A 218,807-nucleotide genomic window follows, 5' to 3' on the forward strand; every position below is an offset into this window, starting at 1 on the left:
TATAGCAATAGATAACTGAAACAGGTGTTTAACTTTCCAGACTTTTTAAATGACCATATTGATATAATTGTATTGTTCAACCTGTTTTGTAAAGTGATTTCTCTGATACAGTATCTTGAAAATATTCCTTAACTATTTTCTACAACTTTGCATTTGTCTATCTTAGTATTATATTACATGGATATGTGGTAATTTATTTAACTACTAACTTCCCTTTGCAATTCCTTTTCCTTGCTGTCTAGCTCCCATGTCTTGACCAACTTTACATTCCCCTCCAGGACCTTATGGGCACATGGGTTCCTATCATTTCACAGGTATGTAGACTCAGGAATGTGGCATTGACTTCTGGGTGGAGTACAGATGACTGACACCCCCCCTCCCCCATTCAGAGGAATTATTCAGGGGTGTGATATAACACCTACATACATTTATTTAACTAGCCAATTGGGTCTCCCCTTTTTTGTGTTTTGAGATCGAGTCTTGCTCTGTCACCCAGGCTGGAGTGCAGTGGCGTGATCTCGGCTCAATGCAACCTCCGCCTCCCAGGTTCAAGGGATTCTCCTGCCTCAGCTTCCGAGTAGGTGGGACTACAGGTGCCCACCACCATGTCTGGATAATTTTTGTATTTTTAGTAGACATGGGGTTTTGCCAAGTTGGCCAGGCTGGTCTCAAACTTCTGACCTCAGGTGATCTGCCTGCCTCAGTCTCCCAAAGTGTTGGGATTACAGGCATGAACCACCACGGCCAGCTGGGTCTCCCTTTTTACATCTGTTTTCCCCTTTCCAGTTCAAATTGTGTATTCTGGGAACATCTTACTTTCTTCACCCTGATTGATTAGGGAATCTTCAGGGTTCTTAGGTAATTTTCTGAAGGACTGGTTTAAGATTCCTAGAGTTGGAAATGGGCGTCTCTCCTGTGTTATTTCTAAAGTGTTATCACCCTAATCCTTCAGAATACTTTCTCGACTTCTTTCTGCTTGATGATTAAGAAATGGTCTCAATTCTCCATAGCCACATCAGACCAAAATTCCATTTCTTTGCCTATGTGAAGGGTTTATTATTAATTACCCTATTAATTTATGTCCAAACCAGATGTGATTTCCTTCTTGGAGCAATAGTTCGTGAAGAGGTTGGTTAACAGCAGTTCTGTGCTCAGGTAAATGAGAGGCAACTAATAAGAGGAACTCATTGTGTATAAAATCTTAGGATTCTAGATTTAGGACCTTTAAGACAGTATTTGAATTAGTGCTCTGGAATGTCTATGAAGAAAGTTTGGGTCTCTTCAGCCAGAATTCAGACCATTTCAACATTGCATTCCATGTATCATACACATATCTCCTTTTATTATTATTTTTTTCTGCTCTCAAAGCAGATTTCTCTCATTGTAAAATTAGTAGATTCTTAATTCAGAAGATTGGAGAATATTAAAAAAGCTTAAAGTAAAGCCCTTTGAACATTTTATTCCAAATCACTTTACCTCATTTGTGAATAAGTGCATGGATATAGGCTTATAGGACTTTTTCATTCAAAACAGGGTTATATAACAATTGTTTTGAAATCTACTTGTTTCTTCTAACAAAATATAGTGAACAAATTTTCATGTCACTAAATTATGAACTGTGTCATGATCTTTTAATGGCTGCACTGTTTTGTTTGTATATGTAAGTTCTTTCCAGCTTTTTCCCATTATATGCAATGTTGTACTGCATATGCCTTTCTGTGCACATGTGAATTGTATCTTTTGGATAGAGTCTTAGATATTTTGCTGAGAATGAGGCTTTCATAGTTAAAACCTGTTTACACATCTATATCAATTGCCGTGATTAAGTTTGCACCAATATACAACATACTATGAGAATGTCTATTCACTACTATATGATATCATTAGTCTTTTATTTATTATTATTATTATATTTTATTATTATTATTTGAGACAGAGTCTTACTCTGTTGCCAGGCTAGAGTGCAGTGGCATGATCTCGGCTTACTGCAACCTCCGCCTCCCAGGTTCCAGCAATTCCCCCACCTCAGCTTCCCAAGTAGCTGGGACTACAAGGCGCATGTCACCGCGCATGTCACCACGCATGGCTAATTTTTGGTATTTAGTAGAGACAGAGTTTCACCATGTTGGCCAGGATGGTCTTGATCTCCTGACCTTGTGATCCATCTGCCTCGGCCTCCCAAAGTGCTGGGATTACAGGCGTGAGCCACCGCACCTGGCCATCATTAGTCTTTTAAATCCACCAATCCAGTAGAAATTGTGTTTATTTAAATGAATTACCCATGCACAGGTTTCATTCAGTGTAATAAAATATGGGCTTCAGAAACAAAAACCAGAACTGAAAGAAAATTGGTTTTGTAGGTAGAAAAATGTGATTTAAAAATGCAGATATGCCATTTGAGTGTGGATAGCTCACCCCTGTAATCGCAGCAGTTTCGGAGGCTGAGATGGGTGGAACACTTGAGCCCAGGAGTTTGAGACCAGCCTGGGCAATATGGTGAAACCCCATATCTACTAAAAATACAAAAAATTAGCTGGGTTTGGTGGTGCACCTGTAGTCCTAGCTACTTGGGAGGCTGAGATGGGAGGATCACCTGAGCCCAAGGAGATTGAGGCTGTAGTGAGCCATGATTGTGCCAATGCACTCCAACCTGAACATTGGAGTGAGACTATACCTCAAAAAAACAAAAACAAAAAACTCTTAAAATCGAGGGAAAGACCCAAAAACCCGACAGAAAAAGTGAGTAAAAGAAATGAACACATGAAATCACACACACACAGACACAGAGAGAGAGAGAGACAGAGAGTGAGGAAGCACAAATTTTAAAATTATAGCTTGCTGGCTTTTTAAAAAAATAAACCCAGCCGGGCATGGTGGCTCACGCCTATAATCCCAGCACTTTGGGAGGCTGATGTGGGCAGATCACGAGGTCAGGAGATCGAGACCATCCTGGCTAACATGGTGAAACCTCGTCTCTACTAAAAATACAAAAAATTAGCCGGGCGTGGTGGCGGGCACCTGTAGTCCCAGCTACTCGGGAGGCTGAGGCAGGAGAATGGTGTGAACCCGGGAGGTGGAGCTTGCAGTGAGCCAAGATGGTGCCACTGCACCCCAGCCTGGGCAGCAGAGTGAGACTCCGTCTCAAAAAAATAATAAAATAATAATAAAAAAAAAAACCCATGCAACCGCCATTAAAGACATAGAAAATCTCCAGCATCCCAAAAGGCTCCCTCATATCTCTTTCCAATTTATACCTCAAAGTTAACCATTAGTTTGACCTCTATAATAGAATAGTTTGGTTTGGCTTTGAACTTTATATAGGTGGAATCATATAGTATGTACTCTTGTGTCTGACCTCCTTTGCTCAACATTATTTCTGTATATATAGATACATATAGATAACATTATATCCATGTTGCTGTACATAGTAGTAGCTTGTAATTTAACCTTTTTTTTTTCTTTTTTGAGACAGGGACTCATTCTGTACTCCAGGCTAGAGTGGCAGTGACACTATCATAGCTCACTGCCACCTCAAACTCCTAGATTCAAGCAATCCTCCCATCTCAGCCTCAGCTCCCCAAGTAGCTAGGACTACAGGTGCATACCACCACCACACCCAAACAATTTAAAAAAATTATAGAGATGGGATCTCAGTATGTTCCCCGGGCTGATCGAATTCCTGGCCTCAAGTGATCCCCCTGTCTCTCAGCCTCTGAAAGTGCTGGGATGACAAGTGTGAGCTATAGCACCCACCCTTTATCATGTAATTATTTTGTTAATTCCCTCTTGTTCACTCTCTCTACATATATCTGGTTGTATGTCTTAAGTCTTATACTACTAGAAATTAAGAGTTAGGTTGATCAGTGTATACAAAGTTTCAGTTATACGAGAGGAATAAGTTCTGGTGTTTTATTGCATAACACGATGCCTGTAGTTAATAATATTAAACATGTGAACTGGAGGGGGAACAAATCAGTCTATAACAATTCTCAATTAAAAAAAAAAAAAAACTTGGCCAGGTGCAGTGGCTCACACCTTGTAATCTCAGCACTTTGGGAGGACAAGGTGGGCCAATCGCTTGAGCCCAGGAGTTCAAGACCAGCCTGGGCAACATGGTGAAACTCCATCTCTACAAAAAAATACAAAAAATTAGCTGGGTGTGGTTGTGTGCCTGTAGTCCCAGATACTTGGGAGGCTGAGGTGGGAGAATCACTTGAGCCCTGGAAGTCAGGGCTGTAGTGAGCCGTGATTACACCACTGCACTCCAGCCTGGGCATCAGCGTGAGACCTTGTCTCAACGAAACAAAACAAAACTCCTCTTAATGTCAAGGGAAAGACCCAAAAACCTGACAGAAAAGATGGGTAAGAGAAATTAACAATTCACAAAATATATGTAAAAGGGACCCTTAAATGTGTAAAAAGAGAAATACAAATTAAAATAATATGGAGACAGGCCAGGTGAGGTGGCTTACACCTGTAATCCCAGTGCTTTGGGAGCCTGAGGTGGAAGGATTGCTTGAGGCCAGGAGGTTGAGGTTACAGTGAGCTGTGATTGCACCACTGCACTCTAACCTGGACAACAGAGCAAGACCCTGTCTCTTGGTGGTGGGAGAGGGGGAATACTGAGACCATTTTTAACCTATCAAGATGACAAAAATTAAAAAGTATAACAACATATTCTGTTGGTGAGACAGGATATAGTCAGCTGACTGATGACCCTGCAAAAAGATATGTCCATGTCCTAATCTCTGGAAACTGTGAATGTTACTTAATTTGGAAAGAGGGTCTTTGCAGATGAAATTAAATTAAGAATTTTGAGATGAGTAGTTTATCCTGGATTGTCTGGGTAGGTCCTAAATCCAGTGACAAGCATCCTTAAAAGAGACACAAGGAGACTGGCAGACAGTGGAAGAAGAGGCAGCAATGTGACCCTGGAGGTGGAAATCTCAGTGATGGGGCCAGGAATGTCAAGGAATGGTCAAGGAATGGCTACAGCCACCAGAAAAAGAGGCAAAGTGAGGATTCTCCCCTAGAATCTCTAGGAGCGCTCCAGCCCTGCTGATGTCTAGATTTTTGGAGTTCTGGCCTGCAGAATGTGAGAGAGTAAACTATTGTTTAAAGCTACCAAGTTTGTGGTAACTTGTTAGAGCAGCCACAGTAATGAATGTACAAGAAATCAGGCAGTCTCATATACTGCTGGTGGGAAAACAAACCGGCACAACCCTTATGGTGGGAAATTTGACAACATGTACAAAAACTATCTACATATTTCCCTTGTGACCCAGCCATTCCACTGTTAGGAATCTGCCCTGAAGATACAACTCCACCTATTAAAAAATACAGCCATTAGAATGGATGATGTTTACCACTACTTGTTGACAAAGAAAAATGTTCACTTGTGTTAAATGAGAAAGACAGGTTTCAGAACAGCAACAATGTTCCAGCCGATTCTGTTTTTAATACTCAGTGTATGTAGAGGAGAGTAAAGGGATTTATCGTGAGATGCTCATAGGGGGCAACTGTTATTTTAGATTTCTTTTTTGAAATTTTTAATTGACAAGTAATAATTGTATATATTTGTACAATAATTGTACATATTGTATGTACAATTGTATATTGATGTATATATTTGTACAATAATTGTATATGTTTATATGGTACAATGTGATATTTCTATGCATCAATACATGATGGAATGATCAAATCAGGCTGGTTAGCATATCCATCACCTCAAATATTTACCATTTCTTTGTGGTAAGAACATATAAAATCCTATCTTTTAGCTATTTTGAAATATACAATACAGTAACTATAGTCACTGTGTTGGGCAAAAGAACAGCAGAATGTATTCTTCCTATCTAAATGAAACTTTGTACCTGTTAACCAGCATTTCCCCTTTCCCCATCCACCACATCCCCACCCCGCAGCCTTTGGTAACCACCCTCCTACTCTCTACTTCTAAGAGTTCAACTTTTAGATTCCACATAAGTGAGATCATACGGTATTTGTCTGTGTCTGGCTTATTTCACTTAACATAATATCCTCTAGGTTTACCCATGTTGTTGCAAATGTCAGAATTTCATGTTTAAGGCTGAATAGTATTCCACTGTATATATATCCTCCATTTAAAAAATCCATTCATCCATTGATGGACACTTAGCTTGTTTCCATATCTTAGTTATTGTGAATAATGCTACAGTGAACATGGGAGTGCAGACATCTTTGACATACTGATGTCAATTCCTTGTGGGGTTGCTGGCTCATATGGTAATTCTATTTTTTGTTTTTTGAGGAAGCTCTATACCGTTTTCCAAAAAGGCTATAGTAATTTACAGTGCTCTCAACAGTGTTCCTTTTCTCTACATCCTCACCAACACTAATCTTTCATCTTTGTTTGTAATAGCAGGTGTCTAACAGGTGCACAGTAATATCTCATTGTGGTTTTTTTTTGGGGGGGATGGAGTCTCGCTCTGTCGCCCAGGCTGGAGTGCAGTGGCACAATCTCGGCTCACTGCAACCTCCACCTCCTGGGTTCAAGCGATTCTCCTGCCTCAGCCTCCCAAGTATCTGGGACTACAGGTGCGTACCACCATGCCTGATTAATTTTTTGTGTTTTTATTAGAGGCGGGGTTTCATCGTGTTAGCCAGGATGGTCTCGATCTCCTGACCTCGTGATCTGCCGAGCTTGGCCTCCCAAAGTGCTGGGATTACAGGCGTGAGCCACAGCTCCCGGCCCCTCATTGTGGTTTTAATTTGCATTTATCTGATGATTAGAGATGTTTAGCATTTTTCATATGTGTGTTGGCCATTTGTATGTCTTCTTTTGAGAAATGTATATAAGTCCTTTGCCCATTTTTAATAGGGTTATTTGTATTTTTTTTTTTTTTTTTTTTGAGATGGAGTTTCACTCTGTCACCTAGGCTGGAGTGGTGGAGTGCAGTGGGCGATCTCGGCTCACTGCAAGCTCCGCCTCCCAGGTTCAAACCATTCTCCTGCCTCAGCCTCCCGAGTAGCTGGGACTACAGGCACCCACCACTACGCCTGGCTAATTTTTTGTATTTTTTAGTAGAGACAGGGTTTCACCTAACCCTGAGGATGGTCTCGATCTCCTGACCTCGTGATCCACCCGCCTCGGCCTCCCAGAGTGCTGGGATTATAGGCGTGAGCCACGGCGCCCGGCCGGTTATTTGTATTCTTGTTATTAAGAAGTCTGAGTTCCTTTTACATTTTGGATATTAGCCCCTTATCCAATATATGATTTGCAAGTATTTTCTCCTAATCTTTGGGTTGTCTCTTCATTCTATTGTTTCCTTTGCTATGTGGAATAGGATTCTCTGTTTTCTTAATTTTAATGCTCAGTATGTATTTCTTTTATAATTAGAAACTCTACAAGGCTAATCCTTCCCTCCTTAAAACTGGAAGAATTATAGAAGGAGCTATGGACACACTGACACAGAGGGATGATGGTGAGGTGTCTTTGGGAACTCAGACTGAAGGGACCTCAGTTCTCTCCACTGGCCACTGAGGGAAAAGTTTCTCAAACAATACCTTGAAGTTTTGACTCTTCATATCAGCTGAGCATTTGTCTGCAATGGCTTCCCTCTTCTTTGAGCCACCTTAACACATTACTCTCCACACATTCACGGCTATCTCCTTTTCTTCAATGGGGAAATCACATCTGGCTTAGAGATAAAAGGTCCTGTATATAGGAAAAGAAATTGGACTTAGGCCTGTTGTGGTGATGTCAATTCAGGGAGAGGAAAATATGAGACAGAGGAAGATAAAGTCACTTTAGGTGTCAAGAAAATGAAGCCTCAATAATAAAAACACAATTAAGTGTTTCCAGCTATAAAAATGTCAGATCAGTTCTTCCAAGGCTCTCAAGAGACTCACAATGAAGGAAAATACTCCAAGAAAGCAGATTATAAATAATAAAGGAAAATATTCTTTAAAAAATTTTATTTTATTTATTTTTTTGAGTTGGAGTCTCACTCTGTTGCCCAGATTGGAGTGCAGTGGCATGATCTCAGCTCACTGCAAACTCCGCCTCCTGGGTTCACGCCATTCTCCTGCCTCAGCTTCCCGAGTAGCTGGGACTACAGGCGCCCACCACCACGCCTGGCTAATTTTTTGTATTTTTTTAGTAGAGACAGGGTTTCACCGTGTTAGCCAGGATGGTCTCGATCTCCTGACCTCGTGATCCACCTGCCTCGGCCTCCCAAAGTGCTGGGATTACAGGCGTGAGCCACCACGCCCAGCCGAGAATTATTAAATCTCTTATTGTAAGATTAAATGAGGCTGGGTGCAGTGGCTCATGCCTGTAATCCCAGCACTTTGGGAGGCCAACGTGGGAGGATTGCTTGAGCCCAGGAGCTCAAGACCAGCCAGGGAAATATAGTGAGACCCCGTCTCTTAAAAAGAAAAAAAAATCAAATGTTATGCTACCAATAAAAATCATATTACAGTTACAATAACTATTTCCAGATAATAAACCAACTCAAAATTTAGTAGATTAAAACAACAATCATGGTTGGGCTTGCAAATCCACAATCTGAGCAGAGCTCAGTAGGGATCGCTCACCTCTGTTCCATGTGGTATCAGCTGAAATGGTCTGATTGGGAACTACATGACCCACTTTCAAGATAGTTCCCTCACATGGCTTGCAAGCTGTTGCTGACTGTTGTTTGGGGAGGCTTGGTTCCTTTCCTCATGAGCTATCCCATGGGCTGGTTAGGCTTCCTAGGAACATGGTGGCTGGCTTCCAGAACGAACATTCCTAGAAAGTAAGGCAGAAGTATGAGACGTTTTTGTGATCTAACCACGGAAGTCACATAATCACTTCTGCCGTATTCTATAGGTTGACTAAGTCACAGATGTCCTTTCAGGTTCAAGAGAAGGGGACACAGACCTTTACACCAATTGGAAGGGGCATGTCAAGGTTACATTGAAGAAGAATATTTGGGATGCAAGATACAGCAGTGTCCATCTATGGAAAATATAGTCTGCACCAGATGTGTACTAAAGAATTTGTAGGAAAACTAAAAATGCCTATGGCATGATAGTCATAATCATGAAGAAAAATCTTCAAGTTCTTTTTCTCAAGATAGAGATTTTAATAAGACATTTTGGAAAGATTTAAAAGTTTTTAACTATTTAATTTAATTGGGAGCCTCTACTTATTTTCTTAGTTTTGAGATGACTGATAAACAGGAGTTTCCCACCTACACAAGAAGATGTGTCTGCAGAAAATGAATTAAGAACATATGGGCACTCCGCTTCAGTCACACTAAATTCCTCTTTGACCCATGTCCCAGGCTTAGCCTATATATTCAGTAGACTGTCTCCTTTCTTGCAGTACCTTCTTTTAGCACCTTTCTTTTCTTTTTAAAAACATTTCTTATAATTTCAAAACTAGTACTATTATTTGTCATTTTAGGAGTTGGTGATGTTCAGAAATGTGGCTATATAGATGTCTCTCAGGAGGAATGGGAATGCCTGAACCCAGCGCAGAGAAATTTGTACAAGGAGGTGATGTTGGAGAATTATAGCAACTTGGTGTCACTTGGTAAAGTTATCTAAAAATTAAGAACCTGACAATTCAGAATTCCTCTAACAGTTCACAATCTACTTCTTGGAATTTCTGCTTTCTCCCCTATTAATTTAGGGCTAGCTTTCAAATAACTGGATGAATTTTCTCTTTATGTATTGTAGAAACCAGCACAGCTAAATGGAGGTACATTTTCATTTTCCCCATCCTTACATGTTCTTTTGGTCCTTTCTTATAATAACTCTTCCTTGATGTTTAAGGGGCAGAACTGGAAATCTGCAATGTTAAAGCATAACACTGTCAAAGCAGACTGTCTCTTTTGTTTCACTTCCACTGTACTAAATCTGCCAGTGTACTAGCATAAGATTAAAACTAGACACATGGGTTCCAGGAGTGAAGCTTTTTTCTTTCCTGGGTAATAGAGTGATAGGCTGGAGTAATAAAGGTTCATTTACTATTCTCAAATGAGCACCACTCCATTTCCTATAATAAATGTACTCTTTCATTTTTTATTTTATTTATTTATTTATTTTTGAGACGGAGTTTCGCTCTTATTGCCCAGGCTAGAGTGCAATGGCGTGATCTTGGCTCGCCGCAACCTCTGCCTCCCAGCTTCAAGCGATTCTTCTGCCTCAGCCTCCCGAGTAGCTGGGATTACAGGCATGTGCCACCACGCCTGGTTAATTTTGTATTTTTAGTAGAGATGTGTTTTTTCCATGTTGGTCAGGCTGGTCTCAAACTCCCGACCTCAGGTGATCCACCTGCCTCGGCCTCCCAAAGTGCTGGGATTACAGGTGTGAGCCACCGCACCTGGCCTTTTTAATTTTTTTTTTGAGACAGAGTTTCACTTTTGTCGCCCAGGCTAGAGTGCAATGGCACATCTTGGCTCACTGCAACCTCTGCCTCCCAGGTTCAAGCAATTCTCCTGCCTCAGCCTCCTGAGTAGCTGGGATTACAGGTGCCCGCCACCATGCCCAGCTAATTTTTGTATTTTTAGTAGAGACAGGGTTTCGCCATGTTGGCCAGGCTGGTCTCCAATTCCTGATCTCAAGTGATCCACCCGCCTTGGCTTCCCAAAGTGCTGGGATTAGAGGTGTGAGCCACCGCGCCTGACCTGTACTCTCTTTTAAATGATTTGCCTTTGGAAGTTATTTTTTAAGAACTTTGTACAGTTAACATTAAAAAAATATGAGGCTGGGTGCTGTGGCTCATGCCTGTAATCCCAGCATTTTGGGACGCTGAGGCGGGTGGATCACCTGAGGTCAGGAGTTTGAGACCAGCCTGGCCAATATGGGCCAAACCCCGTTTCTACTAAAAATACAAAAATTAGCCAGGCAGAGTGGTGTGCGCCTATAATCCCAGCTACTTAGGAGGCTGAGGCAGGAGAATCACTTGAACCCGTGAAGTGGAGGTTGCAGTCAGCCAAGATTGTGCCATTACACTCCAGCCTGGACAACAAGAGCAAAACTCCGTCTCAAAAAAAAAAAAAAAAAAAAAAAAAAAAAAAAATCTCAGGAAGCTTCCTTTTTTTTCCTCACAGCAAAAAAGAGAAACCTTACATAAATTTAAGTACTATTTTATTGCCTATTTGTTTGCTTTGTTGTGATCCTATGTTCATCTGAATATGAGTGTTTCATCTCTTCTCCTTTATTTCCTCTGTATCCCTTATCAAGTACCATTTTTATCTGTGATTTATTTTTATTTTAATCAGTTCTAAATCACTGTATTTGGATACATTCATTTCCATCTCATCTCAATTTCTTTTCTTATAACTAGGACTTTCTGTTTCTAAGCCAGCCGTAATCTCCTCACTGGAGCAAGGGAAAGAGCCCTGGATGGTTGTGAGGGAAGAGACAGGAAGATGGTGCCCAGGTGACTGAGCAAGCACAGGAAGCTCTTGCAGAGAGCAGGTCAGCTGGTCAGAATGTTGGGTTGGCAAGGTTATTTTAAACCAAACACTTAGGGAAAACCTGATTTCAAAACATATTACAAAGATATAGTAATCAAACAGTGTGGTACTGGCATAAAGATAGACTAAAGGAATAGAATAGCCCAGAAATAAACCCTTGCATAAATAGTCAAATGATTTTAGACAAGGGTGCCAACACTTCCATGGAGAAAATTGGATTATCCATAGGCAAAGGAATACAGTTGTACCCTTGTCTTACACTATATAGAAAAATTAACTCAGAGTGGATCAAAAACCTAAATGTGAGAGCTAAAACAATACAACTCTTAGAAGAAAATATTGGAGAAAAGCTTCATGACATTGGATTTGGCAATGATTTATTATGTATAATACCAAAAGCCCTGGCAACAAAAGCAAAAATAGACAAATGGGACTACATCAAACCTAAAAACTTCTGTACATCAAAGGACACAATCTACAGTGTTTATTAATTTTTGTTTGTTTGTTTTGAGACAGGGTTTCACTCCGTCACTCAGGCTGGATGGAGTGCAGTGGTGCAAACTCAGCTCACTGCAACCTCTGCCTCCCTGGCTCAAGCAATCCTCTCACCTACGTTTCCTGAGTATCTGGAACTACAGGCACACGCCACCATGCCTGGCTAATTTTAAAATTTTTTGCAGAGATGAGGTCTCGCTATATTGCCCAGGCTGGTCTCGACCTCCTTAAGCAATCCTCCCACCTCGGCCTCCCAAAGTGCTAGGATTACAGGCATGTGCCACTGTGCCCAGCCTGCTTATTAATTTTTTAAAAGATTCAGGCCGGGCTCAGTGGCTCACACCTGTAATCTCAGCACTTTGGGAGGCTCAGGTGGGAGGATTACTTGAGCTTAGGAGTTTGTGACCAGTCTGGGCAACATAGCAAAAGCCCTGTCTTTACAAAAAATTAAAAATTAAAAAAATCACCAGGCATGGTGGCACATGCCTCTAGTCCCAGATGTTCAGCAGACTGAGATGGGAGATCACTTGAGCCCAGGGGTTTGAGGCTACAGTGAGCCAAGATTGTACCACTTTACTCCAGTCTAGGTGACACTGCAAGATGCTGTCTCTAAATAAATAGATAAAAGATCCATACAAGTTGCTTTGCTAGGTGATGGGAATACATTTTTAAAGTGTTATAGAGACATTTTCCATCTAACAGGGGATCAACAATACATGGATGGATGTTCTAATAGAATCACTAGGCAAAAAAATAGTGTTGATTAGAAATTAGGAAAGTTAGAGAAAGTAATATATGACTATATTGAGGAAGTAGAGATGGCAGAGGGATGATTGACAAGGAAGGAGATCAACCAGGAAACTTTGGGGTGCTGTAGGCCAGGGGCAGATCCATTCTACAGGCTAGATAGAGTTCTTTGATGATGTCTGTGACTCACTGAAGTGCTATAGGCTGAACGTGGTGGCTCACGCCTGTAATCCCAGCATTTTGGGAGGCCACGGTGGAAGGATTGCTTGAGCCTAGGAGTTTGAGACCAGTCTGGGCAATATAGTGAGACCAAAAAAAAAAAAAAATTAGCCTAGCATGGTGGCATGCTGCCTATAGTCCCATCTACTCAAGGGGCTGAGTTGAGAGTATTGCTTGAGCCTGGGAGGTCAAGGCTGCAGAGAGCCATGATTCTGCCATTGCACTCTAGTCTGGGTAACAGAGCAAGACCCTGTCTCAATCAATCAATCAATCAATCAATCAAGTGCTACAGAACTGTGAGAGAATACATTTGTGTTGTTTTAAGCCACCCAGTTTGTGGGACTTTGTTAATGGCAGCCCTAGGAAACTAATAGAGAGGAATCATAGAAAAACGATACATATTCTCATACATGTTTTAATGTAAAGATAACATTCCTTTACCAGTTTTTTTATACCTGGATAGGCCTTTTCCTTGGCATGGATTTTCTTTAAAAAAAGACTTTTTATTTTTAAATAATTATGGATTCACAAGAGGTTGCAAAGAAAGGTACAGGGGAGTCCTGTGCACCCCCTTTGCAGCTTCCCCCAGGATTAATACCTTACTCAGCTATAGTACAATACCATACCAAAAAATTGACATTGCTATAATTCATAGAACTTACTCAGATTTCACCAGTTATACATGCACTCATTTCTGTGTGTATATTTATAGCTCTATGCAGTTTTATCACATGTAGCCTTGTGTCACCACCACAATAGCCAAAATACTCAACAATACCTCACAAGACTCCCTTGTGTTACCCCTTTAGAGCTGTACTTATCCCATTTCTCTTTTTCCTAACCCTTGTGATATGGTTTGGCTGCGTCCCCTCCCAAATCTCATCTTGAATTGTAGGCTGCCATAATTCCCACGTGTTGTGGGAGGGACCAGGTGGGAGATAATTGAGTCATGGGGGCATTTTCCCCCATACTGTTCTCGTCGTAGTGAATAAGTGTCACAAGATCTGATGGTTTTATAAGGGGTTTCCCCTTTCACTTGGCTCTCATTCTCTCTTGTCTGCTGTCATGTAAGATATGCCTTTGCTCCTCGTTTGCCTTCTGCCATGATTGGGAGGCCTCCCCAGCCATGTGGAACTGTGAGTCCATTAAACCGTTTTCTTTATAAATTACCCAGTCCTGGGTATGTCTTTATCAGCAGCATGAGAGCAGACTAATACACCTTGGCAACCACTGTTCTGTTCTCTGTATAATTATGTAATTTCATAAATGTTACATAAATAGAATCCTGCAATACTTGTCCTTTTGAAAATGGCTTTTTTTTCATTTCATATACACATACACATATATATGGGTTTTTGTTTTTTACATTCATGTACAAACTTGTACATGAAAACAAGTCTTCATTTGTTTATGTTTACGATAAATGCTCAAGAGTGTAGTTGCTGGGTGGTGTAATAAGTCCATTTTTAGTTTTTCAAGGAGCTGCCAAATTATTGTCGACAATGTTTGTACAGTCTTACATTCTTACTGGCAATGTATGTGTGATCCAGTTTCTCTAATCATAGCCAGCACTTGGTGTTCTAATTGTTTTTCATTCTAGCCATTCTAATAAGTGAGTAATTATATCTTACTGTGGTTTTAATTTGAATTTCCTTAATGGCAAGTAATGTTGAACATCTGTGTGTGCCATCTGTCTATCTTACTCAGTGAAATGTCTCTCCATGCCTTTGGCCCATTTTCTAATTTGGTTAGTTTTATATTGTTGAGTTTTCAAAGTCCTTTTTGTATCTTAGACAGAATGCCTTTGTTGGATTTATGACCGGCAAATATTTTCTCCCAGTCTGTAATTTGTCTTTTTTTGAGCGGTAGCAAGCTTTATCGTGAAGAGCGAAAGAACAAAGTTTCCACAGCATGGAAGGGGACCCCAGCAGGTTGCCCTGTAGTTTGTCTCTTTATCCCTGTTAACAGGGTCTTTGCAGGGCAAAAGTTTTTAATTTTGATGAGGTCTAGTTTATCTTCTCTTATGAATTGTGTTTTTGGTGTGTGTATGTGTATTTCGTGTCATGTCTAAGAACTGTTTGCCTACTCAAAGGTCCTTAAGATTTTCTCTAATGTTCTTTTTTTAGAAATTTTATAGCTTTTTTTTTTTTTTTTTTTTTGAGACGGAGTCTTGCTCTGTCACCTAGGCTGGAGTGCAATGGGGCAATCTCAGCTCACTGCAACGTCCACCTCCCAGGTTCAAGCAATTCTCCTGCCTCAGCCTTGCAAGCAGCTGGAATTACAGGCCCGTGCCACCACAGCTGGCTAATTTTTGTATTTTTTTTTTTTTTTTTAGTAGAGGCGGGGTTTCACCATGTTGGCCAGGCTGGTCTCGAACTCCTGACCTCAGGTGATCTGCCCGCCTCTACCTCCCAAAGTGCTGGGATTACAGGCATGTGCCACTGTGCCTGGCCAGAAATTTTATAGTTTTACATTTTTCATTTAAGTTCGTGGTTCATTTTGTGTTCATTTTTGTAAAGTTATGAGATTTAGATCAAGGTTCTTTTTTTTCTATGGATGCCCAAAGCATTTATTTAAAAGTTATCCCTTCTCAAGTGAATAGCTTTTTCACCTTTGTCAAAAATTAGTTGTGCACATTTGTGTGGCTCTCTTTCTGCATTCTCTGTTCTGTTGCATTGATCTTTGTGACCATCTCTCTTTTAGTGCCACTTTTCATGATGGCTGCAGGTATACAGTAAACCTTAACATTGGAAGGATTGATTCTTCCCACTGTGTTATTTTTCATAATTATTTTGGCTATCCTTAGGACCTTTTTCTTTCCATATACTTACCTTTCCATATACTTACCTTTTCTTTCCAAGCGTTTAGAAATGCTTGTCTATATCTACAAAAAATTTGCTGAGATTTTCATGGGAATTGTGTTAAGCCTATAGATGAAGTAAGAGAGAACACCTTTATTCTATTCAGTCTTCCAAAGCATGAACACAGCATGCCTCTCCAAATATTTTTGTTTTCCTTGATTTCTTTTATTAGCATCTTACAATTTTCATCATACAGAATCTATATAAGTTTTGTTACTTTTATACCTAAGTATTTCATTTTCTTTGGAGCATTTGTAAATGGCATTGCATTTTTATATTGGAGTATAGTTAATTTTATATATTAATTCTATATTTTGTGATCTTACTCAACTTGCATATTAGTACTAGTTATTTTTTTCTTAGAGATTCCTGCTTATAAACAAATTATCAACAAATAGATAATTTTCTTTTTATTTCGTAATCTATGCCTTTTATTTCTTTTTCTTGCCTTATTGGAGTGGCAAGAACTTCTAATACTATGTTGAATAAGGGTGGTAAAAGTGGGCATCCTGTGTTTTCCCCATTTTGGAGGGAAAGCATTCAGTCTTTTAACATTACATATGATGTTAGCTCTAGGAATTTTTTTTTTTTTTTTCCCCGAGACGGAGTCTCGCTTTGTGCCCTAGGCTGGAGTCCAGTGGAGCAATCTCGGCTCACTGCAAGCTCCGCCTCCCAGGCTCACACCATTCTCCTGCCTTAGCCTCCCTAGTAGCTGGGACTACAGGCATCTGCCACCACGCCTGGCTAATTTTTTGTATTTTTAGTTGAGACGGGGTTTCACTGTGTTAGCCAGGATGGTCTCGATCTCCTGACCTTGGGATCCACCCGCCTCGGCCTCCCAAAGTACTGGGATTACAGGCGTGAGCCACCGTGCCTGGCCAACTCTAGGAATTTTGTAGATACTTTATATTATGAGGTTGAGGGAGTTCCCCTCTCTAATGCTCTGGGAGGTTTTTTTTTTTGAATATCAGTGAGTGTTGATGTGATCATATTATTTTTCTTATTTATCGTATTTATATAATATATTACATTGAACTATTTTTAAATATTAAATTAGCTTCTTATACCTAGAATAAATCCCACTTAGTCATGGTATATTATGCTTTTTATTCATTGTTGGGTTGGATTTGATTTGCTAAAATTTAGTTAACAATTTTCTCATTTAAGTTCATGAAAGATATTGATTTGTATTTTCTTTGTTGTGTCACCCTAGTCTTGTTTTAGTATCAGAGTGATACTGGCCTTATAAAGTCAGTTGAGAAGTGTTGTCTTTTCTTCTGTTTTCTGGAAGAAATTCTGTAAAACATCATATGAATGTTTAGTAAACTTCTCCAAAGCAACTGTCTGAACCTGGAGATTTCTTTTTGGGAGCTTTTTAATGATAAATTCAATTTATTTAATAGTTGTAGGACTATTCAGATTGCCTATTTTATCTTAGCAGAGTATTGCTAGTTTGTGATTTTCAAAGATTTCATCCATATCTTCTAATTTGTTGAAGTTATAAGTATAAAGTTGTATGTAGTGTTCTTATTGTTCTGTATATTCATATATATAAAGGATGTATATATGTACTTATAGTTGTTTTCAAAATTTTTTCCTTTGAGACTCCGTCTTTGACCCATGGATTCTTATTATTATTATTTAATTTTTTTGTTTTAAGACAGAGTCTCACTCTTTCGCCCAGGCTGAAGTACAGTGGCAATCTCAGCTCACTGGACCCACCGTCTCCCGGGTTCAAGCAATTCTCCTGCCGCAGCCTCCTGAGTAGCTGGGATTACAGGTGCCCACCACCATGCCTGGCTAGTTTTTGTATTTTTAGTAGAGACGGGGTTTCACCATGTTGGTCAGGCTGGTCTCGAACTCCTGACCTCGTGATCCACCCACCTTGGCCTCCCAAAGTGCTGGGATTACAGGCGTGAGCCACCGCTCCCAGCCAGATTATTTTTTAAATTATTTTTAATTGAAAAATACAAATTGTATATATTTATGGTCTACAACGTGATGTTTTAATATACGTATATGTTGTGAAACGATTAAATCTAGCTAATTAACATATCTATTACTGCACATGCTTCTTTTTTTGTTCTTCCCCAATAGTTATCTTAGAAACTTATGTTTTCGTGTGTGGGAGAACATTTAACATCTACTCTCCTAGCAGTTTTTAAGTTTACAGTATACTGTTTCAGCTGGGCATGGTGGCTCAGGCCAGGCACAGTGGCTTACACCTGTAATCCCAGCACTTTGGGAGGCCGAGGAGGGTGGATTACCTGAGGTCAGGATTTCAAGGCCAGCCTGGCCAACATGGTGAAACCCCGTCTCTACTACGAATACAAAAAATTAGCTGGGCATGATGGCCCAGCCTGTAATCCCAGCTACTCAGGAGGCTGAGGCAGGAGAATTGCTTGAACCCGGGAGGCAGAGGTTGCAGTGAGCCAAGATTATGCCATTGCACTCCAGCCTGGGCGCCAAGAGTGAGACTCTGTCTCAAAAAAAACATAAATAAATAATAAAATATACTGTTTCAAGAGAATTATAATTGATTGGCAAAGGCTTTTTGTGAAGCATGTTTTAAAGTCTTTGTCAGATAATTCCAACATGTGATTCATCCTTGTATTTGCATTAGTTGATTGCCCTTTCTCCTTCAGATTTTGGTTTTCTTGGTTTTTGGTATGACAAGTGATTTTCAGTTGTACCTTGGATATTTTAGTTATTATGTTTCAGAGAATCTTGATTCTGTTTAATCAATTTGAGCAAGTAGTTATCCTGTTAGATTTAGTAAAGATCTGATCTACTTTTGTAGGCTTTAGTTCCAATGACAGTTTAGTTTTCAGAACCATTACACTGCTATTCTGATCTGCTCCATACCTCTTGTGCTGCTGGGGCCAACAAGCACATGAAGAGATGTTCAAAATCACTAGCCATTAAAGAAATGCTAGTCAAAACCACAATGAGGCTGGGCACGGTGGCTCATGCCTGTAATCCCAGCACTTTGGGAGGCCGAAGCAGGTGGATCACTTGAGGTCAGGAGTTCGAGATCAGCCTGGCCAACATGGTGAAACCCTGTCTCTACCAAAAAATACAAAAATTAGCTGGGCATGGTGGCACGCACCTGTAGTCCCAGGTACTTGGGAGGTTGAGGCACAAGAATCACTTGAACCTGGGAGGCGAAGGTCGCAGTGAGCTGAGATCACACCACTGTACTCCAGCCTGAGTGACAGTGAGACTCTGTCTGAAAAACAAAAACAAAAGCGAAAACAAAAAACAAAAAAACACGCAATAAGATATCACCTCACACTCAATAGGATGGTTAATGTAAAGAAAAAAACATAACAAATGTTGCCAGGAATGTGGAGAAATTTGAACCTTTGTGCACTATTGGTGAGAATGTAAAATGGTACAATGTATTAGATCATTCTTGCATTGCTGTAAATACCTGAGAGTGGGTAACTTGAAAAGGGGTTTAATTGGCTCATGGTTCTGCAGGCTTTATAGGAAGCATGGCCCTGCTCAGCTTCTAGGGAGGCCTCAAGGAGCTTTTATCCATGGTGGAAGGCAAAGCAGGAGCAAGCATTTTACATGGTGAAAGCAGGAGCAAGAGAGAGAGTGGGGGGCGTGGGGAGGTGCCACACACTTTCTTTTTTTTTTTTTTTGAAACGGAGTTTCACTCTTGTTGTCCAGGCTGGAAAGCAATGGTGCAGTCTCAGCTCACTGCAACCTCCACCTCGGTTTCAAGTGATTCTCCGGCCTCAGCCTCCCGAGTAGGTGGGATTACAGGTGCCTGCCACCACGCCCAGCTAATTTTGTATTTTTAGTAGAGACAGGGTTTCACCATGATGGTCAACCTGGTCTTGAACTGCTGACCTCTGGTAATCTGTCCACCTCGGCTTCCCAAAGTGCTGGGATTACAGGCATGAGCCACTGCACCCAGCCCACACACTTTCAAGGACCAGATATCATGAGAACTCACTCACCATGAGGATAGCACCAAGGGAATGGTGCTAAACCATTTATGAGAAAACCACTCCCATGATCCAATTACTTCCCACCAGGCCCCACCTCCAACATTGGGGATTACAATTCCACATGAGATTTAGAGGGGACACATACCCAAGCTATATCATACAGCCACTATGGAAAACAGTATGGTAATTTCTCAAAACATTAAAAATAGAATTGCCATATAATCCAGCAATTCTACTTCTAGGTATATACGCAAAAGAATTGAAAGTAAATTGAAAGTGGAATTTTAAATTAGAATGTTATTTATTTATTTATTGCTTTTTTGAGACAGAGTCTTGCTCTGTCACCTAGGCTGGAGTGCACTGGCGCATCTCAGCTCACTGCAACCTCCACCTCCTGGGTTCAAGCGATCCTTCTGCCTCAGCCTCCCAAGTAGCTGGGATTACAGGCACCCACCACCACACCCAGCTAATTTTTGTATTTTTAGTAGAGACAGGGTTTCACCATGTTGGCCAGGCAGGTCTCAAACTACTGACCTCAAGTGATATGCCTGTCTCAGCCTCCCAAAGTTCTGAGATTACAAGCGTGAACCACCACACCTGGCCTAAATTAGAAAATTGTTGCATAATGTCAACTACAGCTGAAGAAATTTATATCCTATGATGCAGCAATTTCACTCTGATGTGCATACCTAACGGAAAAGAGTAATTATTTCCACCAAAAGAAATGTACAGGAATGTTCATAGCAGCACTAATCATAATAGTCAACTATTGGAAGCAACCAGAATGTCCATCATTAGGTGTATGGAAAAATAAATTGTGTTAGAATGGAATGCTATATATAGCTATCAGTCTCAAACTTTTTATTCTCAGGATGCCTTTATACTCTTAAAAACTGAGAACCCCAAGAGCTCTTACATATGTAGATTATATCCTTCAATATTAACTGTCTTAGAAATTAAATCTAGGAAAAATGAAATATTCATTTAATTCATTTAAAAATAATAAACTATATGTTAACATAAATAAGTTATATTTTCCAAAACAAAATGAAAATATTTAGTGTGAAAAGTGGCAATGTTTTTCATTTTTTGCACATTTCTTTAATGCTTGGATTAAAAGAAGACAGGTGGATCTCACGTCTGCCTCTGAATTTAATCTGTTAAATTAAAACTCACTAGTCTGTCTTGTTCTTTGAATGGATCTCTTATCTGTGGTACCTGTTTTGTAACATGATGCATTAGTTATTTGGAAAATATTGCTCCAATTAGTTATGCAGATCTTCCAGACTTTGACACATTTTCTTATAAAATAGCCAAAAAATCATACTTGTTAATAACACCACGAATCTAATCAGGTAAGTCTTTTAAGTATTTGGAAGCTGTCAAGCTCACAGGGGCTGATACAAACTTTCCTAAAGTCTAATTTTGGCCAGGCATGGCAGCTCATACCTGTAATCCCAGCACTTTGGGAGGCAGAGGAGGGTGGATCACCTGAGGTCAAGAGTTCGAGATCAGCCTGGCTAACATGGTGAAACCCCGTTTCTACTAAAAATACAAAAAATTAGCCGGACGTGGTGGCGCACGCCTATAATCCCATCTACTTGGGAGGCTGAGGCAGGAGAATAGCTTGAACTCGGGAGGCAGAAGTTGCAGTAAGCTGAGATCACACCATTGCACTCCAGCCTGGGCAACAAGAGTGAAACTCCGTCTCAATCAACAACAATAACAACAACAACAAAATAGTCAAAATCTGGCCAGACACGGTGGCTCACGCCTGTAATCCCAGCACTTTGGGAGGCTGAGGCGGGTGGATCATGAGGTCAGGAGTTCCAGACCAGCCTGGCCAACATAGTGAAACCCCACCTCTACTAAAAATACAAAAATTAGCTGGGCATGGTGGCTCACGCCTGTAGTCCCAGCTACTGAAGAGGCTGAGGCAGGAAAATCACTTGAACCCGGGAGGTGGAGGTTGCAGTGAGCCGAGATCGCTCCACTGCACTCCAGCCTGGGAAACAGAGCGAGACTCCATCTCAAAAAAATAAATAAAATAAAGCTTCAGTTATGCAAGACGAGTGGATTCTGAAGATCTGACATAATATATGATGACTCTAGTTGGCAGTACTGTATCATATATTTGAAACGTGCTGAAGGTACATGTTAAGTGTTCTCACCACAAAAAAAAAGAAAACAGTTAACTGTGTAAGCTGATGAATATGTTAGTTAGCTGACTGTGGTGATTATTTCACAAGGTAAATGTATATCAAATCATCAGGTTGTATGCTTTAAATATATAAATTTTAATTGTCAATTTTCCCTCAATAAAGTGGGAAATAAAGTGTTTCTCGAAAACAAATATTGAGAAATTTAACTATGAATGCTATAATTAATATTTATTTACATTGGTGCTATATGCTAAGAAATAGAAAAAAGTATTCATTAAATATGTGAACACTTAAAAATTTTCTTGTGTTGTAAATACTTTATATGAGATCTACCCTCTTAGTGGAATTTTAGGTGTACAATGCAGTGTTGTCAAGTATGGGCACAGGGTTATACAACAGATCTTTTTTGTTGTTGTTTTTGTTGTTGTTGAGACAGGGTCTCACTCTGTTACCCATGCTAGAGTGCAGAGGAGTGATCACAGCTCACTGCAGCCTGGACCCCTCAGGCTCCCAAGTAGCTGGGACCACAGGTACACACCACTACACCCAGCTACATTTTTATTTTTATTTTTTTTAGTAGAGACAAGGTCTCGCTATGTTGTCCAGGCTGGTCTCAAACTCCTGGACTCAAGTAATCCTCCCATCTTAGCCTCCCAAAGTGCCGGGATTACAGATGTGAGCCACCACACCAGGCCAGATTTTTTAGTAATAAAAGTAGTCTCAAAAAATAAACCTGGCCAGGCACGGTGGCTCACACCTCTAATCCCAGCACTCTGGGAGGACTTGGTGGGCAAATCACTTGAGGCCAGGAGTTCAAGACCAGCCTGACCAACGTGGTGAAACCCCGTCTCTACTAAAAATACAAAAAAAAATTAGCTGATGTGGTGGCATGTGCCTGTAATTCCAGCTACTTGGGAGGCTGAGGCAGAGAATTGCTTGAACCCGGGAGTCAGAGGCTGCAGTGAGCCGAGATTGCGCCACTGTACTCCAGCCTGGGTGACAGAGCAAGACTCCATCTCAAAAAAAAAAAAACAAAAAAAAAACACAAAAAACTGGCTGGATGCGGTGGCTCACACTTTGGGAGGCCGAGGCGGGAGGATCACCTGAGGTCAGGAGTTCAACACCAGCCTGGCCAACATGGTGAAACCCCATCTCTACTAAAAATACAAAAATTAGCCAGATGCGGTGGTTCGCACCTGTAATCCCAGCTACTCGGGAGGCTGAGGCAGGAGAATCGCTTGAACCCAGGAAGTGGAGGTTGCAGTGAGCTGAGATCGCACCATTGCACTCCAGCCTGGGGGACAGAGCGAGATTCCATCTCAAAACAAAACAAAAAAAGCCAACATCCATTTTCAAGTATAAGAAATACATATTCTCTGCCGGGCACGGTGGCTCACACCTGTAATCCCAGCACTTTGGGAGGCCGAGGCAGGCAGATCACCTGAGGTCGGGAGTTTGAGACCAGCCTGGCTAAGTGGTGAAACCCCATTTCTACTAAAAATACAAAAAATTAACCAGGCATGGTGGCACACGCCTGTAATCCCAGCCACTCGGGAGGCTGAGGCAGGAGAATCGCTTGAACCCAGTAGGCGGAGGTTGCAGTGAGCCGAGATTGTGTCATGGCACCTCAGCTTGGGCAACAAGAGCGAAACTCTGTCTTAAAAAAAAAAGAAATACATATTCTCTTTTTATTGTATAATGAAATATTATTCTAAAATTAAGTATTTATTCTTTTGTTTCCATGTAGGTACATGGAAAACTTGGGGATTTCACAATAATTTCTTGAACAATAATGAGGCTACAGACATAAAAGCAGGTATAAATAAATACAGTTTTTAAGAGTACAGTAGAAGTACTGGTAACAAAGTCAGCTAATTTCTGAAAATACATGTTTATTCCCCAAACCTACTACTCTAGAAACTTCTAGAACACACAGAAATACATAATCACGCATTCTGTTAGATTTCAGAATGTGACGTTATCACACTTCTAGTAGTCTCTCAGAATCTCTCCTGTCCAGTGGTAAGAGAATAAGTAAAAAAGGCAAATGTCTCGGAATTAGTATGAAAATAGCTTTGACCTTATAGACTTCCTGATAGGGTCTCAGGTACCCTCTGTGGTCCTTGGACCACCCATTGAGTACTGCTGCTATATAGTAATGAAAATTAAGGCCGGGTGTGGTGGCTCACGCTTGTAATCCTAGCACTTTGGGAGGCCGAGGCGGGCGGATCACGAGGTCAGGAGATCGAGACCATGATGAAACCCCGTCTCTACTAAAAATACAAAAAATTAGCCGGGCGTGGTGGCGGGCGCCTGTAGTCCCAGCTACTCGGAGAGGCTGAGGCAGGAGAATGGCGTGAACCCGGGAGGTGGAGCTTTCAGTGAGCCGAGATTGTGCCACTGCACTCCAGCCTGGGCGACAGAGCGAGACTCCGTCTAAAAAAAAAAAAAAAAAGAAAAGAAACTACTACTATATGTAATATTACAAATGAACCTCACACGTGGTACTGGACAGAAGATGCTGGAGAAAAAAGTACCTCCTATATCATTCCATTTATTTAAAATTCAGAAATAGACAAAAACCACTGCATAGTGTAAGAAAGCAGGATATCGCCTATCTTTGGTGGGTAAGGTAAACCTGGGAAGGGCCTTGAAGGCTCTGGGTTTCTGGTAATGTTCTGTTTCTTGGTTAAGTGGTGGTTTCACAGGTATGTTCACTTAGTAAAAACATCTTCTGTAAGGAAGTGATGTAGAAAAGTGTGTGTTTGTGTTTATATCTGTACATAAGAAGTATGTGTGTGAGTGTAGTGGTTGTTTTAAACATGTCTGCTGGCCGGACGCGGTGGCTCACACCTGTAATCCCAGCACTTTGGGAAGCCAAGGCGGGTGGATGGCCTGAGGTCGGGAGTTCGAGACCGGCCTGGCCAGCATGGTGAAACCCCATCTCAACTAAAAATACAAAAATTAGCTGGGCATGGTGGTGGGCACCTGTAATCCCAACTACTTGGGAAGCTGAGGCAGGAGAATCACTTGAACCCAGGAGGTGGAGGTTGCAGCGAGCCAAGATTGCACCATTGCACTCCAGCCTGGGCTACAGAGCAAGACTCCGTGTCCCATCCCCCCACCAAAAAAACACACATACACACACCATGTCTGCCACTTCTGTGACAGTCCTCGAACCAAAAAAAAAAAAAGAAGTCTAACTTCCTGCTTTGAAAATGGGACAGCCCTAAGTGACTTGTTTCCAACAAATAGAAATACTTTGTGATTTCTGAGGCTAGGTCATAAAAGTAGACAGCTTGTGCCTGGCATATGCTCATATGCCCGCCCTCCCTCCCTGCATTTCCTCATATGCTTTTGGAGTCTGGAGTTGCCAGGTAAGAGGACATCTGTTACCTTGAAACAGCTATGCTGGACACACCATGTAGAGAGACCACATAAGGATAGAAAGCTCCAGGCATCACAGCTGTTATAGTCCCAAGCTTTACATATTTCCTCAGGCCTGGTACCAGACATGTGGGTGGAGGAAGCTATTGGAATGATCCGACCTGACCAATGTGTGACTGTCACTAGAGAAACGCCAAGTAAGGAATGCCTGGCTGAGCTCAGTTAATCCTCAGGACTGAAAGACAATAATGATAAATGGGTCTGGTGTGGTGGCTCGTGCCTATAATCTCAGCACTTCCAGAGGCTGAGGCAGGAGAATTACTTGAAACCAGTAGTATAAGGCCTTTAAACAAATATTGTTGTTGAGTAAGGACCTCTTCAAATGTATTACTCATTCTTTATTGACCTTTCAAGATACACACAGTAGTGACATCACAGCCACCATGTCTAGCAGTGACACTCTAAACCATTTACCAGGCAAACTTAAGCAGTGGTTCATTCTCTGCACCTGGTGGGGATGGACAGTCCCTCCTGGAGGGGATCCATTGGTTACCTCTAAGATAATTTCAAAAGAAGGTGGAACTGGGACTCTCTGGGGCTACTTTCTCAGGGAGAGGCATCAGGTGCAAAGCTGTTTTTATCTCTTCAAAGCTCTACAACACAGGCTAGTCTTCCCTCCCCCAACTCTTTCTAGAAATTTGAAACGTTATTGTATCAGTCAAGACTAAATTGCTGGCACCAAAACCCAAATTGAAGAGAAGACTTTTGGAGGGTAAGGGGTGGAGTATCCTCATTTATTGGAAACACTTTGCAATCATTCCACTCAATTTAGGAGTGCTGTGAAAATATAAGCATAAATAAAAACAATATATAAAACAACATAAATAATACAAATAACATCATGTATGGATTTTTGGCTGTGAAAATTATAACAGCAACTTATTAATATGAACAGCATGCTAAGTAAAAATGGTCCTATTCTTAGCTGAAGCACATTCTAATCTCTAGGTCTGTCTCCATCTCTGTCTTTCTAAATTATCTATACTGTTTCTATACCTATACCTATATCTCTCTACATATGTAGCTCAGAAACTTTGTACTTGCTGTTTCCTGTTTCTGGAACATTCTTTCCCCCAAATATATGGGATGAGGACTTCTGACACTGTAGCAGTCCCTAATAGCAGCTGTGGGCTCCCTGGCCAACTTCCTGTGATTCTCATATCAGTGCGGCTCCTACACCAATGATACATTCCATGCACATGGCGGGTGGTTAGGGGATTGGGAACATACGGCAACTTGCCAATGTCAGAACATTATTTTAAGTCACTTAGTTACACCGAGCTACAGATTCTCATCAGTGAAAAAAGAGAGTGGTCCAGACTGGTAGTTTTCAAACTGTGTTCCCCAGAATCCCAAGATCTCCCCCAAAGCAACTTCAGGGGTAATGTTGGCAACGAGAGAGGAAACCAGTGCGCAGAGCTCTGGCCTCTCTGCCCTCACCTCAATGAGGGTAGTGGTTCAGTTGTACTCCAAAAGTCCAGATATTCACCCTAAAACATACAGGAATTTAGTATGTGATTATAAAGGTGGCATTTTTAATCAATAGGGGAAAGATTAATAAATGGTGCTGGCACCACTAGGTAACTATGAAAAAAATAAATGTTAAGATGGAACCTTAGTTCCCAACTTACACAAAAGTAAATTCCAAATGAGTCAGATTTAAATATAAAAAATGAAACCATAAAACTAGTAGAAGGAAAAAATTAAAGAACTTTAACCACGAAGTAGAGAGCCTTTCCAAACATCACACAAAACCCAGAAGCTGTAATAGAAAAGATTAATAGATATGACCAAATAAAAATGACCTTAAATCTATATACATGGCAATAAATCAGCATGAACAAAGTCAAAAGATAATTGACAAAATGAGAAAAATATTATGACACAGATTACAGACAAGGATGTTTTTCTTAACGCATAAAAGACTCACAAATCAGTAAGAAAAAGGCTGGGCACGGTGGCTCACGCCTGTAATCCCAGCACTTTGGGAGGCCAAGGCAGGCTGATCACGAGGTCAGGAGATTGAGACCATCCTGGCTAACATGGTGAAACCCCGTCTCTACTAAAACAAAATACAAAAATTAGCCAGGTGTGGTGGCAGGCACCTGTAGTCCCAGCTACTCGGGAGGCTGAGGCAGGAGAATGGCATGAACCCAGGAGGTGGAGCTTGCAGTGAGCCGAGATCACACCACTGCACTCCAGCCTGGACGACAGAGTGAGTCTCCATCTCAAAAAAAAAAAAAAAAAAAAAAATCAGTAAGAAAAAAAACAGCAAGAATGAGCAAAGCCTATGAACAAAGGTCATATAAATAACTTTTAAATATATGTCAACCTTATGCATATTTTTCAAACATACATTAAGTACTCACCCAATCAGAAAAGATCAAAAAATTTGATAAGATCCTCAGTAATGTGGGGGTAGGAGGAATTGGGCACTTCCTTACATTGCTGATGGAAGTAGAAACTTATGGAACATCTGTGGAGAGCAATTTGGCAACATGTATCAAAATTTTAAATGTGCATTGTTGACAAGTAATTCCATGTCTTAGAATTTATTCTTTAGCTAACTTCCTCATTTGCAATATTACATCATATGTACAAGGATATGCATATTCCATAGATATGAAATTGGAAGCAAACAAATAATCTAATAATAGATTAGAGAATAAATGTGCACAGACCTGAAATGGAAATCTGTGCAGCAGTAAAAAAGAATGAGGTGGCTCTACTTGCACCGTTCTGGAACAATCTCCATGGTACATAGTGAAAAAGGAAAGTTCAGAAGGTTATTGTGTTACTGCTTATGAAAGTGTGTGTGTGAGAATGTGCTTGAATATGCATAAAACATCTCTGAAAGGATACAAAAGAAAGCAGTAACATTGGTTTCCTGGGGTAGAAGCTTTGAGTGGACAGGGGACAAGGGGTGGAGGGAGACCTAGTTTTCCTATGTGCTTTTTTGTCCATGTTAAATTTTCACCATGTGCAAACATTATCTACTTAAAAGTCTAAACAATAATTTTATAATGTTCTGCTTCTTAAAAACTTTTGAAAATCATTGAGCTACATGATGCCCAGGATTGCCATTAATGTTTATTATTGTGATATAAGCACTTTTTATTAAATAATATCATGATTCTGTGATTTGTTTCACACTTGACAAATGTACTGGAAATTCTGCTCCATAGCTATACATGCAACAAAAATCTTTACACTTTTCTCTGTCTGTTAAATTCTGTTGCATAGACATTTGTGGAGTTCATCACATAAGTTATATGTAGCTCAACCTTCCCCAGACCTTAGCAACTTCTTGGTCCAGATAGGGTCCCTGTAGCAACAATGACTCAACACTGTTCTCGCAGACGTATTTTGAAACAGGGCCTATAAAGTCCTCCCATCCCCTTAACTAGGCAAGGTTTTCTTTTTATATGTATATTTTTTTAATTACACTTTTAAGTTCTAGGGTACATGTGCACAACGTGCAGGTTTGTTACATATGTATACATGTGCCATGTTGGTGTGCTGCACCATTAACTCGTCATTTACATTAGGTATATCACCTAATGCTATCCAGTTTTCTTGAAATCTTCAGGGGGCACCTCTCATGTGTTCCCAAACAAGTATGCTCCCAGCAGGTACTCCCACGGCTCTGCTGAACACTGCAGGTCCCGTGAGACCCACTTTTTTCACCCAGCCCTGCTGCTTCCCCGCAGACGCCATTAGGGATGCGCTAGAGCCCCCGCTCTGTGAGAAAGCTGCCGCTCACCTGGGGGAGATGGAGCGAATGCCGCGCTCTGTTTCCGTTGCATTCTGTCAGACAAATCCCACACATATGCTGCTTGGGCTCCCAGATTTTATGGAACTTAGTGACACAGCTCTTCATGTTTTCCTCACAGTCACTCTGCCCTCAACAGGACTCCTCTGGGAATGCAGATGGAACCGGAATGGTAGACAAAACTGGGGAAAGACAATCACCTCTCCTTCTGTGACAAGAATGTAAGACCAAAGAAGACTCAAAGGGCTTGAGGAAAGAACCATCTTCAGAAAACAAGAACCATGTTCCTTGACTCTGTCACCTCTCTACACCTCTCTACACCACCTATTATTATGATGGGAAGACAGAGCCAAAACTGAGGGAGCAGTTTAGGAGAGGTTTGAGTCACTGGAAAGTAAAAAATAATCCTGACTACTGTTCACTGATACAGCCACCATTTTGCCCTTATAATCTGTAATCTTCACAACACCTCTGTTCCAATTAAGAGTTTTTCAACATGAGTGGTAGAAAATCTGACCCAACTGGCTAAACCCCAAAATTGGCATGTTAGCTGATACAGTAAATAAGATGAGACAAATTGGCTTTGGGCATGGCCTGATCCAGAGCTCACAGGCCCTGAAAGCAGTCTGGTTTCTCTCTGTTTCTCAGCTCTGCTTGCTCAGTGTTAACTCTTCTCCAACAAGCTCTCCCATCATGGTTACAAGAGAGCTGCCAGCAACAAGTCCTGGGCTTTTTCCTTCCAGGTTAAATTCTGTTGCATATTCATTTATGGAGTTAATCACATAAGCTATATGTAACCCAATTTTCCCCAAACCTTAGCAACTTAGGACCACATCCAGTAGAAACAAGTGAGTCGGCTTCCCTGAGAGTTCAAACCAAGAGCCTAGGAATTGAGTTTCTTTTCCTGTGGCTCATCCATGGGTCAGACACCATGGTGAGGAGGAGGAAGAGTGCTGAGTGTCTGAGCTCAGGCCCTGTGCTCCCTCCAGGGCCATCACTGTCACTGGAAGTACATGGGCAGAGGTGGAGGAGGGCTGGCTCCCCAAGCAAAATTAGGGCAGTGTTGCCAAAACATAGTAAATTCTAGGCAGCAAAGATGGCAATTGTCCACAACAAACCCTATGAGATTGAAATTATTCTCGTTGTACAGATGTGGAAATTGAAGGTCTCAGATGTTAAGTAACTTGCCCCAAATCATATAGTGGCATAGATTGGATTTTACTTCATTAATGTGTGCGATGAGACTAAAAGGATAGGTAGGTATCTGCCAGGCAGACTGGAGCAAGGAGGGTGCTCGAAGCAAGGATTTATGAATACACAGCAGTATGAGGGCATTAGGGGAGTGGGGGGCCTTCAGGGAACTTGGAGTTATGGGCAAAGTTATAAGACAGTGTAGCAAAGGAAGAGCTCAGGCTCTGGTGTCAGATGGATCCAGACGTTATTTACCAGCTAAATAGGTTGCAGTGAGCTGAGATTGCGCTACTGCACTCCAGCCTGGGCAATACAGCAAGACGCTGTCTCAAAAACAAAAACAAAAAAAATTACTAAGGGAGGTTTGTTTGTTTTTTGCTTTGTTTCACATTTTAATATAGATTTCTGGACTCTCCAGGGATAGGGAGATTCCTAGGTTGAGGTATCAGGAAGTTTCCTCCCAGAAAACTGTTGGTCACATAGGGGAATTCATTCACCTCCTTCCAAGTGGCCAAGGATGTAACTGCTCACTTCACCTTCATCATCTGCAATACAGTGCCAGTAAGCTTCACAGAGCTCTTGGGAGGAATAAGTGAGATAGCACAAAGGAGCTAGTATAGCGCTGAGCTCAAGGAGCTCCACCGATGGTTGATGTTATGGTGCTGGTGAGGATAGGTCGCACGAGGTAATGAATGGGGAAGCTGTGGGAAAATAAGACGGAAAATTAACCATGGGTCAAATCATGCTAAGATAAGGATTTTAGCTTTTACCCTCCACAAAATGAAGGATTTTGACCAGAGGGGTGGCCCAATTAGTTTTTCATTTTAGAAAGATCATTCTGGCAGCAGTGTATAGCCAAGCAGCAGAGAGGTGGAGTGGGCAGGGGGAGGGTCCAAAATGGATGGCAGTGAGACCAGTTAGGAGACCATCATAATACAGTCATGTGCCACATCACGTTTCAGTCAACGATGGACCTCATATGCTATGGTGGTGCTGTGTAATTGTAATACTGTATTTTTACTGTACCTTTTCTAATATGTTTAGATTACACAATTACCATTGTGTTACAACTGACTGCAGTGTTCAGCACAGTAACTTGCTATACAGGTTTGTAGCCTAGGAGCAATAGGCTACACCATATAGCCCAGGTGTGTAGTAGGCTATACCATCTAGGTTTGTGTGAGCACACTCCGTGATATTAGCACAACGTTGAAATTACCTAACAATTTCCCCATCGTTACCCCTGTCATCAGGTGACATATGGCTATAGTTAACTTGTTCAGTGGTTGCTAAACTTAGTTCAACGTTCAAATTACTAAGGAAGTCCAGGCACAGTGGCTCACATCTGTAATCCTAGCACTTTGGGAGGCCAAGGCAGGCGGATTGCTTGAGGCCAGGAGTTCAAGACCAGCCTGGTGGACATGATGAAACCCCATCTCTACTAAAAACAGAAAAATTAGTCTGGCATAGTGGTGCACACTTGTAGTCCCAGCTACTTGGGAGACTGAGGCAGGAGAATTGCTTGAACATGGGAGGCAGAGGTTGCAGTGAGCCAAGATTGTGCCACTGCACTCCAGCCTGGACAACACAGTGAGACCCTGTCTCAAAAAGAAAACAATTACTAAGGGAAGTTTTATTTTTTGCTTTGTTTCATGTTTTAATATAGATTCCCGGACTCTCCAGGGATAGGGAGATTCCTAGGTTCAGGTATCAGGAAGTTTCTTCCCAGAAAACTGTTGGTCCCATAGGAGAATTGATCCACCTCCTTCCCAGAGATCAGCATTGCCTAAAGGAAAACTAGAATTGTTATAGCAAGAATGTAAACACTAAGAAACAAGTCAACTTTCTGGTTTTTTAATGTTAAAACAACAACAACAACTCTTGAAGCCCCTGGGGCATAGGTTGGTGTAGCCAGATAAAGATTGCCTGGGATGGAAGGCATGGAGAGAATGGGATCAAGTGATACTTTGCAGGAGGTCATTTGGTCTGACCAGAGCAAACCACCAGGAAGGAAGCAACCTTCGACGTGATGGTATTTGAAGGCGGGGCCATTGGGAGGTAATTAGGTTTATATGACATCATGAGGATGGGACCCTCATGATGAGGTTAGCGCCCTTATCAGAAGAAGAAGAGACCAGAACATACTCCCTTTCTCCATCGTGTGAGGACACAGCAAGAAGGTAGCCATCTGCAAACCAGGAAGAGGGCCCTTCCTCACCAGATCCCAAATTTGCAGACACCTTGATCTTTGACTTCTCAGCCTCCAGAACTGTGAGAAAGAAATGTCTGTTGTTTAAGCCACCTCAGTCTATGGTACTTTGTTACAGCAGCCTGAATTGAGTCAGACATTCAGCATCGGGAGGTGGCCAGCAGGGAACTGAATGAAAGCTGACCCAACACCTACAGTACCAGTCCCCATTCAGGTGAGCACTGGCTGCCTTTGTGGAAGAACCACTCCGACAGTTCTGCCTTCAGCCACCGTCCAGCAAAGGCCTCCCATCCACTGCTGTATCCTGGTGGCTCTATGACTGTAGACTTGCTGACTTTACTGTGAGCTGCCTGATGTGGATAACAGATAACTCCCACTTCAATGGCCCAAATACTCACCGGCCTTCACATTTCCATCCTGGGGATGAATCATAATTCACCCAAACATCTCCCCTATTCCCAGATGTTTACATTGTTTTCAGGTTTCCATTAGTACATTTAATACTTCAATGAACATTTTGCACATAAAGCTTTTACTGCATAACTTCCAACTCTAAAATATCTGGTATTCTTTGACAAAACCTAGTAATGGCTATTTCTTTGAGTTCAGGATACCACGTCTCAAGCACTATTCTCTTCTCAAAAGATACAATTAAAGTTCTTTTTATGAAATTCAATACCTGTTGATGAAAAAAACTCTCAGCAAGCAAAGAATAAAAGGGAATTTTCTTAATCTAATAATAGGCACCTACCAGAAACCTCAACATCTTACTTAATGCTTCTTTTAAAAGTCAAGAATGAGGTATGGGTGTTATGAGTGTTCATTATCACTGCTTCTAAAACACTTCTGTTGGCACTTCAACACTAGAAGTCATAGAAAGGAAAAAAAAGGAAAGAGACTGCTGCCTCTTCCAGGATGTAGAGAAGCAGGCATTCTCATTCACTGCTTGTATAACTTCAACCTTTAAGAATGGCAATTTGGAGATATACGTATCTTAAAAATGGACATATGTCCTGACCCTTCAACTCCACTTCTATACGCATATCCTAAGAAAATAATTCGGGCTATGTACATACATGTAACAAGATACTGTCTCTACTACTATCTAGTCAGAAACCTCCTATTTGACAAGGTACTGGTTATGTGAATTCTGGCATGAACACATTATGGAATATTAGTCACTAAAAATCGTACTGTATAAGAGCATTTACCAGAAAGACAGCTTAAACTACCATGTTCAACATAACTTTTTCGTAGATAAGGCATGTACACACATACACAAACGTACTGGAAAGATCTATATCTATATCAGAGTATTGATGATTCCTTATGCTCTTTTTGTTTTCCCAATTTTCCAAAACCTGTGACTTTTCTAATTAGGAGAAATAATATATTTTAAATGCTGTAGGCAGCAAAGAAAGTGGCTCAGAAAAGATGTAAAGAGAGATTTTATATGGGGAGATGGCAGCAACTATACATCTATTCATACAGAATCCTTAATGCCATGCAGCTAAACTATATTTATTGTTCATTTTATTAAGACAAAAATAAATAGTAGATCTAAAGGTTAATTTTTGGTAAACTCTCTTAGGTAAACTCTGTGCTTACTCATATTCAGGAACCAGCAATTCTGCAAATGCTGGGCAGGTCACAGGCCACCCTGCAACCCAGCAATTAGACTGGGGGAGATGGACCTTGTTGGGCTGTTTCCCTGGTTCATGTGACCAAGTGGGGGCTGGGGTTGGGGGTGAAGGAAGAAGGGAGAAGGGACTGTCACAACAGTGTTCCATGCATGCACTCAGAAAATAGCACAACAGTTACAACAGTGAGAATCTTTATGCATATAACTTTGTGATCAATAAATCCTTCAGAACAACAAGAGACAAAGGAATACAATGTCCCAAACAGCTGCAGTCCATCGGCTGACATTGCTAACTAGATTTAGATCATCTGGAGGCTTTTGTAAGAGGAACTGAGGTGCAGAGGCATCAGAATGAGTTGATTCCCGGCAAAAGTGCTAAGAGGCTACAGACATATCTAAAAATCAAGAAACCACTACTTGTTAAGTACTTCTAGTGTTTGCATACAGTGTCCAATACATAGGGAAGATAGCAAGTCCATACTCGTCTTTGTACATGCTGTGTGGTAGAGGCTACTGCAGGTTTCTTTATTTTCTAAAGTAGGCAAGGCTCATAAATTGACCAATTCACATTGTGATTACTTGGTACAATGCATGCATGTTATTGGTACACAGAGTGCTTTAATAGGAATCTGTTGGATTTTCAAAATTCTGACAAGGCCATTTTTACCTCAGAGGACTATTATCCTTTCACTTATTCATTCATTCGACAGATACATATCCCAAACTGTGTGTTACCTCATCCATCCCCTTCTTAGGAAGACCAACCCTGGAAATAGGTGAGAGGAGAGTGTTCACAGGGCACAGCATGTGTTGTTGATACTAAGTTTGTGGACAGCAATGGTACAATCCCAAGGACTTGTATAAGTGGCCTCTACCTCATTAACCATCTCCTTGAACCCAGACCATCAGGGAGCTAGTGAGCTGATTCAAGAGAGGAAAGAACAATTCTCCATTCAAGTCAGACATCCCTCAAGGGGAACATGACTATTCTGACTCATTTGGGAAGGGGCAAAGGAAAGGATATGAGGTGGAACCATTCTTATCTGTAAAGTTTAGCTGATGGAAGAAAATGGTGTCATTTGCTTAACTTTGGAAAATGCAGTGGGTCTCTGGGCCCTGAGGGAGGTATGCAAAATAAGCCCATCTCTCCACCTACACCCTTCCCAAAAAACAGGCTGTAGGCGTGGCTGCTTTTTAAGAAGCTGGATGCTAACTTCAGATGGCACAGAATTCAAGACCAAAACTGCAATAACTTATTAGTCATATTTTCCATCTTCAGTTCCTTTGCGGGTAAAAATACCACGAAGAGGATAAAATAGCTTTTCTCACGGTATAGGTCATTGTTGTGTTTTCCGTTCAAAAAAAGCCCACACAACCACGTTCTCTATTATAAAAATTAGTACCTCTCATAGTAAAATCCTGCTCTACAATTATAGTTTTCGTTTCCGAATTAACAATCCATTAGCTCAAATTAATATTGGCTGCATCAACAATATTCCTGCAAGTATCGCCAATTGTCTTCCAGAGACAAATATGAAGGCTGAGTCTATTCCTCTAATGATGGCGGGGAGAAGGGGGATTGAGGAGGGAGCCTTTTGTTCAGCCAGATAACAGGTGCATGAAGCATTTTTAAAATAAACTCCCTGTTTAGGATAAGGAAGTCAGAGCTGGTTTTGTAAAATGCCATCAAGGGACTCTGTACCATCTGGAGACAGGTCCTTTGAGTCAGGATTTTAGTGACTGGCTTCCCAGTCTTGGTTTTTACAAGCTATGTAGCCAATACATCTGTGTACAAAGAGCATTAAACTCGCCTATTGCACTTAAGGAAATGTGGCTGTCACTTGGAATACCGGGAGTACTGACCTTGAGTAACTGAAGTGCTACTTCACCTCTGTGTGGCTCAGAGTTCCCATCTGCATAGTGGAGACAAGAGGTGCTATCCCTGACCCGCTGGGTGAGAGAGAGCTAGAAAGGGCAGGAGTGAGAGGAAGCTAGAAAGCACTGGGGCCTTCTCCAGAGAAAGGCAGTGTTCAATTAACAAAGTACTCAACAAAGGGCTCCAATCAAAAAGCACAAAATTCAAGTAACAGAGTCACAGGTGCTGTGTTCTGGCTTCTGAGCAGAGGCCTTGTGCGTCTGCAGTCGAGAGCTGGTGGGTGAGTGAGCTGTGTGGTGGGGGATTCAGGCCAGGCTCCACGTGGAGCCCATCAAGTCATCCGTACCACTGAGGATCAAAGCTCTCCTGGAGAGGTGAACACAAACCTCAGGAAAAGCTCAGTGGCGCGAGCAAGCTGTCCGGAGCAACTGCTTAAAGCATATGCCAAGTGTGTCCTGTGCATAAGATCTTCAGCTGGGTTATCGACCGAAATTTCAATAGATGAAAGGTTTTCTTCATTTTGCAGGTAGAAATAGACAGTTAAAGAAAGGCTATCTAGATTTTTCTCCTATGATTTAGCATAAGAATAAAAAAAAATTTGAGGCTGGTACTGTGGGAAATCTCACACGACACAATCTCCTCCGTAAAGCATGAAAAGGAAAATCAGGAAGTTTTTTGTAACGAAGAAACTTACTTTCTTTTTACAGTTTCTGTCCTAGCAAGCTGGTATGTGCATGCTTGAGTATTAGTAACACCCAGAGAACTGGAAGGTTTGGGGGTGCTGTCACAGGGACTCTGAAGGCCCCCAGAACAGAAGGATGGACGAGAGTTAACAATCTAGATATACAGTCTTTTTTAAACAGCTCACAATGAAAAATTGGGAAAACTTCACACTATAAAACCACAATATTTATTTTGCCAAAAGAATCCACTTTGTCAATTAGCAAGTAGCTGGGAAAACAGCCCTGTTCTAACTCCTATTATAAAACTTCCAGTTCCCATTTTTTATGGGCTATTGCTCATCCCTGAACCTATTCATTTTCACTGCACAAATAAAACTCTTTTAGAGCCATTCAGCTGCAACCCTTATACTACTGTGAAAAGGTGAGTCCAGATACAAAGTTTCGGGGAGACATCATCGTTTTTTAGTGCCACTGTTTCCACCACCGGGTTTGCTGAAGCTCCTACTCATTTGAGGAAAGTGCACGGTTGGGGTTCTTTCTGTAGGGCCATATAATCCCAAGTTCCTGGCAGTAGCAGATTTCCGCAGGGGCTTGACGCTGGGGAAAGGGCTAAAGATGGGAGTTTTTGAGTTGCTGCTTTGGGGAGGTTTGCTGGTGGCTTTGTTTTCTTCAGGTGCACTCGGCGGCTCTGGGCAGTGCCGCTGGCAGGGTGGGTGCACCCTGGGCTCAGTTTCAGCTGCAGCATCCCTCTGGTTCAGTTCCAGGGCTCCCAACTTCACCTGAACTGCAGACACAGCCACATCAGCATCTCCGAACATCGGCTCCGGAGACTGCCCCTCGATCGTCCTCCCGGTGCTGCCTTCGGGGCTGCTGCCTTCTCTCCCAGCTGTCGCTGTACAACCAGAGGGGAACGCCTCTGCTGCCCCCAGCCCGTTGGTCTTGCTGGCCTCATTCTGCTCATCTATCAGCCCTATGGTGTCCCCACAGCCCAGATGACTCTTGGTCCTTGGCATGTTCTTTTTGTGGACTCGGATGTGAGTTCGCCACGGGGAGTTGAGCTTCGTCTTAAGGTCTTCGTAGGGGACAGGAGATATTTTCCCTCCTGTGTGACCAGGGATGTGGATGACAGCATTCTTGGCAGCTCTGTTAGTCATTTTCATCTTCTTTCCTAAAAGGAGGTGGTTTATAACTGGAGAACTGTTTACCTGAGACGGGAGAATGCTGGTCACTGGCCCTTTGTCTGAAATGTTGAAAGGCAGTATGAAGCGTACCACAAAGAAACACATCCATCATGGAACAGAAATCACTTAGAGGTCCTCCCAGCCCCATCTACCACATCCCTTCCCATGTATTCCCCAGGGAGGGGCAGAGTCATGTGACTGAAGACAGTAGAAACTGAATTCAACCCAAGAGCCTGGAATACCAATGCGCTCTTCTTTAAAGAGGAAGGGACCGCAGGGTGATGATACAAAAAGGAACATCTGACCCCTCATTCCTAATCAGAGCCTGGACTCCCTGATGTTTTTTTTACAGAGAGCTCTTGGCTCTGAATAGCAACCTCTGAGTTACTGTACCTAGAAAAATCTTTGCAGATTTTAAAAAAATAATACAACAAACACTATGACCATATGGATTATCCTCTGTCAGCCTCTGAGAGGTAGGAAAAGAACACACTGCATATTATGAAGTGAGATCCAGCAGAATGACAGAAGTGATAAAAAGGTAGTGAGAATGCAGTGAAATCACAGCTATCCAGCATCTAGCCCTACAGATGAAAAACCACTCCTGTGTCCTCAATGGACTTCAAAAGCCAATTGAAAACTGAAAAGCACTAAAAGGTTTGTCCTCAGCTAGGTGCCGTGGTTCATGCCTGTAATTCCAGCACTTTGGGAGGCCAAGGCAGGAGGATTACTTGAGGCCAGGAGTTCAAGACCAGCCTGGCCAACATGGCGAAACCCTGTCTCTACTAAAAGTACAAAAACTAGCCAGGTGTGGTGGTGCATGCCTGTAGTCCCAGCTACTTGGGAGGCTGAGGCAGGAGATTGCTTGAACCCGGGAGGTGAAGGTTGCAGTGAGCCGACATTGCACCACTGCATTCCAGCCTGGGTAATACAGGGAGACTCCTTCTCAAAACAAACAAACACAAAAGCTTTGTTCTCCTAGAAGGCACTGTCAATGGCATTATCATTGACCACCTGTGGCTATGACCAGACTCCTATTTCCAGTGCAGCATTCAACACACATGGTCCCAGGATGGCAGCTGCAGACAGAAATTGTAGGGAGAAGGCCTCTCTCTCTGTGCGTGAGTTTCCTTCTTCCTTGATGTCCATGTCATCTGGCTGAACTAACTTCCACCCTTCTCTACTGTTGTCATCTACCACTGGCCATACCCCAATATCAACTAAAAATGTTGATAACTGTCTCCTCTTCACCACATTCCTGCCACCTCCCCAATTATTTGACTGTCACTGTGATTGGCCCTCCATTACATTCTCATAGTTCCTCAACCTCCCCAGTTCCATCCTAAACCTTATCACCCAGCTCTACCTTATGTGAAAATATTTAATTCTAATACTCCTCACTTTGGCTCTTCCAGCTCTCAGGCTCTCAGTCTAACTATATGTGGTAATGAACCACAGGGACTTCTGGTGCCTTGTTCCTCAGGCTCCTCATAACTCCTCATGTGTCTTTGGCTCACTGACACCCCTACCCTGCCAGATGCATGGCTGACCTCTTAGATCACTGCCTCATAGGCATCTCTGTCTCTTTGTCACACATTGCTAGTAAAGCCCCAACCTGGGGTCCATAATCTACATTCTCTTTTCTGAAACTGAGCCCTTCAAATTCATGACCTCCCATTTCACTGGGTCCTCAATGCCAAACAATCTTTTCATTTCCTTCTCTCACTCCTTTCAATGACCTAACTAAATCTTCATTACTTTCTTTAACCTCTCATTTACTCCCAACCCCCACCTTATTCCCACCAAACAACTTTCTCACAATTTCTCCATGACAACAAAAGCTATCAGATCTGAAAGGCCTCTATTTCCCATCCTCCCTAACCTCGGAAGCTGATACCTCAACCACCATCCTCACCACCTTCCACTAAGTCTCAGAAGCTAAGGTCTTTTTGCCTCTAGTTCAAGTTCAATCTCTTCACCTGTGCTGCTAATCCTATCATATACCATCTCATCTAAAACCATGCTACTCAAACCATGGTCTCTGATATGGTTTGGCCATATCTCCACCCAAATCTCATCTTGTAGCTCCCATAATTCCCACGTGTTGTAGGAGGGACCCAGTAAGAGATACTTGAATCATAGGGGTGGGTCTTTCCCATGCTGTTCTCATGATAGTCAATAAGTCTCACGAGATCCGATGGTTTTAAAAATGGGAGTTTCCCTGCACAAATTCTCTTTGCCTGCTGCCATCCACGTAAGATGTGACTTGTTCCTCCTTGCCTTCCACCATGATTGTGAGGCCTCCCAAGCCATGTGAAACTTTAAGTCCATTAAGCCTCTTATAAATTGCCTAGTCTCAGGTATGTCTTTATTTGCAGTGTGAAAACAGACTAATACAGTCCCCAAGCAGCAGCACCAGCAGTGCCTACGGGCTTGTTAGAAACATGTAATTTCAGCTCCATTCCAAACCTACTGAAACAGAGTCTATATTTTAGCAGATCCCCAAATGATCTGTATGCACACTAAATTTCAAGAACCAATGCTCTAGAGCTTTGCCTTTGAGCAGCAATCTCTCCCTTAAAGAGAACCACATCAACCATGATCTGGAGAAGGGGTCAGCAAACTTTTCCTGTAAAGGACCAGACTGTAAATATTTTAGCCACTGTAGTGTGAAAGGAGCCTTAGACAACCTGTAAACAAATGGGCATGCCTATGTTCCAATAAAACTGTATTTACAGGCCAGGTGCGGTGGCCCACTCCTGTAATCCCAGCACTTTGGGAGGCCAAGGTGGGCAGATCACCTGAGGTCAGAAGTTCAAGATCAGCCTGGCCAACATGGTGAAATCCTGTCTCTACTAAAAATACAAAAATTAGCCAGGCATGGTGGTACATGCCTATAATCCCAGCTACTTGGGAGGCCGAGGCACAAGAATTGCTTGAACCTGGGAAGTGGAGGTTACAGTGAGCTGAGGTTGCACCACTGCACTCCAGCCTGAATGACAGAGTAAGACTCCATCTCAAAACAAACAAACAAACAAAAAACTGTATTTACAAAAACAGGTAGTGAGCAGGATTTGGCCTACAGACCACAGTTTGCTGATCCCTGATGAAGGTACAAACCACTGGGCTGATTTAGCACCCTGAGCAATTGTTTACCATCACACCCAAAGACTTGTACAGTGTAGTTAAAAAGGGACTGTACAAAGAATCAGAACACCTGTGTTCTAGCCCTGGCCTGACCACTCACTATAGCTATATAACCCTGGACAATTGCTAAGCCTTCCTGAATCACCATTTCCTCACTATTTGGAAGAAGATGAGACTATCTGTCCTTGCCTTCCTCATAGATTTGTTTTAAGGACAAAATGAGGAAATGTATGTGCCAATGTTTTTGAAACTTAAAGTGAAATTGTTCATTTATTTTGTGACTGGTTTCTTAATGATTCAGGATAACGTGAGAATCGTCAAGAAGTCAACTATTCTTCTCTGATAAATGAAAGGTAAATTCAGTTTTTGTGCAGGATCAGTCACATGCTCACATGCCACTTTAAAAACACGTCAAATTTATATTTCAGTTAATTCTGGACAGGCACTATTTTCATTAAGACATCCCTTCAAGCAAGAAAAAACAACTTCCAAATCAGCATATATTAAACAATAAAGCAGATTGTTCACTGGGATTTTTGGAATTAAAAAGAAAAAAGCTTGGCAATCCTTGGAAAAGAGCATTTCCAATTGCATTATAATTGTGTTCTTCTTAGTATATTCCCAAGATACTTGCCATCAGCAAGGCACAGGCTTTTTAACGTTTTTTTTTCCCAGTTTCTCTGATCACAACATCTGTTATAATATCACCTAAATGACTAGTATATAGCTTAATTTACTAGTGCACAGATGACTAAATTCTATATTCAGATGCATAAAATTTATGCTCCAAAATTTCTCAAGTCCAAGGATTGCATGGCTTTGCAACATTTTAATCATTTGTAAACCCTTCTCCACAGCACACATAGTAGAGACGTGTTTAATACCATCAACTGCCTGGTCCTTGGGGCCTAAAAAGAACCTGCAGTCTTTTTCTTCTTTAGAGCCTGATAAAATAAAATTTAAAATGAGATGCTAAATATGCTATTATCTCATGCCAGCTGTGTTGATGGATACTGAGCTACAGTTAGTAATTCCAAGGCCTTCCTAGGATTATTTGTTCTTCATTTCACAAGTTGAGATAGAGCTGAAATTGATTCAAATGAAGAATCACATTACCTGCCCTGATGTACACCTGATGAACCTGCTGCTGTTGCTTCTTTTTAATTCGAGAGTACTGCCGCTTCAGTGCATTGATGTCTGTGGTCATGCGTTCCATCATCATACTGTTAAAAGCTGCATGGTATTCACTTCGACAGGAATTGATTGCTCCTGGACTCAGCTCTGCAATGTTATTAGATCTCAGACTCTGCTCCTCATTTGGCTCTGCACTCGAAGGATGAGACATAAGGAGATGGTCGGTGGAGGGGAACAGGAGGAAATGGAAATTGATAACACTACAACCCAGTGCAGTATCTTAACCTCCATGAAATTCTAAACTACAGAAAAAAATGCATACTAGAGTTTGTCTAGTGCTTATTTTGACGTGCTCCTGAAAATATTTCTGCATTTTCTTATTAACCTAACTGTGGGTCTGACATGAGCTATATGGGTTCAGTGTTTGATTTTGTTACCAGTTTGTTAGCTATATAGACATAACATCAACTGCTTCCAGATAAAAATCACTGCCATTTTCTAAGATTCCCTTAGAAAGATGTAACTCCTAATTTCTAAAATCATTGTACAGATTTCCACACAATGGCATGAGGATTTATACAGAATTGGTTTGTAGAGTTTAGACAATCATTAAAAGTGTGTTCTTCTTACATTAAAAATAGTAACACAATTTATAAAATTATCAAGACTTCAGACCATTGTATCACTAGAATGAATGCTTTGTTCATTTAACAAACATTTCCTGTCCACTCTGTTGTTATGTCGGATGTGGTGTCTGCTCCTGTGATAGCTACAACTAGCAGATTTGTCTCTTAAATAAAATTGAGATGACCTCCAAGAAAGAGAAACAATACTAGGTAGGAGTAATCCACAGACTGCACAGGCCAAAGCGGGAGACAGCAAGCTTCTCCAGCACAGTTTGTAAAACTGACATGGGAGCCAGAGTAAAAAAAAGACTGAGAGACTCCAACTATCCTAACATCTGCTGAGAGTGTTATTCAGACAAAGGCTAAACATCTCAGAAATTTACTTGATTTTTTTACTGTAATCATTTCTGTAAGGAGAAGAAAATTAAAAGAGAAACTGCTAATCAGAGCAAAATCAATAAGAAAGACTAATGATGAAATTTAGGAGAAAGTGATCATGTCATCCTAGAGCACAAAAATGCACAGAAAGAAAAACAGAGAAAAAAAATGAAACATAGACCCAGGCTACAGAAACGCAGATTCAAAAACTTTACCACTAAAATACATATTGATCCTATGGCTAGAAATCAAAAGCTGAAACTCAGGCAATAAGAAAGGGGGTAGAAGCCATTGCAGAAATCAAGAAGACTCTTGTTGGGTTCAGATTTTTAAAAAGCCTTTAAAAGGATGAGAGAAGAGCACATACCAAGGACATACTCACAAAACATTATGAGCCCAGCCATTAAAAAGGTTAAAACTCAAAACAAGCTGAGGCTTGCGGGAAATACTCCAAAAGATCACAACCAAAAAGTTAGAAGTAGCAGCAGCTGCTGCCACTGCTCCTACCTTCCAAATAAGAACCAAAAAAAGAGAAGATAGCCCCATGACTTCAAGAAGGTAGTATAAAGTTAGCAGATGGCAAAGAGAACACAGAGGTGCCTGACATCTATTCTGTTTCTGTCCTCTTTCAGCATATTTCTAATATCTTTGAACAAGGAGAATGGTCTTCAAACTAGAAGAGGTAGAATAAATATCCTAAAAGAAAAGCTGCCACCCAAGACAAGAAAGGATGCAGAGAACCACAGACTTTAAAACAGTGCATAACATTGATAATTCCAGACCACAGAAGTCTATTCTGTTTAGAAAAAAAAAAATGAAATAAAACATGGCATGTGATTCAGAGCACCACATTTTAAGGGGAACATTACCAAATTACAGGATATCTAGAGGTAAATTAATAGAATATTAGGAGGTCCAGAAGTCATAACTTAAGAGACATGCTTAAAGAAATTCTGAACTGGGGCCTTTGCGAAAGCTTTGGAGGACATGATAGCTGTCCTCAAAGATTTGAAGAGATGTCAGGTAGAAGAGGGAGTAAGTAGACTTGTTCTGGTTTTTTCCAAAGGGAAGAATCCTCTTTTCCAGCTGGAACCATGGAGGGTGTTGAAGAGAAGAAAAAGAAGGTTCCTGCTGTCCCAGAAACCCTTAAGAAAAAGCAAAGGAATTTTGCAGAGCTGAAGATCAAGCACCTGAGAAAGAAGTTTCCCGAAAAGATGCTTCAAAAGGCAAGGAGGAAGCATATCTGTGAAAAAGCTAAACACAGTCACAAGGAATACAGGCAGATGGACAGAACTGAGATTCAAATGGCTAGGAGGGCAAGAAAAGCTGGCAACTTCTATGTTCTTACAGAACCCAAACTGTCATTTTCCCTAAGGATCAGAGGTATCAATGGTGTGAGCCCAAAGGTCTGAAGGGTGTTGGAGTTTCTTCACCTTCGTCAGATCTTCAATGGAACCTTTGTTAAGCTCAGCAAGGCTTCAATTAACATGGTGAGGATTGGAGAACTATGCATTGCATGGCAGTACCCAAACCTAAAGTAAATGAACTAATCTACAAGTGTCATTATAGCAAAATCGAAAAGAAGCAAATTGCCATGACAGATAACACTTTGATTGCTCAATCTCTTGGTAAACATGACATCATCTGCATGGAGGATCTGATTCATGAGATCTATACTGTTGGAAAAGGCTTCAAAGAAGCCAATAACTTCCTGTGACCCTTCAAATTATCCTCTCCACAAGGTGGAATGAAGAAAAAGACCTCCTATTTTGTGGAAGGTAGAAATGCTGGCAATAGGGAAGAGAAGAGCTACAGGCTTATTAGAAGGATGAACTAAGGGGTCTACCATGATTATTTTTGTAATTTGGTCAGTTAATAAACAGTGATGCCTTCAAATAGAAAAAAAAAGCAAAGAGAAGAACTATTAGTAGAACGGGTAGGTGGAAGTTATCTTTTTGTAAATAGAAACCATGGACTAAGGGGAAGAATCAAGTAAAGTGTCTTGTGAAATAATAAGTTTCTTGTCACTCAAGAAATTCAAGTAGAGGTCACCATAATGTTTTGATTTAAAGGGTAATCCTATTGGAAGAGAAGCCAATCTGGAATAAATTAAACTCAGATGGAGTATATTAAGCATCTACTATATGCCAGGGTCTGTGCTAAGGAACTTAGCATACAAAGTTGAATCCAATGCATGGGAGCAAAAGTCACCATAGAGAAAAAGAAATGTGTACTATGCATGTAACACATAATACAGAGAGAAACCATTACATAATAAAAAGATAAAGTAACAGAGAAGATACTTTTAGTAACGATTTCTTTTTTTTCTTTTTTGAGATGGAGTCTTGCTCTGTTGCCCAGGCTGGAGTGCAGTGGCATAATCTTGGCTCATTGCAACCTCCACCTCCTGGGTTCAAGCGGTTCTCCTGCCCCAGCCTCCCAAGCAGCTGGGACTACAGGCATGCACCACCAGGCCCAGCTAATTTTTGTATTTTTAGTAGAGACAGGGTTTCACCATATTGGCCAGGCTGCTCTCGAACTCCTGACCTCATGATGCATCTGCCTCGGCCTCCCAAAGTGCTGGGATTACAAGCATGAGCCACCACACCCAGCCTAGTAATGACTTTTTAATGTTGTTGTTTGGTAGAGACCGGGTCTCCCTATGTTGCTCAGGCTAGTCTTGAAAACCTGGCTTCAAATGATCATGCTGTCTCAGCCTCCTAAAGTGCTGGGCTTACAGACATGACCCACCATGCCTAGCCTAATAAAGACTTTTAATAGTTGTAACCAGTTCAGAAAATTACTGGGGCATCTATAGGACACAATATTACTCTTATTGTAGTAAACCAATCCATCATGATAATCTAAATCAAGAGCCACCTCTTTACCTTTAATTTGTTTTTGGTACTTCTGCAGTTCAGGAGCCAGGAACCCACTAAAAGGTCCAAGACACCCCACTGCATTAACGACAGCATCCTCATCATCTGGGTCATTCTCTTCATCACTGTCTCTGGCCTTACTATGTCGTCTTGGAAAACATAAAAGACAAAAAAGAAATATACAAAGAAAACCATGGTATTTTAAAACATAATACAGTTACATGGTTTAAATGCCATATATATAATTAACATAGAATTACATATAATTAACATTGTGAAACCCCATCTCTACTAAAAATATATAAAAATTAGCCAGGTGTGGTGCCGCACACCTGTAATTCCAGCTACTTGGGAGGCTGAGGCTAGAGAATCGCTTGAACCCGGGAGGCGGAGGTTGCAGTGAGCCAAGATCACGCCACTGCATTCCAGCCTGGGAGACGACAGAGCAAGACTCCGTCTCAAAAAAAAAAGAATTACATATAATGACAGGATTTATAAAGTTTCCCTCCCATCTCTGTCCAACTTCTGCCCGTTGAAACTAGTAACAATGGTCACTTGTGAGAATCTCCCATCTAATTCCCACAGGTGATCACTGTTACACTGGTTCTTATGTATACTTCAGTTTCTCTGAGCACACATAAGCAAATATGACTACATGCTTTTATTTTTCTCTTCTTTTTGCATAACTATTAGCATACTATATATGCTCTTCTGCATCTTGCCTTTATTTATATAAGAAATCTTTATGGGCTGGGCACAGTGGTTCACACCTGTAATCTCAGCACTTTGGGAGGCTAAGGCAGGAGGATTGCTTGAGTCCAAGAGTTCAAGGCTAGACTGGGTAACATAGTGAGACTCTGTCTCTGCAAGAAATTTAAAAATCATCCAGGCACGGTGGTACGTGCCTGTGGTCCCAGCTACTTAGGAGACTGAGATGGGAAAATCACTTGAGCCTGGAAGGTTAAGGCTGCAGTACGCCATGATTGTACCACTGCACGATCATGGTACACAAAAATACACAGAGCTTCCTTATGCTTTCTTACAGCTCTACTGGATGTACACACCCCATAGTGTGGAACCAGGCTGCTAATGGTATACACTTGAGTGGTTTCCAATAATATACTATTACAAACTCCTGGGCGCAAGCAATCCTCCTGCCTCAGCCTCCCAAGTAGCTAGGACTACAGGTATGCACTACTACACCCAGCTAATTTTTGTAATTTTTGTAGAGACAGGGTCTTGCTATGTTGCCCAGGCTGGTCTCGAATTCCTGGCCTCAAGTGATCCTCCTGCTTCAGCTTCCCAAAGTGCTAGGATTACAGGCGTGAGCCACCACACCTGGCTTGGGTGGCCATTTTCTTATTGATTTCTAGGAATTTTATATATTAGCAATATCCATCCCTATTTTGTATAGTAAGTTAAAAATATCCTTCCACAGATATTTTTGAGTCTACTTATAGAGGTTTGGTTTTGTTCCGTTTGGGTCACCCAGAAAATTATATTTTAAAGTACTTAATTTTTTCCTTTTTTTAAAATTTTGAGTCAGTTATTAAGGCCTTTCCAATTCCAAAGAACTAAAGGAATTCTTCCACATTCCACATTTTCTTTTTTTTTTTTTTTTGAGACGGAGTCTCGCTGTCGCCCAGGCTGGAGTACAATGGCGCGATCTCGGCTCACTGCAGGCTCCGCCCCCTGGGGTTCACGCCGTTCTCCTGCCTCAGCCTCCCTAGTAGCTGGGACTACAGGCGCCCGCCACTTTGCCCGGCTAATTTTTTGTATTTTTAGTAGAGACGGAGTTTCACTATGTTAGCCAGGATGGAACATTCCACATTTTCTTATGCTAATTTTATTATTTCATTGTTTCTGTTTAACCCATTCATCCATATGGAATTTATCCTGGCATCTAGTATGAGGTCTGACTCTCATTTTCTTTCCAAATTAGTTCTCATTAGCCCATCACCATTTACTAAATAGTATAACTTTTCACTATTGATTCAATATGCCTATTTTTCATATGAAAAACTCTTTATCAATTGCCAATTTTTGGTCTTCACAGTTTTTAAATTAGCTTGTCTGTGTACTTGTATACAGGTTCCACACTATTTTAACTATTGAGATTTTTAATACTTGATATTAGATAAGTTGTGGGGTTGCTAAATATCTCTTCAGTTTATGTTCCAAATTTCCCTGCAAAGTACACTTTTAAAAATCTCTCTTGAGTTTAAATCAAAACCATTTGGAAAGGGACATTAGATTCTAAGCATCAAATTACTTTAACATATCTCTGGGGCTTCATAAATACTAATTTACAATAACAAATTAAGATATTAAGTCCCCCATCATGAAAACAACAAGGAATTTAAAAACCTTACCCAGAACCTGAGGTGGGTTTAACTGTGGCTGGGAACGGTGTAATGTTGTAGGTATATTTTTCCCTCAACTCTGCCAATTGTGGGAAAGGGAACGGAGCCATGGAATAAACAGTCTGTAAAACAAAAGCAAAAATGCCAAGTCTGAAACAGTGGCCTTCACAACTCTTATCAATCCTAGAAAGACATTAAAGTTTTATGAAGTCGAGTGTGAAGAGGCAGATACTGCTCCTTACACAGCAGGTGGAGAGATTCCACTTCAACATCCGCTTTCAAGACAGACAAAAGAAGATGATTAAACCCGACCCAGTGAGCTCTCAAATCAACCCAGCTGCAGCTGGGCATTCCAACTGGTAAACAAGGGTGGGCAATCATGGGCAGTCTGATTTCCTCCTGTTGTTCAATAAATGGATTAATGCAGAAATCCACAGCTCCCTATGTCTTCTGTATCAAAGAACTCACAAATGTCCTTCCTATGTAGTGCTTACTTTTCACAGCTCTGTTAGATGATTTTTAGACATTTAATTTCAGGTCAGCCTTCTGGATAAAACTAAATCTAGTGGATGATCTTGTGATCGACTACAAGTTTTCCCCAAAGATACCACCTTTTTAAATGTCTGTGGATGAGTTCTAGGTGAAAATTGTTAGGTGGTGTTTTTAAAAGAAAAAAAAAAGACAAGAAAAAAGTGACAGGGTGTAAAGCCTAGGCTGTTAAAACTCTATAAATAGAAATGGGGAAAAGCACCTGTGCTTCCACCAGAATTTCAAAATTATGTATCATTCTATCAGCAATAGAAAAGTAATATTGTTTGCTTTCTTATTTTTATTAAAATTTAATAGCTCCAAACATGTTTCTTCAATCCTGGTTCTTATTCACCAGAAAATATATATCAATCACATGTTCATTTCTCCTGAGAAGCCAAAGAAATAGCCTGATAATGCTTTCCTAGGAAAATATTTTAAAATGGTATTCTTTATTTCAGCAGGACTGTTTTTATGAAGGCTTAGAAGATGTCTAGGCCGGGTGCGGTGGCTCACGCTTGTAATCCCAGCACTTTGGGAGGCCGAGGCGGGCGGATCACGAGGTCAAAAGATCGAGACCACAGTGAAACCCCGTCTCTACTAAAAATACAAAAAATTAGCCGGGTGTGGTGGCGGGCGCCTGTAGTCCCAGCTACTCGGAGAGGCTGAGGCAGGAGAATGGCGTGAACCTGGGAGGCGGAGCTTGCAGTGAGCCGAGACTGCGCCACTGCACTCCAGCCTGGGCGACAGAGCGAGACTCCGTCTCAAAAAAAAAAAAAAAAAAAAAGAAGATGTCTAATTTGTCATGTAGCAAAAGGAAGGCTGTGAAAGGAGTTTGATTGTGATGCTTTTTCATTTTATAGCTCAGTGCCACCATTGTGACAGTTCCCTGCAATTTTATTCTAATAACCTGTACATCTGACTGTCCCCAGATGTCATGGTATCCCTTTATACTTTACTGTACCAGCCCAAGATTCCAAACAAGTAGATGTTGGCTAAAATTCCTTCTCTTCAATTCTTCATGCTTACTGTGGAAAGCTACATAGCTTATAGGGACTGTAAACATAATCTCTAAGCTGTCTTATCACAGACACTCCAGACTTGATTATACCCAAAAGGCTGAGAAGGAGTACAGGTTTACTCACAATAAACTGTGCCCCAAGAAAAGAAGCAGAAGGCATCTTGTGGCTCTCACTAGCCTTGAGTGTGAAATTAAACAAGTTCCCCACCTCTCTGGGCTTCCTTTTCCTCATTTAAAAAATAAAGGGTGTGAAACTCAGGATCGTGGTTACCTCTGAGAGGAGAGATGGGGATAAGATCAGGGAGAAGTTATATGAGGGTGTTTTCCTGTGGTTGTTAATTTTTATTTCTTAAATTGGGTGGGGGATAGATTTTATCGTATTATTCTTAATACATCCTATATGCCCAAAATACTTCATATAATTTTATTAATAATGTAGTCAGAAGCACTCTCATGTTCTTTGATCCCACAAAGGTATGCAACAGCTACCTCGCTGCCACTGCAGAATTCTTCCCCGCTTGCTCTTACTATCATGTCTTAGCTCCACATACCCTTTTGAGGGAACGCGAGAGATGTGAAATCCTCTCCTCAGCAGCCGATCCAGAGCACAACACCTTCTCTAGGGGCTGGGTAGGAGCTGCATTGCCCTAACTCTATCTGACCATCACACATCAAATGTGATCCCACAGTTGGGCCAAGAATCAACCCTCATTCACGTAATTTTTTTTTCCTCCCTAACAGTTTAGAAATGTGTTCAGACATTTAAGAAACCCATGTCCTTTGGATTCAACTTTAAAAGATGAGATTTTTGATGCTAAGAATTTCAAAATTCCTTACAAGTGAAATAAGATGTCTTATTAAAGACAATAAGTAGGATGATGAGCTAAAGGTTCACCTGTGTTTCATTTTGCCAGTTTTGTAACAAGGTATCAGTAAATTCCCTCATCCAGTCTTGTGAAGGAAGTTCATAAGAGGAACAGGGAAGTACATCCTCCCCCTACTGCACCCTGCCCTGCCCCAGGGATGATGTTCTAGGCTCTGAGCAAGATCCCTCAGGGACCACTCAGCTAAAGACACCTGACCAAAAAGAAAACTAGCTCCACTGAACTTTCATCCTCTACTTCATGTCTTCCTTTCTCTGTCACTGGCTTTTAGTAAGTCCTTCAAAGAAGAAATCAGTATTCCTGAAACAAAGTTGTTTATAGTAGTTCTTCCCAAATATTCACTCACTTACTTGAAGGTCTCACGTCTGAAGGCATGTTTATCCCAGGAGCATAAACATCCCTGGCACACCGACATAGCACTCAGGGTGTCCGAAACCTTTAGGTCTCCACCTTGGTAAGTCGGAGATTTACAACAGATTCCAAGGAAGAGATTTGACTAATCATCTTAGAGCCAAAATATGGTACAGTAATAGAATCACAGGGTTAGAAAAGAATTCAAACATGTTAGTTCCACCTCCCTCCCAAGTAGGAGTCCCTTCTAGAGCATCTCCAACAGATGGCCACAAAGGCACAGCTTAAGCACTTTCAGTTATGGGCACACACAGTTTTGCAGGACAGACGGTTTCAATTTAATTCATCAAACATGATCCTTGTATTGAACAAGTATCCATACCCTTGTAATTTCCACCCCATCACTGATGGAAAAAAGTGAACACAGTGGGTGCAAAGGAAAGTCCTGCCTCTCAGTACATAAGATCTCCCACCAGACAACAGGAAGTCAGTCACAAACACTTTGGGTTAGGCTTCCCAAGCACCTACAAACCCTAATAATAGCATCTTAACTAACTTCTCTCTACACTGTCCTCAAGGAATTTACAAGAGGCATTGTCAAAAATCCTACTGATATCCAGGTACATTATTTAATCAGCATTCCTCCAGTTTCTTTACCCTATCAATTAAAAAAATCCAACAAACATGAAAATGACCACTGCTAATAAGAAAACAGTGATCTACAAGGGGGGAAACCCCAGCATATGATTTTCAGTATGGCACTTAGAACGGAAAGAAAAGGGAAAGACTGAAAGGCGAGAATGCTTTCATGTCTTCAGCTCAAAAATAAAGACCTTATATTCAGCCCACATTTTTCATCCGGCGCTATTTTGGGTTTGCTGGCAGCAGTAAATTAAAAAAAATGAATGAATATAGGAAAGAAATGGCTTGAAATGACATTCACCATTTCTCTCCTGAACATTCTATGATGTCAAGGAAAACTAACAAGTCTATTTACTATCTGAACTACCAACATACACTTAAATAGACATTTATATTTAGTCACTGAAAAGACATTATATTTTGTAATTATTGATATGCTTTACAAGAAATACGAAAACATGAGTTGCACAAAATTAGGCTTAGTTCATCTTCACGCAGATGTTTTCCTGGACAGGAGGGATGCTACTCAAATGGAATCCCATCAATCAATCCACAGCCTACAATTCTCCCTCTAGGATTCTTCTGCTTTAAGCAGTGTCAAGAAGTGGTTCCTTCTCCTAATACCTAAGATTGGAAATTCCTAGAGGACAAACATGGCATCCAACACATCTCATTCCTTCTGGCAACGTTTAAACTGTAAGTGAAATGAGATGTTGCCTTATTCTTCTAAAGAGGATTTCAGCTTTTAGAAAGACATCTTTTGAATAGGTGGAAGCAGTGTGTTGGGTGGTGAGGAAAAGCATTCGGCTAGGAGTCGGGGACCCGGGGGCAGTCTTGGGTCTGTCACTAGACAATCTGAGAAACCGACAGGGTGCTCACACTCCAACTCATAGTTTCCTCTCTCTAACATGACAGAATTAGCTTAATTGATCTTTAAGTTTCTTTAAAGCCAGTGTTTCTTTAAGTGTTTTCTGAAAACCACCTGTATCAGAACCACCCATGGGCCAAATGTCTGCATTTTCATATATTCCTGGGATGTTTCTTACACAGTCCAGCTTGAAAACCACAGCCTCAAGATCTAACATTTCATGATTCTGTGTATTCACTCAGTAACCAGTTGTATTCTTCGCACTAGGCTAGATGTTGCTGAAGCCCCTAACATTAAGGAACTTGCTACTTACAGAAAAAAAAGTAATATACTTGAAAAGCAGTGGGTGCAGTAGCTCATGCCTGTAATCTCAACACTTTGGGAGGCCAAGGCAGGCCTCGCCTGAGGCCCAGGAGTTCAAGACCAGCCTGGGAAACATGGCAAAACTCCATCTCTAAAATACATTTAAAAAAATTAGCCAAGCATGGTGGCATGCACCTGTAGTCTCAGCTACTTGCAGGACTGAGGAGTGAGGACTGCTTGAGCCCAGGAGTTCAAAACCAGCCTGGGCAACATGGTGAAACCCCATCCCTACAAAAAATTTAAAAATTAGCCCAGACTTGTGGCACATGCCTGTAGACTCAGTTACTTGGGGGGCCTGAGGTGGGAGAATCGCTTGAGCCCAGGAAGTCAAGACTGAAGTGAGCCATGTTTATGCCACTGCACTCCAGTCTATGTGACAAAGTGAGACAATGTTTTTTAAAAAAAAAAAAAGAAAGAAAAAAAAAAAAAAGAATCTTTAGTACTGGAGGAGTACAGAGGAACCATCATCCATGAGTCCTGAAATAACAGAGGCTCTGGAGCAGGAAAGAGAAGAGACTGAGCAGCATCCAGGTGGGCAAATAGGATTTTCACAGATGCAGCATCGGAGGGACCACAAGCCCTGTCGCAGAATGAGCAATGGCCTACAGAGGCCTGGATGGGAACAGAGCTATGACCAGTGCCATACAGTCTGTCTGTGAAATAGCAGGAACACCTTTGGATAGGTCAGGAACGGGGCAGTCCAAGTACACCTCTAAAGCAATCTATCTGAAAATGAACCCATCCTCCTCCCCTCAGAAACTTGCCCTCTTCCTTCTAAGCCAGGAGATTATGGGTTGCCCTTTCTCCCCCATTACTTTTTCTTCACTGCTGTATCCCTTTTCCATGGCCAAGTCCAGTCAATTTCACCTTGTAAGTACTGTCTCTGTTCCCGTCTGTTTCCACCCTTCACTGCCTCCTCACAGGCCCTCCTGCTGTCAGACTTGTCCCTTTGAAATCCATCCTTCACAGAGCTGCCTGTGGAGTTGACTCAAAACGAAACTCAAACCATTTTCCTCCTCTCCTTAAAATCTTTCAGGTCCATAGCTCTTCTATTCCCCTTTCCAAAGGGTCCACAGAAGCCCTAGAACTCCAGCAAATACAATCTCTCAATCACTGACCTGAAACATCAAGTCCAAGTGCCTTACCAGGCATTGTGGTCTTTCATGAGCCAGTCCCTGAATTCCAGCCTTCTGACAGTCCCCCTCACATTTATGCAGTATGTTATCAACAGACCTTGACACATGCTGCTCTCTCAAACACGAATGGACTCTCCACTCTGCACCAGAGCCTTCAACACACACACACACACACACACACACACACACACACACACACACACAGCCTAGTCAAATCCTATTCTCTGTAAAGGTAAAACCAGACATGAATTTCCTCATGAAAGGCTTTCCTAACTTCCTCTCCTCCAACTCACTCCACCCCTGCCCCCCAGGCTAGATGAAGTCTTCTCTCTTCCTCAGCCCCCAGCCCCTCCCTCGGTGCACTCCCCACACTGTGCTCTAGGAGACTATAGACTCCTGATGACATAGCCCATGCTTTCTTCTGTGTCCCTGCACCTGGCACATTACCTGACATTTAGAGGTGCTCAATAAATATTTGGAGAAGTTAATATAGAGTATAGAAAATCAGGCTGAAGCATTTTATTTACTGTGGTTAGTAACAAGGAAGTGCTGAAGGATTTAGTGTAGAGCAAGGAAATGAGCAAAGCAGTAAGCATGGATCATTACTCTGGTTGCAAAATGCTGGGCCCCTATTCCAGGCCCTGACTCCCAGATGACATTTCTAGCCACACCCTGGGCCAAAAGGGAACCTGCTGCCTTAAAGGGAAGGACCCAGCACTGGTAGGATTCATCATCTGCTGACTAAAGACCCTGAATAACAACCAGCAATATCCAGGGAGTATGCCATGGGCCCTGAGCTCTGAGACATGCTGGCTTCAGGGGAGATCCAGCATATTCCCAGCTGTAGTGGCTATGGTAAAAGACTCATTCTGTACTAGAGCAGAGGGAATCTAGAAAGACAGCCATCATCTACAAGTTGGGTTTAATTCAACATTTATTGGAAAAGAAAAGGCAGAAAACTAACCATGGATTCTCAATAAATGTTTGTTTAATGAATTAGTAAGTTTGGTGGGAATGGAGGGCAGGCGGCAGGCAAGATGGCAGAATGGACGCTTCTACCATTCATGCCCCCTGCTGCAACACCAAATTTTAACAACTATCTGTACACAGAGAAGCACCATAACAAGAACCAAAAATTAGGTGAATAATCACAATATCTGATTTGAACTCCATATCGTGGAAAGAGGCATTGAGAAGGGAAGGAGAGACAGTCTTCAGTCATGGACGCCACCCCTCCCCCAATCCCCTGGCAGTGGCCATAAGACATGGAGAATGTCTGTGCACTTGCGGATGGGAGAGTGCAGTGACTGGAGGACTTTACATTGAACTCAGTGCTGCTCTGTCACAATGGAGAGCGAAGTTGTGCTGGGCTCAGTCAGCATTCACACACAGAGGTGGCATTTGAACCAGACCTAGCCAGCGGGGAATCGCCCATCTCAGCTGTTGGAACTCGAGTTCCTCAGCAAGCCTCGCCATTGCAGACCAAAGTGCTCTGGGGTCCTAGGTAAACCTGAACAGCAGTCTTAGACACAAGGACTGCAATTCCTAGGCAACTCCTAGTGCTAGGCTGGGCTTACAGCCAGTGAACTAGGGTGGCACATGACCTAGGGAGACACAAGCTGGTTTGGCTATAGGAGAGCTTGCACCATCCCTCCCCCAACCCCAGGCAGTGCAGCTCATAGCAATGAAAGTGACTTCTTCCTTCTGCTTAAGGAGAGGAGAATGAAGAGTAAAGAGGACTTTGCCTTGCATCTTGGATAGCAGCTCAGCCACAGCAGGATAGGGCACCACGCAGAGTCATGAGGCCCCTATTCCAGGCCCTAGCTCCCAGATGACATTTCTAGCCACACCCTGGGCCAAAAGAGAACCCCTGCCTTAAAGGGAAGGACTCAACACCTGCAGGATTCATCACCTGCTGACTAAAGAGTCCTTGGACCCTGAATAACAACCAGCAATATCCAGGGAGTATGCCATGGGCCCAAGCTCTGAGACATGCTGGTTTCAGGGGAGACCCAGCATATTCCCAGCTGTGGTGGCTATGGTGAAAGACTCATTCTGTTTGAGAAAAGCAGAGGGAAAAGTAAAGGGGACTTTGTCTTGCACCCTAGATACCAGCTCAGCCATAGTGGGGTAGAGCAACAAGCAGGCTCTTGGGGTCTCTGAGTGCAGGCCCAAGCTCTTGGACAGCATTTCTGGACCTGCCCTGGGGCAGTGGGGAGCCTACTGCCCTGAAGGGTGAATCCTGGATCTCGCAGCATTCACCATAAGCTGATGGAAGAGCCCTTGGGCTTTAAGCAAACATTGGTAGTGGCCCAGCAGAATCCCCTATGGACCAGTGGTGGTGGCCACAGGTAGAAGCTCTTCTGCCTGTGGTATGGGGAGGGAAGAGCAGGAAGAGCTTTGTATTGTAGGTTCAGTGTCGGCTTAGCTGCAGTAGAAAAGACTATCAGGTAAATTTCTAAGGTTTTTAACTCCAAACCCTGGCTCCCAGAAAAAAACTCTAGACACACCTGGGGCCTGGGGGGAACTCACTGCCCTGAAGGGAAGGGCCTTGGGCAAGGCCCAATGCTGAGCTAACTTCAGGTCTGACCCAGCACAGTCCCAGTGGTAGTGGCCATAGGGGTGTTTGCATCACCACACCCCCAGTTCCAGAGGGCTCATCACAGAAAGAGAGACTCCACATGTTTCAGAGAAATTAAAGGAAAAGAATAAGAGTCTCTGCCTGGTAATCCAGAGAATTCTTCCAGATCTTCTGAAAGACCACCAAGGTGGTATCTCTACAAGTCTGAAAAAACCACAGCATTATTGGGCTTGGGGCCCAAGTCCCTTGTAATACCTGGTGATGATTTGGATATTTTTCTCACCCAAATCTCATGTTGAATTGTAATCTCCAATGTTGGAGGTGGGGCCTGGTGGGAGGTGTTTGGATCATGAAGGCAGATCCCTCATGAATGGCTTGGGCCATTCACTTGGTGATAAGTGAGTTCTTGCTGAGTTCACATAAGATCTGGTTGTTTAAAGTGTGTGGCACCGCCCCCCATCTAACTCTCTCTTCCTCCTGCTCTGGCCATGTGACATGTCTGTTCCCTCTTTACCTTGCCGTGATTAAAAGCTCCCTGGGCCTCCACAGAAGCCAAGCAGATGCCAGAGTCATGCTGCTTATACAGCCTGCTTATACAGCTTATACTGCTTATACATGCTGCTTATACAGCCTTATACAATTAAACCTCTTTTCTTTATAAATTATCCAGTCTCAAGTATTTCTTTGTAGCAATGCAAGAATGTCCTAACACCTGGAAAGTCTTCCCAAGAAGGATAGGCACAAACAAGCTCAGATTGTGAAGACTATAATATCTAACTCTTCAATGTCCAGACACAAGAGAACATCTACAAGCATCAACACCATCCAGGAAAACATGACCTCACCAAATGAACTAAATAAAGCACCAGGGACCAGTACTGGAGTAACAGAGATATATGACCTTTCAGACAGATAATTCATAAAAATTTAACAAAAAGAGTGAAATAGTTAAGCAGAAATTATGGACTTGAAAAATGCAATCAACACGCTGAACAGTGCATCAGAGTCTCTTAATAGCAGAATTGATCAAATAGAATAATTAGTGAGCTTGAAGACAGGCTATATGAAAATACACAGAGAAGATAAAAGAAAAAAGAACAAAAAATAATGAAGTATGCCTATAGAATCTAGCAAATAGCCTCAAAAGGGCAAATCTAAGAGTTACTGGCCTTAAAGTGGAGATAGAGATAGGGATAGGAAGCTTATTCAAAGAGATAATATCAAAGAACTTCCCAAACCAAGAGAAGTACATCAACAGTCAAGTACAAGAAGGTTATAGAACACCAACAGATTTAACCCAAAGAAGACTCCCTCAAGGCATTTTGCAATCAAACTCTCAAAGGTCAAGGGTAAAGAAATGATGCTAAAAGCAGCAAGAGAAAAAAAAATGAGTAACATACAATGGAGCTCCAATATGTCTTGCAACAGACTTCTCAGTGGAAACCTTACAGGCCAGGAGAGAGTGGCATAACCAGTAGAGAGTGGCATGACATATTTAAACTGCCAAAAGAAAAAAAAAAAACTTCTACCCTAGAATAGTAAGTATATCCAGCGAAAATATCCTTGAAGCATAAAGGAAGAATAAAGACCTTCCTAGACAAACAAAAGCTGAGGGATTTCATCAACACTAGACCTGTCCTATAAGAAATGCTAAAGAGAGTTCTTCAATCTGAAAGAAAAGGATGTTAATGAGCAAGAAGAAAGCATGTGAGGGTAAAAAACTCACTGGTAATAGTAAGCACACAGAAAAACACAAATTTAGGATAACACTGTAATTGTGGTGTATTAACTTTTCTTGACCTAAGTAGAAGGACTAAATGATGACCAGGTGCGGTGGCTCACACCTGTAATCCCAGCACTTTGGGAGGCCAAGGCAGGCGGATCACAAGGTCAGGAGAGCGAAACCATCCTGGCTAACACGGTGAAACCCTGTCTCTACTAAAATACAAAAAAATTAGTCAGGCATGGTGGCAGGCACCTATAGTCCCCACTACTCAGGAGGCTGAGGCAGGAGAATGGCGTGAACCTGGGAGACAGAGCTTGCAGTGAGCCAAGATCGTGCCACTGCACTCCAGCCTGGGCAACAGAGCAAGACTCCGTCTCAAAAAAAAAAAAAAAAAAAAAGAGAAAGAAAGACTAAATGCTGGACCAATAAATAATAACTAGAACAACTTTTTAAGACAGACAGTACATAAAGAGAAACAACAAGGAGTTAAAAAGCAGAGGGACAAAGTTAAAGTATGGAGTTTTTATTAGTTTTCTTTTTGCATGTTTGTTTATGCAACCAGTGTTATGGTGTCATCAGTTTAAAATAATAGGTTTAAGATAGTATGTGCCAGTGTCATGGTAACCTCAAATCAAAAAACATACAATACACAAAAAATAAAAAGCAAGAAATTAAAGCACACCACCAGAGAAAAATCACCTTCACAAAAAAGGAAGATAGGAAGGAAGGAAAGAAGAAACAGAAGTCCACAAAACAACCAGAAAACAAATAACAAAATGGCAGGAGTAAGGCTTTACTTATCAATAACACTGAATGTAAATGCACTAAATTCTCCAATCAAAAGACACAGAGTGGCTGAATGGATGAAAACATAGGACTCAATGATCTGTTTCCTACAAGAAACACACTTCACCTGTAAAGATACACATAGACTCAGGTAGCTGGCAAGATGGCTGAATAGAAACAGCTCTGGTCTGCAGCTCCCAGCAAGATCAATGCAGAAGGTGGGTGACTGATGCATTTCCAACTGAGATACCCAGTTCATCTCACTGAGACTGGTTAGACCATGGGTGCAGCCCACGGAGGGTGAGCTGAAGCAGGGTGGGGCATCACCTCACCCAGGAAGCGCAAGGGGTCAGGAAACTCCCTCCCCTAGCAAAAGGAAGCCTTGAGAGACTGTGCCATGAGAAATGATGCATTCCGGCCCAGATACTATGCTTTTCCCATGGTCTTCACAACCCACAGACCAGGAGATTCCCTTGGGTGCCTACACCACCAGGGCCCTGGGTTTCAACCACAAAACTGGGCGGCCATTTGGGCAGATACTGAGCTAGCTGCAGGAGTTTTTTTTTCATACCCCAGTGGTGCCTAGAACATTAGCAAGACAGAACTGTTCACTCCTCTGGAAAGGGGGCTGAAGCCAGGGAGCCCAGCAAACTAAGATCCACTGGCTTGAAATTCTCGCTGTCAGCACAGCAGTCTGAAGTTGACCTGGGACGCTCAAGTTTGGTGGGGATAGGGACGTCCACCATTACTAAGGCTTGAGTAGGTGGTTTTCCTCTCACAGTGTAAAGAAAGCTGCCAGGAAGTTCGAACTGGGAGGAGCCCACCACAGCTCGGCAAAGCTGCTGTAGCCAGACTGCTTCTCTACATTCCTCCTCTCTGGGCAGGGTATCTCTGAAAGAAAGGCAGCAGCCCCAGTCATGGGCTTATAGATAAAACTCCCATCTCCCTGGGACAGAGCACCTGGGGGAAGGGGCAGCTGTGGGCGCAGCTTCAGCAGACTTAAATGTTCCTGCCTGCTGGCTCTGAAGAGAGCAGTGGATCTCTCAGCACAGTGCTTGAACTCTGCTAAGGGACACACTGCCTCCTCCAGTGGGTCCCTGACTCCCGTGCCTCCTGACTGGGAGACACCTCCCAGCAGGGGTTGACAGACACCTCATAGAGGAGAGCTCCGGCTGGCATCTGGCAGGTGCCCCTCTGTGACAAAGCTTCCAGAGGAAGGAACAGGCAGCAATCTTTGCTGTTCTGTAGCCTTCACTGGTGATACCCAGGAAAACAGGGTCTGGAGTGGACTTCCAAGAAACTCCAGCAGACATGCAGCAGAGAGGCCTGACTGTTAGAAAGAAAACTAACAAACAGAAAGGAACAACATCAACATCAACAAAAAGGACATCCACACAAAAAGCCCATCCAAAGGTCACTGACATCAAAGACCAAAGGTAGATAAATCCATGAAAATGAGGAAAAACCAGCGCAAAAAGACTGAAAATACCAAAAACCAGAATCCCCCTTTCCTCCAAAGGATCACAACTCCTCACCAGCAAGGGAACAAAACTAGACAGAGAATGAGTTTGACGAATTGACAGAAGTAGGCTTCAGAAGGTGGGTAATAATAAACTCCTCTGAGCTAAAGAACCATGAAGCTAAGAACCTTGAAGAAAGGTTAGAGGAATTGCTAACTAGAATAACCAGTTTAGAGAAGAACATAAATGACCTGATGGAGCTGAAAAACACAGCACGAGAACTTTGTGAAGCATACACAAGTGTCAATAGCCAAATTGATCAAGCGGAAGAAAGGATATCAGAGATTAAATAAAGTGCAAAGATAAGATTAGAGAAAAAAGAATGAAAAGGAACAAACAAAGCCTCTAAGAAATATGGGACTATGTGAAAAGACCAAACCTACATTTGAGTGGTGTACCTGAAAGTGACGGGAAGAATGGAACTGAGTTGGAAAACACTCTTCAGGATATTATCCAGGAGAACTTCCCCAATCTAGCAAGACAGGCCAACATTCAAATTCAGGAAATACAGAGATCACCACAAAGATACTCCTCGAGAAGAGCAACCCCAAGACACATAATCTTCAGATTCACCAAGGTTGAAATGAAGGAAAAAATGTTAAGGGCAGCCAAAGAAAGGTCAGGTTACCCACAAAGGGAAGCCCATCGGACTAACAGTGGATCTCTCTGCAGAAAGCCTACAAGCCAGAAGAGAGTGAAGGCCAATATTCAATATTCTTAAAGAAAAGAATATTCAGCCCAGAATCTCACATCCAGCCAAACTAAGTTTCATAAGCAAAGGAGAAATAAAATCCTAGACAAGCAAATGCTGAGAGATTTTGTTACCACCAGGCCTGCCTTACAAGAGCCCCTTAAGGAAGCACTAAATATGGAAAGGAAAAACTGGTACCAACCACTGTAAAAACATACCAAATTGTAAAGACCATCGACACTATGAAGAAACTGCATCACCTAACGAGCAAAATAACCAGCTAGCATCATAATGATCTAATTCACACATAACAATATTAATCTTAAATGTAAATGGGCTAAATGCCCCAATTAAAAGACACAGACTGGCAAACTGGATAAAGAGTCAAGACCCATCAGTGTGCTGTATTCAGAAGACCCATCTCATGTGCAAAGACTACATAGGCTCAAAATAAAGGGATGGAGGAAGATTTACCAAGCAAATGGGATATTGGCCTGAAATTTTCTTTTTTTATTGTGTCTCTGCTGGGTTTTGGTATGAGGATGATGCTGGCCTCATAAAATGAGGATCAGAGTGGAACTGAAGGAGATAGAGACATGAAAAACCCTTCAAAAAAATCAATGAATCCAGGAGGTAGTTTTTTGAAAAGATTAACAAAATAGATAGACTGCTAGCCAGACTAATAAAGAAGAAAGAGAGAAGAATCAAATAGACACAATAAAAAATGATATAAGAGATATCATCACTGATCCCACAGAAATACAAACTACCATCAGAGAATACTATAAACAGCTCTATGCAAATACACTAGAAAATCTAGAAGAAATGGATAAATTCCTGGACACATACACCCTCCTAAATCTAAACCAGGAAGAAGTCAAATCCCTGAATAGGCCGATAACAAGTTCTGAAATTGAGGAGTAATAGCCTACCAACCAAAAACAGCCGAGGACCAGACGGATTCACAGCCAAATTCTACCAGAGGTACAAGGAGGAGCTGGTACCATTCCTTCTGAAACTATTCCAATCAACAGAAAAAGAGGGACTCCTCCCTAACTCATTTTATGAGGCCAGCATCATCCTCATATGAAAACCTGGCAGAGACACAACAAAAAAAGAAAATTTCAGGCCAATATCCCTGATGAACATCAATGCAAAAATCCTCAATAAAATACTGGCAAACCAAATCCAGCAGCACATCAAAAAGCTTACCCACCACAGTCAAGTTGGCCTCATCTCTGGGATGCAAGGCTGGTTCAATATATGCAAATCAATAAACATAATCTGTCACATAAATAGGACCAATGACAAAAACCACGATTATCTCGACAGATGCAGAAAAGGCCTTCGATAAAATTCAACACCCCTTCATGCTAAAAACACTCAATAAACTAGGTATTGATGGAACATATCTCAAAATAATAAGAGCTATTTATGACAAACCCACAGCCAATATCATACTGAATGGGCAAAAGCTGGAAGCAGTATTCCCTTTGAAAACTGGCACAAGACAAGGATGCCCTCTCTCACCACTCCTATTCAACATAGTATTGGAAGTTCTGGCCAGGGCAATCAGGCAAGAGAAAGAAAGAAAGGGTATTCAAATAGGAAGAGAGGAAGTCAAATTGTTTCTGTTTGCAGATGACACGATTGTATATTTAGAAAACCTCATCATCTCAGCCCAAAATCTCCTGAAGCTGATAAGCAACTTCAACAAAGTCTCAGGATATAAAATCAATGTGCAAAAATCACAAGCATTCCTCTACACCAATAATAGACAATCAGAGAGCCAAATCATGAGTGAACTCCTATTCACAATTGCTACAAAGAGAATTAAATACCTAGGAATACAACTTACAAGGGATGTGAAGGACCTCTTCAAGGAGAACTACAAATCACTGCTCAAGGAATAAGACAGGACACAAACAAATGGAAAAACATTCCATGCTAATGGATAGGAAGAATCAATATCGTGATAATGGCCATACTGCCCAAAGTAATTTATAGATTCAATGCTATCCCCATCAAGTTACCATTGACTTTCTTCACAGAATTAGAAAAAACTACTTTAAATTTCATATGGAACCAAAAAAGAGCTCATATAGCCAAGACACTCCTAAGCAAAAAGAACAAGCTTGAGGCATCACACTACCCTGACTTCAAACTATACTACAAGGCTACAGTAACCAAAACAGCATGGTATTGGTACCAAAACAAATATATAAACCAATGGAACAGAACAGAGGCCTCAGAAATAACACCATACATCTACAACCATCTGATCTTTGAAAAACCTTATACAAACAGGCAATGGGGAAAGGATTCCCTATTTATAAATGGTGTTGGGAAAACTGGCTAGTCATATGCTGAAAACTGAAACTGGATTCCTTCTTTACACCTTCTACAAAAATTAACTCAAGATGGATTAAAGACTTAAACATAAGACCTAAAACCATAAAAACCCTAGAAGAAAACCTAGGTGATACCATTCATGACACAGACACGGGCAAAGACTTCATGACTAAAACACAAAAAGCAATGGCCACAAAAGCCAAAATAGACAAATGGGATCTAATTAAACTAAAGAGCTTCTGCACAGCAAAAGAACCTATCATTAGGCAACCTACAGAATAGGAGAAAACTTTTGTAATCTATCCATCTGACAAAGGGCTAATATCCAGAATCTACAAGGAACTTCAACGAATTTACAAGAAAAACACAAAAAACCTCATCAAAAAGTGGGCAAAGGATATGAACAGACACTTCTCAAAAGAAGACATTTATGCAGCCAACAAACATATGAAAGAAAGCTCATCATCATGGTCATTAAAGAAATGCAAATCAAAGCCACAGTGAGATACCATCTCACACCAGTTAAAATGGCGATCATTAAAAAGTCAGGAAACAGCAGATGCTGGAGAGGATGTGGAGAAATAGGAATGATTTTACACTGTTGGTGGGAGTGTAAATTAGTTCAACCATTGTGGAAGACAGTGTGGCAATTCCTCAAGGATCTAGAACCAGAAATACCATTTGACCCAGCAATCCCATTACTGGGTATATACCCAAAGGATTATAAATCATTCTACCACAAAGACACGTGCACACTTACGTTTACTGCAGCACTATTCACAATAGCAAAGACTTGGAACCAACCCAAATGCCCATCAATGATAGACTGGATAAAGAAAATGTGGCACATATACACCATGGAATACTATGCAGCCATAAAAAAGGGTGAGTTCGTGTCCTTTGCAGGGACATGGATGAAGCTGGAAAGCATCATTCTCAGCAAACTAACACAGGAGCAGAAAACCAAACACCACATGTTCTCACTTATAAGTGGGAGCTGAACAACAAGAACACATGGACACAGGGAGGGGAACATCACATACTGGGGCCTGTCGCGGGGTATGGGGCTAAGGGAGGGATAGCATTAGGAGAAATACCTAATGTCGATGACAGGTTGATGGGGGCAACAAACCACCATGGCACGTATATACCTATGTAACAAACCTGCACATTCTGCACATGTATGCCAGTACTTAAAGTATAATAAAGAAAAAAAAAGATACACATAGACTGAAAATGAAGGGATGGAAAAAGTTATTCCACACCAATGGAAGGCAAAAAAGGAGCAGGAGTAGCTATAATTCCATCAGAAAAAATAGATTTCAAGACAAAAATTAAGAAGAGACAAAGGTCATTATGTAATGATAAAGGGGTCAATTCAGCAAGAGGATATAATGATTATAAATATATATGCACCCAACACTGGAGCACCCAGATGTAATAAAGTAAATATTATTAGAGCTAAAGAGAGAGATAGACCCAAGCACAGTGATGGCTAGAGATTTCAACACCCTACTTTCGGCATTGGACAGATCACTCAGACACAAAATCAACAAAAAAAACATCAAATTTAATCTGTACTATAGAACAAATGGACCTAGTAGATATTTACAGAACACTTCATCCAACACCTATAGAATACACATTTTTCTCTTCAGCACATGGATCATTCTAAAGGATAGATCATATGTTAGGTCACAAAACAAGTCTTAAAATATTCAAAAAATTGAAATAGTATCAACTATCTTCTTTGACCACAATGGAATAAAACTACAAATCAATAACAAGAGGAGTTTTGCAAACTATACGAACACATACAAATTAAACAATATGATCTTGAGTGACCAGTGGGTCGATGAAGAAACTAAAAAAGAAACTGAAAATGTTCTTGAAACAAATAATAATAAAAATACAACATACTAAAACCTATGGGGTCACAGTGAAAGCAGTACTAAGAGGGAAATTTATAGCTGTAAGTGCCTACATCAAAAAAGAAGAAAAACGTCAAATAAATAATGTAATGACATATATTAAAGCACTAGAAAAACAAGAGCAAACCAAACCCAAAATTAATAAACAATAAAGATCAGAGCAGAAATAAATGAAACTGAGTGAAAAAACAATACAAAAGATTAAAGAAATGAAAAGTTGGTTTTTTTTGAAAAGATACATAAAATTGACACACCTGTAGCCAGACTAAGAAAAAAAGAGAGAAGATCCAAATAAACAAACTCAGAGATGAAAAAGGAGACATTACAACTGATACCACAGAAAATCAAAGGATCATTAGTGACTGCTATGAGCAACTGTATACCAATAAATCAGAAAATCTAGAGAAAATGGATAAATTCCTAGACACATACAACCTACCAAGATTGAACAATGAAGGAATCCAAAACCTGAACACACCAATAACAAGTAACAAGACTGACGCCATAATAAAAAGTCTCCCAGTAAAGAAAAATCAGTAGCATCTCTATATGCAAACAGTGAACAATCTGAAAAAGAAATTTTAAAATCCCATTTATAATAGCAACAAATAAAATTAACTACCTAGGAATTAAGTTAACCAAAGAAGTGAAAGAGCTCTACAATGACAACCATAAAACATTAATGAAAGAAATTGAAGAGGACACAAAAAAAAATGGGAAGATACAACACGTTCAGGGATTGCAAGAATCAATATTGTTAAAATGTCCATACTACCTAAGGCAATCTACAGATTTGATACAATCTCTATCAAAATACCAATGACATTCTTTACAGAAATAGAAAAGTAATCCTAACATTTATATGGAACCACAAAAGACCCAGAACAGTCAAAGCTATTCTGAGCAAAAAGAACAAAACTGGAGGAATCACATTATTTGACTTCAAATTATACTACTATTATAGTAACCCAAACAGCATGGCATAAAAACAGACACATAGACCTATGGAACAGAACAGAGAACCCAGAAACAAATCCACATACCTACAGTGAACTCATTATTGGCAAAGGTGCCAAGAACACACATTGGGGAAAAGACAATATCTTCAATAAATAGTGCTAGGAAAACTAGACATCCATACACAGAAGAACAAAACTAGACCCCTATCTCTTGCCATATACAAAAATAAATCAAAATGGATTAAAAACTCAAATCTAAGACCTCAAACTATGAAACTAATACAATAAAACATTGGAAAAACTCTCCAAAACACTGGAGTGGGCAAAAATTTCTTGAGTAATACCCCACGAGCACAGACACCCAAAGCAAAATGGACAAATGGGATCATATCAAGTTAAAAAGCTCCTGCACAGCAAAGAAAACAATCAACAACATGAAGAGACAACTCAAAGAGTGGGAGAAAATATTTGCAAACTACTCATCTGAAAAGAGATTAATAACCAGAATATTCAAGTAGCTCAAATAACTCTTATAATCTTATAATTCGATTAAAAATGGACAAAAGATCTGAATAGCCATTTCTCAAAAGAAGATATACAGACGACGAACAGGCTTATGAAAAGGTGCTCAAGGCCAGGCACGGTGGCTCACGCCTATAATCCCAGCATTTTGGGAGGCCAGGCTCGGCGGGAGGATCACTTGATGTCAGGAGTTTGAGACCAGCCTGGCCAATATGGCAAAACCCCATCTCTACTAAAAATACAAAAATTAGCCTGGCGTGATGGCAAATACCTATAGTTCCAGCTACTCGGGAGGCTGAGGCATGAGAATCGCTTGAACCCAGGAGTGATTTTTTTTTTTTTTTTTGAGATGGAGTCTCACTCTGTTGCCCAGGCTGGAGTGCAGTGGCGCGATCTCAGCTCACTGCGAGCTCCACCTCCCGGGTTCACGCCATTCTCCTGCCTCAGCCTCCCAAGTAGCTGGGATTACAGGTGCCCGCCACCACGTCTGGCTAATTTTTTGTATTTTAAGTAGAGATGGGGTTTCACTGTATTAGTCAGGATGGTCTCAATCTCCTGACCTCGTGATCTGCCCGCCTCGGCCTCCCAAAGTGCTGGGATTACAGGCGTGAGCCACCGCGCTTGGCCCCCAGGAGCAATTATTGAACCACGATTTGGTGAGCTGAGATGGTGCCACTGTACTCCAGCCTGGGGACAGAAAATCACTGATCATCAGAAAAATGCAAATCAAAATGACAATGAAATATTATCTCACCCAGTTAAAATGGCTTTTAATCAAGACAGGCAGTAACAAATGCTGGCAAGGATGTGGAGAAAAGGGAACCTTTGTACACTGTTGGTGGGAATGTAAATTAGTACAACCGCTATGGAAAACAGGTTGGAGGTTCCTCAAAAAAAAAATTAAATTAGAGCTACCATATGATCCAAAAATTCCCTGCTAGCTACATGCCCAAAAGAAAGGAAATCAGTATATCAAAACAGTATCTGCACTCCCATGTTTTTTGCAGCACTGTTCACAATAGCCAAGATTTGGAAGCAACCTAAGTATCCATCAACCAATGAATGGATAAGAAAATGTGGTATATATACAATATGGAGTACTATTCAGCCATAAAAAGAAGAATGAGATTCTGTCATTTGCAACAACATGGATGGAAATGGAGGTCACTATATTAAGTGAAATAAGCCAGGCATGGAAAGACAAACTTTGAATGTTCTCACTTATTTGTGGGAGCTGAAAATTGAAACAATTGAACTGATGGAGATAGACAGTAGAAGAATGGTTTCTAGAGGCTGGGAAGAGTACTTGATAGGAAAGTAGAGAGAGTTAGTGGGTACAAAAAGTAGTTAGAAAGAATGAATAAGACCTAGTATTTGATAGCACAACAGGGTGACTATAGTCAATAGTAATTTAATTGTACATTTAGAAATAAATTTAAAAGTACAACTGGATTGTTTGTAACACAAAGGATAAACATTCGGGAAGATGAATACCCCATTTACCGTGATTGATTATTATGCATTGCATGCCTGTATCAAAGTGTCTCATGTACCCCATAAATATATGCACCTACTACGTGCCCACAAAAATTAAAAATTAAAAAAAGAATCTAATGGAAGAGTGAGTGTTAATAAGACAACTATTTTTTCTATACTTGCTGTCAATTTCAAAGACTTGATGAATATGATATTGAGGTACAGTAACATGCCATAAAAAATAACCAAACCCTTCAAGTCTTTCACTTTAAAATTTATGATTAATATATACCTGAGTTGAAAATGTGGGCAAAACAAATGAATCAAAATGCTGATGAGAATAATCTTTTTTATCCTCAATAATTTATTCCCCACAATAAGTGTTTCCCCCCACAAGTCTAAGTGGGCTGGGCACAGTGGTTCATGCCTATAATCCCAGCACTTAGGAAGGCCGCAGTGGGAGGATCACTTGAGTCTAGGAGTTCAAGACTAGCCTAGGCAACATGGCAAGACTCCATCTGCACAAAAATAAAAATAAAAAATTAGCTGTATGGTGGCATACGCCTGTAGTCCCAGTTGCTCAGGAGGCTGAGGTGGGAGGATCACTTAAGCCCAGGAGACATAGGCTGCAGTGAGCAACGGTTGTGCCACTGCGCTCCAGCCAGGGTGACAGAATGAGACAGTCTCAAAAAAGAAAAGAAAGACTAAGAATAAAATTCAGAATAAGCACTTGGTGATTTTCTTTTTTCCAGTGTATTTTTCCAGTTTATATTGCTGCTAATGACTTGAGCAACACAGTCTGATGGAAAGCTACAACAAATACCCATCATTCATTTCTTACTTCCTTCTATGACGTAGATTCTTATCAAATTATAAACAGACTCTTGGTCAATTTGAGAAACGAAGTCTGACAGCTAACCAAGCACATTTCTCAAGACTGTTGCTCTAGCACTGGTTGTTCCCACCGTGCCCGGGGTTCCCTGAGCCAAGCTGCTCCATGTGGCCTACTCACCTGCATGAGTTCATGGCTTTGCAGAAGATCATTCTCTAGCATCTCCTGGGTAAGGCGCCCCATGGTGCTGTAGAATTCATCTGCTGTTTCACAACATTCTATCTGCCTAGATAAAGAAAGGACAGAAAATAGAACTTGTTTAGGGCATCCATGCTGTGTAACAGTACATGCTGCAGGTATAAGATATGTTGGACTGGGCATAGTGGCTCATGCCTATACTCCCAGCACTTTGGGAGGCTGGGGCAGGAGGATTGCTTGAGGCCAGGAGCCTCAATGCAGCAAGACCCCATCTCTCCAAATAATTTTAAAAATCAGCTGGGTATCGTGGTGCACACCTGTGGTCCCAGCTACTCAGGAGGCTAAAGCAGGAGGATCACCTGAGCCTGGGAGGCCAAGGCTGCAGTAAACCATGATAGCACCACTGCAATCCAGCCTGGATAACAGAGTAAGACCCTATCTCAAAAAAGGGGAGGGGGGGCAGTTGCCTTTTGCCATCAAATAACTCAAGTTATCAATCAACAAATATCAAAATCCTGATATTTGTAAAGCCCACTGTGGATGAAACATTTAAAAATACCAAAAGCAACTTTGAGGTACTCGTTTTGGATAAGTCCTGTCATTCCTACTTGGCTCTCCTAGCCTCACAATCCCACCTGTGGCATCTTTATTGCTTCCATGGGACACAATCTACACATCAGAATTCCCACCACTCGTTAGAAAGCATAACCATGAAACTGGGTACTAAAAAACAATTATCTCCTTTAAGGGACTCTGTTGGTCTTGATCTGCAGTGATACCATTAATATAATAGATTTAAAACCAAACCACAGTAGGAATAAAAGATGAAAATTACAAGAACTGTATCTGCATATTTCATCAGTCCATGGGGTGTTTTCACAGGCAGAATCTTCTGAGTTCTTCTCAGGGTGCTGCTGCTATTTGGAGGTTACACCTCTTCTTGCATTCAGTTCTACATGTAAATAAAGAATCTGACACTCATTTGGCTACCTGTGAGCCAGGCTGGACTTCAATCTTTCTTCTAGAAAGGGGAAAACAGAAGAGCCCAAAGCAAAGAGTACCAGGTATTTCCATTTTGTTTATTTATTTATTTATTTTTTATTTATTGTGACAAAGTCTCGCTCTGTTGCCCAGGCTGGAGCACAGTGGTGTGATCTTGGCCCTCTGCAACCTCCACCTGTTGGGTTTAAGCAATCCTCCTGCCTCAGCCTCCCAAGTAGTTGAGGCTACAGGCACCCGCCACCACGCACTGCTGATTTTTTGTATTTTTAGTAGAGATGGCGCTTCACCATGTTGGCCAGGCTGGTCTCAAACTCCTGGCCTCAAGTGATCCACCTGCCTCGGCCTCTCAAAGTGCTGGGATTACAGGCATGAGCCACGGCACCCAGCCTAGGTATTTCCATTTTATATGACAACATTCTTTGCATTGTAGGATAACTCTAGTTTCCCACCAACCAGAAGACCTAAACTTTGATATATACTAATATTGGGGGATTTCTATAAAGCCATCCAAAACAGTATGATTATGGAAAAACCATAGGTTCTGGAGTGTTATTCTAATCCCATTGCCACAAATGTAAATAAATGAATGGAATAAACTGCTGAAGTATTATTATAAAAGTGTAGAGCAGCCTGTGGGCATGAATGAAAAGTGCTTAAGTTTACCCTGGGAGGTAAAGAAGAGAAATGATGCTTGAGATGAGTTTTGAAAAGTGTTTTTCAGGCTGACAAGGAAGAAAAAGCATCCCAAAGACACAGATGCAGGAGACAGCAGGCCTTATTTGGGGAACTGCAAGTAGCTCCGCACAACCAGTGAGACCAGCATGGGGGTAGTGGTTGCAGGACCAGAGGAAGCCAGTGAGATCTGAGGGAAGAGAGCTACTGAGAGCAGAGAGCAAAGGCCTCACCTGCCAGCTGAGCCTCTACAGAGCATTAGTCACGAAAAGGCTTTAAATAGGGAGTGAGGGAACAGCTGTGCCCTTGGCAAGGTCTGCCTGGAGGTGGCACGGCAAGTGTGGATTACCATGAGGAAACCAAGGAGGACACACCACAGTGGGCCAGGCATGGTGTGACAAGAGAGGAAACAAAAACAGCAGGGGCAGAGGAGAAAGGACACATAAAGAGATGCTAGTGATGGTGTGCTGATGGTCTACAATTTACATATTCCCAAGTACCCTTGGGGTGAGCGAAAGGTAGAAATTCCAAGTTGCAGAAGTCAGGTGAAAGGAGAGGTCCTGGATCACCACATATAAGGCACATTACTCAGGTGTACATAAACTGGAGATTACCTATATGCTTTTATGGTTTTTCCAACAGGAAGTTTGTGGGCAAGATTACAGGCACTAGAATCAGAAAGATCCATATTGAAGTCCCAGTTCTGCTATTCACTGGCTGTGTGACTATGAACTAGCTAATTAACCTTCCTGGGGAAATTTTCTTACTGAAAAGACAGGGAGAATAACCCTAGCTACTCCACAGGGTTATTGGGAGAACTGAATGAGATGATGTGTTTAAACTGCCTAACACAATGGCAGGCACTGCAGGCACTTATGATGTATGTCAATTGCCTTTCCTTTCCCTTAACAAGCTGTATGCTCAAAACACAGAATTATCATAAGCAAAAACTGAAAGAGTTAAAATTCTATCATTCCGATTCATATATCCCCTAAACTTCAAAAAGACTAGCCATTTATTATCAGTAGATTCACATTATTAAAAGCACAGACTCTAGAGACAGGAATGCCTGGGTTCAAATTCAGGCCATTCTACTTAGTAATTTGGTGACTTTAGACAATTAACTGAACTTCTCTGTGCCTTAATTCTCACATCTATAAAATGGAGATGACAACAGTGCGTACTTTATAGGATGATGAAGAATACATGAATTTATCCATCCAGAGTAATTAGAACAGCGCCTGTTCATTGCAAGCGCTCAATGAATATTGGCTTTTGTTGCAGCTATTATTATTTCAACAGTGTGACATCCCTGGGATGATCTTAGGAATAAATTCTGATCCTACAGATTAATGGATAAAGAGGAGTAAAACCAGGATCACCTCTTTTCTTCCTGCTCCTTCATGAAGAACCAACACAAAGGCAATTATAACTGACTCATCATACAGTAAAGTGCTTTACTATTTTAATGTTATAAACCAGCTATGCAGCAACTGGACTATCATACCCAAAGAAACTATCAAAGCTCAAAGGGCTTACAATGTATAGAGTAAGTTGGAAATACATGGCTGCAGCAAGAGGTAGCTATTGGGAGGTAATGAGAGAGAAGTAAATAGCACACCAAATCCCATACAGATGAATTTATTTACCCAGCTGAAAAGCAGTGTACAATAAAACCAAGGCAAAGGAGATAGCTAGGTGATATTTAAAAATACACACAATAATAATTTTTTAAGTCCCTGAATTGATAGTTGGTGGATCTTTCTTTTTTCTTCTTTTTTTTTTTTTTGGGACGGTGTCTCGCTCTGTCGTCCAGGCTGGAGTGCAGTGGCGCGATCTTGGCTCACTGCAAGCTCCGTCCCCTGGATTCACGCCATTCTCCTGCCTCAGCCTCCCGAGCAGCTGGGAATACAGGCATCCGGCACTACACCCGGCTAATTTTTTGTATATTTAGTAGAGATGGGGTTTCACCGTGTTAGTCAGGATGGTCTCGATCTCCTGACCTCGTGACCCACCCGCCTCAGCCTCCCAAAGTGCTGGGATTATAGGCGTGAGCTACTGTGCTCGGCCGATAGTTGGTGGATCTTTCTTTGCAGGATTGCTAAAAATGCCAGAAGTCTCCCAGGAAACAACTTACCATAAATACAAAGGCTAGTTAAAAGGTTTTTGAAACAAAACAGTGCCAGTGATTTACTAGTTTTGTGACATGTTGTCTGTGGGAACCCACTCGTCATTTATAGCTCCAGAAGAGAAACGGTAAAAACTTCACTGCTTCTTAACTATAAGTTTCATCCTAATGCTTCTTCCGTTACCCAAAAGGCACAATATTTATGTAGTAATCATAATATATCAAAGGTGAATGAAAAATACCCTATCTTTTTCAGCCCTGCTACTAGTAAAGAATAAAAGCAAAATCTATTTGGTAATATGTTTTGGCAGTAACAGATTCCAACAGAGAATTAATTCTTAATGAAAGGAAAGAAGTTCTATGTGTTCTACCAGGCTAGATACCTCGTTATCTCATTTGATTTTATCACAGCCCTGAAAGGCAGAACAAAATAAAGATTCATCAGTAATCCAAACTGTGATATTAACTAACAAATTCACCTACTCCCAACCAGATCTTTCAGTTTCTCTGCCACCTAAGTTCCTTTCCCTCTTCCCAACTAGTGTCCAAAGAGATGCTGACAAAGAGTGAACTAGCCAGGACACAAGCACTTGAGGAGGAGTGGGAGAATCTACAGGCCTAAAGGCATCTGCCCCCTTCTCCAAAATAGACTGCATGTGCCAGCAATGAGCCTGCTAAGATTTCAGGAGGCTAAAGCAATTTTAAAAGTTCACAACTTTCTCATTTCACTTAAATATTGATGCTTTACACATTAGAGCACAAAAACAGCTTAAGGCCCTCAACATCACAGAACACAGCAGAAGGTGGAAATCACTTACTCTCCTAATTTTGCCCAGATAGCCAGAGACACCCTTAGGATGATTTCTGAACCTTCAAAGAAGACTGAATCCCAGATCTTTAAAACGGTCTGATTAGGGAGGCATGTGGCAAAGAGAGTCAGAAACCACTGCATCGTGAAGACATTTGTAAGTGGGGGCTCGTATCCACCTGAAATAAAACAAACACATTCAATTCCTTCAGAAATGATAATTGGCAGCGTATGCAGATACCCTTTTCTTGTCTTCCATGTCCACTCAAATTTGTTACATTTCCTGACTGATTTCTTCATATTTCTAAACTCTTGTTCTATCTTTTTACTGCCATGTTTCTGGAAGAACACAGGTATGCTTAATAAATATGAACTTCGAAAAATATTTACAATACTTCAGAAATCTTAACCTAAAACTTACTTTGGCTCTACCTATTGTAGTGAGCTGAAAATTAAGCAGAAAGTTTTCCTCACCAAAAATAGAAGAAAAAGAAAGGACTTCAGCCTCTCAAAAGCAAAAGCCATCAGATTTTCACAATCATATAATGCCCACTTATATTCAAATGCTGCTTTGACAAGAATAAATTGCTCATTATAAATTATCTATCAACTTCTTAAGTTATACATAGTTCTCAGACCACAGTGGAGTTAAACTAGAAATCATTAACAGAAAGATAGCTGGCAAATCCCAAAATAGAGAATAAACATTACATTTAAAAATATTTCCAACTAAAGATCTGGGGTCCAGCAAATTTTGAAATTTCTGAATTTATTAAAAACATAGTACTCCCTCTTACTTTATGTGATCAGTATGTATTTTTATGAAATATAAATATTTAGATATTTACACTGATCCTCCCTTCAAATTACAGCCAATATATACAAGTACCTAAGTGTAAACAAAAAGATGTCTGTTTTCCTATATTCATTTTCTTCTTCCTTAGCTATGAACAACGGGAGTATCTTTGTTCAGAGACTAGAATCTGAGGTTGTTCCTCACAGCCAAGTGCAAGGCACTTGGGTAAAAACATGTAGCTCACTAAAGTTTGTCTGACTAGGGGACAGGGAAGATTGGCCTATCCAGAAGCATTATAAAATCCACACAGTTATACTGCAGAGCCAAGTTAAATGAGATTATTCAAATGGTTTAGAAGGAAATGCCTAGAGACACTCAGGTGTCTCTGGGTCCGTGGCCTGCTAGGAACCAGGCCACACAGCAGGAGGTGAGCAGCAAGCAAAACTTCATCTGTATTTACAGCCACTCCCCATTGTTTACCACCTGAGCTCTGCCTCCTGTTAGATCAGCAGCACCATTAGATTCTCATAGGAGCACAAGGCCTATTGTGAACTGTGCACGTGAGGGATCTAGGTTTTGCGCTCCTTATGAGAATCTAATGCCTGATGATCCATCACTTTCTCCCATCACCCCTAGTTGGGACCATCTAGTTGCAAGAAAACAAGTTCAGGGCTCCCACTGATCCTACATTACAGTGAGTTGTGTAATTACTTCATTATGTATTACAATGTAATAATAATAGAAATAAAGTACACAATAAATGTAATGTGCTTGAATCATCCTGAAACCATCCTCCAAACCCCGGTCTGTGGAAAAACTGTCTTCCCTGAAACTGGTCCCTGGTGCCAAAAAGGTTGGGGACCACTGGTTTGCAGGAAGTACAACAAACTCCTGACTATTCTGTACACACAGCCAGGGAAGTACAAGCAGTAGGTATGACAGCTATGAGCTCAGATACTTCCAAAAGCTGGATGATGCCCAATAGATGGCAGTGGCTCTTAGCTACTCTTTCATAATCTCAATGGTTCAGGTAAAACCAGTTTGTACTAAATTGTACCTGTAGCTCGGTTTTAAAGACTCCTACAGGTTTGGTGCCAGCTTAGAGCAGTTTAACTAGATAGTAAGATGTGTACGTGGTACTCCATCCAGAGTACATCATTTCAGTTGTTGATCTGGTACTAGTATTAGGTTCTTGACTGACTTCCTACTTATGACCAGTTAGAGGTTCAACATGTGGCCTTTTGTTATTTTCAGTTTTGTTTTCATTCTCTAAAAATCTATTTCATTACACCAAGCTCTTACAAAAATACCTGGAAATATATATTTCCATTCAATGTTTAGGCTCATTTGTACAGCAGAATCAGAGAAGACAAATATTTTCAGAGTTATAATAGCATTGAAACCTACCTCCACTTTCTTTGTTTGCAGTTCTCTGAAGAGTATCCAGGTGCTGAGATAATTCCGGCAGCTTCATTCTTAAAAGGTCTCTGAAGACAGCCATATCCACAGACAATGCCCGGAGATTATTAACAAAATAGCTTTCGGGAAGTACCTTATCAATAAGGTAAATCATAATCTAAAGAAAAAAAGATAAAGCTTAAGACTGCTTTGTAAAAACTGGGATCCCAACACGTCCTGAAGAGAAAATAAGTATTCAAATAGATAAAACGCTGTTAGCCAAAGCACACTATCCTTAAACGCATCAGTACCAAATGTTCCAGATTTACAAGGCTCTCCTACAGTCTGGCTAGGGAGCATGTGGCATAATCATCTAAGTAACTCAGACCCCAAGTCTGCTGCTGTGTGAAATTTCTAGATGGGTTGCTAGACCTGAGTTCAGCCCATAAGTAGCTGCGATTATGCAACCCTTAGCGTCATTCTGAGAAATCACAAAGCCCAAGCTTGTGCAGGAGCCAGCAGAGCCTCAGTATTGGCTCTTTGATGTCAGCACAGTTTTACAACCTCAATATGAAAACTAAGAGCAGGCCTATCATAAAACACCCCCACTGAAGCAGCTCTTAAGATTTACTCACCATCAACCTGGGCTATTAGAGCAACTCATGTTCGCTCTTTGTCCGCTTCCTGGGAAAACGCAACTATGCTTTGCTTGAACAAATAGTACTTTTCAGAATCTGTATTTCTTTCATAAGGTTGTTATAGAGGTTCTTCAAATTGCTATTTTAATTTTGATTTTTCTACTCGTATTACCTTTCCTAAAATGTCAAGAACCTCTAGAATGACCCAACCAAACACATATGAGCTCTATATGTCAATCCCTGGTTCTTTCCCACCAAACTCTTACCAACAAAAATACCTGGAACCATGTATTGCCATTCAATGTTTAGGCTCATTTGTACAGTGGAATCGGAGAAGTCAGATATTTTCAGTTATAATAGTATTGAATCACTACCTCTACTTTCTTTGTTTGCAGTTCTCTGAAGAGTATCCAGGTGTTAATTCAGGCGGCTTCATTCCTAAAAGGTCTGGCATGCTATGTACCTGACCCACTCCCTAAAAGACCAGCTCCTTTCCCCAAAGCACCAGAAAAACAAAATTAAGAACAAAATCATAACTGGCTCTATATACATAACAGGCTTTATGTTGATGGAAAAGTAGCTATCTCACATTTTGACATTCAAGATACTGTAAAACTCTATTTCCACCCCCTGCACACACACAAAAAAATCTCCCGCCCTGCCAAGGGCCCATTTTCCCCTCCTCCCCAGCTTATAATTTCTACTTTTCAGAGTCACAGTTTTGAACGAGTCAGTAGGGCAGGGGCATGATCTCGAGGAGGATCTTCTCCTTTGTTATAAGGTGGCCAGACCCAGAAGGCCTTAGCCTTCTTATGTTAGGATAAAATTTACCGGGTAAACGTAACATCATCTTGGAAATAAGAGCTCAGCAACAAGAAAGGAGTAAATTCTGTCTTTGCGGGAAGAGGAGGTTCTGGGAGGCAGCAGCTGATGAGGAGAGCAAGTTTCAGCATGGTGGAGTACCCTTGCAGGAACCTAGCACTCTATGGATCAGGATTAGAGGAATTTACAGGATCATGAATACAGACATAAAGGACGTACACTGACAACTGTTGTATTTTTCATCTAAGGATAAGATATGTAGTGCCGAGAAAGATATTTGGTTTTTATTGAGAAATTATGATCCCTCAAAATTACATGAAAACAAGCAAAAAAAATTCTTCAATTATCATACTAATTCCTGTGATAGTGAAATTCTCTATCTGAAGGCATCTCAATGTCTGATGTGAAGACATAGAGCCAGCTCACTCAAACCAGCCACCACTGTATTTCCAAGGTCAAATCTTAGATCAAAAAAAAAAAAAAAAAAAGCCAGGCACGGTGGCTCATGCCTGTAATCCCAGCACTTTGGGAGACTGAGGCAGGAGGACCACCTGAGGTCAGGAGTTTGAGACCAGCCTGGCCAACATGGTGAAACCCCATCTCTACTAAAAATACAAAAATTCACTGGGCGTGGTGGTGTGTACCTGTAATCCCAGCTACTCGGGAGGCTGAGGCAGGAGAATTGCTTGAACCTGGAAGGTGGAGGTTGCAGTGAGCCAAGATCATGCCACTGCACTCTAGCCTGGGTGACAGAGCAAGACTCTATCTCAGAAAAAAAAAAAAAAAAGATTTGGCTAAATAATGGGAGAGCTCTGAATTTTTAACAAAAAGTTAAAAATAAAAGATTTGCTAAGTAAAAACTTAAGTGCTAAATAGCAGGAAAAATGGTTCACCTATTTCTAATAAACTATATGTTTCCCTAGTAATTATGACTTGTAGAGGCCATGCCGGAAAAACAGACATCCAATATTTTCCTCGACATCAGAAGTGTTTCTTCATGAAGCCAACCTTCCTCTGCATATTAAATGTCTAAACACAAGATCTACACACTCTTAAAGGATGATGGCATCATCTCATTGCATAGAGTTCATTTTCATGGGGGCTGAAATATTCAGTTTCTCATCTTTATCTAATCCATATTTTTATGTGAGTTTTTAATTTCTAGTTTCTCAAGTATTACTGAGCCCTTTTATAATTTGATTGGCATGTACATTTCCTTCCCTGAACATCTCCATCCGACCCCCTAACTTGATTCACTTATTCCAATTGCTCTAGAAAACAATTCCCATTTTATCGTCATACCAATTCCATCTGAAAAAAAAAAAACTGACGAAAGCTGATAGACTGAGTAAACAAAATTGCTTCTTAATAAAAAACATCTTAAAGTCATGTATTTGTCACTGCCTCCCTCCCTCTCCTACCCTTGCCTTTTTGATGAACAAGTAACTTCAAAGCTGCTTCCTTAAATACATCAATGGAAAAAGTGAGAGGTTGAATACAGATTTAGATCATGTCAGGCTGGATTTATAACTAGTCCACCATCATATGTATAAAACCAAGAGGAACATTTGTTTATTTTTCCACATCACATTAATCAGTGATTGACAGTATCAATAAGGTATTCACCATAGTCAAATACAAGTTGTTGGGAGTGGGGTTGCGGCGGGGGCGGTTCTTGACATGAAGACTAAGTATCTATCTCATACATCACAAAGCATTGCAATCAAGAGCAGTTTAAAGGTTCAAATATGAATTAGTAACCCCACATTGCCTTAAGCAAATAGGCATTAGCCTCCACATTTAAAATGCTTCATTTCTCATAAGCACTCTATTTCTGGTGACTCACTGACACACATGCAAACCAATAAGCTTAAATCACTAGTGCCCCATCTCAATATGTTTTTAAAATTTGTTTTAACTAATAAAGGTCCTAGGCATCAAAGATTAAAAGATATTAATGTAAGTCAATTCCATAATGCTTCTCCATGCAAACACCTTCCTTAGACACTCACTCTCAGCCCAACTCCTCCATATCTTGCTCCAAATATGAAAGAGTAAAGCAACTCAATAAGGCAATCCAATCAAAATTAAGCATAACTAGCGTGGGAGGCAGTTCTAACATGACCCCTAAGTCACACCCTTGTATGAGCCCTTCCCCTTGACTATGAGCTGAACCTGGTGACTGGCTTCTAAAGAACAGAATATGGAAATACAGTGGGATGTCACTTCTGATGTTTGGCTACAAATCTGTAACTTAAACTCTTTTGACTCACTCACTATCTTTTACTCTCTTGTTCACTTTGGGGGTGCCAGCCACTGGGTCGAGAGATGGAGAGGCCACATGGCAAGGAACTATAAAAGGCCTCCAGTCAACAGCCAGCAAGGAACCGGGGCCTCAGTCCAACAGCCTGTGAGGAATTAAATCTTGCCAACAACCACATAAACAAACTTGAAAGCCAATGCCCACCCCCAATTGAGCCTTCAGATGAGATTGCAACACCAACCAACAGTTTAACCGCGACAGTGATGTGTCCTTGAGGCAGTTAGGCTGTGTCTAGATTTCTGATGCAAAGAAACTGTAAGATAATATGTTTGCTGTTTTAAGCAGTTAATTTGTTGAACAGCAATGAATAATTAATACAATTAATATTTAACTTGCTTTAAAAATATGATGTCTTATAAATGAGACTAAACACATAATCATTTGCCTCATAGTTGGCAGCTGCATGAATCTGTCACTTGACATGGCTCTAACCTGGAGGAAATGCTATCATAGGTCATTACAAAGGTGTGGCAAACACCTTGGAAAAGGATGAGACATCAAGGAAGAGAGATTATAGTTCCAATTTCTCACTCTCAGAAGAATGTCTGTTGCCTTTGTCAGAGCCTGCTACTCACTTTCAGGGCATCCCCTTCATTGCCTTCCATCACTTCCAGAATTAGTGCAGCCAGGATGTTAAAGCCTTGGCAGTACCCAACAGTTTTGTTCCATCGGGCATAGGCCAGTAGCACCCGCTTCAACACAACCCTGTCCTGCTCAGCCTCCTGGCCACAGTAAGAACTACAGCCTGTGCGGTGAAGGTCCTAAATGGAAGGGAAACAATATTTTCAAAAATAACTCCTAATATTCTTTCCAAAAAAAACCTTATTTTTTTGACTCAGTAAACAGAGTCAAACTATCAACATAAATTTTATTTTTAAAAAATGTGTATGTTTTTATACATATGAGTCAAAATGCATTTTCAGCTTTCTTTTTCATAATATTTTGTAATATGCTGTTTAAGAGAGATTTGCAAGAGGAATTTCAGTCAGGCAAATTTTCAACTTAAAATGTTTCCAGGATTACCACAAAAAGTAGCTCAGAATTAACAATAATTACATTATAATTTCATATAAATTGATAGTTTGTTTTAATAATATTTCTCAGGTAAAACAATAGTCATCACAATACATGTATGATTGAGGCTAACATTCTTCCTTTCTACAAATAAAGTATAATATTTAGCTATCAAAACTCTAAATAACATAAAGGAGTGAAATCAAAATAGCAAAAAATGTGATTATAGAGAGAAAAATCATTCTATTCAAATTATTTTATGAATGTATGTAAGACAGAAATATTTGCTATGCTTTAATGAAGGCAATATCTATAATTTAATTACTAAGCAGGAACTACAATTTTCAAGAGCTGAAATCATTAACTGACACAGCATTCACTTCCATGAGAAAACAAAAGATACTCTTAATAAGATGATTGTTAAAAAAGGTGCATTGCCTTAATTCACCAGTTAGACAAAAAGGAAATATTTCAAATATGAGATACTTCATCTCTGTGAAACATATTCTAAAATTCCAAATATATAGCTTAAATGTGAATAATGCAAAGGCTTTTTAGTACACAATGTAAAATTGCATAACTTTTTTAGCATTTGTCTGAAACCAAGTTAGAACAGAAAGTAGCTCATTTTAGTTAGTACTTCCTCCTTAAAAAAAATCTCCAAATATGCCAAAACATTAGCCATCTTGAGGTGGCCAAAATTTGGATGAAACAACTTTCCTTTTAAAACCCCAGCTTAGTATCACACTGTAATGTACTCATACAAAATCAAAAACCATGTGCTAGAGCCTTATGTAAGAGGATAATACTGGGATCAAACAGAATCAGTATCCTTGGCTTTTAGCACCAGGCTCTGTTCAACTGTAATAACCCAGGTAAGCAAGCCACAACTGCCTACATAGCTGGCTTGAACCCACAAGGTGGTTGGAAGTAGACCCTACCTGTGAACCTGTCTTTAGAAACTGGCAGTTAAGAAACTATCAAAGACTCTAATAAGAACCAAATGATTCTCATATGAAATATACTTAACTAACTTTTTCAATCAGTGACTTTTATATAAAAATCCAGTTGGCATCATTGACCCATGACAAAGTGTCCTTCCTATAGTGTGAGGAAGATTAATAAGTTGAATATGAATGAAAGCTCATTTGCAAACATTTTCTTCTTACTGGTAACATTTAAATTTACGCAGACAACACATTGTCAAGGTTCTCCATGAAAAAGCTAATGATATGAGAAGGCAGAAAATATACAGACATTCAAACCAGAAGGCAGAGATCATTTGATCCTCTGTCCAAAAAGCAACTGGCTCTTAGAGTCTTTCTTCTATATTAGGATGACAGGCCAAGTTCAGGGGCATTACCTTGACTATCTGAATTCCCATGGAGTCATCATCAGGATTACTCCTTTCATTGAAAGTGAAGCGCATGGTTTTGTCCCAGTCAATGGCTATACTGTGCAAATAATGATCTGCCAAGGTCAACCAAACCTAAAATATTACATAGACAAAGGAGAATGCCAAAGTAGAATACATAACTTCACCTTTATTAGAAAGTAGTTATTGCATTCGACAAGAAAATGGGAAGTGTCCCTAGACCAGCTATCACTCGTAAGTAGAAATCTAAAAGAGCCTCACTGAAATGTTTGCTGTACTGATTTGCGCCATTTAGGGCCTTTCATTTACTCTTTCAATAAATATTTTTTGAGTTCCCACTAGGTGTCAAGCAGCAATCCAGGCATTAGGGATACTGTTAGAAAGACAAACCAAGAAGATTTTCAAATTGTATTTCTGTTCATTGAATAACCTGTATAATCTCATAAGCTTGTTTTACTTAGCTCTGTATTGCTCTCCACACTTGGGCAAGAGCCATCTGGTCACTCATGGTGAATGGGGCTTTTTTTCACCATGGAGTGGCCTCTGCCTTTAAACCATCCCCTCACACACATACACAAAACTGACAGATGGGCTCCCATAATGAGTAAGTTTTTAAAAAGAGCCACTGGATATTTTTACTCTTTGATTATCTTATCCAGAAAATCTGTTTCTGAAAGTTATATTTCATAATGTCATTTTTATGAATATTTTGAGGAACCCTCAATTTTCAAATTCTATTAGGCTTATAAATTAATATCCTAAGTGTGTATTTCAAGTTTTGGTATTTAAACATGATTTAGCAGGAATAAACATTGATTTATATATCCAGCCAGACTTCTCTCCTAACCTCAGAAGCATATATCCAAATGCTCACTTGATACCTTCAAATTAGATATCTAATAGGCATCTCAACCTTAACAGATCCAAAACCAATCACTTATTCCACCACCTACCCTACCTACATGTACAGACACACACACACCTCACCTACTCCTCCCATCTGAGTAAACAGTAATTCTACCTCCTAATCACTCAGGCCAAAATCTTGAAGTCATCTTTGACATCCCTTTTATACCTTATATTCAATCCAATAGGAATTCATGTGAGCTCAGCCTTAAAATATATCTAGAATTTCCATCTCCACTACCACAATCCTGATGCATCTGTTGCCTGAGCTACTGCAAGCCTCCTACTGGTCTCCCTACTTCAGCCCTTGTCTCTCATATTCTCAAGTCAGTGCCCAGAGTAGCCCATTCATAATAAAAGTCAGATCATGTCACTCCCCTGCTCAAAACTTCCCAGTGCTTCCTATCTCACACTGAGCAAAAGCCCAAGACCTATGGTAGCCTACCAGGTTCTCCACGATCTGCCACCCCCTCAGCCCACCACATTACCTCTATGACCCCCTCACCTATTGCTTCCCCCTTTGTTCACTGTGCCCCAGCCCCGCCCCACCCCATCTTTGCTTGAATACAACCCAGATGCAAGATGCTCCCGCCTGAGGGCTGAGGGTGCTTGTGCTGGCTGTTCCCTCTGCCTGGAGTATCTCCTCCCAGGTAGTTGCATGGCTGGCTTCTCACCTCCTTCAGGGGCCTACTCGAATGTCACCTCGCTATTTAAAATTCCACCTCCTTACCCCTTTTCTCCTAAACGCTCTTTATTTCTCTCTACACTTTATTTTTATCCATGGCACTTATTACCATCTGACATACTTTATATTTTATTCATTGTAAGCTCCATGAGGACAAAAAACTTTGGTCTGTTTTGTTTTTTTCCACTGCTGTATCCCCAGAACCTAGAACGTTACTTGGCACAGAATAATCAATAAATATTTACTGCAGGAATGAATAATCAAGACAGGTTTTCAAGTAACTAAACCTAGAATATATTTTTTGACATTCCAGAGGCTTTAAAGAAGGGCAGTGATGATCCTTCTGTATTCTAGCCCTATGAGTCCTCCTTACCTTTTTCCTCCATTCCTTTGGTATTCCTGTGGATAGCCTGGCAACTGCCTTGAGAGCATCGTACCACTAGGAACAAAGAAGAAATCCCAAGAGGTGATCACAGTGACCTACATAAGCACTTTGCAATCTTTTTCCCATCTTGACATTCATAGAATGTGTTGAAATTTGCACAGCACAATGGGGTAAACAGTCAAAGCTTCTTTCAGACAGAAGAGATCAGTCCATGGCTATTACTGTGCTGCGTCCCACCCCTTGGGCACCCTTAAAACATCTGTGACCCCTTTGCAGTACAGACAAAATGGTTGGGAAGCTCTGGTTAATAAGCCAAAATATATATTACGGGGTTCAGAATAATAGACATTATGGTACAGGTGTGAAATTTATTCATTTAAAAATTTTTCACACATGTACCATTAACAGAAAGTGCAAAATTTGCCATTGCAAATATAAACCCAGGCCACTTGTAGCTCAAAAGCTACTTCACCTGAAATATTTTTGAAGTGACTCGTCTTCACATTCATATCAAAGAATGTTATTTCCACTTTGAGAATATATCTCAATGTGCCCTGTTGGTACCCCCAAAAGAAGAGTGTTTTCAAAACCAAAGTTACCTGCTGAAAACCATTTTGACCTAAAGATGGCTCAAGAGTGAATTTCAACTTGGTATCAACTCCTGAAACAAAAATACATAAATAGATGTTATTTTTGGAGACTATAAAAAGTTATATCAAAAATACTAGTAAAAGCTTGATTCTACTGAATCATCACAAATTTTTTTTATTATACTTTAGGTTTTAGGGTACATGTGCACAATGTGCAGGTTTGTTACATATGTATCCATGTGCTGTGTTGGTGTGCTGCACCCATTAACTCGTCATTTAGCATTAGGTATATCTCCTAATGCTGTCCCTCCCCCCTACCCCCAACCCACAACAGTCCCCGGAGAGTGATGTTCCCCTTCCTGTGTCCATGACAAATTTTTTTAAAGTATGTATCTTTACTAAATTTTAGTCAATTTTGCCAAAAGGTAAGCATATTGATTCTTAAAATAGGAAAATACCCTACAGCAATAGAATGTGCCTTATTACCTATGATGGTGATTTACATAGATGCCTGGAGTACCACAAAAACAAAAACAAAAACAAAAAATGACACCACACGCTTGGAGTCACACAGTCCTCCATTCGACTTGGTTCCTAGACTGAAACAATTTATCTAACCTATCTCAGTCTCAATTCCTTTCCTTCTTTTTAAGAGATAGAGTCTCAATATATCACCCAGGCTGAAGTATAGTGGCTATTCACAGGCACAATCATAGCACAATGCAGCCTTGAATTCCTGGGCTTAAGCAATCCTCCCACCTCAGCCTCCCGAATAGCTGGGATTATAGGCACGTGCCACCACACACAGCTAATTTTTGTATTTTTTGTAGAACAGGGTTTCATCATGTTGGTCAGGCTGGTCTGAAACTCCTGATCTCAAGTGATCCACCTGCCTCAGCCTCCTAAAGTGCTAGGATTACAGACATGAGCCACAGCACCTGGCCCCATTTTTTAAAGGAATTATTGCCCAAAAGTTCAAGGACCAAGAAATGCCAAATACTATCAATAACATTAAGTTTTACAAATTTAAAAGTCAAATGATGGCATTTTTGTTTCTAAGATTATTGACTGCAGATTAGGTGTACTAAAAACTTCTCCACAACTTCCACTTCTTAGGGGTTGGTATGAATAGGAGCAATCTTCAGAATTTATGAAATAATAGTAAGTAATCAAGTAGACTGGTCTTTTTAAAAATATATATATACACGGAGTCAAGAAGCTGGAAAGAGATGTATCTGATTTTTGCCAGCCCATATCAGTATGCAGGTGTTCATGGAACCCTGGAAGAGCGCTGTAAATGCATGAGTTGGGTCCTAGGTTTCCAAAGTAAGCTGTGGCAGAGAATCCCAGGCATCCAATCAATGCCTTGATATTTCTTTTTAAAGCTTCAGGGCCATAACCATACTCTGCCTGGATAGATAAGTTTTTTTTTTCTCCGAAGGAATATTAAGTACCACATGGATCTGCCTCTCTCTCTGAGGTGCTTTAAACGAAGTCCTGCCCAAACGTAGAATGGTGATAACAATGGCCACAGACTCGAGTGTTTCCAGCCCAGCGCACACTTTAAGGCACGCTGAAGCAAGTGAGGTTGCTGTCCAGACCCGAGGTGCTGAATGGAGGAATGTATAATCATGACGTTTGCTTGATAACAAAGACCAGGAAATTTGGTCCCGCGCTGACTTATTCTTGCCGCACTACAAGGATTCCCTGTATGTCTGATCAATATGCTCTTCTGACTTTTCCGGGGCACCGCTGGGCATCATGCCAATTGCCTTCTCATAGTGAAACCCAGCAGGGGTTAGTTGGCCAAAACCACAACTATCCTCTCATGATTAAAAATGAGCAAGAGGATTTAACTGAAATTGATTCGCCGCCTGCATGCAAAAGCTTAAACCAGGTCAATTTCACCCCCCTTTTCTTCTAACAGAATACGGGCAGAGAGAAGGTTTATGTTTCATCTGAGAATCACAGCTATTCCGGATTCAGAAATACAAAACACTTACTTTTAACGTGGGAAGGAGACTTAAAAGAAAAAAAAAAGAGGTAAAGGAAGATGGTGAATAAATACTACAGCCTCTGCAACTAGACACTTCCTAGGGGAGAAAAACAAAGAAACCACGAGGTTGGGAAAGGCAGCGCCGCATCCCACCCTTTGGGACTCGGCACCTCGATTCTCCTGCGGCTCTACAGCAGGTCCCTAAGGCGCTGGCGCTGGGGGGCGGGGGCCGGGGACCGCGAACCCGCCTGGAACGCATCCCAGCCGGTGCCACTCCAGGGAACAGGTGAGCGCCAAGCACCAGTGAGAGTATAGCCAACTCCCTCTGCGGCCACTCCTTGCCAGAAACCTCCGTGCCCAGGAGCCCGCGCTAGGGCCAGGCTCTTAAAATCCCGGGGAGGGATGCCGGGTGATGGAGCCGACGCGGAGTTATGCAGCCTGGAGAAGCAGGGATGGGTAAACACAGGCTGACAGCGGGAAGGGCCTTGCCTAGCACGACCAGGCTCGTTCCCGGACCTCACCTATGAAAAGGATCTCCTGCTGCTCCCCACTTGTACTCACAAATTACAGGCTCCAGTTCGAGCTGACCCCGGCACTCACGCTGAAGGGACTCTTGGGAAAATAACACCCGGTTTTGCCTTTGCAGCCACTGTCTTCCCCCTCCGACCTCCAGTGTCAAACCTGTGCCTCTCTCCGCCCCGATACACCTCTCGCAAGGTCTGGCTTCCTGCAAGCCTGGAACACAATAGGTGGTGCGGCCTCTGAGGGCCCGGGCAGCCAGCCGCACTTCCCCGCCACGCGGAGAAAGCCGAGCGCATAGGCCGCAGGGTGGGGGTCCGCTGGCAGAGGGTGGAAGCAGCGGGTTCTCCGCGCCTGGGGAGGCCGCTGCCCCGCCCAGGCCCCCGTCTACCCTCTACCCTTCCAGACCGATCGCACCCTGCAGGTGCCAACGCGGTGCCTAGCACCAGGTGGCATGTGGACTTTCCCCAGAGCTCCCTGGCCTAGACGGAGTCAGGCTAGACAGAAGCGCGGGCAGCCCCGGCGCTACTTTCCAGCGCCCCATCTGCAGCCCTGGGTCCTCACCCGGCTCCAGGGTGCAGAGCAGCCGGGGCGCGGTCCGGGAAATGCAGCTGCGCTTCTTGAGCACATTGCTCAGGATGGTGCCCACGCCGCCGCCCTGCCGCTTCAGGCATCTCCCCCCGCGCCTCAGAGACCCGGTCAGCTTGTCCTGCCGCATTCGAGAGCGCCCCGGGCTCTGGCACGGCCACCGTCCGTCTCGGTCCCTGCTACCCCACTGGCTGAGCGGCAGAGCTCTCGGAGCTGGGTGAGTGTCTGCGGCTGACCGGCCCCTGGGAGCAGGGAGTGCACGGCCGGCCAGTGCTGGAGGGTCACGGGGACTTGCGGGGCACCGCGGGAGCCGCCGAGCGCAGGGAAGCCAGCAGGCATCTGCAGTGCGGAGCCTGCAAGGCTGAGGCAGGAGATCGCTCAAGGCGGGGAGGGCGGGAGCGAGCGAGCGAGCGAGCAAACGAGCGCGCGGGAGACGGAGGCTGCGTGCCCGCCCCCAATCCCGGCACCGCCGTGCGCAGGCGGGGCGGCCCCAGCTCCCCCGCTCCCAGAAGCGCCAGAGACAGGGAGCCGGTGGGCGCGCAACTGCGTTCGGGGACCAAAAGCAGAAACAGAGATGTCCGTGCTTCTCCCAAGATCTGGGAGGAACAGAGGGAGCACCAAGGGGCGCCAGTCTCAGGGGCAGAACACCCGTGAGGGCAAGCGTCCTCTCCCACTTCCAAGCAGTCTCAGAAGGGGCCGTGACCCAACCGCAGGCAGCGAGGCACACGCTTCAGCCCGAATTGCGTTGAATTATTTCCTGGCAAATTAGAGAGGCGCGGAGAAAATGAAGGAAAAAAACTGTTTGTTTCTTTTAGAAAAATGGGCTTCCAGAAAAAAAGTGTTCTCTTTTCAAGCAGTATTTAAAAGTAATGTTCCTCATCTCTCCAGCCAGACTTAAGTAGTTCTGAACTATTGCCCATCATTATGGTTTAAAAAAAAAAAGTCATTCTCAAACGGCAATATTCACCAACAGACTATTTACCATTAAAATGGATGAAAGAGACTTCCCTTCCCCTTCCCTTCCCTCTCCTTTACTGTCCTTTCCTTTCCTTCCCTTCTTCCCTCTGTTGCCCGGGCTGGAGTATAGTCGGCAGGCTGCAGACTCCCTGCCTCCGGCTCCGGTGATTCTCCTGCCTCGGCCTGCGGGCTGCCTGGGATTGCGGGCGCGCGCCACCACCCCTGCCTGGTTTTTGTCCTTTGGCTGGAGGCACGGTTTCGCCATGTTGGCCAGGCTGCTCTCCAGCTCCTGACCTCGAGTGGTCTGCCCGCCTCGGCCTCCCGAGGTGCTGGGACTGCAGACGGAGTCTCGCTCACTTGGTGCTCGGTGTTGCCCGGGCTGGAGTGCGGTGGCGTGGTCTTGGCTCGCTGCAGCCTCCGCCTCCCAGCCGCCTGCCTTGGCCTCCCAGGGTGCTGGGATTGCAGCCTCTGCCCGGCCGCGCCGCCCCGTCTGGGAGTTGAGGAGCGCCTCTGCCCAGCCGCCACCCCGTCTAAGAAGTGAGGAGCGTCTCTGCCTGGCCGCCCATCGTCTGGGATGTGAGGTGCGCCTCTGCCCGGCCGCCCCGTCTGGGAAGTGAGGAGCGCCTCTGCCCGGCCGCCCCGTCTGGGAAGAAGTGCCCGGCCGCCCCGTCTGGGAAGTGAGGAGCGCCTCTGCCCAGCCACCCATGATCTGGGATGTGAGGAGCGCCTCTGCCCGGCCGCCCCGTCTGGGAAGTGAGGAGCGCCTCTGCCAGGCCGCCCCGTCTGGGAAGTGAGGAGCGCCTCTGCCAGGCCGCCCATCGTCTGGGAAGTGAGGAGCGCCTCTGCCCGGCCGCCCCGTCTGGGAAGTGAGGAGCGTCTCTGCCCGGCCGCCCCGTCTGGGAAGTGAGGAGAGCCTCTGCCCAGCCGCCCATCGTCTGGGAAGTGAGGAGCGCCTCTGCCCGGCCACCACCCAGTCTGGGATGTGAGGAGCGCCTCTGCCCAGCCGCCACCCCGTCTGGGAAGTGAGGAGCACCTCTGCCCGGCCACCACCCCGTCTGGGATGTGAGGAGCGCCTCTGCCCGGCCGCCACCCCGTCTGGGAAGTGAGGAGCGCCTCTGCCTGGCAGCCCCATCTGGGAAGTGAGGAGCGTCTCTGCCCGGCCCCCCCGTCTGGGAAGTGAGGAGCGCCTCTGCCTGGCCGCCCCGTCTGGGAAGTGAGGAGCGCCTCTGCCTGGCCGCTCTGTCTGGGAGGTCTACCACGGAGGCCAGACACAATGTGGGGGCTGGACGTGGTGGCTCACGCCTGTAGTCCCATCACCCTGGGAGGCCGAGGCGGGTTGATCACTTGAGGCTAGGAGTTCGAGACCAGCCTGGCCAACATGGCGAAACATATGAAAAATACAATAGACAAACCAATCAACTCACCCAGCGACAACAAAACAGGTCTACCCTGGAGTCATACTCTAATTTTTTCTATTTTCCTCCCTTTCTGATCCTTTATCCCACTTGCTTTTTCTTCCTCTTCCTTCTCCTTCGTCAAATAGAGGATTGAGTTATTATCATTGATCCATACAAAGTCCCTCTCTCATTTATTTTCTTTAATTCCCACCCCCATTTCTATTCCCCATCTTCCCATGTGCAACCCTCCTAATATGTTTGATACGTATCTTTTTGTTTGTATGTATTTTTAGAAAATGTTTATTGTTTTGTGTGCAAAAAATTAAAAAAACAAAAACAAAAACAAACAAATAAATAAAAATAAATAAATAAAATGGATGAAAGAAAGGGTATGGGGGGGATATAAAGATATTTGTGTTTGCTAATATTTATAAAAAGAAACACTAGATGGATAAACCAAAAACAAATTAGAAAACTTGTATAGGAGAAGGAACATTGTGGAGGAGACAAGAATGGAAAACTGAGTGCTCTCTTGATGTGCCTCCTGTAGTTTTGGCTCTGGAATAATACTATATTAATAATATTAACAAATTAAATGTTTAAAAAACCAGGATGATGGAGCAGCATGCCTACAGTCCCAGCTACTTGGCAGGCTGAGGTGGGAAAATTGCTTAGCCCCAAGAGTTTGAGGCCAGCTTGGGCAACATAGCAAGACCCCCATCTCTTAAAAAGACATAAAAATAAAAATAAATTTTGAAAATACATAAAATAGTCTGGGCACGGTGGCTCACACCTGTAATCCTAGCACTTTGGGAGGTCAAGGCAGGAGGATGTCTTGAAACCAGGAGCTCAAAGCTGCAGTGAGCTATGATTGCACCCCTGCATTCTAGCCTAAGCAACAGACCTAGTCCCTGACTATAAATGAATAAATTATTTTTAAATTGTAAAAGAAAACCCTAACAATTGAAAATTAATGGAAACAAGTCAACCTAATGGACTATCCCACTGATAGCATAAGAACACAGAAAAAAATAATTCTCTCTCTTAAGTTGACATAGAACACAATATTATGACTGTACATCAACAGTGGTACATATTCCCAGAGCAAATAAAACTGCAAAGAAATCTTACATTTCACTCAGTAGTATTCTTGTTATTAATAATATTCATATTTCTTAAATTCTCATATCCACTACAGGATAAAGCAAATAAATAATTATGCTAACATCAAATGGAGTCAAGATGTTTTCAGTGTAATAGAAAATATGTGTACAACCAAAGTAGTTCAGTTTTCTTTAAAATATTACAATTATATATTTATATGGGAAACACTAGTATAAACTCATTTTTTTTTCTTTTCAAAAAAATACATACATTCATTGAATAGGTTTAGAAGTAAGGACAACTCAGCAGCAAGGAACACCCCCAGCACCCAGGTTATGGTCTCTAAAAACCATTCCCCACTCAAAGGAACTAAGGCTTCTTTGAGGAGTGACTGATTCCAGGTTTGGGTCAGAAAAAGTACAAGATGACCTGAAACATTTTGATGACCTCAAAAAGAAAGGAAGTGTTTCACAATTAATGGGGTCAAGTCAAAAGGACACAAAAGTCACATAAATAGGCTCCTTCCTATTGACCAAAGATGAAACAATTTGAACTTGAAAAACAATGGCTTAGCCTGGACAACATGGCAAACCTCCATCTCTACAAAAAAAAAAAAAAAAAAAGGCTACAAAAATTAGCTGGGCATGATGGCACACACCTGTAGGCCCAGCTACTCAGGAGGCTGAGGTGGGAGGATCACCTGAGGCCAGGGAGGCCAAGGCTTCAATGAGCCACTATCGCACCACTGCACTCCAGCCTGGGTAACAGGGAGACCCTGCCTCAGAAGTAAAAACAAAAACAAAAAGCAATTGCTGGGTCAGGTGCTGTGGCTCAGGTCTGTAATCCCAGTGCTTTGGGAGGCCAAGGTGGGACAATCACTTGAGGCCAGTAGTTCGAGACTAGTCTGGGCAAAATAGCAAGACCCTGTTTCTGCAAAAATAAAATAACTTAGCCAGGTGTGGTAGTGTATGCCTGTAGTCCTAGCTACTTGAGAGGCTGAGGCAGGAGGATCGCTTGAACCCAGGAATTCAAGGTTATAGTGAGCTATCATGGGCCACTGCACTCCAGCCTGGGTGACAGAGCAAGACCCAGTATCAAAAGAAAAAAAAATGGCTGCTATTGATTGAAAAAATATTGAATATTTTTAAATGCCTTCATAAAGATAGCCTAAACAAGCCAGAAAAAGAAGACATTCCTATGACGCTTCCCAGAATTTGAGGACAATGTCAGAAATGGTGCAACCCTAAGAATTAGCTGTATGAGAATCTATTAAAAATGAGATGAGCCATCTGCAAAAGTAAAGCAGGCTAATAAAGGACACGCAAGCTATTCAGTTGTAGCTGCCTGGCAGAGGTAAAGATGCTTTCAAAAGGACAGTACTCTTTGAAAAGGCATCACTTTAGAAAATGAAGTCACTGTTTAACCTGGTCATGACTAATTGCTTGGCTTAGATTTCCCAACCTTTTGCTGCAAGCTCCAGTACAGAAATTTATCCTCCAACAACCATCAACTTTTTACAGTTTTGGTACATGTTTATATCCTTCAGCTTTGTATCAATTTTAATAAGACACTCATTGGCTGTTGCAGCCTATCTCAGTTGTACTGAGAACCATAGGAAGAGGTCTGATGCTTCCCTTTGACCAGTTTTTTAGAGAGCAAAATATACCCTGGGGCTGAAGATGGTGATGAATACCCAAAGTCAAAGAGAGGGAACTGGCAGGAGAGGGAAAATCCAGGAGGACAAGTTGGTAACTGCATGCACAGTCTCGTCTTCCAGACCTCTCATATGCTCAAACCTTAGAGGGTTTTGTGTTCTATTTTAACAAGAGAGGCTATTCATGCTCGGTTTCCATCACTAGGCAAGCCAAGAGGACAAGCAATCAGCTCTGTTCTACAACACTGTCTTTGGAGTGGAGAGGAGGACGTCCTGCCCCTGGGGCTGTGACATATGCCACTCAGACCATCCAACTCCCTTTGGCTCTGACGTCATGCTCACCAAGCAAACTTTGGATTGTCATTTGATTTCCCACATAGACTCTGCTGCAGCACAGAGAATATACTGACCAGTTAATAGCAGTCAATACCCCTGAGTTCACTCAGCAGTCGGTAACCTGAAGATACCAAATTTCCAGACTGCCAAAGCTGACATGTAGACTCTAGGCTGTCAACTCACCCATGTGTCATGACTGATAAAAAGACCTCTCTTTAGATTCTCCTTTACTTATAATACTTTTCTTACTAGTAGTGACAGAAGCTTGTTTGCTTGCAAAAGGAACATTCAATTTCACCTCTTTTAGATCTATTACGAGGAAAATCTAACTCTGTTTTTAAAATAAAATTTAAGAGTTTCTGCTATGATGTCAATGAACAGCAAAGGAATTAGATAATATTATTTTGTTTACATTGGAGAGGAAAGTCAGGACTGCCAACTTTTATAGCAAACAGATAATTAAATGAGCACTAAAACATAATACTCTAAAAGCAGTGATGGCCCAAGCCTAGTATTATGTTGATTGTGTGACTCACAGTTTTTTATTTCATGTCTGGAATATTGTTTTCCAAACATGAAAGATGTCATCTAAAGTCAACTTACAGAGAACTCAAGCCAGCATGGACTTTGCCTGAGAATCTCAGGAGCCAGGCCAATTTACCATTATTCTTTACTAATCAAGCTTTACCAATCAAATAATAGTGAATTCACATTTGGGCAAATTATGCACTGCCACAGTCTACAATGGTTATGACTTATGCTGAATTTAGGGGAAGGAAGGCTCAATGAACACTTCACATTGGATGAGATAATGTTATTTGGGTTGCTAAAGAAAATGAAGGCTTTGAGGAAATGCCCTGAATGTCTCAGAGCTAATAACCTGAGGACATCCCCCACAGATGTGAGCTCCCAGGCTGAAACAAAAAAAGTATGGACCATTCCGCATCCCTGCATCTTCAGGCTTACGTGCTGGGAATGCGGTTTCCTTGAGAGCTAACTTTTCCTTTAATGGGAGAAGGGGGAAGAAGTCAGTAAGAAAAGAAAGCCCATGGACACAGGAAGGGGAACATCACACTCCGGGGACTGTTGTGGGGTGGGGGGAGGGGGAGGGACAGCATTAGGAGATATACCTAATGCTAAATGACGAGTTAATGGGTGCGGCACACCAACATGGCACATGGATATATATGTAACAAACCTGCACATTGTGCACCTGTACCCTAAAACTTAAAGTATAATAATAATAAAAAAAAGAAAGAAAAAAGAAAAGAAAGCCCAACACAAGGAATAAAAACTATGTCCCAAGGGGCTTCCAGAAGGGGAAGTGGGTCTGAGACTTGTGATTTCCTAATGCTGCTATTTTTTTGTTTAACAGTAAAGTCTTAAAATAAAAAGGGCCTACGTGCTTATCTTCAGGGACTGACAATTACCAAGAGAAAAGGCCCTGGAAGCCTGCTATGAGGAGAGAGAGACCACAGGGAGCCAGCCTGCTCTGGGGAAGTGGGCCTGGAACTCATCTGTACAGCTGCGGAGTTCCCTGGCAGGTGCTGATGCACACACAAGCTGAGCGTCAGAGGAGATCTCATCAGACCACCAGATCTAGTGCTGTCTCCCACTGGGCAGGAGATGGGGACATTTTGCACCTGTGATAATAAAAAGAGTGGAGGTCTGGTGGCATAAAAGCCACTCTTCCTCCTCTCTCTTCATCCCACAATTTTTGAACGTGTGTGAACAGCTCCTGAATAGTGAAAGTGGCATCTGCTAACCAGACAAGATCTGTGGCCTTTTCCACAAGAAGTTAACACTTTCCTCAGACCTACTAAAGTAGGGACTTAACAAGTAGTTCCTTCAAGGCCAAGTGCAGTGGCTCACGCCTATGATCTCAGCACTTCGGGAGGCTGACCAGCCTGGCCAACATGGTGGAACCCCATCTCTACTAAAAATACAAAAAGTAGCTGGGTGTGGTGGTACACACCTGTAATCCCAGCTACTTGGGAGGCTGAGGCAGGAGAATCGCTTGAACCTGGGAGGCAGAGCTTGCAGTGAGCCAAGATCATGCCACTGCACTCCAGCCTGGGTGACAGAGCCTTGAGACTCCATTACAAAAAAAAAAAAGTAGTTCCTTCAACTCATTATCCAAGACAGAGTCCACACACTATGAGCATCGTAACAGTTTCCCCCTCATGACAGAGATGAAGGGGCAGGGCAGCAGGAGGAAATTGAGGGAGAGGAAAAAAACTTTACAATTATTTGACAGATCACATTACCTACATGGGACATTTTCTATTTATATGATTTTCTTATCTTAGTCATAAAAATAATTTCTCTATTTAAATACAGACATCCTTTAAGATAATCAGGTGCAGCTTTTGTATTTTGTTAATTTTTGAGAAAGGACTCTATCAAGCATGGAACAGAGAGGCTTTAAAATTCCAACACCAAATCACACTCAGAATGTCATACGGAAATGTACTTAAAACTCTGCTGCCAGATCCATGTAACCTCAGATGCATAACTAACCAAAGATTTTAGATATCATCATATTCTTCTTCTTGTCCTGGTATTTCCTGTTCAGTGTTTTCTTGCTTCAAAATGACCGAAACTGACTCACTACTACTTGAGCTAGATTGATACTGACCATATAAAGACACCTTTATATTTCTTTTATTCATTCATTTATTCATGAAAAAAATCATTAATCAGATGCTGTGGGAAAGGCACTGTACTAAGAACTATGAGAGAGAAAATTATGAACACAGTACGTACTCTACCCTCAAAGAGTTTACAGTTGGCCAGGCGCATTGGCTCACGCCTGTAATCCCAGCACTTTGGGAGGCCGAGGCGGGCAGATCACGAGGTCAGGAGATCAAGATCATCCTGGCCAACGTGGTGAAACCCGTCTCTACTAAAAATACAAATATTAGCCGGGCATGATGGCACGTGCCTGTAATCCCAGCTACTTGGGAGGCTGAGGCAGGAGAATCGCTTGAACCAGGGAGGCAGAGGTTGCAGTGAGCCAGGATTGCGCCACTGCATTCCAGCATTCCAGCCTGGTGACAGCGCAAGACTCTTGTCAAAAAAAAAAAAAAAAAAGAGTTTACAGTTTACTGAGTGAGTAGTGACAAGGACACAAGGATTGTGTGAAAGGTCCTTTAAAATACTATGTGAATAACTGGAGAGATACCATTCTTGCTACATCTTAAGTATTATATATGTTGCAATGTTTTCCCAGAGCTCCATTTCATTGAGCTATTAAATTTCACCTGAAAACAGGCCAAGGACAAAGCTCATATATGCTCTTGTTACAGTTGTGGTATTCAGCTCTTTAGTTTCACATCAGGAATAGAACTGGAAGACTCACACTCATCACTGCAGAAGATGAAATAACTGTTTAACCTGGTCATGATGAACCATTTAGCTGGGATTCCCCAACCTTACACCAAGCCATTCTAAGATTTTTTTTTTTTTTTTGGTAGAGTCTCGCTCTGTTGCCCAGGCTGGAGTAAAGTGGAGGGATGTCGGCTCACTGCAACCTCCACTTCCTGGGTTCAAGTGATTCTTGTGCCTCACCCTCTTGAGTAGCTGGGATTACAGGTGCATGCCACCATGCCTGGCTAATTTTTGTATTTTTAGTAGAGATGGGGTTTCACCATGTTAGCCAGGCTAGTCTCGAACTCTTGACCTCAAATGATGTGCCTGCCTCGGCCTCCCAAAGTGCTGGGATTACAGGCATGAGCCATGTGCCAGGCCCAAAGATTCTTTTGACCCTGTTGAGGACAGGTATGAAAGGAGAGGTTTCTCATTTCTATTGAGGTAGATTTAACTTAGAAATGTGTCCCTAGACAGGAGAAGGGTGATGTGTTTGAATGTAATATGCTTAATTTTGGTGATGAGAAGAGAGAAGTACTGGGAAGAGGAGAGAGATTAGAATCAACAATAATGTTGGTTTGGCAGGTCTGGAAGCCTTCGCTCTCCAGGTTGAGTTCATTCAGAAGAAACAATGTAGAACGTGTGGGCCAATGAGGAGAGCCAATGAGGAGACGTGTGAAGGGACACAGGTCAGGTCATCACCCCTGGTGAGACCCTCCAGGAGGCAACGCGGCAGACAAAGGTTAGAATTCTGATGGCAGTACTTGCTTCCTCTATGTCCTTGAGGAAGTTACTTAATGTCTGAGTTTCAGTTTCCTTATCTTTAGAATAATGATATTTGAGTTACGGTGAGAATTAAATGACATAATGAAAGTCATGGCATAAAGCAGGCACTCAATACTGTCCTTTGATTAGTGCTTGTTGTTGCTGTACTAGAGGCTAAAATGGCGCATCATCCCAGAGGTCTGTCCAGCACAGGACCCAGACTCTGACCCACAGGGTGAGTCTGACTGGCCAGGATACCCCACTGAGGTCCTCGCCGCATACTCCTCTGGTGCCCTCACTCACTTGGTAGAAATTGTGAAATTAGTTTTGTGTTTGCTCCAAAGGACTAAGTTAGAACTGCCAAGTGGGAGCTGTAGTGAGGCAGATGTCAGCAAAATTCAGAATGCTCTGTTGGGCATAGTGGCTCACACCTGTAGTCCCAGCTACTCGGGGGGCTAAGGCAGGAGGATCACTTGATAGCCTATGATTTCAAGGCTGCATTGTGCCCTGATCACACTACTGTACTCCAGCCTGGGTGACAGAGCAACACCCTGATAGAAGGAAGAAAAGCAAGAAAGAAGGGAGGAAGGAAGGAAGGGAGGGAGGGAGGGAGGGAAAGAAAAGAAAAGAAAAGAAAAGAGAGAAGAGAAAGAAAGAGAAAAGAAAAGAAAAGAAAAGAACAAAAGAATGCTGTGACTGTAATACAACATCCAGCCTCAGGAGATCATAAATGTCCTCTCCTTTGGAGTTCTCAGGCAAAGGCTGCAAGCCCAGCAGTTGGGGATGCTGTGAAAGGACATTTAAAATGACGTGAGGCCAGACTAGCAATACCAGTAGAGCAGCTTCCAACCCTAGAATTCTCTGAGACCAATTTAACTGATATTCAGACAGTCTTATTACTCTATTAGAATTCCTCAATCCAATATAAATGTTGGCCAACAGCAATGCTTGGACAATACAGTTTGAGTTGCTGTGTTTTCAGATAAACTGAAATTTAAACAAAGAAATCCTTTTGGTGTCAGTCCTCATTAAGAATATTTCTACAAGGTATTACACTCTCTTGACTTAAAAAGAGTATTCTGGGCCCGGATGCCGGGGCTCATGCCTGTAATCCCAGCACTTTGGGAGGCCAAGGCAGGCAGATCACCTGAGGTCAGGAATTCGAGACCAGCCTGGCCAACATGGTGAAACCCCATCTCTACTAAAAATACAAAAATTAGCCAGGCGTGGTAGTGTATGCCTATAATCCCTGCTACTTGGGAGGCTAAGGCATAGGAATCGCTTGAACCCGGGAGACGGAGGTTGCAGTGAGCCAAGATCGCACCACTGCACTCCAGCCTGGGCAACAGAGCGAGACTCCATCTCAAAAAAAAAAAAAAGTATTCTGAACAAATCAAATTTTCATGTATTTATTAAGAACCTTAGCCTGAGCAACATGACAAAATGCTGTCTCTACAAACAGTACCAAAAAAATTGGCCAGGCATGGTGGCACATGGCTATACTACCAGCTACTTGGGAGGATCACCTGAGCCCAGGAGGTTGAGGTTGCAGTGAGCCATAATCACATCACCATACTGCCAGCCTTGGTGACAGAGTAAGGCTCTGTCTCAAAAAAGAAAAAAAAAAAAGAATCTTACATTATCTTTACATCATTATTCTCATTGTTTAAGAGTCCAGGACAAGTATCAAAAGTTCATGTAATTAAGCTGAACCCAAATCATCATCTGAAATATGAAAGTTTAAAAAATATATTTATGCATGATTGTATATGTGCATATAAAACTAAATGCTTTATGAGTTTTTTCATGAATTTATTTCCTTGTGATTTCTCTATGGATATATTTGTTATACTCCAATGCAATGAGGTGATGCTACAGTAGTCTTACTTTGCAATAAATTTAAAGTTTAATTTTAAAAACGAAAGTAGAGACTCAGGATTCTTCACAGAACCTCCTTTTGAAAACGTCTTTTTTAATAGCTAAACTTCATAATTCCTGCTTCCACATTTGCTTTTCTATTATTGCTTTCTCTAGAAACACCATAAAGTAGCTGGGAATTTTATTTCTTAAAATGAAACTTATTTTCAAGGCAGTTCAGAGAACCAGAAAGAAAAAAATGTGAGCCAAAAAGTCATACTAAGCAGGTTAACTCCCACGAGTAAAATTAAGACCTGTGTAAAGAGAATTGGCATTGTATTTCAAAAGTCAATATTAAAAAATTGACTCAAAAGAAACATTTAACAGAATTATCAAATGTTTTCCCTTACTATGTTCTAGAGATAAAGGTTAACAGAACATTCAGCTGTGGTTGAATTATAGAGGAGTGAACGTAAAGGGATTTCAAATCACATCAGCATCTACATGAAAAGGAACGTACATGTCTCCTGAATTATACAGGTGACAGATATTTGGGGATAAGAGGAATTTAATGGTATGTCAGTCACTATAGGCCTTGGCATTTCAAAAGGTAGCATATCTGGTGATTTACTTTCACTTTTATCTTTACCATCATAAATATATAAGAATCCACCAGTAATAGTGGGCCCTGGTAATGGTCAAATTTATGTCTTGTTTTTGAAAGTCAATCTCAAGTTTTGGTAGTAGAGAAAAACTCCTAAGGAAGCAGACAGCTCTTAATAAATACACTTTCTATGTTCTCCCTCTCTTTTAGAAACAGTATAAGTGTGGCCTATTATACTCATGTACTTAATATAGCAGTGCCAGCACTGTTAATTACCACTGTCTTTAGTCCGTGCTTACAACAGAGTGTCACTTGGCAGTGCATCAGTATGGCCCAGTGCCAGCATCAGTCGGATATGCAAGCTCCTCAGGAGGACAGATTCTATCTTTTTAAAAAATTACTTCTAGTTTCACTAGATTTTAAACCTTCCTGATACTCGAAAACCAAGTACCCACAGTGTATTTTTTAAAAATTCAAAGTAGTTTTTTAGCACATGACCTGATACAAACTAGGCTCTCAGTAAATTTTTTTTAAATTTTATCTATGGCACATGAAGAATATCACATTGGGATCCTGCTGATTTGACATTTAGAAATGGTACCTTCCTGGCCAGGCATGGTGGCTCATACCTGTAATCTCAGTACTTTGGGAGGCTGAGGCAGGTAGATCACTTGAGACCAGGAGTTTAAGCCCAGCCTAGCCAACATGGCACAGCCCCGTCTCTACTAGAAATACAAAAGTTTGCCAGATGTGGTGGCACTTGCCTGTAATCCCAGGTACTCAGGTGGCTGAGGCACGACAGTCACTTGAACCCAGGAGGTGGAGTTTGCAGTGGACCAAAATTACACCACCTCACTCCAGCCTGGGTGACAGAACCAGACCCTATCTCAAAAAAAAATGTACCTTCCTTAACACCTGTATTCCAGATGGTACACTTCTCCACACTCCCACACCTGATTCATCCACGCCCTTGTATTATTCATAGGCAGTCTCTTTCCTCTCAATACATCATAAACTCCTGTGAACACAGGAACTAAGCCTTACTCATTGTTGTATCTCTCTCCTCCCCTGCCTGCAGCTAGCATGGGGCTCCATACACATTTGACAGTCAGCATGAACTTTAAAAAGACAGAAAATCATGAGCTCATCATGTCAAGAAGGAAGCCATATCATCCCACTCATTAGAAAAGGACTTTTTATCCAACTACAAGAGAAATTAGCAGATGTATTTACAAACGGTTATTTTGACTAAGATTTATACCACGTAATAAAAAATTCAAACACTATTCTTAGTCTCCCTGACAAGTTTCCAAAATATGTGATGCTCAAATGTCACATGTTTGCTCTACTCATCAGGTGAAAATGCTCTTGAAATTCTACATATAATGGCAGTCAGCATAGAATAGTAGCTAAAATGTACAACTGCCTGGGTTTGAAACCTGGCTCCCACAGTCAGTGGCTATGTAAACTTGGGTAAGTTCATTGTCTCAGTTTGCTCATCCAGAAAATGGGAGAGCAAAAGTGCCTACTTCATAGGGGTTTTCTTTTGTTGTTGTTGTTGTTGTTGTTATGGACTCTTGCTCTGTCGCCCAGGCTGGAGTGCAGTGGCGCGATCTCGGCACACCGCAACCTCCACCTCCCAGGTTCAAGCAGTTCTCCTGCCTCACCCTCCCAAGTAGCTGGGACTACAGGCGTGCACCACCACACCCGGCTAATTTTTGTATTTTTAGTAGAGACGGGGTTTCACCATGTTGGCCAGGCTAGTCTCAAACTCCTGGGCTCAAGTGATCTGCCCACCTCGGCCTTCCAAAATGCTTGGATTACAGGCTTGAACCACCATGTCCAATCCTACAATATTTTTAAGGACATTTAAACCTACCTTACAACATTTGTCATAGATTACCAACAATGCCACCAGGTCACCCAAGCTTCTTCACTCTTTAATTTTGTTACCACCCAATTTGACCTAGAAATTTAATGCAAGATCACTCCAGGAAGCACATACAAAGAACATTTGTTTAAATTGACAAATTGCTCCCATTTTTCAGCATCTTGATTTTTTTTAACATGTTACTTGAGAAGAATGAGCTACAATGCAGACAAGCCAACTCTTTCCTGCTCTTCATGAATTAATAAAGCCCCAGCATTAATTACTCAGTAGCCACTGGCTTTGCAAGATCACTGCAAGCAAAAAAAAAAAATCAATCTTTCACAGCAGAGTTTAAGTGAGCAATTTTCTTCTCAATTGTTCTATTCCTCTAACATCATAGCTTTTTAAATAATGAATGCAATTTTCTAAAATTTGGTTCAGCCACTTTTTTTAAAGTTTACCAAGTGCAGTCCATCATTTATGAAAAAGGTCTGGTCTTGAATACATTTTCATTATTTGCAATATAAATAGGTTTAACAATGTATTCTACATTCCTACATGTATTAACACCAATTGTTCCAGTTGTGGCTTACAAATATATCGTGGAAGGAGAAATGGTTTATCCAAAAACAATTATTTTTATAAGTTTGTTGATTTACCAGGACTGTATTTTCTAACGGAGATGCGCAAATATAGGAGGAGGATTAACAATAATAACAATAACTGCCATATGCCAATTGTTTGCTGTGGATCAGACACTGGGCAGGATGCTTTAATTATTTTATCTTGTTTAGCCCAACAAAGTGTATATTATTACCCAAGAAACAAGAAGTAAAAGGGGAGTGTATGCATATATCAATAGGGTAATTTTTTCCTAGGCATAGGGAAAAAACAACTAAAGGAAAATATAGTCATATAAATATAAGTAGATAATTCTGGGTGGTAAGAATATTGGAAATTATTATATTTTTCCTTGCACTTTTCTAATTATCTTATTCTGGAAGGAAAGAAAAAAGAATGAACAAATGAATGAACAAACTGACCAGAAGGTTAAATAACTTTCCCAGGGTCATGCAATTACTAAGTGGTGAAGTTGAGATTTGAGCCCAGGTCTGTCTCGCTTGAAAGCCATACTCTATCTACTAAGTCAATAAAATATAATCAGGTATTTTGTATCTTAGCAGGATCAAAACATTTCGGAAGTTCTGAAAGTAGACTTGTTCACAGCCCCCATTTAAGTTACCAACTGAACGAAATGTCCATCCTTTCCAAAAACTCTTCTTCCATTATTTAACTACTAGTACAAACAAGGTACTGGTAGAAATATCAAAGAAGCAGCAACAACAAGGTCAGCCTAGCACTTCTAGTTAACAAAAAAAATCTCATGATAACAGAACAAGTGAAGTTCTCAGGTAAGGGCTACAAATACTGCCTCTATCTTATACGACGCCATGGCTGGACATACAGGAGTCAATTAGGGCACACAGTGGGATGGGGCTTGGTGAGCACCTCACAGAGCACTCCTTTCTGCACCAACCCACCCTGTAACTCATCCGGGCGAAATCTGAGCCCCTTGATGTTTCCTTAGAAACTGCAGACATGATTTGTCCCGAAAATTAATTTGCCAAATGTGAGAAAGGAAACAGGAAGCTGGTTAGTTAGCTGAAAAAGCAACAAACTGAAGACCCTCTCCATAGAGAGAAAATGTTCAATGATGCAGACTCAGTATAATTGGCCTTTAATAATTTTTGTGCCATTGTTGTGTTCCCTCCCATGCAGGGAGCAGCTGTCATAATCACTATCTGTGTTAAGATAACTTTTGAGATGATTCGAACAAAATTGTCCAAAGACTTTTTAAAAATGCTTTAAAAATCTTGTACTATATTACACTTACCCATTAAATCTCATAAAAATCTCATTAACTACTTACTGATGTTGACATTTTGATAGAGTGAGTCAACATTTCAGATGTTCCCTTGCCATATGTCTAAGACTTGCATTATAAAATTTGGTATACAACTTGATTCCAAATGAACTTTGTTCAAAGAGAAATGTTTAGAATGCCTCCTCTACCCTGCCTGATGCCATCCAGGTGAGTTAGAATGACACAGAGTGAAGCTGCTAGGCAGCAAATTTATCTATGGCTGACTCCTCCATGAGGGAAAAATTGGATTAGGCCAGTGATGTGAGTTTACCTTCTAGGCTCTGGGGCTTCTGGCTTCCTAACAGTAAGGATGGTTGAGCAACAGAATAGATTAGTAGAGCCTAGAGGAGAAGATTATCAGGAGGAATTCCCAGGAGAAGAAAGTCAAAGGTCATTTAAGAACAATATTGTCTAGGATTTTATTCAGTAGTTAGCCATTGCCTATTTTCTTTCATGCTACAGCTTGTCTCCATGTTACACTAAAGCCTTCTGTCAACTGTGTCAGTAGTACTTTGGGGGTTTTTTTGTTTTGTTTTGTTTTTGAGACAGAGTCTCACTCTGTTGCCCAGGCTGGAGTGCAGTGGCACCATCTTGGTTCACTGCAGCCTCCGGCTCCCAGGTTCACGTGATTCTCTCGCCCCAACCTCCTGAGTGGCTCGGATTACAGGCGCCCATCACCACGCCCAGCTAATTTTTGTATTTTTAGTAGAGACGGGGTTTTGCCATGTTGGCCAGGCTGGCCTCAAACTCCTGACCTTTGGTGATCCTCCCAAAGTGCTAGGATTACAGTGTGAGTCACCAGACGATGATGGGGGAGGAACAGAGTAGAGCAAAGAAATGAGGCAAAAAGATGGTGCTGTAAGAACAGAGAAAACATGGAGAAGGAGAATGGCCCAACACAGACCACATATGAAGCAAATCCCTCCCCCACCAATATGGGCTGTTGGAAGTGGGAGCTATATTTTGCTATTGGTTGTCTCAAATACCAAAGGTCACTTTTCATTTTTCCGAGGCCTTGAGATCATTTCTCTGAGGCCTTGAGATCATTTCTCTGAGGCCTTGAGATCACAGGAGATGGAGCAGGGTGGAGGGAGAGCCATATGGACGAGGGGTTAAGAAAGGAGGGCTTCATCAACTGAGCATGGGAGGGTTGCTGTCAGCTGCAAAAGTGGAGATAAAGCCACTTTTGATGGAGAGGAAGAGGAGGAAATAGCGAAGAAGAAAAGGGGAAGGGAACACATTCTACCAAGGACCCCAAACTCTATGAGGTAGAGAATTAAATTATAAATTATTTTTCGGGATGGTATTAATAATAAACCATCTGGGGGAAGGATGCTTTAGCTTTTGATCCATGATTAATTAGACTGGATCTGTAGCATTATTGATCCAAAGCCACAAACAAGAGGCAGAGCATGAATCACAGATACAGAGGGAAGCTGGAGAAAGTTTTAAGAAAAATAAATCAAGATGAAAGCCAGAATGACTGGAACAGGCCAGAAGGCAGATAGTTCGAGAAAAATGTTTCAGAATGCAAGCTGTAAAGAATTCAGGTTATTAACTACAGGGTGTTAATAAAAAGAAGTCATTATATGAAAAGGACACTTGCACACGCATGTTTATAGCAGCACAATCTGCAACTGAAAAAATATGGAACCAACCTAAATGCCCATCAACCAACAAGTAGATAAACAAAAGTAACATTCCACTGTGGAATATTACTCAGCCATAAAAGGAATGAAATAATGGCATTTGCAGCAACCTAGATGGAGCTGGAGACCATTATTCTAAGTGAAGTAACTCAGTAATGGAAAACCAAATACCATATGTTCTCCCTACTAAGTGGTAGCTAAGCTATGAGGACCCAAAGGCATAAGAATGATATAATAGACTTTGGGGACCTGGGGGGGAGAATGGGAGGGGGACAAAGGATAAAAGACTACACATTGGGTACAGTGTACACTGTTTCGGTGACTGGTACATCAAAATCTCAAAAAATCACCACTAAAGAACTTATCCACGTAACCAAAACCACCTGTTCCCCAAAAACTATTTAAATAAAATTCACAAAAAGAATTCCAGTTATTAGAAGTATAGTTTTGTGTGGTATTGAATGGATAGCACAAAGACAGACTTGCCATGTTTTAAAACACAGAGCTATACCATGTTCATAGCAGCCAAATAGGCGGATGCAACCCAAGTGCCCAAAGATGGATGAATGGATGGATGAATGGATGGATGAATGGAAGAACAAAATGTGGTAATACATACAATGGGATACTATTCAGCCTTAAATATACATGTTGTAGCACGGATATATTACTATATTATATAATCCATGCTACAGCATGGATGAACCTTGATGACATTATATTAAGTGAAACAAACCCATTACAAAAGGACAAATACTGAATGGGGGTTGCCAGGGGCTGGGGAGGGAGGGAATGGGGAATTACTGTTTAATAGGTACAGAGTTTCAATTTTGCAAGATGAAAAGAGTTCTTGTGGTGATGAATGCACAGCGTGACTGTACCTAATGTCACTGAATTGTACACTTGAAATGGTTAAGATAGTAAAATTTCTGTTATATACATTTTACCACAATAAAAATAAGAGATGCCCTTAGAAAAGCCAGAGAGATGCAAATCAGTTGGCAATTTTCAGTATGTCTCTCTTATAGCAGTATCTTCCAAGGTATAGTTCATCTTATGGCAAACATTTTTGAGCACCTCCCCTGTGCAAGCAATGTGCTAGACACAGAGCATTGGGACAGGCACGGCACAGTCCAGTGGGAGATGCAGACCAGGAAATAGAGTATCGCAATGCCACGTGGCCAGGACGACCCTGGAAGTAGTAAGCACCTAAATCAGACTATGTGGTCAAAAGAACTTTCAAAAGGGATGGTGCTTCAGCTGAATCCTAAAAATAGAAGTACTATATAGACGTGGTGCAGAAAAGAGTACCAGGCAGAGGAAACAGCATGTGGCAAGAGAGAATGTGATAAATTGTAAGTACTGCATGTAACTCATTCTGCTTGGAGCACAGAGTGGGAAGGAGCCATCTGAAGGAGAGAAGAAGGTGGAGAGTCAAACAGCAGCCAAGTTCAAACAATGAAATTTATTTTTCTGGCTGGGCATGGTGGCTCATGCTGTTAAATCATAGCACTTTCCAGGATTGAGGTGAGGGGATCACTTGAGGCCAGCAGTTTGAGACTAGCCTGGAAGACATAGGAAGACCCCAGCTCTACAAAAATTAAAAAAAAAAATTAAATTAGGCAGGGTGGCATGGGCCTGTAGTCCTGCTATTCAGGAGGCGGAGGCAAGAAGATGCCTTCCTTGAGCCCAGGAGTTCAAGGTTACAGTGAGCTATGATTATGCCACTGCATTCCATCATAGGCAACAGAGAAAGACCCTGTCTCTAAAAAAATTTAAAAAATTAAATTATTTTTCTAGATGGTAAATAAACCAGTTTGGGGAAGGATGCTTTAGCTTTTGATCCATGATTAGTTTGGTAGAAAGAATGCCACAAATGGCATATTAGGAAAACCACAGGACAGGGAGTTGAGAGCAAATACAGCACCAACTACCCATGTGACTTGAACGCATCTTTTTTTCACTGTTGTAAAATATATACGAAGTTTACCATCTTACCCCTTTTGTGTGTACACTTCAGTAGTGTTAGGCAGTACTCACACTGTTGTATACCCAATCTCCAGAACTCTTCTCATCTTGCAAAAGTGAAACTTTGTACACATTAAACAACAACTCTCCATTCCTCTCTGTATTAGTCCATTCTCACACTGCTATAAAGAACTGCCCAAGACTGGGTAATTTATAAATGACTCACAGTTCAGCATGGCTGTGGAGGCCTCAGGAAACTTACAATCATGGTGGAAGGGGAAGCAAATACGTCCTTCTTCACATGACGGCAGGAAGAAGCGCCAAGCAAAAGGGGAAAAACCCTTGTAAAGCCATCGGATCTTGTGAGAACTCACTATCATAAGAACAGCATGGGGGGAACCACCCCCATGATCCCAGTCACCTCCCACTGGGTCCCTCCTTCCACACGTGGGGATTCTGGGAACTACAATTCAAGATGAGCTTTGGGTGGGGACACAGCCAAACCATTCTCACTCTCTCTCTCCCCAGCCCCTGGAAACCACCATTAAACTTTCAGTCTCTATGAATTTGACTACTCTAGGTACCTCTTATAAGTGGAATCATATAGTATTTGTCCTTTTGTGACTGGCTTATCTCACTCAGCATAGTGTTCTCAAGGTTAATCCATGTCATAGCATGTGTCAGTCTCCTTCCTTTCTAAAGCTGAATAGTGTTCCACTGTATGTAGATGCTGTACCACATTTTGTTTATCCATTCACCCGCTGACGCACACTGGGACTGCTTCCACCTTTTGGCTATTGTGACTAATGCTGCTATAAACGTGGATGTGCAAATAGCTCTTTGAGACCCTGCTTCCAATTCTTTTCGGTATACACCCAGAAATAGACTTGCTGGATCACATGGCAATTCTATTTTTATTTTTTGAGGAACCACCATACTGTTTTCCATAGCAGCTCCCCCATTTTACATTCTCATCAACCGTGCACAAGGGTTTCAATGTTTTTCCACATTCTTGCCAACATTTGTCATTTTCTGATTTTTTAAAACAATAACAGAGCTCCTAATGGATGTGAGCTAGCTGTATGCATCTTATTCAACTCTCTGAGCCTTCAATCTCCTCATCTGTAAAATGAGCAAATTGGACTAGATGATCCTCGAAGGATCTCAAACTTCATTATTCTATGAACTGAGAGAAGGATTAGGTTCATTTTCCGGGAAAACTCAGTCATGTCACTTAATCACTCTGAGGCTCTCATTTCCTAACTATATTCAAAGCACTGACACACACTTTGGATATGGTTTCAAATAAAATACAGATTGAAATTCAAGTGCAAGGAGAATTAACTTAATGGGAAAGTTGAAGAAAGCCTAGCCCCAGCCTTCCATGGAGAAGACACAGATGTCAATGGATGCTGAAATTGAACAGTACACACAGCTGGAGCAATTTTACATTCCACTGGTCTTCCCATTGGTGGGGCTGAATGAACAATGACAACAACAGACACACCTTCTGCTCATTGTTCAACATTCACTCTTAATACAGAAATTAATTGCAACTAATTTCTTTTAGTGGTCGCACTGGGATGGCAGAGAGAATTGTTCATTCCCCCCAGGAAAGGTGTTATGTTTTCTGATATAGGATTAATCCTCCTTACTATGGCAACTAAAATCTTAAAAGAAGAAACGTATTTTATTTTATTTTATTTTTTTTTTTTGAGACAGAGTCTCACTCTGTCACCCAGGCTGGAGTGCAGTGGCATGATCTTGGCTCACTGCAACCTCTACCTCCTGGGTTCAAGCGATTCTCCTGCCTCCACCTCCCAAGTAGCTGGGACTACAGGTGCCCGCCACCATGCCTGACTAATTTTTGTATTTTTAGTAGAGACGGGGTTTCACCATGTTGGCCAGGCTGGTCTTGAACTCCCGGCCTCAAGTGATCAGCCTGCCTTGGCCTCCCAAAGTGCTGGAATTACAGGCATGAGCCACCAGACCCAGCCAAGAAATATATTTTCTCGATGAGACACACTGAAGAGGAGTCACCAGTAAGTCAACAAAGACAAACAGGATGATGTGCAGAAAAACCCAGTAGCATCAAAAACAGGATTCGGGACTCCAGAACCCACAGCCCAATACTGTTCACAAATTTAGCTCTTCCTCTAAAAGGGATGATTATTATTATCACATTTTTCTAGGAACAACAACAACAACAATCTATTAACATGGATACATAAAGACTGTTTAGCGCCATAAAGCCCGTGTCTTTTTATTGGAGTGTGGTGCACTGCAGACCTTAATGTGGGACCTCAAACACAAGAAGTCTCTTTTCTATTTTGTTTTAAAGTCTTCAGAATGAAGGCCCAGTTTCTCTGTCTCCCAGGCCAGAGTGCAATGGCATGATCTCGGCTCACTGCAACCTCTGCCTCCCAGGTTCAAGCAATTCTCCCACCTCAGCCTCCTGAGTAGCTGGGATTACAGGCCCTGCCACCAAGCCCGACTAATTTTTTGCATTTTTAGTAGAGACAGGGATTTACCATGTTGGCCAGGCTGGTCTCGAACTTCTGACCTCAGGTGATCCGCCCACCTCAGCCTCCCAAAGTGCTGAGATTACAAGTGCGAGCCACGCATCCGGCCAAAAGAAGCCTCTTTAAAGGTTCTACTAAGAATCATCATCCAACACCTGAAGACTACAAACCTCCCCACATCACAGGGTTGAGGGTTGAGCCCCGTATACCTTTTGTGGGTGATTTTAGGAGAATTAGGGCAGAAAATGCTCAGAGAAGGCCACCAATGAGGGCTAAAAGAGATCTGCCCCCAAAACCTCAAGTGGTTTAGAGGAAAAAAATGAATTTTGTGCCCCTTTCCCACCAGTTTTTTCATTACATAACTGATTCTAGAGTCTGTGCAATCTGACACATCAGAAAATTGGTGGGGATCAGCCAATATCATACTGAATGGGCAAAAACTGGAAGCATTCCCTTTGAAAACTGGCAAAAGACAGGGATGCCCTCTCTCACCACTCCTATTCAACACAGTGTTGAAGTTCTGGCCAGGGCAATCAGTCAGGAAAAAGAAATAAATGGTATTCAATTAGGAAAAGAGGAAGTCAAATTGTCCCTGTTTGCAGATGACATGATTCTACATTTAGAAAACCCCATCATCTCAGCCCAAAATCTCCTTAAGCTGATAAGCAACTTAAGCAAAATTTCAGGATACAAAATCAATGTGCAAAAATCACAAGCATTCCTCTACACCAATAATAGACAGACAGCCAAATCATGAGTGAACTCCCATTCACAATTGCTTCAAAGAGAATAAAATACCTAGGAATCCAACTTACAAGGGATGTGAAGGACCTCTTCAAGGAGAACTATAAACCACTGCTCAACGACATAAAAGAGGACACAAACAAATGGAAGAACATTCCATGCTCATGGATAGGAAGAATCAATATCGTGAAAATGACCATACTGCCCACGGTAATTTATAGATTAAATGCCATCCCCATCAATGACTTTCTTCATAGAATTGGAAAAAAAACTAGTTTGAAGTTCATATTCAACCAAAAAAGAGCCCACATTGCCAAGACAATCCTAACCAAAAAAACAAAGCTGGAGGCATCATGCTACCTGACTTCAAACTATACTACAAGGCTACAGTAACCAAAACGCATGATACTGGTACCAAAACAGAGATATAGACCAATGGAACAGAACAGAGCCCTCAGAAATAATACCACACATCTACAACCATCTGATCTTTGACAAATCTGACAAAAACAAGAAATGGAGAAAGGATTCACTATTTAATAAATGGTGCTGGGAAAACTGGCTAGCCATATGTAGAAAGCTGAAACTGGATCCCTTCCTTACACCTTATAGAAAAATTAATTCAAGATGGATTAAAGACTTAAATGTTAGACCTAAAACCATAAAACTCCTAGAAGAAAACCTAGGCAATACCATTCAGGACATAGGCATGGGCAAGGACTTCATGTCTAAAACACCAAAAGCAATGGCAACAAAAGCTAAAATTGACAAATGGGATCTAATTAAACTAAAGAGCTTCTGCACAGCAAAAGAAACTACCATCAGAGTGAACAGGCTACCTACAGAATGGGAGAAAATTTTTGCAATCTACCCATCTGACAAAGGGCTAATATCCAGAATCTACAAAGAACTTAAACAAATTTATAAGAAAAAAATCAAACAACCCCATCAAAAAGTGGGCAAAGGATATGAACAGACACTTCTCAAAAGAAGACATTTATGCAGCCAACAGACACATGAAAAAATGCTCATCATCAACTGGCCATCAGAGAAATGCAAATCAAAACCACAATGAGATACCATCTCACACCAGTTAGAATGGCCATCATTAAAAAGTCAGCAAACAACAGGTGCTGGAGAGGATATGGAGAAACAGAAACACTTTTACACTGTTAGTGGGACTGTAAACTAGTTCAACCATTGTGGAAGACAGTGTGGCGACTCCTCAAGGATCTAGAACTAGAAATACCATTTGACCCAGCCATCCCATTACTGGGTATATACCCAAAGGATTATAAATCATGCTGCTATAAAGACACATGCACACGTATGTTTACTGCAGCACTATTCACAATAGCAAAGACTTGGAACCAACCCAAATGTCCATCAATAACAGACTGGATTAAGAAAATGTGGCACATACACACCATGGAATACTATGCAGCCATAAAAAGGATGAGTTCATGTCCTTTGTAGGGACATGGATGAAGCTGGAAACCATCATTCTCAGCAAACTATCACAAGGACAAAAAACCAAACACTGCATGTTCTCAATCACAGGTGGGAACTGAACAATGAGAACACTTGGACACAGGATGGGAAACATCACACACCAGGGCCTGTCATGGGGTGGGGGGAGGGGGGAGGGATAGCATTAGGAGATATACCTAATGTAAATGAAGAGTTAATGGTTGCAGCACACCAACATGGCACATGTATACATATGTAACAAAGCTGTATGTTGTGCACATGTACCCTAGAACTTAAAGTATAATAATTAAAAAAAAAAAAAAAAAAAAAAAAGAAAAAAAGAAAATTGGTGGGGATCAGAGACAAACAGGCCAGGAAGAAGAGTCCCAGGTACTGGATCAGGGAAAGGAGCCAGCCTGCCATCTGCTGGCCATCTCAGGTAACAGCAGCAAAATGTGGGAGACCCTTTTCATCTCCACCCGGAGCTGGAGGGCCCAGATATGCCAAAAACAAAACAAGGTGCCCAGCGACAGCAACATTCATACCTGACCAAAGCTTTTTGGGAAAGATCACAGGCCAAATGGCAAGCTTTAATGCTTCCTTAATGACCATGTCCTGGCACATCCCTTTCTGCAAATGGTGTCGGGGAGGCAATACTGGACAGAACCACAAAAGAGCTCTAATGGGCTAGACGTGGGATAGGACATGCATTCATTAGCAACAATTATTTTCCAACACACAATGTCCAAATATATTTCTATACAGAGTCCATTACAAACAAGTACTTGTTCGTGCCAGTACCAGAAAAAAAAATGATGTTTCATTATTGCTCAATAGCATATAATCCACAGAAAGTAAAACTTCACGGCAAAAACGCCAAAAAGCAGGTAGGAGAAAACCTCCTGCAGTTTGGGGAGGGGATAAGGTTAGATGCACATTTAAGAATGGGTAAATAAAATTTCACAATGCTGTTAAGGAGGTCCTCAGAACACATCTGAATTTACCTGTCTTTGCTATTCTCCTGCTGCCTGATACATAGGTTTTTGAACTATTTTTCAGTCTTTCTAACTAGAATGAGAAACCTAATTTTCTCTATTCCCTCCTCATGTAAAGGTTGTATTAACATTGTCAATTAATAAATGTTTACTGGATAATTGCTATACTCTCAAAATGCTTTTAATCTAGCTAGGAAGGCAGCCCACATACACTAGTGCCCTGTGTTCAACAGGAGGTGACACTAGATTAACCCTACGGCTCCCTCTAGCTCCAAAATCCTAAGATGTTACAATTCCATAAAATTCCTCCATGTTTATGAACTAAGAATCTCCTATCTCAATAGAACCCTGTTGGTGCCCCTTCCCAAGCAGTCCCTTTCCTATTTGTCAAAGTGATGATTATAAATATGTACTGTTGTTCATAAGTGCTGAGCCTACCCCGCCTGCCTCTCTTGCTTTCATAGCCAAATCACCTGCTTCACGTGTGCACACACATGCACACACACACACACAGTAACTTTGACCCAACCTCTTAACTTATCCACCCACCCATCTATCCATTCATCTCACACACATTCAATGAGTCCTACTGTAATGAAGCTGTGTAACAGATGCTGAGAAAAAGAAGATGAATGATACGGCCCCTCCTCCAGAAAATCTATGTCTAATGGGCAGGGAGAGAGAAGACAGATGTATAAAGAAACAAATATGAAATGTAATTAACGCTCTAATAGACGTAAGTATAGGGAATGGTGAGGTTCAGAGGAGGAAAAATTCATCAATTCTAACAAACGGAGAGGGACAGAAGCAGCTCTGTACGAGGAGCACAGAACAAGCCTAGTTCTCATCCGTCTCACCTCCAGAAAATTCCAGAATGACTATAACATCCTTGCCAAGAAACCTAGTGTAATGTGGCTTCTATCCCCACCACTGCATGAAATAGAAACTCCTCTTAAATGAAACATCATTTTTAAAAGGGAAAACTCCAATGCTCTTTCACAACCTTTTCTTACTTGACTTCTCTATTTAACTATATGTACACATGTTGTTGACAGCTGTTCTGTGGAAGCTAACCCTGCATCTCCCTGAGACCCTGCCTCTAGCCTCCCACAGCATCTTCCACACTGCTCTCCTTGTTGGCTCTTCTCTCTCCCAGGGTTCTGCCCTCTCTAACAGGTCACTCCCTTCCCTCGCAGTCTATATGTGGTACCTGAGGGATCTCTGCTGCAGCCTCCCACATCTTACTCAAGCCCTCGCATCCACCCAGATTCCTCCTCTTCCCATATCACACTCTCCAGTCCCACTGAATCTCCCTCCTAAATATCTCATTGCCTTTCCTCCACTTCCAGGAACCCCTTTCCCAGGGCCCATCCACTCTAAGGGCTGATTCCTTTCGCCTCTCCCAATACTCCTCACTCCACTCACCTTATCCAGCCTGTCCTCACTGCTGTCAAAATGACCTCTGAAACATGAAAATCCAGTCACGTCACTCTTGTGCTCATGGGGATATTGCTACAGGACACACAATCTAAACTCCAGTCTCGACTTCTGCCACTTCCCTCCAGCCTCTAGTTTTGTATCTAGCAATTGTTGATTACCAAGAGTATCCCAAATACCTGATGCTCCCTCAGCCTCTGTGCCCTTATCTCTGCCTGGAATGTCTGCCACCCCTCCTACCCCTGTCCACAGGGCACATTTCTATCAGCCTTTTGTTTTGTTTTGTTTTGTTTTTGAGACGGAGTCTCACTCTGTAGCCCAGGCTGGAGTGCAATGACACGATCTCAGCTCACTGCAGCCTCCACCTCTGGGGTTCAAGCGATTCTCCTGCCTCAGCCTCCTGAGTAGCTGAGATTACAGGCACCTGCCACTATGCCCAGCTAATTTTTTGTATTTTTAGTAGAGACGGGGTTTCACCATGTTGGCCAGACTGGTCTGAAACTCCTGACCTCGTGATTTGCCCACCTTGGCCTCTCAAAGTGCTGGGATTACAGGCATGAGCCACTGCGCCTGGCCTCTTTCAGCCTTTTCTATTGCGCTTCCCCATGTTCCCTAGTGCTTTGCAGATTTGGGTGGTTCCCACCTTTGCTGCTATTGCCCTTTGTACACACAAGGCTGACCATCAGATATAGCATGTATCCCCAAGACACATTTACGTATCACATTCTCAATGGAAACACATAGAGGAAGAGTACTCTTCTTGCATGTTATTGGAGAAGAGGAAGCAATCCTTTCCCGAAGAGTTAAAAAATTATATAATCCCTAACTGTGATTATTCAACACCTGCTCCTCAAATAACCCATCTCATCAATTTTTTTATAAGTGAGAAGCCCAGCAACCTTCATAATTGCCTTACACAGGCTAGGATGCAAATGCTGATGGCAAAGGCAACCTCTAAACCTCCCACAGTGGGAATTATTGCAATAGTAGTAAATACTACAGCCAGACAGTGTTCTAAACATTTTACATACTTTAACTCACTTAATTCACATAACCATCCTATGAAGTGAAATTACCATCATTCCCATTTTACTGATGAGAAAACTGAAACACAGAGGGGTCAGGGAACTTGCATGAGACTGTAGAACTAGTTAAGTGGCAAAACTGGGATCTCAGCCCAGGGGACATGGCTCCAGTCCATGTTCTCAACTAATGTGCCCCCCTCCCATCCCATCAGCTCTCCAGAGGCACATCGTCAGAAGCCCAGGCTTCTCTCCCCTTTCTCCATTCCTGCTCTTAAGAAAGGTGCCTGATCCCAGCACTTTGGGAGGCCAAGGCAGGCAGATCACGAGGTCAGGAGATCGAGACCATCCTGGCTAACATGGTGAAACCCCGTCTCTACTAAAAAATACAAAAAATTAGGCGGGCATGGTGGCGGGTGCCTGTAGTCCCAGCTACTCGGGAGGCTGAGCCAGGAGAATGGTGTGAACCAGGGAGGCGGGGCTTGCAGTGAGCCAAGATCGCGCCACTGTACTCTAGCCTGGGCGACAGAGCAAGACTCCATCTCAAAAAAAAAAAAAAAAAAAAAAGAAAGAAAGGTGCCTGAAGCCAGACCAGCCTGGCAGATGCTGAGGCCCAGTCTGTACCCTGAAGAAGTGGTCCCAAGGAAAGAGGACCAAGAAGAGAAGAGGATCTGTACACACAGAGAACACTCTGAGCTCCATTCCATCTTTCTACCACTCATCCCCAGAACAACTCTCTTGCATAATTGAGCAAATGTCGAAGTTTTAAATTTTACAATAGGAGGTCTTTCAGGTAGTCTAATACCACTCAAACAAGTCCTTGCCTTGAGAATATCAAATCAGCCTTGACTTGCCTGAAATTCTCCTATGTCAGCAACACCCTCTCCTAAGCATTTTCCTCCAATTTCAGAAAAATACATAATTCTATCCTGAAATAGTGTAAGACTCATTGGAATGTCAAGCTGAAACCTGGTACAGTTAAAACCACCATTCGTTAGCTGATCATATTGGAAAGATGGATTCAGAATACTTCAAAATGTCAATACACGATGTGTAAAAACGGGAGCTGTCGAAAAATCTATTTCAATATACCACAACCTCCATTAGAACTATTATACTGTAATTTTTTATTTGCTTCTCTGACTTTATTCTTCTGAAAGCTCACTGAGGATACTGTATATTTTTCTTCTTCTTTGCACGTTAGCACCCAGTAGGTACTCAACACAGAACTTTTGAATTTATAAACAATCACATATATACATGTACACATTTAACATTTCAAAGTACTTTCAATTCTGTCTTCAAAACATTTCTAAGAGATAAGTAGGGCCGATATTATTGTCCATTTTACAGACGAAAAAGCAGAGGCACAGAAAACCAGAATGATGGCTGAATAGAGGTGTAGAGATGACTTTAATGTCTGGTTTCAGATTAAGGATAAAATGACATGCTTCTATACTGGTTGAAATAATCCAGCAGAGATGGAAAACCTGATGAAGGAAGAGAGACAAGAAGAAGGGTGATTCCTTGAGTAGGGAAGACAAGATGGATCCAGGGTACCCCAGAAGAGCTGAATAGTTCATCTCGAGGTTCAGAGGAATGCCACCTATACAGGTGGGAGTATGAGGACATTCGCTTTTGATTGCTTACATTTTCTCTGTTAAAATACACAGCAAAAATCGCCAGCTGAGAGCGAGGGGAGAAAATAGGATGTAAAAAGGGAGAGAGAGAAAGTATGAACAGACTAAAGAAATATCATAGGATTGCTGGTGGCACCAAGGGTGTCTGTGAGGCTGGTGGTCACATATTTAAAGAGAGTCATCCCCATGATATGTGTTTCTGCAGCTGCAGTCAGCTAGGTAGGTGCAGAGACAGAATGTGCAGAGACTTGAGTTTAATCAGGCTCGGGGTTTTGCAAGGTGAAAATAACAAAGAGTGGAATAAATAAGTTAAGTATGTACACAAGTGAGTCATTATGCTGATGACTATAAACTCTAAGCAGAGTTAGTAGGAAACCAAGCACTGGATGTTTATTGATCACTGCTAGGTCAAATATGCTGTGCAAGGTGACAGAACAGGAAGAACAGGGATTCAAAGGAGCTTGTCTTCAGGAAGCTGTCACTATTAGGAAACAGTCCAACAGTTCCCAAACTTTTCTGCACATTAGAATAGCCCAGGGAGCTTAAAAATCACAATGTTCAGATCACACTCCATGCCAGTTAAAGCAGAATGTCTGGGCTGGGGAGCCAGGCATTAATAGCCTTTGTAAATTTTTCAAGTGATTCCAATATGCAGCAAAGCTTAAGAACACTGGAACAGTCTTTTTTTTTTTTTTTTTTTTTTGCAGAGGAGAACGATATTTGAAGATTTATGTGAAATTCCTAAAAGTAAGCATTCAGTGTAAGTCATATTATCATCTTATATTTTGCTGTTTATTAAAGATTTAACATAGGATAAATGCAGTTGATTGCCCTGCCAAATTAAAGAGTCGATTATTTTGGGGGAAAAAGTATTTCTTCTAGGCTTGTATCTACACTTCGTATAAAAGAACTTCAAATCGTGAGGTCTTAATCTTGATATGTTGCTTGCTACCGTATTCCCAGCACCTACAATCGTGTGTGGGAAATAGTAAACACAGAATATCTGTTAAATGAATAATGCTTTTGAAAGATATAGTCTATAAAAAATGGTTTAATGTAAATGCCTCTTTTTAAACTATAAATGACAAAATATCCCCACTTCTAGAAGTATCCTCTCATAATATAACTAAACACAAAAATGGTCACAATACATATATATGGTAGTTCCAAAAAAGGTTCCCTTTATTTCTTTCATATGGTGTGTATCTTATGTTGTATCATTTTTAGTCTTAAAGGCTGCCTTACCCTTGTGGCAATACAGAGAACATCAATAGTATAACACTTCTCTCACGTAAGCTTAAGGGAAGGAGCTCCCCCTGCTGGCTGTATATATAGTTTTCTCTTGCCATAACTGACAAGAGAAAACAAAAAACTCCTGAGTCACTAACCAGCTGAGTGAGTTTCTGCAAAGTTCAACTTTTCCAAGTTTCCCTTTGCTCAACCAAAGGTTGTGGGTAAATGGAGATCATTTTTTAAAAATTTCTAGTAGCTCTCAATTACCATGACTAAGATTCATATTTTTTTCCTACAAATCAACCCCTTTATAATGAGGTCATAAGAAACACAAGTAAATTATGCCAAAATGAAAAAAAAAAACAAACCCTTAACTTTAAGATGCTAAAGAGCTTAAAGAAAATCAGGAGAAATTGTTGCTAAAATATGCTGTATGCAAGCTCAATCAGTTTCTTTCATCTAGTCATATTCTAAGTTATTTCAGGGTAGACCAGGCTGCTAATTATATATCAAAAACATACCTAAAACGGTTATCAATATTAACAAATTTGTAATTAAATTCACAATTTTGCAGGCAAATTCCAAATTTAAGACAAATCTACCCTAATCTAAATGATAACTTATTTTTGTCTCTCAAAAGAAATGAGTTTATGAAAAAGGAAAAAGCACATCTGGGTAAGGCGGATGATTGAAAAAAAAACGCATCTAATTTTGGTCCCCACCAAAACCACACTAAAAATATTGTAAAGATAATTTTTAAATCATAACCCACAAGGACCAGAGTGAAGGACAAAAAAAAAAAAAAAAAAAAAAAAAAAAAAAAAAAAGGAGCATGGAGAACAGCAATGTTTTGAAGCTGGAAAAGCAAACAAACATAAATTGACAGAGGATCCTAGAAAGCCAAATCCCAAACTAACAGGAAAGCTGAAATCCAACTTATGTGATACCACACAGTCCACAAGAGACTTGGGGATTGGCAACCAGTTCCCCAAGAGGCTTGACAAGAAATATGGGGAGAAGGCTGTTGAGAAGTAGTTGGATCCCTCGTTCCTCTCTTCATAAGGTTGGGCAATTACCACTTTCCCACCCCGGCAAAAGTTTAAGAGTCTTATTTTTGAAGAGAGTGATAACAGAGTCCTTGGACAACCAGCTGAGGGTGAGTACCTTACCTAAAACAGGGACTCAGTGGCCATATGCATACTGAATGCAGAGACTCCCAGCTCTCTTCACCCCACTCGGCTCCCAAAATACCAGCAGCCAGACCTTTACCCTTCGAGCAGGAGATCAGAAGACTCTTCCTTGAAGAATCTGACCAGCCCAGAAGAAAGACTTGAGGATACTGACCTGAGGGGTTCCACAACAAAGGGCCTGTCCAGATGACAGTTCAATGAAGCTCAAAATCAATAAGTCCTGCCAGGCAGCCCAGAGTTCAAGTCAGCATTTAGACTCCCATACTTACTTATGAGCAGACAGCCAAGGAATACCAGACACCTAAGGAAAGCTTCTAAATATAATACAGTTTTGAAAGTTTCTTTCCTTCCTGTATAATCTTATCTCTTCCAAATTGTTTTCTTTTGTCTGTTTTAGTCTCTATCATAATATCCTTAGAGCAATAAGAAAATATATTGCATCTATGAAACAAGAACAGGATACCATATAAAAGAAACATTCATGTTCTCACTCATAGGTGGGAATTGAACAATGAGAACACATGGACACAGGAAGGGGAACATCACACTCTGGGGACTGTTGTGGGGTGGGGGGAAGGGGGAGGGATAGCATTAGGAGATATACCTAATGCTAAGTGACGAATTAATGGTTGCAGCACACCAACATGGCACATGTATACATATGTAACAAACCTTCACATCGTGCACATGTACCCTAAAACTTAAAGTATAACAATAATAAAATAAAAAAAGAAACATTCAAATAGCAACCCAAAAAGATTTCTCAATAACAGGACTGGAAAATAAAGTTGAGGTAATCTCCAAGAAAATAAATCAAAAGAACAAGGAGTTGGAAAGAGAGAAACAGACAAAACGTTACAGCCAGGTGCAGTGGCTCACACCTGTAATCCTGGCACTTAGGGGGACCGAGATAGGGGGATCACTTGATTGAGCACAGGAGTTTGAGACCAGCCTGGGCAACGTGGTTGAAACCCCATCGCTACAAAAAATACAAAAATTAGCCAGGTGTGGTAGTGTGCACCTGTGGTCCCAGCTACTCAGGAAGCTGATGTGGGAGGATCACCTGAGCCGCAGGAAGTCAAGGCTGCAGTGAGCCATGACTGCACCACTGCACTCCAACATGGGCAACAGACGAGACCCTGTCTCAAAAAAAAAAAGAAAGAACATTATAGAACTTGTCTGTAAGTTCCAACAGCCAAACAATAGAACCCCAGAAAGACGAAAAAGAAAAAAAGAAAAAGGAGGGAGAAAAAACAACAAAGAAATAATTCAGAGAATATTTCCAGAATTGAATGACAAAAGTTGCCTGATTGAAAGAGCCTGTCTAGGCCCAGTGACAATGACCTGAGTGAAAAGAGACCCACTCCAAGCAACATGATTGTTATATTTCAGGAACACCAAGAACAAGGAGAACAGTCCACAAGCTTTTAAAGGGAAAAAAAAAAATAGTCCAGGATAAAGCGTCAGGCATCAGAAAGGCTTCATTCAGCCTTCTCAAGAGCAACAAGACAAGTGAGAAGGCAATAGAGCAAGCACAGAATAGTCGATCAAAGCGCATATATTTAGAATCAAGACATTTGACATTTTCACCCGTGCAGTTACCAAACACTTACTTCACAAGCACTCTTTCTCAAGGGGATATGGGAAACAAAATAAAAAGAATAATCAAGAAAGAAATATAAGATCCAGGATACAAGAGATCCAACACAGAAGAGAGACAAAGAAAGCCTCCACAATGAGGCTCCCAGGATGGCAGTGCATGCAGATGGAGCCCAGCCAGTAGGGAGTGAAGCAGCGTGGCTCAATCAACAGTCGTGTAAGGAAGTCAACACAAGAGGCTTCCTGCTGCCGGACCATCTTTCTAACTGAAGGACAGAATGCCCAGGAGAACTCGTCCATATTTTCATCTGTACTTGTGGTTTTTGTTTGTGTTTTTGTTTTTTAGAGATGGAGTCTTGCTCTGTCGCCCAGGCTGGAATGTAGTGGTGCAGTCTTGGCTCACTGCAACCTCCGCCTCCCAGGTTTTAAGCAATTCTCCTACCTCGGCCTCCAGAGTAGCTGGGATTACAGGTGCATGCCACCAGGCCCAGCTAACTTTTTTTTTTATTTTTTTTGTATTTTTGGTAGAGATGGGGTTTCACCATGTTGGCCAGGATGGTCTTGAACTCCTGATTTCATGATCCTCCTGCCTCAGCCTCCCAAAGTGCTGGGATTACAGGCATGAGCCATTGCGTCCTGCTTATTTTTATTTTTTATTTTTTGAGTCAGGGTCTCACTCTGTCACCCAGGTGGGAGTGTAGTGGCACAATCTCGGCTCACTGCAACCTCTGCTTCCCAGGCTCATGCGATTATCATGCCTCAGTCTCCCGAGTACCTGGGACTACAGATGCATGCCACAACGCCCAGCGAGTTTTTGTTTATTTTTTTTAGTGATGAGGTCTTACTATGTTGCCTAGGCTGGTCTCCCACTCGCAAGCTCAAGCGATCCTCCTGCTTCAGCCTCCCAAAGTGATAGGATTACAGGTGTGAGACCCCACACCCAGCAAGCTTGCTCTTTATTTTTTATTCAAAGGTCACCATGGCCTTGCTCCTGCTCCTAGAAGTAGGCCAAAGCACAATACTTCTGTGGGCATGGAGGGGAGAGCATGGAAAGGCCTTGCTGAGCTTTGAATCAAAAATAAAAAGCAAGCCTCTCCCCCAACCTAGTTGATTATTCAATAACTAGCCTGGGCTGGGCACAGTAGTTCATGCCTGTAATTCCAGGACTTTGGGAGGCCAAGGCAGGCGCATCATTTGAGGTCATGGGTTTAAGACCAGCCTGGCCAACCTGGTGAAACCCCATCTCTACTAAAAATAAAAATAAAAAAATTAGCTGGGTGTGGTGGCACACACCTGTAATCCCTGCTACTTGGGGGAGGCTGAAGCAAGAAAATCGCTTGAACTCGGGAGACAGAGGTTGCAGTGAGCCAAGATCGCACCACTGCACTCCAGCCTGGGCAACACAGCAAGATTCTATCTCAAAAATAAATAAATAAATAAATAAATAAATAAATAATAACAACTAGCCTAAAGCATAGCCTGGCAGAAGTCACAGGGCTCATTTATAACCTTGCCCTTTGACTTCTCCAGAAGGGAACCTAAAACCAAGTTGGGATCCAGAGACAGCACAGTTTATCTTCTGAAAGGTTTTATCTAAGATAGCAACATTACCCTTTCCCCACATAACAAGGCTGGGGCTTGCTACTCTGTTTTTCAGAACCATATATTGCTTAGGAACCTATACAGGAAGTGGAGAAAGTATAAAGAAAAGCAAGGTAATGGTTAACACAAATATGGGGCAGAGAGATTTCAACCAGGAAGGAGCACACAGGGAGCTTTTAACATGCCAGTGATATTTGTTACTCAAGCTTGACAGGTGAATATCCACATGTATACACGTTTGTTTACCTATTCTTTAAAAAATACATATATGCATTACATTCTCTTGTTTATGATACATTCTATAATAAAAGATATTTTAAGTAGTAAGTGAATTCCTGTTTAAAATCAGTGAAATTGTTTTAACATCTTGAAAAACTAAAGGAACACCCAACATATTCTTAATAATTTTATGCCTGCAAATGTGAAAAGTTATGGCAAATTCTGTATAATACACTAGGGATGACGTAAGAAGAAATAGAAGATACAAATAATCCTGTAGTTATTTTAAAAGCTGGATGGATAATTTAAAACCTTCCTACAGGCAAAGTACGTTAGCTTATGCCTTGTAATCCCAGCATTTGGGGAGGCTGAGGCAGGAGGATCACTTGAGCTCAGGAGTTTGAGACCAGCCTGAGTAGCATAGCAAGACCTTCCCCCACCACCCACTCCATGCCTCCATCTCTACAAAAAAATAAAAATATAAAAAAAATATATTATCTATCTATCTATCTACACACACACACACACACACACACACACACACACAAACACACACACACACAAATTAGCCAGGTGTGGTGGCACACACCTGCAGTCCCAACTACTCGGAAGGCTGTGGGAGAATCACTTAAGCCCAGGAGGCATAGGTTGCAATGAACTGTGATCAGACCACTGCATTCCAGCCTGGGTGACACAGCAAGACCCTGTCTCAAAAAAAAAAAAAAAAAAATAACAACAACAACAACAAAAAAACACCACTTGAATATTCTAAGGGACTGTCTTTAAAAAATAATTTTTTTGGCCGGGCGTGGTGGCTCACGCTTGTAATCCCAGCACTTTGGGAGGCCAAGGCGGGCGGATCACGAGGTCAGGAGATTGAGACCACAGTGAAACCCCGTCTCTACTAAAAAAAAAATACAAAAAAAATTAGCCGGGCGTGGTGGCGGGCGCCTGTAGTCCCAGCTACTCGGAGAGGCTGAGGCAGGAGAATGGCATGAACCTGGGAGGCGGAGCTTGCAGTGAGCCGAGACTGCGCCACTGCACTCCAGCCTGGGCGACAGAGCGAGACTCCGTCTCAAAAAAAAAAATAATAATAATAATAATTTTTTCTCTTCCTTTTACATTTCTGTATTTTCCAAAGTTTCCATGGGTATATTACATTTTTAACACTTTATCATATTTTATATAATTCACATGCCATGAAATTGTACAACCATCACCACTATCTAATTCCAGAACATTTTCACCACACCAATAAGAAGCCCATACCATTAGTAGTCATTGCCCATTCCCCTACCCCCAGCCTCTAGCAACCACTAATCTACTTTTTGTCTCTACATATTTGCCAAATGGAATCATACAATATGGTAATTTTTGTGTCTGGCTTCTTTCACTTAGAATAATGTTTTCAAAGTTTATCCATGATGTAACATGAGTCAATACTTCATTCTTTTATGGCTGAATAATATTCAATTATATGAATAATAATCACATTTGATATATCCATTCATCTATTAATAGACATTTGAATTGTTTCTACTTTTTGGCTATTATGAACAATGCTGCTATGAACATTTTTGTACAAGTTTCTGTGGTGACATATGTCTTCAATTCTCTCGGGTAGAAATCTAGGAGTGAAAATGCCGGTTGGGTGGGTTATTTTTATAATTTTACAAAGAGAATTGTCTTTTAGTGGAAAATGTTGAGTTTTAGTGCCACCAAACTTAGGACCACACAAATTCTTTTTCCTGCCACAGAGGACAAGGTATTAATGAAGAGAAGACACTCATTATGAAAAGAAAAAGATTATTCACCTATTTCACAAACCATCAGTCTCTACCAGGCATTTTAGGCATTTATCATAGTAAGATTTAATCATATTATTATCAGGATGCAAGAGTGGACATATTAATAAAATTAGGCTGTAAGCTGTCTAAAATTTCTTTTTTTTTTTTTTTTTTTTTTTTGAGACGGAGTCTCGCTCTGTCACCCAGGCTGGAGTGCAGTGGCGCAATCTCAGCTCACTGCAAGCTCTGCCTCCCGGGTTCACGCCATTCTCCTGCCTCAGCCTCTCTGAGTAGCTGGGACTACAGGCGCCCGCCACCACACCCAGCTAATTTTTTGTATTTTTTTAGTAGAGACGGGGTTTCACCATGGTCTTGATCTCCTGACCTCATGATCCACCCGCCTCGGCCTCCCAAAGTGCTGGGATTACAAGCGTGAGCCACCGCACCCAGCCTAAAATTTCTATATTGATCAGCAAAGCTAAGATAATATTTCTGTATATATTCACATTTTGCTCATTTTTTTTTTTCAGTTTTCAAGTGACAGCTAGATTTTATCACTTGATCTGTAAAACTATTTCACAAATTCAACCAGCATAACTTAAACATTTACTATACCAATGCAGGAAATAGCAAAACTATACAATGCTAATAATTAATATGACCTTCCTTCTGCTTTCAGGAAAAACAGGTTAAGCAAACCACTTAAAAATCCTAACATCAGAATCAATCTCCTGACCAAATACTCTTTTTATTCTTCTAATTGTGCCTTGAAGCTTTTAGGTGTATTTCCCTGCACACCAATCTACATTTGTTCAATAATCCATTTGGCCCAAGAAAGATAAAGTACTGATTTCATATGCAAACTATGCTGAAGCCACACATTCTAATAAACCAGAAACTCCGTATTTATAACTCATGTTATAAATTTCTTCTTGCTCAGTTGTATTCCAATAACATTACAGTTATCTATCTAATTGCTAAGAAAAAGTAGAACCCTCTTATGTCACAGTTTATAATGGAAAGTGTGGACTTTTGAGATACCCATCTTCAGATCCTATCTCAAATACTTACCAACTGTGTGACGCTTGCCAAATTACTTAACCTTTCTGAATCAGTTTCCTAATAAAATATGCCTAAAGCTACATACAATTTTGGAGTTGCTATGAGAAATAAAAGCAAATTTGGCATGAAGCATGTACTCAATGAATGGTAACAGCTGCTGCTACTCTTATTATCAATTTTCAGTATTAAATTGGTTATACCATGGTTATCCTTAAATAAATGGTTAAATATAAGGGGAAAAAAGTATGCTCTTCTATAATACAATATTGATCTTGTTTTTCTTATTCCCAGCCCAGTTTTAAAACAAGGAGATACTACTATAAGGCTTGGTGTAGGAAACCATAAAATGTAAGTAGGTAGGTCATTTGTGTTAGAAATAAAAATGATCTAGCCATTTTGGTTCATTAATTTATATTTATTTTTGACTCTTATTTCAAAATTACTATATTACCTTTTGTGTATTAACAAGAAATAACCCAGTTTAATAAAACAATAAAATAGTTTTTATTCTATAGCATGTTATAGAAGGAGAAAAATCTGTCAGGTGAGGTGGCTCACACCTGTAATCCCAGCATTTTGGGAGGCCATAGAGGGCAGATTGCTTGAGCCCAGGAGTTCAAGACCAGCCTTAGTAACATGGTGAAACTGTGTCTCTACAAAGAAGTACAAAAATTAGCTGGGCATGGTGGCACCCATCTAAGTCCCAGCTACTCGGGAGGATGAGGTAAAAAGATCGCTTGAACCTGGGAAGCAGAGGCTGCAATGAGCCAAGACTGCAGCACTGCACTCCTGGGCCTGGGCGACAGAGACTCTGTCTCAAAAAAAAAAAAAAAAAAAAAAACAAAGGAAGAAGGAAGGAAGGAAGAAGAAGGAGAGGGAGGAGGAGAAGGAAGAGGAGGAGGAAGAGAAGAAGGAGAAGGAGAAGGAGAAGAGGAAGGAGGAAGGAGGAAGGAGAAGGAAGAAGAAGGAAGAAGAAGGAAGAAGAAGGAAGAAGAAGAAGAAGAAGAAGAAGAAGAAGAAGAAGAAGAAGAAGAAGAAGAAGAAGAAGAAGAAGAAGAAGAAGAAGAAGAAAAGTCACTTATGCAAAGAATCATAAGCATCAAATCTATGTGGAGGCCAAAATAGGGATTATCTGAACTTCTGCATACTAAATACAAGAAAGTCAATATGTTATTCAGTGTGATAGTGAAATCTCAGGGCTTTTTAAATCTCAATTCTTTAGAATTAGTTGACTTTGAGGAAAGAGGCAAAACATGCAACTACTGGAATCAGGGATTTAGTCATGAAATATCTAACCTCTGGAATTTCAAGATGGGCAAATAACCATGTAGTCAAATTTTTGACAGTGTCTATATCAAAATACAGTATCCTATGATGACAGTAATAATTCTAATGCAGTTATTTCTTACCAAAAAAACATTCTGTTCCATTGACTAGGGTCTTATTAGCAAAGAGAGAATTGAACTCTCAGGAAAGGTGCCAGACAACCCTGTATTCTCTGAAATGCAAAGCCCTGGCTGGAATTAAAGAGACAAACTCTAAAATACATAGGAAGGATGCATTGACAAATTCATGAATTACGTTGACAGCTTGTGGGTACATTCTTCTAAAATGACATAAATGCTAGTCCTTATATAAATCAAGTAAATTTAAATTCCAAATGATAATCAGTCCCTAGTAACTAACAATAGAATCCACCAATCTGTGACCCTGGACTAGCCTGATATTCCTCTCTGTCTCCTGAACTTGCTCCACCCTCCCTTATACTTTCCCACACATCAAAAACCCATGCATTTACCATTCTGTGCTTTTAGCTGCTGGTATAAACAATAATAATGAGTAGGATATAAACATAGTTGAAAGGAGGAGAATCAAAACCAAGGTTTCTCATAATAGAAGGGGAAAATATTTTTTAACTTGACATGTGTAAGTCAATCAGAATTAATGGAAAACTGTCAAATACTTATAATACATGCCAACTTTCAATAGCTACACACAAATCACACACACACACACACACAGACCCCTACACACCCTTCTTCCTTCTCTAGCTATGTCAGACAAGTGCTTGACTCTGGAGAAAAGCCTATTCAAAGTCAGTCTACTCAATCGCATTCCTGTTTGTATGAACGACAGTGATATTATTATGATAATCAAGCAGCACTCTTTTTTTTTTTTTTTTTTTTTTTCTGAGAGCCTCACTCTGTTGCCTAGGCTGGAGTGCAGTGGCGCAATCTTGGCTCACTGCAACCCCTGCTTCCTGGGTTCAAGTGATTCTCCTGCCTCAGCCTCCTGAGTAGCTGGGATTACAGATGTGTCACCACATCCAGCTAATTTTTATATTTTTAGTAGAGATGGGGTTTCACCATGTTGGCGAGGCTGGTCTTGAACTCCTAACCTCGGGTGATCTGCCCACCTTGGCCTCCCAAAGTGCTGGGATTATAGGCATGAGCCACCATGCCCGGCCTGCAGCAATCTGTTAATATCTATTAGGTAAAACCTTCTTTAATAAACAGCATAAATAATACTTTAGGGATAACAAACAGCAATATAATAGAAGAGAAGCAAGAAAATACAGGATTTTCTTTTAATAATAAACATAAGAATGAAATTTAAGCGATTAATTTCATTACCAGAAACTAATCAAAGCCCAAAAATTGTTTCATGAAAGCAAACACATCTTAATTTGCAATTCTGAAAAAAAAGCACTCTAGGAGGTGTCAGTTTACATACAAAATGTGACAGAGTGAAAGAGCAACAAAAGGCAACTTCCACAATCTCCTGAAAAGCTGTCACAGGCATTTTATCGAAAACATCATTGTGCCTATATTTACCATACCTGAGCATACTGTTCTGCCATGCTGCATGTTAATAAAGAATGCAAAACAAAAATAGTTAAATATTAGCAGAATAAAACATAAGGCTATTGCATGGAGAATTTTAAAATTAATTCACAAGGTTTTATACGTAGTATGTAATATGTATCAGCAATTTAACAATTTATTTTTAATTGATTAACAAACCACACAGCTCCCACACAGCTCTTAGTTATGATTATGCAAGAGATAGGTTACATTTGCTAAAATATGTTGCCATCTTCAGATTTCAGAGCAAGTTGTTAAGGTCCTGTTACAAGAATCTATTTCTTTAAATCAACTATTTAATTCACTTACTGTAGCAACACAGAGAATAAGAGAATAAGGACATGCCTTTTAGGTTATGTCTGTGTGATGCTGTTTTATTTATTTATTTTTATTTTTATTTATTTATTTATTTATTTTTGAGATGGAGTTTCGCTCTGGTCGCCCAGGCTGGAGTGCAATGGTGTGATCTCGGTTCACTGCAACCTCTGCCTCCCGGGTTCAAGTGATTCTCCTGCGTCAACCTCCTGAGTAGCTGGGACTACAGGTGCCAGCCACCACTCCCAGCTAATTTTTAGTAGAGATGGGGTTTCACCATGTTGGCCAGGCTGGTCTCAAACACCTGACCTCAGGTGATCCACCAGCCTCGCCTGGACAAATTTTTATTTTTATAACAGCATCACTGGCTGGGTGTGGTGGCTCACGCCTGTAATCCCAGCACTTTGGGAGGCCAAGGAGGGTGAATCACCTGAGGCCAGGAGTTCGAGATTAGCCTGACCAGCCTGACCAACAAGGTGAAACCTCGTCTCTACTAAAAATACAAAAATTAGCCAGGCCTGGTGGTGGGTGCCTATAGTTCCAGCTACTCGGGAGGCTTAGACAGGAGAATTGCCTGAACCTGGGAGGCAGAGGTTGTAGTGAGCCAAGATTACGCCACTGCACTCCAGCCTGGGTGACGGAGTGAGACTCTGTCTCAAAAAATAAATAAATAAAATAAAATTTTAATCATTATTCAGCATTAGATAAAATTATTGTCAAAGTAAAGTACTACCTACCTCAAATCTAGAATAATAAATCTAAGGTTGTAACATTAGACATGAAGTATACATTTTAACTGAAAAATAGGAAGCTGTCTGAGTTGTTCCTTGTTCTTAGTTCTGAGGGTATAAGCTTGCATTTAAAACTTCTCAATATATTCACAAACAGAGACTGTTGGCTCAGCTTTCCTAACATTCTAGTTGCGTGTGGCAAAAGAAGTAACGCCATTCCAGTACTTACTTCTCTTCTGTGACACAGCCTGCAAGCAGGCAGTCACAATATCACAGTTCCTCTGCACTTTATGCAGAAGCCTATCTTTCTGCTTCAGATGCCGAAGTAACTTGGCCGACTGGATGCCAATTCTGTACTTTAGCTCTCGAAGGATCATCTTCAGTTCATGAGTGTCTATCAGTAAAGAAAAATAAGAATAACGATTAATACCTTGAGAGGAATATAAATTCCAATGTGATATTAGTCCAAAGATAAATAGAACATCCATTTAAACCAACTAATTCTAGGTTTTCACTCAAGATTACATGTATGCATTCAGCTCGGACATTCCGATTAAATAAGTCACTCATTTATCTGCCCTGTCCATGAGACAGATACTGTAAGATAAATTTATCCTTAAGCCTATCTGTAACAATGTAAGCAAAAACTCCTATTTTTACCATATCTAGCTCTGGCTGCAAATTTACCTTTCATTGCCTGAAAACTGGCATGTATATTTTGTACCACTGAAGTGTTCAGATGGTAAGCTTGCCAGAAAAGAATCTTTTTTAGCCTGTTACATTAATAATAAACCTAACAGCTAATTAAAAAAAAAAAAAGTCTTTAAAGGCTAGGCGTGGTGGCTCACACCTGTAATCCCAGCACTTTGGGAGGCCAAGGCGGGCAGATTACCTGAGGTCAGGAGTTGGAGACCAGCCTGACCAACATGGAGAAACCCCATCTCTACTAAAAATACAAAATTAACTGCGAGTGGTAGCACATGCCTGTAATCCCAGCTACTCCAGGAGCTGAGGCAGGAGAATTGCTTGAACTTGAGAGGAGGAGGTTGCAGTGAACCGAGATCGCGCCATTGCACTCCAGCCTGGGCAACAAGAGCGAAACTCCGCCTCAAAAAAAAAAAAAAAAAAAGTCTTTAAAGTACTCATCTATGTTTATAAATGATGAGCTGAAAGTAAATAATTTTACGACATTTTGTAATGTAGATGAATGTGGCAATACTGGTTTTGTTTTAAATATCCAGTCTTCCAATAGCCTAAAAACATTTTGTCTTAGAGGTACAATATTTCATCTTAGAGCCTCAGCAATTTTTCTTTTTCTTTTTTTTTTTTTTTTTTATTATACTTTAGGGTTTTAGGGTACATGTGCACAATGTGCAGGTTTGTTACATATGTATCCATGTGCCATGTTGATTTCCTGCACCCATTAACTCGTCATTTAGCATTAGGTGTATCTCCTAATGCTGTCCCTCCCCCCTCCCCCCACCCCACAACAGTCCCCGGAGTGTGATGTTCCCCTTCCTGTGTCCATGAGTTCTCATTGTTCAATTCCCACCTATGAGAGAGAACATGCGGTGTTTGGTTTTTTGTCCTTGCGATAGTTTACTGAGAATGATGTTTTCCAGTTTCATCCATGTCCCTACAAAGGACACGAACTCATCATTTTTTATGGCTGCATAGTATTCCATGGTGTATATGTGCCACATTTTCTTAATCCAGTCTATCGTTGTTGGACATTTGGGTTGGTTCCAACTCTTTGCTATTGTGAATAGTGCCGCAATAAACATACGTGTGCATGTGTCTTTATAGCAGCATGATTTATAGTCCTTTGGGTATATACCCAGTAATGGGATGGCTGGGTCAAATGGTATTTCTAGTTCGAGATCCCTGAGGAATCGCCACACTGACTTCCACAATGGTTGAACTAGTTTACAGTCCCACCAACAGTGTAAAAGTGTTCCTATTTCTCCACATCCTCTCCAGCACCTGTTGTTTCCTGATTTTTTAATGATGGCCATTAGGCGTGGGCAAGGACTTCATGTCTAAAACACCAAAAGCAATGGCAACAAAAGCCAAAATCGACAAATGGGATCTCATTAAACTAAAGAGCTTCTGCACAGCAAAAGAAACTATCATCAGAGTGAACAGGCAACCTACAGAATGGGAGAAAATTTTTGCAACCTACTCATCTGACAAAGGGCTAATATCCAGAATCTACAATGAACTCAAACAAATTTACAAGAAAAAAACAAACAACCCCATCAAAAAGTGGGCAGAGGACATGAACAAACACTTCTCAAAAGAAGACATTTATGCAGCCAGAAAACACATGAAGAAATGCTCATCATCACTGGCCATCGGAGAAATGCAAATCAAAACCACAGTGAGATACCATCTCTTTTTTTTTTTTTTTTTTTTGAGACTGAGTCTCACTCTCTCACCCAGGCTGGAGTGCAGTGGCGCGATCTCGGCTCGCTGCAAGCTCCGCCTCCCGGGTTCACGCCATTCTCCTGCCTCAGCCTCTCCGAGTAGCTGGGACTACAGGTGCCCGCCACCACGCCCAGCTAATTTTTTGTATTTTTAGTAGAGACGGGGTTTCACCGTGGTGTCGATCTCCTGACCTCGTGATCTGCCCGCCTCGGCCTCCCAAAGTGCTGGGATTACAAGCGTGAGCCACTGCGCCCGGCTAACAATTTTTCAAATATGGTAGAAAATAAATTTCCTTTAAAACATAAATTATAATAATTCTAAATTCATAAAACTAATATTCACAACAGCAGTTTTTTTTACTTTATTTTACTTTAAGTTCGGGATACATGTGCAGACTGTGCAAGTTTGTTACCAGTATACATGTGCCATGGTGGTTTGCTGCACCCATCAACCCGTCATCTAGGTTTTAAGCCCTGCATGCATTAGGTATTTGTTCTAATGCTCTCTCTCCCCTTGCAGTTTTTCTACTGGTCAAAACAAATTTGGGAACCAGAATTGTCTACTGTCTTTATATAAATGATCATTATGATTTGGGAGGAGGTTTTTTTTGGTCACATTTGATATGATTAGTCACTAGAGCATGATCTGGTAGGCAGGTGAAGCCTTCCACTCAACTTAACCTTAGCTAGCCCCCCATTAGAGGTTCTCTGTGGGGTCTGGATCTACTCATTTTTAAAGGGATTTGGAGAAACTAAAGAGAATCAGAAGAGAAGAAATGCTCAAAAGTAGAAATGCACTCTAGAGGTCAAAGTCAACTTTTGGGGTCTGTAACAAAGAAATGCAGGGTTCTCAAACCTGACCTCACCACAGAAAATGCATTTGGCCCTGAGTTAAAAAGGACTGCTTTTGGATCAGCCAACTCTCTAAGTGATTTTTAGGCAAGGAAGTGTGCTCCAAGTCTCAAATTACGCCTAGCATACAAGATTATGCTGAGAAACAAATGGGTATGGTCTTTATAAACACTAATATAAACAACGCTTTAAGTAAGAATAAGAAATTACCATGAAGAAGAGGGCAAAGGCTAGTTCTTCCTCTCCCCCTGATTTTAAACATAGTAGGATATAATGAAAAGAGAACATTTAAGTTAAATGAAAATATGATTAAATATGAGAAAAAGCCTACAAGAGGCAACCAGAGGCTCTTCATTCCTAGATGCCTTCAGATAGAACAAACATCTTTCTCTGAATATTTCAATATTTTGTGCTGGGCACAGTGGCTCACACCTGTAATCCCAGCACTTCGGGGGCTGAGGCAGGCAGATCACCTGAGGTCAGGAGTTTGAGACCAGCCTGACCAACATGGTGAAACCCTATCTCTACTAAAAATACAAAATTAGCCAGGCATGGTGGCGCATGCCTGTAATCCCAGCTACTTGGGAGGTTGAAGCGGGAGCATCGCTTGAAACCAGGAGGCGAAAGTTGCAGTGAGCCAAGATCGCACCATTGCACTCCAGTCTGGGCAACGAGAGCAAAACTCTGCCTAAAAAAAAAAAAAAAAAAAAAAAAAAAAAAAACAAAGAACCAAATCAACATTTTCCTTCTAGAAATAAAAGGGGTAGGAATATAATCACAAAACATTTAAATTATACTTTTCCTCCACAAAAGGGTTCTTACATTATCTCATTTCCAGTGATCCCTAAGGTGCCTACAACTCCAATTCTCTGAATTACATTTATTGTTCAATATGGGAAAATTTTTTCAGAGTTGAGGGTGAAAATGTCTTTTACAGCAATATCTGCTGGTATAGAAGCCTCTTGGGGATGGAAACAGGTCTCTTTCATCTTTGAATGCTCCACGGCATCAGCCATAGCCTCTTACACAGTGTTAAATAACTGAGGAAAAATAAGGACATTGTCAACTCACAACCTGTGCTCAGTGTCCTAAGGAATTCCAGGGTATATGACAAAAAGTTATATCTAACATCTGTTGAGCACTTCATACACTAACTTACGTAATTCTCACCACAGCCCTCTGAGGTAGGTATTATTATTATTATCCCTAGTTATAAGAAAGTGAGACACAGGTTAAATAGCTTGTCCAAGGTCACACAGCTGGTATGGAACTGCGGCCGGATATCAACCCAGGAGTCTGACTCCAAAATTCATCCCCTTAGCCAAGCAAATACTGAAGAGAGCCCAGATGTCCTGAGAAAACATTCTGGTGCCGCACCTAAAGGACCTACACATGTTAAATATATAGCTAAATAAGTGCTACAGCAAAATCCCTAGCAGAGAGAGAAGACAATACACAGGCTATCAGTATTGTATGACATTCTTACTGAATGCAGAGTAGTTATATTGGGGGGAATATTTTTTGAGACTGAGAAAAAGATCAAATAACCTGATACGCAGCATTCTTTACGCAGACAGCTGTATCATCACCTGATCCTTTAATCTTAGCACGCGAATGATGTTATCAATAAAGGGGAGCGGGAGTGTGTTAGTGTGTCTATGTGTGCACACGTAAGCACGCATATGTGTGTATAGGACTATTATAATATGGCATTTTGTTCATCTTAATAGGGTTGACCACAAGGGAAGAAAGGTTTAACAGGCAACTAGCCATGCAATAAGACTGAAACAGGCAAAATGAACTATTACAGGGCTTGTGGATGGTTAGTTGTGTGGCCACTCACATGAAATCCACTTGCATAGTTAGCTGTACCATTACTACTTCTTTAAACTTTAGCTTGCCAATTTTCCTCTTCAAAAAGGAAATTACTAATCCCCAGAATTCCCTCGGTGATAAAAAATGTAAAATCCTGTAAAAAGAGAAATCATAATTCTTCAAAATTGATTCTGTTGGAGTCTGAAAGAACTATTGCCCTATGGGACTTGTGGCATACACAGACACTCTGAGAACAACCAAATAATTCTATAAAATGAAATGGCACAGCTACAGCCAAAGTCCCAGGCAGGGGGAGGAACCTGGAAGCTATTTGTAACAATCAGCTGGGAAAAAAAAAAAATCTTCACTAGGAAGTCAAAAGAGGAAGCTAAAAGCTGTTTACGTAGGTCTGAGAAAGCAGACAGATTTATTCTTTTCCTAGGTTTTTTTTTTTCCAAATTTTACAGCGAGAAGATGGGAGACTCTCCTTCCTCCCTCCCCTGGTAACTCAGCCCAAGGACATTACTGTCAAGAAATGTTATGGTGGCTTGGCATCTGTTTTCCATACGTCACCTCATTTTGTAAATGGAGGTCTTGATATTTCTATACCAAAAAAGACAACTGTAATAACTGTGTTACTGCCTGAAAGGCAAGCTATTATGACCAGATGGAAAAAAAAAAGTGTGACACGAGCGCAAGACACGAGCATCAGAGTCTCATAACAAAATAAACACCAAATTAACCTCTCTCCCTGAAAGCCAAGGCCATTTTCTCAGGTCGACCTCTCCATGCCAACTGAAGGTACCAGCAGTTAAATTCTGTAAAAAACCTCAACACTTTAGGGCCCTCCACTAACCTGCCACCGAGAAGGAAAAAAAGAAAACAAAACAACAACAAAAAATCCTAGTGAGCTGCCTGGAACCGTACGTTCTGGCAGAAACAGAATTCACACGCTCTGCTTCGAAACCACATTATCGAATTATTCTGCCTCACTAGTTAAACACTAAGTGGTGTGACCAGGGAAGGCGGACTTAAAAAAAAAAAAAAGGAAAGAACAGCCCAGGCGGCGCCCTCTAGGTAGGTCAGGTATACGTATCAGAACCTCCAACCCTGTCCTAACAGCTGTTCAGGTGAAATTAGAATCTGGGCTGCCTCTCCCCTGGGGCCTCCGCGAACACACCGAGAGATGGGAGGAGGGAAGAGCGGGGAAACTGCCCACTCCATCAACTGATGCTTGATTCAATTACTCCGGAGAACTTAAGAACTAAGTGTGGACATAAATCTGTGCCACCGTGGGTACCAGCGTCAGATCCAAAGAGACGTATCTGAGCGCTCGGCCGAGCAGCCCAGGTGCGCGCTGGAGCGCCGCAGAGAGGGCGAGGACAGCCCGGCTCCAGGAAGCCCCCGGGACCCTGCTGCGCCCGGCCCTCACCTTTCTGCCGCAGGTACAGCATCTGATGCCGCTGGCTCGGTCGCTCCTGCAGCTCCTGTAGCACGCGGGAGTCGCCGGCACCGCTGCGGCCGCCCAGGACCACGTCGGAGCCCGAGGCCTCGGTGGAGCTGTCGAGGCTGTCGCGGCGCCGCCGGCGGCCCTCGGCCCCGCGGCCCCCGCCCGCCGCCTCCTCCTCCTCTGCGCAGCTGTACAGCTCGTTGAGCAGCCCGCTCACCAGGGACGCCGTGCGGCTTGTGCCGCCGCCGCACGCCTCGCCGGGCTCCGTGTCCTCGTCGCCGTCCCACGAGTCCCGGGAGCCCCGCGGCCGCTCCGCCGCTCCCCGCAGGCGCGGGGCTGGGGGAGCTGCAGGAATCGCTTCTTCCTCCTGACTCTCCAGCCTCGCCTCGCCACCGCCGCCGCGGAATTCCAGCTCCGTCCGGAGCCCTGGGCGGCCCCCGCCGGTGGGAAGGACGTCCATGGTCCCCGGCGCGCGGCTGCCCGGTTCCCGCTGCTCCTCCCGCCTCGCGGCGCCGGCCAGTTCCGGGAGGAGGCGCGGCCTCGTCCTCGCCGGGGGTGCCCTCCCGGGCGCGGCGCCAGCGGGCTCTGGATCCCCGAGGTGCCCGGGCCTCCCCCGAGCCGGCACCTGAGCCGCTCCCCTCCGCTCCGGACCGGGCGAGAAGGAGACGGCCACGCCACTGAGAAGGAGACGACCACGCCACTGAGCTACCTGGGGCCACCTGCTGCCGGGGTGGCAGAGCTCTCCCGTGCGCGAGAAGGCGCAGGACGTGGCCAGAACACTGTCGGGAAGAAGCCAGCAGCCCGGAGGGGGAGGGCGCTGCGGCCGCCGCCACCTTCACTTTTAATTAAGCACGTGATTTAACTCAAAAAGAGGGTGACTCTTGCCTCTTATTCAGCCGCCAGCTAGAAAAAATGCCCAGGAGGGTTCTAAGCGCCCATCAATAGGCCCAGGCCAGGAGCTCCTTCTTGACATACTCGGAACACAATACCAGCCCTTCTCACTTTCCCACCTGATCTGAGCGCCTTCAAAAGCCTTCTTAGTTTAGTCTCCGACAATAAGCTTTCTAAAACTCTGAACACCTGGCAAATATTTGGGACTTAATAACGCTGTGAACTTTTTCCTCCAGTGAAAAACAAAGCACTGGATTAAAATCAACTAATTCCCTGATACAAGATGTAACCAGAGTGAGGGTTTAATAAATGTTCTTGAGATGACCGAACTAATACATTAATTGAGCTAGTTTTGATGATGGTAGAATCAAAAATTTACAAGAGACTGTGAGAGATGTATCTTACACTAGACCTCAATAGAACTCGGAGCTGCCGCTCCACTGTAGATATTTTTGTGAAGTTAATAATTGGCAACATGTTTAGCGCTTTTTGTATGTCAGGCACTGTTCTTAGAGATTTGCATGAATTATCCCACTTAATCCTCACTTTAACCCTATAAAGCAGTTAGGTGTTGTTATATTCTCACTTTTCAGCTGAGGGAGCTGAGGCACAAAGAGGCTAAATAACGTGTCCATTCACAACGAATAAAGTGAACTTTTCATAAAGTGTCTGGCTTTCATTATGGATGAATATATATTAGTCAAATGCTATTAAATACTTCACCACACTTCCAAAACGGACAACACCACACCTGGTGAACAACAGTGGTGTTTCGTGTTTGTTCAGCACAGTTTTGTTTTCCAAGTCACTTTCATAATAGAGCCTGACTCTACAGGTAGAATCTGGTGTACCTTGACACCAGCATTGCAATAAAAGGGCCCTATTTGAAACTGGAGTTAATATGAGACAAGCAGAAGTCGTACTTTTCGCTTAGGTATTCGGAATTTTAAATTATACTGGAAATATTATTTTATGGTTTTATAACTATATTAATGACTATTGTTACCATTTAATGTTTAAATGTATGAAATGAGAGTAGAATTCATTATTATATTGCTGTTGTTTTGTTTTTTGAGGTCTTTTTCCCTGTTGTCCCTGGCATTCAACGAGTTCCGAGTCCTCCTTCGTATGCCAAACTTTGCAATGAGCAGGACTTTCAGAGGAGTAAACACTGAAATTGGACCTATTTTTTCAGTTGGCTTCCCAGCCCTTTTTATCTCTGCCCCCTAAGAAGAGATGTGATTAACTATTAGTCTTCAGCACTATTCTCATTTAGGGAATCTCTATCAGGAATTACAGATAAAGAAACTCAAAGTGAGCTGAAGGGAAAAAAGAGACCAAGAAAACAATAGGTTATTGACATTCAACATTTCTAAGTTAATAAGAACTTCAAAATTATTTCCCATTCCCCATCATTACCAAATCTAAAGAGAGGAAAATGGCAAACTAAAAACTAACAAGGAAAGCACGCTTAAGATCATTGTACTTATTGGAATGATCTTCCCCTAGATATCGGCATGACTCTGCTCTCACCAGAGTCTCGTCTCTGCTTAAATGTCTTCTCTGTGAGCCGGGCGTGATGGCTCACGCCTGTAATCCCAGCATTTTGGGAGGCCGAGGTGGACGGATCACGAAGTCAAGAGACTGAGACCATCCTGGCCAACATGGTGAAACCTCGTCTCTACTAAAAATACAAAAATTAGCTGGGTGTGGTAGCCCATGCCTGAGAATCACATGAACCCAGGAGGCGGAGGTTGCAGTGAGCCGAGATCGTGCCACTGCACTCCAGCCTGGGTGACAGAGCTAGACTCCATCTTAAAAAAAAAAAGTCTCTGTGAATCCCTCCATGACCACCCTTTTTGACATTGCAGCTCCCCATCCCCCAGGTTTTCCTTAGTTCTCTTCCTTGTTCTTTTTTTTTCCATAATACCCTCTTCCCACATACTACAGTATATAATCTACTGATTTATTTTGTTATGTGTCTTTTGCCACTAAAATGTAATCTTCCGAGCGCAGGAATTTTGTCTATTTTGTTCATTGATACATGCCCGTCACTTAGAGCAATCCCTGGCACATTGTAACTGCTGAATAAATATCTGTTTAATTAATTAATTGAATGAATACCATGGAAACCAGAGAAAAAAACAACCAATTAACTACTTTACTACGAAAAGTTAACTTTAGTAAATATAATCCTAGAAGTGGTATTGGCAAAGGACAGCCACTTTTCTCACCCTACATTACTGCCACCAGGAAACTGGCAGGCCCCACACAAGTTCCCTGAAGCTCTGGATATAAGAAAGAACCACTGATGGCTGGGTGCAGTGGCTCACGCCTGTAATACCAGCACTTCAGGAGGCCAAGGCAGGCGGATCTCTTGAGACCAGTAGTTTGAGAACAGCCTGGCCAACATGGCGAAACCCCATCTCTACTAAAAAAATAAAAAAATTAGCCAGATGTGATGGCACACACCTGTAATCCCAGCAACCTGAAAGGATGAGGCATGAGAATCACTTGAACCAGGGAGGCAGAGGTTGCAGGGAGCTGAGATTGCACCACTGCACTCAGGCCTGGGCAACCGAGCAAGACTCTTTTTTGGTTCCATATGAATTTTAAAATAGTTTTTTCTAGTTCTGTGGAGAATGTTAATGGTAGTTTAATGGGAATAGCATTGAATCTATAAATTGCTTTGGGCAGTATGGCCAATTTAATGATATTGATTCTTCCTATCCATGAGCATGGAATGTTTTTCCATTTGTTTGTGTCATCTTTGATTTCTTTGAGCAGTGTTTTGTAGTTTTCCTTGTAGAGATCTTTTACCTCCCTAGTTAGCTGTATTACTGGGTATTTTATTCTTTTTGTGGCAGTTGTGAACAGGAGTTCATTCCTGATTTGGCCCTTGGCATGACTGTGGTTGGTGTTTAGGAATGCTAGTGATTTTTGCACATTGATTTTGTATCCTGAGACTTTGCGGAAGTTGTTTATCAGCTTAAGAAGCTTTTGGGCTGAGATGATGGAGTTTTCTAGATATAGGACCATGTTATCTGCAAACATGATTGTTTGACTTCCTCTCTTCCTATTTGAATGCCCTTTATTTCTTTCTCTTACCTGATTGCCCTGGCCAGAACTTCCAATACTATGTTGAATAGGAGCAGTGGGAGAGGGCATCCTTGTATTGTGCCTGTTTTCAACAGGAATGCTTCCAGCTTTTGCCCTTTCAGTAGGATATTAGCTGTGGGTTTGTCATATATGGCTCTTACTTTTTTGAAGTATGTTACTTCAATACCTAGTTTATTGAGAGCTTTTAACATGAATGGATGTTGAATTTTATCAAAAGCTTTTTCTGCATCTTTTGAGATGATCGTGTGGTTTTTGCCTTTAGTTCTGTTTATGTGATGAATCACATTTATTGATTTGTGTATGTTCAATTAACCTTGCATCCCAGGGATGAAGCCTACTTGGTCCTGGTGAATGAGTTTTTTGATGTGCTGCTGGATTCAGTTTGCCCGTATTTTGTTGAGGATTTTTGCATCAATGTTCACCAAGGATCTTGGCCTGAAGTTTTTTTGTAGTTGTATCTCTGCCAGGTTTTGGTTTCAAGATGATGCTGGCCTCATAGAATGAGTTAGGGAGGAGTCCCTTCTTTTCAATTTTTTGAAATAGTTTCAGTGGGAATGATATCAGCTCTTCTTTGTACATTTGCTAGAATTCAGCTGTGAATCCATCTGGTCCTGGGCTTTTTTTGGTTGTTAGGCTATTTATTACTGCCTCAATTTCAGAACTCATTACTGGTCTGTTCAGGGACTGAATTTCTTCCTGGCTCAGTCTTAAAAGGGTGTATGTGTCCAGAAATTTATCCATTTCTTCTAGATTTTCTAATTTATGTGCGTAGATGTATTCGTACTATTCTATGATGGTTGCTTGTATTTCTGTGGGTTCAGTGGTAATATTCCCTTTATCATTTTTCACTGTGTTTATTTGAATCTTCTCTCTTTTCTTCTTTGTTAGTCTACCTAGTGGTCTATCTTATTAATTTTTTCAAAAAAAAAACTAGCTCCTGGATTCATTTATCTTTTGAATGATTTTTAGTGACTCTATCTCCTTTGTTCACCTCTGATTTTGGTTATTTATTGTCTTCTGCTAGCTTTGGGATTTGTTTCCTCTTGCTTCTCTATTTGGTGTAGTTGTGATGTTAGGTTGTTAACTTGAGATCTGATGAGGGTGTTCAGTGCTATAAATTTCCCTCTTAACACTGCCTTAGCTGTGTCCCAGAGATTCTGGTATGTCATATCTTTGTTCTCATTAGTTTCAAAGAGCTTCTTGAGTTCTGCCTTAATTTCATTTATTTACTCGAAAGTCATTCAGGAGCAGGTTATTCAATTTCTGTGTAATTGTACAGTTTTGAATGAATTTCCTAATCTTGAGTTCTAATTTGATTGCACTGTGGTCTGAGAGATTGTTATGATTTCAGTTCTTTTGCATTTGCTGAGAGGCGTTTTACTTCTGATTATGTCATTGATTTTACAGTAAGTGCCACGTGGCAATGAGAAGAATGTATATTCTGTTGTTTTCATGTGGAGAGTTCTGTAGATATCAGGTCCATTTGATCCAGTGCTGAGTTCAGGTCCTGAATATCTTTGTTAATTTTCTTTCTTGATGATCTGTCTAATATTGTCAGCAGGTTGTTAAAGTCTCTCACTATTATTGTGTGGGACTCTAAGTCTCTTTGAAGGTCTCTAAGAACATGCTTTATGAATCTGGGTATTCCTATGTTGGGTGCATATACATTTAGAATAGTTAGGTCTTCTTGTTGAATTGAACCCTTTACCATTAAATAATGCCCCTTTGTCTTTTTTTATCTTTGTTGGTTTAAAGTTTGTTTTGTTAGAAACTAGGATTGCAACCCCTGCTTGTTTCTGTTTTCCATTTGCTTGGTAAATTTTCCTCCATCCCTTTATTTTGAGTCTATGTGTGTCATTGCACGTGAGATGGGTCTCTTGAAGACAGCATACCACTAGGTCATGGTTCTTTGTCCAGCTTGCCATTCTGTGTCTTTTAATTGCGCATTTAGCCCCTTTACATTTAAGGTTATTATTGATATGTATAAATTTGATCCTGTCATTATGATGTTGTTAACTGGTTATTTTGCAGGCTGGTTTACGTAGTTGTTTTATAGTGTCAATGCTTTGTGTACTATAGTGTGTTTTTGCAGTGGCTAGTAACAGTCTTTTCCTTTCATATATATATAATTATAAATAATATATATATCTTTTGTATATTATATATATATATATATTTTTTTGAGACAGAGTCTCACTCTGTCACCCAGGCTGGAGTGCAGTGGCGCAATCTTGGCTCACTGCAACCTCTGCCTCCTGGGTTCAACCAATTCTCATGCCTCAGCCTCCCAGGGAGTTGGGATTACAGGTGTGCAACATGACACCCAGCTAATTTTTGAATTTTTAGTAGAGATGGGGTTTCACCATGTTGCCCAGACTGGTCTCAAACTCCTGGCCTCGAGTAATGTGCCTACCTTGGCCTCCCAAAGTGCTAGGATTACAGACATGAGCCACCAGGCCCGGCCTTCTTTCCATATTTAGTGCTTCCTTCAGGAGCTCTTGTAAGGCAAGAGCTGGTAGTAACGAATTCCCTCAGCATTTGCTTGTCTGTAAAGGATCTTATTTCTCCTTCGCTTATGAAGCTTAGTTTGGCCAGATATGAAATTCTGGGTTGAAAATTATTTTCTTTAAGAATTTTGAGTGTTGGCCCCCAATCTCTTCTGGCTTATAGGTTTTCCTCTGAGATGTCTGTTGTTAGTCTGCTGGGCTTCCCTTTGTAAGTGACCTGGCTTTTCTCTCTAGGTCCCCTTAACATTTTTTCTTTCATTTTGACCTTGGGGAATGTGTTAATTATGTGTCTTGGGGATGATCTTCTCATGGAGTCTCTTACTGGGGTTCTCTGCATTTCCTGAATTTGAATGTTGGCCTGTCTAGCTAGGTTGGGGAAGTTCTCATGGGTGATATCCTGAAATGTGTTTTCCAAATTGGTTCCATTCGCCCCATCTCTTTCAGGTACACCAATCGGTCAAAGATTCAGTCTCTTTACATAATCTCATATTTCTGAGGTTTTGTTCATTCCTTTTCATTCTTTCTTCTCTATTCTTGGCTGCCTCTCTTATTTCAGAAAGACATTCTTCAAGCTCTAAGATTCCTTTCTCTGCTTGATTTATTATGCTATTAATACTTGTGATTGTATTATGAAATTCTTATAGTGTGCTTTTCAGCTCTATCAGGTTGGTTAAATTCTTCTCTACTCTGGCTATTTTGTCTGTCAGCTCCTGTGATGTTTTATTAGGATTTTTAGCTTCCTTCCATTGGGTTACAACGTCCTCCTTTAATTCAGTGAAGTTTGTTCCTATCCATATTCTGAATTCTACTTCTGTCATTTCAGCCATCACAGCCTTGGCCTGGTTCCAAACCCTTGCTGGAGAGGTGATGCAGTCATTTGGAGGAAAGAGGGCATTTTGCCGTTTTCAGTTTTCAGCATTCTTGTGCTGATTCTTTCTCATCTTTGTGGGATTATCTATTTTCAATCTTTGAGGTTTCTGACCTTTGGATGGTTTTTGTTTTTAACAGCCTGACCACTTTTTTGTAGGGCTGCTGTGGTTTGCTGGCAGCCTGGTCCTAGTCACCTTGGGTTTTCCAGTACCTGGAAGTATCACCAGTGAAGGCTGTGAAACAGCAAAGACAGCAGCCTTCCCCTTCCTCTGAGAGCTCCATCCCAGGGAAGTGCACACCTGTTGCTGGCTCAAACACACCTGTAGAAGGTGGCTGAAGACCCCGGTTGGGAAATCTCACCCAGTCAGAAGGAAGGGGATCAGGGACCCACTTAAAGAAGCAGTCTGGCCATGCTTTTGTAGAGCAGCCATGCTGTGCTGGTATATACTCCCTCTCCCAGTTGGCTTGGGCTCTTCAACACCTAGAGGCTGGAATGGCTAGGTTGCCCAAATAGCAAAGATGGTAGCTCACCCCTCCCTTTAGGAACTTTGTCCTAGGAAGTTTTCAAATCTCTGGGCAGAGAACACTGGCAGGGGTGGCTAGAGGCCCTAGTTGAGAGGTCCTGCCCAGTGAGGAGGAACAGATCAGCGACTCACTTAAAGAAGCAGTCTGGCCATGTTTTGGTGGAACAGCTGTGCTGTGCTGGGGGATCCCTTCCACCCTCATTTGGTTTGGACTCTCCAAAGCCCACAGGGTGGAATGGCTGAGTTTTGCAAACAGCAAAGATGCGGCCCCAATTTAGTACTTTTTAAAGCCATCAAATCTTAGAATTTAGGAAATGCATATTATTACATAGTAGACAGTGAGTAAACTATTAGTGCAGAATGATATTCAAGTCATGATGCTTACAGGAATTGTGGGTATCTAGTTTACTACTTAATTATTATTACACAAGATTTCAAAGTGACAGAATATAACCTTTCCTTTGCAATAGTAGAAAGAAAGTTTATGGCTGCTCAATACATATCAGCTAAAAATTAAGCCTCTGTCTCTCATCTGTATTAAAGTGATTTTCTTTTTTTAGAGACAGAGTCTTGCTATATTGCCCAGGCTGATCTCAAACTCCTGGCACAGTGACATTGTTTTAAAAGAAGTGATGTAGGCCAGGCGCAGTGGCTCACGCCTGTAATCCCAGCACTTTGGGAGGCCGAGGCAGGTGGATCACGAAGTCAGGAGTTCAAGACCAGCCTGGCCAATATGGTGAAACCCCATCTCTACTAAAAATACAAAAATGAGCTAGGCACAGTGGCAGGCGCCTGTAATCCCAGCTACTTGGGAGGCTGAGGCAGGAGAATTGCTTGAACTGGGTAGGCGGAGGTTGCAGTGGGCCGAGATTGCGCCACTGCACTCCAGCCTGGGCGACAGAGTGAGACTCTGTCTCAAAAAAAATAAAGGAAGTGATGTGCCTATTGTACCAGCACTTGAATGGCCACCAACAAAGTCTGGTTAATATCAATTGGCTAAGCCATTTTGTCTAATTGGTTGTCTAGTGCCTCTTCCAACATGAATGCTTTCTGCTGGGCATAAGCATGTGATACAAAGATCTTCACACTTTGTGCCTATTCTTTTTTTTTTTTTTTTTTGAGACAGTTTCACTCTTGTTGCCCAGGCTGGAATGCGATGGCATGATCTCGGCTCACCGCAACCTCCTCCTCCTGGGTTCAAGCGATTCTCCTGCCTCAGCCTCGGGCATGTGCCACCACACCCAGCTAATTTTTGTATTTTCAGTAGAGACAGGGTTTCTCCATGTTGGTCAGGCTGGTCTAGAACTCTCGACCTCAGGTGATCCGCCCACCTCAGCCTCCCAAAGTGCTGGGATTACAGGCGAGAGCCACCGCACCTGGCCATTTTGTGCCTATTCCTATATGTTCATCCACGTGCCACAACCCCAGACCTCCCTTTCTCCAATCTTCTGATCTTCTTCCTTCCAGGCTCATGACCAGCCAGCCAACGCCATTCACCACTGCCAGTGAGTCCATATATATTCTAATCTCAGACCACTTTTCCTTCCACACAAACTGAATGGTCAGGTGTACCACCCAAAGCTCTTCCTGTTACCATGTTATTGTTGTTTTAAACTACTATGATTCAAGGCCAATGCTGAGTGATTGCAGCTATCATCCATTTCTACCTTGCACCTATACACCATGCTGTTTGTCTATAAACCAAGTTGGGGCTTTTTCCTCCTCCTTCACCTGGTCATACAGGCCCTTGGGCATGAGCTGAGAGAGGAGCAGTGGTGTAACTATGACTAGTGATATGGGAGTCTGGGCTACCTATTCATGCACTTGTTTGTTGCCCTCTGGTCCTGCTTGTGCTTATTCCCAAATGTAGTGTTTTAGCTTACAAAGGATTAATGCTGGTCCTGACCAACTTAATGACTTGGTAGATTCAGGAGAACCTAACTCATGATGAATAGTTCAGAAAGCATGGTTATTTGGTGCCTCATGGATAAGAGTTCCATTTTTTTTTTTTTTTTTTTTTTTTTTTTTTTTTTTTTTTTTTGCTTCATGGATATGAAGGAGTTCCATCTCGATCTGGGCTCAGTACACTAGGGGCTGTTTTTCAAATGGTGTGTAATTCCTGCTATAGATGTCATGACCTTGCCCCAGAACCCTATGGGCCTGCCTTGTGATTTTCCTATTGGGGTTTGCACCACATTGCATCTTACACATGGAATACCTTAAGCTCTGCTGGAGTATATGGCCCAAGCATAAGGGCTACTTGAACCATAGCTAGGACCTGTAACCAGGATGGGCTTCATGGATATGTTGTACAGAACCCCACTCTCAGAAGGTCTTTACTCCTGGTTTAATGCTGTATTATCACCATCTTGAAATGGTGAACAATTTTGTTTTTAAATTTGGTGTTTTGGCCAGGCGCAGTGGCTCATGGCTATAATCCCAGCACTTTGGGATCTGCCGAGGTGGGCGGATCACGAGGTCAGGAGATTGAGACCATCTTGGCCAACATGGTGAAACCCCATCTCCACTAAAATACAACAATAACAAAAAAATTAGCTGGACTTGGTGGCATTTGCCTGTAGTCCCAGCTACATGGGAGGCTGAGGAAGCGGAGTCGCTTGAACCCGGGAGGTGGAGGTTGCAATGAGCTGAGATTGCACCACTGCACTCCAGCCTGGCGACAGAGCAAGACTCCGTCTGAAAAAAAAAAAGAAGAATTGGTGTTTTATAAGTGCAGTCATATGAGACAATGGCCACGTGCATGAGAAGTGGAGTTATGCAAAGCTAGGAGGTCCAGCAGGCAGCACCAGGCACCATGCAATTGTCACACGTGCACACCTAAGGGCAGTCATGGGCACTTAAGGGCCCCAAAGTAGCTAGGTGGGGACCAGTGCCAGTTGACAGCAGCAATAGCTGAGAAGCAGCAGCAGTGGTGGCAGCAGTAGGAGAGTAAAGGGATTCTGCATAAAGCCAGCCCTGGGACCTGCTGTGGAAGCCTAGCTTGCCTGGCTACTTCCCAAATCCCATCTTTGTGGCATTTACACAAATCTTAATTTTCAGGCTTGAGAGATGGGACAGAAATTGCCAGTTCAGGCAGTACACACTGTCAGTAAATTATTACCAAAAAAAAAAAAAAAAGCATACTCAGACATTGTAATAAACCATATCAGGGAACTATTACAATTCTTCAGAGTGTAGAGTCTCTACTTTTGAAAACTTCTGCAACATGGCAAATAAAATATCCACAGCTTTAGAAATATAAAGATGTTCACATTTGACAAAAAAGAACACTATTTTCATAGGAAGTTTCGGATGAGCCTATTATTAATTAAAATTACTTTTTCCTTGTAATTAGAGATACGGTGATAGAATGTATAAATAAGCACTTTGAATCGTATAAAAGTTTGAAGCCATGGAGTTTTTCCAAATGACCTTCAAAAGTTACTGGAAATGTCAAAGGAAATGTTACAATGTAATTGTTATGCCAGTTACAATTTTACAATTGCAAAATTACAATTTATACTTTACATTAAAAATTAAATTCAACTTAAAACTGATTTGTAGGAAGGATTAAATATTTTTCAAAAACTTTTTCAGCCGAGACCAGTGGCTCACACCTGTAATCCCAGCACTTTGGGAGGCCAAGGCGGGTGGATCACAAGGTCAGGAGTTTGAGACCAGCCTGGCCAACATGGTGAAACCCTGTCTCTACTAAAAATACAAAAATTAGGCCAGGTGTTGTGGCTCACACCTGTAATCCCAGCAGTTTGGGAGGCCAAGGCGGGCGGATCACAAGGTCAGGAGTTCAAGACCAGCCTGGCCAAGATGGTGAAACTCCATCTCTACTAAAAATACAACAACAACAACAACAACAACAAAATTAGCCCAGCATGGTGGCATGTGCCTGTAATCCCAGCTACTTGGGAGGTAGAGGCAGAGAATTGCTTGAATCCGGGAGGTGGAGGTTGCAGTGAGCCGAGATCATGCCACTGCACTCCAGCCTGGGCAACAGAGCAAGACTCCATCTCAAAAAAAAAAAAATTACAAAAATTAGCCGAGCATGGTGGTGCACGCCTGTAATCCCAGCTACTCAGGAGGCTGAGGCAGGAGAATCACTTGAACCTGGGAAGCGTAGGTTGCAGTGAGCCAAGATCACACCATTACACTCTAGCCTGGGCAATAGAGTGAGACTCCGTCTCAAAAAAAAAATAATCTACAGGAATCATCAGTTCTACATGTACTAAAATTTCTTTCTTTCTAATTTTTTTTTAGACAGGGTCCAGCTTTGTCACCCAGGCTGGAGTGCAGTGGTACAATTACTGCTCACTGAAGCCTCAACTTTCTGGGCACAAGCGATCCTCTCATCTCAGCCTCCTGAGTAGCTGGAACTATAGGTGCACACAACCACACCCAACTAATTTTTGTATTTTATTGTAGCGATGGGGTTTTGCCACCTTGCACAGGCTGGTCTCGAATTCCTGAGCTCAGGCAATCCACTTGCCTCAGGCTACCCAAGTGCTGGGATTACAGTCATGAGCCACCACACTTGGCCCATGTGCTAAAATTTCTACTTTGAAATAATTTGTCAAATTTATTCCTTTGTTATATAGTCTATAAAATAGTCTTAACAGCAACAGTAACAGTTACATCAGAAGAAAGATCCTTCTCAAAATTAATGTTATCAAAAAATATTTGCAATCTTGCATTTGCCAAGAGTCACTGACATTGCTTTCAATTATATCAATTGAAAATGAATTTGCTGAAAACATATGATGGCCTAGGAAATGAATTTGCAGGCCAGTCATGGTGGCTCACACCTATAATCCCAACACTTTGTGGAGGCAACAGTGGGAGAATCACTTGAGGTCAGGTGTTTGAGATTAACCTGGGCAAGGTGGAGAGCTCATCTCTACAAAAATATGTAAAAATTAGCTGGGTGCGGTAACATGCACCAGTAGTCCCAGCTACTCAGGAGGCTGAGGCAGGAGGATTGCTTGAGCCCAGGAGGTTGAAGCTGTGGTCAGCTGTGATTACACCACTGCACTCCAGCCTGGGTGATGGAGTGAGACCCTGTTTAAAAGAAAAAACAATTGAATTTGCAGAAAAGCAAGTCAGAAGAAACTTGTAATCAATATATCACATAATAAAGTCTCATTATTTATATAAAGATTGTTATTACTCATGTATTATTATAACCCCTATTATATTTTGAAAGTAATAAGATATTTTTAAAGAAAAAGTTTTATATTTTAGTAACTTAAGTGGCACATTTTTTCTGCGTTTTGAACAAAGGAACCCACATTTTTGTTTCACACTGGACCCCACAGATTATGTAGTCAGCCCTGCCTGTTACAGAGCACTTTTATGCTCCAGTCCCCATCAAAGCTGGCAGCCTTTCATATATGGGTTGGTCAGTGTTCCTAAGCATACAATGTATTGCACCCAGAATCCAAAGAGTTCTACCAAGCACTGTGCTTCTTTCTCACTAGTAAGAAATGCAAAATGCAGCAGTTTGTTTTTACTTTGGAGGCAATGTCATGACACACCCCAGGACCTCTAAAAATCTTTACTGAAGTACCAAGTTTCTAAATTTTCATAGAGCCTGTCTCCCACCCCCCTGGAGCACGTGTATCTTATCAAGGTGTCCAGATGCTAGTCACCTCTTTTTCATCCTGCCTGATCAGCATGATGTCATCAATGTATTGGATGAGTAAGAGGTTCTGCAGGATGCCTGGGCAGTCTGGATTTGTCGGGGCTGTATTATAACACATAGTCACATAGTTACATGTTGTGACACAGAGATGAGTTAACATAACCTTGGGGCAAAACTGTAGATGTCTTTTGTTGTTCATTCCGTATGAATGTGAAGTGTTTCCGAGCCTCTTTTCTGATTGGGACAGAAAAGAATGCATTCTCCAAATCGGTGGCTGCTTAAAATTTACCTGTGGTCATACTGATCTTGTCTAGCAAAGGTATCAAATCCAGCATGGCCACAGCATCAGGACTAATACTTGGTTGAGCTTGTGGTAGGCTATGATCATTTCCCATGATCCTTTCTGCAGGGGCCAGACTGGCTACTTAAATGGAGATATGATAGGGACCACCAAGATTTGACAATTTTGTTAATCTTTCCAAAGAATCAGCTTTTGCTTTCATTGATTTTTCTCTATTTTTTTCTATCCTCTGTTTCATTAATTTCTGCTCTAATTTTTATTATTTCCTTCCTTCTGCTTGCTTTAGGTTTATTTTGCTTTCTTTGGTGTCTTAAAGTAGAAGGTTAAATTAATGATATGAGATCATTCTTTTTTTAAATATAGGCATTTACAGCCACAAATTACTCTTCAAGCTCTATGTTAGCTGTATCCCAAGTTTTAGTATGTTGTGTATTCATGTTCATCATCTCAAAGTATTTTCTAATTTCCCTTTTGATTTCTGTTTTAATCCACTGATTATTTAGGAGTATGTTGTTTCATTTCCAAATATTTGTGAGCTATCCAAATTTCTCTGGGAATCTTATGTTCTGATTTTATTTCATTGTGTTGAGAGAACATACTTGTGTTATTTCTACCCTTTTAGATTAATCGAGGTTTGTTTTATGGCCTAGTACATGGTCTATCCTGGAGAATATTCCACAGGCACTTGAGAAGGGTATAGATTCTGCTCTTGTTGGGTGGAGAGTTCTGTAGATCTCTGTTAGGTCTACCTATTTTATAATGTTATTCATGTCTTCTATGTCCTTGTTCATCTTATGCCTAGCTACTCTATCCATTATTGAAAGTGGAGTATTGAAGTTTCCAACTATTATCAAGTTGTCCATTTTTTCCTTTATTTCTATCAGTTTTTGCTTCAAGAATTTTGGTACTTTGTCAGGTCCATATATATTCATAATTGTTATATCTTCCTGATGGATTGAACCTTTTATCATTATAAAATGCCCTGTTTTATCTCTAATAATATTTCTGTCATAAAGTCTACTTTTCTTTATTACTAGTTTCCAGAATTTTGATTGTGATGTTTCTTAGTATGATTTTCTTTATGTTTTTTCTGCATGGGGTTCATTGAATTTCTTGAATCTGAGATCAGAGTTTTCTCTGTATGCAGACAGCAACTATTATTTCTTTGAAAAATTATTTCTTCCTTCTGGAATTCCAGTTATGTAAATAGTAGACCCCATGATTTTGTTTCGCAGGTCACAGGGGCCCTGCTCATTTTTATTTTCATTTTTTTCTCTCTTTGCTTTATTTTGGATATTTTTCTCTTGCTATATCTTCAAGTTGACTTATCTCCCCCCCCCATATTGTTTAATCATGTTAATCCATGTAGTGAATTTTCAGATAAAGTGCTGTTCAGTTATAGATTTTATTTGTATTTATTTTTGAAACAAGGTATCCCTCTGTCAGCCAGGCTGGAGTGCAGTGGCACGATCATGGCTCACTGCAGCCTGGACCTCCCAGGCTCAAGTGATCCTCCCATCTTAGCCTCCTGAGTAGCTGGGACTACAGGAGCATACCACCAAGCCCAACTAATTTTGTGTATTTTTTTTCTTTTTTTTTGTAGAGGTGGGGTTTTGTCAAGTCACCCAGGCTGGTCTCAAACTCCTGGGCTCAAGCCATCTGCCCACCTAGGCCTCCCAAAGTGCTGGGATTACAAGTGTGTGCCACTGTGCCTGGCCCAGTTATATATCTTCCACCTCTCTTCTCAGTTGGCTCATGTTTTTCTTTAAATACTTGAACAAGTTATAATAGGAGTTTTAACACACTAATCTATTAACTTCTTCATCCCTGTCATTTATTATCTGTTTCTATTGATAATTTTTTCTTCTGGTCATGGGGTCACATTTTCCTGTTTGGGAGCCTATCTAGTAATTTTTTTTTTTTTTTTTTTTGAGATGGAGTCTTGCTCTGTCGCCCAGGCTGGAGTGCAGTGGCGTGATCTTGGCTCACTTCAACCTCCACCTCCCGGGTTCATGCCATTCTCCTGCCTAATCCTCCCCAGTAGCTGGGACTACAGGCGCCCGCCACCATGCCCAGCTAATTTTTTATATTTTTTAGTAGAGACGGGGTTTCACCGTGTTAGCCAGGATGGTCTTGATCTCCTGACCTCATGATCCGCCTCAGCCTCCCAAAGTGCTGGGATTACAGGCATGAGCCACCACGCCCGGGCCCTATGTAGTAATTTTTGTATTCAACGCAGGACATTGTGAATTTCATATTGTTGAATATCTAGGTTTCGTAGTCTTCCCTGAAAGAGTGTTGAGCCTTATTCTGGAAGGCAAGTTACTTTCCCTGCAGATTAGTTTGATCTTTTGAGGGCTGTACCCAAGCTTTGTTTCTGTGGGTGCAGAGTACTTTTTACTCATGATAGTTTAGCTCCACTATTAGGGCATGACCTTTCCAGGTTCCTAAGGAGTGCTCCTGAGTTCCAAGGAGGACTTTCCCCTATGGCTGGTTGGATCTCAAACATCCCAACCCCTCTGAGAATTATTTATTTTACATTACTTTGGTCATTCTTTGCCTTGCCTTCTGGTGGTGTTTCACCCTGTGAATGCACATCTCAGTGTTCAGTAAAGTTTTAGAAAGACATCTGCACAAACTTATGGAGCTTTTAAATCTATATAGCACCCTTCTCTTTGGAATTCTTCCCTGCAAACTTCCAGCTTCCTCAATCTCCCTCATCTTTGATCTCTGTCCATCCAAAGTTAGCAAGTCAACTTTGTCAAGCATGAGATCCTATTTCCTGCTCTCTGGTTCAGAATGTCCCTCCACCAGGCAAAAAGTTGGAGCAATTGTTTGTTTCTCTTTACATGTAGATCACAGTCCTTCACTATTGTCACTTGTATAAAAGCATCTATATTGCCCTGTTTTCTAGTTGTTTTTAGCAAGAGAATTAGTCTGGCACTGTTATTCCATCATGGCCAGAGATGGAAGTTTTGAGGTTATTAAACATTAAGTGAAAGTTACACTTCGGAGGTCATGATGAAAAGTACTATTGTTCCCGTAATGAAAATTCCACAGGAATTTTTCAACTAATAGCTGAATTGGATCCATTTTTGCTTAAGCTCTTGGAAAAACACGTCAAAATGAAAAAACGACTTATTTTACTAAAACAATTTATGGAAAAAATTGAAATAATGAAAAAAACGTTTAAAAAGTAGTAAGTCAAACACATAACCAAACACCAAATAATATTATATATTCTATTCTGGATATGACAACCACTGATGAGTTGGCAATTATTGGGTACTACTTTCTAATAGGAAAACCTATGAGCAATTTTTAAATATTTTTAGCCAACTGAAAACATCTGAGACATTATTCAACAAAGTAAAACAAGAGTTATTTTAACCTGTGGTTAAACAGCATTTACAATCAGTCATCTGTTAACGCAGCTATTATAATGATTAGGAAAAAGGGCTCCATGCTCTTTAAAAAACAACTTAGCTAGACTGGGTGTGGTGGCTCACGCCTGTAATCCCAGCACCTTGGGAGGCCAAGGTGGGTGGATCACCTGAGGTCAGGAGTTCAAGACCAGCCTGAGGTCAGGAGTACGAGACCAGACCAATATGGTGAAACCCTGTCTCTACTAAAAATACAAAAATTAGCTGGGTGTGGTGGCGTACACCTGTAATCCCAGCTACTTGGGAGGCTGAGGCAGGAGAATCGCTTGAACCTGAGAGTTGGAGGTTGTAGTGAGCCGAGATCACGCCACTGCACTCTAGCCTGGTGACAGAGCAAGACTGTCTCAAAAAAAAAAAAAAAAAAATTAATAGGATACAAAACCAAAGTGATAAAGATGAATGAGAAAGTAAAGAGAAATTATCCTGACATTGAGAAATAAAGAGTAACAAAAAAAAGTTTCAATCATAAGAAAAACAGTAATTCATTAAGAGGAAGAGAATAATCATTTCACACTGTATACATACATGAAAACATCATGTTGTACACCTTAAATTACATAATTTTGTCAATTATATCTCAATAAAGCTGGAAAGATGAAGAGATAAATTGTAAATGAAAGTAATAAATAGGCTATTAAATTGATAATTTGTGGATTATATAAACTCATTGAAAAATATTCAAATTTCTTTCTGATTTGATCTCACACTAGCATTGAGGAAGATAACATAAAACTCATGCCTATAATCCCAGCACTTTGGGAGGCCAAGGCGGGTAGATCACCTGAAGTCAGGAGTTCGAGACCAGCCTAGCCAACATGGCGAAATACCATCTCTACTAAAAACACAAAAATTAGCCAGGCATAGTGACGCATGCCTGTAATCCCAGCTACTCAGGAGGCTGAGGCAGGAGAATCGCTTGAACCTGGGAGGTGGAGGTTGCAATGAGCCAAGAGCACAGACAGAGCAAGATTCCAAATCAAAAAATAAAATAAAATAAAATGCAGAATGTCACGAAATTCCTATGTTAAGAGGATATTTGATAGCGTTTTCTGAAATTTGACAAAAATACTAAACATATATATAAAACCAATAATGAACTGTGCAGGTGAAAAATAACTTTTCTGAATTATCACCAATAAAAAGCAAATACTGATCAAACACATTAGAGAAAAAACTAAATTATCTTTCTATTCTCTTTAGAAAATATTATAAACTATCATTATATGAAGAGATGATTAAAGAGTACATCGCCATATAATGTAAGGGGAAAAAAGTATGAAGAAGTATGCCTGGCAGTTACTTAATAAAAATATGTTACTTTAAATTTTTGCATTATTTGTAATATTTTTCAACTTATAAAAATTTATAACGTTGTATTTTGTTTTAGTCTAAATACATATTCAGTTGTGTACCTACTTTTGTATCTAAAATTGTTATTCTTTTTCTTAAGGAGCCTCCACTCGCCAAATGCACATAAACTTCATGCCCCACAAAATTTGAATCTGTCCCTGTTATCCACTTTTCTCTCCACCTAATTGGTCTACCCTCACCCATGCTTGTCCTCTTCCAATCTGTTCTTCATGCCACAGTGTAAAGGATCTTCTAAAAATTCATGTATGATTATATTTCTCTTATATTCTTTCAGTAATTTCCAATTAGCCTTACTATAAAAACCCAAGTCCTTAAAATAGGATCTGGGCCCTCACCACCTCTCTCCCTCTGCTCTAACCACACTGACTTCTTTTAGTTATTGCAATGCACCAGCTCAGGACCTTTGCATATGCTGTACTCTGTGCTTAGGAGACATTCCACCACCCCAATACTCCATTAACCAATTATCTCCTACTCAAACTTCAGATTTCACTCAAAGATCACTTCCTCAGGGCACCTTAGACTAAGTCAGCCTCCCACCAACTTAAATACTCATTGCACCCTTTACTTTTCCTTCATAGCATGTCTATTTGTAATCATATACAAGATACAAGATTAGATTGTCCATCTCTCTGCCATTAGACTGCAAATTCCATAACGAGGGACAATGTCTCTTCAGCACTAGTGTAGCAGTGTTACCGGAAAGGGGTCCTGATCCAGACACCAAGAAAGGGTTCTTGGATCTCGAGCAAGGAAGAATTCGGGACAAGACCATAGAGTAAAGTGAAAGCAAGTTCATTAAGAAAGTAGAGGAATAAAAGAACGGCTACTCCATAGGCAGAGCAGCCTGAGGGCTACTGGTTGCCCATTTTTATGGTTATTTCTTGATGATATGCTAAACAAGGGATGGATTATTCATGCCTACCCTTTTTAGACCATAGAGGGTACCTTCCTGACATTCCCATGGCATTTGTAAACTGTCATGGTGCTGATGGGAATTTAGCAGTGAGGACGACCAGAGGTCACTTTCATCACCATCTTGGTTTTGGTGGGTTTTAGCTGGCTTCTTTACTGCTACCCGTTTCATCAGTAAGGTCTTTATGACCAGCATCTTTTATCTTGTATCTTTACGACCTCCTATCTCATCCCGTGACTTAGAATGCATAACCATCTGGGAATGCAGCACAGCAGGCCTCAGCCTTATTTTACTCAGGCCCTGTTCAAGACGGAGTTGCTCTGGTTCAATCGCCTCTGACAGCAGCATCCTGAACAAAGTGGGCAACTAATTACACAATTTCTGGCCTCAAATAGTTTATAATCTAGCCTTGAAAAAAATAGAAAAGAAACAATTTTACAATTTGGGGCTTCAATACAGATGAAATAGGTTATTTTTTTGTGCAAGAAAGTCTTCCTGGAAGTCTCGAAACCTGAATACGTAAGGATTAGTTATTCTAACCAGCTTGAAAAATCGGCCTAGGCCAAGGCCATAACCAAGTATTCTGGTTGTCTAGGAACTGCTCTGACCATATTTCCGGCATAATTGTTTTTGCAGAAAAACTACTTCAGTTTTTTTAAAGCTTCTTTTGCCTTCTGTAGGCTTAGTTAAAAAAAAAAGTATTAAGATCCTTTTGTGATTCATAAGCCTGATGATTGGGTTTTCACGCTATTGTGTGAGTTACGACCCCCTACCTCAAACCTTGTTAGGACTCCGCATATTACCCCTCTGTGGTGAAAAAAAACAAAGTAATAAAGGTAATTCTTTTTTTTTTTTTTTTTTTTTTTGCATAAGCCCTATCCTTGTACACATGAGGTTTCAAAGTGTTTCCATCATTATTTTTACCCTATAGTAAAGTGTTTTCACGAGTTTTTTTTTTTTTTTTTAATACTTTAAGTTCTGGGATAGTTTTCACGAGTTTTAAGAGACCCTTCTTGGCAAACAGTTCAACTCAAAGAAAATACTTTTACCAGCAAGGAGGTATACCTTGTTATATCGGTCTGGGGATATGATTTGACACTTCACCTTGCCAGGAAGATCTCTGTGATTTTTTGTTTGTTTTGAGACAGAGTCTCGCTCTGTTCCCGAGGCCAGAGTGCAGTGGCTCACAGCAAGCTCCGCCTCCCGGGTTCAAGCGATTCTCGTGCCTCAGCCTCCCGAGTAGCTGGGATTACAGACGCCTGCCACCACGCCCGGCTAATTTTTGTATTTTAGTAGAGACGCGGTTTCCCCACGTTGGCCAGGCTGGTCTAAAACTCCTGACCTCAGGTGATCCACCCGCTTCCCAAAGTGCTGGGATTACAAGCGTGAGCCACCGCGCCCGACGTCAGGAGAGGGGCAGTCTAATTGTTCCAGAGCGACCACAGAACTATCTGGAGCTAGTTTCAAGGGCTATTCCCCGCTAAAGATTACTTAATAATGCAGTTGGATGACCACGTTTCAAGATTTTTGTTCGATCTGCACATCCTCTAACATGTTCCAAGAGGGTGTTTAAAAAGTCACCAAGGACCATTAGGATAACCATTAGGATAAAGCTGTCAGGCCATCCCTAAATTGTTTGAAACTACGATGTCAGCTGAGGAAAGCAGAACATAATCAGGCTTTGGAGTTAAGAGAGCTAACCAGTTCCGAATTTAATGGCTGAGCCCAATGAGAATGTTAAGATTTATCTCACAAGTTGTAGAGAAAATTAAAAACGATTAAACATCCGGGCCTTGAATAAGTGCCCGTCGACTTGGGGATTAAATATGGTAGAGTCCACTTTCCTCACCAGCTGATGATAATATCTGCTACGTACAGTCCTCCTTTCTCTTCGTTAATCGGCTGGTTAGTATTTGCCAACTCCTTCCTGCTTTTCATCTTCTCTTCCCCTATTTAAATCTTTCCACCAAGCGCTCAGAAACACGTCCTACCAGAACGCAACCCGAGCCTGCGCGAGAGGTACGCACGGGTCTTGACCTTTTCCCGGTTCTCCGCCCTTTTTTGCTGTTCCCCGCCCCTTTTCCGCCACTGCCTGGTGCCTCTCTCGCGGCTGCGCCAGTCCGCGGCCCCGCCCACGCCGATCATCACGTGGCCGCGCAGCGTGCTCCGCCCCCTGTCCCCGGCTCACGTGATCGCTCCTGGGGAGAAAACGTCTGACCCCAGCCACCGGCCTTCAAGGCACGGCTTTTTCTTCTTTCGGCTGGTCGGCCTCTCGCCCTTCAGCTACCTGTGCGTCCCTCCGTCCCGTCCCGGGGTCACCCCGGAGCCTGTCCGCCATGCGGCTCCTGCCTCTAGCCCCAGGTCGGCTCCGGCGGGGCAGCCCCCGCCACCTGCCCTCCTGCCGCCCAGCGCTGCTGCTGCTGGTGCTGGGCGGTTGCCTGGGGGTCTTCGGGGTGGCTGCGGGAACCCGGAGGCCCAACGTGGTGCTGCTCCTCACGGACGACCAGGACGAAGTGCTCGGCGGCCTGGTAACTCTTCTGTTTCTGCCCCGCCCCTCTATCTCTCGGGCTGACTCTCCGGTTTGTTGCTCTCTTTCCCGGTCCCCACCACCCCCCTCCCCGAACTGGCTGTCTTACCCTTGGGTAGGTTTGGTTTTCCCACCTGAGGCCCTCTGTGCCGGTGTAAGGGACTGCAACACTCTTTTCCTTTCTGGATTGAGGCACATGCGTACAGCACACAGAGCTTCTAGTCTGGACCGTACTGCTGTGGAGTTTACGTTAATATCTCAAGATAAACATGTGGAGACCAGTGGAGGATGGGTTGAACCAATGAGAATCAGGTGCTAAGAGCACTCAAGCCCTGATTGTTTTTCTTTTGGATTAGAGGATCACAGACAACTCCAGTCCCCTTTATGAGGGACCTAGACCACCTCCACGTTTGTGCCTGTATACAATGTCTGTATCTGATGTCAATAAAAATAAGCCTGGGCCGGGCGCGGTGGCTCACTCATGTAATCCCGGCACTTTGGGAGGCCGAGGCGGGCGGATCAGAAAGTCAAGAGATCGAGACCATCCTGGCCAACATGGTGAAACCCCGTCTCTACCAGAAATACAATAATTCTAGCTGGGCGTAGTGGCGCACACCTGTAGTCCCAGCTACTTGGGAGGCTGAGGAAAGAGAATCGCTTGAACCCGGGAGGCGGAAGTTGCAGTGAGCCGAGATCGTGCCACTGCATTCCAGCCTGGCGACAGAGCGAGACTCCGTCTCAAAAAAAAAAAGCCTGAAGTGAACTAATCTGGTAGGCCAACCGTCGAACTATTTAGGGTGTGTGTTGCCTCACAAGGATCAAGAAAATTCAATTAGTCTGACTGAACACCTGACTGTTGCATTAGAGACTGTCAGTGTTTCATTTTCTACCTAATGGGTGTTGTCACAAGACTTCATTTTTTTTCCCAGAGTTACTTTTGCTTGTGTATTGCAGGATTATGGAATGTGTGACCTTTGGAAACATCCACTCCAACCCCTTCCCCATGGAGGCCCAGAAAGTAACTTGCCCAAGACATGAGTAGTTGAGGCAGAGTCCTCTGACCCTGGGTTCACCATTCCTCTCTTCGCTTTAAAACCAAATGCTCTATTGCTTTATTCGTTTCAGTTCTCTTTTTGCTTTCAGCCGAATGCTGAGACTATGAAATACTCCAGGCAAGACGTTCCTAACTTTTCTTGTGTAGTTACACACCCTAGCTCAGTGTCCTTCAAACCTCTGGTCCCAACCCGTGAGTGAGTTGTGAAATCAGTTTAGTAACTACCAACATTTTTTATTTCCTCTGGAATAGAATAGAAAATGTCCGTGTGTGTGAGTGTGTGTGTTACACTTGATAAAGGTAATCATTATCTATCTCTCTTTGTTCCTGAGTTGTAAAATATATTTCTTAGGTTGTGCTCAAGAGCTTGAGAGTCTCTTATAGCTGATGTTTAAGAGACTTGTATTTTGAGTACACATTTCTTCCTGCCATATATGCTTCATTGTCTGTTAGTTTCTACCAAGCCATGTTGACATCAGTCTTGATTTAATTTTCCTCCTACACTTTAGGTTCACTACTCTTCCAACTACTGCACTTAACTTGTCTGCCCACAAAATTCCTTTTTTATTAAAAAAAAAAAAATTGCGTCCTTGAAGAGTGTTTTGTCCAGAAAAAGCAAGCCTTCTCTAGCAGTGACTAAAGTACTCAGTTAAAAGGTCAGGCTTTTTTAGGTGTTGAAAACAAAATTCATTACTTAAATATAAGGTATTCAGAGTTGTTTCATCAATTCTTATAAACCATGGCTGTAGTCTGTGTGTATTTGAGGTCTCTTCCTTTTAGTATGTTAATCCAATTTGCTTCCTTAAGCCAGCAGCAGATTTTTTGAGTCAGGGTCTTGCTTTGTCATCCAGGCTGGAGTGCAGTGGTACAGTCAAGGCTCATTGCATCCTTGAACTCCTAGTCTCAAGCAGTCCTCCTGCCTCAGTCTCCCTAGTAGCTGGAACTACAGGCACGTGTCACTACGTCCAGATAATTTTTAAATATTTTGTAGAGACAGGATTTCTCCATGTTGTCCAAGTCGGTCTTGAACTCCTGGACTCCAGTAATCCGCCCACCTCAGCCTCCCAAACTGCTGGGATTACAGGCATGAGCCACTGTCTCGGCCCAGATTCTTTTTTTTAATAAGCGTTTCTGCTGGAGAGAGGTACCAAAATTGAGTGGAGGGCATAAGTCAAACTTAATGTTCCAAACTCAAGAATTCTGGCTTCTCTTCTAGGCTTTTTCAGAATATTCTACCACTAATTGTCAAGCAGGACTCCAAGGGGAAGAGCTAAGACAAGAGCATTTGAGAACTTACTTGGAGCCGAGCAGAATATGAGGATTTTTATACTTGTGCTTCAGTCATCACAGGAGTCCTCTGCTGTACATAATATCCTTATTTTAAAAGGAAACTAAAGCTGGAAGGTGGTCAAGTGACATGACTAAGTTCATATAGCTAATACTGGACAAAGCCTGGGTATCTTATGACCTCAGAGCACCATGCTTTTTCTCCTATTCTAGAATACTGTGATAATAATCAGATTTCATTCCACATACCCACACCAGCATAATCACACCATAGGTCAGAGATGTCTGCAGGTGACATTCGGGGATGCCAGTGACATCATGGAACTCCTTAATTTACATGTAAAACTTTGTGTATAATATCTTCATTTTTGTGGAAAGACCTCTAACCTAAAAAAGATTACAGATTGCTGCCATAGTTGGCAAAATAAATGGTGGTCAACCCCCACCAAACTAACTCAGGTCAAAGGATTGTAGATAGCATTTACAACATGATTTAGATTTATAGTGGAATTTTTCAGGCATCTTTGAAATGCTCTTTTATATAGTAGCATCGTTTTTAACATTTCATTGTATTTGTTCCAGGTATCTGTGGGACTCTGTTTTTATTTTTTGTTTTGCCAGGACACTGTTCTTATCACTTTCTTGATTTTACTTAAACATCATTATAGTGTGGTGGACACACCGCTTTTCACAGAAGCATAAGTTACTCTTTTAAAAATCATTCACGGTCGGGCGCGGTGGCTCAGGCCTGTAATCCTAGCACTTTGGGAGGCCGAGGTGGGCAGATCACGAGGTCAGGAGTTCAAGACCAGCCTGGCCAGCATGGTGAAACCCTGTCTCTACTAAAAATACAAAAATTAGCCGGGCATGGTGGCGCGTGCCTGTAGTCCCAGCTACTCGGGAGGCTGAGGTGGAAGAATCACTTGAACCCAGGAGGTGGAGGTTGCAGTGAGCCGAGATGGTGCCACTGCACTCTAGCCTGGGTGACAGAGCAAGACTCCGTCTCCAAAAAAAAAAAAAATCACTTACTCTAAGAAAAGTGACATTTGGCCAAAACCGCAGGCAAGTGACAGAAGAAACTATGATGAAAGGTAGGGGAAGAATTTTTTTTTTTTTTTTTTTTGAGATGGAGTCTTGCTCTGTCACCCAGGCTGGAGTGCAGTGGCGCGATCTCGGCCCACTGCAACCTCCGCCTCCTGGGTTCAAGCGATTCCCCTGTCTCAGCCTCCCAAGTAGCTGGGTTTACAGGCACCCACCACCATGCCTGGCTAATTTTTGTATTTCTAGTAGAGACGGGATTTCACCATGTTGGCCAGTCTGATCTCCAACTCCTGACCTCAAGTGATCTGCCCACTTCAGCCTCCCAAAGTGGTGGGATTACAGGTGTGAGAATGAATATGTCATTGCTTCATTGAAAGCAAAACAATTTCCATTGTTAGCCACAGAATTACCAGAATTGTCGTTTCAGAGCAACTGTACATGGAACCAGGAAAGTAAATGATTCTTTAGGGTTTTAATGAAAAGGATTCTGCTTGGGGTGAGCAGAGTAACATGTTTGCCCACATGAAGGCATGAAATTGGCTGCTGCTTAAAGACTGTTGCATGGCCCTAACTTGACCAGCCGCTGTCTTTGCTTAGATCTTAAGGATTCATTTTACATTGTAATTAGCATAGAGACACACATTTTGGGTACAGTGTGGTTTCTTGTTTGGGACTTTTTCAATTAAGCACGGATTATGGTTATCTTTTGTACTATTGTTAGCAGTATAAAGATGACAGTTAATAAAAACTTTTTTTTTTTTGGAGACAAGGTCTCACTCTTCTTGCCTAGGCTAGATTGCGGCGGTGCAGTCATAGCTCACTGCAGCCTCGAACTTCTGGGCACAAGCAATCCTCCCACCTCAGCCTCCCACGTAGCTGGGACTATGGGCGTGCACTACCATGCCCAGCTAATTTTTATGTCTTTTGTAGAGCCAGGATCTTGCTGTGTTGCCCAGACTGGTCTCAAACTCCTGGCCTCAAGCAGTCCTCCTGCCTCCGCCTTCTAAAGTGCTGGGATAACAGGTGTGAGCCACTGCACCAGGCCTAAAGTCTAAATTCCTATATGGCCCTGCATTGCTGACTCCTGCCTACCTCTCTGATCTCGTCTTACCTCACTCTCCCTTTTCCTCCCTAAGCTGCTTCCATCACCACACTGGCTTCTCTGTTTCCTCCCAGGTGCCTCCCTCCTTCCTCTGGCAGCCCTTGTACTTGCTATATACCCAGCCTGAAACATCTTCTGAATCTTTGCATGACTGACTCCTTATCGCATGGCTCTCCGTACTGAAGTTACCTCCTGAGAGGCCTTTCCTGACCACCCACCTAAAGTAGTTCCCCTTTCCTCCCACCAGCTGCAATCACATCATCCTGGTTTATTCTCTTCATAGCACTTATCACCACCTGAAATGACTGATTGTTTACCTGTTAGTTTTTAAGTCCCCAGGAGTGCAGGGGTCATAAGGGCAAGGACCATCTATCCTCTGTCCACCACTGCCTAGATTAATGCCTGGCACATGTTGTGTTTAATAAATGTTATTACACAGTCTTACTGTAAATCAGATATTCTTTCATAGTTTTACATATTTATCAGTTTGGCAATTAAGTCCCATACAGTCAACTCTGGTCCTTTTCTCCACTTAACTCTTTGAATCCTCATTTCACCTTCAAATGTCCTCATAGTAACTCAGGTTTTTTATCAAACCAGTGTCTCATTAAGCCCAGTATTCTTTTCCTGAGGATGGTACCCAGTGATGCTTTGAGGAGAGTATGGCTGATGACCTTGCTTCGGAAGGCTGGCGAAGATCTTCTGCATCTCTAGTGTCTCTTGGCAGCCTCTTCTGGATCTACTCATGAAATTATCAGAGCTTTTTTTGGATAAGTTAGAATCCTCATCCTTTTGAGTTTCTGGATTCCGTAGGTTTTGCATTTATATAAAACAATGGGGAAAAGTCATTTATACATTATTGAAAATGAGGCTCCTGTTAATCTACTTATATATTTAGATTAGCGATCTTTAAGGAATTATTGCACAACAAAATATACTTAAAACTGCATTCAATATGGTCTTAGGTTTCAAAGGTATCTCAGAATCATCGTGAACTGACACATATTACAACTAAAATGACCTCTTCAATGGTGCTTTTTGCTGTCTGGAATCTGAAGAATATTAGTGTTCCTTTTATTCGTATTTAAATGACTGTCTTCATACTTTTGTTCTCACTCTAGGGGGAAGTTAATTGTTCTCTGTACTTGTAAGGATCTTAGATTTTGAACAAAAGATGAAAAGCAAGACATAAAATAGTTTCTGAGTAGCCTTTTGCCTGACAGTGTTCTGTGTACACCTGCTTGCCACCTGGTTCAAGTCCTTATCCTGAGGTGCTTGTGGGTCTATGCAGACAACAGTAGCTGGTAGTTGAACAGTGTGCGTCTGGCCTCCTCCACTGAGTGCGTGAGGTTTGAATCAGTCTCTGAGCCCTGAGGCCTTGTCTGGCTTTCAGAATCCAACTGTTGTCTTACTTCTGTTCTATAGGGCGGAAAGCTCCCTTTATATCGTTTCCCACATCCTACTTCTAAAGATTAATTCATGGAGATAGGTCTGCCCTATCTGCCTCATCTGGGGGCTGATGACTAATAAGCGCACAAAGATGTTATTGCCATCAGCTGAACTTTCCCTTCCTGCAAGCATTTTGACCTCCTGCACTTTTATACAGGATGGAGCTGGCCGGAACCAAACTTGTCTCTAGAATCATACAGGACTCTCTTTGGCTGTTGCTTAGAGCTGACCATTTGGGAATAAAAGATTGAGTAAGATGTAACAAAACAGGAATTCTGGCCTGTGTGTCTCAATTTATTGGAAGAAATTGTTTAATGGATAATTACTTACTTTTACAGACACCACTAAAGAAAACCAAAGCTCTCATCGGAGAGATGGGGATGACTTTTTCCAGTGCTGTAAGTTTGAAAGCGAATTCAATTTTGTTAATTTAACTGTGTTTGTTTTCTAAGAAGATACTCTCTTCTCGGGAATCTGGTATGATCTACGTGGTTTTTTCCTTGTTAAATGCTTGATCTGAAGGAAGGATTTATATAATGTGGTATAAACTCTTCTAATTGAAATATTACCTCTTATCAATTGAAGATTAATTGCAGATATTTCTAAGCCAGTCTCAGAACTAGAGAATTTTATTTTAAACCTCACCATTTGAGGTTTGAAAATGGATTATAAAAAATCAAGGAATATGTATGCTGTGTAAACTTTTCCTTGGTAAAAACCCAATTAACCCTAATAGCCAAAACTGACAAATAGCAACACACACGCCCCATAAATATAGATGCAGAAAATAAAGTATTAGCAATTCATTTTCAAGAACCATGTACATAACCAAGTGAATGGTTGTCCAGGAATGTAAGGGTACCCTACTATCAGGAAATCCCTGAACAGTAGCATAGTGTTATGTTAAGTGCTCAGACTCTGGAGCCAGACCGCCTAGGCTGGAACACCCTGTCTGCCTCTTTTCTAGCAGTGTGACCTTGGACAAACTATTTAACCTCTCTGGCCCTCTTCCTCCCCATTTATAAAAGGGAGTACCAAAATCTTCTTCAGAGTTGTTGTGAGGTTGAGTTAATAGGTTAATAGGTGTAGAACACTTCTATCGGTACCTGACTTATTTTTTCTTTCTTTTCTTCTTCTTTTTTTTTTTTTTGAGATGGCGTCTCGCTTCGTCTCCCAGGCTGGAGTGCAGTGGCGTGATCTCGACTCACTGCAACCTCCACCTCTGGGGATCAAGCAGTTCTCCTGCCTCAGCCTTCTGGGTAGCTGAGATTACAGGCACCCACCACCATGCCCTGCTAATTTTGTATTTTCAGTAGAGATGGGGTTTCACCATGTTAGCCAGCTGGTCTTGAACTCCTGACCTCAAGTGATCTGCCCGCCTTGGCCTCCCAAAGTGCTGGGATTATAGGCCTGAGCTACCTCGCCCAGCTAATGCCTGACTTCTTATAGTAAATACTACACGATGTTGGTTATTATATGTCTACCAACATGATACAAGTAACTGAAAGAAGGAAAACTGAATGTTCTTCCCAATAGATACTAGAAAGTACTCTGAAATTTTAGCATCCTTTCCTGGTAATAAGTTATCGTAAGAATACATCCTGACTGTGATGCCTATTTCAAATACATAAGGTAAAAGACGCAGGGCATTGCTGTTAGGGATGTAACAGTGCTCCACTTAATGTTGTTCTGACTATCTAGTCATTGCCATAAGTCTTATGGAAATAAGAGGTAAAAATATTGGAAAAATTATTTCTGCTTGTTTGGATTTTCTATCTAAGAAACACAGGATAATTATTGAAAACCCTGTAAAATCACTAGAATTCAGCAAGATAAAAATTAAAAAATAAAAATAACTTTCTTCCATGTAATCAGTTAGAAAAATAGAAGGTGGGAGACAAAATATCTCATTCGTAATTATTTCTTTTTATTCTATGTAAAGATAGAGAAAAGGTCTCACTCACTATGTAGCCCAGGCTGGTCTGGAACTCCTGAGCTCAAGCGATCCTTCCATCTCAGCTTCCCAAAGTGCTAGGATTACAGGTGTGAGCCACCATGCCCAGCCTCATTCATAATTTATAAACTCTCTAAGAGTAACTGGTTGGGGCCAGAAATGGCTATGACCTATGTATTTTACAAAATGATGCGAGTGGTAAGATAAAAAATATTTGATACGTAGATATGCACATCATTTTATATACATTTCTTTTCTTTTTTTTTTTTTTTTCTTTTTTGAGACAGGGTCTCACTCTATCGCCCATGTTGGAGTGCAGTGACATAGCTCACTGAAGACTTGAACTCAAACTCCTGGGCTCAGACGATCCTCCCGCCTCAGCTTCCCAAGTAACTGGGACTACAGGCATGCATCACCACACTCGGCCAATTTTTTTCTACTTTTTTTTAGTGACAGGGTCTCACTCTGTTGCTCAGGCTGGTCTCAAACTCCTGGCCTCAAGTGATCCTCTACTTCAGCTTCCCAAATAGCTGGGATTACAGGTGTGAGCCACTGTGCTCAGCTAAGACACAATATTATATAATAAAAAGTTTATTCTAGTTGTAATCCTAACAAGATTATTTGAGACTCAAGTGATTCCAAAAGTTATCTGGAATAATAAATAGATGAGAATAATCAAAGTAATTTTTTAAGAAAATTACAGTGGCTCATGCTTGTAATCCCAGCACGTTAGGAGGCTGAGGCAGGTGGATTGCTTGAGCTCAGGAGTTTGAGACCAGCCTGGGCAATGCGGCAAGAGCCTATTGCTACTAAAAATACTTAAAAATACCTGGGCATTGGGCCAGGCATGGTGGCTTACACCTGTAATCTCGGCACTTTGGGAGGATGAGGTGGGCAGATCACCTGAGGTCAGGAGTTCGAGACCAGCCTACCCAACATGGTGAAACCCCATCTCTACCAAAAATACAAAAAATTAGCCAGACATGGTGGCAAGCGCCTATAAGCCCAGCTACTTGGGAGGCTGAGGCAGGAGAATTGCTTGAACCCAGGAGGTAGAGGTTGCAGTGAGCCAAGATTATGCCACTGCACTCCAGCCTGGGCGACGAGAGCGAAACTCCATCTCAAAACAACAACAGCAACAAAAACAGAGGCATGGTGGTGCCTGTCTGTGGTCCCATCTACTTTGGGAAGTTGGGGTGGGAGGATTGCTTAACCCTGAGGTTGCAGAGGTTGCAGTGAGCTGAGTACTCCATCCTGGGTGACAGAGTAAGACCCTGTCTCAAAAAAAAAAAAAAAAAAAAGAAATTGCTGTACCAGATGCTAAAATGTAATATTAAGATAAACTGTGTACTGACCATAAAATTGATCAGAAAACAAAAAGAGAAAGAGTTAAGAGTTGCCAATTTAAACTTAAGAAGTCAAACATCTAATAAAATTAAAAGGCAAAAGTAAAAATGGGAAGTATTTGTAACATGGCTGAATTCTTCCTTAACTTAAATCTTATGTAACAAGAGGCCAACAACCCTGGAGGAAAAAAATGAGCAAAGTATATGAACAAACCGTTCACGTAAACACAGTCAGTCAGTACATGGGGAGAATGTTCATCCTCACCATTATTTAAAAATGCCAAATCGGCTGGGCACGGTGGCTCACGCCTGTAATCCCAGTACTTTGGGAGGCTGAGGTGGGTGGATCACGAGGTCAAGAGATCGAGACCATCCTGGCTAACACGGTGAAACCCCATCTCTACTAAAAATACAAAAAATTAGCCAGGCATGGTGGCAGGTGCCTGTAGTCCCAGCTACTTGGGAGGCTTAGGCAGGAGAATGGTGTGAACCCAGGAGGTGGAGCTTGCAATGAGCCAAGATCGCGCCACTGCACTCCAGCCTGGGCGACAGAGTGAGACTCCATCTCAAAAAAATAAAAAAAAATAAAAATGCCAAATCAAATTTGAAAGGCAAAAAAACTTGCTAATATTAAAAGGATAATACCCAATTTTGACATGAGTGTGTGCTCAAATGCCCATTCCTTCCCTGCTGGTCCAAGTATAAGCTAGTATTACCTTTCTGTGAAGTGGCTTGGTGATGTGTACCAATATGATTGGGTAGAATGGGGAAAATCTGTTGCTGACAGTAGCTAATGGAAATATAATTACAGTAGGGAAAAAAGTCTGTGTCCAGTGTATAAAATGATACAGAAATGTGTAAAGCTGCAGATCAGCCTGCAGATGAACCACTGTGTCTCAATTGTATCCAAGTAGTATACTTTGTCTTTGGTTAAGACCCGTCTCTCACCATGCTGTGCCCCCTGTGTATAAATATTATTTCTGGCTGGGTGCAGTGGCTCACACCTGTAATCCCAGCACTTTGGGAGGCCAAGGTGGAAGGATCACTTGAATCCACGAGTTTGAGACGAGCCTGGACAACACAGGAAGAATGTTATCTCTACAAATAAAAAAATGAAAAAAAAAAAAAATGCCAGGAGTGGTGGCACGCACCTGTACTCCAAGCTGTTTGGGAGGCTGAGGTGGGAGGATCACTTGCGCCAGGAGGTCGAGGCTGCAGTGAGCTGTGCTTGTCGCCAGTGCACTCCAGCCTGGGTGACAGAGTGAGACTTTGCCTCAGAAGAAAAAAAAAACAAAAAACAACTATCTCTATGGCAGATGAGACTAGAATTACCGTTATCCTGCAGAAAGAAGCCACTTGAGAAAGAAATCCGTTCTCTCAGTTTGTTCTGTCTGCTTTAATGTCTCCACTATGATTTAAAGCAGCCCTGAAGTATGTCATGTGTAGAAAAATATATATATATATTCCATGAGAAACTACATATTTGAAGTAGAGTATTAAGGAGCTTTTCTTTACTCTCTTTAACAATGATGAGAAGTCCATCTTTCTTGTGTGACTTTGTCCTTTTTGCTTCCTTTCCTTTGTAGTATGTGCCAAGTGCTCTCTGCTGCCCCAGCAGAGCCAGTATCCTGACAGGAAAGTACCCACATAATCATCACGTTGTGAACAACACTCTAGAGGGGAACTGCAGTAGTAAGTCCTGGCAGAAGATCCAAGAACCAAATACTTTCCCAGCAATTCTCAGATCAATGTGTGGTTATCAGACCTTTTTTGCAGGGAAATATTTAAATGAGGTATGTTGAATGATTTGTATCTTTTTTTATAATGGCTTTTAAAATGTGAATATAATTCATGTTAATTTTATTGTTAATTTCAATTAATGTTAAAGGATTTCTTGGTGTACATTGTTTTCTGTGAATCTGCCCATTAAACAAGAACAAGTACCCATAGCATGTAAATATGTTCATATAAGTACACATGTACATATTTACATGATTTGGGTAAGTGCTTGTGTATTTATATGATATGGGCACTTGTTCCTTTCAGTAGTCCCAGGAGCATGTATTTAAAAATTGTCCTGAGAGTGCTGCTGTCTGATGCGTCTTCCCTTTTTCCTCAGGAATTCTGTTTGTCATGTGGCTGTCATGGTATCTTTGTTTCCATTCCCTGTTATCAGTGTCTAACTGAAGACATTTTTCATCTTAGAATCTTTCCTCAGATTTCTTAGAATCGTTTCTGAATTATAACAACTTAATGCTTAACTCATTTTCTAATGTGAAACATGGCAACAAAATGTGCAGAGATTAGTTACCCAGAGTCAGGGTCGTGCAGGTCATTAAAGTGTATGGCCAGCAGCTGGTACGCCAGCCTTGTAGACCTGGATGGAGGGATACCTCGTGGTGACCTGTCAAGGCTGGATTCCATGTGCCCACATTCACACATTGGCCTTAGCTTTTACCCAAAGTCCAAGCTTAAAGGAAATAGTATGTTTGAGAATGTTTGGGGTTAGCTCTTGCAGTTAAACTGGGGGTTCAAGACAGAGAAAATGTACTTATACTCTTTATCTGTAGTTGCTAGAGATCTTAATATCTGATCTGGATTTTCTGTTAATTCTCCCGTCCCCCCAATAATTGGGGGAATCTGCAACCTTGTGAGTTTACAGGAAGATGAGTCAGTTTGAAAAGGATCATGAGAAATAGGAACTGTGGATACTGGATCATTTGGTTGGGGCTATGGGTCATAAAGAGAGCTTACACTACTTTGCATATTGAAGGTCATCTCTTGTGTATATAAAATTAAGAGAGACCGTTAAAGTATAAAGATGTTGTTTTCAGGGATTAAATTCTGCCTTAAGTGGATGGCATTAAACCTTGTAAGGATAAAGTGGGATAATTCTGTGGTTTCTTTATTTTATTCATCTCATCAGATAAATCGAGCTCTAAAAGTGGGTTTCATCTGCAGGGCAACTGAAATACAGATTATCCCTTATCCAAAATGCTTGGGACCAGAAGTATTTTGTGTTTCAGATTTTTTGGATTTTGAAATATTTGCATGATACTTACTGGTTGAACAGTCCAAATCTGAAGTGCTCCAGTGAACATTTCCTTTGACTGTCATGTTGGCACTCAAAAAGTTTTGGATTTTCAGATTTGGGATGTTCAACATATAATAAGTCAATAGCTTATAGTCTGATTATTTGAACTGCTTAGGGTCAGTTGGACTATTCATTCTATGGTATCAGCAGCTCAGCATTCACCCCATGAATAGGCTGTGTGGGATAGGCTGTGTGGACTTTTTCTGTAGTGGGTCAGATAGTAAACATTTCAGGCCTTGCAGGCCATATGTCTCTGTTGCTATTATTCAGCTCTGCCTCTGTAGCGTGAAAGCAGCCACAGACACTGCACTATGTAAATGAATGTGGCTGTGTTCCAATAAAACTCTTTATCGCTATTAAAATTTGAATTTTATGTAATTGTCACATTTCACAAAATATTCTTATTTTGATTAACTTTTATATTTTAAGATTGTTAAATTCTTAGCTTGCTGTTCATACAAAAGTCATCAAGCCAGATTTGGCTCACTGGCTGTAGTTTGCCAACTCCTGCTTTAGAAGTTCCTAGGATTATTAGAGTTTATTTTTGACTAGGGTCTATTTGGGGAAATTAGGTACCTACTATGTTTCAGGCACTGGTCTAAAAAGATTGTAAAGTTTCCTGTTTCTTTCTGGTCTGGTCATATCTAAGGACTTGTAATTGTCCCTATTTGTTCTGCTTTTCAGTATGGAGCCCCAGATGCAGGTGGACTAGAACACGTTCCTCTGGGTTGGAGTTACTGGTATGCCTTGGTGAGTGATTATTGAAGTCCGTGACAATTTTATGCAGCCCTACAGATGCAGAATGTTTAATTTAGCTCTGATATTGACATAACTTTATTTGCTTTTACAATTAGTCATTTTAAAAACCTTAAAATTTATTGACTTGTGGCCAGGTGTAGTGGCTCGTGCCTAGAATCCCAACACTTTGGGAGGCAGAGACAGGAGGATCTCTTGAGTTCAGGAGTTCGAGATCAGCCTGGGCAAAATGGCGAGACCCCATCTCAACAAAAAATTTTAAAATTAGCTGGGTGTGGTGGCGTGTGCCTGTAGTCCCAGCTACTCGGGAAGCTGAGGCAAGAAGATCACTTGAGCCCAGGAATTTGAGGCTGCAGTGAGCTGTGATTGTGCCACTGCATTCCAGTCTGGGCAACAGAGAGAGACTCTGTCTCTTTAAAAAAAAAAAAAAAAAAAAAGTCCATTGACTTGTGAGTCACTCCTTTCTGGGATGTTTTTCCTGCATTGTACAAGGTTTAGCAAAGTAGTTTGCTTTTCTACCTCATCTACTTCTGGCTTTTAAACTAGAATGTATAATTGAAACTATGCTTGTCTTTAATAAAACCCTAGTCAAAAAATCCAATTCAGTATTGACTTGAGTAATTATCTTTTTAATGTCTTACCACTGCTCAGAGTATAGTTTAGCCCAGCATGGATTCAGACTTCTACTTTGTGCACTGACCTCATAACAAATTTGACTTTCCTCTTTTTAATAGGAAAAGAATTCTAAGTATTATAATTATACCCTGTCTATCAATGGGAAGGCACGGAAGCATGGCGAAAACTATAGTGTGGACTACCTGACAGATGTTTTGGTGAGTTGCAGAAGCTCTGTAGCTCTGTCCTTACAGGGTTGGCTCACATTTGATTGAAGACTCTGCCTACAAAACCTATAATCTTATTTGTTTGTGTTGGGTAATATAAATGCACAGTAACTTGGTCTAACTGCCCAAGAGTATTTCTAGCTGATTACAAACTCCTCAGGGTGTTTTGTGTATAAGCCAGGCTCAGATCTAATGCTCTTGAAATTCCAGCAACAAATCCCTTTTCCAAAGGTTAATCTCTTCGACTACAGAGATTACTTTGTAGAGGTTTTACTTTGTAAGGGTGCCTACTCTTGACCCCAGTTTTACTCACAAGCTACAAGATGGCAGCTTCACAGGACCCATTATGAGGATGGAGGGATAGGGATACTGGATTTATTTGGGCATTGGGTATTTATATATAAAAATTACTGAAAGCAGGTGAAATTGGGACTTTCCTATTCTGAGGCGTTTCTAACGACAGTCTTCAATAGTATTATATATTCACTCAATAGTTCAGCACCTAGTGTAGCCAGTGTTCAGCAGTAAATGAAGCAAAGTCCCTGATTCTGTGGAAGGTAATTTTATTTACACACACAAACACACACAGTCTTATGTGTTGCATCATTAGCTGGTGATCAGTTAGAGAAATGTTAGGTTATGAGGTTACTTAGATAACATTTAAGCAGAAACCTGAAGTAGGTGAGAATGAGCTGTGCAGATCAGGGGGAAGAGTGCTACAGAGTCAGGGAACAGTAAGTGGGAGGGCCCTGAGGCAGGAGTTTACCTGGAATATTTGAGAAACCACAAGGAAACTGATAGGACTGGAGTGAAAGGTGGATGGAGGGGTTATAGGAGATAGATACAGTCAGTATCTTTTGAGTTAGTGTTGGGAATAAATGAAATTACTTCAGAACAATGAAAAACAACATGTATATAGCATGCCTTCATTTTCATAAAGTATCTCCTGATAAGCAAAGGAAAGACTAAGTCCATGTATTAAAGCCCTAGTGGAATGTATTTGAATCTAATATTATTCACTTACCTACTTCAGTGCATAATTTGTGACATCTACCTTCTACATATTTTCATAAGGTTAAGGTAACAATCTACCTTTCCCACTGTTGTAAGTTGACTCTCTTTACATTCTTTAAGGCATCACGTGTAGATACCATAATCTCCATTAGTGTAAGTTAATACTAAAATAGCCAAGTTACTGTTTCCTTCTTTGTGGAAGACATGATTTCCAGGTCATATAAAGTCATCAAGGTCTTAATTTCCTTCTTATGTTGGTATGCTTCTCAGTTTTTAAAGTATTGCCTAAAAAACAAATATATGTGTTCCAACAATATGCTTGCAAATGGCTATGACATAAGATCATGTGCTAAGATTGCTTAAAAGCTAATAAGACCCTGTATTGTCTGCTCACCAGAAGACATTTATCTATTAAATACTCATCTGTTGGGTAAGGTAGGAGATGACAAATCTTTTTATGTGTCAGGCTAATGTCTCCTTGGACTTTCTGGACTACAAGTCCAACTTTGAGCCCTTCTTCATGATGATCGCCACTCCAGCTCCTCATTCGCCTTGGACAGCTGCACCTCAGTACCAGAAGGCTTTCCAGAATGTCTTTGCACCAAGAAACAAGAACTTCAACATCCATGGAACGGTAGCTTCCCCCAACCCTTGTATTCAGCCATACTCAGTATAATTAACTATATGATATACTTGTTAGGAAGCCTTTGAGCCATGTAGTGGGTTTCTCTTCACAATATTTTAGAGGTAATTGCATCTGTCCCTAGTACAACCGATAGTATAAACTTGCATTGCAAGTACAGATAAAGTTCCTGCTATACATCCAGTGAGCAGCTGGAGAGTTGACAGGGAATGGTAAAGAATGCCATCTTTCCCAATTTACAGGAATATCACTCAGGCTCTCCTGGTAACCTCTGTGCTGACTCTCCTCCCTCCTGGCATAGCCGGGACTGCACCAGCCTCCTGGTGGCCCTCAGTAGCCTTTGAGGCATGGGAAGAAGGGGTGGCACAGAGCAATATGGTTGGAAAGGGAAGTTGAATGGAAAAATGAACCAGGTGACATGATTAAGAGCCACAACAACCCATATATTTGCCTCATGTGCCAATTACTTATACTTCCCTTGGCTTGGTGTATAGACAGTTTCCTGGTTCAAAGACAGAAGGCCTGCATTGCCTCAGGTTTGTTATCCAGAAATTGTAATTGCTTGTAAAGTTATAGAAAGAATGAGTCATAAAGTCAAACTCAGAACTACCACTTTCTAGCTCAGTACAGACCATGAGCATGATGCTTAACTTCATTTTTTCACGTGAAGTGGGAGCTCTTGATGCTTCATGGAACTACTGTATGAATTCAAGTACATAGAAACAATTAGCATATTGCCTGGCACATTATAGGCATGTGCTTGTTAAATACAATTTCAAAGCTGAGTGAACTGGGTTTTAAATTAGAGGACTGGCCAGGCATGGTGGCTCATGCCTGTAATCCCAGCACTTTGGGAGGCCAAGGCAGGCGAATCATGAGGTCAGGAGATTGAGACCATCCTGGCTAACATGGTGAAACCCCATCTCTACTAAAAGTACAAAAAATTAGCCAGGCGTGGTGGTGGACACCTGTACTCCCAGCTACTTGGGAGGCTGAGGCAGGAGAATGGTGTGAACCCGGGAGGCGGAGCTTGCTGTGACACTGCACTCCAGCCTGGGAAACAGTGCAAGACTCCATCTCAATAAAATAAAACAAATAAAAGTAAAGTAAAATAGGACCATTCTCAATCTGTGTTCCAAAAGAAGTTAATAAAAAGTTCCCATGGTCAAGTAAGTTTGGAAAGTTTGAGTTACATAAGTCACTCTGCTACAGGACTTCTCAGAGTTATTCATGATTGAATGTGAATTTCTAGCAGGAGAATATGCTGCATAGCATTTCTCAAACTTAATAACACTTTGAGGAGCATAGTTTGAGATCTGGTGGCTTAGGGTTTTACGAATAGAGAGAATAGTCTATAGGGATGTCTTTGTTTAAATGGGAGGGCCCTCCAGATTTAGACTTGAAGTTTTAGGAAATTGCTGTAATAAGATTTTTCCTTGGGATCTAGGGTGACTGATATCTTGGCTGGGCAAAACTTAGAGGAAGGTAGACCAGGTGCGGTGGCTTACGCTTGTAATCCCAGCACTTTGGGAGGCTAAGGCAAGAGGATCACTTGAGGCCAGGAGTTCAAGACCAGCCTGGCGAACATGAGGAAACCCCATCTCTACTGAAAATACAAAAATTAGACAGGCATGTTGGTGCACGCCTGTAATCCCAGCTACTCAGGTGGCTGAGGCATGAAAATCGCACGAACCCGGGAGGCACAGGTTGCAGTGAGCCGAGATCGTGCCACTGTACTCCAGCTTGGGCTTGGGCTGGAGCGTAGTAGTGCGATCTTGGCTCAATGCAACCTCTACCTCTGTCTCAAAAAAAAGCAACTTAGAGGAAGGTAAAGTTATTTGCCCATTTTGTAATTGTAGTAGACCAAAGGCATAAGATCAGAGTTGTAAATGTAATCTTGTTTTAGCTAGTAGTTTCCCAGTGACAACCTCTAAAATCTCTTAATGCTGCTAACAGAGAAGCCAAGACCTTTTATGGTTTGGGAGGTGCTGGGAAGCTGAAGAATGAGAGATTGAGTTAATCTACAGAAATTTCTATTTTAGGAACACAGGAGGGGAGAGAAGGTCTGAAATTGCTTAAACAAGTTCCAGTTAGTTCCTTCTTGCTGAAGCATGAGTGAAATGATTCTATTTATTATCTACTCTAGTAATCCAGTAGTTTGTTTGACTGTGGTGACTTGGTGTTAACATTTTTTTTCTTCTAAATTTTAGAACAAGCACTGGTTAATTAGGCAAGCCAAGACTCCAATGACTAATTCTTCAATACAGTTTTTAGATAATGCATTTAGGAAAAGGTAAGAGGTGCTGCTACATAACAATCTGAGTGGTTTTAAGGGCCCTACAAATCAGCTCATGAAGAGGGGACCACACCACATTGTTGTCTCTGAAACAAAAACAGAGGGAAGCAAGTCAGTGGGAGAGAAGCTTCGATGGGGCACCAGAAGCAGAGAGATTCCTTTACACTCAAGTGAATGAGGTGGCCTTTGGACCCCAGTACTAATTAGACTGCCCATTTTTAGGACTTGGCAAAAGTATTGCAAACTTGAACCATGTGGTAGAATTTTTTTCTCCTGCTTTAAAGAAAAGGTCACTTGGTTGAGAGAGCCTGTGGTCATATGTGACAAATGACCGAAAAGCTTAGACAAGATCAAAATATCTGCCTTTGCCATTTGGAATTTTCAAGAAATTCTCTTAAGTCAATTTTTAAAAATCCATTACTTTCTCTTAGGAAGTGTTTAGACCAGGGATAAGCAAACTTTTTCTGTAAAGGGGCAGATATTAAATATTAATAGGCTTGCAGGTCATACATTCTGTCACAACTACTCAGCTCTGCTGTTGTAGCACAAAAGCAGCCCTGAGTAATATGTAAATGAATGAGCATGGTTGTGGTCCAATAAAACTTTATAAAAACAGACAGTGGGCAAGCTTTGGCCCATGAGTCATAGTTTGCCAGCTCCTAGTTCAAACATGTTAAGCTTTTTTGTAGCACAGTCCTATCTGAATTAATCTGTAATCCACAGTACTGAGAATGGACAACTCTTCCGATTGTCTCTACTCTCATCACTATTGGCCATAAAAAGTAAAGCTAACTGGTTATTTAAAAACGAGTTTATTTCTTTGGAAACAGTTAACTTTGGAATGAATTAATTATGTTCTGGAATTTTCTAATCTGTTTTTTACAATGGGAAGGTCTAGAGAATGGAGATTGGGGAGTTGAGTTTTGGGGGAGAGTGTTTTGGATTTTTTTTTTTTTTAAACAGGGGTGTCTTTGTTTTTTTTTTCTTTTTTCTTTTTTTTTTTTTTTTGGCAAGATAGTGATACCTCAGCCATTGCCCCTGAAGTCTCATTTCTACCTTCTGTTCACATCCAGGTGGCAAACTCTCCTCTCAGTTGATGACCTTGTGGAGAAACTCGTCAAGAGACTGGAGTTCACTGGGGAGCTCAACAACACTTACATCTTCTATACCTCAGACAATGGCTATCACACAGGTCAGAGGCAGGGTTAGGTACTGCTGTGATCTTTGACAATATGTCTTTCCTTTTTCACCCAATGAGCCCTGGGAGGGAGTTCTAGTCTTTTTATAACTGTGGACATGCCAGAGGGAGGATCTTGTCCTTAGGACCCCTCCAGTTGGAGCACCACATCATTCCCACGTGGAGAAACCAGGTTTCATTATTTGCTGTTTCACATGCAAGATGACATGGTGTTCTAGGAGTGGGAGCAGAGCATGAGCTTGATGGGTTGGACGCAGGCCGTATGGAAGGCATTTGAGATAGAAAAACCAAAAGGAGGTTGTCTTGTGGGGAAAACTTTCTTGCCATTCATGGAATTTGTTTTTTGGGTGTTTTTGTTTTTTTCAAAAGCTGCAGGATGAGTCAGCTCTGTGTCCTTGACTTTCATGCTTTCTACTTGGACCTTCTGTTGTTAAAAGCAAACGTTTTCTTCTATCCACATATATAAATGTCTACTTGAATGGAATTCACTTGAGACTTGCTTGCATAGGAGGAGATCGCTTAGGCATTTAATGCATTATTGTGATTTTTTTTGGGGGGCGGTGGGGGGACAGAATCTCGCTCTGTCACCCAGGCTGGAGTACAGTAGCATGATCTCGGCTCATAGCAACCTCCACCTCCCAGGTTCAAACGATTCTCCTGCCTCAACCTCTCAAGTAGCTGGGACTACAGGCACACACCACCACGCCTGGCCAATTTTTGTATTTTTAGTAGAGATGGGTTTTTGCCACGTTGGCCAGACTGGTCTTGAACTCCTGACCTCAGGTAATCTGCCTACCTCAGCCTCCCTAAGTGCAAGGAGTACAGACATGAGCCACACGCCCGGCCTGTGAATATTTTTAAACACTCAAAGTAGAGAATAGTAAAATAGCCTCCATTATCCGGCTTAGATTTTCAGCTGCATGAGGCCAGTCTTTTGAGTTCTTCCTACTCTCCCTGTGTTTTTCTTTTGTTGCTAGAAGGTTTTGAAGCAACTCCCATACACATGACTCCAGGATTCAACATCGGATTATGCATCTGACTCTGGTTATTATGTATCAAGATGCAGACCGCCAGTCACAGTGGCTCACACCTATAATCCCAGCACTTTGGGAGGCCAAGGCAGGTGGATCACCTGAGGCCAGGAGTTCCAGATCAGCCTGGCCAACATGCAAAACTCTTTCTCTACTAAAAATACAAAAATTAGCCAGGTGTGGTGGCACATGCCTGTAGTCTCAGCTACTCGGGAGGCTGAGGCAGGAGAATCTCTTGAACCCAGGAGGTGGAGGTTGCAGTGAGCCGAGATCATGCCACTGCACTCCAGTGTGGGTGACAGAGTGAGACTCCATCTCAAAAAAAAAAAAAAAAAAAAAAGATGCAGGCAAAGTCCACATACTACCTTTAGTTCTTATATCTTCTAACTCTGTCATTTGCCATGAATTTACAGGGAGAAGTGGGTCTTTGTCCATCAGAATGTCTCACATTCTGAATTTGACTAACTGCTGTCTTATAGTGCCTTAACTTGTTCATCTCTAGTTAGCATTTCCTATAGATTGGTAGTTAGATTAGGGACTTGATAGAAATTTGCATTTTCAGGTGACAGTACATCCTCGCCTGCTGCTGTGTACTTCCTGTTGCATCATGTCATGAGGCCCATGGCATTTGGCTGCACTGTTGTTGGGGTGCTGGTGTTGATTGATGGGTCAGGTGGTTTCAGCCTTAGCTCTTCCTATGAGCTTTTCTGTTGTTCCATTGATGATTGCTGCCTAAATTCATTATTCCCTCAGAAACTACAAAATGTTGATTTTGTAATCCTGTCCTTTCTTTTGTATTTATTAGCTGAAATTCCTCAGAGAAGAACTTCCCCTTATCAAATTATTTGGTTATTTTGAGATGCAGTTTATTCAGGAAACACAGGACAGGTGTTTTTGTTCATTTGACAGTTTTTGGAGTAAACGTCATTCAGTTGTGATGAGGCTGAGTAGCATGCATAATTTTTTATGTATTTGTGTTTCAATACTTTCCTGTCATTATTTTTGCTCATTTTGTTCTATCATAAGCCAGGGAGTCCCTTCTAGTCATTTGTTTAGAGAAGATGAATTTGTTGTTTTCCTGCCTTGTAGTAACGAGAGACCCAGGCAAATTTCAGCTTTCTATTAAAACACCAGAATCAGTAGAACAAAGTTGTTTTAGTTTGGGCTGTGGATTAAATGAGTGAAACAAAACATGAGCAAGGCTCCTGTCTTGGCTCCATCTTTACCTTGTGTGTTTTGTTTTCAGGACAGTTTTCCTTGCCAATAGACAAGAGACAGCTGTATGAGTTTGATATCAAAGTTCCACTGTTGGTTCGAGGGCCTGGGATCAAACCAAATCAGACAAGCAAGGTAGGTGCCTGACAAGCTGGTGCTGTGGACAAGTAGGCACTTGCCTGAAAAAATAAGGTGTTTCCTCCTGAGATGAGATTGGTTAGATTCCTCTTCCCACTGGGGCTGAGCAGCAGAAGGGTTTTTAAGTGGAAACAATGATTCCTTTTTTTTTTTTTTCCTTAACTTCCCACTGCTCTCTATGTCTGTATTTTCACCCCACATATACATGTCTCATTAGGATGCATAGCTTTTCTTTGTCTTTTGAGACTAGACCTTTACTTTGTTCTGGAGCAGTGACTCTCAACAGAGGGTGTGCATCAAAATTGCCCTCCGAAACTGAAGAAGAAAAATGGTACGTGCTTGGGCAATATCCAGAAAGAGTGTAATTGACTCACTTGGTCTGGAATAGGGACCCAGCATCTGCCTTTTTTCCTTTTGAAGTTTACAGGTGATTCTGAGAGGCAGCCTGGTTTGGGGTCCACTGCCTTGTAGAGCAGAGCCCCTCAGGCTTTTCTGTGTGTGTGAATCCCCTGGGATCTGATTAAAATGCAGATTCTGCTTCTCCATTTCTGACCAGCTCCCGGGTGATGTCTGCTGCTGGCCTGACCTCGCTTTGAGTATAAGGCTATCAAAAACATGTCTTCTAGGAATTAGTCTTTCCCTGTGCTGGGCTCTACCTTATGAATGCTTTGTTGCTTTCCTGGTTCTCTCTCCTAGAACTGCCATAATATGCCACATTGTTCTGTTGTCATTCCCATTCAGTTTCAGCGTCTTTTTCTAAACGTGGTACCTGACGCTGAGGCACTTTGTTCCTAGCGATCATGAGGACCTTCATCCAAATTAGTGTCCTCCAACACTCAGGAGAAAAGAATTGACAGGCTCCACCAGATATGTCTTCTCTCCTTCCTGATATCACAATTTCAGTTTCAGTCCCAGTTCTGTGAGACCAAAGAAGATGAACAAATACGCACTTTAAGCTAAAATTGCAAAGTGGGTTTTTAAATGGGCCAGACTTTCTGGGTATATTGGGTACTTTAGTTTAATTTTGGAGCTTGATGTTTACTTGTTTAAATGTCTGTTTTTCACATATTTCCTTTTACAACACTCTTGATGGAATTCTGTTAAAATTCTCCTGGAAGGGTAAAATGGCCTTCATAATTACGTTTTGTGTTTTTCTCTGAAGACCCACGTTCCTAAAGCTAGTCACTTTTCCCTACAAATTTCAGTGCCTTCTAAACAGGCTTCCTCTTTCAAAGGAGATAAGCAAGTTTAGAAGACCATTAAATCTTAAAAGTGTTTTCTTGAGGTTGGTGTTTGGAACTGATAGAGGAGACCATGTCAGCAGCCATGTTCTGTTTTTAGGAGCAGGGCTACCTCAGCCCACATGGGAAGGAGGCTGAATGAGATCATAGTGAAATGTGTCGGCCAGCTGCCTGTGGAAAAAACTGTTCTTTTTTTTCTTTAAGTTAACATTGCCATCTAAATGTTAAAAATCAGAAACTTCACCTTCTCTAAGCAATCTAAGTGAAGTCTGGTTCCTGAGAAGGCATTTCAATAATATAGCTAACATTTATTGAGTGTTTAGTATGGGACAGGTGCTATTCTAAATGTATTACTTGATTTAACTTACTCAATCCTCACAGTTGATGAGATAGAGGTACTGTTATCCCTATTTTGCAGATGAGGAAAACTGAAGCAGAGAAATTATTTGCTGAATATCACATAGCCAAAAAGTAGCAGAGCCCTGCATTTGAACTGGGGCAGTCTGGCTCCAAAGTCTGTGTACTTAACCACTACATTATAGCTCAGTCAACAAGTATTAATTATCTTCTTTGCCAGCATGGTACACCAAGGAGCCTTGCATACGGCAAGGAGCAATCAAACAAAATGAGTTTTGTTTTGTTTTGTTTTGTTTTGTTTTGTTTTGTTTTGTTTTGTTTTGTTTGAGATGGAGTCTGGCTCTGTCACCCAGGCTGGAGTGCAGTGGCGCGATCTCAGCTCACTGCAAGCTCCACCTCCTGGGTTCACACCATTGTCCTGCCTTAGCCTCCCTAGTAGCTAGGACTACAGGCACCTGCCACCATGCCCGGCTAATTTTTTGTTTTTGTTTTTGTAGAGATGGGGTTTCACTGTGTTAGCCAGGATGGTCTCGATCTCCTGACCTCGTGATCTGCCTGCCTCGGCCTCCCAAAGTGCTGGGATTACAGGTGTGAGCCACCATGCTTGGTCACAAGATCAGTTCTTAAATCCTTATGTCAGGGAGCACCAGATATTTAAGCTACAGTGGTCAGTGAAAGCCTCTTAGGCATTTGGCATTTGAGCAGACGTGGATGTTGAGAAGGATTTAGCCGTGCAGAGATCTGTGGGAAGAGTGTCCTGAGCAGGACGGTAAATGCGAAGTCCCAGATGTAGGGATAAGCTAGGCTTGTTCAAGAGACAGAAGGTAGCAGTTGTACTGAACTCCTTTTACTTCCTAAGTGGACCTTCTCTGTCACCTCCTGGCCTTTGTACAAGTGACTACTCCTTCCTTCTGGAATGCCCATCTCGCACCCCCTTCAGCTGGCCAAATTAATTGTCCTTTAGGGCTTTGGTTTACGGTTCCCTCTGGGAAGTCGCTTCATACTCCTGCTCCCATATGGGGTAGATGCCCTTCCTATATGTTCCCAGCTGGCCTCACACTTGTCACACCCTATTAAGTTTGTCCTTTTTAGTCTAGGGTGTCCTAGAGAAGAGGAACTATCTAAACTTAAAATATCCAGCCCCTAACATACACTGGGGAACATCCACATCGGTTGAATGGATTTTGCCAAGGTCGCAAAGTAAGTGGCAGATCAGGGACTGAAAATTAAGTCTGTGCATTCTCAGAATTTACACTGCTGCATTGACAGGTGTAATTTGAGAAGCATGAAATGCCCCAGCTTTCCCCTGGCACAAAGAATGTCAGAAACGATGAGTGATGCATCATGTGTTGGCAGCACAGTTGTCTCAGTGCCAGCTGTTCTGTGTGAGTGGCACAGGCTTGTGAGTTGGGCATAATGAGCTGAGCTGTCAGCAGCCTTGACAGCCAATCAATGCACATTTAACCGACTGGTGGACTTAGCTGTGTGGGAGAAATGGGACAAGGTCATATGTGTAGATGTCAAAGATTGGCTATTGACATTTTCTTCTCTGACTAGTTTAGCTTTAGATTTGGTGGTAGAAGTTCTGCAAAAGGAATTCTAAAAAGGAAAAGGTTAGTAGGAAAACTAGAATGACACAGCACCGTCCTAGGGAAATAGAACTGAACTGGGAGTCAGGAAGACGACCTATTGGCTTTGGACAAAATCAGCCTTGGTTTCCCTAGTTTTGTGAAAGTAAGAGGATGTTAAGCCTCCATTATCAGGTGGAACCAGGTGATGCCCCAGCTTCTTCCTTGTCAGGAAAGCTGGAACTGAGGGGCAAGTCCAGCTGAAGCAACCAAGATATGGGATTCTGCACTTCCTCATGCAGTTACAGTGCTTTTCACTAAATGGATTTGGGGTGCTTTCTGGTATGTTTGGAGCCTTTTCTTTGATAACTCTACAGAAATTCAACATCAGGGTTTGGGTGTCTGGAAACCTGATGTGTTCTGAGAGCCCATTGCCATCTTGTTCTTTTCAGTAATTATGCAACAGTGTCATTCTTTCAGAGCAAGAATAAGCAGGTTCAATGCATGATACCCTTTGATTTAAGCCCCAGGAATTATTATTATTTTTTTTTTTTGAGACAGGGTCTTGCTCTGTAACTTAGGCTGGAGTGTGGTGGCACAATCTTGGCTCACTGCATCCTCCGCCTCCCAGGCTCAGGTGATTCTCCTACCTCAGCCTCCTGAGTAGCTGGGACTATAGGTGCATACCACCATGCCCAGCTGATTTTTGTTTTTTGTTTTTTGTTTGTTTGTTTGTTTTTGTAGAGATGGGGTTTCAGCCCAGGCTGGTCTGGAACACCTGGGCTCAAGCAATCAGCCCTCCTCCCCTCATTACAGGCATGAGCCACCACAGCCAGGGTTTTCTAAGGACTTTCATTTGATTAGGATATTTATATACTTAAATCCTAAGAACATTCTCAACCTGAGAAAGTGTGATTTATCAAATAATTTATTTTTTTGGCTGGGCATGTTGGCTCACACCTGTAATCCTAGCACTTTGGGAGGCCAAGGCAGGTGTGGATCACCTGAGGTCAAGAATTCGAAACCAGCCTGGCCAACATGGTGAAACCTCGTCTCTACTATAAATACAAAAATTAGGCCAGGCGCGGTGGCTCACACCTGTAATCCCAGCACTTTGGGAGGCCGAGGCAGGCAGATCACGAGTTCAGGAGATCGAGACCATCCTGGCTAACACGGTGAAACCCCATCTCTACTAAAAAATACAAAAAATTAGCCAGGTGTGGTGGCTGGCGCCTGTAGTCCCAGTTACTTGGGAGGCTGAGGCAGGAGAATGGCTTGAACCCAGGAGGCGGAGCTTGCAGTGAGCCAAGATCGCACCACTGCATTCCAGCCTGGGTGACAGAGCGAGACTCCATCTCAAAAAAAAAAAAAAAAAAAGAGGCTGGGCACGGTGGCTCACGCCTGTAATCCCAGCACTTTGGGGGGGCCAAGTCAGGTGGATCACGAAGTCAGGAAATCGAGACCATCCTGGCTAACACGGTGAAACCCCGTCTCTACTGAAAATACAAAAAAAGTAGCTGGGTGTGGTGGCAGGTGCCTGTAGTCCCAGCTACTGAGGAGGCTGGGGCAGGAGAATGGCATGAACCCGGGAGGCAGAGTTTGCAGTGAGCTGAGATTGTGCCACTGTACTCCAGCCTGGGTGACAGAGTGAGACTCCGTCTCAGAAAAAAAATACAAAAATTAGCCAGTTGTGGTGGCAGGTGCCTGTAATCCCAACTACTTGGGAGGCTGAAGCAGGAGTATTGCTTAAACCCAGGAGGCGGAGATTGCAGTGAGCTGAGATCGCACTATTGCACTCCAGCCTGGGCAACAGAGCAAAAAATCTGTCTCGAAAAATAGATATATTTTTGGTCTTGTCAAAGCTTTTTCTGTTCCAATCCGTAAATGAATTTTTTGTTTGTTTGAGATAGGCGCTCTCTCACCCAGGTTGGAATGTGGTGGCTCAAACATGGCTCACTGCAGCCTTGGCCTCCTGAGCTCAAGTGATCCTCCTGCCTTGGCCTCCCAAAGTGCTGGGATTACCAGCCAGAGCCACTGTGCCCAGCCCTTAAATGAATTTTTAAGTTTATACTAACAAAAGCAATACTCTGAAACTAGTGTTTCTCAGTCATCACATTGATGGGTGAATCCTTCCAAATTCTTGGTTATATAAAAACCAGAGGTAGGTATAATTCTTTTTAACTCTTCATTCATACTTGGTATTTGCTAGAAGTCTCCCATCTCCTGATATAGTATGCTAATTTTGAAACTGTCTGCTTATTCAAATAAAATTCTAGAAGAGGAGACAATTTATCCATTATATTTAGGGGAGTGTGATCATTACAGATTTCTAGGGAGAAAGAGTCGTGGAATGACTTGTGCTTACGGTACTTGTGCTGAATCTTAGTGACTTTGGATTTATACTGGAACTTACCCCTTTCTCTCCAGAGAGCAAAATGCCATTAGAAAGAGCCTCGGCTGGGTTCAGTGGCTCACGCCTGTAATCCCAGCATTTTGGGAGGCCAGGGCAGGCGGATCACTTGAATTCAGAAGTTTGAGACCAGCCCAGGCAACATGGCATCGCTACTAAAAATAAAAAATACAAAATTTAGCTGGGCATCATGGTGTATACCTGTAGTCCCAGTTGCTCTGGATGCTGAGGCAGGAGGATCAGTTGAGTCTGGGAGGTCAAGGCCACAGTGAGCTGTGATTGTGCCACTGCACTCCAGCTTGGGTGACAGAATGAGACCCTGTCTCAAAAAACAACAAAACAAAAAAGAGCTTCCCCCCCACCTCACCAAAAAAAGGAACAAGCCTCCCATTATACAGGTGGTGGCTCTTGCAATTTTTGGTGAGATGACAGTCACCATTTTATATCTCTGGGTTTTTTGATGTTTCCTCTTTTCTTTTAAAACTGCCTTGGACATCATAGTAGTATCTGAGGAACTGGCTTCACCTCATTCATGTTATAGGTATCACTGAAGATCTGTTAGTCACACTTCAGGGTCTGTAGATGGCTTGTTGTCTTGATCTCATTCTGGAGATGGTGTCTCTCTCTGACCCTCCTTTCCTGCTGTGACCTTTTCTATATTGACACTCACACTTGATGACTGTTTTCCAAGCTGCTCAGTTTGCCTGGGGGTCTTGGAACCAGGAAAGTTATCTGTAACAGTGCGTCTTATATCATCCCTGGAGACATCATTTTTTGTGTGTGAGGTTTTTCTCCCACTGAGTAACATATGGATTGCCTTTCTCTGGAAGTGTCTGCCTCTGGGCAGTAATACCTGACAGCTGCAGAGTTAGACTAATTGATTCAGGGCCAGGATATTTATCATTCTGCCCGGTAAGAGCTGTCCTGGCCATCAGGAAACCTGGCCCCTGATAATATTCTGAAGTTTTTTTTTTTTTTTTTTGCCTTTCATATCTATACTTTTGGTTTTGTTTTTAAATTAAAAGTGGCAGGGCTGGGGTGTTTTTGTTTTATCTCCCTGTTTGACCTCTCCTAAGATGATCTAAGTGTTCTCAACAGTTTTGAAGACTGTTATTTCCTGTCGGTAAGTGATGGCTTTTCCAGTTATAAGCTGATCACTTTGCTCCAGTGACTTGTGTTTCATTTCTTCACCGATAAACACTGTGTCCAAGGACTGTGATGAGGAATAAATGAGAATAAATGTCAAATGCCTGGCACAGTAAACTTTAGCTCTCAGTTTTTCTCACTTCCTCTTTGTTTCCCCCAATGGATTGTTTCAGTGGTTGAAGATTTTTCTAGCCTGTGACCAAGTGACTTCTATGCTTACATTCTGTCTAGGCCTGCATTGTCCACTTGTGGCTGTCGAGCACTTGAAATGTGGATAGTCCAAATGGAGATGTATTATTATTGTGAAATACCAGATTTCAAAGACTTGGTTCACAAAAAGTTAAATCTCATTGATTTTTTAAAAAATATTATTTACATGTTGAAATATTAATATTCAGATATTTTTATAGGAGGTTAAAATATATACATTTTTACCTGTTTTTATTAATGTGGTTATTGGACAATTTTTAATTACATATGGGGTCCCGTTTATATTTCTATTAGGCTACTCTGGATTAGGCTCTATAGAGGCGTTGTCTTACAGAAGGAAAATAGTCTAATAACCAAGGAAATAAGTCAAAGTATAAATACAGGACAATGCCTTTAGTTTCTAGAATGTTTAAAAACATCTAAGTTTGTTGCTTTTAAAAAAACTTTTATGCTACATTTTTGGAATAAATTTTCTGCAGCCTTCACAGCCTGTTGCAAACATATTTTGGCAGTGTTGTCCCTTTGAGAAGCTATAAAAAGAGCTAATAATTCTCACTGATGGCAAGCATTCCATTTTTGAGGCCTTCCAAAATGTCTGGAGTTCATTTGAAGTCAAATTTAGTTTAATCTGAATAATCAAGTTGTAAGACACTTTGTATAAAATAATTAGACCAACATTTTCTCATGATTTGCAACAAACTCAAAGCAGTCCCAAAGGAGTTTTCAGAAAACATTTTGATCAATAACAGAATGGGTAGAATAAATATGTAACTTCCCAGGGGGATATACAATTATACAAGCCTTATAAGCCTTTATATTTTGTTTTAAGTTATTAGAGTTATATTCGAATCTGTGAAACAGACCAAAGCATGGGCTGTATAAAAGGTAATAGTAACTGCTGTTGTCTCATGGGTGGGGTGGGGGGAAGAGAACTTTAGTATAGGTAGAAAAGGAAAATGAGACCAGCTGTGTTCTAGATTGTTTTTCCCTCATTCTTATAGATGCTGGTTGCCAACATTGACTTGGGTCCTACTATTTTGGACATTGCTGGCTACGACCTAAATAAGACACAGATGGATGGGATGTCCTTATTGCCCATTTTGGTAAGTATAGCGCCCTCAATCAGGCCTGAGCCAAGACCGCAATAAATTCTGGGTTGTGTAAAGACTTAAACATTTAAATATTAAATAATACTATTAAATTTGGGGGGCAGAAAAGCTTGTGATGGGAAGGAGTTTTCTAAAATAAATTAGACCACATGTGAAATCGAGAGTTGTTTCCTCCCCTCTTTTGCTCTCCTCTAAGAACACCCACCATAAATAAAGAGAGGTGACAGGTTGGGAACACATTTGCAACATGTATAAAAAAGAGTCATTAGTCCAAATACATGAGTTCTTAGCAAAGATTAATATCCCAGTGGGAAAATGGGCAAAAAAAAGTGGCTAATCAACTTGCAGAAGAATTAAAAATGGCTAAAACAAACGCAAAAAGATTACTTCAGTGCTAATCACAGAAATGCTTTAACTGAAGGAGACCTCTCTCTCTGAACTGGCAAAGATTTTTAAAATACCCAAGATTTCAGAAGTCTGAGAATTTGGAAACTACTTCATATACTTTTCATACAAGTGTAATCCGTATAACTTATCAAGAGGTTAGTTTAACAAGACATACCACTTCAGAGTACACATGTCATAAACAGTCATACAAGTTAACTTTTGCCTGTCTGGTGAGTGAAAAGTGGCATTTGGTCTTACTGTGCATCTGTTTGTTTAATAATGAGATGAATTATTTTTTAACAACTTAATTCCCATACCATACAATTCACTCATTTAAAGTGTCGGCTGGATGCGGTGGCTCACGCCTGTAATCCCAGCACTTCGGGAGGCCAAAGGTGGGTGGATCACCTGAGGTCAGGAGTTTAAAACCATCCTGGCCAACATGGTGAACCCCTGTTTCTACTAAAAATAGAAAAAACAAGCTGGGCATGGTGGCAGGCACCTGTAATCCCAGCTACTCGGGAGGCTGAGGCAGAAGAATCACTTGAACCTGGGAGGTGGAGGTTGCAGTGAGCTGAAATTGCGCCATTGCACTCCAGCCTCAGCAACAAGAGTGAAACTCCATCTCAAATAAATAAATCATTTTTTTAAAGTGTCCAATTCAATAGTTGTTGGTATATTCAGAGTGGTACAACCATCATCATAATCTAAGAGCATTTTCAGCACGCTAAACCCCCAGGCACATTAGTCACTCTAATAGGAGAAAACTGAAAATCCAAATATCTAGTAGAGAATTGATTAAATTGTGGTGCAGGGAATTGATTAGATCTGTTGCTCCCATTCCCACCACGAATCTACTTTACGTCTGTATAGATTTGTTTGTTCTGAACTTTTCATGTAAATGAAATTACATAATATGTGGCCTCTTGTAACTGGTTTTTTCACTGAGCATAGTGTTTTCAAGGATCATATCATTGTAACATGTGTCAGTACCTTGTTCTGTTTTAGTGCTGAATAACATTCTGTGTGTGAATATATCACATTTTATTTATCCATTCATCAGATATTTGGGCTGTTTCCACTTTTTGGCTATTAAGAATAATGCAGTTGTAATGGTTTTGTTTGTTTTTGAGATGGGGTCTTGTGCCGTCACCCAGGCTGGAGTGCAGTGTTGCTGATCACAGCTCACTGCAGCCTCAGTCTTCCAGGCTCAGAGGATCCTCCCACCTCAGCCTCCCTAGTAGCTGGGACTGCAGTCACCGGCTACCACGTCTGGCTAATTTTTTTTTTTTTTTAAATAGTAGAAATGAGGTCTCCCTACATTGCCCTGATCTCCGACTCCTGGGCTCAAAAGAACCTCCCTTGTTTTCCAAGAAGATTTTAAGAAAAAAATCCTCCCCCATCAGCCTCCCAAAATGCTGGGATTATGGGTGTGAGCCAACACGTGCTATTATCTGTCTTTGTGATTATTATATTGTAGTAGGTGTGAAGTGCTGTCTCACTGTGGTTTTGATTTGTATTTCCCTGCTGACTGTTGGTGGTTAGCATTTCATCATGTGTTTGTCAGCCATTTATATATCTTCTTTGGAGATGTGCTCATATTTGGATCCTTTGCCCAGTTTTTTTTAATTGTGTTATTGATCAGGGAATCACTTTTCATTTATGCCTTTTTGTGTTTCTTCCCTTGAGAAATGCCTCTGCATTTTTGCCTATCATAGTCTCCTTATTATGACTTGTCTTTTCCATATATTAAGATATGGGAGCCAGGTGCAGTGGCTCACATCTGTAATCCCAGCAGTTTGGGAGGCTAAGGCAGGCTGATCTCTTGAGTCCAGGAGTTCAAGACCAGCCTGGGCAACATGGCAAGACCCAGTCTCTACAGAAAATACAGAAAATTAGCCAGGCATGATGGTGTGCATCTATAGTCCCAACTACTTGGAAGGCTGAGGTAGCAGGATCACTTGAGCCAAGGAGGTGGAAGTTGTAGTGAGCAGAGATCACACCACTGCACTCCAAGAATTGAATGTATATATTGTTTCTTTTAATGTTTAGTGTCCTTTGTATATTTATAAAGATGCTTCTAAACTTTGAAGCCAGAAAGCTATTCTCCTATATTTTCTTCTAAAAGTTTTATAGCTCTGCCTCTTACATCCAAGTCCTTGATGTATCTAAAATTTATTTTCTTCTAAGATAGGAGTCAGGGATTCAGTTTTTTCTTTCTCTATAGATACTCAGTTGTCTTTTTTTGCTCCACGAATCTGTCCATCCCTGTGCCAATATCATTTTGTCTTATAAAGCTGTGTAACTAAATCTCAATTTGCATAGGCATACCTCTCTGCTTATTGTTCTCATGGGGATCCTATCTTCCACATAAACTTTAGAATCAGCTTTTCAGATTATCTGAAAAATGTTGGCTTTTGGTTGGAATTGCATTTAACCTATAGATCAGTTAGAGGAAATTTTACGTCTTTTAACTTTTCATACAAGTCTTAAACTTTGTACCTTATTAAGTTTATTTATTATTTATTTTTTGAGACAGAGTCTAGCTCTGTCGCCCAGGCTGGAGTGCAGTGGCTCACTGCAAGCTCCGCCTCCCTGGTTCACGCCATTCTCCTAGCTCAGCCTCCTGAGTTGCTGGGACTACAGGCGCCTGCCACCAGGCCTGGCTAATTTTTTATATTTTTAGTAGAGTCGGGGTTTCACCGTGTTAGCCAGGATGGTCTCGATCTCCTGACCTTGTGATCCGCCCTCCTCAGCCTCCCAAAGTGCTGGGATTACAGGCATGAGCCACTGCGCCCAGCATTAAGTTTATTTCTAATTAGAAAAAAAAGTGATTCACTCTAGGGGTAAAAATCATTATGCTGTGTATAATTTCTCTGCACAGTTCTTGAAGTGCCACTTAAGGTGTGGTTCTTTTCCTTGTTCATGTTTCGTTTTTGGAGGTTATTCTGATGAAATACTGATGTATTAGAACAGTCATGTGTGGCTATTTAAATTAAAAATGAAATCCACTTCTTCGGTTGCACTAGCTGCACATCATGTGCTCAGTAGCCATCATATTGAATAGCAAAGATCAAGAACGTTTCAGCCAGAAAGTTCTGCTGGACTAGCAGTTGGCAGACTACAACCTGTGGGCCAAATCTAGCGCACCCCTGTTTCTGTAAATAAAGTTATATCAGAATACAGCCACACTCATTCATTTATGTATTGTTGATGACTGCTTCCCTGCTACCTGAGTAGGTGTGACAGAGATTGTATAGCCAGGAGCCTAAGTATTTACTCCGTGGCCTTTTACAAAAAAAGTTTAACAACTCCTACAGACCATGAGTCTCAAACTTGGTCAGACATCAGAATCACTCGGAAACTAAAATGCTAATGCCTGGGCCTCACCCCTAGAGATTCTGATTTAATTGGCATGAGATAGAATCCCTTGGGATTTTTCAAGTTTCCCTGGTGATTTTAATATGCAGCAAAGTTCAGGAACCACTGATCTAGACTTCTCAGGTGCTCTTTTCTCCTCTGGACACTTTGACATTCAAGGATGGGATTTTGAAGTTCACTCAATTCTGACAGTTCACTCAATTCCACCTTCCGGCTTCCATGGCTCAGGTTTGGCAGCATCATGAGGTTTTTTTTTTTTTTTCGAGACAGATTCTCGCTCTTTCACCTAGGCTGGAGTGCAGTGGTGCAGTCTCGGCTCACCACAACCTCTGCCGTCCAGGTTCAAGCAATTTTCCTGCCTCAGCCTCCCAAGTAGCTGGGACCACAGGTGCGTGCCACCATGCCCAGCTAGTTTTTTGGTATTTTTTTAGTAGAGACGGGGTTTCACCATGTTGGCCAGGCTAGTCTCGAACTCCTGACCTCAGGTGATCTGCCCACCTCGGCCTCACGAAGTGCTGGGATTTCAGGCGTGAGCCACCATGCCCAGCCAGCATGAGCTTTTTAAGTCTTCAGTGACTCATGATTTCTGAGATCCTGAGCCACACAGGATTGTTCAAGTTTCATTGTAGAACAAGAAGTTAGGAAATAATTCCTATCTCTAACTCCCCCTTTTCAGGTGGCTGCAGCATTCAAGGCCTTGCACAAGCCGTTACCCATTCCCCACTGTACTCACCCCCATTTAGCATTCTTTAGAGCAGTGATTCTCAAACAGGCATTCCCCAGAATTGCCTGTGGGACTTGCTAAAGCCCAGGTTGCTGTCTACCTATGTTAGGAACTAAGAATTTGCATTTGTGACAAGTTTCCAGGTGATGCTGCTTGTCCTGGGAACCACATTTTAAGAACCACTTTTTTAGAGCAGTGCTGCTCAGATTTTTACTATGCATGGAAATCACCAAGAGTTCTTACTAAAATGCAGGCTTTGACTTATTAGAGCTAGAGTAGGACCTGAGATTCTGCATTTCACCAAGCTCCCAACCAGACTTTGACCATTTTAAGAGCAGCTTCTAACCTGGTCTTCCTGTCTTTCCACTTTTTGGCTGTTAAGAATAATGCAGTTTCTGTCTCTAGATTCTGCCACTAAGCTGACTTTTCTAAATCACTGCCTTGATTGTGTTACCTCCCTGCTCAAAAACCTGCTATGGTTTCCCATCACGTGCTGTTCTTTATAGGACAAGCCTGGGCAGCATGATGTTCAGGGCCTTTTCCTGTGTGGTACCAGCCTGCCTCTCCACCATCACTGTACACTGCTTCCTTGTCTGAAAGCTGGGTTTCAGGAAGCCACACATCTGAGTGGTCTGCGTTCAACCTATATTCATGCTTTTTGAATCTAAAACTTGCTCCTGTTCCTAGATTCTTTCTCCTTTCACCATTTGTGTCTTAAACTTGCTGCTTTCAAATGCTGCCACTTCTTTCCTTCCACACCATGAATGTACATTGAAGAGTGAGTGAATTAATGTACTATACCTTCATTCTGACCATCAAGAGGTGCTTTGAACCTGTTACAGTCTTTAGCACACAAGTCTGTGGAATATTTCTTTATTGTCCTTGTGTCTATTAGGTTATAAGTTCCTTAGTCTGAGCTTAAAACAGTTCTTACGTAGAGCACATGACAGTATTATTTATTCTAGTCTGGACTTTCAGCAACTTGCACTGTGACTTTGATTCTTGCTTAGCTACCTTGTCAGGTTCCATTCCTGACCTGATTGACAGAAGTAGCCTTGGGAAGGAACTATTAAATTTTCAAAGCATTTGACCATCATTTGTAAAGGCCCTTAAGTACCAAACATACTGCTCAGTAGCTTTCATATGTACCTGTTTTAGTCATTCCCTTTAGTTGCTGAATGAACAGTCCAATTACTTTTGACTCCCAAGTCCCCTTTAGCAGTCAATTACTTTGTGATCTTTATCATAGTCTATGTGCATCACAGAAACTCCGCTTGCTCTTCTTTCTAGAGAGGTGCCAGTAACTTGACCTGGCGATCAGACGTCCTGGTGGAATACCAAGGAGAAGGCCGTAACGTCACTGACCCAACATGCCCTTCCCTGAGTCCTGGCGTATCTGTGAGTAATAGCTTGAATCAACTTAGACAGCTTTCTCACTGACAACATGGCAAGGTGCTGGTTTCCATGTGTCAAATATTGAAACCTTTCATCTGAGTCCTGTTCCTTTGTCACTGACTGTGAGTGGTTAGTAGATGGACAAAGGTAAATCCAGTGATCTTGGAAATGATGCTGCTGACCTGTCATCAGAATGTGCACTGTTAATTCTTCCAATTTATGTAGCAAGTGCATGTATCCACCCATGTTCTTATCAATTCCTCTTCCCTGTTTTTCTACCCCTCCCAATAATAGTACCATTTTTTTAAAATTAGGTATGTTAGTGAGGCATGCAGTAGAGAGATGTGGTTCCTGCCTGTAACCATGCCATTATGAGTGCCTCGCATTGGCGGCAGCCAGGCAGGTCACAAAGAGGGAAACAACCATGTTGGCCCCACTTTGGAGAAGGGAAAATAGGCTTCCACTTGGAGTTGATTGATTCTTCTAACACCAAAGTGTTACAGTATAATGAACCAACCAAAAGTGCAATAACAGATCATATGGTAGACAGAAGTTAGATTTAAGTTGTACCTGGTGATAAGAACACTCATAAATAACTTACTTGTACATGATTCCACAAAACTCATTTTAGCCTTCTCCAACTTTTTAGGGTGACATTTCCTAGTAGCTCTTAGAAATGAGTCATTTGGGCCGGGCACTGTGGCTCACACCTGTAATCCTAGCACTTTGGGAGGCCAAGGCGGGTGGATCACCTGAGGTCAGGAGTTCGAGACCAGCCTGGCCAACATGCCGAAACCCCATCTCTACTACAAATACAAAAATTAGCGGGACGTGGTGGTGCATGCCTGTGCTACTCAGGAGGCTGAGGAAGGATAATCGTGTGAACCCAGGAGGTGGAGGTTGCAGTGAGCCGAGATCGCACGACTGCACTCCAGCCTGCACGACAAGAGTGAGACTCCATCTCAAAAAAAAAAAAAAAAAAAAAAAGTCATTTGAGTTGATTTCTTCTCCTTGCCAACCCATACATTTTACAGGTACCCATTGTAAGTAATTATTATCAGGAGTTTAGCAGACAAGGATGGCAACGGTCTACAAATGGAACAGCCCATATACCTTGATCAAGTTAGCCAAAGGAACAAAACCTCACATCTATTTTTGAGTCACTCGCTTCCCCATGGAAGGTTTTCTAATTGCTGTCATATTGCACGTCCGGCATGAGTCAAGCTGATTGCCCTTCTAGGCAACTAAGTATTTGTTACTATGGAAGAACTGTCTTCATTTAACTTTTGAAATATCCCTACAGCAATGTTTCCCAGACTGTGTATGTGAAGATGCTTATAACAATACCTATGCCTGTGTGAGGACAATGTCAGCGTTGTGGAATTTGCAGTATTGCGAATTTGATGACCAGGAGGTAAGAGGGACTTCTGCCTACACTTCCCCCACTCCTTTCTTGCTGGTGGTTTGTTAGCTGGACTTGGTGGCATAAGAGCAATTCCAAGGCTGCTCCCTAGGGAAGAGGTTGTGTTTCTTATCTGTGCTTCACTTTAGGTTTCCTTCAGTTGTAAGGCCATGTCTCACTTCTCTAACTGTAATCTTTCTGAATTGAGTTCTCTCCATTCCCACCACCACCCAGATATACACTTTAAATGCACAATTCATGTTTTCAGAATGATAAATGCTTTGTCTGTTAGCTTCCCTGGTAGTTTGGGTGGAGCGTTTTCTAGAAAGCTTACCAGCACCTGGTATATTCGGAAATTCCTGTTCCCACCACAGCATAATCCAATGCTGCTCTAATAGATTAGAGTGGGGGTCAGAGGCCCAGGAGTCCATCCATGGAAGAAGGTGGTTTTTGGCCAACACAGGTTGGTATACCGATTATCTGAAGGATCCCATGGACTCTAGTCCCTTGTGTTTTCTTACTGTTATCAGCATATGCTCACCTGCCCCATCTGGCAACCCTCATCTGACCATCTGGAACAGATGCCCATCTGTGTTTCTCAGAAATGGACTCATTCTCCACTCCATTTGCAGCTGATAAGCACTTTGGACAACAAGCAAGAGAGCTTTCCTCAAACTCAGTTCCTGTTCCCCACTCCCCTGTAATGTTTATCAGTTTGATAACTACTTTATAAGTGATAGTGTGAGTGAGGGCAGCTACCTGAAGCCATTATAGGCAAAATTACCCACCATCTTTCTAGCCTAACATTTGACTCCAATTTGGAGAACAGCATACAGATTATAGAGGGAAAAGTACTGCATTAGACCTGTCTTATTTTAGAAATAATAATTAGTATTGTGTCCTTCCCCAATATATCCACAGTTTTTATAATAGGAAAACTTAACATTTGTATAACACAGGCAAGAGTACTTTCATATCCATTCTCATTTGAACTTCACAGTTCTAGGGCAAAAATCACCTTTAAATGTTCGCTGTCACTTTAGTAACTTTATTGCCAAGTCTTGTTTCTGAGACCTTGCCATTGGAGGCTCCTGCTTTCTGTTCTAATTACAGAAGATAATGTATTTCTTCCACATACCCCCTCTTGCCTCTGCCTGAAGGCACAGGGTATGCAGGGGCCCCTTTTTAGCATGTGGCTGGAGACCCGAAGCAACTGAACCCCCAGAACAGATGCTCGCTCGTCTCAAGGAAGCAGTGAGCTCTTTGAGGATCTTGAGACCAGATTGAGAGTCTCCAGGGCCTTGATTTTTTTTTATTTACCTCCTCCCTTCCCATTTAGGAATAAGTCACGTTAAGAGTATTTCTTCACGGCTAACTTTTGCTCTTTTCTTTCCTCCATTCTTTCGTGTCCTCTAGGTGTTTGTAGAAGTCTATAATCTGACTGCAGACCCAGACCAGATCACTAACATTGCTAAAAGCATAGACCCAGAGCTTTTAGGAAAGATGAACTATCGGTTAATGATGTTACAGTCCTGTTCTGGGCCAACCTGTCGCACTCCAGGGGTTTTTGACCCTGGGTAAGTTTCCTTTCCGTTCATTTACTTGGCCAAGTTTTTTCGAGTAGCCATGCTGTTCTTGAAGGCAAAGGGAGCCCTTTTTGCTGTGAGATGATGATTCTTCTGCTTTAGAGGGAATACTGTGTTCTTAGTGCATCAGCCCGTTGTGCTGGGAAAATCAAGCTTTTGAAACTTTTGTTCTCCACTGCCAGTTGGTACTTTAGCCAGAGGTACAGCCCTGCTCCCCACCAAACATGGGGCTCTTCTTATTTTCCTGCTGTGATTATTGTCATGGTACCACTTGTTTGCATTGGTGACACTTGGGGCTTCTTTTAAGTAAGCTGCTGCCGTGCTCCCTAGAGCTTCCAAGAGTATATCCCTTCGTTTCCTTTCTCAGAAACCCCTACTACAGAAACTTGAATGTTTGCTGGTGAATTTAATATATTAAACACACAATGAAAATAGAAGGTGTAAACTCAGATGTTGAAATATGTAAGCCCACTGCACGATATGAAGGTATGAAGGATGTTTAGCTACCACCTGCTAAGTCAGATTTGTTCCCCACATGGTCCTTCTTAGTAACTTTTCAGCAGTAACAGTGGGTGTCAGTACACCATGCATTTGAGCTGCTGGTGGCAGGAAGCTTGTCATTTATCTTTTGCTTGAAGATCATGAAGTTTAAAAATCAAACTTCCACTGGGAAAGGAATATTTTAGTTCTTACCTTCAGACTGTAGGAGAGGGAAGAATGATGTCCTAAGTTGATGGAAAGTTATCACTTAATTTTTTAGCCATCTTTGTATTAAATTTTATCTTTAGTCCAAATTAGAGACAAATGAATGTGAATGAGTAGAAAAACTCAGTGATAGACTGTTCATTGTTTGCTTTTAAATAATGTATATAGTGCCAAAGTGGCATGGACACCAGTAAATTAAAGCCAGGTAACAATATAAAAAGATAATATTTATTATTTTATATCACTTAAATGAAATAACTTTTTATATGGATAATCCCATTAGTACAATAAGAATGGTCAAGAATTTTGACCATTGGTCTTTCCTTTGGTCTTTCCTCCAAGTTAGTGAAATAGATCCTAGCTTGGTACCAGTTACCTGAAATAGGAAGTCCAGTCCCTAAAATAAAAGCACAAGACTTCCAGTTTACATGTACTGACTTTGCAATTTCCAACAGTTACTTAGCTCGAAACCAAATTAAGTTAGATGTCGATAGCAGTTAATGTTTTTTAACCATATACTCTCTGGCTGACTCTGGGAACTTAAAGCCAGCATCTGATTAAATCTTAAATGGAGGGTCAAGGGACTGGACCTCTTGGATTATGATGTGTGGCCAAACAGTCCCTGACCACACCACTGCTAGGACATGGACCTGCCAGGCTGGCATCTGGTTGGCCAGTGCAAGGTAGATGGAGCCAGCTGTCTGTTTCTTCTGAACGTCTGGCTCTAAGTGTTAGAATTCATAGAATTTCCACACAGCCCTTAGAGCCCAAACGGGTAAATTTCAAATGAGGAAACTGAGCTTGCAGTTGTGATTTGCCCAAGGGTCACCCTGTAAGGAAGTGAATACATTATTTCCTAAGCAAATTTTGTTTGGTTTTTAACTGCAACAAATTGTCTTCCTCACATTTTAGAAGCTTATAACTAAAGTTCTAGATGCTGGCTTTGCTGATGTTAGCCTGAACTACTTAAACTTAACCTGATTTTCTGTTTTAAATTCCTTAGCCATGATTATTACTTTCCTATCAAACATTTGGGCCCGTTGAGTCCTCCAAAATGGGGTCATCAGACCAGATCCTGTGAGCCCGATCTAGCCCCACCTGCTGGAACACAGCCTCACACATTGCTTTACCTGGTTTTGGCTGCTTGTGTGCTTCAGCAGCAAAGGAGAATGGTTGGGACAGAGACTGTATGGCTCCCATACCCTAAAATATTTATTATCTGGCCCTTTACAAAAAATATTGGTCAATTGCAGTTCTAAAATGCAGTAGTCCCCCCTTATCCACAGAGGATCTATTCCAGAACCCACAGTGGATGCGTGAAGCCCCAAGGATAGTGCCAGTCCCAGTTGTCATCAGTCGGAAGATGTTTCCGTTCATGTCTTCTACCCACAAATTTTATGCCGTTTCCATCTTAACTAAGCTTTTGTCATGCAGTGTGGCCCTAACTTTTGCAGTTTAAGGTGTGGCAGCAAAACTAGAATTCGTTTTTCCTTCTTCATAATTTCACAGATAGAAGATTCATTCCTGGCCGGGCACGGTGGCTCACGTTTGTAATCCCAGCACTTCGGGAGACCAAGGTGGACAGATCACATGAGCCCAGGAGTTCTAGACCAGCCTGGGCAACATGGTGAAACTCTGTCTCTACAAAAAAAAAAAAAAAAAATTAGCCAGGTGTGGTGGCACACGCCAGTGTTCCCAGCTACTCTGGAGGCTAAGACAGGAGAATCACTTGAGCCCGAGAGGTGGAGGTTGCAGTGAGCTGAGATTGTGCCACTGCACTCCAGCCTGGGCGACAGACTGACTGTGTCCCCCTGCCAGCCCCCCACCAGAAATGACTCATGCTTATGGTCTTAGCAGTCTTGCTGTACGATTTTTTCTTTCCTTATTAAGTCAAGAGCGTTCACTTTTTCACTTAAAGGAAGCACTTTATGGCTTCTCTGTGGCATTTCTGAATTGGCAGCACCACTACTCTTGTGGTTTGGAGCCATTATTAAATAAAATAAGGGTGACTTGAACACAAGCACTGTAATAATGTAACAGTTGATCCACCCCTACTCCCTCAAAAGAAAAAAAATCTCAAATCTTGCTGCCTTCTGACACCTTTCAAGATTAACCTACTTGTTTTTCTCCTCTTGACTTGCACTGTGTAACTTTGTGTGTGCTGACTGGTGATGGAAATGTTTGGAACTGTTGAGGGCTCATGTTTTGTACCATAGACTTTCTCACTAGAGTCCCTTCTGGTGATTTGTTTCTTTTACACCCCTTCCTGCTATCCTTTCCACTGAATAATATTCTGAGTGAGAAGCTAGTGAGAGCTAATGTTACATTTGGTTTTTCATCCCCAGATACAGGTTTGACCCCCGTCTCATGTTCAGCAATCGCGGCAGTGTCAGGACTCGAAGATTTTCCAAACATCTTCTGTAGCGACCTCACACAGCCTCTGCAGATGGATCCCTGCACGCCTCTTTCTGATGAAGTGATTGTAGTAGGTGTCTGTAGCTAGTCTTCAAGACCACACCTGGAAGAGTTTCTGGGCTGGCTTTAAGTCCTGTTTGAAAAAGCAACCCAGTCAGCTGACTTCCTCGTGCAATGTGTTAAACTGTGAACTCTGCCCATGTGTCAGGAGTGGCTGTCTCTGGTCTCTTCCTTCAGCTGACAAGGACACTCCTGAGGTCTTTGTTCTCACTGTATTCTTTTTCTCCTGGGGCCACAGTTCTTGATTATTCCTCATGTGGTTAGAGTCTGAATTTGTAAACCCATTCAGATAAGTGGCAGTACTTTAGGGGACACACACACACACACACACACACACACACCTTTTGATATATAAGCTTGACCTAAAATCAGAGGACCTGTGTAGCATTTCAGATTGAGCACTTCACTATCAAAAATACTAACATCACATGGCTTGAAGAGTAACCATCAGAGCTGAATCATCTGAGTAAGAACAAGTACCACTGTTGATTGATAAGTAGAGATACATTTTTTTATGATGTTCATCAAAGTGTGGTAAGGTTGCAAATTCAAAACACGTCACCCAAGCTCTGTTCATGTTTTTGTGAATTCTAGGCTGGTGCTGCACTGAAATAGAGCAGTAAGCTTGTGATAAAGGCCAATTCCAGGTAGCTCTTGAAGGTGATAGTCATCTACTTTCCAGTGGCTGCCAACCACAGCGAGTGCCAGTTAACAGTGGAAAGATTGAGGCAAGGTCCCTTCTCTTGAGACTCCCCTCTGAGATCTGAAAAATGAAGTGGCTTAGGAACATCAGCAGTGAAGAACTGCCAAGAGTTGGTGAAGTTTGTCTCTTCTGAGGGCCTTCTGAAGACAGGGCTCTTGAACAGACAAGTGGAAGGGCTGTACCGGGGATAAAGGAAGGAAGTGCCTGTCCAGCAGGGAGCTTGAATTTCAGTTCCATGCATGAAGTCGTTGGCTCGATCTGCATTTTTCTGTCATTCTCTTCATTTAAGACGGAAAATTTTCTTACAGTTGATGCAAAGTATCAACTACTTTACCCTACCTTCTTCCCTTTTAGATGGGTTCTTCCTGAGTTTTGGAGTCTTGTATCATTATCAGTATTCCCCTGTCAAAATCAAATCTATTCAGGTTTCTTCACTGTTGAGAACACCTAAATGTTTTTATTTTTGAGAAGGGGGGACAGAGTCTCACTATGTCACCCAGGCTGGAGTGCAATGGCATGATCTCATCTCACTGCAACCTTTGCCTCCTGGGTTCAAGCGATTCTCCTGCCTCAGCCTCCTGAGTAGCTGGGATTATAGGCACGCACCACCATGCCCAGCTAATTTTTTGTATTTTTAGTAGAGACGGAGTTTCACCATCTTGGCCAGGCTGGTCGTGAACTCCTGACCTTGTGATCCACCCACCTCGGCCTCCCATAGTACTGGGATTACAGGCATGAGCCACCATGCTTGGCCAAGAACACCTAAATTTTTGTGTTTCTTGGCTCAAAAACCAGTTCCGTTTCTAATGTTGTCCTCACAAGAAGGCTAATTGGTGGTGAGACAGCAGGGGAGGAGGAAGAGCTGTGGTTTGTAACTTGTTCAACTCAGGCAATAAGTGATTTTAGCTTTATTTAAAGTCTTCTGTCCAGCTTTAAGCACTTTGTAAGACATGGCTGAAAGTAGCTTTTCTATCAGAATTGCAGATAGTCTTGTTGGGCTAACAGTCATTGGATTTATTCCTTTACCTCACATGATCCCAGCAACTGTGGTGGTATCTAGAGGTGAAACAGGCAAGTGAAATGGACACCTCTGCTGTGAATGTCTTAGAGAAGGAAATTCAAAAAATGTTGTAACTGAAAGCATTGTTGAATATGGGTATCGGCTTTCTTTTTCACTTTGATTCTTAACATTATCAGTCAACTTCCACATTAATGAAAGTTGACCATAGTTATTTCCAAATAAAAAGAAACCAACTCTTACCAGGTCTTGGACTGTGATGTCATATTATTCAGTTTTATGCTGGTTCCTGAGCAGAACTCATAAGAGTGACATAGTCAGCTGCTGACGGCACCTCAGCCACGCCGCTCTTACTCAGTTCAGTGGGTGTGCTTGCGTGGTAGGATGTGGTGCGGCCCTCTCTACGCTCTTCTATTTTTGGTATATTTCCTATCTAACCTTCAAATAGCTTCCAATTCTTTTTTTCTTGGACTGGCTTCATTCTGAATTTGTGCTAAAATAATCTTTCATAAAGAGACCTCAGTTTATAGCGTAACAGACTACACAATGCACTGATGTTTTCATAATGTTTAAGGGACCCACTGCAAGAAGCTTGCTGCCTCCTTTTCATTGTATTCATTTAGATTTTGATTTTCCACGTTAAGAAGGTGAGGTCCATGTTGGTGCCCTTCAGAGTAGAGAACCATGTAAACATTAGGAATGAACAGAGGCCTTAGGAATGAATAGAGAGTTTGCCTTATACAATTTCCTGTTACAAAGCTCTCCCTGTCATGCAAAGTAGGGAACACCTTTTGAGCATCTTTGAATTTGACAAATGGTGCTGTTGCAAACACTTTGTTTTTTTGAGATGAAGTCTCGCTGTTGTCACCCGGGCTGGAGTGCAGTGGCGTGATCTCAGTTCACTGCAACTTCCACCTCCTGGGTTCCAGCAATTCTCCTGCCTCAGCTTCCCAAGTAGCTGAGATTACAAGCGCCTGCCACCCCGCCTGGCTGATTTTTTAATTTTAGTAAAGAAGGGGTTTCACCATGTTGGCCAGGCTGATTGAACTCCTGACCTCAGGTGATCCACCTTTCTTGGCCTCCCAAAGTGCTGGGATTACAGGTGTGAGCCACCGTACCCGGCCTGCAAACACATTTTAATTGACAACACTAGGGCTCTTGTACAAAATAGTAATGATAGCCATGGAAGTTTTACCTTATTCTATGAGAAGTGTTCTTAAACTTATTAAGTGTCTAAACTAAGGTTTAGTGCTTTTTTAAAGGAAAGTTGTCCCAGGATTCATACTAAAGAAAGCAAAAGTTAATTCAACTGATCCACCAGTGGAATTAGATGGGTAGAGTTGGGTTCTTGAGTTTTATCACCACTTAGTTCCCACTGAATTTTGTAACTTCCTGTGTTTGCATCCTCTGTTCCTATTCTGCCCTTGCTCTGTGTCATCTCAGTCATTTGACTTAGAAAGTGCCCTTCAAAAGGACCCTGTTCACTGCTGCACTTTTCAATGAATTAAAATTTATTTCTGTTCTAGTGGGAATGTGTCCTTTGTTTTAGTTCACAAGTAGTAATTTTGACAAGATGCTTTCTTCTGATGCAGTTTGTTTTAATCACTCACCTAGTACTGGAAATGGGCTTTCTAGTCAGATCCTATAGTCTCTACCTGTATAGCTCTTACATACGTGGCCCCTACTGATAACCCCTGAATGAAGCACCATATATAAAATATTTCCTGATAAATCTTTATGTATTTACAGCTTTGGAGAAAAAGTGTTATCTTGGCTGGCTTTCAGACAGACTAAGCTCGCCTTCAAAGGTGTTTTGCAATGTGATCCATTGCTCTAGATGAGAAATGACTTCTTATGGGGTCAACAAACTTCTTAAAGGGATAGACGGCCAGTATTTTAGGCTGCCAGGCCATGTGTTCACTGTCACAGCTATTTACTTCTGCTGTTATAACACAAAAGTAGCCATAGACAATGGATAAGTGTGTGGCTGTGTTCCAATGCAATTTTATTTTCAAAAACAAGTAGGTCATAATTTGCCAACTCCAGAGCTTATAGGTTGCCTCATATCTTAGCAATTCTGAAGACCACATAGAAAACAATGTTAGACACTCTTAAAATTGCCAGATTACTATCAGAAAAACAGGTGATTTGGGCCAGGGGCAATGGTTCACACCTTTAATCTCAGCATTTTAAGAGGCCGTGGCAGGAGGATCACTCGAGCTCTGGAGTTGGAAGACCAGCCTGGGCAACATAGCGAGACTGTCGCTATAAAAAATATTTAAATTGTAAAAATGAAAAATAGGGAATTTGGGTATATCACAATTTTAAGGTTATTTATTAGGGTCTGGGATTTGTACCCTTCTTGCAAGCTAATTAAGTAGGTCTGTTATGAGATTCCTGGGGTAAAGACAAAGGACTGTAGTACAGCACAGCAAGCAGTAAGAGCCTGTCAGTTCACACGATGCAAAGGGCCCAGAGGGATGGCCTGCACATGCAGTGGGTTTTGTTACAGGAAAAGAACATTAGGCTTGGGGAGGCTTCGTCCAGGCTGGAGTGCAGTGGCACAATCTTGGCTCACTGCAACATCCGCCTCCCGGGTTCAAGCGATTCTCGTGCTTCAGCCTCCTGAGTAGCTGGGATTACAGGCACACACCACCATGCCTGGCTTTTTTGTATTTTAGTAAAGACGGGGTTTTGCCATGTTGGCCAGGCTGGTCTCAAACTCCTGACCTCAGGTGATCCGCCTGCCTGGGCCTCCTAAAGTGCTGGGATTACAGGTGTGAGCCACTGCACCCAGCTGAGCCTGCTGTTTTACAGCAAGCACTAAGCGAGGCTGCTCTTTGTTCCAGAAGAAGACGTTAACTTATCCCTCAAACTGCTCACTACAGACAACCCTGAGGGACGGCCAGCATAAAAAGTGGTCAGCCTGGCCAACATGGTGAAACCTCATCTCTACTAAAAGTACAAAAATTAGCCGGGCACAGTGATAGGCGCCTATAATTCCAGCTACTTGGGAGGCTGAGGCAGGAGAACTGCTTGAACCCGGGAGGCGGAGGTTGCAGTGAGCCAAGACTGCGCCACTGCACTTCAGCCTGGGTTACAAGAGTGGAACTCTATCTCAAAAAAATGGTCAGGACCTTGCGTTCTTGGCATATCCAGCAAGGAGGTGCAAGGATGCCTGCCGTTCATAGTGGATTGCCTCTCCCAACAGCTGTCAGCTGTTCAGTAGCAGGGGATCACCTGGCTGGATGTTTCTTCCCCCTCCAGAAGGGCTAGAATGCTAGATCAGGCCAAGAATAGCAATTGCAGACCTAAATGCTTAAGTGAGATTTTTTTTTTTTTTTTAACCTGGGACCTAAGGCCAAAAGAAACATGAGAAAGAGAAGTGGGTGCTGGCCTTCCATATTTTCAAGACAAGACATCAAGTCAAAGTGATGAAAAGGGAAAGGATAACAAGGTTAAGCATTGGGTCAGATTTAGTTTTGAGAGCTACCTGGTCTGGCCTTTGTCTAAATACTAGAGAAAGGTGGAAGAGAAAGGAGAGCCCCTGTGATCACTGGCCAAATACTAATAGAAACGCAAGATGATACAGAGCATCCGTAAAGTCACTAAATTACCATCCTAAACATTGGAAATTTGATTACATCACAGTCAAGCCATCAACAAGGAGGAAGAGAATCTTCACTTGCATAGACTCGGAGTGAAGATAAATACAGACTCCATTAGATCCTTTTTTTTTTTAACTTATCCCAGCTATTCCCACTGAAACTGGACCCTGCCCTGTAGAACCAAATTACCTACAGAAGTAGGTTTGTTTCATCTTCCTCTACCACCAGTGGATTTATTTTTATTTTTTGAGACAGGGTCTCGCTCTGTTGCCCAGGCTGGATGCAGTGGCCCTATCTTGGCACACCACAACCTCTGTCTCCCAGGCTCAACTGATCCTCCCATCTCAGCCTCCCAAGTAGCTGAGACTATAGGCACACACCACTGTGCCCAGCTAATTTTTGTATTTCTTATAGAGACGGGGTTTTGCCATGTTGCCCAGGCTGGTCTTGAACTCCTGGGCTCAAGAGAGCCACCTGCCTTGGCCTCCCAAAGTGCTGGGATAATGGGCATGAACCACTGCACCCAGCCACCACCAGTGGATATAAAGGGCTGGTCATATGTGTCCACGAAAGTCTGTTGAGGCTGACAACCAGAGAGCCCAAAGGATACAAGCTAAAAGCATTGTGCTGAGATGTCTACTGATGGCCTAGAATCACTGAATAAGACAAGATTTAGATGTGGGACATGGGAGCTAGCTCCTGGAATATGGTAGAGTAGATGACAGTTCTAAATCTTTTTTTTTTTTTTTTTTTTTTTTTTTTTTTTTTTTTTTTGAGACGGAGTCTTGCTCTGTTGCCCAGGCTGGATTGCAATGGCGCAATCTCGGCTCACTGCAACCTCCGCCTCCCGGGTTCGAGCGATTCTCCTGCCTCAGCCTCCCGAGTAGCTGCCACCACGCCAGGCTAATTTTTGTATTTTTGGTAGAGACAGGGTTTCACCATGTTGGCCAGGATGGTCTCCAACTCCTGACCTCGTGATCCGCCTGCCTCGGCCTCCCAAAGTGCTGGGAGTACAGGCGTGAGCCACTGCGCCCAGCCTTAACAGTTCTAAATCTTAGTCTTTGAGAGGAAGATTTCATGACCACCTGCTGGTGAGACTGATATCCATATATGTCATCGTAACCTGCACCTCTAACTGATGACGATAGGTTCTCAAAGGATGGAGAGATATAAAGATGCTTGTAATTATCATTTTGGGAGGATAAAAACAGCGCCGTAAGATAGATTTATTTCCCTCAGCTTAATTTATGCAAACTCACAAAGCTAATTCGTCAAAGAAGAGTCAGAATTTCAAAGATGTGGTTTCAAACCCATCTTTCCATTAACTCTGCTGTCACCATGATCTGTGAGGCTGTGTCCCCACATCATTATATATGTGAGTGCCTACTCTGCCTGGTGGTGAGCTTAGTTATAAAAGGGAATTATTCTATTCCTCCAGGACATTATTATGTAGACTGAAAAGAGAACTTGTCTCTCATACCTGTACTTACAGGGAAACAATGGTTTCAGACTAAGATGAGAAGGTGCCACTGCCATTCAAGTGTCTTCTCGTCCTACACTATATAGCCTTGCTGGCAGAAAACAAGTAAAAAGAGGGCTCCTCTCTGTATGCCTCATTTAACTGTTTCCAGCATGGCTGTGGTAGCCAGCCTCCAAGATGGCGCCTAATTATCCTTGTGCAGTTTCCTCCCACAATGCATCAGGGTTGGTCCATGTGACCAGTATAATAGGGCACCTGTGATGCTGTGTGACTTCCACGACTAGGTCCTAAAAGACATGGCCACTTCTGCCTTGTTCTCTCTTGGATAACTCTGGGAGAAAACTACTGCCATATCAATGACACCAAAGTAGATCTTTGGTGAGGTCCACGTGGTGAGGATCTGAAGCTTCTTGAAAACAACCAGCCCCAACTTGCCAGGCATGTGAGAGAGCCACCTTGGAAGCAGATCCTCCAAGCCCCAGTCAAGACTTCAGATGACTGCAGCCCTAGCCATCATAACTGCAGCCTCGTGAGAGACCAAGCAAGGACCATCAAGCTAAGCTGCTACTAGACGACTGACCCACAGAATATAATAACGTGATCTAAAAAATGTTTTTTGTTTGTTTGCTTTTTTTTTTTTTTTTTTTGATATGGAGTTCGCTCTTGTTGCCCAAGCTGGAGTGCAATGGCACGATCTCGGCTCACCACAACCTCTGCCTCCCAGGTTCAAGCAATCCTCCTGCCTCAGCCTCCCAAGTATCTGGGATTACAGGCATGCACCACCACGCCTGGCTAATTTTGTATTTTTAGTAGAGATGGGGTTTCTCCATGTTGAGGTTGGTCTTGAACTACTGACATCAGGTGATCTGCCTGCCTCGGCCTCCCAAAGTCCTGGGATTACAGGCGTGAGCCACTGCGCCCAGCCTAAAAAATGTTTAATGCTGTTGTAAGCTGCTGGTTTGGGAGCAACTTGATACGCAGCAATATATAACTAATACAATGACCAAAGCTGGTTTACTGAGAGAAACTGGGCCAGCCTTTTTGCCAAATCTATTAGGCGGGTGCAAAAGTTTTGCCAATGACAAAAAATCGCGATTACTTTTGCACCCACCCAATACCCAACTGTAGGTACCTGTAGTGAAACCGTGCCCCAAAAAGTTAAAGAAAAATGACTAAATTCTTGGGCTTACAGGATAGCAGATAAGAAAAGAACTTGCTAAAAAACTAAAACTGGCTGGGCATGGTGGCTCATGCCTGTAATACCAGCTCTTTGGGAGGCCAAGGCAGGTGGATCACCTGAGGTCAGGAGTTCGAGACCAGCCTGGGCAACATGGCGAAACCCCGTCTCTACTAAAAATACAAAAATTAGCCGGGCGTGCTGGCAGGTACCTGTAATCCCAGCTACTCAGGAAGCTGAGGCAGGAGAATCGCTTGAACCCAGGAGGTGGAGGTTGTAGTGAGCCAAGATCGCACCACTGCGCTCTAGCCTGAGCAACAAGAGTGAAACTCCATCTCAAAAACAATAAATAAATAAAAATAAAAAGCTAAAATTAAAACTGTGCCCCCAAAGGATTAAAAAACAGTAACAAAAATTCTTGAATTTACAGGATAGCAGATTTTAAAAGAAAACTAGCTAACTAGATTTTGCGTAGAATGAGTCTGCTGACGTCACAGCCTGAATTTCCACTGCATATTTCACACGAACTCCCCAAATTTGCACCTTTGACCCATGAGTTTGCATAAAGAAATAACTACATGCACCCATGGACTTTCCAGACTTCCCTTTTCCTTCCACCAAGCACCTGCTAATCCCAGTATCCACCCCCAAACTCCTTTTTTTTATAGAGATTGGTCTCTCTGTTTTGGGGGTTTTGCAGGGGTGGTTTGAGACATGGGCTTGCTATGTTGCCTAGACTGGAGTACAGTATTGTGATCATGGTTCACTGCAGCCTCAACCACCCAGCCTCAAGCAATCCTCCTGCCTTAGCCTCCCGAGTAGCTGGGACACAGGCACGTGGCACCACACCCAGCTAATTTTTAAAATTTTTTTGTAGAAATGGAATGGGATCTCACTATGTTTTCCCATGCTGTCCTTGAACTCCTGGCCTCAAGTGATCCTCCCACCTCAGTCTCCCAAAGTGCTTGGATTAGATGCATGAGCCATGGTGCCCGGCCTAAATCTTTTTTTTCTTTTTTTTTTGGAGACAGGGTCTCAGTCTGTCACTTAGGCTGGAGTGCAATGCCACCTGTGCTCAAATGATCCTCCTGCCTCAGCCTCCCAAGCAGCTGGGACTACAGGCATGCTACAGGCATGCTCCAGCATGCCTGTCTAATCTTTTCTAATAAAATTACTACCTGCCTTAAAGACAGCACAGGGAGAAATATTTGAGCTTGACACTCCACTCCTATCTCCTTGTGAGTCGACTTATATATAATATAAAGCTTTTCTCAAAAACAACAAAAAACCCAGTATCATGGTATCGGCTTCCAGTGCATCGAGCAGGGAGCCCTTTTTACTACAGGGTAGAGCAGAGCTGTCCAGCGGTAGAGGCTCAGATTGTCTCCAAAGTGGGGGAAAATATGTACATTACATACTGAAATAATAGAAATAAGCACTGGTTCCTAGCTATTGTTACTAAAACCAAGTGGAAGCTTCTTTGTTGGAATGGTTGCTAAAATGTTCTCAGCACATGTTGGAAAATATTTTAATGGACTCTTGGCTGGCAGGCTCCAGTCATGAGTCCAAAGTCTTCTCTCTAGTTGGTCTTTGTAACTCCCAAAAGCTGGTGCAAGGGAGAGTTGCAGCTTGGGAGAGCGGCCCCTCAGCAGCTGCAGCACGCCAAGATTCTGGCTGGGTTTCCAAGGCACCTGTTGTCCAAATCAAGACCATCGGTCACTTCTCCCTTCCTCCACCCAATGATGGGAAAGTAGCTCAGATGCACAATTGATTCTGTTCCCACTTAAGTCCCTAAGAAAGGGGCTGCTTCGTGTACATTTCCTCCCAGTCCCTTTTACCCAGCGTCTCCCAGATTAGGTGAGCAGCACACTAATTAGGTCTGAGATCAACACGACAACTCGGGTTCTTTCCAGCAGTCTGGAGCAAGTGACTACTCACTTTGTCATCTATCAGGGCAGGCTTCAGCCTAAAGCTCAATGCCCATCAATGCTCCCACAGAGGATGAAGCCCATGATGCCACGTCTGGTCCTCTGCACAGCAGGGGATAACAACACTCTGGCCTGCAACCATCCTGGCCCCTCTCCTTCCTGTAATGCCAACGAAGGTCCTGTTTAAGAGTTCAGCCAAAGGTGAACACTGGCTGATAAGGAGCGGCAGAAAGCTGCAGCTCCGGGTCTCTCTGTAGAGGGCTACCTTCCCATCTCAAAGCTGCCCAACTGGCTGTTTCCAGACATGTCTATGAAATGTTTAGTCCCACAAATGCTGTGCCCTGAGGCTAGGAGAGATGCAAAGTGAACTGAAGATATGGTCCAGTCTCCAAGGAGATTACTATCTAGGGGAGAATTTACATGCATAAAAACATGGACTAGAAACAAAAGTCAAGGCCCCCGACTGCACCGACACACAGCCGTCTGGATCATGCAACATCACTCTGTGCCTTACGTTGATATGAAAACCTGGGCATCCCCGGTCCCAGCTGCTCTGAGCATTTGGGCTCTATCTTGTCAAGGAAGAAAGAACACTTTGTGACTGTATTTTTAAGGAGCACAAGGCAAGGCACTAAACGATCTGGCCTACCAATCACCCTAAGAATCTTGAATGTTTTGCTTTTAACTCTATTTCCTTCCCTTAGCATGAATTTTTTATTTTTTATTTTTTTTGAGACGGAGTTTCGCTCTTGTTGCCCAGGCTGGAGTCCAATGGCGCAATCTTGGCTCACTGCAACCTCCGCCTCCCAGGTTCAAGCGATTCTCCTGCCTCAGCTTCCCGAGTAGCTGGGATTACAGGTACCTGCCACCACGCCCAGCTATTTTTCTATTTTTTTTAGTAGAGACAGGGTTTCACTATGTTGGCCAGGCTGGTCTCAAACTCCTGACCTCAGGCGATCCACCCACCTTGGCCTCCCAAAGTGCTGGGATCACAGGCGTGAGCCACCACGTCCGGCCATGAATTTTTAAGAGAAAAGAAAACAAAACAAAACCCTTTCTGCTTGGAAAAATGTCCATCTTGGAAACTGGCACCTAGGATGCCTCTAGAATGATAGATAAGCATCTATCATTGGCCCAGAAGTGAAACAGCCACATTACTGTAGGCACAAATAGTTGGAAAATAATACCATCTCACACTACACCAGGAATTACAATGCACAAGATACTTGCACATTCCCGATCTTATTTGGTCCTCACAGCAGCCCTGTGAGGTAGGCAAACAAGTAATGTCCTCTCCATTTTACAAGGGGAAAAAATACATTTGAGCCAGAGCAATTGCCATTGTAAAATTTTTTGGGGAGAGGGCGGAGGGGACAGAGTCCTATTCTGTCACCCAGGCTGGAATGCAGTGATGCGATCTCGGCTCACAGCAACCTCCATCTCCCTGGTTCAAGCAATTCTCCTGCCTCAGTCTCCCAAGTAGTTGAGAGCTGGGCACTACTGTGCCCAGCTAGGTGCATGTTGGCCAGGCTGGTCTAGAACTCCTGACCTCAGGTGATCCTCCCGCCTCAGCCTCCCAAAGTGCTGGGATTACAGGCAGGAGCCACGGCGCCCGGCATGCCATTGTTAATTTTAACTCCACCCTTGCCAAAGATGAATTCTTAACGTGAGGAGAATTATTTAGGCCTAAAGTTCTTTGCTTATAATATTATAGGTTGGTACAAAAGTAATTGAGGTTTTTGCCATGGGGGGGGGGGGCGGGGAACCAGCAAGAGTAATCCTGATAAAACACACTGTCAAAAAGAAAGACCTCAGACACCAGTCCCCACCATGCAGAACATGTTCATATAAGTTATTCTAGGTAACCCCTCCTCCTCCTCCTCAAGATCTCAGCTCTAAATCACTTTCTCAAGGACACCTTCTCTGTCCTCCTAAATTATACACTCATAGTACACTGAATTTTATCTCTATGACACTTAACAGTTTATACTACACATGGACTCTGATTTTCATAACAGAGTTCATGATGTTCTCACTCATCATAATCTACCCAGTTCTAGGGGGTGGGTCATGGGACCAGGCAGTGCGGACTTGAAAAAAAAAAAAAAAAAAAAAACGGCCAGGTGCGGTGGCTCATGCCTGTAATCCCAGTACTTTGGGAGGCCGAGGCGGGCAGATCACCTGAGGTCGGGAGTTCGAGATCAGCCTGACCAACATGGAGAAATCCCCGTCTCTACTAAAAATACAGAATTAGCCAGGCGTGGTGACGTATGCCTGTAATCCCAGCTACTTGGGAGGCTGAGGCAGGAGAATCACCTGAACCCAGGAGGCGGAGGTTGCAATGAGCCGAGATGGTGCCATTGCACTCCAGCCTGGGCAAAAAGAGCGAAATTCCATCTCAATTAAAAAATAAATAGGCCCGGGCGGTGGCTCACGCCTGTAATCCCCGCATTTTGGGAGGCCGAGGCGGGCAGATCACAAAGTCAGGAGATCGAGACCATCCTGGCTAACATGGTGAAACCGTCTCTACTAAAAAAAATACAAAAAAATTAGCTGGGCGTGGTGGTGGGCGCCTGTAGTCCCAGCTACTCAGGAGGCTGAGGCAGGAGAATGGCGTGAACCCAGGAGGCAGAGCTTGCAGTGAGCCGAGATTGCGTCACTGCACTCCAGCCTGGGCAACAGAGTACAGATATCACAGGATACAAGGACATTAAATAAGATAGAAAGGAGGGAGGGAAAGAGGGAAAGAAGGACCACATGTAGACCTGTGTTTCCAATAATGTGGAAGCTTAAATGTTAGGTCAGAATATTATAGATCATATGCATTAAAGCTTCATACTGCAGACACTTGTAAATAGTAAATTCCCGAAAGACCTATGAAGTTGGTAGCAGCAGCAATATCAGCACTTGTCATTTGGCAAGCTTCTTTGAAGCTAGCCGATAAGTAATAGAGGTCACTACATACATACATACCTACATACATACATACATATATGTAGAGAGAGAGAGAAAACAGAATAAGAGTAATAAGAGTAATTATTACTTTTTTTTTTTTGAGAGGGAGTCCCACTCTGTCACCCAGGCTGGAGTACAGTGACGAAATCTCGGCTCACTGCAACCTCTGCCTCTTGGGTTCAAGAGATTCTCCTGTCTCAGTCTCCCAAGTAGCTGGCCACAAGTTTCCCTATGGCCGGGCATGGTGGCTCACACATGTAACCCCAGCACTTTGCGAGGCCGAGGCGAGCAGATCACCTGAGGCCAGGAGTTTGAGACCAGGCTGGCCAACATGGCGAAACGCCATGCCTACTAAAAAAAAAAAAAAAAAAAAAAAAAATCTGCCAGGCGTCGTGGTGGGCACCTGTAATCTCAGCTAATTGGGAGGGTAAGGGACAAGAATCACTTGAACTCGGGAGGTGGAGGTGGAGCTGTAATGAGCCAAGATCACGCCACTGCACACCAGCCTGGGCAACAGAGCGAGACTCTGTCTCTAAATAAATAAATAAATAAAATATTGAGAAAATCTAGTTGATCAATGGCCTTTCAGCGGAGGTCTAAGATCCAATTAGCCATGGTCCAGGGGAACAGGGTATATAGAATTGTCCTTTCCAGGGCTAAGTGAGGCAGGTCAGAAAGCCTCTTTGCAGGCTAGTCATTACTCTCAATTTGGAAGTAATTTATTTAAAATTTCAAAACAAGGGGTATGAGGGAAATACTCTGTGCACAATGATGTATCCCTTCAGCCCCAGAAACTCTCTGTAGAGCTCTAGGATTTGCAGTCGGCATTTGAAAAAATATGGGGCACTTATTAAAATGGCAGATTCTCAGGGGCCAGTACCAGATTAAGTAGCTTCAGAGTCAGGGAACAGAAAAATCTGCCTTTAAAAAATCAGCTTGGGCAGTGGCTTACGCCTATAATCCTAATGTCTTGAGAGGTCAAGACAGAAAGATCATGAGACCAGGAGTTCGAGACCAGCCTGGACAACATAGCCAGACCTCATCTCCACAAAAAAATTAAAAAATTTGCTGGGCATAGTGGCATGCCCCTCTAGTCCCAGCAACTTGAGGCTGAGGTGGGATGATTGCTTGAGCCTAGAAACTAGAGGCTTTAGTGAGCTATGATCATGCTACTGTGTAACAGAGCAAGATCCATCTCGAAAAAACAAAATTCAGCACCTTCCATGGTTCCGAAGGCAGTCTGTGAAGAAATAGTGTGGTAACCTCATTTTGTCTTGAAATCTCTTCCAACAGATACTAAACATTGCCTTTTCCTAACTACCACCTTCATAACAAATAACTTTCCATGATAAAGGGGACATTATTTCTGGCCTCCCTGACACCACTACACCCTTATCTTCCTTAAAGCCCACTTCCTTCCCCAGCACACACAAACTCCTATACAAACTGTATCTAGATAAAGGCGATAGAACTGGAAGTTTTCTGATGGCTGGGCACAGTGGCTCACCTCTGTAATCGCAGCACTTTGGGAGGCCAAGGCGGGTGGATCACCTGAAGTTAGCAGTTCAAGACCGGCCTGGCCAACATGGTGAAACCCTGTCTCTACTAACAATACAAAAATTAGCTGGGCGTGGTGGTGGGTGCCTGTAATCCCAGCTATTTGGGAGGCTGAGTCAGGAGAATCGCTTGAGCTTGGGAGGCGCAGGCTGCAGTGAGCCAAGACCGAGCCACTGCACTCCAGCCTGGGCGACAGAGCGAGACTCTGTCAAAAAAAAAAAAAAAATGGAAGTTTTCTGAAAGCTGGTCTTTATGTTCCTCAGTTTCTATGGTTGCCCTTAACCGCTCAGTCAAGCATCTTTTATTGATAAGGCCTCGAAATGCTCAATCTGACCTAAACAAAATTGACTATGAATGTTTTCCTTGTAAAGATCACATATGCAAGAAAAAGATTTGAAATGTTCACCATCTTTAAAAGAATCTGAAGACACCATTTATAGTTCTGAGTAAAAGGTTTGAATTTAAGCTGTTACCTCCCTGCCTGCAACAGCAGTAATTCAAGAATTCTAAGTTTTGGCAAGGCACTAAAGTTTGCTGCTTCACAATTTTTAGAATTTAAAACAAATTTTATTGCACCTGTAAATGGAAAAACCCTCTAGAGCAGAGCCTCCCTAGAAAGCCACTTCAGAGACAGGAACCACAGAGGGCTTAATGAATCCCACGTGTCCACAAAGCGTGGCTCAACAGCCCGCAGTACATATGCCAGCGAACACAAACCAGATAGATGACCTTAATGACCCAGGCGCATTGTAATCGGAACTCCTCGTTTAGAAAGAGAAAAAAATGAACTCTCCGGATTGAAATAACTCCCTCCCCAAAACAAAGTCAAATCCCAATTTCTTTTGAAAAAAGTTTACAAAGAGCCCCGATGTTTTGTTTTTTGTATGTAAATAATACTTAAAGGTGCTCACATTTCTCAGAAACAAGAAGAAGAGAGGAGCTTTCAGAGTTCACTTGATGCTAAATGCAGTCTCAGCCAAACACGTGAGAACCACAATCATCCTTTGGAAACACTATTTAAGATCAAAGGGGTCTATCCTGTGCCCTGCTATTCTCATCTCCTAGAATTGGGAAAGACTTGTCAAAAAACAAAACAAAATGAAACCAAAACCAACAGACAAAAAAAACCCAAAAGACAAAAAACAAAAACCCAAACCCAGATCCAAGCCTGCAGATGGAATAAATGATTTAGCTTCAGAGTTGTTGGTATATAACCCAGGTAGTCCCCACTCCCTCCTATTCTAGCCTTCACCACACCTGTCCCCCCCACCTTTATCCTTATATAAAACTTCTCTCTTGTACATTCAATTAAGCAAGTAGTGATTCACACCACACAAGCGTACCCTTTAGACTTTGAATACTTACCTCCTAGTGTCTCTGCAGAGGATGAGCCTTGTTTGGGGGAATGGTTCCATGAGTCAAACCTTTGCACAAGTTTTGTGGCTCCTATTGCACTCTGTAGTACTGAAGCTGTTCTTCTGGTGGTTCCAGGAGAATTGTCTTACCAACTGCAGTGAGACCACTAAGTTTGGTTACCTGCCGTGTTATTTCCCCCATGCAACAGAACCTCTAAATGAAAACACAGGTCCAGGCTGGGCATGGTGGCTGTAATCCCAGCCCTTTAGGAGGCCAAAGCAGGAGGATCACTTAAGCCCAGGAGTTTGAGACCAGCGTGGGTAATATAGCCTGACTCCATCTTTACAAAAATGAAAAAAAATTAGCTGGATGTGGTGGCAGGCACCTGTAGTCCCAGCTACTTGAGAGGCTGAGATGGGAGGATCTCTTAAGCCCAGGAGGTTAAGGCTGCAGTGAGCCATAATCACGCCACTACGCTCCAGCCTGGATGACTAGGTGAGACCCCATCCCAAAAAATAAAAAGAAAGCACAGGTTAGCATTTCATTCTATGTGACTTAGTATAATCACCTAAATGAAATGATAAATGAACCAAAATGGATGAGAACACACTGATATGAACAAACCCCAATGGCACCAGAACAGTTATGCTTCTGGGTGAACTGTCCATTACGGCAATTTAACAGACTTTTGCTCCTTTACTCAATAGGCGATTTAACTGAGAAACTAGAGAGCACTTACAGGAAAAGATGGTAGAGAAACGGGGCAGTGCCCGGCTCTGCCACTCACTCACACAGTGGCCTTGAGCAAGCTGCTAAACCTCAACATGTCCGTTTCCACATCTGTGAAAAAAGGGATATGAAGTAATAGTGTGGTAATGTCATGGGGGAGTCAATGAGTTAATATACATATTAAGCATTTCAGAAGAATGCCTAGCACATGGTAAGCACTTTGTTGGCACTGGCTACTACAGTGTAGACCTTCACCACCACCCTCATTTTTTTATTTTTTTGGACATAGAGTCTTGCTCTGTTGCCCAGGCTGGAGTACAGTGGCGCAATCACGGCTCACTACAGCCCCCGCCTCCCGGGTTCAAGCAATCCTCCTGCCTCAGCCTCTTGAGTAGCTGAGACAGCAGTCGTGTGCCACCACGCCTGGCTAATTTTTATATTTTTAGCAGAGAAGAGGTTTTGCCATGTTGGCCAACCTGGTCTTGAACTCCTGGCCTCAAGAAATCAGCCTGCCTCGGCCTCCCAAAGTGCTGGGATTACAGGCATGAGCCACCGTGCCCGGCCCCCTTCTTTCAATAAAACAAAACACCTAATTACCGTTATCTGACAGTGTCTCCGAATTTGTCACCAATTGATAACTGTTGTTTCAATAAATATTCATGTGAGCCAAGCACGGTGGCTCATGCCTGTAATCCCAGCACTCTGGGAGGCCAAGGCCAGCAGATTACCTGAGGTCGGGAGTTTGAGACCACCTTGGCCAACAGGGTGAAACCCCGTCTTTACTAAAAATACAAAAATTAGCCAGGTGTGGTGGCACACACCTGTTATCCCATCTACTCAGGAGGCTGAGGCAGGAGAATCACTTGAACCTAGGAGCTGGAGGTTGCAGTGAGCCCAGATTGTGCCACTGCACTCCAGCCTGGGAGACAGAGTGAAACTCTATCTCAAAAAAAAAAAAAAAAAAAAAAAAAAAAAAAAAAAAAAAAAAAAAAGTTTTTTTTTAGTAATAAAAATTGACTTAAAAAAAAAAAAAAGTACTACCTGTAATCCCAGCACTTTGGGAGGCCAAGGTGTGTTGGTCACTTGAGGTCAGGAGTTTGAGACCAGCCTAGCCAACATGGAGAAACCCCGTCGCTACTAAAAATACAAAAAAAAAAATTAGTCGGGTGTGGTGGCAGGCATCTGTAATCCCAGCTACTCGGGAGGCTGAGGCAGGAGAATCACTTGAACCTGGGAGGTGGAGGTTACAGTGAGCCAAGATCATGCCACTGCACTCCAGCCTGGGTGACATACTGAGACTCCATCTCCAAAAAAAAGGATAAAAATATAAATTCCCAAACATTCCCCACGCACCTTGGGTAGTAACCCAAGTAGAACCCCCAAACCTGATTCCTCTGAATATTTCGGTAGAAAAGCAAAATTATACAGCGCCATAATTTTCTGTCACAGTATTTTTATTTAGAGAGCAGCTATGGTACGTGAAAGGCCTCTACCACCTGGTGCCAGCCTTGCTCCTATTTCATCAGCCCCTCCAGGGGGCAATGTAGTAGTAAAAACACTCCCAACAGCAGGCATGGAAGCTGAACACCGTGGCACAAAGCCGAGGTGCAGGTGTGCACAGGGCGGAACTCCATCGTCCCTGTGGTTCCCCAGACACTCTCCATCCCATCTGTGTAAGGCAGTCATGGTGAACAAAAAAATACAAATACTCACTTTATGTTGAAGTGGTATGTTTCAGGGGTAGGA

The 218,807-nt window shown here is 42.0% G+C and overlaps 2 protein-coding genes, 2 long non-coding RNA genes, 1 other non-coding gene and 1 pseudogene across 11 annotated transcripts; 4 read left to right on the forward strand and 2 right to left on the reverse strand.

The window, feature by feature from the left end:
* Positions 1 to 240: 240 nt before the first annotated feature.
* Positions 241 to 34,552, forward strand: LOC115837243. 5 transcript variants are annotated; one of them, XR_004032263.1, is made up of 5 exons: positions 241 to 314; positions 8,886 to 9,565; positions 11,324 to 11,457; positions 23,650 to 23,718; positions 29,243 to 30,651. It is a non-coding gene; the product is annotated as an uncharacterized LOC115837243 (long non-coding RNA). The 5 variants fall into 5 exon arrangements; XR_004032264.1 differs by having other exon boundaries at positions 9,437 to 9,565; XR_004032262.1 differs by lacking the exon at positions 241 to 314 and adding an exon at positions 31,979 to 34,552 and having other exon boundaries at positions 8,766 to 9,565; positions 29,243 to 29,342.
* LOC115837244 lies at positions 25,056 to 29,226 on the reverse strand. The gene is made up of 3 exons (XR_004032265.1): positions 29,113 to 29,226; positions 27,719 to 27,825; positions 25,056 to 26,839 (listed from the first exon to the last, which is right to left on the reverse strand). It is a non-coding gene; the product is annotated as an uncharacterized LOC115837244 (long non-coding RNA).
* Positions 32,153 to 137,331, reverse strand: TBC1D30 (TBC1 domain family member 30). 3 transcript variants are annotated; one of them, XM_030822296.1, is made up of 13 exons: positions 136,854 to 137,331; positions 130,558 to 130,722; positions 85,349 to 85,410; positions 84,738 to 84,803; positions 82,762 to 82,887; positions 80,960 to 81,145; positions 76,611 to 76,779; positions 74,418 to 74,586; positions 69,780 to 69,885; positions 48,440 to 48,552; positions 46,077 to 46,216; positions 42,167 to 42,373; positions 32,153 to 37,962 (listed from the first exon to the last, which is right to left on the reverse strand). In XM_030822296.1, the coding sequence occupies exons 1-13, from the start codon at positions 137,329 to 137,331 to the stop codon at positions 37,175 to 37,177; spliced, it is 2,775 nt and encodes a 924-aa protein (XP_030678156.1). In that variant the 3' UTR covers positions 32,153 to 37,174. The 3 variants fall into 3 exon arrangements, with proteins under 3 accessions (XP_030678156.1, XP_003252765.1, XP_030678155.1); XM_003252717.4 differs by lacking the exons at positions 130,558 to 130,722; positions 136,854 to 137,331 and adding an exon at positions 88,419 to 89,160; XM_030822295.1 differs by lacking the exons at positions 130,558 to 130,722; positions 136,854 to 137,331 and adding an exon at positions 88,419 to 88,985 and having other exon boundaries at positions 32,153 to 37,890.
* LOC115837242 lies at positions 44,156 to 45,191 on the forward strand (annotated as a pseudogene).
* A 19,842-nt stretch (positions 137,332 to 157,173) lies between the features above and the next one.
* LOC115837440 lies at positions 157,174 to 157,280 on the forward strand. The gene has a single exon (XR_004032481.1). It is a non-coding gene; the product is annotated as a small nucleolar RNA U13 (small nucleolar RNA).
* A 1,357-nt stretch (positions 157,281 to 158,637) lies between these two features.
* On the forward strand, positions 158,638 to 203,803 carry GNS (glucosamine (N-acetyl)-6-sulfatase). Its single transcript, XM_003252718.4, has 14 exons — positions 158,638 to 158,995; positions 165,266 to 165,325; positions 169,814 to 170,020; positions 172,006 to 172,071; positions 172,812 to 172,910; positions 174,400 to 174,567; positions 176,787 to 176,869; positions 177,946 to 178,064; positions 180,348 to 180,451; positions 188,388 to 188,489; positions 194,278 to 194,385; positions 195,686 to 195,796; positions 197,201 to 197,361; positions 200,421 to 203,803. The coding sequence occupies exons 1-14, from the start codon at positions 158,804 to 158,806 to the stop codon at positions 200,497 to 200,499; spliced, it is 1,659 nt and encodes a 552-aa protein (XP_003252766.1). The 5' UTR covers positions 158,638 to 158,803; the 3' UTR covers positions 200,500 to 203,803.
* The last annotated feature ends 15,004 nt before the right edge of the window (positions 203,804 to 218,807 follow it).

The sequence above is a fragment of the Nomascus leucogenys genome, chromosome 11 (genome assembly GCF_006542625.1).
Source record: "Nomascus leucogenys isolate Asia chromosome 11, Asia_NLE_v1, whole genome shotgun sequence".
NCBI classification, from domain to species: Eukaryota; Metazoa; Chordata; class Mammalia; order Primates; family Hylobatidae; genus Nomascus; species Nomascus leucogenys.

What these genes read in the sequence shown, in the direction of transcription:
- GNS (XM_003252718.4), top strand. Translation starts at nt 158,804, where the DNA reads ATGCGGCTCCTGCCTCTAGCCCCAGGTCGGCTCCGGCGGGGCAGCCCC. An exon ending in ACTTCAACATCCATGGAACG is followed by an intron (nt 174,568 to 176,786) that starts GTAGCTTCCCCC and finishes TCTAAATTTTAG; the next exon opens with AACAAGCACTGGTTAATTAG. An exon ending in CCCTGAGTCCTGGCGTATCT is followed by an intron (nt 194,386 to 195,685) that starts GTGAGTAATAGC and finishes ATATCCCTACAG; the next exon opens with CAATGTTTCCCAGACTGTGT.
- TBC1D30 (XM_030822296.1), bottom strand. Translation starts at nt 137,331, where the DNA reads ATGGACGTCCTTCCCACCGGCGGGGGCCGCCCAGGGCTCCGGACGGAG. An exon ending in AAAGCCATGAACTCATGCAG is followed by an intron (nt 48,553 to 69,779) that starts GTGAGTAGGCCA and finishes TTTGTTTTACAG; the next exon opens with ACTGTTTATTCCATGGCTCC. An exon ending in TCAGGTGTACATCAGGGCAG is followed by an intron (nt 37,963 to 42,166) that starts GTAATGTGATTC and finishes TCAACATTTCAG; the next exon opens with ACAAAGGGCCAGTGACCAGC.